This window comes from Pseudopodoces humilis, chromosome 6 (genome assembly GCF_049639895.1).
Source record: "Pseudopodoces humilis isolate 2021_Gansu_Grassland_sample_001 chromosome 6, ASM4963989v1, whole genome shotgun sequence".
Classification (NCBI taxonomy): domain Eukaryota; kingdom Metazoa; phylum Chordata; class Aves; order Passeriformes; family Paridae; genus Pseudopodoces; species Pseudopodoces humilis.
The window spans coordinates 29,323,094-29,547,452 of NC_142205.1; the positions used below are offsets into that span (position 1 = coordinate 29,323,094).

Here is a 224,359-nt window from a genome sequence, read left to right on the forward strand (position 1 = left end):
TGTCTTGCTGCCCACACAGGGCAGATCTCGTGTCTATGCTCACTAGCCACCTGCCTCGTGCACTTCATACATCACTGAGTTAGAATGCTCCTGACTCTTGTCCTTTCAAGTCCTACAGAAGAGCCTGAGCTTTGGTTGGAATCCCCCATGGTGTCCTCAGAGACAGAAAATATTTTGTCTCTGTAAAACCAGGATCTTCTGTGTCCCATAGGCATCTTCTTTCTTGCTGAGAATGAACAGTAAAGTAATGATTAGGGCCAAATCCTGAAGTGGCTGCTCTCTGGCATACAGAACTTAAGTTTTTTAGCACACTCTTTGGGCGTTCTCATAAGGATTGAGGGCATCTCAGGACATTCCTGAGAACACAGTGCTCTTGGAAAATTTTGGTATTGTTTCAGAGGGGGAGAGAGAATTGCACTTGGCAATTCATGTTTCTACACTGTCAAGGAGTGCTCAACTACAAAAATTTCCTTCCAGCAGTTCCAAGTAAGTCTGAGGTGGATTTAGTTTCACTGTCTCTGACTACATCTGGTGGGCAAAAGAAGAGAGAGGAAGAAAGAGAAAAAAAAAATGCCAGACTGACAAGGTAGAAGTACTTGTGGACTGGTGTTCAAGGAACAGATTCCCTGCCTTCTGTTTCACAGAAGTTGCACTTCAGAAGTGTCTGTAGTATTTATTACATATTGGTACATGGAAAATAAATTTCAGAGAACAATTTCTCTAAATTTCCAAATGTCTCAGCCTAGCTTCTGTACCTTTAACTCAATTATCTTGGAAATTTTTTATATTAATTGAATTATTTGAAGTCTTAATCTTACTGCTGTGTTTTGCAAGAGGAAAGTTCAGCATTTGTAGAATCATTCAAGAAAATACTGGGATTCAAGACAACTTTATTTCTTTTAGATGTTTTGGCTTTTGGTGTTATTTTTTCTTGTCAAGGTTTCTATTGTTTGTTGGACAAGCCGTTTATTGGAATATTTCCAAACTCAAAGGAGTCAATTAATTTGTTTCATATTCCAGTGAATTTTTAAATGTTTGTCTTTAAATCTGCAGTTGTTGAAAAATATAGTTGTTTTATTTGTTTGGCTTTTCTTTATCTTCTCATTATAATACAGAAATGGGAAAAAGAAATATGCCTGCATGAGAGAAACACAAAGACAGTAAGAAATATTTCTGGTACATGGAATTTATAAGAGACACAAACCTCAGAAAATTTACTTTTAAAAAAACCTCTCCAAATATCCTACAGTTAAACATTTATTTGAAGTGTATCTTTAAAAATATCAAAGGTCTGTATTCACAAGTTAACATTTTTAGCATGACTAAAAGATTTGTAAAGTTAAGAAAGATAAGGGGGTCCTCCACTCTCATTTGCCTGAGACTTGAATTGATTAAACTTTTCAAGCAGAAACACACTTTTGGAGGAAAGAGGTGATGTTTTCACTAGGCTGTACACCGAAATACATTTTTACCTTGAAGGACAATATGCTACTGTGATTTTTTTTGTTCAACATAATCATCAAAACATAATTTTTGGTAACTGACAGGGAAGATTAATGGAGGAGATGAAAACAGATGCCTAAATGAAACTACATAGTCTTAATTTTTATTGCCTTAATCTCTTTCCATATTTTATATTAGTAAATACATTACATTGGTATGTTTTGCACTTAAACAAACAACCAGTCAAACAAAGCCCTTGAGGGCTTATTTAAATAGAAATATGTGATGTGGATTTAGAAGTGCAGAAATCCAAGGTCTGTGTAATTTAGAACCTTGTGTAATTTTCCTGTTGGTAAATCACGTGTCTCCCTCATAGCAGTGACCTTAGTTAGATTTTGATATGGCAATAACTGTAGGCATAAATCATAATAACCTCCATGCTACACTATTTCTAGGAAATAAAATTTCACAGTCCACACTAACTCCATCATAAACTCATTTTTCTAGCATTCATTATATTAACAATTCATCAATTGATGATCAATTTGCCCTATGATTTAATACATTAGTATTTATATGAAAAAGTAAATTGCAATATGAATTACAGACTAGATGGCTGGGGTTTTTTCATACTTTTGAGAAATCCTTTTGTGGGTGCTTTTCTTTGTTATACTCTTTGTTGATACCTATTGAAGGGATTAGGAATTCTGGCTGTCCTCTAGACAGCTTAATGGGTACTCAGAAGTTCTGCAGTCAGATTCTTCATTTCCTAAATGGTTTTTGTATTATTAACTAGAAACAAATAGCAGGATTAACTGTTTTTTCAGCCAGTAACCCTCTGCACTTAAAAAGTATGACCGCTCCCTCTTCACCAGGTGAATAGAGGAGCCAAGCTGCAACAACTAACAGTCAGCAAAGGCACGAGCACTGGAAGCCTTCAGGAAAAGATATGCTGAAGTAGCATTGCATGCAATAAAATGTCCACATATGTACATGTAAATCATACTGCCCATGGCCAAGCCTTGCTTCAAAAATTACTGTATGAAAGTCAACCTACGTTCCACAACCTGCGTTGTTCCACAGGTAAAAGCAAAAAACTAAGCAAGGAGACAAACAGCTTTTCTACTCCAGGATGTGTCATAGCAGACAGTGCTTCTCATTATTTCATCCACAGGTCTCTTCTTAAAAGCACACTACGGCTTTGCATCAACTTGGTCACTGTAGATCTTGGAGCAGATATTTTAAATACCATAAAGACAATGGCAGTGTGCCCTCCTGCTGTGAAACTCCCATCAAGTTGACCTGGTCCAGGATTCCATTCCAGAAGATGATTTCACAACATTGAATTAAATCAAAATTTCTACTCACACGTTTTTCAACAGATTTCAATGGTAGGTATTTGTTGGAACTTGGTAGTTATTCTGATATTTTTCCTGAGAATTTAGAGTGCCGCATTACTCAAAGGATAGAAAAGGCACTAGTCAGACATAACCAGTTAGTATCAAAAGAAATACAAAACTGTATTTATTTCATCATTTTGTATATGAATACTCTGAGGTTTTCCTTTTGGTTTTCTTGTTTTTTTGTTGTTGTTGTTTTTGTTTTTAATTTCCATTTAACAAAGCTGTTTAAGTCAAAGGAATAGTCATGTGCTTGTTCTTACTGTCAGTAGAGTGAGTAGTGTATGATTTTTCTGATCTGTGTAAATCAAGACATTCCTAGTTTTTAAAATGAAAACTGGTACAAAAAAAGCTGTTTTTCTGTCACTGTCTTGTTTTTTGAATGTAACCTTTGACAGAAGTAAATAGTGGCAAGTTTGAGGCCACTTTTTAAAAGCATCTTGCTAAAATTAGCTTTATTTGGAGGGTGTGAATGAGAACAGCGTGAAAGTTCCTATTCAGAAGGCATCATAACAAATGTATCAGAGTATTGCTGGGAGGAAGTACACCAAAGTCTCTTTCAAGCTGAATTAAAAGAAAAAAAAACCACAAACAAACAAAAAAAAATCCAGCAAAAACCCAAAAAACCAAACACCAAAAAAACCTGGTGGATGACACATTGTCTAAGACAGCTGCAAGTCTTCACATCTCTGAACAATCCCCATCCTCCTTCACCCTGAACTACTCTTTCCCTTTTAATGGAGGATTTTGTTTCTTGATTAGGAATCTAACTCTGCAATACACTGAACTCACTCAAACTCAAGGAGCTTTAATTGAGAGGATTAAAGTCATTAGAGAATCACAGATTCATAGAATATGCTGAGTTGGAAGGGACCCAAGAGGATCATCAAATCAAATACCTGACCCTGTGCAGGACATCCCAAAAATCTTCTCAGGGGTTGTGCAATACCTTACAAAATTGAAACCTGAATAAAAGGCACTTCTTTTCTTTCAGAGGTTTCCAGTTAGTACATCTATTCAATGAATAGGATTTCTGGGTTGGCACCTTCAGTATTGCACCTTTTTACTATCAGGTTTAACACAAATACCTCTTACAGCAAGCGCCCAGTGTCTGAACCTCATTCTTTAGTCATTGCCTGACTTGAGTTGGAACAACAGTGAACTAACCTCTCATTGTATCCTTGTGATGTAGGGGGTGAAGGAATCAGCAAAACTCTTTTGCTTCTGTTGTCACACCAATGCTCTCTCATTTTTGAAAAGGAGGGGAAAAAAACAACTAACTTGCAGCAAATCCATCCATTACACAGTTCATGTGAACCCACTTTAGGCCCAGAAATTCTGGAGCTGATTTGGGAAACTCCACAGGTGCTCACTGATGGCTGGAGGGAACCATTCAGTGCATCTACACTACATTGCTGCTTTGATTGCTGCTCTGAAAGACGAGAGAGGACAACTAGTTAAGTTAGAAGCCTGTAGTTCTACAGCGTGAGTGTTACATGTAGCATAAAAGAGGAGTAACATCAATCCAACTCTCTGACACTGCTGAATCACAGTCCTGTCAAAGTATTCTGATAACAAGCTGGGCAAGGCTCAGCATCAAATTCAGTGGGAAGCTGCTCATGCAAGCTGAAGTGACAGTGATAGTGCTCAAACACTTGTGGATGACCTTCACCACTTTCTGATTTCTCTGAGAGGAGCTGGCTCCCAGATTGCACTGCCAGATCCACCCCCACTCCCATATGTGATCATCAGTCCCTGTGGACGAGAAGATTGACACAGCTTGTAGAGGCTAACTATTAATGTGCAGTAACACTTCTGGCTTCTATACTGGGCATGGGAAAGTCCGCACTGAGTAGACTGATGTGTTGGAAATGTGCCTAGCAATACAGAAAACCTGAATTTCTTGTTAGTTTTTTATTCTACTCCATTTTTCAGCATTCTTGATTTTCTGGCAAATTTCTATCTACTCCGATGGCTTATTTTTCCCATAAAACTGGGGAATTTATAAAAAGTGTAATAGTCAGGAACTATACCTTGTCTGATTTTCAAAGGCAGTCAATTTTCCTTACCAACATCTCAAGACAATGAATTTGGCAGTGGGATTAAGGGAAAGGGATGGAGTGAAGAGAGAGGGAAAGAGAGAGAGGGAGAGAGAGGGAGGGAGAGAGAGAGAGAGAGAGTGAGAGAGAGAGAGAGAGAGAGAGAGAGAGAGAGAGAGAGAAAGTTTCCAGAAGTTTTTGGCTGCTGCAAAGAGAAAGCGAGAGCCTCACCTAAACAACATACTGCAATGTCAGCACAACTTCTACTAGAGACCAGGGAATCTGGCACAAGATGGTGTGGGAGAAATCCAAGATCCTTCTTCTTGAACCCAGTTACTTTAGTAAACCAAGCAATATGCAATTTTTTCTTTCTAGTGCGGCTAGTTTCCCTTTCACTTGTGTGGTGCCAGAGTAAAAATGTAATGGTTTCACTAGGAAACTGTGTTCCTTTTTCGCTTTCCTCTAGTTGGCCTTTCTGTAATGTTTCATTACTAAATGCCTGAAGCTCTGTCATATGGAAGTTTCAGTATTAGCAGTTTGACTCTTCTTTGATTGTTTTAGTATGGACTCACAATTTCTCCTATTAAGCAATCTTGTCTGAATTATCCCCTTGTCGTAAGGTTCTCCTTCTTGAATAAAAGACTTAATCACCTTCCATTTTCATAATTCCATGAGCCAGCTGTTTAAAATACGTGAAATTTTTTCTGCAGATCTGAAATTGCATATAAAAAGATTAAATCAACTACCTGAAGCTGTAGTTCAGACACAAAAAAAGCCAGCACAACCCTGGTTTGAATGCCATATAGAAATACCAGAAGTATTAGTGTCCTGCAGCCAGTGTAGAAGACCTGGTAAGCTCCTATATGAAAGAGTCTACAATTTTTTACTTCCATATTCAAGAAATAGGAACTAACTTTGAATGGGTGTAAGAAAAGGCAACTAGCTTGATCAGGGATATGAAGAACCTACTACACAAGAGAAGACTGAAAACTTTTTGCTTATTGAGCCTGGCAAAATGAAATCAGCGAAAATACGGTAACTTCCTGAAAACATATTTGGGAAGGAGAGGGAAAGGGAAGGTTATTCCAACTAGAGGATAGTACTAAAACTCTGAAAAAGAATAAAAATATAAATTGTCTATGGATTCACCTGAGGATGAAACAGGAATATCTCCTAACATCAGAGCAGTGAGGCTCTGAAATTCCCTTCTAGAGAGATAACTCAGAACTTTTGTACTTCAGTGACCAAAAAACTGCTTATATGACTCTGGTTATGATGAGTCATTCTGTTTTAGCATGTAGCCTGAAGCACTTATCTTGAACACAGATTCTCAGTTGTGTGAAATTTGCTTAATTCAGAATTTCTTAGGAAAAGACTAAGTCATAAGTTGCAGGAAGAGAGCTGTACCTTTTCTGACCTTTACATTCACAGACATTTATTATGTGAACCATAATAACTACAAGACTACGAACTGCACCATAGCCATTGCCATTAGTTTTAGCTCTAGAAATCTGCTATTTCTAATCAAACTGGGTACCACAAAACTTGGGGCTGGAAGGTCTTCAATACCAGGTCATGTTCTATATTACTTCTGAGTAGTGATGAACAAATCACTACTCAGTGAGCAGTGATGAACAAATTACCCTGCAAAGAACTGCTTTTAGACCAGTACAGTCTGTGTCCAACAGGCACTTGCAGGGTGTTAATTTCTATGTCTTACCAAGCATTTAGAGCCAACCTGTCAAACCCCGTAGTTACAGTGTTGTTGTAATGAGTTGAGTTCAGCTCTGTGTCGGATATCTTGCTTCTTTGGGGCACACCAACACAACCTCTGTTTTCCTGCACTCTTTTTAATTGGGAAATAAATCAAACCCATGAGTGGTCATGCTTATAAAAGGCATACATAAAAAAACAAAACCAAAAATTGTCTCTAAATCACTGTGCTTAGGCCTAATGTTTCCTGGGCAATGTAACAAACATAGACAGTGCTCTCCAAAACTACTTTTGTAATTAAAATACATCCTCCCTTTCAGAAAGACAGAGGACTGAAGGGGATGTTCCGGATATCATGAAGATATTGTGAAATACTCCCTTATATGATCTTCTTCATAAATCAGCCAGCTCCATTTTGAGATCAGTTACTTTATTTCCCCTCATCACTGCTACAAAAATTTAGATACTGACTCATATATCTCAGCCAAATGTATTCATTGGCTTGTGCCAACATCTTTTGCCAACATCTTCTTTTGCCAACCTAAAAATTCCTCTCTCTTCCCAAAACTTAGCCTTTTAAATACATGCTGTAATCATATCTCCTACCAGTCTTATATTTACAGTGATAAAAACATTTTTGGAGGTTTGCACTGCAGATTTCAGTATTATATATATATAGAGAGAGAGAGAGAGAGAGATATAGCTATATAGCTATATAGCTATATAGCTATATAGATATATAGATATATAGATATATAGCTATATAGCTATATAGCTATATAGCTATATAGATATATAGATATATAGATATATAGATATATAGATATATAGATATATAGATATATATCCCAAAGAAGGATTTGACGAGGGCAATTGTCTTGTGACAGCTGGCAGTTTGTTGACAAGATTTTTCTTTGCAGTTTCCATGTATTTAGTAATCTTACTATATCTTGTACATCAACATTTTAACAAATTTAAAGGTCAGCCAAATAATAAGAAATTAAAATGCAAACTTAGAAACATAGAAATGTATGATGCAAATACTCCTTCATATTTAAAGTCATGATTCACTGCCTTCTGCACAGTAGATTGTTTACTGCTCCTGCATAAGTGGCTACAGGCAGGACTCAGGTGCATAAGTGGGTGGCTAGAGGGGATAAAATATAATTACTGATGTCATGAGAAAAACAGTCTTCTGTCACTTGTTGCTCAGTTAAGCTCAGCACATTTCAGGTATCAAAAGAAGAAAATAATAATACTGCTTGACTCATACTTTTTATTCAAGAAAATGAATAGCAGTGTACAAAAAAGGTGGTGGATACCAATCCATCATATGAATAATACTCTAGATTTAATACCCTAGAATCCTCTGGTGGGTTCAAAGAATTTTGCAGGATGCATTTTCAATGATCATATAATTTCTTACTGATGAACAGAAACTGCAGGAGTGGAACAATACAACCATTTTGTTGGTGCCTCCTATTGCATTGCTCAGAAGAAAAAGTGAACAAAAAGGTCAAATGCAAAATCCAGTGGCAGTTGTAGGAATTTATCTATTTTTCTTTGAAGAAAAAAACTGAAGAGAAATGTTCTAAATCATGGAGAAAAATTGTGTGTAATATCCAAAATTTTGCGTTCTTCCTTGTCACTTAAAAGTTTAGCTTCATCTCATCAAAAAGCTGGAAACGTGTCATTTCAATCAGCTTCAGAATACATATATGCATAACGTACACTTAGTTATAAAGTATATACATCAAAGCACAGATGAGTAAAGACTTATGCAATGTACCTAGTCATAGAATCTGTGGCATCTCTGTAGTCAATTGCAAGCCCCAGTTGTAAACCTTATTTTACTCAGGGAATATGCCAGTAATTAATGAATGCTGTTGTTATGAAGAGATGGAGCAGAGTGTGCTGACATTATGGTTTCCCCAGTGGTATAACTAGGACTGAATGATTCAGAGAACTTCCCACCATGCTAGGCAGAACTGAACAATGTGTCAGTATATATTTATATTCCTTCTTTTCCAAGGGCAGAAGGGCTGTTTAAATCTTTCACATCTGGCTGCTCTCTCCCACCCTTTTCCTGTGGGAAGTTCTTCTCTTACATCTTTGGCCACAGAGAAGGGGAAGAATAGCTGTTTGAGGGACTACACAGCAACCCAAAGGTCAGTGAAATTTTCCTGGGAAAGCTGGTTAAAAGTATTACTTTATTCTCAAAAGTGATTTTAAAAAAAATAGGTCGGTTTTCTGAGCAGTAGAGACACGCTGAACCACAGAAACTGATTTTGGAGAGCTGGAGGTCGGAGCTCAAGGATAGAGTGTGAAACTGCTGAACTGAAATAAAAACCTATGGTGAACATCAAAGTAATAGATTGTTAATTAATTAAAGACCAGTCACTGATATAGAAGTGCCTTTGGCATTAAAATTAACTATCTGACTGAAACGTGTAGAGCAGCTCATGTTTCTCATGATGTGTCTACAGTGTACAATTGGCATGGAGTGTTAAAGTGCCTCCAGACTTTTGGAGAACCAAGTTCACATGTCAGGAAAAATACAACAGCAGAGACAGAAAGCTCTATATAAATAGTTACCAGAATCCATAACAAAAACTTGTTAAAAGATAACCTTAGCATCCTTCACACAGAAACGTACAAACACAGATTTACACAGATGTTTGTTCTCAAGTGCAAACTTTTTTTTTTGGGAATCTCCGAAGCTCAGTGAAACAGCATTCATATCTGGTTATTCAAGCTTTCTTTATAAATCACAGGCAAGGTACTTTCTTCCCTCTAAACTGAAAGTTTGGACTCTTCAAGACAGCTGAGTGTCTGAGGACATTAAGTCATACAGTCTACGGGTTCTGTTGATGTTGGGAAAGAAAAGTTTATGGTTCAGAAGTTATTCTGAGCTTGCAGAACTGATGACAGTAACAGTGCCCAACAGCACCACTTTTACAGGACCATATTTAGTTCCAGTTTAAGCCTTAGCATTTCAATTCTGCTGCAACACATTGTAGTTCTCTTTCTGCTGCTCCCCATACCAGACAAACTTGCATCGGCAGATGCCAATTTTGTGCAGAACCCCACTGAGTAATGCATGTGATGCATAAATGCATAAGTAGTGCATTCAATTTCTGAATTTGACTAGCAGCTCTGCATAGATCAGATTGAAAAACTTGCAGCTATTTCATGTCTTAGAAAAAGTAAAAAACCAAAATCACTACCCCAACTTAATTTAAGAGATTACCTTCTTAACTTCTCTCAGACAAATTAAGGTGTCAATTCAATGCACAGGTCATGTGGAAAAGTAGAAGAGATGAAAAGAAGCCAACCTTCACAATCCCATAAGGCACATTTCTTTCCCTAAATGGGCCAAAACTCATGCTGCCGGTTCAGCTTCAGCAGGTCACCTAATACTACCTTACTGAGGCCACTCATGTGATTCATTATGGCTAATCAGACCCTAAGTACTTAATCAAATTCTGATCCCAGAAGAGACTATGTTGAGCCTGTGAACAGTCTGTCAAGCAGTGGTTAATACGTGAGCAACCTGCTGAAAACTGAAACAAAAAGTATGTTTTCTGATGAGGCTGGGCAAGTTCTTGGCATGCATTCCTTCTACTTTTGGATGTTTCATTGACATGGCCTCAGTTGCTCAATGCGCGAGACTTGCCATATATTGCTGGAGGTAGTTATTAGTTACCTCAGTGTTGTTCCCTGGAAAACAGGAGATGATTGCACCTCTCCTGCCACTCCCCCTTACACTCCCCTTGGTACACCCCCTTAGAGTCTCAAATGGCAAGCCTGCTTCGGGCAGCTGAGGATCAAGTCCCCCTAGAACTTTTTTCCTACCAGGCAAAAGCAATAATTCATTTTTGACTCTACACAGCCAAGTCCTCTAAAGAAAATAAATCCGCAACTGTTAAAAGTTGTCGTCCAGTGTTCATGTAAATATTCTTTAAAATCTTCATACTTTTTTTTTCCTCTGCAAATGGGCAATTAATTGCTTACAGAGATACACTGCTTTTCTATTATTTACTTAAATGCCCTTTTGTTGTTGTTCAGTCTAACAAAATACGGTGGTTTTTTACTAACGCAGATGAAAAGTACTTCTTGGCTTTTTCTTCCTTTGCAAATGTTTTTCCCTCTGTGTTTGTATTTAAAAGTTTAAAGGACAATCTATCCTGCCTAATAAAAGTCCTTAGTTATCTAATGGCTAAGTGGAGTCCAGGCAGCCAAAATATGACCCTTCTGCACTGCTACATAATTCTGTCATGACCACATCAACATTAACCTGTTTGCAAGGAAGAATGCCTTCATTTTTACAGCATTTACATTCCTCAAGGAACCACTGTCAATGAATAAATTTGCCATGGGCTATATGGTGAAGAGAGAGGAGGCTAGAGCTCAGCCTACTCCCCCAGGTCACCAGTCAGCACAATTCACAAGTACATTTAAACTTCAGGAGATTAAATTTGCTATATGTTCATTAAGTATATTAGCACAAACATTTCCTTCTGTCAATAGGACGCACAGTACAATAAATGCTCAGAACAGAAACAATTACATAGAAAAACAAAGTGAAAAACAGGAATGTGAAAGGAATATATTAGCAGAGGATAATAGAATTTTTAAAATGAGAACACAGTCTTAGGTTTCAACTGCTTCACTCAGGTAGAAGACTGAGGGAAGAAGAGTGAGGGACATAAAGAGAATGAGTAATTTTTTCATTTCATTTTGTACACATGATAAAAATATCCTTGTATTTATCAGCTAAAGAATGTGGTGGAGAACTGTCATTTCATATTCATGCAATAAAAGCACATGCAGTACAGCAGGAATATGTTGAGTAACTGGAAATTTCACAAAAATAATTTTGTATCACAGATTTGGTGAGGCTAATTTATTCTGTTGCGCTCTAATTATTTTTGCATCTGATTTCTCACATGTAATGTAATATATAGAGCATTCAGTGAAACATTTGTGCTTATCAATCCAGTTACTCAAAAATTACCCTTCAGTAGTATTCAGAAGATTTTATATATCCCATACATCATTTCCTGATATGCTTTGAAATATTTAGTCAGAACTGTTGTTCTGCACTCATGGCAAGGGCAAAGGCAAATAACTGATTGCTGACGTTTTGATTAAATAGGCTATCCCTTAGTCACACAATTTCCTTGGAAAACTGTTGTGTGTTCTGGAAAAAGTCTTCACTGTATTGCTTACCTTATTGATGTAGCTATTTCTTAGTAGACTGATGACACTTTACTTGAAATGTTCAGCAAATGAAAGATGGAAAATTCTAATGAGAATTTAAATGCAAAAAGAGTCCAACCACAAGGGAACACAACATGACTGTTTAACAGAACGGACCATTATTATGGTTCATTGGATTATATTATATTATTATGAATTATTTTTCTGCAAATGAACAGATAATAATATAATTTCTAGCCATAAATTCACTTTATGAAGTGTTAAGTCACTAAACGGTCAGCCCCCAAATATGTTTCTCCTCTTCTTGTCTTGTCAGATTGGCCTTCTATATGACCTTCTTCTGTAAGACAAAAGAGACTCAAGGAATGAGAACTCAATCAGAGTTACAGATGTCAGACTTCTTTCAGATTTACAGTTCTGAAAGGGTTTCCCGATCGATGGAGAAAGGCAAAACCTAGCCAGATTAAAGATGGAATTTAAGCTACTTTGAAGGGAAGTTCCTGAAAGAAGGAGTGCACATGTGTGGGTATATGCATATATCTATTTACATATATATATACACCATATATGGTGACAGAATTTCATAAAAAAGAGACAAGCAGATCCATAGTCAAAATTTTTAAAGATATGACCAGGGATTTTATGTATTCATAGAATCACACAGAGTATTCTGATTTGGAAGGGACCCACTAGGATCATCACAGTCAAATTCCTGGTTCTGCACAAGACAGCCCCGAGAGTCACACCCTGTGCCTGAGAAATTGTCCAAATGCATTTTCAGCTCACACAGCTTGGTGCTGTGACAACTTCCCTGGGGAGCCTGTTCCAGTGCCCAACCACGCCCTGGGTGAATTTTTTTTTTTCCATATATCTAACCTAAACCTCCCTTGACACAACTTCAGGTCCTGTTGGGTCACCAGAAAGAATAGGTCAGTATCTGCCCCTCCACTATCCCTCATAATGATGTTGTAGACTGCTATGACATCTCTCCTCAGTCTCCTCCAGGCTGAACAGACCAAGTGACCTCAGCCTCTCGTCATATGGCTTCCCCTCTTGACCCATCAGCATCTTTGTAGGCCTCCTTTGGAAACTCTCTAATAGCTTTATATTCTTCTTATATTCTGGTGCCCAAAACTGCACACAATATTCTTCTATGTAAGGCTGTAGCAGCACAGAGCAGTGTGGAATAATCACGTCCCTAAACCAGCTGGGTGATTCAGATTATAGTGTTAAAAAGAAAGGACCTATGTAAGTAGAATATATGCAGAGAGAAAAAGATGATGACTGTAAGATTTATTATGGCTATTCTCAATGTTAATCTTAGCAGTAGCTATTCTTAGCCTAAGGCTATTCTTAGCCTTAATATGAGTTTTTAAAGATATTTGGCTGAGAGAAATTATTTGGATTATTTAGGCTGAAGAAGAGGGAGGCACTAAAACTCTTTACTCTGTGGACAGATAGAGATGCCAAGTTCCAGGTAGAGATGCCAAGTTCCAGGTATCTTAAAGAAATACGACAAGGCTTGTAGGAAAAGGCAGTGCTTGACAACACCAGAATGAAAAGAAGCTGCACTGTACTTGTACCCATCCTGTGGCACTTTCTGCTGCTCTCGAACACATGCTGCCTATGATGTCTCCCAAAACAAAAATAGGAAGTGTTATCTGCTAGGACAGATGGCAGCTCTTCTACCTTCATTCAAACCACTGCCTGGAGCTTCCTCACAAAAATCCCACCACATACGAACGGTGCCTCGGCAAACAGATCCAGCAAGCGTCAAAGGGCTTTTGGGAGACGGCCGGCCACAGGGAGCAGCAGCTCCTCCCGCCTCCAGCGCAAAGCCAGGGCAGGCACCCACCGGCCCGCGGGCTCATCCGTGTGAAGTTGCGGGGAAAATTGCTTCTGAGGGCGGATCATTCACGAACCCCAGCCAGGGCTATTCGCGTGCTGAACATCAAAGCACTCGGGGCAAAGCAAGGTTAGAGGAGCTCGTGGTTGCTGGGAATGGGAAGTGGGAGAGCGTCGCGGGTGGGAATCCTGTGGTTGCTCCCGCGGAGGTGCAATGGGTCTGTGAGGGCGGGGGTAGCGGGGGTATCTGCACAGCCTCTGAGACCGCGGTGCCGGGGCTGGACGGCCTCCCTTTCCCGGGGTGCACGGCGGGGAACGCGGCCCGACCCTTTCGGGAAGACCCCATTCGCCGCTGCGGACTGCCCCGGCTCCTAAAGGGAGGAGAAGAAGGAAGGGTGGGCAGGGGGTCGGCAGGATGGGGTTGGCCCGCACGTGTGGGAAGGCCGGGCATCGGGGCTTTCTGAGGGGAGGAGCGCCTCGGCTTCGGCTGCCAGGAGAGCCCGGCCGCTGCCAGCGGAGCTCCGCGCAGCCCTCAGCCGCCTCAGGGAGCCGTGCCCCGACCGCGTAAGTGGCTCCCCTCTGCCGCCTTCCCTCCCTCGGGACCGGGTGGGCGAGGGGCTGGAGGAAGCGCCGCTGTCGGCTGGCTTGGACGTGGTGGGGAGGGATCCTAAGTCCCAGGTCCAGCGAGGCTTGTGCGGCCGGAGGGGCGCTGATGCCCGGCTCGCTCCGAGGAGCTATTCCTGGCGTCGGGCGGCTTGCGCGGGGAGTTCTCTGCTGCCTTTTGAAGTCCGCCGCCGGCAAAACGGCGCTGGCCTTCCCCTGGCGGCTGCAGCGCTGGGCTGCTGCCGCCGGCAGCGCGGAGGGCATGTGGCACGAGTGGGTGCCGGGCACAAGGGCTGGCACGTGTGGGACCTTGTTTGCTGGTCCTGGAGTAGCGTTTGCTGCTACTGCAAGGGTTTGGAGGCGTCAATGGCTGAAACGCCCCTCCTTGGGTTTCTGACAGGCTCTCTCAAGGTACTGACTCTACCTGGGAGTGTTGTCCGTGCAGGTGTTACCCGTGCAGGGCTTTACCGACCCAGAGCGCACAGTCGCAGTGCAGCCCTAGTTCTTAGCTGCTTTTTGGGAAGCTGGGGAAAACACACTTCAGTGGAGAGCCTAAAATAGGTGTAGGTCCTTAACTGTGGTAATACAAGTTTAGGAAATGTAAGATTGTTCCTTTCTGACAACTTCGCACGTTTAAATTTAGAAATGTGTTTGAAGTATATATGACCCTACATATAATGCTACTGACAGCTGGAGAAAACAAGTCCAGTAAAATAAGTTTTAAATTTAAGGTATCAGAGGAAGTAGAACATAATCCTTCAGTTTTAAAATATTTGGTATCAGTTGAGATTTGTGCTACTGATTGGATGGTAGAGCATTATCAATCTGATACAGGATATGGGTGAACTCCATTAATTTGGCTGAATTACATTAGTTTTGGGGAAGCAGGGGTATCACACCACTTCAGTTCTGACAGCACATGTAGTTTCTGCTGATTTTTATGCATCATTCCAGCAACTTACCTGTGAAATGAATAGAAGTTTCCTGAAGTTGGGCCTAAGGTATGAAAGGACGTTCTTGAAGCCTACCCTCTGCTTCAAGTGTATTAATGCCCAACATTATTTTAGAAGCTTTCAAACTTTTTTCTTTATATTCTTCCTATTAAAATCAAAACAAATCTATTGTGAGGCATTTGGATGTTCCAGAGATGTAGGAGGTAAGACAAGGAATCATGGCATATAGAGCTTGTATGCATTGAAACAAGTTGATGGTAGTTTGTTCATGCTAGAAAGACAAAACACGTTCTATAAAAGTTCCTGTAGACACTGTGCAGACTCAGTACACAGTGGGTCTTGGATTTGAATTTGGATTAGGCATTGTGGAAAATGTTTTGCGTTCTGTTTTGTGTTACATAATGGCATTAAAATGTCGACAGTAAAGATAGTCATGATGCTTATACAAAACTAAGTTTGTTTTCATTGACATCTATGATGTACTACATGCTCAGCAGAAAAAGACTTGGTGCCTGCCTGCCCCACTCCTGTACACAAATCTCCATGGCTGCAATTGATTTCATTTGGCTCTGTCCTGTCCACACAATTCTTCTAAACCCCAGTCAGTTCTGATACAAATTGGAACAGAAATAAAACCCCACAGAGACATAAGTAGCCATATCAGTTATGAAAAGTGCAGTGATGTTTCGTATGAACAGCATGCATCTTTACTCTTTTGCCACATGTTGTGATGAAGATTATTCATCTATGGAGTAATCTTCTGTCTAAACAATGTTACTAAAATCCAGCTTGGATTATTCAGATGTGGATGAAAACTGGCAATTTGTAAAGTTTTACTGCAATGAAGTTTTGATCCTGGAGCTCAGTATGTTGTCTACTGTGGGCGTGCATAAATGGTCTGACTAAGGTTCCTGACCTCAGTAAAAGTGTACTTGATAAGAGAAATTATAAGGTAGCTGTTTCTAGCTTTGCACACACAGATTAAATCAAAACGAGTTTCAATTTTCTTAATAATCATAGAATCACAGAATATCCTGAGTTGGGAGGAACCCACAAGGATCATCAAAGTCCAATACCTGGCCCTGCACAGGACAGCCCCAAAAATCACACCATGTGCCCGAGAGCATTGTATTAATAAATTAATGGACTTAGCATATTTTAGTTAGGGATCTATTAATGCCATATAGCCAAAGGTGTAGAAAGCTAGCAATGCCATTTCAGTGCATATTTGTGACTTCAAAGAAGAACTTCATGCATTCATATTAGCTTATTCCATACTAAGATACTAAAAATAATCTTATGTGTTGCTGAAATTATTAAAAAGTGTACAGTATAGTCAAAGGTATTTGGAGCCGTGTTTTTGTGTCTGTAAATTTTCATGTGTCTAAAAGTGTTCATCTTCATGATACCTCTGCCATTTAACACATTGCCCTTGATCCTTCAGTATCACGATACCATTCTGATCCTCAGGCTTCTCAGTTCTTCATCCTTTTGTTCATTCTCCAGCTGGGGAGAACTGCATCCTACTGATTTAGTAGCTGAGAAATTTAGTATTGGTAAGTCAACTGACAGGGCTCTTGGAAGGAAACAGTTGAGCTTTCAGAAAAAAGATTTTCCTTTCTGCTGGGAAAAGCATTTGTATAAGTGATCTGCCACTATAACTCCAGGGACAGTTATAAAGGTTACTAGGAAAAGTGGCTTCTGGGACTCCTAAGCTTAGTCATTCTTGAAAATCATCCAAGGTCACAGTATTATCTTGCCTGATCTCAAAATTGTTATTTATCCAAGTGGACATACTCCAAGGAAAAGATCATTCAGAAATGCACTGAATGTTGTCCTTGTCTTCATGAGTTCCTGCATTGGATTGCATATGTGTGGAATGAGAGATTTCTGAATGGATGTATGATACTGAGGGGAAATGTGACTGACCACAGGATGATTTCAGGACATTTTGTTCTACACACAACTGGAGAAGAAATTACCTCAAATAAAGCATTCTGTTTGCAAGATGATTGTTGCAGGTCTCTTAATGCCAATATATGATCTACAGCCGTTACATACATGAATAGCCCTCTTTCTCACTTTACCATGAACTGAACCCCTGCGGAAATGAGGGTAGGCAGGTTGTGACAGTCTAAAAAATTGAGTTTAATAGCTGGTGTTGAGCCTGTGTTTTTGAGTATGGAGAGGTGTTACTGGAATAGCATACATAGACAATTGTCGTATCTATCCTCTTTTACTGTGGCCGTAAAGATTCTTTCCTAGACTACATGGACTTTGAATTATTTGTGTGATGGCTGTGAATATATGTAAGCAGTCCCCCAACATCTGTTATGAAGAATTAAGTAACAAACTGGAGTAGAATATTTTATGGTTCAACTTAATAACAGAGGTCCTCACAAATAAAGTGTATCTCCATTCACATATTGTAACGTTAATAGAATCTCTAAGACAGACGGAGCCTCTCAAAGTTTTGCCCAGACAGCAATGAACTTTTGAATGGTATGGAATAGTAACACCAGAGCTCTGATGACAGCAATCTACTCTAGTTTGGGTTATAGCTTCTAGAAGCATCATCTAAAACTAATTTTCATAAAAATCCAGGCCATAGGATAACTTCTACAACACTTACTTTGGAAGAGTATAGTCTCTCATTAGTGTCTGAATGGCTGCATGTGTCTGACAAGTGGTAGTAAACCAACCACATAAGGAAAAAATGGAGGAAGCTATCTTATATAAACCATCATGTTATCATCATCCTTGTTCACTTGCTCTGGTTCTTCCCTTTAAATTTTGCAGTTACCTTTTCCTACCACCTATCTTTGGTTAGGTGACCCAAAAGACCTCCATGCAGTTATAGAGAAAGGTGGGTTTTGGTGCTCTCAGTTCCCTGTGACAACACATCACTGTTGATAATATTTTATATATTAGTAAAGGCCTGTCTGCACAAACCAGCCTTTGGAATAAGTCATGATATTAAAGTCTAAAGTCCTTGAAACCTTCCTGCAGAAGAGAGAGTAAAGCAAAACAACATCTTTGTGTGTAGGAGAAAGAATGTAAACCTGTGTGTATTAGCCAATAGTAACTTGCTTAGCCTGCGCGCCCTGTAGAACCCTATAAAAGGTGTGCTAAAGATAGAAATAAATGGCGTTCACGTTTACTTCTGTGAAGGGTTGTGAATAGCTGGTGGTCTCTCAACACATCACAAGTGCAGTGGAGTGCACACAACATCTGCTGTTTCTGATAAATAATCAAAATAGGCAGTCAGTGTTGGTGATTCAGTGTTACACTGTAGTTCCCTCTATTGCTAATAGCAGGGTAGTTTTGCCTCTTTGTGATGGTAACATCAGTTTTCAGAATTTTCTTGCATTGTTGTTCTCACTAATTGACCTCATTTCTGAAAATTACATTGTAGAAAGGGATGATTGCATTTATGCAATTAACTGGTTACTAGAATTTTTGTGAATTTATCTGTTGTAGCAAGGTGACAAAATGTAGAAAAGTGTCAACTGGCAAAACGCAAATATGTAAACTTTGGCAGGGAGCTTAACTAGGGAACATTTGTCAGCTGGGTTTGGACTAAAGGAAAAGACAAACTGTACCAAGTGAGTTCGCCAGATTTTTCTTCCATCATCTGTATTTAATATACAAATTTACTCCACCTGTGCTTTTTGCTTTTGAGAATATTTTTCTTTGAAAAACGTATGGAAAAATTTATTATTGCTTTAAAGAACATTATGCTTTAGGCGACTTTTTTACGGTGAGGGAGTTGGATTCAGTGCAATCAAATCTTCATTTCCTTTACTGTAGTAACAGTGAATGATGTGCATAAGTTGTTCTATAGCTCTGTGAATTCATGTACCTGAGCTCTTCTCCTTGCCCACTTTGTTTGAGGCTAGTTATTTTTTGCCTGGAGTTGTATTGCAAACTGCTTGACAGCATGGAAAAGCAATTCTGCTTATTTTATTTTGTTTGTGCAGTACCATGCACATTGTGGTTATAGAGTAAATAATAATCGAAACAGAATTTGTAAAGGATTATTATTGTCCTTTTTTCAGTTTCCTTAGACTGAGAAACATCTTATTACATAAGGAAATTGAAACATCAGATATTGTGGAGATATTTGATTACTCCTATGAAGGGCTTAAATTAATTCCTCTGAATACGCTGTTTATGAATGATTTGGTCTGATATTGATTTTAATTTTGCCCTCAAGTATTTTTGGACTATCATGCAGTTGAGAGAAAACAATGGGATGTGACTTGCCAGGAAATACATTCAGCACTGTGAATTAGATGAAAGTCTTGTGGATATATAGAATTAGCATGCATGTGTGATTCTTTTCAAAGGTACAGTGCTTCAGTGTGCTTTTTGGAGCCAGTAGTTTAGATGAGTAGGCAGTATTTTTGATCCTTGTAATGACAGTCTAACTTTGAAGTAGTGGTAAGTCTTCGAGTACAATCAGTTTTTTTTGCTCTGTTCTTGCTGCAAGGATTTGAAGGGAGGGAGAACTTTTTAGGGTAGTACTGAAGAAGTATCATGAAACATCAGGTTTGTTATGTGCAATAATACGTACATAGTAATTCACATGTTCTGTGTCTGTTGTTTTTCCTCAGCAATATGTTTTTAGAAAATCTTGATGTCTTATCTCTAGACACTGTTTACCAACCTGTGCCCACCCTCTCTCTTTACAAAGACTCAAGGAGGAGCCCTGAGCACTTTTTGATCAAGAGGAGATGTTCTACAGGCATAACAAGGTCTCATCCTGAGTGAAGAAGGAAGTTCTGAGGTAGAGGCTTCCTTTAGACCTGTTTGTAGAAGTGCCTTCTACATCTATGAATCTGGCTTTTTTTCAAAAAAATGTTTTTCATGAAGGCATGAGTATGCATTAGGTAAGTTGCTATGCTGGTAAACTAGTAAGAGAAAAATTGCACTTATATCAAACTAGATCAGTAAAAAGACTCAATATTAAAAATTCAAAAATATGATTTACCAAGAAGTACATGGTGCTTGGTTAGAAATACTATGAAATTTTCAATTATAGTATTCACTGTCAGAAGGAGAAGTCCAGAGAAATAGAAATCAGTGTTTCTTAAAACTGATTTAAAACACCATCTTTGGGAAGACTTCCTATTGTATATAATAGACCTGCTTTGAGGTTTTTATTGTTTGAAGGTAGCATGAGTACCTGTCCCTGCCATCCTTTGACAAGTATCTTATCATTTCTGTTAGTTTTATTCAGTGCCCCACACCCAAATTGGCCAGGATAGTTACTATTAAAAAGATTTAAAATATCTCCCAAGGAAGCCACAAAGGTGAGTCATTGTTCCTCATATTCTGAGTGCTGTTTTTGATGTTTCCCAGCTTCTTTTTTTCAGTGCAGTAAAGACTGCTATACTTCCTTGTACAGAATAATTTCATGGTTTCCTGCTCCGGGAAATATATGGTTGGTGCAACACAACATCTAGGAAAATAATGAGAGACACCATTGTGTTTGAAAGACCTCTTAGAGTGTGTGGAGGTGGAGCAGTGGCAAACTTGTATTATGCCAGTTACGTGAGAAAAAAGAGTAATACAGGTTTGCCAATATGATATTAATATATAACTTTCCTACCAGTCTTGCTTTTTATTTGTTTCTCCACATTTGCTTAGTTTTTCCTCCTCTCTTCTGAATGCCCAGCCTCTGAAAGTCTGTAATCTTTTTCTGGGAATTATGTCAACTAGATATTGCTGAGAGACCTTTAGATTTTTGAGGCAATAACTAAGTTTTCAGGAGTTAAAAAGTAGATGTTTGTGTATCACTTGGAAAATCCCTTTTGTCCCATGAAAATGCAACTTTCGTCATCATGGTAGAGCCTGATATTGAAAAATACCGTGCGGTAGCAATTTATCATTTGCTATGAGGTGTTCTGACTTAGAGCAATGAGGGATTCATTGTGTGGATTTTGCATGGTAGAGAGAGAAGAAACTGAGAGGGAAAAATCAGCCCTGTGATGTACTTTCTCTAAGTGAAAGAAATCTGTTCTAATTGTCTCATTTATTCATCCATGGAACGGTGCTTCTGAGTGTCCGGTCCAGAATGTTTTGCAGTCTCCCATGCAAAGTCCAGCTCTTAGAAATAATTTATTAGACTGTTTTAATTATTTTTTTTAATTTATGCATGTGTCTTATTCTGAAGCAATTTGTTTCAACATCAGACTTAATAACCCCATTTTGTATTTTTAATTGTCCCAATTACAAACATTTATAAACCTTCATTCGGTTTTCCAGTACTCTGAAAAATCTTCTATGGTGTTTAATTGCCTATATACTCCACTTCATCAGTTGTCTAAGCAAATATTTTTAGAGTTGTAATAAATAAGAGGGTTTTTTTTTCCCTATTTGGCAGCTTTTCTGTCCTATATGGTAACAGATGGGTTGCACTTAGTTCAATGAACCAGATGCAAAATGAGCAGAATTTGCAGTTAAATACTGTTTATGTTGCATTTTTATTCAAACACAATAAATTAAGTCAGCTTCATGATTATGTAAAGTGAATGTTTACACTCTTTCATTGAACTTAATTAAAATGTACCCACTATGCTCTGTGAAACAAGTAGTTTTCCGGGCCTGGATGGGCTCATAGGTACAATTTGTACATTTCTTAGTGAAGCTGTGTCAGCATAAGGAGCTCTTATGTTGTTTTCCAGGCTGCTGTCTCTTGTTCCTGCTCCTGTAACCATCCCTCTTTGCCTACACAGCTGCTTGTGGTTCTGTGAAATGAACTGCATTAGGAAACGTTAATCTTTTTTCTTGGGATACTTTTGATTGAGGATCATTTCCCTATTCCAGCTGGAATGGCCATGCACATGGCTGTGCAGACACAACTAAGGAAGGGACACAGAGGAGGGAGCAGACTGAGTAGTGTGATCTGCTTCAATTTTTATGCCATTGGAAGAAATTTAACATGCTCCACATAGCTGTAAAACATGCCGTAATTTCCCTTACGTCCTCTGATTTTTGTCTTCACTTCCTTTTAGACTATCTTTGGCACTGAAGAAAGCATTAGTTGAAAAACTTTGACCATGACTGTGGTATCCCTCAAACTTTTGAAGTTTTGGCATTTAGAATCATTCTTTTCCTGCAACAAAGAAGTTCTGTAGAGTTCAGTTCCATAGTTTTGTTCCTTTGGACTTGAACTAAAGAAACAAATAACTTTTCAAACAAGAAGATATCACTTACCAAGCGTATTTTTAGTTATACTCTGCTAGACTGGCTTGGTGACTGACTTGTATGTGAAGTGGTTCTGAATGAAGGATTTTGGATAGTTCCTACTTTTAATCTGTTACATCTTTACTATAACTTTAGCTCCTCTATTGCATATTTGATGTGATTCTGATCTCTATTTAGCATTATAAATATAGAATATTTTCATAGGAGCTAGTGAAATAACCTAAGTGGCAAATATCTTTCTTTTTCCCTCCTCATCCCAAACACTATCTCAACTCTCATTTGCATTAATTAGTAGACTATTATAAGCTATCAGAATTTATTTTTTAAATTGTTTTCTTCAAAATTATTTTCTTGCACTTTTTCATGAAAATAGGCGATATTACAGCATATTTGTCCAAACAGCTATGTGATGGCTGGTGCAAATTACTTCTGTATAGGATGGTGAGTGCAATAAGTATCTTCCTTTAATCTTCATAAAAGAACAGTGAAATACAGTATTTTAGCTTGGCTGAAACCTAGCTAATAGAAGTGTGGGTTTCAGTGTTCCATGTGCTTTCTAAAGATTTGATAACAGGCATTGCTGATAGCATACAGACACTGAGTTGGCTTCATTGCAGCTGTTTGTAAATGGCAGAAAGGCAGCAGAAAAACAGAATTATGTGAATGTTGCTCATAGTGTTCCCTGGAGGGGCAGCTTGGGATGGCTGGAAAGAAACCTGGAACTGTAAGAGAAGAAGCTCTCTTGGTACTTTGTTTCCTTCTATGTTCAGGGAAACAGGACTCTGGAAACACACAGCAGGGCATGTGATATATGTGACTTTGAATTTCATCACCTCGCTGGAGGAGACTACAAACTGGAAAACATCATCTGAGTTGAAAGGGAAAGTTGGAGCAGTTGGAGACACACTTCCAAGTGCTATATGTAGAATCTTCTTTGATAGTAAACACCCCTTTGAAAACACATCCAAAGGCTGAAGGAGGACCTGAAATGGTGGTATAAATCAACTTTATTCACAATGCTACTTCTGTCATGTTCTCCTGAACAGCTAGCATGACTGCTGGCTTGAGTGTGGATAACTTTTGCATTTCTCTTAGCAAACTTAGAAAGCAGCGTTTCAGGAGCCACAACAAGTAAGTTCCCCAAAACTAGCCTGGGAAATAAATTTGTGAATTGGATAGGCTGTAGAAGTTGTTTCCCTCGATATGAAACTGAGTCAGACAGGGAACTTGCATAAGGCTGAATATTTTACCATGGATTTCTATTCTGGAAGGCCAGGAAGGGAAAGTTTGGATTTCCCCATCAGAAATACTGCAGTTCTTGACATTAGTATTTTTCGTGACTGATACAATTCTCCTGAAATGTATTTGGTTTGGTTCAATATTGCTGATAAATTGGGTAAATTACTGGGCAGAAGAGAAAGATAATTTTCTGAGAACAGACTCTGAGATAGGAGCCATTACCAGAAATACGTCCTCTTGCCTGAAGAGGCAAAACTTTATACTGTAATAGTATATTCTCCTTCAAGAAATGGAGAAGTGGGATATGCTTCATAACAAGAAGAGAGAAATGATAGAGTTTAAATCCCACTCCCAAGGTTGCAAAATGTGAAACAGTATGTAGCATGTGTTCAAACTGATATTTCAGAATATGGTCCTTCACCAGGATGCACTGTGAGGAGTGGTTGGTTGTGTGTGTCTTCAGGCTTGTACAGTGTACCAACTTGCTTTTGGGTGGTGGGAAGAAGGTACTGCCTGTATGCCTGCCACAGCCCTTTTGTTATACTGAGGCATATACTGTGGGCTAAAATGGCATATACTAAGCCTTGTGAATGACGTGGACAGTACCAATAAGAAATTTATAACTGAAAGAATGGGGAAGAAGTCTGCTTTTTATGGATTTAGGTATATGAGCAGTACTTCCTACTTGAATTCCAACTTAATGTATTAAGACCATCTCACCATGTGGGGGGGATGAGCTTTCATAATGGTCTTCTCCAGAAACCATGGAAACAGAAGACTGAAATAAGAAAGTAAATAAACCCCTTCTGTACGAATGCAAACTCTGTAGGTTGCTGTCCTTGTCTTTCTTAGCCACTTTTCCCTACAGTTTGCACTGAAATAAGAGTACACACACTGAAAATAAGGCATGCTGAAATAGAACTGATAAATTTCTTATAAATAAAGCAGAGCTAGTAATGTCTGTATTATTTCTGTAATATCCTTTATATGCTTTTCATATTTCAGATCAAGTAACTTGTAGTCAGAGATTCATTTGGCTTTCCCATCAGGGTGCAGAGTGTGGTGTCAGTATTAAATTAATTTCACAGAAGTGAAATTGGAATGGAAGTAAGACTTAAAGTAACTTTTGTTACCTTACATTCTAAAAATCTCTAGTCCCTTAAGATGTACCAGTAATGCTGTGTACTGAAAAACTGAATTGTCCAAGTTTACTTAAAATGGATTTGTCTTTTGCATGTGTTCCTACCAGTGATGGGGTCAGATTTTTGTTATGAGTCATTCATCATCAACACTCCTGCAGTGTTACATTCTAGACTTTAATCTTGCCATTCAGACTGTTGTGGTCCTTCTTGAGAATAATCTTGTCCTTACTTAGAGTTATGGTTGCACCAAAAAAAGTTGAAATATTTTAGGTCTTGCCTGCAGTAGTTAATCCTTCTCCATATGTACCCTGCAGTAGTGCTGGTACATGAACTTGTGCAGCTCTGTAGTAAATTGTATCAGGAAACCAATCTGGTTCAAAATTCACTGTGTACCTACCCAGTGTTACTGTGTCTCCATTCCCCAGTTTTTTGCAGCCACAGAAATGTTTATGTTGTCCCAAGGGAAGAATGCAGGAGTGAACATCTGGTTAGGGTACACCACTAATTTTGGTGGAAATGCTGGCTTGAGGTTTTAGTTCTAGCTATGATATAGCTGCTGATGATGAAGCAATGGCATCACAGAGCTTAACTGTCTGATAAGTACCTTTGTATTCAGGTGGGTTGCAGACCAGCCTGTAACTTTAGCACCTGAGCTTTCAGTATTATCTGTGTGCAGTGGCAGTGTCTACTTCAGTAACTGGTGCAGCTCTGCAGGAATGAAGCTGTAGAGGAAAACTTCTGATGCTGTGGATTCACTGACCACACCAGTTACATTTTGCTATGTGTGGGACAGTTGGGAGGATTTCAGGTTAGTTTTTGTCTGGTTCCACAGGCTGAATTTCCATTACCTCTTGGAGTGTACTTGGTTGCTGTTCTGGAATACATATCCAAATTTCTTTTCATACAAAAGGATGTCTAAGGGTTGTTCCATGAAGTGAACCTAGACACAGTGAATTGTCTGGATAACAGGGAAAATATCTTTGAAAATATGCATCTGAGCATATTTTTATATATAAAAATGCCAGTGTAAACATACTAAGGGTAACTTGGCTCTGCCTGTAGATGGCTGCAGTCAGACAGTTGCTCTGTGATATCAGTGGGGTTTCTGTGGTTATACATGACTCTCCCATTCTTTCTGATTCCAATTCAAAACTTGTTTTGGTGACAGTTCAGCAGCTAGTCCTACTTTGATCTCCAAGTTCTGAGACTGATGCATTCATTCACTCTTTGTTGGTGGTAGTGGTCAGAAAAATATTCACTTTTTGTTGGTGGTAATGGTCAGAAAAATACATATTTTCCAGCACATTTTGTCTCATCTCATCTCTATCTACCTTTGCGGTATTCTATGCAAATTAAGCTAAGTATGACAACATGAAGTTTAAATCAAATGAAAGGATTTTGGCTGGACTTTTATTGGTGTGCATATGTGTTCTCATAAAATTTAGTACCCAAAGAAGGGAATTTCTTATTTCAAACTGACTGTGGATCTTCCACTGATGGAAACATAGAATCATAGAATACCAGTTTGGAAGGGACATCAAGCATCATCTGGTACAAACTTTCTCAGCAAAAGCACGGTCTAGACAAGATGGCCCAGCACCCCATCCAGCTAAATCTTAACCGTATCCAACACTGGGGAATCAACCACTTCCCTGAGGAAGTTATTCCAATGGCTGAATGTTCCTGTGAAAAACTTCTGTGTCTAACTGAAATCTCCCCAGGAACAAATTGTACCCCTTCCCCCTTGTCTTTGCAATGTGACTCCATGTAGAAAAGGGAGTATTCACTCCACGAAGCTTTGCCAAAAAGAGGGAAGTGTAAAGACAGTGCTTGAAAGTGTTGCATTTGCTGTGTAAAGGAAAATGTTGAATCTGAATAATCTAAAAAGCGCCAACAAAAGAAACCTTGCATGTGTGTTTGGCAGATGAACTGTACCAACTGTTTCCATTCTTATTCTTGTTTGGTCTTGTTTGACCAGCAGTAGCTATACTGGAGCTTCTTGGCATTTTGATAGTCAAGAGTATTCATTGTGCATCTGTAGGAAGACAGATGAACCCACCAACACATGCACGTTTCACTGATTAACTCTACTTTTCTTGTATTGATTTTTTTTAGATTAAGCCCTAAGGCCTTGATTCTGAGCTATTACTGCAGTATGATGCAGTAAAAAAATGCAGAGCTATTTTTTGTCTTAGCAGAGTTGAAAAGTTTTTTCTTTCACTAACTAGGGCTCAAAGTATATTTATAGAGAGAATTGTGCCATGTGGCAACAATCTGTAGTAAATTGAAGTGCTTTTATGACAAAGCCCAAATATTGAAGGGATTTCAATCTTTTTGGTATGCATATATTTGAATTTCTGGATCAAGCATAAAGAATTAAGTATTTTCTTCTACTTTTTAAAAGAAATAAATCCTGACTCTTCCTTTTCCTCCTGTTCTGGAGCTTACATATCTTGGCAGCAGTGTTTGAAAAAGTTCTAGTTAAACCAGTTTTGGAAAATGGTTTGGCAGGACACAGTGGAGTAAAGCCAAAGTATGTTAGAGGCAAGTTTTAAAACCTAATTGTAAGCTAAAGTTGTAGCTATAGTGGGAGATAGTGATGTGCAACTCAAAAAAAGTATTTGGCTCTTCCCTCACCTCCTTTTTTCTTCTTTCTCCAATTAGTCAAATTGTGCTAGACTACTAGAAATAGTACTCAAACTTCTCATGGATCCTACATTTCTTCTGCCTGAGCCTCAGTCAATGTAGACAGGAAATAACATGCTTAAGCAGTTCTTTGAAAAGTAGCTTACTTTTCATATCATCATATCATATCAATCATATCATCATTAGGTAAAATTTCACATGCCTTAAAAAATTAGTTGTGTGGAGTATGGAGCACTGCAGATACTGATTTTCCTTTGATACATAATTACTTGCATAATAGTTGAAGACTTCCATTTCCCTTTTTCCCCCATTTTTTCCATCAAGTTTCCATTTTCCTTGATACCTTCCAGTGTTGTACAAACACAGCTACTTTCAAATGCTTTAGTTTATCTGCTGTTGACTTTAGAAGTACAATTTGTAATATGACAGGATGACTGCAGGATATTACTTGTAAAGTTTGTATAAAATAGATTGTGCAATTTTTTTTTCCCACAGTGAAAATGTCTAGACTCTTCAGAACCTTTGTAAAGCTGTTATCCAGACAAATTAGTTCCATGAACTTGAGTCACATCAACCTCAAGAATTATCCAAATAAATGGGGTCACCGAGTCATTTTACTGTTAGCTCTAATACAAAACTCTGCTTAAAATCTGTAAAGCTGACAGAAAATTCCTTGTTAGATACAGCCCAACCTTTTTTCTTCTTCTTCCTCAGTCTTTCTATTTTTCTTATTTTTTTTCTCTTTTTAAGAAGATTTTCTGTTAATCTAAGTGTTAAAAATATTTCCCATCAGAGTGGGCAGTCTGTTGCATAATAATTTTGGCTGTCTGGACATTGCTAAATTGTATAAAGCATAGATGTAATAAGGAATAATTTGTGGCTGTGGCCAGCCGAAGAGTAGAAGTCCATGTAATACCCAGTTATATTCTTAGGGAGATGTTCAGTTCATTTTGGGGGAGTAGCAATGTCATAATCTTTATGGTCAGTATCTTCTTTTTGATCTTTTATAATGTTCCAAAATTCATTCCTCCTTATCCATGACTTCTCAACTGGTTTTGATCACACTTTTCAAATAGCCTTTGATCCAGCATGTGATTGTTACTTGTGCTTTCTTTGCGTGCCATATACTCAGTTTGATAAATTTTGAAGAAAGGAATCCTCTGAACACAACTTACATTCGCTTAGAGTCCATCTCCTCACTTTTACATAAGCTCTAACAAATGTGTTTTGTTTTACTTCCAAGCAGTTAAAACTGTGAACATGATATTGTTTGGTCTTTTTTATTTTGTGGAAGGAAGGGGAGAAGAAAAGAAGCGATGTGAATAAATTGAGTTAAGCTAAGTTTAGGAAGAGCCAGACTCATAGTTTTAACAATTTCCCCAGCTGAATGATATTTTCATACTCTGTTTATGTGTTGTCTTTGAAGAGACCTTGTTAGCAGAACAGAACTTCAATCATATGAAATAGCTTTCTGAGAGGTTTGTTTTTTTCAGAGTTTGCATTATAGAATTAGGAACAAATAGAATGAAAGGAAACATGAAATTGCTTTAATTCTTGACTAAGTTATGGCATGTCATCACGTCGTTTATTCCAGGGCATATTTTATGCTGATAGGCATGAAATAGTAAAGTATCTGCTTTCCCAGATGCATTTTCTGATCTTTTGGATGATTTATGTCTAGATCATGACAAAATTTCTAATGTCACACACTCATACAACTATCAGCAGAGAGCAAAGTTATAAATTAAAAAAAAACAACCTAGTATTTTTTTCTGAAGGAGTAGCTGTCTTTGATCTGTTTGAATTTGCTCAGTGGCTGTACTGCTTTTTTCTTGTTTTCTCTTGTTTTGGCCTAATAGCTGTCACCAATTTCATATAAATTATTGCAATCCAGTGCAAAGTCCACCAATGTCTTTCAAGAGTAAACCCATTTTTTCTGCTCTGGACAATTCATCCATTTGCTGTTGGCCTGCCCTGAACACCCTTTCAGAAGCATGTCTGGCCATCACACAGTAGTCTGCTGTTTGTGGTGGGTTTTGTAATTCCCAGCAGAAAAAACCCAGCATTTTAAGGCCTCTTTTGAAGATAATTGATCAGTTCTAATGATTTGGAGTTTGTTTTGGTTTTTTTTTTTCTCATTTCTCTTTGTAACTCTTGGGAATTGCAGAGTAAGTGAATGTGTCCATCTGTATCCTTGTGAAGTCTTAGCCTTCCTTCTCAGGACATTACCTAGCTAATAGTCAACATGTAGTATAAGCTGTCTTGAAAATTTTAGAAGAAATACCTGTCTATGATGCATGGCTAGAAGAGCAGCATTTTTATTTTTCAGATTTGTGCTCTCAATTTTCAGAAATTTCTCTCAACATTACATCAGCAAGAGACCATAGAGAGTCATCATCCAGTTAATCTTTAGGGATAATCAGGGTGAGGTTGGATGGCTGCTTGTGCTTCTGGAAAGTTACACACGAGGAGTCAAAACACCTACTGTCATTTAGAGGTAAAGTAATTGCAGGTGTTTTGTACACAACAGGCAGGCTGCTATGGCAGTTTCCATAAATATCTGCAGCGCTGAAGCAAAGCATCAGATTTCATTGATTTTTGTTTTATTTTTTTAAGTTTTGTGCCTGCAGAGTTTAGAAATAGAGAGGAAGTTAGACTTCAGGGAATAAATCCCTGCCTAAATCAGAAGAAAAGGACAATTAATTCCAGGTGAGTCACCTGGATTATCTTCAAGGTTGATTTTTATCATTTGTTCTAGACAGAAATTCTGCTGTGTATATAATAATAGATTTCTAAAACTAAATTAGGCTAGCAGCAAAAAGCATGTCCAATTTGCGCACCACTGAAAATTTGCAAGGAAATACATAGCTGCTATTAATCCAGAAAACTGCAAGGAGCTTTTTCTCCTTCATATCCTTTTATCTAGACACAGACTTCTTGTATTGGATTTCCAAACTTCCATCCTATTTTTTTACTTCAATTAGAGCATTTTATTGGTCTTGAAACTGTACCAGATTGATAGCATTTAGCAAGGACATTTTTTTCAAAATGATTTACTATCTCAGACCAAATAACCTGAAGGAGTTGTGTTGTTACTAATGGATCATCATTACTAGTCCATGGACTAATAATTGCTGAATTTTTTTTCTTTTTTCCCCCCTCTTTACCAAAAAATTGATAGATCATGTTTTAGGTAGTTCATTAACAGATGTTGAACTCTGGATGGTTTGTTTTAGAAGGCTACATAAAGTTTGGAAAACTGGAGATATTTTGGTCTTTTGACTTACTATTTTTAGATTTCTGTGGAGAAATGCTGAAGAACAGCAGTGATTTTCCTTCTGTTATCATCAAAGTATTTCTAAATTGTTTTTCTTCTGAAGATTAGAATTATGTTAGGGTTCTTTTTGAGCCAAAACAAACAATTCTTACTGTAGAATACTAGAAGCAATTTTAAATATTTTGAAGAATATTTTCATACCGGAGCAATTACTGTATCTTAGTATTTTCCTGTCTGATGAATCATGATTGAAGTAGGCAGAAAATAATGAAAAGTTGAACCTAGGATGTATGTGAAATGCAGAAAAAGGTCAAAATTAAAGAGAAATAAAAGAAAGTAGCTGGAAGTTATGGGAGTCTGTTCACAGGGAACATTTGGTTCTTCTTAAGCCTCTTCAGCTGCTGGAAATTGAGATGCATGAGATATGCATGTGCATTGCTGGCTAAGTTTCTAGGGACAGAAATAAAGAGCAATAGTTTGACAAATGCATGCCAAAGTGGCATCTCCTGAAGGCCAACAAAGCAATGCATAGGTGAGAAAGGATCTTAGCGAAGGTATTCTTGCTGACACGTTGATTACCATTTAAACTAGCTAATTTTTTTTTTTTTTAGATTAGGCCTGAAGGATTTGACATTGATTATAATAATTTTATGTGACAAAATGAATTTCTGAGTATCTGTTAGTGGTGTAGAACAATTGAAGCTTCATGTTTTTATAGTGTTTCCACGAGAAATGTGTACTTACTCTTCATGCCAAATTTTTTACACTATGAAAACATGTATCATTTACAGGTGGTACTAACCAATGATCAGGTTCAATAAAAATCAGCAGGTTGGTGAAAAATTCCATCTAGTACTAGTAAGGGAAGTGGTGGCATTTTGAAATTCAGAAGTAATTTCTGTGACATTTTCCATTCAATATTTTACCCCAAAGGAGTTCTGTGTGTTCTAGTTACTCTATGAAACAAGATACCTGATGTCAGAAGCTTTCTGCTAGTAGCTGCTAAAATGAGATGTCTCATCTTTCCTGCCTGTAATTTCCTAGACCATTGCATTTCAAACTAGGAGCTTGTTCTCTGGGTTTGACCCTATCCTGGCCTCCTTTTTCCCCTGGGGTGAAGTAATGGGTTGTGTCCAGACCCAGCCTCTGCTCACACAGGTAGCTGGAATTCAATTTGCTGTCGTTGCCTCCAGAGTCATGAGAAGAAAGTGAGCAGAACACTTTTAGTCCAAAATTGCAATCCAGCTATAATAACAGTATCTTTTTGCATAGTAGGAACTGAGAAATAATATAGTTTCCACTCATGAATACACACAGAGCCATGTACACATAACATATGTGGAAGAATACCTCCTTGGTGACAGCTACTCATTGTCTGGACTTTTGAGGGCCTGATTTGTGCATTTGGAGTGGTTTTCCTTAAGCAAATATATTTGTCTCTATTGCTTTTGTTCAGTACATCTTAGAAGTGGATGTTTTATGATCTGTGTGATATCCCCTGACCTTTTCAGTCAGAAGTTGGTCATGCCATTCAGAATCATTGGATGTGGCAAGGAAAGAAAGTTCCTGAGGTGAGGAGGTGGTACAGAATGTTTGTTGAGATGCTCTGTGTTTGCTGAAGATAGAATGTTATACATTTATGGGCCTTCTGCTGCTGCAACAAAATAAAATTGGAAAATTGTATTTCACTCGATCTTCAAGTAGCAGAAGTAATGCCTGTCCCACCAATTTCCTGTTTGCTATGTCACACAAATTAACCTGGAAACACATTTGCTAGTATTTAGCTGGTGCATCATCAGTTAGTACTGCAAGTACATTACTGCAGTCAGTATTCATACGGTTTGTTCCTCTGGGCTATTTGGTAGTCAATGAAGTAACTTCATAGGCACAGTAAATGCAATTTATGCTCAAATGACTTTTGATTTTTATAAGCAGAGCTGTGTCTTGGAAAAACTATGGAACTGCTAAACTGTTGGCTTTTTCAATACCTCCAGACAATTTGTATTGAAGATAAAGTTGCAAGGAAATAACTGTTGTGCTGGCTGGGAGTACAGAAACACACATGCACACCTGAGTTGGATTTTCTCTCAAATGTTTGTGTTATTCTGTATGTTACTTATTATTTACAGAATACTCATTGCTTTATGAAACAGCACATGTGCTTCTTCAATGCTCTGCTGAAATGATTCTCCTGTTATTGCTGAACTTGGACTTATTCCAAGAGAAGGTCTGGTTTCTTCAGGCAGACTTGCCAGTGTTTCAGTCCGACTTGCCAGTGTTTCAGTCCTTACACGTTACATGGATCTGAAAGCACGTCTTCATCACAGTTATGCAATTGATTACAACAATTGATTAAAATACAAAAAGAATGCTTCTTTCTTAAGGGAAGTTCACAGAGGGTTTTTGATGTATCCTCAGAAGATGTTGAACAGGGCTTTGCTGACTGCAGTGCTCTGTTACATCATGGAGCTCTGCAGCCTGTCTAGGCTCTCTGGAAAGTATAGTTAGGATCACTTGCTGTACCTATTGCTAACCCCACTGGAAATCTGTGAGCAGCGCCTCAGTGGGCAACTATCGAGGTCAGTACTGGTTTTTGCTGTGTTTTGAAGTCTTAGTCATTGTTCTACTTGTGAGCTGTTACATGCAGTCAAGCTGTTTATTGATTTGCTTAAAAATACTGACAAATTTGAAACTCTTTCCGAAAAATTACCCAGTTGAAGGTTGCAATGTCTTCAAACTCTGTTCCTGAAGCATTAAATGTAGTGGCGCTATTTAAAGCCAAGAATGAAAAGGGAATGCTCTGGCATTAGTTATCTCAGTTATAAATCATGTTAGATGTTTGGATTTATATGATCTTGATATGTACAATATATATTGAGAATGTCTGTCTAGAGCGTCCACATTTAATGTCAAAGGTTAGTGCTCTGTAACAGGATTGCTCTAGTGACTTTGCAGGGACTTATTTTTCTGGGGATTTCATATTTGAAAGAAGTGGTGTTTGATTTTGCAGGGTGCAGAAAGTACCTGCAAGGAATCTTAAAAGAGGTGGTCTTAACAGCAGTTACTTCAGACCACAGAATGCTGTTTAATGCTTCTGGGATTAAGCATTGCAGGTGCAGCTTATTTATATCATGTGAAATAGCCATTCCTGTTTATGTTGTTTTGTATTGTTCTGATGTATAAACCTAAGATAAATCACAGCACTGCACTTAGCAGACATGTTGTGTCTGGTGTGCGCTATGTGTGGCAATGGTGCTGGGCACATCACAGTTCCATTTGCACATTTGAATGGCACAAAAATGCTTCTCTGATTTAATATTTGAAGTCCAGTACAGATGTAGTGAAGAATCCTAATTTAAATACTTTGCCATTATTTCCTGGTAATATTTGGTTGCAAAGGAGATTTTTCAAAGCTTTTATGCAAGAATCTTTTAAATTAATTCTTAATGCCCTTAAGATAAAAGAAATATGGAATATAAATAATGTGCATCTAATTCTTGGATTTCTATAAGCAAGTGAAAGCAAACATAACTTTTTTAAACTCTTAAAATTGGCAGATAATTAAAACATGCTTCATTTTAGATGTTCCATTATGAGAAATATACACCTTGATTATACCTATTTTTTTGTTGGGTTTTTGTAATCTGTTTGAGATGACATATTTTCCATATGCCTTAAAAACTCCTACAGAAACAAGTAAGATGTGTAATAAGAATTCCATTCCTTCCCCTGCCTCATGATATTCTGGTTAGTGAGGCTGTTTCTGGGATCATCTGTGATTTCTTTTAGTCTTAAATTAGATACATTTGTCTTTCTTCTCCACTCACTCTTCTTCCTTTCCTGGCCCCCACAGAAAATAGGGGGAGATGCCACTTTTTTACATATTTAAACAGAGTTACTTTAAACAGTTTTCAGTGACTCAGTGCAGAATATTAATTGCATAGCTTTTTAAAACAAAAAGACCCACTGGAGCCCGTTAGTGTATGGTGCTCTGGTCAGATGGGTTGAGAGGGATGGGACTGGACAACCCCAGTGGAGTAGGAAACCCTGGAGCTGGTGCTGTCTGAGCCATCAAACCAGCCAGCTGAAGCTGGGAAGGGAGGAAAGAGAAATGAGGTGAATCATTAGTTCTTTGCTTAATTTCCACTCTTGCACCATGAAAACAGGCTACCTTTTGGGCCTTTCAGCTCCTCTGTGGAAGCATACAGGAGCACACAGGCAAAGCCATTTAAAAAAATACAGATTTTATAGGCATTTTAGAGGCCACCTCAGGAGTTTATGCAAGTGAAAGGATTCTCACTATTTCTGCTTTAAAATCAGTGTCTAAGTCCCTTTTAGAGAATCACCAGCTTTTGTGCAAATCAGTACAATTTTCAGCAGGGAAATGTTTGGGACTTAATTTTGATCTTCTAGTCATTGCATATCTTTCCTATTACCACCAAAAAAATATATCCTAGGACTGCATTTGTAAATACATCTCTACAAGTTTTTCAGGGGTTTGTTTTTTTTTTTTGTTTCTGTCAGGTTTTCAACACAACAGAATACATGGAATTGATCTGATGTTAATTTCTGAGAGGCTTTTGCTTGTGTCTTACACAAGAGGCTGAAAACGTGGGGTGAAAGGTAAAGCCTGTTACTGATTAAAAAGACTAAGTGAAAAAAGCAACCTTCATATCATTATCCAGAAAGGAAAATGATTGTTAAGTAGAAACAGAGTTAATATAAATTTTCTGGATGAAATTGTTTTTTATGGGAAAAAAAATGTTCATTATGAATAGTAATTGGAAAGATTTTCCTCTTTGATACAGGGAAAAGGATAATTTTTAGCCTTTCCAGCTGAAAAATTTAAAACAAACAAAAAAACCCAAGAAAAACCCAACCAAACAAAAAAACCCATCCTCCCAAAAAAACAACAAAAACAAACAAACAAACCCTCCCCAACCCCTCACAAATAATCCAGCAATAAAAAAATCCAAGTAAACTGAGGAAAGAGATTGATTGGCCGAGGTAAAAAACAGTGAGTCGAAGGAAGTCCTGTATTATAGAAGGACTGGGAAATAAACTTTCAGTAAATTCAGGTAGTGAAGAAAGTGATGGCCTTGAAAAGATGTAAATGAAGCACATTCAAAACAACTAAAAACCTTTAGATGTGAAATTGCACATTTGTTTCAAGCATGGACTGTTGTCAGAAATTGAATACTTTTTTTTTTTTTTTTAACATTTGCTTCAGTCCAATATGTTTTAAGTTCAAATAGGCTTATAAAAAAAGCAGAATAAGATGTTATGCAGTAGCTTTTGCCACAAAAAATCCACCTAATAATCCACTTAATAGTTTGTTATCTGGTAGATCTTTCTCCCCCTCTTATTGAAAGCCCATTTGTAACTTCCTGCTTCTGAGGGAGAAGTGTACTCACACTTCAGCTGGCTGGTGGTGCTTTCTCCTGCTCCTTCCCAAGCTGCAGTGTGGAGCTGCATCTGACACACCTTTTCCAGGTGTCCAGGGAGATGCAAAACAGAATCATTTCAGTTTTGGCAAGATATAGCATCATGGTTTATTTTGAATTAAAGATCAAGTCTTAGTTTTAACTTTGATTTTCTTGGTTCTTCTTTGTATATATTACAACATTTTAAAACTAAGTTTCCTGTCTATATTTATCCTGTATTCAAAGCCAAAAAAGTATGTGTGGATTTTTTTTTTTTTATAGATAGTATGTCTTTAAATAGTTACTTTTCTTCTTGAAAAATCTGATTTTAGACTTAGGGACAGCACTGTGAGTCAGCACTTCAAAAATTTCCTTTAGAGCCCTGGGAATATTAGGAATTCAGCAAATGGCAGCTAGTAGCTGTTTCAGACATGCTTAATATCAGGTTAATTTACTCATTCCTGGATCAAAATAACTAATTGGAATTTGTGCTAACATAGCCCTTCTTCTTGCTACATACAAAATGATACGTGATTTCAGGTTTATTCTTCCTGCCTGGATTAGTCTAGTAGTATGTGATTATTTTTTGTTGTTGTATTAAATTTCTTTTACAGAAGTTCAGGATTTGAGATATTTTCCTAAGTACAAACTGAAAAAAGAATTATTAAAGAAAAATAGAGGGACTTGGTAAGTGATAATTTTATTTTAATCTGTACAATATTTTGTAGGAACTAGTTTCAGTAATCTGTTAAACTGTGAGAAGCAATCTAAAATATTTTTATTTTAATACATAGGAAATCCTTTAAAAATATTGATTTGTAATTTCAATAATCAGAAATGATCCTATTATAACATTATAGAGACAGCCTACACTACTATTGAGCTTTATAAAGATTATTTCTCTCTCAAATGTTTATGATCATCTTGTGTAGATTAGCACACATATTGCACTGGATTTTTAATCTCAGAACCACAGGTCAGAACCACTAAAATGTAATTACTTTATCTGGAAAAGATTCTTGCTGGCTACTTGATGAATCCTCTTATGAGTACCAGTACATCTTCTCATAACCCATCAGAGCTGCACAAAGTGTACAAAACACGTGTTTCTTTTTCATTGTACATGACGAAAGTTGAGCTCATTACAGTTGGTTGCAAAGTGGTGGGATTGCTATGGTTCACTAAGGCCTAGGCCAGCAAACACTTCTGTTCATTTTTAACTTTGGTCAGTTATACGGGCAAGCACATGGATATGCATGTGCACAGTTAATACCTCCAGTTATGTAAAACTCCACAGATTTTTGGCCTGTAGCTGTGAGGCTGTGCCTGTGAGACAAGTCAGAGTCAATAACAGAGCAGCTTTTAATCACTTTGAAAGCATCTGTAGACCACTGTTTCACTTTGTGCAAGAGTTTCAAAATTATTGGCTTGCAGTTTTTTTTTTTTTGGTAAAATTAAAATCCCCTGAGCATGGATTTCTGTGTAATTGTATAAAAATAGGTTCATACTCTTGATACTCTAAGGGAAAGTCTTAAAAGGAGCCTTCCATAGGAAAATAAGATAAAATAATTTTGTCCTTCAGTTCATTCCCTCTAATGTGGCCAACTGCTTCCTGGCAAGAAGAGAATTCCTGATCAAATTTTTAATGGAAAGAATGTGCTACAAAAGTCCTTGGGGTTTGTAAATCAGAGAAGTCTTGGATGAGGCTCTTTATATTAATCCAAGTGATATAGTTCCTAAGGAGCAGAAAAGTTTCTAGCATCAGAACTTAATGTTGTTGGTCCAAGAACAGCTGGATTTGTAACGGGAAACAAACTGTGAGCTACAAAGTGGGTCTACCACAGCTCTTTCCTGGAGGGAAACAAGAATCTCCTCTGAGAGGGAAGCTGGGTATGCTATACAGATAGCTGCCACCAGACAGCTTTCTGTCTGCTCGGTCTTGTCCAAAGAGCACCACATCTGGCATCCCTCACTGATCCCCCACAAGATCCGGCCCTGTATGAACATCTTTGTCACACACCCTCAGCCACACAAATACACCTGTCAGCTGAATCTACAAAAATGGCCTTTGCTGGGTTACAGCGTGGTCTTCTTGAAGTTTCAAGCATGTGTCACTGAAAACACACCCAAAACTGTGTCTGAGTGTCTGTCCATATGAACTTTGATCCAAACACTGCTTGATGAGGGTATACTGATCTACCCCACAGTGCATTAGATTGAGGTGGGACAGATGAAAGCCATTTTATTTCACCAGGCAGCATGCTCCCTGCCTCTTGACTGGGAGCCAGGAGGGCTCTAGGTTTGAATGCCTTTAGCAGTGTAGCTTCTGTGTGCTACTGTTCTCAGGATTCAGTTTTAGAAAGTCAGACAAACCAAAGCAGCCCAGCCCTGTCATTGTAAGGATCTGTAAGTGTACCGGTGCTACCAGGGATGAATTGTTATCACAGACAGGAGATAAGCAACAAAACAAGAAGCAATGGGCAGAAAACAATGCACAGGAAGTTCTAGCTAAATATGAGGAAGAACTTCTTTACTGTGCAGGTGACCAGAGCACTGTCACAGGTTGCTCTTAGAGGTTTGGAGTCTTCTTCACTGGAGATATTCAAGAGCCATCTGAGTAATTCTTGAGTCATTCATGGACTATTTTAGAGAGGGCTAGTTTAGTAAAAAAATGCCTAGATATTGTCACAGGTCACAGTGATGTTCCTTAAAAGTGGTTGTCATGCATTTCTGCACAAGAAACCTAACCTGTAGCATAACTTCTTGTTTCTATCTTCTGACTGTGTATTAACTGCGAAAGAGATAAAGTTCATCTTTAACAAGGATGAGGTCAACATGAGGAGAAGCATTAGCATTGTCATCAGCAGACCTTCAGCAAAAAAGACCTTTTCTCTTAATATGTTTTTGCCTGTAAAAAGATGATTGCCTTGGGTAATGTAAGCTGGTCTTGAAACATAGCCCATCTTTGTGGAGCGCAGTTTCTTAGATGCATTTCTCCTTGGATCTGGGAAAGCTGAGAAAAGCTTGTATTCTTCCCTTACATGTGGCTGCAGAAAGTAGGGCTATTCATGAAGCTAAAAGGAGGAACCTTCTCTGCTTCTGGAGCACTGGCAGACTTTACACAACAGCAAAAGTAAAAGCTAAGAGAAAGTTGCAGCGGGCTGCCACACAATGTGTTTTTCTACCTATTTTGCTCAGAAAGACCTTTTAATGATGAGAAGCATAGCACTTCTCTCTGCAAGGTTTATCTTATGTTAGCTGAACAAAAATAAAGAGATTGAAACATGAGTGTTTAGAAGGAAACAATATCCTGTGAATAATACTGGCTGGGAATACTACTACATGTTTGGAGTGGTTGTCCACCATTGGAAGTAATAAAAATACAGCTGTAAATTATACATAGGGGTTTGGTTTATTCTGGAAGCTAATTTTTAAGAAACTGAGGTTTATTTATTCATTGTGTCACGGGAATGTTTGGCTTGTTCTAAGTCCAGTCTTCAGCATTTTTCATTTCAAGCCATATAAAGGAGAATATCGTCTATGGTACACCTACCCCAGTTCAACAGAATGGGCTTTAACCCATCTCTGTAAATATATTGCCTTCTGTGCTGCTTCTAGCCATAGCAATACTTTTAAAATTATATTCTTCTAAAATTTATTCCGGTCTCAAAACATTGCAAAGCATCCTTCAATATGCTTCAAAAACTGTTTTTCACAGGGGCAATGGAAGAACTTGGCTTGGTATCACAGTGGGATTTTCCCATACATTTCCTTCAGGATGTCTGAATAGTTTCCCTGACACAGGCGTGTTTAAATTCAGGAAATGGCATTTAAGTTGGGTTTTCTGTCATGAAGACAGTAGATATGGTTTACCTGAACACCAGCAAGACCTTCTCTCCCTGCCTGCCTGCTTGCTTGATTGCTCGGCTGGGCAAATAGTTGGCAGGCTCGCAGCCCTCCAATCACCTGGTCGTCCAAGCCTCCACCCCTCTCAGAACTGAGGGCCCCCACACCACCTGGAGCTGGCTTTTTAAAGCAAGTCTTTTAATAAAAACACTTTATGTCATTACTCTTCCATTTATGACAGCAGGAGTTCAGGACTGAGTAAGAGGAGAAGAAATTTACCTAGCAGAAGTTGCTCTGAATCAGGTTAGTAATGAAGTTTACTGCTGAAAGAAGTAACCTGAAAGCAACCTGGGTTATTTTAGGAAACTTTGCCTTTAAATTATGTGCTGTTGGAGTAGCAAGAGCTGTGGTGTGCAGTTTGTTTACATTTCTGTCTTTGGTGAAGTAAAAATTCAGTGTTGATATATAGAAGATGCAGTTATGTTTTCCTTCCCAGTTTGACTAGAAGGTGTTTCTGCTTTTGAACGATAAAACTTTCTTTGCTTTTCCCTTTTATGCATCTTATACTTCTTTTACAGGTTCTGCTTTCTAATTTTAAGGTTTATTATTGAAATATGCTACTTTAAATATTTCAAGCCGTTAGGAGTTTTGTGAAAGTCTCAGGCACTACAGGAACCTTTAGGGCACTTGTACTAAAATAATGCATTGTCTGTGCATGTGTATACACATATGCACATCATAGACTGTATCTAGTTTTGCTTCGTCTCTGAACTCTTTTAATTTTCTACCTATGTCTTATTTCACAAGATCTAATAAATGTAATACTGCTATTTTGAATAAGGTTACATGTACATAATAGGAAAAAAATTTCATAAACTTTTACAGGTTTTTCAGGAAAAATGAGGCTGAAAAAAAGATGCTAAATTAATCTGTATTAACCAGTATATATTCAATAGTATATATTCAATATGTTACAAACTGATTGGAGTATTTTATTCTTAATTGGTATGCAGTTTAAAATGTTTAACTACTGCGTCTAAAATTAACAGTATGTTGCATAATACTAGCTCAACAGAATAGTTTTGAATAAAATATCTTTATTTTATTTTGGTTTCAAAAATCATTAAACATAAATCTCAAAGCAGTATTAAAACTTTCAGAGGTTTCATATTGATTTATAACAATTGCTTTCCATGTGAGATTTTTATTAGAATTTTTAATGGAAAATTTTGTGGGAAAAGTTGAACAGCAGCTGGAGCAAAACTTTGGATTTTCCCCTATGTAGGTTGGGTTTAATGTGTACTAAATTAAAACATGTATGAGACAATTAAATTAAAATTTTATTTTATTGGAAATAAAATTATTGACACATTATGTAAGTTACCTTTTTTTTTTTCTCCAATATCCACATACATTTTGAGTTTTGTGTGGAATAGGAGGCTAGGTTAGATTATTATTACATGAAAAATAATTTGCAGAAATGGTAGATTTTATATGACTGTGAAGCAGTCAAAGCAGATTTAAATATTGATAAAATTTTTGCAGATAGAGACTTAGTCCCTACATTGTGTTTTTAGTTACAATTTTTTTGACACCAAGCATTTCCTGACAGAAGAGGGCTAGCACTAGATGATAATTAAATGTTCCTGATCATCCACCTGAACAAAGAGCTGGTACAAATTGTAAGGCTGAACTCATCTTCTTGGACTGGCATTCAGATGTGTAGTGGACAAGCAGTAAATTATCTGGTTTACAATTGGCCAGGAGAGGCTGAAATTAAGATAATTTTATCAGCAGATACTATAGAGAAAAAAATTAACAAAGATAATAAAGAACAGAAGGGATTGGAAGAATACCTGCTTATTCAGGCATTATTCTGACAAATACTGTGAAAGTCCATCAGACATAAGAAAGTTTTGTTTTGTTTTTTCCTCCCCTGTTAGATAAATTTGTCAAGTTTCTTTCCTGTCTAAATTGTGTCCTACTCTCCTGCCTGTATCTTTGTTGAAGGGGTAAAACTAAACTCTAGTGTGGACGGCTTAGCAGTTCTCTCTAGGAATTTGTTCAAGGAAGGAGGAGGTTTCTGTAAGGGCTGGTCATTGGTCCTCAAGTCTAAGGCAGTTGAACTGTGACCTGTCTTTTTTTGGAGGACTGTTGGAGGCGTATTCCATGTTTACAGCATAACCTGTAGCTAAATTAAAACTTGGTCAGAAGTGTGGTCCAGCATATGCAGAATGGAAGAGCTGCCACCCCTCAGCTGTATGCAGCAGAAGGAATGTGCCAACATTGGTAACAAATACACTTCACAGGTGTTTGCTTGTGACAAAATGAAGCTTGCCTTGCCTGTGACACAGCGCTCTCTGTGAAGAAGACTTCAAAGTGGAGCCTAGCACAGGTTGGAATACATGAGAGATTCATCAGGTTATGTCTGCTCCATGCCTTAATTAGAAATAACTGCATACTGTTGGTGAGTTCAAGGGCATTTTCCTTTGTGGTTTCTTATCACTCACTGACTATGTTTAAACTGTATAAGATCAGGATTCAATATTTTCTCTGTTTAAACTGCATGAACAATACAGTCCACTCTGGCAGGTGGTCCTTGCAGGCTACATGCCTAACACTTCTGTTCAAAGGCAGGCATGTGTCCACCTCTGCTCCAGGAAATGTAGGACTGCACCAGAGATGCCTCAAAAGCACTCATTTCCTTCTTGATTGATTACCCAGTGTAATTATCAAAAACCCCCTTTCCCAAGCTGTCAAGGGTGCCTTCCCAGGAAGGCTCAGTGTAGAGTCAGTGCTCTTCAGCTGTGCAGCACATTCAGCAGGGGACCAGGCCACCCCTGGCAGGGCTCATGGCAGTAGAGGCCAAGATGAAGCAGAGCCCACAGTCCTATGCTAGGATGAGGCAGGGTTAGGCTTCAGCAGCAAAAAGAGGAAGAAAAAAGGAGCAGTTAGGAAAATACTGAAACCTGCTAGTTAAAAAGTAGGAGAGATCATTTTTTAATGTGTTCACTTACCCTACTTCATATTCCACTCTGCATAAAGATCAGCAGAAAACTGATATTTGTCCAAAGTTGTCGCTGCTGAAGATGAATAGATCACATGGACACAGGTCGAAGTGTGGTGAAAAGAAGAGAAAGTTTATTTTTCCTCCCAGGATTTATAGGCTTCTGACCATGGCCAGGGATTGGATGGTCAGGATAACACTTTCTCACTGCACTGGCCATGAGAGATGCCCATCACAAGACGTGTAACAGAAAGAATGTACACATATCTATGTTTACAGTTACTGTCCTGGGAAAGTCCTTAGAAAACTATGTTAGCAAGCTCAAAAGCTGAGTTTTCAGGGCGACACAAACTCAGGAATAAGAGCTGTGAGTCTGCAGGAATGAGACCTTTTATAAGAGTGCTTGGTGGCAGTCAGTATAAACTTGTCTAGGACAATGCTGCCACCAAAAGGAAAACCCAGCTGTTACCTGCTTTGCTTCTGTAGGTTTGTATTTTAACATGAGATGTGCTCTGCCTCAGTGTTCTGATAAACTGCTTCTGAGTCAGCACACATCAGCAGCAAGCCGTTGCTCAGGATGGAGGGTAATGCATTACCCTCTCGCAGGAGTAATGCATGAAAGGATCTGCTTTAAGGGACGCCTCAGAAAAACATTACACTTGTCAGTTATTTCTGGAGACACTTGCCACCTCATAGCAATGTCATTTGGTCTTGTGTGAAGCCAAATAGCTTCGTAAGCTCATCAGTTCTTCCTGCTGCACTGTCTTGTCAAGTACGAAGTCTTGGAATATCTCCGCCAAATCTGAAAGGGGGCCATGCCTGAGGTACAGTGCTGCACTTTGCACGCAGCAACAGAAATTGTGAAGCAGGGTTTGGGCATTTTTTGCTATGAGTTTAGGCATACTAAGTATAGGAAACTGTAGAAGATGTGCTGGAGTCCAGTGGTTGTTGTAAAAGAATGTGTGTTTGCCAAGTCCATGTTAGGATGGATATACTTACAAAAAGAAGTTTGCTGTGCACATGAGGTGTTTTTTTTTACCCTCTACAGACACAAAGTTTGTATATTGAACTTTGTCTTTTGTTGTGCTCCAGTTTCTAAAGGCTAAAGAAGTAAGACTGAGTTTCTATCAGAACAAATGTCTTTTACTGGCTTGTGGCTAGCAAGAACTAGCCTTCCTCTCTCCAAGAAGCAGAAATCAGAAGCAGAAAAACTCCTCCTATTTTGCCATAAGGATTCCTTCTCAGCAAAGAAAAAACATAATATCACTTACTGGCCTCTGCAGTAAATGGCTGTACAATTTTCAGGACTTCGTGTCCCAGATGGCAGAAAAGCAAAACAATCTGAGATGCCATTTGAATAACAAGAGTCTTGGAAATTCCTTAGTGGTCTGAGAACAAGATCTGCCAGAGTATTTTTTCCTGTTAATGAATTGCCAAATGAAATATTATCTGGAGGGAGGGAGAAATAATTCCTTTAAAAATGCTATGTTTCTGCAACATTGAAATTGCTAAGGTGAAGGGCATGGAGTCACAAGAGCATTCATTGCTGCATGTCACATGGGCTGCAGACTAATGACCATATTAATATAACATCCTAAGTGGTTGCTACAGCTTCAGAACTGTCATTAGGGAAAAAAAAAGTGGCCTCAGAATATTTGTCTAAGTACAGCCCAGGAAAAATAAACCTGGCTATGTGGGAGTGGAATCCCTCAGCCTCAGGCCCAAAGAAAGGCTGCTGTTCCTGAAGATGGCATCTCAGGAGACACAGCAGGGGACTTTGCCTGAACAGTCCAGTGCTAATTCCCTTACAAGATATTGTGGATCTCCACTGACAGGAATATCATCACAGTAACTGGTGAATGTACCATGGGCAGGTTCTTGTCTCTGGGAGCCTAATGTGCTGAAAGGACTGCCTAATTGCAGCAGAGCTTTGGAAACTTGCAGGTCTGCTTTCTCCCACTGTCCTGGGCCACATACCACCTACCTAAGGGGACTAAGCATCACTATCCACAGCTGTTCAAGTCCATTCACTATCCTTTGTCAAATTCCCTCTACTTAAAAGGGAATGGAGACCTTTTTTCTTAAGGGTGCTCTTTGAAGGCGGAAGTGGCATGTTTGAGTGTACCTTGGGGAGTTATTACAGCAACAGGGTGAAAATGTTCTTTCTTGTCTCAGGTGACTTTTTTTTTCCCCAAGAAATCTTGTATAGGGATGGCAGAGTTCCTGATACTCTCTGCTTCTGACTCTCTGTTTTAGAATCGAACACTGTTAATTGAGCTATGCATCTTAATACGAAGTCATCACTTTTAATGGATTGAACTAGTGTGAGTAGAAATGTCCTTTACTGTTCTAGGAAACTGATACAGACCAGGAAGGAATGAACCAGCAGAATATCTTCCACTAAATGAAATGGATTTCAGTTCCCAGGAGGGTTTCACTTAAAAAATCATACAGTACAGATATTTGTGGTATGAGTTGCAAGGAAAAACACCAGTTTGGAAAGAAGACAGATGGTATTGCTTTATTCTTACCATACTCTTAGCCATCAACAATACAATTCAAACAAATACATAAAGACAGAACTTTTACATTAATGTTGCCTCTTTAAAATATTATTTTCTATGGGATGCCCATGTCCTCCCTCTGAAGAAGAAGCTTTGGACCCTCAGTGACCATTTATTTTAGTTGGGAAGCTGGATCCCTGCTGTTCCTAGCAGGCACCCATATCACAGGCCAGAGAAGTACCGCTCACCTCCAGAACCAGGTTGGTCACAGATTCTGAGCTTGTGTGCTAGAGCTGATCACATCCCACACTGAGATGGGCACTCAGAATGTTGAAGAACTGCAGCGGGCATGGGATGAGCAGTTAGCCTGTCAGGTTTTGTTAGATGATTGTTAGGCAGAGGTGTGCAAGATTTCTCGTAAGGATAATTAGATCTGGGAAATTTCAGTGCGTGAGAGAGTAGAAACACTATTTTAATCTGCTTTCAAGCAGTTCTTACTGAGGCAAATTCTAAGGGCAAAAGCTATGTATCTGAAGACAAAAGGATATTGAATAATGTATTTTAAACTCTTTCTGTTTATAGCCTTACTTTCAGATCCCCGAGCCCCTTATTTATGTTGGTGTTGATCCTTATCTTAAAAGGCTCTATAATATATGAGGTAATAGGCTGCTTCTGTTTTAGAAGTGGTTAAGAAGTGGCCATTATCAGATAATTAGAAACGTTTTTTCTTTTTTACGGCAATGTAATAAACCTAAAGATAATGGATCTCTTTCCCTGGGGACATAAGTGCTACATATAAAATTAGAAATAGTGTATCTCTAATTTGTTTCCTGGGGAAAAAGCACATGCCATCTTATTTACTGTCACAAAACAGTGTGAATATATTAGTGAGTAGATTAAAGTGTGATTTAAGTTCTTCACTCAAATACTTTTTCCCATTGTATTTTACCACAGTCTGCACTACCTTTTGCATACTACAAATATAATTTCCTTTATTTCAGAGCTCTACATCCGCCATGTTGCCCTGTGGACCAGCTCTGTCCTTTATTCGGTGTCTGGTGCGGAAGAAGAACATCGATGGCGAGAGTCTCGAGGACACCAAGTTGTGCCGATGCTTATCAACATTGGACCTTATAGCCCTGGGCGTAGGAAGTACCCTTGGTGCTGGTGTTTATGTCCTTGCTGGAGAAGTAGCCAAGTCTGATTCTGGACCTAGCATCGTTGTTTCTTTCCTCATTGCTGCCCTTGCATCTGTGATGGCAGGTCTCTGCTACGCCGAGTTTGGTGCTCGTGTTCCCAAGACTGGTTCTGCATATTTGTACACTTACGTTACAGTAGGTGAACTGTGGGCTTTTATCACTGGCTGGAATCTCATTTTATCCTATATTATAGGTAAGCTTAAGAGCAAACACTGGTCCCAGGGGTTTCTGAGACAGCAGATAGAAGATACAGACTTAAGGCTGTTTTTCTTTTCTGTCTCTATGCTTAACTCCTGTTTCTTTTTAGTCCTGCTGAGATGAAATAACCAAAATAATTTGATTAGGTTATTTCCTTCTGTGCATTCACCATTGCAAACAGGGATTTTACAAGGTATTTTTGTAACAGTTTAACAGGTATGAATCACATACCTTTTATGAAGATTGTGTCAGACAATTCAGTGATAATGCACAAGAATAAACAGGACTTACTTGCCATCCTTGTTGAGCAAAAATAATTTCAGTAAAATCGAAAATCTTTTTTTTTCTGAATATACACAGCAAAGACATTTACAAGGACTCCACAATAGTATCTTATAATAAGTCATGGTGTTTAAGTACTAACTTGCTATTGTATCCTTGTGCTAATTAACTGCTGTCCTATCAGGTTATCCTACAAAATACAAAGTTGACCAGATGGGAATAAAATCAATGCTTATGTGGCAGACAGTCAAATAGCTATTTCAGTGCTTCAGCAGAGATAACATTTTTGGATTTAAAAATTATTCCTCCCGGAGGAATGTGTTCCAAATTTCTATTATATTCTGTATGAGCATTCCTAGCTTTAGAGGTATGCCTACAGTATGGTTACTCAAGTCATTACAAAACTGATCTTCCCCAGTATTGTATTAAAATCTATTTAATGAGAGAAGTGTACATAAATAAATTGTATTTGGCCATGCACTCTTTACCACAAGAGAGTATTAATTTTAAATTCAGACTCTAGTAGTAAAGTGTTTTTTTTTGCTTTATTACAGGTAGGCAAACTTTCCTTCACGTTCTTTCTTAAAGTGCTTTCTTACGTTACTTTTTTATTGTTTAACATATGTCATATTGGAATTCTAGAAATAAGCTTCTTCCAGGATCAGGCATAAATGACACAGAAATAATTTCTGCACTATTTTAGGACTAAATGAGGGGAAAAAATGTATATTTTAGTTCTAGAAAAACTTGTTACCATTTAATAAGCAAAATTCTTAGACATGAAAATTCTTCAGCAAAACAAACATCACAGGCCCTGCTTTTTCAAATACAAGTAGCAACAGGCTAAGTTTTGTTTCTTTTTCAGTAGAAGCAGCTGTGTCCCACAGTAGGGATGTAAAACCCTAAACATGCATGTGTTTTATGAAGGTACATCAAGTGTAGCAAGAGCCTGGAGTGGCACCTTTGATGAACTTCTTGGAAAACGGATTGGTCATTTCTTCAGTGCCTACTTCAAAATTAATTACTCTGGACTAGCAGAGTATCCTGACTTCTTCGCTGTATTCCTTATATTACTTTTATCGGGTAAGAATGTACGGCTTAGTTTATGGTGGTTGTGATATTTTACAGATCAAAGTGCTAAATTTTAGGGTTTTCACCAGAAACACCTTAAGGAAGTTCAGAGGCACATTTGGTATTGGCAGAATGGCTCTGTGAATTAAATGTATATAATAAAATTTTCACATGCACCCTCTTCACTTGAAACTGAGACATGAACTAATCACTTGTCAGTATTTTTTTTATAAAACCCACGATAGAGATTGACGGTAACAGGAAAATTACACAAATCTCTGTGTTTTCATGGCTTTATTGCCAGTAAATGCTTTCAGAGTGGTCTGGAGGTTAAGCTCTGTAGTTTGGTGATGTGGTCTCCTTAAATTATATATTGTGCATGTAGTGGGCATTACCCATTTGTAATGGGGTTTTTCCATCTAAATTGTTCACTTATTTGGTATATAATAGCGTTCCCCTTTTTAAGTCTTCAATTGTTTATCCTAGAGTTTATTTGACCTAAAGGGCACCCCAAGGTACTTATATGGATCAAAAGCCCAGTTTGAAACCTGAGTAAACCTTTCCTGTCTATTCTTCCAAGTCCTGTTTTTGTCTTTACTCATGTATCGTGCTTTTAAATTGCAAACACTGACCCTAGCTACCTGCTATTTGAGGGATCAGAAAGCTCAAAAATACTGCAACTTATTTCCATGTTTGCATTTAACAATTATTTACCACATGGAAATGTTCCCCCTGCCTCTGGAAGTGAAGGAACCAGGAAGTGTATTCTAAAGTGTACAGCTTGTTTTCAGGCAATACTAGAAGCATTTCAATATTCAGTAGAAGTCTTAACCATATCTCATGTACTTGTCATGTTCAGTCTCTCTTTGGATTAAACCAAAGCAAGAGCTTTTCTTCTCTGGAAAGTAAAACTAAGTTATACGTTTATAACCTGTTTTCTGGTTCTCTTGTTCTGAGTGGGTTCTTTTTTTGTCACAGGAAAACATTTCTGCTCTACCTACTGCTAGGATGAGTGACCAGTGCATCTGAAGGCTTACTAGGTCTCTGTACAAAAAAGAATGGCTTCCTATGATTAGGAAGATCTGGGAGTGGACTAGGTTTAGTCCAGTATCCTGCCATGTTTGTGGCTCAGAGCTGCCTATAGGATCTATAGTTCAGACCCTTATGTCCTCAGGAGGGTTGGGAATGAATGTGGAATATAACTGGGGCAGACCTGTCAGTTTCCTCTTCCAAATAAAGGAGCAAAAAATAACACTCTTGAAAGCAGAGCACTGAAATTCCACAAACCAAACCATACATTCCTAGTTTAGATGCTGACATCTTTTATGTTTTCTCCACTCCCATTGCAGCTTCAGAACATAAGAATTAGAAGCTCTTGAAAAAAGAGGAAATGTTTCCCCTGTTGTTCATCACCAGTCCTGAGTTTTCATTTGTATCCTGTCTTTTCGTCCCTACCATAATTTCTTCCTCACTCCTTTCACATTTGTACTACAAATTGCCTCTCCAGGTGTCTGTGATAGGAAACCAAACCCCCAGTGAGTGAACTGGGTGGAATTCCCCACTGCTGAAAGAAGGGGCAGTGGGGATGGCTCAGGACTGTGTAGGCTGAGCATGATACAGTAATTGGATTGTGAGCTGTGTAAAGCTGAATCATAGGAGTAGCAGGTGATGTTTTACAGAACAAGGGAAGCACAAGGGAAAGTACACAGAAATCTGGGGTTTGGGCTTTGGTGTTTTTTTCTGTTTTTTTTTTGTTTTGTTTTTGTTGTTGTGGTTTTCTTGTTTGTTTTTTTAGGGTTTTGTTTGTTTGATTTGGGGGTTTTTTGTGTGGTGTTTTGTTTTTTTGGATAACAAAAGGGCTTTAAAAATGCACATACTATGATTCACACTGCATTAGGCTGATTGAGACACTGCCTTTTGGGCAAAAACTGAGCTGAAGAAAGCATACATCTATTTCAATAAAAATATCATTGGAGAAGAAAAATTTAGAAGCTCATAAGATAATTTCTGTGTTCTGATAAGATAGCAAATATCTCATTAGCAAAGTCAGAAACTTTTTAGACTTTATTTTGAGAGGCTTAAAATTTTCAGACTTAATCTCTAAATAATGAGGGAAAGTATGTATGTGATATTAATGGTAATGCTTTGAGTGCAAGAGACTTGTGAAAACTTTCCAATTGTATTTAATTTTTTCTGATCTGCTCACTGCCTATTTCATTAAATTGCTTTAATGCTTTAAACTTTAATACTTAAACCTATTAAAAATCTAATGATAAAATAGAATACCGATGGAATTACTTTCAGCTTGTTTAAATGCTCTACTCTGTAATATAAAGCCATGTGTATTTGGTGTCTGACTGTTTTCTAGAATCTCTATGCATCAGTGTTGCAAAGAGGAGGTGTGCATTTATTTTAAAGCTTTTATTAATGAGCTAGGACATAGGACTTTGATGGATGTGCCCTGAAAAATGTAGAGTCAATAATTTACATTGTTAATTTAATAATTGTGCTTGTTTTCTTAGTCTAACAGATAATTCTTCTGTAAGGTATATATTCTACCAATCTGTTTTTACAAAGCACAGAATTCTTGTAGCTACTTTTACTCCATAGCATAAAACAGAGATGGATCGGCATCTCAGAGAAGTATAATGTAGCCATTGCTAAAAATACTGTTAAATACTTAAAGAAGAAGCTTTCTCTTTTGTAGTTTCCAATATATTTTCCTGTTGTCATGCTATTGAAAAAGTCTAGCAAGTTTGTGATAATGCTTTTTTTTTTTAAATCTGGTGATGCTTTTGCAGTATTATTCACAGTACCTGCATATATATATATATATATATATATATGTACACACACCTTCTTTTACATGTATCCCTTCTTTGAAATGCCATTTTATTAGTATAATAGGCCATTCACATCTATAAAATATTTTTATTTTACAGGTCTTTTATCTTTTGGAGTAAAAGAGTCTGCATGGGTGAATAAAATATTCACTGCTATTAACATCTTGGTCCTATTCTTCGTTATGATTTCTGGTTTTGTGAAAGGTGAAATTGACAACTGGAAGATAAGTGAAGAATATCTCAGAAACCTTACTGCAGTAACAGAGTAATTTTTAAAAATCTATTTACTTGCTCATATTCTAAGCAGTTTTCTCTTACACATGCTTTATTATAATAAACACTGTTAGTGTTTTAATGTTTTCTCACAAACTTCAAAGCAAGTAAGATGATAGTTATTTGAGTCAGATATTCTTCCTTTTGCTGTTATTTTTCTTTCTTACAAGCTTGGACATAAAAATGTCATTGCGTTCAGTTTTGTAAAGCAGACCTCTGTCATGATGAGAACATTTAAACTTTTTTTTCAGAGTTCAAGGGTAGGAGGGTGCAGGTATTTATCCTACCAATAATGGGAAAAAAAGATTGTAATTCTGCTGTACTTTTGTTCTTTATAGGAACCGCTCATCCTATGAAAACGTGACGAGTATGTATGGGAGTGGTGGCTTTATGCCATACCATTTCACAGGAACATTGGCTGGTGCTGCAACCTGTTTTTATGCTTTTGTTGGATTTGACTGCATTGCAACAACTGGTATAGTATTTATAAGTATGGGTATATATGTTTAGCGTCGGAGATTTTTGCAAAAAAAACCCCAAAGAATCACAAACAATACAATCTGTCAACTCTTATTACTTTGTTTGCTTCCGAACCTCTTTCAATCGATGTAGAATGACTTTAAGTTCATTCCTGAACGTGGCTGTCTTTCTGGGAAGAAGGAGAAAATTCTGCTTGTTTTATTCCTCTTCTAAAGGAGTGATTGCTGCTTTCTAAGTCTGGAAAGTGCTTAGTATGCAATTTTTCTGCTTGAATAATGTTAATCACCTGCTCACTTTTACAGTTCTCTGGGATAAGGTTCTCTGTCTTCCCTAATGGCTGATAGGGAATGAGTACATTGAGAATGTAGCTAAATAACTAAAAATTATGGGCTTGGAGTACTCTGAATATACAATGTGTTTTATGACCTTTAATTTACCACTCTTTTAACACTATTTCTGACAACAAAATACTGAGTTCTGTGCGTCTCAGTTTCTTTTACTCAGGTTTTTAAAACTTCTATTATGGATACAATTCCCATGACTTAGATTAACAAGTCATTTGTCTTTGATGTTATCTCTTAAAGCTGAAGGGGCATTTTCTTTTCTTTTTTTTGGTGGGGCATTTTCTTTTCTTTTCAGGAGAAGAGGTCAAGAATCCTCAGAAAGCCATACCCATAGGAATTGTGGTGTCCCTACTTGTCTGCTTCATGGCCTATTTTGGGGTTTCAGCTGCACTGACACTTATGATGCCATACTATCTGCTAGATGAGAAAAGTCCTCTGCCAGTAGCATTTGAATATGTTGGATGGGGTCCTGCTAAATATCTTGTAGCAGTGGGATCCCTCTGTGCTTTGTCTACAAGGTAAAGACATTGAAATACTAATTCTATTTGGAAAAGCTGATGAATAATATATTACATTTATACGTATGTTCGTGTGTTCATTTTGAAGGCTCAGTCCATGCGAAGAATTAATAATAAGTATTATAAGCAAGTCTTAAACTTAAGCAGGTCTACATGACAGTAGCTGTATTAATTTAGGTTCCTTTTTTTAAACTGTACTGTTATTGAACTCTACCTCTTTGGCAGAAACTTACTACGCCAATTTTTTTTTTTAAATATAAGTCTTTTCAAACATATGACCTGCAAGTTATCTTTATTAACTGACAAAGTAAACCTCACCCATTTGTCCTTTTGCTCTGTCCATTCCCAGTGACTCAGCAGCTTTATGGGCACTGTGTATTTGCAGGCAAAATTGAAGACATGATTAAGTAGCTGCACTCCTCATCTTCATTGGCTGTCTCTGTTTTCCTCCAGTAGCCAGTCTGTCTTCTGACATCATCCCTTCCTGTGGTTTCTGTGTGGGTATTTGAGATGTAGATTATAGCTATGAAAACATTATAATTTATTACTCTTTGTGAAACTGTGAATGTAACCTTAACATATTATTTTGGTTAAAAAGATCAGAGAGGGCACAATATGTATTAGTATGTGTTCGAATATATTACACCCCATTGTAATATGATACAAACACTTTAATAAGATAGAAAATTGCTTGATACTTGAATTTAGGGATAGAAAAATGCTGATGCCAATCTTTTACCTGAGTTTATGTAGGTAAGGAGTCATTTTCATGAGCTTCTTTGAGAAAGATACACTCATAAATCAAAATCAGTTCATTTGCAATAAAATTTCTCTCCTCTCTACCCTTCATACCTGTGTCTCACAAGCATTACTGGATGTACCTAGCACCTGTAGTATGTAAGAGCTGTACCTTCTTTAAGTGATATAGTTGTTTCTCTAAAGCAGGAAAGGAAACCCTTCACCTGGTTAAAAACCCGTGTGCTTGCTGCAGAGGTTATACTGACTATGATTTCACATTTTGTTTTCTTAATTAAAAAGTATTTCTCTTTGAGGGAAAGAAACCACCTAATTTAAGAAGAATGTTTAAGAGCTTCAAGTTATCAATAGTTTAAAAGCTTTATGTGTTCTGCTAATAACAAATCTAAATAAAATTAGCTTTACTTCTTCCAAAGAAAAGTCTTAATGGAGCTTGCCTAGAGGTGCTTTAATCAAAATAATTAATTTGCCCAAGTACATTTGTATGGTGCTTACTTTGAATTACTGTTAATCAGCAGGCTTACATGGAAATATAGAGTGTAAGGGATACTGCTTACGCTTATTTATTTGTTGCTGGTGACTGACAGTCTTTCTCCAGGAATACTAAAGCTTAATTGCATAGTTAGTGTGATCTAGAACATATTCCTGGTCCATTAACAACCAAGAACTACGGTGATGGCAAGAATTGTCTTGTTAATCTGGATTCTGTCTGATGAAGAAATTTCATTACCTAAATTAATTTAATAATAATAAATCATCTTTGCAGTTAAAAAAAATCTATTTGTGTCTGATCGGTAGTACCTTGGGCTATGGGGCTTTCTGGTTTTGTCTTACAACCATACATTTTGTTTCTCTACATGCCATTAATTAACATTTTTTTATCTTGTCCATGAATACAATTCTGCATGAATTGTGTTTGCCATGTTGCATGTGTTTGCTTTTTACTCAGTCTTCTTGGATCCATTTTCCCAATACCACGTGTAATCTATGCTATGGCGAAGGATGGGTTGCTTTTCAAATGTCTAGCTCAAATCAATTCCAAAACGAAGACCCCACTAGTTGCTACTCTATCGTCTGGTGCAGTAGCAGGTGAGACTAAGAGTTGATCCTTGTGAAGAAAGGTGCACTGCTAAACATGTTGCATATATGGAAATAAACCACTGTTGTGCAGCTTTGATTTGCTTTGGACTGAAATGATCAAATTTGCTTGTTGCTAGGTAAAGTAGTATACCAGTAAAACTTTTCTCTACCTCTACCAAGATTTTTACTTGTTGGTTTTACTCAAGTGCTTTCAAAGCCTAGGGTCAAAATGAACAATAACCCAAAACCAAGAATATCAGTCGACCAAACAAAATCCCAAGAGCAGCAACACAGAGCCTAAGCAAAACTATACCTAAACCCATTAACTCCTCCAAGCTTGCTTTTTGTGTAGTTGGGTTTACCAGTAAAGCATTGTGCTTTTAATAACCTGTACTTGAACTATACATTTTTCTGTTCTAGTCTTCTCGGCTCTATGTTCCCTTTGCCCCGAATTCTGTTTGCCATGGCACGTGATGGTTTACTCTTTAGTTTTCTTGCCAAAGTGAATAAGAGGCAGGCACCAGTTCCTGCCACCTTGACAACAGGGGTCATCTCTGGTAAGCTCTCAAAGCCCGTGTTACTTAAAACTGAGATTTCAACACTCTATGCACGTGCATGGTATATTTTTGAAAAGGGCTGCTTGTTAACTTCCCTTGCATGTACAATGGGAATAAAATTACTGAGTAATCAACGGGTGTAAGAACTCCAGATCAAGCCAATCATGGTGGTGGTGATGGCCTTAATGTCACAGAATTCAATTTTTATTTTTTTTTGTTTTTTATATTAACCCCCTGTATGGTGAATAAGCTTGTTACTTAATCTGAGTCCCTTAGGCTAATGCTCTACTGAGAGGGCTTTCTTGTCTGATGTAGACCTAATATATTTATCCCATCTATAATGGGGGGAAAATAACTGTCACATTTTTTATTATGAGATATAAGGAAAAAAAATACATTTGCAGTAGGATCAACTTTTTTGTAAACTACGAAGATTTTTTTTAAATTCTCTTCCAAAGAAAATGGTTGTTGTTGTATAGGCTTACCAAGTTGTGGTTGAGGGGCATGTGTGTGTTGCGGTCTCATGTGCACATATATGTATACACATACATGCCTACATATATTTTGGGAACCATTGCCAACTCCTTATAAGTTCTTAACATACAACTCTCACTTTTCTTCATACTTCTCGCAGAGGTACGTATAGTTATGCCCAAATTTCATCGTCATTTTAGTGGGATGTCTAATTGCCCAGGAAAACTGGAAGCTTTAGAAGTATTTAGCTCAAAGGCAAATAAATAAGTTTTTTAAGTAATTCAAATATCAAATATATGCCTTAGAACTTTTATCAACCTTGCCTAAAAGTAATCTCGAATAAGAGGGTCAGGCATGAGACTATAATATTTTTATTTATAGTCAGGATCATCCTCAGATGCCAGGAGACTGGAACTGCTCACACTGCATAGTTGACAATAGATCAGAAAGACACAGTCATTGTCTAGATAGTTCCCACATGAAGCATTATTATCAGTTCCCTTTTCTTTGGCCAGAGTAAAAATAGATTGCATAGCATTACTTTTATTATTTCAACTTAATTTTATTTGAATTTATCTTATTGACATATTCTCCTATAAGAATTTGGAAGTGCAGTTTTGTGGGATGAAATCAAGATCTTTATGTGAAATCACAGTTATGATAAGAAGAAAGAATAGTGTATTACCAGCTGGGAAAATGATTGATACAGTTATACAGCCCTGTCTGTAGCTCTGCAGCAGCTGACATTGGACTGCTTTTAGACAAGCTGGGGAATTTGGTGCATCAACACTGGAAAACAGCTTTACCTACTGCTGGAGAAAGAGTAATTTCTTCTATTTTTTTTTTTTTTAATCCATATTTGATATTTTGTGGTCATAAACAGTTTTGACAGAATAGTTCTGGATGTATGTGACAGCTTATATTATCTGACTTTTCTATGCATTTGTAGCATGAATAGTTTTACAGCTGTAAGAAATGTTAAGGAGATAAGACATTTAATTAAGGTTATCAAGTCAAGACTACAGCTGAGGCAACCTTCACATGTTATGATGTGACTGACCTTTCCACCGATGGTAATCGCCATGGCACACCTTTGCACATGGCAGAATATTTTGGTGTCAGTCCAGTTTCACCATAAATGGACCTACTGTTGTCTCTTAGAGTAAAATTAAGAAAGGTGGAAAAGAAATATTCTGCCTTTTTTTTTTTTTTTTTTTTTTTTTTTTTTTTTTTTTTTAAGAAGAGAAGAACTACTAAGAAGAAACTTGCAGGCATTTTTCACTTTGTTTCTAAAGTTAAATAATGTCCAGGCTACAAAGTAGCCTTTCAAACCTGGGATTAAAAATTAAATATAGCTACTGTACATGAGGTTTTGGTAGGTTCTGTTCTTCCTCAGCTTTGTTCTTTAGAGCATAAAAAGCAGAGAGGTATTAAAAAAATCTACACTGCAAATTGCTTTTTGGATTTAGGAATGTCCACTCTCATTAAAGAAAACAGGATGGTCTTTCTTAATTGGAAAAAGAGACTCTCAGGTTATGTTACAGTTCTGTAATCCAGGAGTCCTGTTTTTAGAAAATCACATTTTGGATCAGATACCAGGGAAGCATGTGTTCATGTGTTTGTGCATGTAAGCAGCTGTCTACAAATACATTAATAAATGCATACCATAAATATAAAATATAAATATTTTAATATAGACTTATAAATGTTTTAAATATTTAAATTTTAAATTAAAATTCTATATTAAAATCATAATTAATTTTGAATATAGAATAATTTTTATATATACACACAGTGTATACAGTGTATAAACACTATATAGACATCTAAAAAGACATTTAATAGTTTCTTTTGATTTTGAGATTACTGATGATTCAAAAAATATGCTTCTCAAAAATATTAATAAAATACAAATATTTTAAGATGCTCTTTGAGCCCATGTCATCATTCAAATGTCATGTCATCATTCACGTGTCAACTTTTCAAATCAGTTGAAATTAGCTTTTCATTACTGATTAGCTTCTCCTAATTTCTTTATTAATAATGCTTCTGTGTGCAAACAGCATAGCCAAAAAAAGATATTCCAGAATTTCCAAATGAATGTGGCATTAACTTTTATAAACACAAGATTTCTATAGTTATTTCCACTGTCATGGAAGTTTCTGCTCTAAGTCCAGTGATATAAGAATATTAATTCTTGAGCAATGTTACTGCTCATTTCTGAGGGTGAATTGAAAACTATTTCTATTAAGATAACCATTAAAAAACTCCCACAAAACTATTTTGTTTGAGACAACTCCTGAAAGTCCTTTTCACGTAGAGCTCTTTCCCAGCTCAGCAGAAATTTTACATCACAATGGCTTTTTCTCAAATGTGCAGTGGGATCCATCCTTTCAGCTTTGATGAGATTCTGCTGCAGGATCTGAATGTCATTCTATAAAAATGTATTTTTAATATGGCCCAAATTCAACAATATGTGTGCAAATACTTATAGCTGAAAAAGTCCAATATGAGCATTTGATTGTGCAGCATGACTGTATGACTCATCAGTGCCTACCTATATGAATGAGATTACCAGCTGTAGGGAATTAGGTTTGCAATGGTACCAGTAGCTTCAAAAATGTGGTTTTAAGGATTATCGTGATTTTGCTCATATTGCTGTCAGAAAAACAGTAAGTTACACTGGACAGACTTTAAAATCTTAGCTTAATATATCTATAATATTAATCTTGGCACTTATGGTTAGGCTTGAAGATCTTAAACTTCTTTACCAGTGTGAATGATTCTACAATTCTATGTCAGTCTCCTGGAATTTTTCCCATTTCTTTTCTTTTTTTTAGCTATAATGGCATTTCTGTTTGACCTAAAGGCTTTAGTGGACATGATGTCGATTGGCACACTTCTTGCTTACTCACTTGTGGCAACCTGTGTCCTCATTCTTAGGTGAGCCAAAAACATCCTTTGTATTCTACTGTGGGGTTTTTTTTGGGTTGGTCAGTAAATAAAGAGAAGACATGTTTTCTGCTACATAGCCAGTAGCTGTAAGCATATAAATGGTTTCTAAGCAGTGACTCCTCAAAGAAAACAATGGTATATTGTTACACAAGTATGGCTGTGAGTTGGGTTAAGCTTCTGGTGAAATCTAGAAACCCTTTATTTTCCAGAAGAAGTATTGGTCCAAGCATTAGTCCCAAAGGTACTAAATATAAGTTTGAGTACAGAATTCAGTGAATGATACTTGTATATGGATAGCATCTGCGCTTTACATCAGGCATATTGCATTTTGGGGACTATATGTGAAAGGTGTGGGTGTTCTAGGTGGTTCACAGGATGAACAAGTTCAAATAGTTACTTTGTATTATCCTAGTCAGAAATACGGGACTGGAAAAGTGTTTTAAGATGTGGTAGCCCTAGAAGACAGTGCAAATATTATCTCTCAATATGTGAGATTATAAATACTTCTCAGTAAAGTAAATGAAAGTAATGACTTTGATTATTTACTTTTCAGTAAAACTCTGGTATCGGTCATTTTTGTGAGGCTATGGAATTAGGTATGACTAGCTACAGCTCACTTTATTATGTATTGCTCTTTTTATTTTAAGAAGTCGGCCTGTATTACTTAAGGCTAAGTAATTAACTTTGAAAAGTGTAACAGCTTAAATTCAGCTCAAATTCATTGTTGCAATATTTCACACTTTAAAAGAGAAGCCTGTTCTATTTTAAAAGGACCTTAATACCTTATGTATTTATAAAAATACACTTAAAAGCTAACCAAGTGGATGCCAATTTTTGGTTAATGCCAGTTAGAAGCCTCTTATAGTATGGGAAGCAAGTCAGAAACAAGATCCCTTACTCTTTCTTTGCTGTTGACTACCAGACCCTGTCCTGTCTTTCTGTACAGGACCAGTCATTTATCTGAGATATTGGTGCATTCAGGTAGCTTAAAAAACTGCCAAAAAATTAAAATGTCCAAACAAACCAATCCAAAAAGTGAGTTGGCCATAGTATTTTTATATATGATAGTGACTAATAATGCTGTTTCAATGCAGTTGTAACTTGGGAAGTTCTAATGCTCTACTGAAAAAAATTTAGTACTTCAGTACATTCCTAGAGTCATATTACTTCAAATCTGGAATTATGATCAATGTTTTTTTGTTCTTCTGTTTTATGTGTAGGTACCAACCCACCTATGAAGAACCAAAACACTCTCCAGAAAAAACAGCTTTGGCTGCAGCTGGAAGGGAACCTGCAGTAAGTGAGTCACAGATAAACATGATAGAAGAGAATCGCTTCCGTCTTCAGGCCTTGATTAATTCATCCAGTTTACCAACTGAGCAGACTGCAGCTATAGTTAACTTTTTGGTGGGCCTCTTAGGTAAGTATTGGGCTGTCCAAACTCATGTATGCATTCCATTTATAGTGGAATTATATCAAAGAAATAATTAAAAATCCACTGATAACATGCCTTCTTTCAGCCATACGTGTGTCTTTCTGTGCTTTTATCCTTCTTGATGAATTGACCTAATCTGCAGTCATTTTCATATAATTAAACATATTCATAACAACAGTACATGTTGAAGCTTGATATCACTCTTCTTAAAAGTCACTTTCTCTTCAACGCAGAGATTAAGTGACCTCTTTCTGTAATTTTGTTTTTCATACAGCTTGCTTGATTTGTGGCTTGAGTGTCCTCATTACATATGGGATTCATTTCATTGCTAACTTGGAGCCCTGGAGTATTGGCCTACTTGCTTTATTGGTGATATCCTTCATAGTTACCATTCTTCTCATCCAAAGGCAGCCTCAGAACCAGCAGAAAGTAGCCTTTATGGTGAATAACTTATTCTCTGTGTTATTCTCTGATGAGAGCTTTGGATGGATTCTAATGTGTGGGAGAGAGAACTTAAAGGCTGGAAAAGAAGTCAGAAACTGATGAGTGTGCAATCACTTGTCTGTGTAATCTGCAATCCTTTGGACCTAATACAGAGTATAAGTCCTTTCATTTTGCACTTTCACTTATGTTCTAAGATCAGATATTCTATGGAAATAATGTAATGATGAAGATCAAGGAATCTGGTGGAGCTGGGGGAGCATTTCAGAATAAGAGAGATAGATATATTATTTTTCAGCTGTAAAGACAGGAATTCATTAGTATATGTTCTGCACAAACTAGAAAGATGTCTGTAGCCTTAGAGAATGTATATTAAACATAATGTATTTTAAAAGTTTAAGATCTATAGAAAATGTTGGTTAAATCTAGTGAAAATTTCACTACATTATAACAGCAAAAAATTCAATTCTTTATTAGTGATTTTATGTTACCTCTAGTTTGTGTTACTTACCTGAAGTGTGATATGAAAAAAAAATATGTTTAACAGAAACATATTAAATATTTCTTTTTAGGTTCCACTACTGCCATTTTTGCCATCGTTCAGTATACTGGTAAATATTTACTTGATGGTACAATTAAGTGGGGAGACTTGGATGAGATTTAGCTTCTGGATGTTACTTGGTATGTATTGGTATTCTATTTATTTCAGTCACTTCATAGACTAGAGCTCTTGATTTCTATTTTAGAACATTATTTTCCTTCAAATATTTGAAAAAATCTCTGTGATTTAATAAAATTCGGCTAATATTTCTACTCAAAAGGAAGAGCGTGCTTCAGAAGAAGTATTTCTATGCAGTCAAAATTACAAATATAGTTTTTAGGTAATAGGAAGAATTCCAGTAAGTAATTCTTTCCTAGTAAGTATAGCCAAAATGATGTAGAAACTTGCTTGTAACAGGTTTTTTCCCTGTATAAAGAAAGTATATCAGTCTGTCTTCTTATAGATCTAGGAAATGGTATTAATTCCACCTAGACATAAATTAGAGATAATAGTTTCCATAACTTACTAGAACATTTAATTATGCAAAAACGATGTACTGGAATTTCCTGTAGACACAGGGAAGACCTGAAGCGTGAGCTCTGATTCAGATATTTGAAGAAGAAAATTTTTTTGCAGAAATCTGTTCAGCCAGAGAAAAATATTTACTTTTTAAAGCACTACTTGCCTGAAAACCCTATGAACTTTTTTATTTCCTTTTGGAAGGCTTCCTCATTTACTTTGCTTATGGCATCAGACACAGTGTTGAAGGTCATCGTGGCGATGGAGATGATGATTCTTTTTCAGAAAATAGTGGGATGCAAGAAAAGAACCCAGTGGATGACCCTGAAAATGCAAATGAAAGGGATCAATTTCTTCCACATGAAAGTACAAGTGAATGTTAAATTCTGCAAACACACCAATCTTTAAACCTTCAATTGGAATTTTACTTGCAGACTGAAATTTCAGAAGCTTTCTGCCAACATGTGCCTCTTGAAAGTGTTTACTACAAGACCTAACTGATATTTTGGACAAGCTGCTAATCCATCATTTCAGAACTGACATCATGAAGATTAATATTTAAATTTAAAAGAAAAAATGTACCCTTTGGTAAGCAAAAATTTGGAGACATTGTTTGAAGTGTCATCCAAAATCACTGGCAGTCATCAGTTATGAAGAATTTTAGAACTGTCTGCAAGAAGTTCTGAGTATTTGACAATGCACTGTGAACATACATGCCTTTCATACCTTCACCTTATCTTTGCTACATGTTTTGGCAACAATCTAAATTGTCTTTTTTCTATTGCAGTAACTCATCGGAGATAAATTACATTCATACAGCCCTGGAAAGTATTTGCAAAATGAATGGTAATTGTATGGATTAGATACTTTGTAAAAATTAGAGGAGCATTTATTTATGTAAAAAGAAGTAATTGCTTGTCTTTACTAATCATGACTATTCATCCATAGTCATGGAGAACTCAGTGAAGATACTTCAAAGGTTTTTAGTCCCTCTAAATAGCATTTAAGATTTCTACTTAAGTGCATGCCTTTTCTTTGAAGGACACTGTGTATAGAATAATACAAGAGAAGCTCTCTTGTTTTCTGCAAAGTCATCTGGGAAATAATCTGTTGGTTACAGTCTGGATAGTGGCAAACAAACATGATTTAGCAAATTTTGTGCTTTTGACTTCAGAAGGGCCAGAATTTCATCTGACTAAATAATTTGGTACTTACCTGAAGCAGTCATCCAGTTTTCCTCCTTACTACTCATTTTTCCTCCTATATATTCTCCTTTATACATGTTCCAGAACTGATATTGCTGAGATTAGCATTAGACATTGCTTCGCCTAAGAAAAATTAATGCACAAAATCCCAGGTTTCTTTTCAGATGGTAGTGGAGGTTAAAAAAACAGAGGTCTGGGCTTTGGGAAAAAAACTTATCAAAACAGTATTTCAGTGCTTCATTAAGCCTTAAAAGTATGTTAGCGTAGCACTTTTTTGTGAGCCAAGCCTACATCCACAAATCCATTCATGTGGGTATGATGTCTGAATGCTAATTTATGTAAAGAACCAAACTGGTGTGGCAGTGCTGGGTAAACAATTATTTTAATGCTGGTAAAACCAGAAAATGTTCTTCTTTCAACATAAGTCATGTTATCTGTCAAAGGCACACAGGTATTTTAACATTTTTTCTCAGCAAGGAGTAGGTTCAAGTCCCATGAAGGATTCCACATTATCAAGTCATTTTTCAAGAATATATTTATAAAAAATCCTTCCCTAGAGTAAGAACTGTCTTGGACTTTGTCATGGAGACTTGCAGTCTGTTGCTGGTACTAACCATTGGTATTAATCTCTACTGTTAGGTACAAGAACTTTAGATGCCATGAGAGCTATGTTGGTTTACAGTGAAGAGCACCTTACTTTTCATAACAGCTGGAAATTTATGAAAAAAAAAACGAAAAAACTGAACTAGTTAGGCTGCTTCTGTCTCTCTCCTTTTTCAGAGAGAAAATTTTTCAGAGCAATGAGTTGCTCTTTTTAATCTTAAAATTACTTCTTTCCCAGTAGTCTTAAATCCTCAGCTTCAAAAAAGCCACTGCTGTGGGACAAGTCAGCTGTGCCCATGTGAAGCTTTTGTGTGATGTCTTTACAAGCCTACAGTGAAATACAGCTCTTACAATTCCTTCCACATCTCAGCATGTGGGAAGCACAGACTTATGTTTTGCTATGATTGTTGATACCACAGAGCAGGCCAGTTAAGTTCCCAAGACACGAACTGCTGCTGTTCTGTGCAAGGAAGATCCCATTCCCTCCCAAGGCCGTCATAGAGAATGTATGTGTTCACACCTGTCACACATACGCATCTGTCTGAAATTAACCCACAGTGAATTTGATGTACTGGTTAAAATAATTTCTGTATTGCACTGGACTTTTCCTTTGAATGGATACTGCCACTATAATTAGCTTCTGACTAAAGCAAGTGCTAGCTAAGGCCTCTGGAGAGAATTAAAACAAGTATATTTTCTAGCTTATTTACCTGATGAATGTGTCAGCACTTTGTGTATTGACAGATTCCCCTTTCATTTGTATTTCTCCCCCCTTGTTAGGGAAATTAATTTTTTTTAAATAATAGGATGTGCCTGTCCAAGTGTTGCTAAGACAGATGGGAGGAGCTGCAGCACCAGAACTACCCACATAACTAATGAGATATAAAATTAAATTAAAGTCATTGTGTACTCTTAGTTGCTTCAAATGTGCAAAATTTATTTATATGTGTGTATAGTCATTATTAGTCAGTGTCTGAGTGAAAACAGGTAATTATGGTAATACAGGTAAATATAGTAAATTTGATGTGCATTTGTATATGCAGTCAAAATTCCAGATGCTTTAATGGGCCTCAGCAGAAGCAAAGGACGAGCCGTGCTAGTCCTTACACAGGAGCAATGGATGCAAGAAATTCTGATTTTGTTCTCACATTTGCTCTATCTCTGTACTTGCTGGAAGATCAGCTGAAAGCACAAGTCCATTGGAATTAAATCATTGTTATTTTTTAACAGTGTTGTTGATATTGTAAATTGTTCTGTGCAAATAATAATGGTACGTATTAATACAAAATACCTACTTCTGAAGGTAGCTTACTGGGTTTTCATTTCCCTTGTAGAAAAAAATTCTCATAAACTTAATTTTTGTTTCTAAATTATTCATGTTAACTAAAGTGATGTTCCTGTGGTATTATAGTCCTAATTCTGCAGTGGGAAGTTTTATGAAGTAACTTAGATTTCATTGTCTGTCACCATGGATAACATTTATCATGGTACATTTCTTTCTGACGGTACAAAAACTAATCTGTTAATAACAGTATGCTTTTTCCTGCACAAGAAATGCAGGTCAGATTCCTGAAATCTGTCATATTGTGCTTATGTTACCAAGTGTTAAAGCCATTTATATTACCTGCTGTTGGAGAACTATCAGCAATAAATGTCAATGGTAGTGATACAGAGTTACTTATGTACTTAAGTAGGAATTGATATGTGTCATCTAGAAACATCAAATGATACAATGAATTTAGAGGCAAAACTTGGTAAAGCTTAAATATATATTCTGTGTTTTATTACATGATAAATGTACGAGTCATGTCACCCTTCCCCTAAAATTTATGAAAAAAAAAAATCTATATTTAAGAAATATAAGGCATAGTGTTTTCACAGAATTTTTAATAAGTATCAATATCAATGTGCCTTAAACATTCTGAGGTGGTAACAGTGCAGGAAACCTGTGTGCGACTGTGTAATTGGGTATGAGGCCTTTGACACCGAGGCACATTTTTACAATAGGAATTTAATTCAAAAGAAGGCTGGCATGTCTTACTTGAGGGCATAAAAAAGAGAATGAAAGCACCTTTTTTAATGCTCTTGGGCCCTAATTCTTCCTAGACACGCTGGGAAGTCTGTACAAATTATAGTATGCTCACTGAAGGCACTGAGGTTACTCAGTGTTAAGCAAATATATATTTTACAGAAAGTGTGGATGGTATTTCATATAGCATAGGATCTTTGTGTTTGTTTTTAATTTCCTGTACCTTTAGTATTTCTTTCTGGTATGTGTTTTGAGGACCTCTGCATTTTTAATAGTTGGACCTTTTCAAAGCTAAATATAATGCATTTACCAGGTACTGATCTATTTTCCATTTGATCTTAGAAATCAAACTCCTTAACATGAGCTAAATTGAAGGATTTCTGTGCATAGACATGCAGACATGCATTATAAAGAGCTTTATGTGTATATATATATTTTTTATTGTCAGTTGGAAAAATTCTGTTGTTTTTGTATGTTTTCATGAGCCTTGTGCCAGGTCAACTCCAGCTTCACCAAGTTTACTTGGAGTCAGAATACAAGGAGTTGATTATTTAGGAGAGCTTTTTTCTTTTGTGGTACCAGAAAGTAAAGCATGAAATATGTTTTACATATCTTTAAAAACAATTATGTGTGCATCATTTTAAAAAACGTTAGCGTTCATATCCATCTTTTCTTTGTTTGTATGTACATTTTAATGATTATTTCTGTATTGTATGCTGCTGAGCATTTAAAGTGTAGATAGGACGATTTATGCAATTTAAACTACAAATCTGTATTTCTTTGAAGTGCTCTACCAAAATCAAGTCTTGAATTTTTATGAATGTAAAAATGCTTGTATTTAAGAATATGGTGCTTTTTTCCCCACTTTACAACAGAATTGTTATCAATGACATTTTTAGTTACCTTAGTTCCAAATTTTAATGGAAATTACATTGCTCCTCATTTACTGTAAAATGTGCTTTGTGGGATAACAATTGTGCATTTGTTCCATATTTTTAAATAAAGTTGAGTATCACTTGTATGTCCTTCATGCAGCAGACATAACTTTAATCACAACTAGTTAACATTAAAATAGAATAATGACTTGAAATTATGAGTATGCCAGATATCTAATGATATTATGCACATCATAGCACATTTAAAATAAATAACATGATAACACAGTATAGAGGGGAAAACACAACCATGTCTTATGTTTAAATGGGAAAATGATCTGGAGATGAGGATACATGCAGTGTTTGTTTTCGTCTTGCTTCCAAGCACTGAAGAAACACTGAAATAGAGAATAACAGTCTTTGATTTGGGCATTTTGCGTTACACTGCCAAACCAGAGATGATGTTAGGTTTGATTTCCAGAGGGGGTGCATAGCCCTCAGCATTCATGCTCAACTCCCTGGAGCACCAAGCCTTGTCCTGGTATTCACCCAACCTCAGACTTGGATGAATAAACTCATCGTCCCCTTGTTCCCTTTTTGTGAAAAAACCCCAAACCAAATCAACTAACCACAACATTAACAACACAATCAAATCCTACAAAAAAAGACCCCAAACAAACCAACCCCAAAACATTGAATAGTACTGTGAGTATAGCAAGAAAATAAAAGCATGTGTCTGGGCAATGGATAGCAATAGTCTGGACACAGAACCCTATTTCCAGGGCAAGATTATCATCTGGCACTGTTCTCAAAGACATTTGAGTGGTCATCTTTGTTCACAGAATATGACAGATTTTTTTCCAAGGTATATTATTTACAAGGAATTATAAAATAGTAATCAAATTATTAATAATCACCTTATTGTACATCCAGATGTACTAAGACTGGTCTTGAAAATCTTGGTCCCATGAAGCAGTGGAATAGGGCCACTATTTAAATAAGGATGAGTCATTCTGAAATATTTAAAATATTCCATGAAAAGATATATTTAATATGTCAGCTTACTCATGTGGAGGACTGGGATCATCACATGAAGGTTTACATTAGTTTTTCTGATGGCTGTAAATGAAAATGTTTTTCATGCATGCCTATTGTAAAGTAGGACACGAAAAATTCATAAAATAATTTTCTTTCTTCCTTGCATACATTAGCATAGGGAAAAGGAATATTTAAATATTTCTTAAAATTAATGCAGTCTGAGTGTTATGTCCATGTGCTATTTCCATATTTTCCATAATATGCTAATACTTGAAGCTCAGACACCATTAGATCATTGACCTACTCTGTGTGTGAAAGCAAAAGGGAAATTTTACCTAGGAAGGCACATAAGGATTGCAACCAGTAGTTTTGCAGATGACAGGGGGAAAAAAGCCCACTCTTCATCATAAGGAGGAGTTGTGAATATTTCCACTACAAATTTTCAGTGTATACTACACAACTTTTCTGAGTTCTTGCTGAGATTTATTTACCTTAAAGCAAAGACTGATAACCTTTTCATATACAATACCTAGTATTCTAATTATTTCAAGGGGAAAACACTTTTTAAATATCCTATAGCAACAAATACATTCTTTTTCTTAATTTGTTACAGGTAATGGATGACATGTTCATGATACACTGATAATAGAATGCAAAAGAGACCATGAAATTCCATCATCTTACTCTACTCCTGGGTCCTACTGGCTTCTTTCTGCGAACCAGGTGCCCCAGAGTGAAGTGTCAGAACAGGGTCAGGCAAGGAAGTCTCCAAACTCTGCATGTGTGTGTATTTATGAGGGTGGAGGAGCATTATGCATGGACCTTCTGTCTTTTTTTGTGTGGATGCAGATGAAGCCAAGGCTTCCTTTAAGTAAACTGTAAATACTCGGCTCTCACATCTGCTGTGGTCCTGGAGCTGTGGTAAGGGATACAATTTTTATTTATTTTTATTCACTCTGAGCTATGGTTGTGTCTACTACGGGGTCTGCCTGTGATCTCTAACAGCCATTATTTTTCCCGCTCAAGTCCAACCTCGCCTTGCATCTACATTTGTGGCCCCTCCAGTCACATTTTCCTCTCCCCTCTCCTCCAAGGAAACCATCAAGTTTCAAGGAATGGCTTTTTACAGCTCATTGTGGGCAGAAACATACATGCGGCAAACATCAAGTTTACCACCCTCGTCTCTTTGCTAGCAGCAGAGAGAGACGTGCGCCGTGTCAAAGCGCTTCTCATGGGCATCCGCGAAAACTGTGTCACGGCCTATGGAGTCCCAGGCTGGACCAGAGAGAGCCCTCCTCTGTTTTCCACAGTGAGGTAGCTTTTCCTGAGCTAATGGGAGTCTCTTGGGCGTGGCAGGCTGGTACGAGTGCAGCACTTTGAGGTAAAAATGTACTTTTGCTGTCTTGCTCAGCGCCCTATGCGCGGCGCTGGGGACACCTGTGATGCAGCCCGAGCGGCTCTCGCTGCTCCGCTCTGCCCGGCCGGCTGCGGGCCCCAGGGCAGCCAACAAACAGCCGGACCCATGCAGAGCCTCGTATGGCGAGGGGCAGCTGGCACGGACCAGCAGCTTCAACAAGAGCCCTCCCCGAGTGTCCCCGAACGCCCTGCGGCCGCAGCTCCGCTCCTCACACGGGGTCTCGGGCGAGTGAGGGCGGCTGGCGGCGGCAGCGGCCCAGCCCCGGCCCCTCCCCCCCGGGGCGCCCCCGGCCGCCCCCGCCCCCCCCGCCCCGCCGCCGCGCCCGGGCCGCTCCCGCCATGCGGCTCTGGGTGCTGCTCAGCCTGCTGCTGCTGCTGCTGCTGCTGCAGGAAGCGCTGCCACACGGTGAGCCGCCGCCCCGACGGGTGTCCCCGCTTTGCCAGGCGCCGCGGGCTTCCTTTTTCCCAGCCGTACCCGCCGGCCCGACCGTCCCCGGGACGGGAGCGGGAGCCATCACGGGAGGGGCCGGCGGCGGGGCTCCCGTCCCGCTAGGCAGAGGCGGAGGGAAGGCGGGTTGCTCGCATCGCAGGTCGCCGAAGCTTTCCGCCGAAAATGTGGGTTTGGGTTTTGGGGAGTTTAGGCGTTTAGGGCTTTTAGGCGTTCGCGGCGGCTGCTCCTGCCGCCCGCTCCCTCTGGGGTAAAACGTGCAAGTTCGCGTCCAGTCCCTTGTGGCGCCTGAGGAGGGACAGCGCTGGACGTGGTGCTCGGATTTAGCAAACAACCAAAAAAAGTTTTTGGCTTTGTGCATCATTGTTCGATTGAGAGCATCGAACTTCACTCATAATTCCTCTTGCTTCAGTCTGTGAGGAAGTCTTGGTGAGGAAATGCAAGTTTTTTGGAATGGACGTTCATAACTAATTCTTTACTTACATAGGCTTTAGCTAGAAAGAGAGGCTCTTTCACTCTTGCAAAACGTGAATGAACTTATTAATACTTATTCATAAGAAAAAAAAAAATAATTCCATTGTTTTTCACCGTGGAAGGGCTTGGGGATCTGCGTAGCCCATAGAAGGGTTTGTGGAGAAATGGCAGGCAGGCTCTTAGGTGAGTGGTGACAGACAGAAGCAGTTACCACAGGTAATTTGGGAGGTCATAAGGAAAACATTCTTGTAAGAGCATAAAAAGTCCTCCACCATGAGAGCTGTTAAGCATAGAAAGAATTTGTTCGAGGAGCCTGTACAGTCTCCAGCCTTTGGAAAAGTTAGAGCTCAACTGGACAAGGCTCATAACAGCAGAACAAATGGGAATGGACTTAAAGAAGCCTTTTCCAGCCTAGATTTTCTCATGACTACATGGAGAGGAATTGCACTGTGGATCAGAGTGGTGTGGGAGAGGATTTGTGCTGAAAGATCTGGTTTGTGGGTATACCACATCAAGAAGAGTGTTTTCTATTTGAGAGGTAGGCAATAAAAACTAGAATAAGATGTGAGTTGTAACTTGGGCTAATGATTTGCCAAGTCTATGTTTTTGTCAGTTTATCATGTTTACATTGAGGTGTATAAAGGTGCTTCCTGCTCTGCCATCCAGGAGCTTAGCAGATGGAGAGATGCAGAGAGAAAGTAATGGAGAGAATTGGGAGAAATGGGAAAAGTAACCAGGCATATTTAATAAGAATTTATTGTCTAAAGCTAAATGTAGAAGTCCTAATGGAGGAATTGTAATTTCAAAATTGTCTTCCTAATTTATATTAATTTATGAACTAATGAAATATGGCTCTCCAGATTGGCTCTGTTTGGATGATTAGCTTTTCATTTGAAGTATCACAAGTGATGAGATGCATCCAACTTGTTCTGTTACATTACTTGTAATTAAAAATACTCTTTCCTCATATGATAATCTTGGTGGTTAATTATACTTTATGGTAACCTCGCACTTAATTTATTTTCACCTCAAGGAAGAAGTGATCAGTGTAACTTTGGAGTGTTTTCGGTCTCTGATCGTGCCAAGATGTAGCATGGGTCCTGCCTTGTGGAATGGGTATGTCTGGTGGACAATGAACATGATTCCTTTGTGCTTGTTGGGGGACCATGCTCACACACTGTTTCTCAAGTTCTCTAGGGTGAACTTGAAGATCAGGGGCCTTCTTGAGTTATAACCTGTGCAGCTGTGGGACCAGTGGAATGTGCATGTGGATATAGGTGATGTCTCAAATAAAAAATGAAAGCTCTTCAGGATTATGTAATTAACACCCATTTTGAAATTGTTGTGTATGTGGTATTTGTGAGAGCAAGGGGAAGACAAACAAAGGATAGGTTGAGACAAATACTGTGAATCAGGAGCAAAAGTTCTGCATGATGTATTTCTGTGACATATGGATGCATAGTCTCCTGCTTTGGCATGATGAGTTAGTAGGGACCCTGAATGAACTGTTGCAGCTGAAATTAGTACAGTGCCTCTTAGAAGTGACATTAGGAGCTGATCAGAGGGAGAAATGAGGCATTTTCTCAATATTTTTCTAAGTCTCAATTTTATTATATTTTTATATATAATAAGAAGTGCTGTTGCACTAGAGCAGTGCAACATTAAGCAATGCAGTGTTACTAAAATGGTGAGGGGTCTGTGCATACCTCTGGTGAGACAGTAAAATATCCCAAATGTGGCATATTCATGTGCTTGCATAAATGGGCTAGTTGACTTCGTTCCCTTTCTTGGGAAAGTCTTGCAGATTGGGTAAGGAAATTGAGTATTCTTGGTGATGGTTTATGTTCCTGGAGGGATTTCATTGTGTGTCTTCTTTACCTTAGGCGATACTGTAGCAGTTAATTTAGTTACCTGGCACAGAAAAACTTCATTCAGCTATGACAAAAGACAGAATTGTGAGGTGCAGAAATGGTGGTGTCGGTAGGTACCTGGGCAGACTTACAAGGGAGTGTTGGGAAGGAGCATGGCCACAGCTTGCTTGGAAACTCACCTCTCCAGGAGGTGCAACAGAGGCAGAACTTTTCTGTGTAGGAAGACAAAGCTCATCTGATGTGTTTCCTGAAATGCCCCTGCTGTCACCTGCAGGGAAATACAAAGTCAGGCAGACAAGGCTCTCACTGAGCAGTTGGCAGTGCAGTGTAGGAGGAAAGTGTTCAGACTCGCTGAACTGCAGAAACATGGAACAGAGGGAGCTTGTGTGGAGAGAAAAAACTTCATCTTGAGAAAATCAAAACCAGGTTTCTGGCACTTAAAATTGAAAAGCTTTCATAGGGGAGTCCTTAACAGTTTCTTAAAGACAGAGGCTCAGGTGTGGCAGAGCACACAGTATGGGATGAAGCATTTCCTAGAAGTGAGATTGCAGCATCTGTGTGCCTTTGAAATAGTGTCAGGATCGAGGCTGGCAAAAAAGTCATGAAAATGTTTGAACAAATTTCAGTAGGGTTTGATGGGAAAAAAAAAAAAGAAAAAGGATGGCTGAACCAAAGCTTGTGTGCTGCTACAGAGTAATCTGGAAAGTTCAACACGGAACTGGAATGGCCAATTTGAAATGGGAATGCATATTCAAAAGGCTTATCAGGCCCATCAGTGGAACCTTTCAGTACTGGGGCATAGTAATGTGATGGAATTCTATTAAGATGTAATAGCATACCCAAGGGAGAAGTGGCAGTATGTGTAGAAGAAAACTTAAGTCTTGAATCTGTTTCCTGGTGTATTTTGATGGTAAAAGTCATCAAGACTCAAATACCAGCCCTGTGGAGAACCAACCTGGTAACTGACCACCCAGTGTGTAATGACTGCTCTGCTGAAGAAAATCAGAGGGGCAGCAAGGGCTGGATAGAAAAGCAAAAGGAGTAATAACTTCTCCTCACATGGGCTAGGTCACACATCTCGAGGTGTGGTGCAGAATGCAATTGTTTAGATGCCACAAATATTGACTTAGAGCTGCTATTCAGAGAGCCCTTCAGAAGAGCAGCAATTCTTGACTTGATCTCGAGTGCTACTCAAGTAATTGGATTCAGATGTTGCTGTGGAACAGCTAGACCGTAGTTCTAATATTCTTTCAGGAAGAATAAAAGACAAAGAAACCACTGATGTGTTTAATTTTGGAAGGGGGAATTACATAAGAGGAGGAGGCTTCTTAAATCACATGTGGATTAAATATAAAAAACATAATAAAGCAGACAAAAAGAGTTTGAGAAATAGCCTACAAAAGGATAAAACCAGTCATAAATCCTTCTTCTTTTGTACTGTGGTGGGGCAGAGAGACATGGCTGCAGAATTTTTATGGCTGGGAGGAATGAGGAATAAGAAAGAGCATCTGTAGAAAGTAAATTTAAAAAATTATCTTTGTGCACCCATGTTCATATGGAGGTGCTTAGGGAGTTTTTAATGATAAAATGACATGATAAGCATAGAAGGAACTTAGAGTGCAGTGTCCTATGAAACTCTGTAAGAGCAGACTCTGAAATGGAATTTTTCTCTATGGGGAGAATAATTAGAGGACATCTCATTAATATACCAAAAGAATCAGTAAGAAAATCAGCAGCAGAAACTGTTTAAGTGCCATGATTTTATGATATACACCTGAGGTGTAAAAGAAATTTGAATCTGAAATTGGTGAAGCCTTAATCCAGGTCCATAGCTTGTCATAATTTACCATCTTTTTCCAGAGAAGGGCAATGAAGCTGTTGAAGGGTCTAGAGGGTAAGTCCTATGAGGAGTGGCTGAGGGAGCTGGAGTTGCTTAGCCTGGAGAAAAGGAGGCTCAGTAGTGACTTTATCACTCTCTACAACTACCTGAAAGAAGGTGGTAGCAAGTGATATGACGAGAGGACAGAGTCTCAGGCGGGGCCAAGGGAGGTTCAGGTTGGACATCAGGAGGAATTTCTTCTCAGTAGGTGTGATTAGACATTTGAATGAACTGCCAGTGGAGGTGGTGGAATCACCATCCCTGAAGGTGTTTAAGGAAAGATTAGAAAGTGGCATGGCCTAATTGACATTGTGGGTTTTGGTCTAAGGTTGGACTCGATGATCTCAGAGGTCTTTTCCAACTGAATTGATTGCCATAGCACTACATATCACTATATCATATCATATAACTATACGTTTTCCAGGAAATGGAATATCCCAATATTTTACAATATCTGGGGGAGGTAGAGGCACAAAGCCAGATGTCTGTATTCTGTAAACTGAACTCATGAACTCTGAAAAGTCAGTATGGCTTTGGCATTACTTTCTTTTTTTTTCTTTTTTTTTTTCTTTTTTTTTTTCAGGTCTGTTGTGGTTCTTTGAGGACTTTTTGTAAGAGTGTGGCCATGTATGAATTGGTTGATATATTTGGATTCCCAAAGGCTTTCATTAAGCCTGTTGTAAAAGATTCCATGGGAACCAATGTGCTGTGAGACAAGGGAAGACCGCTCATGGAACAATAACTAATAGGAAATAATGAGTAGGAATTAGTCTTTTTGCAATATGGATGGAATTGCTTTTATCCAGTTGAATTTAACAAGGGTCTTGTAAGGAAAGTGCTTTTCAGCATTTTAAAATACCTGTTAAAAGAAAAGAAAACTGTCAGTAAAGAGTTGTAGAATGATCTCTCAATTTTGAAAGACAGGGCAGGGACAGGATAGAACTTCAGATTTCCTGTTGGTAGACATTAAATAACACAAATTGTTCTAACTTCATGGATGCCTCGATGGGTTTCTACTTACGACTTTTTAACAAAAAGTTCCTTCTTAGGATAAGTGTTCTTGGAATTACACTTGATTATTTTAATAAAAGTCAGCTCCTCATATTGTTATCTTGAAAAGTAATGAGCTGTTTAGACAGGAGAGAAGACACCATTAATATGTACAACTGGATCTGAGAGTACCTTGAATCTGGTGTACAGTCTGCTTTTGTGTTCTTGCCATCACCCAAATACGGTGTAGCAAATTGCTGTAAGATGCATATTCTTTACAGGAACAATTAGACAGAGTAGGACTTTTTATTCTGGAAAGAAAATGAGTCAAAAATGCTCAAGTTTTGTAAAAGTATATGTGTTGGAGAGAATGTTGTTGGAGAAACATGGATATTTATTTGTTTAATACAAAAACTAGAAGGCATCTAGTATTTATGTGTAATTTGTGTAATTTTCAAAACTGACCATCAAATCAATGAAGGAAAACATCCAAGGACAATGTAATAAATAACCCCCAAAAAACCCCAAAACCAAACAAAACCAAAAACAGCCAAGCACAATAAAATGATGACAACTGCATCACAAGGTTCAGAGACCCCTTGAGCTAAAGGTTCTTGGAAGCTTAGGAGACTAGTATCAAAGGAGCAGAGATGGTTGCCCCATTCCCTGACTGGCATCTGTCACTAGGTGGTGTCAGTGCAAATAATTTTGGCCTGACTCACTATAGCCTTTCTAATGTAATGCAAGGAAAAAACGCTAGAATTTCCTGGTTTTTGAATTCGTGCTCACAAGGCACTGAGCTGTTTAAAAGAAATGTGTTGTACATCAGCCTGGACTTGGAGAAGTCAAAGCTGATGCAGTGCAAGGTGTCCAGCTGGGGTTTGAGGAGTGTCACAGGAGCCATCAGTGGCAGGAATCTGGAAGTCCTGCTGTTCGTACTGGCAGTCGGTACCAGTTTTAATTGTGCTGTGTATATGAGTATGCTGAGTTTTTCATTCCAGAGGGAGCTTGTTGATTGATTTGTACAATGAAATACCTCAGCATTTCTATGGGGAAAGCAAGAATTAGCTGTCAGGCGCAGTTAGTGGCGTTTCTGGTGTCTGACAAAAGTAGTTTTAGGCTTGTCTCACAAAAGGACTGTGCTTCCTGATGTCAGTTAGAGTTTTTTGTTCGTTTTTATTTTTAAATGAAATTAAAATTAAAATTTTTCTTTTTGTTTCCTTTGTTAAGGCAACTGGGCATCCCTGTTCTCTCTAGGAGGTAATGAAACCTCTTACTGTTTGTCTCTAAATAAGATTCTGTCTTCATCTGGACGGTCAAAATAAATGGCTTTTATGGAGAAGTGACAACTTAAGTCACCTTCAAGTGACTGAAGTGCCACTTGCATTTCAGTAATTACTGTAAATGAAGAAAACTGCATCACTATCAGTATTTTATAAATCGTCGTGAAGTTCTACACTTGTGGGTTCTTCATGTGTCCCTTATGGAAGCGTGGTGTGTGAAGAGGTCATGCAGAGGTGATGGGCACGAGACATGAATGTGGAGAGCTTGTGTAGCATTGAGTACTGCATGGCAACACCAGGAGGTGGAAATGACAAAAGTGGCTGGAGATACAAGTGCTGTGTTTCTTTCCCTTACCATTTGTAAAGTTTTCATACCTTACATATTTCTCCGTTTATGTAAGTAAAGATTTTCCACATGTTCTTGAAAGCTCTCTTTTTTTTTTTTTCCTTTTTCCCCAGGAAAATGTGTCATGGCAGACTTCATAAACTTAAGGAAATTAACTGTTACTAAGTTTTATGCATCTTTTCTAGGAAGAGCAAAACTTCAGTTATTCTCTGGGATGATAAGGAAGCTTGTTTTTGATTTTTTTTTCAAAAGACTATATAAAATTTTTCTAATCAGTAACATTGCCTTCTTTACCAGTTATTGGACAACCTGCAAAGAGTAAGCGTCCCAAAGAACCTGGAGAAAACAAAATTAAGCCTGTTAGCAAGAAAGTAAAACCCAAGACTCCGAAAATGAAGGAGAGAGAATCCATGGACTCCTCTTTGAAGTCTCAGTCCATACTGACACAGATAATGGATAAAGGTCATTTCCAGAAACTAGCTGCCACCTTAAGCCTAGCTGCAGGAGAAACCATAGAACTGCGATGTAAGGGGAATAATGTTACTTGGAGCTATCCTCCTTATTTAGACACCTTTAAAGACTCCAGACTCAGGTAAGCCATTTTTCATTTTTTTGCAGGAAAAATACAGGACTTTTTTTCCCTTACTGAATTCAACAGCAAAAAGGATGAGCAATTTTTAATCATCACCAGCTACTGCCTTGTGATGTGCACTGTGGGATAGTCTTACAGCAAGTGAACTCTATTTCCTTCAGATGAATATAAAATGAAGATGATGTTCACCATTGTGCTTCAACCACAAACAGGGAGCCACGTTAGGGCTGGTCCAAAGTAAAACTCTCAAAATGTGTGAGTGGATGTCAGGTGCTCACTACCAACTCTGTTGCTGTGCAGAGACCTGCTCATGTTGGGCTGTACTGGTTGCTAATGTTGCTACCATGTGAGGTAGTAAGGTTAACTTCCTGAAGAGGCTCAAACTCGCATGTCTTACCGAGTGAAAAATTCACCAGCCTTCATGCTAAGGAGCAAGTGGAAGTAGTGGTTCAGTCAGAGTTGACTTGGCATGCAAAATGAAATTGCAGGGCTTGTGTTACATTGGAGTATAACACTGAGGATTGCCACTTTACATCGAGGAAAGCTTTTTCTTTTATCTTATGACATCTTAAGGAAAACCATATAAAGATTTGTTAGAGCAGGAAGAGGAACTAACTGCCCCACTATCTGAGTGTCCTGTTGCTCTGAACATCTTTTCTGGGACTCTCCATAGATTACCATCCTGGTTTTTGAGGATGGGACATGTAGATTAAATGTAGTAATTTAGTTCTGTATTAGAAAGAGAAGGGGCATATAAGGAGCTTAAGGATGTCCTCCACAGGCATTTTATTGCTCTGAGAAGTGTTTGTTTTCACCAGCTGTTTTATGGAGGCAGTGAAGCACTGTGAGTGATACCCAAAGCAAGAATTGTTAGGAGCTTTTCTTGAATTATTAGGTGAGAGGGGCACAGAGGTATGAGTCAAGATATCAGCTGCTCTTGTCCTGTTGTTCCTAAATTAAGTACAGGTGTGTATGGTCTCTCTAAGTAACTCAGGTTATCTGAATCTCAGTGATCTATTCACTATTTACAGGTGTGATGTTACCTTAAAATCACTCACAGTTAATTAGTTTTTCAGATACGTTCTTCTTCTTTCCACTTCTCTTTCCCAAGAGGAGTGTTGATGAATGGCAGTTACACATTGTGATCGCTAGCACATCCTCCTGTAATTCATGAGCCAGTTCTCTGTGCAATTATTTGCTTGTCCCTTGTTGGCTGAGGCGCTCAAGAGCTACCCTGGCTGAGTGCAAGGCTTCTGCCTCAGTAAATTACAGCAGCAAGCTGGTTCCTGCTGCTGGTTTATCACAGCAATATCTGTCAAAAGATCTTGTGGTTGCTTTGAACTGCTACTGCTTATTCTTTTGCAAGGAATACTGTTCTATCCAGGTTTCTTTCAGCAGGTGGCGTTTATTAGCTGCAGTACAGACCTAGCCTCCCAGCAAGCCAGAGCTGGATGTGCAAATAAACAGGGAGTGCATGTGTATGTGGTGGTGGTTGTCATTCTCAAGTCTGTCTTAATGTTTTGTGCATTTGCAAATAGATGGCTGGTGTGGTTTGGTCCTGTAGACCTCCAAGCCATGCTGAGTGTCAGAATCTGGCATTGAAGGTGGGGCAAGTATTTGGGGGTTTTTGGAGAGGAATCAGATTGCTTCTTGGTTGGTTATTTGACTGTCTATTCCTCTCATGCAAAATTAAGTTTCTCTGTTGATGCATGTGGGACAAAATGCAAGAAATTGAGATAGTTTGGGGAAACAGGAAAAATATATGTATGTCATTATTGTGTAATTTTCTGTTTTCCAGTTTGAAGTAGTTTGGGATCCTGCTGCCTCAGCAATTTACATTTCTGTACTCAGTCAAGTTAGCAGTAGTAATTTAACCATACAACAAAAGTTAGTTACGCCATGCAAAATAAGCGCTATAAAACATTTTAACTGGGTGGATGTTACTTGCCTAAGTATTTATTTTCTTTTAGAAGTGTGTTAGGCATATACTTAAGGATCTGTATTGAAATATAATGGTCATAGCTTTTGAAATAAGTTGTTAAAGCAGTAAGGCTGTGTTTGACTAAATCAGCAGCTTTGAATGAAAGCAGAAGATCCTAAAATTAACTAGAGAAATTGAAAACATAGATTAGAAGCAGATTTCAGAGTCACAGAAGAGTAATAATTTCCGGAGACATTGACCACAGAATCCCTGTGAAGTTACATTTTCTTCATGTTTTTAGCATGGCTTTGGTAATTATCTTAAGGTCTTTGCTGTAGTGCTGATAGGTGCCTATGAAATAAAGTGTGCTCTGTAGAATGTGAAATTTTGAATTTGTGTTCTGTGGTTTCAGAAAGGTTTGATGGAGTTTAACTGGAAGTATCATAAAGGTTACTTAGCTCAGTTAGCAGGGTTTGTAAGTGAGCTGCCATCAGAAAAAGTCAGCAAAGCTATTATCTTTCAAAAGGAGCTTAGATCTTCCTCATGGCATATGCAAGACCATGAACCAAGCATCAACTGTGATAGGCAATTTAAAAGTTTTATAAATACATTGCCTTCATTATTTTAAAACAAAATGATGAATATAGAACAGAGGGGGAGATTCAGAAAAATTATTAGCAAATAATAACCTACAGCAGAAATAGTTTAATCATCTGGGTAGGTATATATCCAGTATCTTCTAATATTTTTTTAAGTACTTAAAGACCAAGAATAAGACATTCCCTTCATTACCAGTTAGTGAGGTGTGGGGCAAAACCCCAGCTAATTAACTGAGCTGGGCCTTTTTTACCTTAGATTTCCATGAGCATCTTGTTGGTGTTGGGCTACTGGTGCAAACCAGAATTGATGGCAGCAGCAGGGGGACATAATGGGGCCAAGAGGAAGTAATGGAGAATGAAGAAGGAGTGTGTTGGTGTGCCAGAGGAAAGGTGAAAAGGAGGAGAGACACTGGCGATGAGATCCCTGCAGTTGCTGGGGTCTAATGATAGAATTCTTCTGTTCATTTTAATGTTCCTATAAGCAACAGATGCTCCGGCATCCAATTCTTACTTTTCCCTTAAATAATAGAAAGGATGTACAAGTTCAACTACTCTGGCATTTTGGCTTGCAACTAATTAAATTTAGCATCAATGTCATGTATTTTCTATGGGTGGTTACAAAAAGAAGTAGGGATAAAAAACAGATGTTTTGCCTCCATGCTGTGCTTACTGCATTTTTAACTCACCCATATGGTAAGGAGAATACAGCAACCTGGGGGACAATATGCCTTTTCCAAGGAGGATGATTTTAATTAGAAAAGCCATTTCTGTAGTATTACTGCCTGTGCTTTCATTGAATTTTTCTGTGTAGCCATTCTTTACAACCTGGTAAATAAAATATTTTGCTTGCTGTACTAGAAAGTCTCAGTTTTTAATAGGACTGGAGCTGTTACATGTGCTAAAATTATATCTGAGGGAGTGAGAGATGCTGAGTGAAAGGAGGAGGAGGACTCTGGCTGCTTCATGCTGAGATGGAGCAGAAATTTTGCTTTTCCTCTATTCTAACTGGAGTACACACTGAAACAATTTACTTAGCTTTAGAGATTGTAGCATGAAGTACAGCTCTGGGGAGAAAGCTCAAATCATGTAAACGTGGTTCGCAACTTAAGGACGCACACAAGCTGACTTCAGAACTTCTGAACTAGCCTATTATCTGTAATGTTCTCTTGCTTTGTGCAGCACATAAATACTTCTTGTCTGAAAATTTTGTGTGCTGGCACCAAAAACATTGGTGGTGTTAACAGTCAGAGGTTGCTCTTGCACCCCCAGTATGGAAGGACTGGAATGCTGTTTTGTAAGACTGTGAATAACAAATTAATTACTGGAGGCTCACCCAGAAACTGGATCTACAACACACGAGAGGGATGAAAATAAAAATAAGGGCAGGCACATTTTCCATGTACTAAAGCTTTATAGCAGAAAGCTGCTCTGACTTCACACAGTCTCTGTGCTGCCTGATTGGAGCATGGGTCTCTCCCCTGCCTAAAACCAGCTGCATTTAACTTCCTCTGATAAGTAAGCTCACATGAAATTGAGCTGCTCTAATGGAAGAAGCTGGGACAAACAGCTGGATATGCATCACATGTACATTCATGTGGGAGGAGGGTGGCTGGACAGGAGCACTCCCACAAATATTGAGGAAACTTGGTGTGGTAGGGGCCAAAATTAGACTGCTTTCACTGAAGGCAGACTTCTGCAGGCTTAATGGGATGTCAGTTGTGCTCATGTGTATAACTGAATTTGATTTTGCTGCTTGTGCTTTGAAGATTGAAAGCTAAGGATGTTTTCCTTCTGTAAAACAGCGAGATGTTACATTCCTGTTCTAGTGAGTGTGTTGATTTGGGATAAGCTCTCTTGTCAGTATGAAGGCGGCTGCTTGAGAGGAGTCTGGTAGATGCTCTTTGAGTGATGCTATTTACACCGTCTATATTTTCATATAAATATATATTTTAGTTTCTAAATGTGGTATAGTTTCTGGCAAAAATCTTCAGAACTTTAAATAAAGTTTAATAAGATGAATATATGGAATAAGATTTTGGGCTACTTTTCTAGTTTCTTTAAACAGTCTGGTATTCTGGTAAGCAATGTTCATATATACAACATTTTTACTTTGTGACATCTACAATACAGCAAACTTTTGGCTTCTGGGTCAGATTTCCCAGCATCTAAAATACTAATGAAATACTAATCAAATAATAAGTTACCCTGGAAATATTGGTCAGCTGCAGGATTTACCATTTATACTTTATTTTATATGGCCTGTTTTGTCTACTTAATATGGTCATGTCTCAAGTTTCAACGCTTTCAGATGCCAGGTTTTGTTATTGCATGTTTGTGGATGACTACCTTGCTAGGTTATTTCCATTGATTACTGGATAGCTTGTTCTCAGTTAAGAAGAACACACTGTACAATAATTAATTAACTCTGACCTTATTTTGCTATCTGTTGGGATTTAAAGCTATAGCTCAGTGTCTGCATTAATGATTGGGAGCAAAAGTGTTCTGGCATAATGGTTTCTCTGTATTGTTGACATTAAGTACTTGATCCTTGGAAAAAATTTTTTTCTGAGGTAGTCATATAGCTAATGAAATGTGAATATGAAACTAAATAGTAATAATACAGACTAGGACATGTTTTGGATTTATCTTTTCTTCCTGTTGGGTATGATACACAGCATGTTCTCTTGTACAGATAGGAATCTCTCAAATGTTATCCAAAAACTGAAGGTAGTTTATAATGTAAGGTAGTGTATATATTAAAAATGGAAAGGCTACTGCACCATAATTACATGACTCCAAAAAATGGCGTTAGACAAGGTTGTGTAGGACAAATGCATTTGTGGATAGGGAAAGTGATTTGCCTGTTTATTGAGGCAGGCCTCAAAGCTGCTCTGTGGTGGATCCATGTACTAATGGTGTCTGAGGGCTTACTGGAAAAGGGAATTCTCAGTTATCTCTGAAGTGTGTATTTGGTGTAGTTTCAGTCTCTAAGCTGCTGGCCTGACTAAAGGCTGAATGTTGGCTGAATACGTGTACTGTTGCTTGTGATTGCTGGTAGTTGTGCAAACAGCTACCGGAACACCTGAGGAATCAGAACTTCTGGGATGCACATGCAACTGAAGTGGTGGCCTCTGTTTAAACAGTTTTTCTGCCTGCAGTGGAGAATTAAGCAAAACAGAGCATTTAGATAACACAGTACACTCAGGCATGTTTGTAGTACTCCTGTTATTTAGTTGTGAGGTGTGTTAGAGGATAAAAATTTCTTCAAATATGCTAGTCCCAGAAAGAAATGATTCAGTTGGGTATCTGCCTTACAGAATAACTGCCACATTAGTAAGAATTAGGAGGGTAATAAATATTCAAAAAATCCACAATTGAATGAATATGAGATGTTAAGTCTTCATGCAAGCTGTGTATTTTTCCAAATACCTTTTAAAACAGTAAAAAGACTTCATTATCAAATACCTAAACTTGGAAAAAGCATTCCTGACTTGGTTAGAAAAGAAATTACCTTGTAACTCAATGTCTTGCAAAGGAAAGAGGAAACCCTTCATGACCTAGATCCACTACCATGAAAGGGAGCTGGTTGAGAAGAACATTTTTAAGGGTTAGAGCAGCAGCAGAGTGCATCAGTTTGCCACATGGCTGTGCTGACAGGGTTCCCTGAGAACTGGTACTCTTGGGCCATTGCTTTTGCAATCCGTCAAAAGTCAACTCAGCAGACTGCCAACCACACCACCATCTGTCTGACAGAAAGAACCAGGAAAGTAAACCTTAAAATATATTAAAAAAGACATATATAATATATCAATATATATTATATTAAAAAAAAGAAACAAGATGAGACTGTAACTGCTGTATTTCATAAGATAGCACCTTTACCCCTTAGAAAAATTATCCGTATCTATGCATATATCTACATATTTATAAGTATTTGCACATTTACAAATGTCAATCCACTTATTTTAGTGATTATTAGTGAAGTTGCCTGGGAAATTCAGGAGAAGGAAAAAAAATAAAGGCAAATCAAGTCTGAAATAATCACACAGGCTGAATTTTGTATGGTTAGTGATGGTGCTGCCAGTACACCTCCAGCAGTTTTCAGGGTCATGCTCTAAAATAGCCAAGAGATGTGGAGGAAACTCCAGTGAGGTGACAGACCACAGAAGTAGGTGATGCAAAGTGGCTTAACTAGCAGGACAAGTCCAAGCATGCAATCCAAATAGCAGCTCTTTGCAAGTGGAAACTTGGACCAGTATGTTAAAAATTGGTAAAGCATTCACACTGAAAGCCGGCAGAAATTAGAGTTTGCTACTGACTACTTGGGAATGATCTTTGTTAGGTACTATTGAAGCAGTGCTACAGTATTTAAAAAGTACTGAGATGCATATGGGTTGACTTGTAGAATGAAGGAAAGGGCTATACATGGACAAATTAGAATAAAACATAGATGAACATATGGCCTAGAATAGTCACAGCCCAATTTCAAAATTCCTTGAAGAGAGAGACTTGAAGGAATCCAGAAATGAACTGTACAAGACAAAAACTTTCAAGCTCTTAAATGTAGTTAAAATCAATAAGACTGCTCATGTAAAATACGTTTTGGGGTTAAATTGGACCATGAGACAGAAGTGCTTAGTGGTTTTAGGATACATTCCTTAGGCTGGAATAAAAAGCTTGCAAGCTCTTAAATGTAGTTAAAATCAATAAAACTACTCATGTAAACAGTCTCTGCTGGAGCAAAAGGGGAAGTTGCAACAGAGCTTTGAAAGTGAAAAGGGTCAGTTTAAGAGAAGGAATGAAAAAATCATAAGTGGGAATGAGCTGACAGAAATATACAAGGAAATACATCTGTGCTTGTCTTTGTCTTTTGTTTTTATTTTTCCACAGCATAAAGCAGCTCGACAGGTATAGTCAGCTGATCCTTGCAAACTCCACTGCAGCAGACACAGGTGAATACAGCTGCTGGCTTCAGCTGTGCAGTGGTAACAAATGCAGGAAGGATGACACTAAAACAGGGTCAACATACATCTTTTTCACAGGTAATTAATTCACTTGGGGATTATTAATGGATATATATTTGCTGGTTAGACAGGAATAGAACTTCATCAGTGATTTCACTGTCAAGATTTTACTGCCATAGTTTTCATCTATTTTCAGTGGATGTTAAGTGAGACTGTGCTGGTGGGCAGAAAATAACTTGCTTAGTTTGATTTTTTGGAGTCCATTTTCCCTACAGATTATGCAAAATATCCAAGGTAATGGAAAATGGAATGAAAAGCACATACCATAGAAAATAGTAACACACTTCCTGAGGATTTTCTACAAAACAAATAAAAAATATTTTCATTCTTGAAAGTGTGTCTTGATAAAGAAAATAATTCTGTGCAGAAGATTCTTTTCGTCGTGGCATTTAGATGACCCCATGGACTCTCCCCCACTGCCACTTCATTCTGGTTACTTGCACTGCCTTAAAAAACTTGACCTTGCTGACCTTGGTAAGGCCACAATTTCTCTGAGGAGTCATTATAGCATGTGGAGAGGCAAAACACTCTTCAAGTGCTTGTGATGTCCCCCAGAGCCTGTGCAAAGTTTACTGCTGCTTGGTACAACAGAGCTGAAATCAAATGGTTCAATTTTTCTTCTGGAAGCTGTTCTGAATAGTAAAACAACCTTTGATGCTTCATTAGAGCTAAAGTATTTGTGACTAGAAAATGTTTTAGTACAAAATGTTAAGAAAGGATTGTTTGCAATACATTTTGGAGTTAGATTGGACCGTGAGACAGAAGTGCTTAATGTTTTTAGGCTACATTCCTTAGAAAGACTGGAATAAACTTTTCAGTGAAATTATTATGTAAATGCTCATGCTAGAAAGAGGAATTTCAGATTTAGATTTCTAAGAAGCATGCCAATTATGGAAATATTCCTTAACTGTGATTCTGAGGGCACTAAATATTTCATCTACTTCAGACAGTAAATCAAACATTTTGTCTAAAAGCATAGGTATAAAAAGTCTGTAGCTTCAAAAAGTATCTTATTTCTAGTAGTCCTTATCTTACCATTGGTGATGGGATCCAGATAAGTATTTGGCAGCTTACTAAAAGACATTCCAAAGATTTTCTTAAGATCAAAAAAATACTTCATTTTTGTTTTCAATGTAATGTTTTTTAATGCAAGTAGTGTTCTTTTTTCTTTTGTGTGTGCATATTAAAATTAATCCAAAGCTTTTTGTTTTAAATGTTGCTCACAGCTATTTTCTCTCGTCAAATGTACTTTTCTTTCTGTTAAACCACAAGGTAAATATTTCTGTAATTATGTCAACTCTTCTGCACAGACAAAGAGGAACTTTTTGTACCTACTCCCAGTTATTTTGAGATTGTCTACCTGAACCCAGCTAAACCTGCAGTCATCCCATGCCGTGTTACTACTCCTTCAGCAAAAGTGACTCTTCACAGGGAATTTCCAGCAGGAGAAATTGAAACAGATGGAACTGATATTATTTATGATGCAAAGAAGGGTTTTGTATTCCAGCACCCTACTTCTGATCATAAAGGTATTGTCTACTGCAAAGCAGAGTCACAGGGAGCACCTCAGATTTCCATCAAATACCACCTACTGTATGTGGAAGGTAAAGAGCAGTTTTCTCTGTCCTTAAATTGACTCTCCTACTGACATTAAGAAAATAATTTTTAGAAAGTAAAATAAGTCATGTAATGAGAGTTTTAAAATCTTGATCAAAAGTATATGTGATAAAACATTTATCAGGTTTAAATTCCACAAGTTTCCCAGTTTAGAGGGGAAAGTTGCAGGTGTAAAGCACCTTTTGCAGTAAGCAAACTGAGTCAAAAATTGACTCTCAATTTTATCAGTGTATTTAATTTTTAGCAGCTGATTTTCTGTTTCTAAATACTGTCTTTGTCTCAGTTCCCAAGGGCCCACCCTCAACCACAATTGCAGTGTCATCCAGTAGAGCTGGACTCGGTGACAGAGTTCATGTGGTCTGCACAGTCCTCGGGGAGCCTGATGTGGATGTGAACTTCAAGTGGCAGTATCCAGGACAAGAGGTAAGAGGTGTATGCCCTGCCTGAAAGAGTTTGTCCTTCACAAAGACAGCGTTTTGAATGCTCTTGCCAGTTCAGGCATGTGGCAGGAGGAGGCAGCATATCCCCTTTCAACTTCAGCCTGTCTTTCCCTGAGACGTAGCACAGGGATGAAGTTGGAGAGGTCTGTTAGTAAAAATCCAATTCAGGGAAGCTCACTTCTGCCTCAGATTTTCATTCCAGAAATACTTGGCCTCTGGCAGCATTTCCAAAGAAAGCCTCAGACAGGGTCAAAGCCAACCAGCATCAGGAGTCTGTTCTAGGGCAAGCAACAAGGCTCACTGATGCTTCTGCATTCAATAACCCTTCTTTTTCCATAGCTTGGGTGCATGAATTATCCCAGCACAGAATTTTTAAGCTTGCCCATATCCAGAAGTGGAATCTGCTTCTGCCCAGCGTCGTCTGAAAGAACCCACAGGAACACATTGTGAATCTGTGGTCTCTTTTCTTCCACAAAATAAGATGTATCTGACTAGCATCACTGAAGGTTCCCTCTTATCCCTCTAACCACCCTCACCTGTTACAGCAGGAGCTCATTTATTAATCAGCCTCATTCTAGACCCAGCTCGCCCTCCTAAAACTCTGTATCTCATTAGTGTCCACCCTAGTTTTGCATCTTTGCCAGGCTGCCCCCAGCTGGGTTTGCTGGCTGTTACTGGTCCAGCTGCTCATGGTGGTTTTACAGCACCTGATGCGTGCATGCTTACACCTCTCTAGCACTGGCTGAATACAAACAGCTAAAGCAGGTTATCTCCCTTGTTTGCTATGGATACTAGAGCTGCAGTGCAGGGCACATGCACTATCATCAGTGCACTACACCCTCTCACTGCACCCACCTGTGGGGGCGAGAGAGGCTTTGGCCTGTGGCCTGCATCTGCCCTGGAAAGGGCTGATGTGCTTATCCACTAGGATAAATTATCTCAGCCCCAGCTGTGCCTGGGGATAAAGAGGGGAGAGTTGTGTTTGGGTTTCTGCCCCAACAAAAGGATAAAGTTGATGTCAGAGTAGAAGCACTGTAAGATTGTTGGAGACCTAACATTTATTGAGAGTGTTCACATACTGCAAAGAAAAAGGGTGGGGTGGAAGGAGAAGAGACAGGACCATCAGTGTTGCTGGTCATATAGACCTTTTATGCAAGAAAAAAGACTGATGTTGTTCTAAGATTCACTGGATGTGATTCATGCTGCTACTTCAGTTCTGCTCAGTGGTAGTTTTGCCCCACCCCACACCACCCAGCAGCTGGGCTCTCACCTACTGCCTGATTCCTGAGCAGAAGTAGCACTTTAATCCTTGCTTGTCCCTAGGTATGGTGCATTGTGGAGACCCTCATTTTATCTCTGTAGTCACTAACCTCCCCCTCTGCTTTTTTTTCACTCTGTTTTTTTTTTCTTGTTTCCCTTTGCCACTCCCTGACAATTGCATTTGTTCATCACCTGCTGCTAATGCATACAGATCCACCCTTAATGTGATTCTGTGCAATAGGCTTCAAAGCAGAAGGTAGTTAGTTTGAGGAAAAATGGACAAGAGCCCAACCAGGCAAACAGGGAACAGCCTATACCTTCACTTTCAGTGGGGTCAAGGAAGTTACAGTTGGTGTATTTAAGAAGTAACTTAGAATTGAATTAAGTGTGCACTATTCCTTGACTGTAGGCAGCACTCAATTTTCAGGTTTGGAATGAGAGGTAGTGCTTTGCTATGTGGCCTAATTAATTTTAAAGGTTTAAAGATTTCTATTACATTTACAACTGCCAAGAATTTATATCTTTTTTTTTCTAAAGCTGGTAATGCCTGCCACTTCCTAGGCATTCCCTGACTGCACTGTGACTCATCCCTAAGTTTCAGGAAGAAGGGGAGCTGCCTTTGTACTGGTCATTTTGCAAGTGTGAGATTGTAGCTTTGACTCTGCTTAAGTGTCTAACTTACTCTATTGCTACATTTAGCTTAAGCCTCATAGCATTCATACTGGTAAATGGTTAATCTAGCTCATGAACCAAGGGAAGATGGTTTCCACACAGAAACCTCTCTCTTGCATTTTTATCCCAGTTATTGGTATAGCAGAAGCCAGTGTGCTTAAAGCTGACTAGCAGCTGCTGGATTTTGGAAGAAAAGAGACTGCCTTAGTCTGTCATTGGGCCAATTTCTTTTATCCAGTATTTTGTGACTTTCTGAGGTGCTAGGCAATGAGGCAGTGTGTCCTTATAACCAGCCCATTAGAGAGCTCCCTTACAGAATTAAAAGAAAAAAAAAAAAAGCCTTTTAATTTAATAACAAAAAAACCCCAAACAAACCAACCACCCCCCTATCCCCCCCCAAAAAAAAAATTTATATTAACATAATTGTTTAACATTTTTTGCTTTGAAGTTACAGATACATTTTTGAAAGCAGAATGTGAGGATTGTTACTGTTTGTATGTTATCTAATGTAGTGTTTTCTAAAACTAGAGAAGGAATTAGTTTTCAACATGTGACTTACAGCTATTCACTGTGCTAAAAGAGAATGAAAGCTCAGTCAGCTAACTCATGCCACTGCTGCCTTCTTTTTGAGACACGCTTGAAGTCTGAAAATGAGCTCACACATCTCCTGACACCTTCCCCAGGATATCTCACCTATTTGATCAGGTACCCAAATGCAACCTTAGCAAGTGGCCTAAAACTGAGCTCACACACAGGCAGAGCTTTGGCAAGCCCAGAACCTGTGCTTGGAGTGAAGAGCCATTGTATTATCCTTATTTGGCATAGCTTATTGGTACATCAACATTTGATGCAGGAATGTTGCTGCCACTACCAGACACCTTCAGTTCCCTACTTAGGGCTGACTTTTGGATATAGGCTTCTACTCTCCAACCTCTTGCTTCAGGGTGATGGGGTGGTGTCACTAAATACACTTTGTGGAATCACCTATTTTATGTGGGTGGGTTGTTTTTGTTTTTTTAACAGTCCGGGAGGCCTGTGATTATTCAAAACTTCTGGAGATTGATAAACAGAGGAATTGGACATACTACAAGAATCTCAAAGAGTGTTCTTCTTGTGGAGGATTTTGAAGACATAGATGTGGGAAACTATGTTTGTATAGCTCAGAACCTACAAGGAGAAACAACAGTAGCTACCAAAGTTGAACTGAAGTGATAGGAAAGACTTCTGGATGTGGACTGGCCTCTGTTATTTGACATTACAGCAATTAATTTTCTTTATTAAGGTTTAAATATAGCTTCTCACTCACTGTTTCTTTTATATGTCAATGCATTGCATGTTGACTAGCCTGACAGGCCACAACAGAGTTTACTCTGTCCAGCAGTAGTCAGTTGTGAGTTAATGAAACTACTATGAAGCATGAAAGTTGAAGTCTGAACATGCATAGGGCGTGTGCATATTTAGAAACAGGTGCTCTTTCAGCTTTTCTTTGCATATAGTCTTTCCCTCAGACTCTTGCATGAGGTCAACCCGCTGTGTGGAACATGCAGTTTTAAGAGTGCTGTACATGTTTAAAACAACAAAAAAGCAAACTAAAAAAGCCTTGTAGCAAAGTTAACCAATAGCAGTTGTTTATTTTGCAAGAATAATTAAATTTCTGAACATTATGAAAACATAAATGTGTGTGTGCTCATTTTCATATATGTGTAAAAACAAACACAAATAAAATTTTCTCTCCTGGTTAAGATTAATACCCTCTAGCACCTTCATATATATTTAATATCTCCAGAGACTTGTAAGCAGTTGGGAATGGTGGATTTTCCCTACGTTGTTGCATTCTTACAACCTAACTTTAATATGTAGCTTACTTAGTAGTTCACTCCTCAGTAGATGTCTGGTGTTCCTCTTAGTAAATTATGTAGCACATTATGGTTGCTAAAGGTAAAACTTGCATTTATTTATATAATAATGTTTACAGAAAAAAAAAAGCAAAAAAGCAAACATTAGAATAATGTTCAGTTTTACAGCAGAATTTCTTCTTAGGTTAATAAATTCAACTTCATTGTATTAATTTACTTAGGAGAAAAGGAAAGATATTTTCATTTACACAGAAATATACCTGGTTAAATAAGCCACTGCTTTTCTCACCCTGGATTTAGTTACCAGTACAAGGAAAGAACTTGGTAACAACATTGTTGGACATTTTGGCAATGTTTTTCTTAGTCTCAAGCATCAACTTTATGCGGGCTAGAACTTTTGAGTACAAATCTACTCTTTAGTAGTGAAATGACAAAAACAAATTTAATGCAAGCCATTTTATTTACAAGGCAAGTGAAAACTCACTTATTCTGAACAGACAAGGAAGCAAAGCAGGAACTGGTCCCTTGGTCACACACTTCATTTGACTGGAATTTCTAAAGCTTTCTTCTTCTGAAGGCCTGAGGTAGCCCTGTGCTCCAGATAATTCAGACCTTTGAGCAGATGTGTACACAGCCCTGTTTGGAATAGTGATAACTCTTAAGTGCTAATGTAAAAATGGCAGCTTCCCAATAAAGTCAATGATCTGATTAGTAGTGTAGCTAATGAAAACATGAAACAAACTTACTGAATGCTTTTTCTTCAGCATGCAGGAACCTAAATCAATGTAACTGTTAAGAGAAATACCCGTGGTAAAGACTGAAATGGTTCCATGCATGTAATAGGCTACATCAAGAACAATCGCCAAGACCTTTATTTGTCTCTGGCCTCTGAAAATTAAGATATTTTAAAAAAAAATTAAAACAGCATGCAGCAGAACTAACTTTGAAGGTGTAAGAGGTAAGGTTCATCTGTTAAAATGTATCAAGAACATTACACTGTAATCCAAAGGATTAAATAGGTTTTACAATTTCATAGTAATACCTAAAAAAGCTCTTTGTGCCATTTTTTTAGAGAAAAAAGATGTTCTTGTACCATGTGTGTGTTCTTTTTTTATTCTGACCAAATTAACAATCCTAGAGCTTCCAGATAAAGCTGTGCAATGTGTTAATTCCTTTTTAACATTTTAGTTTCTCAGAACAATGCCTTCCCCTTTCAATTAAAGGAGTTGAGGCAGCTTTTTGCATTTCAAAGTGCATTTGAACTTGTACTTCAACAATTGATTTCCTTCAAAGTGACTGGGAAGTGGGAGATCATGTCATCTGCCCATACTTGTTCAACAGCACAGTTGATGCATCGCTTCCTTGATGATAGTTTGGCAGGAGGGGAAAAGATGGTGTAAATCCATTGCATGAGTATTCCCCTGAAGTGTAATGGTTATGCGTAACCATCACTTGCAGGTCTCAAAACTGATACAGAAGAGTCTTGGTGGGTGTCATGTCCTGTCCATCATTTCTGTCCTTGTCCTCCCACCAAGCATCAAAGTAATTCTTGTAATTGAAAACTATGAGAATTCTTTTAATATGTATTTTACATAGTTTTTATTTTACCAAAAGCCTCCTGGGCAGAGCTGATGTTACATTGATGTAGTTAATTGCACATTTCCACCTAAATGAACAGTGACAGGGTAAGAGAATGAAGCCCTGGAAATGAAATTTAAGTGACTTATCTAAGTTACATGCCTAAAGCTGCCAGTGCTGTTATTTCCATTTCAATACCTGTGTCACTGCTCTTCTAAGGCAAGGCAAGCAGTGATGGTCAGGTTTTTTGTCCTTAAGGGTTCAGTGGTTATCCCAACTTTATGATGACCTTTTTGGCTGCAGCTCAGCCCTAAATGATTTCCTGGCTGTCAGACAAGATCAGTGGTTGGTTATTGTCTAGAAGGAATTTCCTACATGAATTGCATGATACTAGTTTACATGGAAGTGTCTTTGGTGTTAGTAATGAAAAACATCAAGTCTCCAGTTAGCTCAAGGAAATGATTCACCTCAAATTTTATAGAAAATACAGTGCAACTCACAGAATGACCTTTAGAGAAAAGTATTGAAGGTGAACCATACTATGAATAGTTTGAATGGCAACAAACAATATGATACAGCTGTTAAATGTCACCATTAAATGTTCACTCTGAAACTTATCATTAGAGTTGGAACTGAGAGTAAAGTCGAATATCTGAAGAAAATCACTTGTTCAACTACTTGACCTTTGGCTTATGATGATGGTGAGCAGGTTTCTAGCTTCTCCTGAAGGAAACGTTATGCTAAAGAAAAAAACCCCAAAATATGTAACAGTTACTGGATTGAATAAAGCCTTTCCTAACACATGGTACTTAAGTTAAAGCTTGAAATACTAATACTCAACAGAGAAAAACATTGAAACAGTATTTACAGGTTAGCAGAATTATTTAATTTGTTGAGACCAACAGGACAAACACTAAACAGGTATTTCTGTAGTCTGATTTCTACATACAAGCAGTCTTCATTTCTTCATAAAAGCATTAAAGAGTCTACTTGCAAGCAGTTTAGACATGAAGAGTCTCCTGTATTGTGGAGGTAAATTATCAACAAATTAACAGTCTTTGTATTATTATCTACTCTACCATACTTACTTTTCTGTTTGGTAGCCTGGAAAAGCTTTCCCTGCTCTTGCTACACAGACTATGCCATATTTGACCTTCAAACATTTGTGTGCACTCTACTTAGTATGTTTTATTCAAGGAATTACACTGCAACTAAAGTAATGAAGTTCTTACTGGTGGCTAGGCAAGTGTCCTTGTGACAGACCTTTTATACTGCTAACCTCTAACTGTGGCTTTTCACACATGCAGAATGTTCTCAAGAGTCACAAGCAAGCTCCATTTATCTTTGTCTCCATATACCTTTATCTTCTACCTACAAGTGGAGTAACAAGGGAAAAATTTTCTAATACTCTAATAATTTATGCCATGAAGCTTCACCATTGCTGTTTTGCTGTGCTGAACAGATACTAAAAGTTTTTAGTAACTGGAAAAATGTTCCTCCTTAAATTAAAGATCCTTTGACTAAAACAAGCAGAAGAAAAATCCTTCAGTTGGTACAAAAAATTTATTGTAAAGCATTCAGCTCAAATACATGCCATCAAATCTTTTTGACCATAGAAAGTAAGAATGTTCCAAGACATATTTAAAGCTAAGTTGTAGCCTACATAGGATTTTCATAGTTAAATTGGAACCTCCTAGTAAACGTTTTAAGTACTGACACCACTAGTAAGTGGTATGTACAGTGCCCTAAAAAGGATTAAAAGAAAGCATTATGTTCCATAGAAATGGCACCCTTAACTTGTACATTATGAGAGGTTTAAGTAAATTTAATGATGAAACAGTCAATTGCAAGCTTAAATATATTACAAATTTACTTACTGTATGAGCACTGTTAACAGTCTTGTTTCTATGTGCTCCTCATTACTAGCCAAGAATTTGCAAGGTAGAATAGTTTGAAGTGGTTCTCCAGTTGTTTCCTAAATGCTTTCCCATGCCCTTGATTCCTGTCCTCGAGCTACTGAAAAAGGCAGGGAAACTCAGCCAGCTACCAGCATTAGCTAATCAGCAGTGTAACAATGTCCCGGCCCTGCTGTGAAACCCAAGCTACTGTAAGCAGCAGTAGTATTTTTTAAGACTAATCTGAAGCCAAACCTGGTTTAGTAGGTACAGAGCAGTCATCTTAAACAGGTGTGATCAAGGGTGGAGCAAGGCTGTCCAATTATCCTTTGAAGCTGAAACTCAGCATGTGATATTTTCAGAAATGCTGACACCCTCATCCTCCAGTTCCAGCAGCCAGGACAACTTTTTCACCTACTCTACAGAATCTCTTGTACAGGACTTCTCACCTGATGAACTGCCAAAACACCAATATCCTGCAGTCTAAGAGGGAAAATATGGCAGAATTAGCAAGATAAACACAGATACCACCTCATCCTCAGGTGAATTTAGCCAGCCCTGAGGAAAGTTAATACAAATGCTAATGCTTAAAAAAGCAGAGTGTGTTACCAGCTACATTGGAATTCACAAATTACTTAATCTTCTTGAGAAATGAATTAAGAATGCACCTAGTTACAATTATTGCATTTTTCTCTTTGGCTTTCAAATCCACATCTTGTTTATCCTCAGGAACAGACGTGCTATTTTCAGGAAATTAGTGCTTCCTTTTCAGTAGGTAAGATGCTAGGTCTAGGCTTCTAAATATGCAACTCGGCTAAGAACTTCTGACCTTGAGGGCTACTGTGGTTCTGCCTACAACCCTATTGACTTGAAATCCAAAATCCATTGCACCCTGCAAAAAAGTTCCCATAAATGGCAGGGTTGTGCACGGACATGAAACCAAGAACCCATCCAATATATGGCTCCAATTCATTTTGTTTTTAAAATTAAAGTTGCATACTCGGGTTGGCCAGGACACTAATGAGTCAGCTGAAAAAGGTCTTCATGCCATTTTTTTACCAGCCAGAATGATGAAGGGAACTAGCCTACAGTACCAGTGGCAGTTTCTCCTCATTCCCAGGCAAGGGTACTCTGTTAAGCATGCATACTGCGAGCAGTATCAAGGAAGTACATGTCAATGTTCTTCAGCTTTTATCCTTTATTATGTACACAGCAAAGAAGGCAGCATTAGACACACGCAGAGTGTGTTACACCCATTCCATCCACGGCACACGCACACACGCACACACACAGCCTTAAAAAAGTGTCGATGATAAGGAACATATTATAAAGGTTGTGATCTTTAAGCCCCTGAGCTTCTTATGGTTAGGTGAGAAGGCAACAAACAAGTCTTTTCTCGCTCTGTAAGTGCTTTGTGCAACGATGTCCATAGAGGTCATAAGTCTTTTTGGGAGGAGTGAATGTCTTACTCCCATATTCACAGTCTCCTATCGCTGTTTTTGCACCAAATAGTTTCCAGTTATGTTTAGTTGTCTTAGGTGGCTAATATAGCTCTTGCTCCTCTGATTAAAGTTAGGAAAGGTTCTGCAGATCAGAAATTAAATGCAGGCCCCTCTTTCTCTCAAGAGATGTCATCTTGGTGACACTGCAGGACTGGAGAAGTTACCAGAATTCCGTGGGGACTGAAGAGGCACAGATGAAGAACTGGGAGACAGTTTTCTTGGGCTGCATAGGTCACCATTGTGCAACTTCCACAAAAGTTCTTCATTTTCCATTGACAGGCGTTTGTTTACTTTTGATTCTTTCTCTAGTGACTCCTGTAAAACAGCTTGCTCTGTAGAAAGTTGCCTGCAAATAGGAGATTCACATCAGAACTCATAACCCAACTTGGAAGCCACAGTATTGAAATGTAAAGAAAGGTCTGAAAGTGCATAAACCTTTCCCTGGCTCACAACTGAATTCCAGCTTTAATAGAAGGACTGAGCATGTTTTCATCTTAGCTGTATTTAAAGTGATAGCTTGCAGAAAGCAGGAGAAAGTCCCAGTAAGAAACATCCCTAAGGGCCAGAAAAAGCATCTGAAAAGTGAGGCTTGTCCTGCTTAACACATGCTTTTAAACAGCTTTGCTGGAGCCTGTGGGTCTTTGTGCAGGCTCAGCTCAAGATGGAAGCTACAGATCCCTTCACACTGGAAGAGTCTGGCCATCCATTTAAGCAACTGTTAGGAGGACCTCAGACTTGTTTTATTGATGTTAAATATTACTGTTATTGCTAAAGAAACCACACTGATATTAACTGGGGACAAATCACACACTGAAGTGGTTCTAAGTATGACTCAGGTCTAGCTTACAAGCCAGTAGTACTTAAAAGGGACAATCATTGTATGATGGTATTTCTGAGTTGCTTTTTCTTACCTAAAATATTGGAGTACTGAAGAACATATTTTAACACCTTTCAAAATGGATTAACTGCTTGTTACTCTACAAAGGAACGCAGGGAATTTGTAGAGATATGTGGGGAAGAAATGTATGTGTTCTTTCACAGAGTACTACAAAACTGCATTCACCAATACTTCAGCAGAATTTTCTTTCTTGTTACAGGAACCCCTTCCCCCTGATTAAGGACATCTAAATGTCCACAGATTATTTTTCACCTTGAAAGCTCCATGTGTTTGTCCATCCGTGCTTTTAATTCTTCATTTTCTTGCTGAACCTTCTTTAATTTATCCATTAAGATTGTGTTGTTCTCCACCTTGGAAAGAAGGTCACAATTTGAAATAAAACCCACACGTGCACTCAAGATTCTGACTGAGCTATCATAGATGTTGGCAATCTGGAGTTTGCAGAGCTTGTTACATTACATACAAAAACATCCTACCTACCTTATCCTTGCATAACACTGGCACTTGGCCACTTGTGCTGATTAGATGCCAACAAGGAGGACTGGATAAGGGATATGCTGTTAACCAGCACATTCCAGTAACTTCTGCCAGTGATGGGCAGCAGTTTTAGACACTGTAGCACCTTTCTAGACAGAAGACTGGCTAGAAATAACAAGACAAATTCAAGAGTTTCCCTGAGTAAACGGCTTTCCCTATTGCTCTTCTGATTCCATGTCGTTGCTGGAGGTCATTATCAAAAATAAAAGGAAAAACTGATTAAGTGGTTAGATGGTCCAAGGCCTTCTATACTGTGGCCAGTGTCTTGGAAAAGATGAAGGTTTGCTAGTAATTTGCTAGTAATTTGCTAGTAATGTAACATACACTGTTGCACAATACTAAGCAACTGGCATAAATGCATTCCTTTGTATCCAGACCTCTTTCTATACTTCCTCATTAAAGCCTTGCTTAAGCAAATATTACAACAGTGTTCAAAGGCCCCACCCAGGAGAAGGACCCTGTCCTGTCACAAATAAGAGCCTGCTAAGTGATTACAAGTCCTGCCTCCAAAATTGACTTTCCATGTGGAATTACACACAGGTCAGGAAGACAGCCACACAGCTAAACAAGCAGCTTAACAGCTAAAATGATTGGCCTAGGCTAATCAAGACATACTCCATTTCATATTTGATCCCTTCTTGTTAAATTAGGATCATTTCCTTGTTAACGTTTTCCTGACACTGCAATCTGTCTTCCATACCACTTGAGCAATGTAGCAGGTAATGATTTTGTTCTTTGAGGGGAAAGGCTCCCGGATAATCTGTACTAACACAGCAATAGTTTATGCAAACAAGTAGTTGTCTTAAGATGTTAAAAGGTCATTTAGAGCATCGAGTCATTCTTTTCCCCTCTTGACATATAAGCTGAACCTGCAATGTGAGCATGTCCCATCATGAATTCCTGTTTCCTTTTAAACAAAAAAGATTAATTCTTGCATGTAAGTCTGTCTGGCCCAAGTTTGTTATAGGAACACAAGTCAGAGACACAGCCCCAGCCTGCCAGACCGCAAGGAACACTCACCAGCTTTTCCATCTTCATTAGCTTTATATCCTGCTGATGGAGTTTCTCATTCTTGATCTCCAGCACTGCTTTCAAACTTTCTAGCTCTTGTTCCAGGTACATAATCTGTGGGTTTTTCTGAAAGATGGCCAGAGAGTTTGCTTAGTAGCCTGAATTTCAGGGATAATTTAGATGTTTCTCTGCTATTTGGAAAAAAACAATAAAATAATTACAGTAAAAAGTTACTTGTTCTAAGTGAAATCAAGTCAAACACTAAAATAACCAGATCTGATATCACTTTCTCCTCAGTTTTTGTTTTTCCTTCAGGATAGGTGGACAGTTGCAGTTGCTTCATTAGAAGCTGTTCAGAAAACACTGCACAGACATGAAAAACCCTTGTGAATCAAAGGAAGGCATAAATGCTGTCACAGCAAAACTTGTTTCACAGGAGTGCCCAAAGGCCTTAAGGCTAGGAGTTCCAAAATTTATTTCATATTACTCATAACCCATCCCAAAAGATAATTAGAGTAAACATTTGAAGTGTTTGAGTTCAAAAAAGCACCAGAAGTTTAAGTTCTGAACTCAACTGTAGCTTATCTTCGCTGGTTTGAGTCTGAAGGTAGCTGGCTCATAAGCAGAAAGTTTTTGGGTTTACATTCTTCAAAGCCTGAAAATGCAATTATACATATAAATCTTGCACTGGTGCACATCCATGACTTCTCTACAATATGGCAAGTTAGGACTTTTTTATTTTTACTTATTCTGTTGTTTTCTGGAGCTGGAAGGGAGAGCAGGAGGAGGCCAGAGCAGGGAAAGATGTGGTTTCTTCAAGGACCTGTTTTCCAGAGTAAGAAACCATTCAAACACTGCAGAGTAAAACACATTCTCTGCATTTCAAGGTGGTCACAGCCAAAAAAAAGAATAAATAAAGCAAGTCTTAGTCCATTTCCAGGTAGTGAGAATGGAACATGAGCTGAAATCTATAAATGATTAAGCATGTTGTGTAATTACATTTATCTCCAAAATCAAACAAAACTTGTTTTAGTGCATTTGGGTAAGAAACACAGGTGCACTGCACTGAGTAACAGCTTCACTGCCACACCAGAAACCTCGGACAGGAGGGAAATGCCTGCAGTTTTGTGGGGTGTGGTCCCAGAAGGACAGGGCCAGGACATGTCACAGGTAATAGGGGCTCCATCCCCTACGCAGTTCATGCTCCTGCCAGTTTTTAAGGCCTGTTGCATTAGTGGTTCTTGTTTAACTTCTTTTGAGAAGTCTGTGTGAGGGCAAAGCATGCAGTGCTGCCTCAGTGAAGACAGCAGACAATGTGTTTCTGTTCTATGACTTAAACATGGAATGTATGAACTAACAAGAAAAGCAATCCTGAAAAGTTAAAATGTAGCTTACAGTATGTTCAATATTCAATTAATTTTGTTTCCCTCCTCAAGTCCAATGGCCTTAAAATGTGTTTTTAAAGTTCAGTCTGAGCCCCCCACATTAACTACTAAGAGGAGAACACAGTCAAATAAAAAGACGGCAAGTCCTACATAAGATTTTAGCAAAAAACCTGGGAATATCAAGTGACACTATCTATATGATACCAGAGAGGTGGAAATACATCTCTGTCTTCAAAGGGCTATTGGGAACTCCGATACTGCAGAATTTGTCTTTAGTACAGAAGAGTCTGAGTCAAACTGGTGCTTTTCCAAAGAGAAGTCTCAAGCTTATCATGCATCTTACAATGTCAGGAAAGCACAAAGCGTATTTGCAGCTATATGAAGGCACTTGGCTATTGCTCCTTTAATTTAAGCAACATCTGAGTGTGCCTGTGGAATTACAGTTCAAACTGCCACTGCCACAGCAACATATTGTGGCTGCAGATTCTTCTTGTGGGAACTCTGTCCTGCCACTAGAATAAGCAATAAGAGAAAACATAACAAAACAATCTCCACTGAAAACTGGACAACTTCCACTAGAGGCATCCTATGAGCATGAAATTTCTCTTTGTGGAATAAGTAATACTACTGGTATTCTGCTGACTTCTGGGTAACCAGAAAAATAATCATGTTTGTGTCTAACCCCCCCACCCAGTGCATAAAAAACCCTCTCTCAAAACAAATTTGTATCCCAGGAGCATCAGAAGCAACAGCAGCCTTGGGAAGAAAGGCAGGACAAAAGAAAAGTTTCTTTGAAGGATAAATCAGCAAAAAGTATGAATCAACATTTGAATAAATGCATTAGAAATGAGCTTTGCAGTAGTGATGGAAGCCCACACTGATCATAGCACTGGTACAACAGTTACTGACTGTCCAGAAAAATGCTGTGGTACAACTCCTGTACACACAAGGATCTTCAATTTGGCTTAGGCTATTATCTACACCCCAACTTAGATACTCAACAGCTTTGTAGAATTACAAAGGTAAAGTTAATACATAGCATCACAGTGCTTCCAAAAACTTCTGGCAGGTGAGCCATTTACAAAAAAATATTACTAAGTATGGGAGCCCTAACAGGCTTCACTGCAAATCTTTTGCATTATGCAGCAAGATAAACCTAGGCAAGATCTGTTCATCCACATTATTTTGGAAGATCAAGACTTACAAGATTGGCTTTTTCTTTGGCTATTTGTTTTTGTTCTTCTAATTTCAGCTTCTCACTCAGTGAGTTGTTTTCAATTTTTAGTTCATCGATTTTTTTCTGAAATGCAAATATATTGTATTGTTAGGTCAAAAATTCAGTGCACATCTCCAAACTTCTTTTCAGGTTTTAAACTGTTGGAACCCAGCCCTTAACAAACCTCCAGCAATTCCTGTTTCTCTTTAAAGGAATCTTCAAGTGACTTCCTTTCAGATTCATGGGTACTCTTGAGCTCTAAAAAAAAAATTATTTTTGCAGATTTTTAATACCACATAAGACATGAAAATTCTTTTTGAAAAATAACAGCCTGAAGAACCAGCCTACATATATATACATAGATACAGTAGATGGCAACACAGGAAGAACATTTATCATTAGCTGAATGCAAAGCATGTATGAAGTATCAGATTTATTCCCACTTCAGATTTGCTGATTCTCCCCTTGCATATCCATTTCATTGGCAGACTGCCTGTCAGTTTTGAGAGCATTCATCTGCATGCAACAAATGAACTTACTAAGCACAGGTCAATCTGACAAAAGTTGCGTTTATGGAAGGAAACACAGCAAAAATTGAAACTGTGTCTTCCACAAACTTCTAGACAAACATTTCCTTTTCATTTATCCTTTTCGGATACCATGCAGAGGAGTTTGCTCTTTGAAAGCAATAGAAGCATGACCAGTCTTCAAGACAAAAAATTATCGCTGGAAACTTGAGTGGAGTTGGAAGGAGGATAGAAATCATCATCACTTAAATCAATGAGATGCAACATAATTTAAACCTGAGCACATCACCATCCCCTCCCTGAAAAACACCATTGCCACAGTGTACTGTGCACAGTATGTAATATTTCTTAACATTTCCATGTCATTATGGAAAGCACACAGCCTTACTTATCCTCATTTTCAATTCTGAGGTGCTCCTTACAGAACTAGGGGTTGGAGAAATTCAGTCAGTTGGGGTTTTGAGGGCAATTCAGGTATCTTTTACTGCAAGAAAAAGTCACTTGCCCTCAAACTATTTATAAAGTTTCATTCAAATACGATGGGATCATGTTTTTTGTTGTATGTAAATTAAGACCTGTCAGTTCCAAAGGAAGGAATTCAGCCAATGTTTTTAAAGATAGCTGTCCACAAAGAACAGTGAAGGTGACATAATGATCAAAAAGCCTGAATATTTTTGTTTTTGACTAGCATACTATAGCATATGTAGCATATGTACTTAAATACAAAATACTTGCCTGAAAAAGAGGATTCATACTCCTTTTTCAGCTCCTCTACTTTTTCTGAGTGTCTGTTTTCGAGTTCCAGCTTAAAGCTTTCATGTGTGGTATTTAAATTGTCCACCTGCAATATGACAACATGATTTTTCTCCCCTTACCTGTATCAACTTAACCCTTGTTTAAAGCATTGCTTCAATGGCTTCATGCACTATGTCAAGTACATTTTAAATGGTCTAGCAGGATTCAAAAGTAGAAGCTAAGCCGTGTACAAGACTTAATAAATGAGACTGATGTCTTACAGTTTACCACTACCAACAGGATAACATGTAAATCTGTAACACACATGGAGTTGCAAAGCAAGGTCAGAGGGCAGGTGTGTTTCTGTAAATCTTAAAACTCAAGCTGACTCAATATCCCATGGCGCATGGAGCCCAAGAAATCACTTAAGCTGGCAGAACACAGCCAATCTCCACCACGTTTTAAGATCTGTACAGCTTAATGTGGTTATTATTTTTATTGCTGCAATGAAGTGGAATTTCACATTAAATAAAATAACTGTTATTAACAGAAATCAGTTTCTAGAGAACTTTTCTACTTTGAGTGTTACAAACCTGCTCCTGGAGTTGAGCTTTGTACTTTTCAGCTTCCTCAATGCAGATACTTTGGAGTTTCTCACATTCTGCAGTGTAAAACTGTTTAAGCCTCTCCTCCAGCTCAGCTAAATCATCATGATGTTGCTGGTTTAGCTTCTGCAAAAACCCTTCATAGGCAATTTGAAGTTCATTCCTGTCTCTTTCCAATTTCTCACAAGCTGCAGAAGTGGTTACTGAAGATGTCAAAAGAAAAAAAAAGGGGAAAAAAAAAATGGATCAAGTTCAGTACTAAAGTCACATCTTCATTTACATGTATTAAAAACAGTGAGCACACTGCAGAGCAACATGGTTATATACAAAGATAAATGTAATTTATCCATTAAATGTGTGCCTCCAAGGACACATTAAATGATCTTCACAAAAATATCAAATTCCATGTTTCTTAGGCTGAGAATTAATTGAAACCAGTTAAGCCAGGAGCCCACATAAAAAGCACAAGTGTGACAGATTGACATGACATGGAAGAAGGACTGTCTCATGAGAGACACTGAAGAGCTCCAATAAAAAAATTAATTGCATTTGCTACTTTACCTTATTTGATCCCATTTCAGTAGAGTATTTGTCGGAGTACTTCACTTTTTGACATATAAACCACTTAGCTAAATTTGAAAGTCTTATCCAGAAAACTATGTTTAATGACACCCGCACTCAGATATACAGCAAAGAAGCAATTCTAGCCTGATGTGGACAGCCTGATACAGATCTGCCAGTCTGAAAGGTACTGCTCATGTGTTTATGCCTGAGATATCTAAATATGCGAGACAGAGAACAGTTTTACGCAAAAAGTGCAGAATGTTAAGAAAAGAAAAAAGCTGTGCAGTTGTCTTTATATCTGCATTAACACAGGCCTGCTAAGAAGGCTACCTAAGTTTGTCTCCCCATATTTGCAGCTGGTTGAAAGGCAAAACAGAAGTTAGCAGCTTGCATTTTTGAGTTTGAAATTTAGCATTCCCAAGTCCAGCCAGCCAGGCCTGAATAGGAGGAGTCATCCTGCTACTGTTAATATGACTGCAGCAAACGCCTTACGTAGTTCCAGCTGCACCCAAAGCCTGGAACCAAGGTGAAACAGCATCTCTAACACAAGTGTGTGGTCACTGACCTTGAGCAAAACTGGTTCTATACAGACTCTAGTACTATGGTTTAAAATAAATTAGTCAGATGAGTGGCTGCTCAAGAGAAAAATCAACTAAAATGTTAACTTGATCTTCAAAGGCAGGAGAAATCATGCATGCATGCACTTCACAGCAGGCTGGCACACTGCCCATACAGTGTAAATATAAACTCTATGTAAAAGCATGGGAAGAGGCAAGGATTTTTGTACAGGCTGTACAGGAACTTCTCATCGCAGCTGTGTTTGAGCCTTAAGATAAATAAATTACAGAATCTTCAAGGACTCATTCCCAAAGAAGTAACGGGTCAGTTCAAGGGAAAGCAGCCTGCCCCAGCAGAGTGTCTCAAGTTACACGTGTCTTACTCTGCTATAGCTCATTAAAATCACGTGAGTAACTTGATGGATGATACTTCACTCTCTTTTAAGGGAACTGTAAAGAGTCTTGGCCCTGCTAATATCACTTTGAACCTGCAGTGGAACTAGAAAGTGTTAAGAGAGTGAGCTGTACTGCATGGAAATCAATCTGCATGTATGTCTACCTGAATTAGGTTTAACAGCAAGCTTAGCTGTGTGGGGTCTGTGCAAAAGATCTGCTGATCTGGACAGATTTAGGCCAAGCTCTTCATTCTCTGACTGGCAACGATGCAACAGAGGCATCTGAAACCTACCACAACATTCTCTGTAACTCAAACAAATTTCACAGTTTTTGCTACTTTCTGCACCAGCACCAAAAGAAGTTTTTAGTCCCCTATCTTTATTCCTTCCACAAACTTCTCTTAAAACTGCTCCCTTAGGGAAAGGGAGAAAAAAAATTACTTTCACACTTCTATCACATTGCAGTGGCATGAAGTTTCTGAATATATATACTCTACATTGCAACATTTTTTTAGAGAAGAAGTAACATCATTGTTCGGGGACATTATTTTACATTGCCAAGAGCCAGACAGCAAACCAAATGGAGATATGACACAGCCAACCACATGCAGATGGAGCTGACCTTCTATAGTAGAGTAAGGGCATAGCTGAGAGGCAGGCAACTTGCATGGCTCAGTTGAGGTAACTGCAGCAAAATGCTTCAAATGATCCACTTAATTTAAAAGTAACAGAGGAAGAAGCGTCAAATTCCTTATTTGCAAGTCCAGAGCTATTAATTTGCCTCCAGTTAGCCAGAAGAATGTGCTGCCTATCGTTACCTTATCTTTAAATGTCAGCACGCAGAACTTCAGATGATGCAAAGCACTTCAAAAAAAAGCAAATAGCAAACCACGCCTTTGTCAAAGAAAACAGACGCATCACTTCTCCTTCAGGCAGTTTGCAATTCAAATTTATGAGAAGACTAATGCTACAAAGGCAAACAAAAAACTCTTAAAACTTGCAGTGGCAATTTAAAGTTGTTACCGTAAAGGTAACTCTGGCCTCCACAAAGCTGGAGGCTGTAACTCTTCCTTGCAGATCACATGTCTGACTTCAATTCCTGTCATCCAAACAAGAAGCAGAACTACTGCACCACCAGTGAGCTCCCAGTATTGTGGTGGTGCAGGAAACTGACCATGTAAGGCTTCAGCAAAAACACCAACTAAAGAATTGTTAATTTGAAATTATGAGATGTCCCATAAACCAAAGCTCGTCTAAATACTTAAAATTGAAATGTCTGCAGCAAGTATTTTGCACAGCCCTATCCATCTGCAGACTGAATCATGTACTTTATCACTGCTCTGCTTTTTTCAAGAAAGTTGCATTTTTCATGATTTCTCCCAACTTTCTTAATTTGGTTGGTCATTTAGCCACTGATTAACCAAACATGATTGCTAGTCAGCTGAGGAGTATTCTCACTAAACTCATGCTAAACTTTGAAGAAAAATTTGTAACTGGAACATGTGCTCTTCCAGTAGCAAACACACAAATCTATTTCAACTTCTCATCCACTTCAGAGATACCTGAAGTGCATACTTCACAGTTTTTGTACACTACTACTGTGTTTCCTTTCCCTTCTTGAAGTGTTTTCCTCCACAATTCCACATCTTCTCTAGACCACAAACCTTGAGGGGGAAAAAAAAGAAAAATCCAACAAGAAACAAACGGTCCAACAGCATTTCAGGGAAAAATCAAGCCACAGAGATGAAAATACGCACTATTCATTTGTCTGTGAAGTTTGTTCTACTTTACCTGTAACAATGAACAGTTTTAAGGTTAGTGGATATGGAATGCTATACTTGGCAGCCAGAAGCAATTTTTACTTCTTTAAGTAAGGTTAATCTGTATCTTTAGCCTTCTTAACACCTTTAATTATAAATGAAGAGCCCAGTTCTTTTGGGCCCAACCATGACCTTTAGAAATAATGGAAAGTTTCTGATATTTGATAACAGTAAATCTTCAGAGCAGAAATTGTGGTTTTGACATGTAAAATTACACTTTATTTGTATTAGTTAACATCAGTCACTTGCATCTTGGGTATTTCACTACAAAGCTTTTTAAGTGCCAAAATCATAAAACAAATGCCTGTAAGAGCAGCATGGAGAACCAGGCACGTGGCAACTCCCTGCAACAGTGCAAACAGCAGCAGATCCAAACCACAGCAACAGTTGCTGCAGCTGAAGGAGGGGACTACAAAAGTTGCCTTTGTATCTCCAAGGAAGCTATTTTGTACTTTCACTAAAAGTAGCCAAGAGATAAGACCTTACCATTGTGCAGGATCTCCTTTCACTTTTTTTTTTTTGTTCTAATTCTAAAACCATCATCTAATTTAGCCTTTATGGCTAAACTGCTTAGATAAAATTTTTTTCAATTTAAACTCCCCTCAAAGCTACCGTAATCATAGCTCTAAGATAAAATACAATGGATTTTTTTGAACCCTGAATTAAAGGGTTTGCAAACAGTAGCTACCTTAATAAAATTGTCCTAGTCACTCACTGGCCTAGTTATGATTTATGAGAAGGCATTAGGCTGTCTGAAATTCTAAACCAGATTTCACTAGGACAGTAAACTGTCAGCACTTTTATAGATGTGGGGGATGTGAAAAGGGGATAATTACCACAAAAAAGTCCAAGTATTTAGTACTACGTGATATTACACTGCACTAACACTTAGTTGCTCAAACCTTGTAGTTCACACAGCAAGCTGTATGTTCACATGACCAGTAAGTCTACTACAGACTGCCCATTTCCTTCTCTATACAATATATATTTTTATATATATATAGTAATTCATGGTGTCGGCAGATTCTCAATATTGAAAATTCTTCTACTCAAACATGCTTTCAAGTTTATGACCAAGTTTCCCTTGGTGTTACTTCCATAATGAGACTAATTATACAGGACATTAAACCACATTGCATATTTTTGTTCTTGGGCAAGTTAGACAAGGCAGATAGCCAAAAAAGCCTGCTTTAAGCAACATTTAAGCAGGTATGACTGAATAAATAATGTGAAGCACTCACTTCTCTGCCAGGATGTAAATTCACATCCCCTATGCTGCAAACACTACAAGTGACAGAGTGTTCAAGCAGGCAAACAGGCAAGTGTATGAAGTGTGGCAAGTCAGGCCCTATCTCAAATAAGTGAAAGAACCACCTACCTATTATTAAGTATTTTTAAAGATCACCTTAACCTGAAAACCAAATCACATTCACTGTAAAACACAACCGTCTCTTCTATCTGAACTTCCAAAGCATCTTGAAGATAATTTAGTAACAAAAAAGAACGTGACATTATTCTGAAGAAAATGCAGTTTATCAATTGCCATGCAGCATCTGAAGGTGAGAGAAAGGGGTTTGGCATTTGGCTGCCTGTCTAGGATACACACAGGCCTCTCCAGGCCACAGAGAAAGGCTCAGGAATGGCAATGTTGAAAGGGCCAAGGTGGGTGCAGGCTGAGTCAGCTTTGCACCTGCTGCTTTGTAGCAGGACTGAGCTGGATCACATCCAGCACCGTTTCAAGGAGGCTCTGAAACAATATGGAATGCAATTAATTTAGAGGAATAGTTTCATACTTCTCAAGAAATATGCAGCCCTTGCAACTTCTGTTTACATAATTAAACAAGTAACTAGAAGTTTACGCAGTACCTTGCATCTTCAGAGAAACAGTTGACAATCAGGACATCCCTAGGTGCTCCAGGCTCCCAGAACTATGGTGCTTACATTCAAATCCCAAAGTTTAGTCTTTGTAGCTGGAGATTTTAAGGAAGCCCAAGTTCAGAACAGGACTGTTACTGAATTTGAACTCCCTTTGGAAAAGCCCATCTCCAAACCCCTATCACTGCTAATACCTGCACATGTTTCCAGCTACTGAGAGCAGAAAGCATTGTTTGGTAAGCTCAGCCCCATGGCTGGCACAGTCACACGGTGACTGCCAAAGACACATCCTGGGAAAGGAATGCATATTTAAGCCTTTAAACAAAAACGTATTTTGGTAGAAATGGTCATACGCAATAGCCCAGCAAAACAGACCATCTGACAGCAAGTCCATTTGGTCCTGCAAGGTAAGTGAAGGAGCTTGGGAATGTGCACAGTTAAATTTCAAAGTAAAAAACTGAGAAGTCTAAACTGTGCAAGCTGCAGGAGTCTCTCAAACTCAGCAGTGTGCAGGGAAACAGGCTACACTGGGCTGGGCACACCTGGTTCTTCTTCTCTTTGCCTGTCCCTGAACTGCAAACCAACAGTCATTAAAAACATGGCAGCTGGGACTCCACAAAACATGGTCTGCATGGCTAAAATAAGACTCAAACTGCACTTAACTTTTCCAGCAAACCTATGCTTAGATCATACTGTAAATGAAAATCCATAAAAACATTATTTACATTAAAATAGTCTATGGAAATCTTAAGTTCAGCTGTATCCATTTAACAGTATCAGTAGAAGGCTGATTAGCAGGTATGTATTTAAGCAGATTATTTTCAGCTAAAGCTACTGTTAGAAGAATGTCTTTTTTACACCCTGTCAACAAATTATTAATTTAACTTTAAAAACAAAACAAAACAGCTCTTTTAAAAGCTAGATAGAACTGAAAACCTTTTTTAATTTCTGTAATTAAATTCACTCCCTTTACATACTGAGGAGAGCCATAAAGACAGGCTAGATGTGTGACTGGTTAAGACAAAGGAACTGCACAAAGATAAATGCTTCATAAAACCATGGTCTGGAAACTTTACAAAGGGAAGTGAGCCTCAGGCTGCCATTCAGATGCTCCTGTAGAACTGACCCAGGAAGGTCAGCTCCATAAGGGGAACAGCTGCCAGCAGCACATCAGCCAGCATCCCTGTCTGAGAGCTCTGTGCACTTGGGTGTCACAGATCCATCAGGCACAGTTGCATTTAAAGTTTTTTCTAGTTATCAACCTACTGAATGGCATATGCTTGCAATGGGAGTCTCATTTATGAGCTCAGCAGGCTGGTAATCAAAGCAGGAAGATAGTAAGTTGGGAAAGCTCATTTTAGCATGAGGCATCCTTAAAAAGAACTAAGCTTTCAAAAAAGCCCCAACTCCACCAAAACCCTCAAATATGGTAATGGGCAAAAGCGTTGGCCAGCTTTTGGTCTATCCATCTAAGCAGAATTTTCCCTTTCTAGGTAAGTGATAAACAAGCATTGATAAAGGAAAAATAATATTGAAGATGCAAGCCTAGAGAAGGAAAGACTTTCTTGCTCTGATAGCAATCCTTCTGAAGTTGTTTTCTTGAGGTAAACAAATGGGGTTGCTCAGAGAATCACATTAAGTACATAAATAAAAAGAAATATGGTTAATAAAGTTTATAACACAACTTTTTAGTGATGCAAGAAAGCCATTTCCATGTTAAAAACAGTCCTATTGTCACTTGAGTGTAATAGAAACATCAGCTACAGCTGATGGGGGACACAACCCTGCACCCTGCTACTCTTTCCCCATTCTCTGCTCCAGTTTCAGTGCTCCTTCATTCACATAATGAAGTCAGGCCAGGCAGCTTTGGCAACACAGCACTACCAGTCAATAGTTTTGGCTGATTTAGGTGCCCAGGCAGCTCACTGCATCAGTGAGGGCATGGCTGCCCCAGTAGCAATGCTGGCACAAGGAGACGGAGGGATGCAAAGGCAGGGGAAGGCCAGGCTCTTTCAAAGCCAGTCCCTACTGAGACCTGCCTGAAACAACTGCTAAGTTCAAATACGTTACATGGAGTTACTACTAAATGTAATTAAATCAAGCTTCGAAGCTGGCAAAAACAGCCCCTGCACATTATAGCTCAATTTCATGTTACAGCTGTCCACTAGGATGAGTTCAAATCTCATCAGCATGAAAGCATTTCCTTCTGTTAATTTTACACTTTTTTACCTGGAGGTCACTGAGGCAAAAATGCAGATTTTGCACTGTATCTTTTACAGGTTTATGCAATTTTTTGCCCACAAATCTCTAGAAGACAGCATACAAATACATTTGGGATCAAACAAAAGAATATATGCTGTCAGCCATCCTCCCATTTTTTAGAAGTGAGTGCTTTGGTCATCAGATGCATGTTTTGTAAGGAGGCCCTGCAAGGCGCAGTCAGATCAGTGCCAGGAATTCGGTGAACCTGAGGTCACGCTGTCAGGGCTCCGCAGCACTTAAAGCATCTGAGCGGAATTCAGTCAGGGAATTAAATGACTGCCATTACAATACCAGGGCATCTGTCTTCTGCAGATCTGCTTTGCTGCGTTTCTGTTCTCATCAAGAATACAACAATAAATTCTTACCTAGTTCTCCTCGAAGGTTAACTAGTTCTTGAGATAACTCTTTCCGCTGCTTCAGTGCTTCCTCCCTCTGCAGAGAAAAGAACAAAAAACCCCAACCATTTGGTTACTAGTGGTCTGAGCACAGCACCTTCCAGTAATTAACTTACATGTTTCTGTAGGAAAAACAAGAGGCAGGAGCAAGGAGCCAGGATATGACTCATTTAGGATAACTGTTCAGCTGTTAAAATATACACAGATGTTCTGTTGTTAAGGAAGTTATACTTTAAAACAAAGAACAGCTTTTTCCAGGATAGCTCTGCGATTAAAATCCTAGTTTGTGGCAATTAATTATATATTTTATGGTGGGTGTAGCAACATAAGCCTCCAGAACAAATCAGGTGATAGCTGTCAAGGGCACAGAAGTATAGTGTATATGTGAAAGAGGCATGCATTAAATATTTATCTTAAGCTTACTCAAACACAAAACCAAGAACTTTGCTACATGCTCAGTGTTCCATGAAGAAAAGGGAAGCTTTTAACCCTGTTCGAAGTTGAATCCAACCCACCCTGCTGCTCGCAGTTCCTAACGTTAAGATAGACCGTGTTTCTTATATCAAGAGAACCATAAGGAAGGTGTGAACAGATCATAACAAAGCAGAAGCACCCATCTCCCTGCGTTTCCCAGGAGCTGTGCCCTGGCCAGGAGGAGGCCGGGCCGCTGTGCCCCAGACCCTCATCACGGCGGGGAGCGGCGCAGGCACAGCCGCGGCAGAGCCGCTCCGGCCCGGCGGTCACCGCCTCGCACCACGCGCGGAGGCGACAAGGTCCGGGCGCCCGGCGCTTCACCGTGCTCCCGGCCGGCTCCCTGCGAAACAAACATCATTACCCTTGCTGCAGCACACTGGGAATACAGGCACAGCTTGCTGCTAGAGCAGCCCATCTTCCAGCGCCGGCAGCCCCCCGCTCGGCCCCCCGGCCCTCATCGGCGACGCGCGGGTGGCGGCGGCACCACCGAGCCGGGCGGGTCTGGCCAGGGCCGAGCGACAAGGCTGGACCTTGCCTCCGCAGGTTACCCTGCTTCCGCGCCCGGCGCTCCCGACAGCGGCAGATACTGCAGCTTCTGCAATTGGCACAAGCAGCCAGCGATTACTTAAAGCCACAGCCCTTCTTTTATGAAAGGCGAGCCCAGACATTAGATCGATCCATCTCCACTTGCTCCGACGGCAGCCGAGATCACTGAGGGAACACTGCCCTTCTCTGCAGATAACCGAGCTTATTTTTAGCTGTTTCGAGGCTGATGTACACTGCTTTCATACTTAATTTGTTGATGCAAAAACAAGGCACAGGAGGCCTAAGCTGAATGGGAGAACCACAAATACAGCAGCTTTGCTGCTGTCAATGCCCAGGCTCACATTCAATAGCCCCGGTGCACACAAACAGCTTGAAACTCACTTTGCCTGCTTTTCCTTTAGCAAGGATACATGAAGGAAAAGAAAACAAAAAAAGCACTGGCCCCAAAATCACACAGACTTATCCACAGCTGAGCACAGTAGATGAATTTACAGACTGGTCGAGCCACACCTACAGCTGGTTCTCCCCAGGGAAAACCTCACCTTTACAGCAATCCCCCCTTTGCCCTTGGTCACTCTCACTGCAGCCTGACCACTGCACCCTGTCCTGGAGCCAGGGAATACTCACTGCATGCCTGCAGAACAAATAAAGCAGTAAATACACTATTCTTAAGAAGAACTAGAAACAATGAGCACCCAAAACCCAGTCATGTATTAAGGTCTGACACAAGACTAATCAAAATGAGTAATTTTTCTGCTACACACTCATTAGCAAGTTTTAGGAAATTATGCAGCTGTAAAGGCTGGTTAGAAGAAATTGCCAGCTCTTTACTAGAAATATTTATATTTTTGACCTTGTATGAGAAAGATACTCTTTTAATCACTCAATTTAAGCAGTCTTAACAATTCTTTGGATGCTTTACACTTTGGCAGGGCTATTAAGCAGCTGTGTTGCAGTTTTATATTAAGCACTTAGAGGCTTTTTACAGTGTCAGTGGGCTATGATTGAAAACCATGCCTCACCCTCCACAGTAAATTCTCAGGAGAGCAGAGAGTTCAGTTATTGAAAGGACTTGCCCTGCTCTTCCCTGCTTCTCTGCTCAGAAGGGAGAGATGAGTCATCTCACTCCGGTTCAACGCCAGTGTTCCCACTATGGACACAGCATCTGATGATGAAAATGGGAATGCTGCAGTGAGTTATTTAAGCTGCATCCTTGCACACTGGGACACAACCTGCTTTCTTCCAGCCCACTCTGTCAGTAAAACATCTCAAATTCTCCCTAGTGGCTGTACCATGCTGCAGACAGTTTGGACATGCTAACATTTTTGTTTAGTGTTTCCAAAGGGGCTTCCTCACAGTCTACATGTTTTGTATTTGCTTTCAGTTAAAGAAATTTGATGAGAAAATGGCATATGTGATCAGCATATACTAAGGACTAACAAGAGGCTAAGACTAAAAATCCAGAACAAAATCAAGTAACACTGCCTCAGTAATCTTTTTCATGTTTCTTGCTGCTTTTAAGCCCTGTTGCTTTTCCTGGTGGTGTTTAACCTGTTGCCTCAGTTCAGATTGCCCATTCATAGTTTAACAAATCCAAGAAATCCAGATGGATTTGTATCATAACCTCCTGCTCAGGAATACATTCAGAAAAAAACTGCCAGCCTAAAATAAGAAGACTAAGTTGCTCATATGGATAAGCAGCCCCCCAAAGTAGTCAGACTGACTAGCAGTTAACTTAGTACACTTTTACCTAAGTACTCAGAGAACTGAAGCTGCAGGTATGGGAATTTCCCCAAGAAAACGGAAGTTTCCAAAATCTGAAATGTAATTGCAGTAAAATACCAAAAGCACTTGAATAATCCAGTAAGAGCCTATCTTCAGTATTTAATTAAAAGACAGGTATGCATATGATTTGGGCTGGAATATCCAGACACCTTCTAGTTTATGCTTAACAAAATTCTAGTTGAAAAATCAATACCAGAAACTGGAAGAGCAGAACAAAGTTGGAGCATACAGGATTTAGAAATTTTGGCATTGCTATCCAGATAAATCCAGCAATAAGGATCATCGTCATTTAGTTGTCAAAGACTCATGAAGGAACTTCATACCCCTTTACAATTTCTTTTGGTACAATTTATGAACTTATATGAATCAGGTAGATTATTTGATACCTATTTTTTTCTTATTTACAAAGAACCTATTATAGGTTGTGTAGGTTGTGCTTTAACCAAAACATGCCCCCTGCCATAAACAAAGATGAACAGGAAAGAACAAGAACTGAATTTAGGGATAAAACGTTTGCCACAGGCAATATTAGAGCAGTGCACCTCTGCCATTGAATGCTACAAAAATGTTTTCAGCATAATGAGGGAGACGTGGACATTTCCTGTTCTGAGAAAGATAAGCCAGTTAAAAGATCCTTCATGTTTTGAAAATTTGACAAGTCCAGGTAGACATATGCCTCACAACAAAGACACTTGGGAAGGTGAGGCCCAAGGTAGAAGGTTAAAGAACACAACAGTTTCAAGATGACAAAAACTACCAAGTCAGGAATGGAATAAATTACGAAGTTTGTCAGTCATGTTTGTTTTGTTGGCAGTTATGCAGCCCAATTACAGGCTTAAGAGTATTTTTCCTGGCAACTAGCTGTTTTTGCTACAGCTTGAGATTCAAACAGACCAGCCTAGGGTCATCTTAGATACAAACAAGGGTGAGGACATATCACTGTCTGAACAGTTTCCACTGCTCTGCTTTGAAAGCAGGAAGCTCTACAAAAGCCCACATTCCAGAATGAGCAAGAGGGATATTTGTATCAAGCACACAAACAAACAGCCATCCTGGCTACATACCTATACCAAATCTTCACATAAGACAGACCCAAGTTACCTCCAAGACGTCAGGTTCAGAGCAGTTCTCAAGCTGGAAGAGGTGGGCATTCCTCAAGTATGCCACAGCAACTTTGCAGAACACAAATAAAAGAGCATGAGGTTTTACAGCAAACTGGCAACTTTGTATTTCCTGGAGAGGATGTGCAACTATCTAGACTAACCATTCCAGGTTTTCCAGCACACTCCTGCTCCTGGCCAGATGGGGTGATGTTGGTGTGGGAGCCCCATGCTCTGCCTGCAAATCAAGGCTTTGAGAGCCACAGATAGGCTGTGACTGGTCAAAATGTCCCAATCACCTTTTCTAAGTTCTTCCTCCATGTTAAGACCTGCAAATCCTTCAACAGTTACTCAATATAAAAAAGCAAATCACAGCAGAAAACGGGTTTTGAGTATGTAATCTAAAACTGCCCAATCTGGTAGTAAACTATCCAAACATCACAGTTTGCATTTTAAACAAGCACACTCCTTTAGGAAACAAAATATGCTCTTTGGAGCTGTACTAAAGAAAGAAAAATTCACAAGAACCGATAATTAAAGTTCACGTTTGCATACCAAAATACAGTAATGGTTTGCTTTTTTGATTTCAATGAGCTATATCACACTGGTATCTATGTGATAAGCCACCTGCCATAGTTGCCTAGTTTACCTCAGCAACAGATTTAAAAGCATTATAGATCACTGCAACCAAAAACTGCAAAGCACCAGTATGTTGTGAGGGAAGAGACACCACTCACTTTGGGGCCATGAAATACCCCAGGGAGTCAGGCCGTGTTATGGGAATTTTCCCACGACACAAATGGAGCAGCCATACTGGAATGTTCATCTCGTGCTGGGATGCAATAGGGTCCCTGCCCAGGGAAGGTGGAGAAGGGCTCTGACAATGCCAGCACTAAGCCCTCTGTGCTATGCAGATAGGACAGGCAGCTCCAAGTCTCAGGCAAAGCACAGCAACTGAACCTCTCACTGGCATAACTGGCAGGTGGGAACATTTCTGACTGGAAAGGCTGTAGTCAGCCTTCTAGTTTTCATCTGCAATGCACTTTGCAAACAAGTAATTTCAAGACTCAGAACTTAAAGGAGTACAGAATTAAGCGTTACATATAAAAGCATTGTGATGCTTTTTTCAAAAAGCATTTCATTACAACAGACTAAATAAAATTTGTTCAGAGTGCATAAAACACATTAATCTATGCAAAGAATGGAAGCACTTAAATGTGTTTTACTATCATACAGGAGGCCAAATTAGTTTTATTCTTGGAAAGAAGAGTCTGGTTTTTGTAAGCCATTTACTGTCAAACCAAACCATAAGCACTTATTCCTAAAATTAAACTTAGAAATGCTGAGCATTTTAAAAACATAATAAATTAGTCTTAATAAATTAGTAAATTTGCAAGCTCTTCTGTAACATGTATATTTACACCCTACTGGACATGTACTGAGGTTGTATAGAAAAAAAATCATAATTTCAGTATTTTGTTAAAGTTGGTACAGTCTCAGGTGTCAACAGGATGTCTTTCTCATCCAAGAAGATATCCTCCTGGGTACGAAGCATTAGAAATTTATGCCTACTCCATCCTTGTGCTGCTCCAGTCATAAAAATATGATCATCATCATTGGCTGTAGTGTAGAAACTGAGTCACATCTTTGCATAAACTTCAGTCACTCATGTGTCATCAGCTACAGCCCGGAGGTAATTATGAAGGGACAACAAAAGGACCATTCATATCCGCTTTGCAGTATGACATTTGACTTGATGATTTTGGTCCTTATACCACAGTATTTTTACCTGTTCCTGGTCCTTCTTTCCTAGCAAAATCCAATCCTCTGATTAAGTCTTCTCATTAGATATTAGCAATTTTAGAAATTGATTTCTTATAAACTCACCTGCTCTGTACCTCACTTAAAACCCCCTTGCAACGTCAGTTCCTCTGCATCACTTGATGCAAAATCAAGCTAAAGAAATAAGCCAAGGAAGCAGTACAACAAACAGGATTTACACTCTCTGCTCCATGCATATTTTTTAAAGGACCAGCAGATTATTACTGTGATAAAATAAAAATGTCATTAACCATCTCCAATATACAGTGAAATGAATACTTCCAATTTACTCTTGGCCTCATTTGTGTTATGCGCTGTGTTCTTGCCAAGTGAAATATGCCATCAGTTTTCACCTTGGCATACTTCAAGCATAAGGCTCAGAATACAGCATTTACATGGTTAGCTGATAGTTTCACTGTGATTCCTAATACTTTACTTCTTTTATCTACTAGGTACATCTATGAAGAATCCATGGAGAATCAGATATTTTTTCCCTCATGTTTAGTGTATGAAACACTAAAGCAGAAAACACTAAAGAACCAGCCAAACAGGATTCCTCTGAGTCACTATGCATTTAACACATTTACTTGCAGGCTCTTTATGCTTTTGCAAGCTTTACATAGGATCTTAGGCTCATAGGGATCTTTGTCTGCCCATTTAGAAATCATGTCCCCCTTCATGCAACAGCCTAGCAAAGATAGGTACAGATGTAATAATATGGGCTATTTAATTTTACTTCTCTGTAACAGCCTGTTTGCTACTTTACAGTGTTTCTGAATGATAATACTAGCTCTTCTCACACAATTACTCCTTCCTTCCTTCCCTGTAGAAACTCCAATCTCATAAAAACTAAGTTTACCTCATCTAAGCAATTAATTATTTCTCAGTATTTCCTAAAGCTTTCTGTCTCAGTCCAACTCATCTGAATATAACACAGTAGCTACCATGGCAACTCTGCCAAGTTACACCGTCACAATTTTTCTCACGTCTATAAAACTGTTATTACCATTTTAAAGTTATTCAGAGTGTTGTAATAAGAGCCTATGCTCTTATGAGCATATGCTATGAGCCTATGAGCATAATATTACGCTGTTAATTTCATTCTAAGACACTTTACAATTTCACCAGAAAAGGCAGTACAAATCAAGAAGCAAACAGGGTGGAAACATGTTTCTTTCTTCTACTAACTGCTCCCTTAAATTTTGCATTAGATACCTCTATTTTGCTCCTGTCATTAATTCTGCAGCTTCTTGAAAAAAATATTAATTACAAGAAATAACAAGGTAGTCATGAAAATCAGGTTCTTTGTGGAAATCAGCACTAGTTGCCTGAAACATCAAGTTTGTTTCAGTCAAAGGTGTCTTTTTCCAAGCTATAGGACAGGACTTCCAATTCTCTTTAGCAGTAACCCATTCTGAATACCAGGTGTTCCAAATAAATTGCTTAACTGACACATCTTCTAGAAAGTTATTTCCATCACAGCCTAGTTTCATAGTAATTAATGGATTAAAATGTTTTTTTCTGGATGTCAGAGCTCACAAATCTTCAATTTGTTGCCAAAAACATTCTTTTTCATTCAATACCACGTTTTATAGAGACCTTGAAAATCATCTGAAACTTCCCGGCTTTCCAACTACTACCTGTCAGACATGGGCTTCCACAGTCTAGGTTTTCTCTTTGGAGGAAGCTACTGTGGTTTTACTCAAATACTCTTTGTTACATAACAAAAAATACTTGCATTCCTCAAGATCAGGATATTACATTTTGACTTGTAAGTGATTTTTATTTTATTTTTTTTCAAGTACAGAAGCACAAAAATTATCTTAATTACATATCCTTATTCTCTCTTGTAAAAAGTTATGTCTGTATTTTGGGAAGCCAGATACACCTGGTATGACAATTCTAATGAAAACTGGCCAAGTTTGATTTTAAGTTCTAGAAAATCAAAACTAAATGTTTTACTCAAAGACAGCTTCTCTAAACAACAGGACTTAGAGGTCAAAAGATATGACTGTTCCAAAACTCTTGGGGTTTAGTGATGCAATGTGTACTTCTGCCCCTTAACCTAGATATGCATTTCTCATTTGATAAATAGAAACATTTTCTGCTGAACTTCCACAAAGGCCAGGACAAACATTTCTGATAGATGTGTTCATGTATTCCAAAATGGAAAAAAAAAAACCAAAAAAAGTTTTAAACTGCTAAGTTCCCAAGGAAGCTAGTATCTTGACTCTTACAGTCATGCAGAAGTCAGGAAATGCCAGTTGCAACAGCTCATATACTAATGGTCAATTCCTATTTCCACCTAGAAATGCTGAAGCCTGATCAGTCACACAATTTCTAGCACACTCCTCATGCTGTTTCCTGTGTCACATCCACAATTAGTGCTATCCACCTATTACTGTGAAGGCTCTATACCCTTCTCAAATGGCCTTTTCCTCTACTAAAGAAACTTCTTCCCATGACCATAGCAAGAAAAGCACAACAGTGAAATTGAGCTTCTTTTCATCTCTCTAGTACCCTGTTTCATAGATACAAATTTGGAAGCTCATTTCTATAGCAGAATAAATTTTTTTAAACAGCTTAGGTAGTAGTTCTGAACATAGCAGTTTATGCACTAAAATAAGAAGATGAAATATCTGTCAGTTCACACTTTGAACAGTTACAAAGCCATTCTAACTACACATTACCATTTCCTTTGACAACTAAATCTGCCTTAGACAGACAAATTTAAAACCAAGCTAGGACCACACTACTAAAACATCACCCTCCACTGCCAACGATGTAAGAGTTTATACACAGCAGTGAGTTGGAGGTTAGAACAGCCCAGCTGCAGGGCTCACACAGCCTTGGGGGACAGCCCTGAGGCAGGGGAAGGGGCTGAACACTTCTCAGGAGGCAAAAAGCAGAAGCTCATGCAGAAGCTGCCATAGCCTCAGCCTCATCAGCTGCTGATGTACTGGGGCTTTTTGCTTCCCAAGGGAGCATCTGGCTCCCAGCCACAGCTGCAGACCTCTCAGGCACACATTCCCATCCCACCCCTGGTGGTTCTTCACTTCCACTCCTTCCCACAGTGAACCACTACATGGGGACGTACCCAAAACACTTTTGACATGGACAGACCTGCAAAACTAGACTCATAATAACTTTTTTTACTGGCTTCCCAAAGAAGCCCAAGCATACACATGGGCTAGGGAAGAGAGGGGAGAGCTGCAAGAGTGGCATCCCCAACCTGACTAGCACAGACGTGCTAACCACATATTTAAACATGAACATATCTCTTACTGAAGACACAATAAATTCAGAATGAATACTAGTGGAAGCTAAAAGACCAACTCAAATGAAGCAGTGCAAATTTCAGAGCTCAATACAGCTGAAGGTTAATGGAAAACTGCTTTCCTTGGCACTTCATTCACTTATTGTAAATGGCAACTTTCACCATTTCCTCTATACTGCCACTCTTCGTTTCTTGTTTGAATTACAAAAACAGGAAAGTAGTCATGAAGTAACTGGAATTACCAAGGGATCAGGGGAAGCACAGTACTCTAGAAAGGCTCAACTTGCTTTTGTGATTAGTGCTCAGTTTATCACGTGTTCCTATCACTGCCAGCACACACACAGCTGTCCAACAATGGAAAAACTGTGTTCTCATCAGCCACACTGTTCATTGCCATCAAATGCTCTGGATGCCAAGAGGTTTTCCATCTAGCATTAACCCAGCTTTGTTGGGGTAAAACAATAGCCCCTGTGAGGTAGAAATCAGGCTTTTAGGATTTTTAAACTCAGATTCTGAGTCTTGGTAAAGGTAGCTAAGCATAAACACCCTCCTCACCCCCCTAAAGATACACTGACAGATCAGTGGGAAGGTTTTATCAGAAGCAGCTGTTAGTATTGACAGCTCCAAGGTAACTTGCAACAAACAGGTTTGAGCTCCGGTTTTTTTCAGAGATTACTGCTCAGCTAGAAACAGCAGAGCAGCATTGCTTAATTCCATTTAACCCTTTGACAGCAGCCTCTCAACCTCACTCCAGATGGGCTAGTTGCAGTTTTGACAGACATCTTTGCCAGCAAGCCCTGATTTTGTTCACAGCTATATTCCACTTCAAATGAGCTCATAAGAAACAACTTCAATCTTTTGTGAAGAAATGCATTGGGAACTCTTGGGGGGGAAAAATAAAAGCAACATGACAGTGAAACCAAACAAATCTAACAGCCAAATCATATCCCAGTCACTTCAGCTTTGGGGCAAAAGCAGGAGAGGCTGCAGCAGATATTGCCAAGAGGCTCAGGCTGGGCTGACCAGCCTTGAAGCAACCCAAGTGCTCACTCCAGTACTTTACTCTGTTTGGCCAGGCAGCCTGTCTTTCACCACATCTCACCCTCACACTGGCTCTGACAAAATGTTAGGACAATCCACATCATCACCTGGCAAAGAAATGCTCTTTGGCTGGTTTAGCTTTCTGGTAGTAGCAGGCTGAATTGGCTTTCTGTAGGGACAGAGCAGCACCAGAGGAGCTGTTTCTTAGGCTGCATCATGTCACTTCGCACTTGCTCTAGTGGGAAGAATGGAAGCACAGCTTGGTTCTTCATGTAATCAACTAAGCATGATTTTTAATTTTTATTTTTTTTTTAAAAAAAGGACAGAGAAGCTGGATTTACTTTCAGTTGGCTGTGCAGTAGTTAACCTATGAGACCCTACCTCATGAGTTAGAGCCTAACTTGAAGTTTGTCCCCGAGTTAATCCAGGGTTTGAAAACTACATCAAAGGGGTCCCCAAGGGATACTTCAGAAAAATAATTGTATGGGCAGCTAAGACTGTTAGCTATACCAGACTCCACCCCTCACCCGAAAAAAAAACCAAACAAATGAACAAAACTGAAACTACTCTTCATAGTGCTCCTTAGAACAGTGAAATCCTTCCCACAGCTAACAGATTTTAAATATTCCTTACAGCACCATGGCAGAAGAGTCCTTCCCATCCCCTATGGTACTTCCACAAGAGTAAGGAAATGAGTCTTCAGCAAGTATTGTCTTATCCCAGGAAAGGAGAGAGCAACCTCAAAATCAGTAACTGGTATGAAAATACATCTATGTGTCATATCTAGCTCAATTGCATGTGCTCAAACTTAACTGTCCAAGATTATTAATTTTACATAATTTGACAGAGATGTTTCTTTTCTTTCTATCTGCAAAAGACTAACAAAGAGGAATAAAGAGCAAAATCACTAATTTCTTCCATGTAGTTATCTCTTCCCTCCTTCGAAATATTTTTTTCTTAATTAAATCTCTGATTATTCTTTAAAAAACCCCACATTTAGGCTAGAGCAACCTGCAAAATAGTCTTGAAGAAATTAGTATGATGGGCTTCTTCTTACTAAAAATTACATTTATAAAGCATTTGTGAGTTTTAGAATGTTGCAATAAAATATATTTGAGAGAAGAAACTAGGCCAAGACATTTAATTGTAAGAGTTACCAAAAAAAAATCCGTGTGCTTATTCTAGAACAGAAAATTAGCAGTGAGAATTTCACTTAAAATTCCACAATATCATGTTAGATGACAGGCATCCAAAAATCCTGTACCACATTGCTTTGAAGATCTCAAACTAGTTCCTTAGGCAGAGAAAGGTGTTTCAACCAAGAGTTTAAAAAACCCAACCAAACCATCCCAGGAAACTGGCTAAGAGCCACTGTTCTTAGAGTTGAACCAGACTAGGAGATAAATGCAGTATTTTTAGATTAAACGAAAGCAAGCAGATATTATCCCATGAGAATGTGACATTTCTGCCAGAATACTAAGAAAATTTAGTGCTTTTTTTTGTATACCAGACCGTAAAATCACCATGTAGCAGAAGAGTTGAAATTAAATTCATGCCAATCTTGGAACACAAGTTATAAGTGCAAGAGAAATGGCTATTAAAGCCTGCATCAGCAGTGCAGTATAAACTCATAACTGTTATAATTTCCTTGACTTCACATTTTTCTTTTCTCAAAAGTTTTCAAAGCAGACCAACAGTTTCTAGTGTAGTATCAAATTGATTGTCACTACATATTTCAAACAGATTAGAAAAATCAAGATTAAGCCACATCAGATTTGTTCCACTCTATAATTCCAGATGCATTTCTGTATTTTCAATTTATAATTTTAAGAAACCATCAACAGTGCAGGATTCAATAAATAAAATTGTAACTATTTGGACTTTATTCTGAGTAGCTCAAAAACATATCCACCCCTTAAATACTCTTCCATCCAATGTCAGATAACAAAGTAAGGCCATGTAGATTATCTGTTGAAATTAGTCTTTCTTACAAGGGCAGAACTTGAAGTACATACTTGGAAAGCTACTCAGCCCTGAAGGACTCTCTGACTACAAACATTTAAAAACTCTTTTTAAGAGCATGTGAAGCATGCAGAGGCCACAAAGCCCAGTGTCATGGGTTTGATTTTTTTTCTAGCCAACTGATGCTAGAAGTATAACTTCCACAGGGTAAGAGAAACCACTAGAATGGAAATACAAAATTTAGTATCAGTATATTAGTATCTCCTGAAGCCCTTGCTGAGAAGAGTTCAAATAATTAAAGTCAAAATTGATGAGCGGTGTGTTTTTACCTCAGACTGCAGGTGCTGGATGACAACTGTTAATGCTTCAAACTTCTGGTTACTGGATGTCAGGAATTTTTTCAGCTGCACGATGATTCCACTTTGGGTCTCACATTTTGTTTTGTATTGTGTCAACTCGGCTGCTTTTGTGCCAGTTGAACGCGCATCTGCGGAGGCTTGAGTCCGTATGCATGAGCTCTTGGGACTCCGCTGCTTGACCTTGTCGACTAAGACAACAACAACAAATTAATATGCATTTCATGCTGAAATCTCACCAAAATGTAAAGGACAGGTACAAAAGGAAGTACTTATAAATTCCTACAAACACTTGCTGAATTACTAACTAGGAGAAAGGGTTATTTCAGTAGCACTGCAGACCAGGCACTACCAATCTGTTAATTCCTAACCCTATAACTTTGGATACAGTGTTTTGCACTTCATCCTCATCTCCATGTATTCTGTGACATACTTTTGAGCATACTCTTCACACTGGGCATTGAAAAAATACTTTTATAAAATGCAAGACCTCTATCATCCTACCTATTCGGTAACTTATTTCTAATGTAAGAGTTTTCCACTTTTGTGCGCAACACAGATTTCCTGTTTCCTGCACTCTAAAGTACTGCTGACTACAAAACCATTTTCTCTACATTTCCTTTGTTATTCTTCTTCCTTTTAAAATTTTAATTGGAAAATCTCCCCTCTCTGCAGCTGAGGCCTGAGCTTTATCAACTAGAAGTTTTGCATCATTTCATAGTGCTAGCAATTTTCAGTCACAAGGATAAGACTTTAAAAAAAAAGCTCTAAAATGTAATATATTTCAATATATATTCACAGTCCTGAAATTACATTATTGAGTTAATATTCTTAGTTTTATGGCAACCTCAATGCTTTCACAGTACACAATCATCTCATGCCAGAGGAAACCAGATTACATAAATCAGCACTTTTTTTGTAAACATTTTCATGTTTCTCTGCTGTCTTCAGACTGGAAAGGGTGTACAGTACAGCTGTGCAGATAGGGCCAGTCTTCCCCCCCTTGATCACAAAGGGAATGAGCAAACAATTTTGCAATAAAAGGCTGATGCAACAGATAAATATCCCTTGGCAATTTAATGAAGACATCTAAGCAGATTACTTTGTACAGTTTCAACTTAACAAGATTTCCTCACGATAGAGTGAAAAAACCTGAGAGGTGAGATCTGGAGAAAAGAAAGATAGGAACATACATGTGAAAGGTCTCTTCCAACCCAGTGATTCTGTGGAAACAGGGACAAACTAACCAACAAGATTCAATCCTTTCTGAATGCCAAGCACCTGGTTTGAAGGTTGTCAGATGACCCTAGAATCATCCCAGCAATGTAAGTTTCAATCTCACAACTGGAGACAGTATTAAGAACAAAAGCTTTGATTCTCAGTTAATGTTAGTCTGGCTGACATATCAGCTATTGCATTAATACATCAGTCTTCCACAGCCTGCATTTGATTTTAAAGTCTTTGAAAACAGTTTTCCTGTTCAAAACACTAGCAATCCTCTGTGTCTTCCTTACTGAGCCTGGTATAAAGTGCTTCCCGAGCCTATTATTTTGCAGATAAATCCTCTCTGGGAAAGATTTTCTGCCAGTTAGAGAACTGTCAGCATATTATGCTTTATAATGTTCAAATTCCCTTGTACTCTTGGAGATTTCCCTACACTTGTGCTCAGAGATGCAGACTGTTAAAGGGTGTATTTTCAAGTAGAAACATACCATCGTGCGGGTTAATATTAGAGCTATTAAAAGGTACATCAGCCCAAATCAAAATACAAATTTGTAGGACAAAAGGATCACACTTGGCTGCCAGTTCTAGTTATTTTTACCACCATTTAACTAACATGACCACTTCTTTTCTTGCTGTGAAGCTGTAACAATGTCTCTTGAGTAGACATTTTTACACAAATGCCAGTTCATATCTAAGAGCAACCTGGTCAAATTTCCAGCAATGTTATGGACAATCTGTGTGTAGGAAATTACTGGTTACCTTCTGAAGCTCATTCAAAAATCACAAGGGATAATAATCAAGAAGACAGTAAAAAAAAAAAGAGCAGGGACTAGAGAATAAACATGTAGAGTCAGCTCTTCCCTTCCCTACTGGCTTACATACTCCTACTCTCTCATATATTCCACCTCCCTTCCTGAATGCTCCACTTATGACAAGTAGAGAACTACAGCATTATTCTTGACATAAGAGTATGGGTAAATTCACTGATACAAATGCTAGTTAATTAATAATTTAATTAAGTATTTGAAATTAGTTTTACAATCATTACGAAGACCCTGACAGAGCTGTGTTAAACCTGAAAAATTGCAGACAATTTTTACTCTGGGAAAAAATTACATCACACAGTTAGTTACCTAATGAAGAAGTTTCATTTAAATGCAGTGATACAATAGCTAGCTACAAATTACAAAAGATTCCAAATAGCCATTGTTCCCAGAGTTCAGGCAGCCCTTATCACATTGTCAGTTTCATTCCACTACTTTTATCCTGCTGCCCAGATCACCAAGTATTTTCCAAGAAACTCATTCAAGCATCCAACCAAGCCAGCCCCTGATACTATACTAAAAAAAGCTGAACAAAAAACATGCATGAAGTGAGACTCAGTGACATTCCTGTTGGCAATTTTATCATAAACATGTGCTATACACAGCCACTTCAAATGCTGAAAAGCATGAACCCTCTGTAGCATGAACTGCCTCTACAGATTAACACCACTGACACTACGATGTTTATTTATGGCCTACGTACCTCTGGGCAATGACAGATCGTTTCCAGATTTGTATAGAACACATGCTGTGGTGTCAAAGCAAAAGCCATGCTTTCATTAAGACAAAAGCATCATGAGTCTGATTACTGATACCACCACATCAATGACAGAGTGTAATTTAAAGATGGTATTTTTTAACAGCCCAAGTCCTCCTCACTTGGGCCTGTTCATCTGCCACCTCTGTAGTGTCAGACTCATAATGCCGAACAATTTCTGTGTTTAAATCACTTTAAATCAGGTCCTGGACTCCTCTTCAACAGGCTCAAAACCACTTTACTCAATGTGGTTGAAAAGCTTGCTTTTGGAAGACTGAAACTCAGATTTTCAAGTACTGCATGTAGTACACCATCTAAAGTCCTATCCTTCTTCATATCAGTAAAGAAAAAAAAATAGTAGTGATTTTGCAGAAACTAAGACTTTTGATCATTGAATCATTCACAGAAGATCTGATCTGGATCTTGGAAAAGGTCCACAAATCCTCTCACTCCCTCTAAATCCATTGTACGGACGGCACAGAGCTGACTGACTCCAGTTCACTGGGGAGAGCATTAAACCCATTCCAAGCTTCTCCATGAAGCAAACTGTTTCTCATGCATAGCTTCTCTAGTTAATAGCTGTTCAGAGGCAAGAAATGCCCAACTGTCAGTACACAGGGTGTGTTTCATAAAGTTACATTTAGGTGCTGGGGTTTTGCCCAGTACTTGACATAGTATTTGTCTGGCTGGCTACCTCAGAACTCACATTGTGCTACTGGTTTCCTGAGCCTCCCTATCTTGTGCATTGTTGCTGGATTACCAGAAAAGTCTCTAACACACTTTTTCGGTTTGCAGAACCAAATCAAAGCCTTCCTTTGCATATCATGTACTAGGAAGGTATGTGTAGTAGTATCTACACTAACTAGAAATTATTTTAAGCAAGAGATTCAATTTATAAAAACAAATCACTTAAAAGCATTCAAAATAGATTAAACAAATTTCTTGACAAGCATAAACAGAAACAACCTCACTTCTCTCCCCACACTTACAATCACAATTGTCTTACCCCCAGACACTTTTTCACATTCCTCATCCAAATTGTTAGCTTCCACAGGTCTTTCAAAACCCATGTGCATCTGGTGTAAGCATTTTTCAAAGAAAAATCCTTGCTCAACATTTTCTCTTGTGGGAAGATGCAGGCTGGTAAAAACTTTCTGCCTCTCTTCCATTTTCTGGAAAGCCTTGTCTACACACGTTAAATTGGTGCTCACTTCTTTGATCAGTAAGACCAGATCAGCCTGAGTATTTAATCGAGCTTCCATTTCTTCTCTTACTCGTTGGATTTCCTCAAGCACAGTTCTTATATCCAAGTGACTGGACTTCACCTCTGCTTTGATATCTTCTTTCACCTGTTGCTGGCTCCTCTGCATTGCTAACACGGTTCTGATTTCCTTCTGAGATGTTTCCACATCATGCTTCAGTGCATTCTGCCCAGCCTGCATTGCCTCCTGGGTAGCTTTCACCTCTGCCAACAGAGCAGTGATGCACTCCATCCCGATCCCGATCCCACGGGAGTTGCAGGAACTCTTCCAGTGTCACAGCTTCCAAGCAGTCAGGGACATTTGTGAGCCAGTATCAGATTTCCCCTGGTGGCAAGTGAGCTAGCACACAGCCCTTGGTAGGGTATCCTACCACAATTTACTGCACCCTGCAGTGAAGGTACTCGGTAAAAGTACAAGGTGAGCCAAAGGCACTACATGAAAGACTTCAACAAGCAGGTCTGCAGTCAGAGCTCCTTCTCAGGACTCAGCCAGAGCGCTAATCAGTTTAATTGGCAGATTATGCCACACCTGAATTTTTTAAAATCTTTTGCTGACATCATTGTACGTGGGACGTCACCTCAAAAGCCACTCCCAGCAGTCATTTGATCTGTGCATCAATCAAAGTATGCCTGGGCATCAGTAACCAGGTTTGTTGCAATGCAGCCAAACACTCTGTGAGAACGCAATTGCCCTTCCTTTACAACACAAAGTTTTTTAAGCTTCACGCTTAAAAGCTCAAAGGAAGCCTGAATCACCTGCAGGAGCTGAAAGCCTAACAGTTCAACAGTGTGTAGTTGTTTCAATTGTATATTCAACAAGATGATTATGCACCTGTCCTTCTGCTAATGTGAGGTTCAGGTGTACATCTGTGGACACGTTTGATATTGCCCCACTCTCACTGAGTGCTCTCCTTATTCACACAGCGAGCAATTCCCTTCTGGCAGTCTCTAGAAGAACACAGTTCCTGAGGAAACCCTCTAATCCACAAACAATAAAGACTTATCACAGCAATATGGCAAAAATTACTAATGAGATATTTTTGCCAGATTAAGGAAGCCAAGCCTTTTAGCTACCAGATTTGAGTGTTAACTTTTTTCTGGAAAAGCTAAAGCTTCTTACTTTTAAGCACAAAACTCTTAAATGGTCTAGGCTCCATCTGAAAACAGGTAGATTAATGGCACCAGGCTGTTAGCTGTTGTGTTATACAGTAGTTTAATTACCCAGTCACTGGATTCAGTCGGGAAAAAATGACCAAAACTATGTAGATCTTGGTCTACAGAAGGTGTCAGTCTCTGCTCTCTGCTTTCAAATAGGTGAGCAAGTACTCAGCAGAACACCCAGCAGAACAGGACTCAGACTACGCAAACTGGAGCTCAGGAGAACTTACACACCACACCTTTGGCCTTGTCATGACTACAGGATGCTTTCAGAGGCACTGATGATCCCAGAGCAGAAACCCATGCTATCTATCTGTCAAAAACTGCAGTAACTCCCACAGCATTGTTTTGGGCTGGAAAGCATCACTAGCAATGCCAACAGCCCATGCATGTAGAGATACAGAATTTCCAAATCACCACAGTGCTGCTGGCCAAAAGGCCAGTCCAGGGACTCCTGCCTTCAGTGAAAGTTTACTGATGATTTGCCAGTTCTCCTCCTACACTAGTCCAGGCATACTAATGGGACCAGGAAGGTATCAGAGACACACACTCCACATAGAGCACCTCATGGCTTGCAGGTATTCCCTGAATATTCAGCTATTACAGCCCCTAGTGAAAACAAAGTTGATGCTGAAGTTTTTTCTAAGTCTCTGTATCACCTGCCAGAAGGGCAGACATGGACTTTCTGATGGGATTTCCCAGCACAGCTACAGGCCACAGGTAGAGTTTCTTCCCCTTTTGGCTCCTTGCCTCTAGCTGAATAGCTAATAGCTAATTAGCTGAATAGCTATCTCAAGAGCTCCTAAGCATTATTATTCACACAGTCACCACTAGAGACTAGTACACAGGTTGCAGGAGCTCAATCTGAAATCTGATTCTAGATAACATCTTTGACAAAAGATTCAGGTAGATGAAGAGAGACAGGTACGAGCAGTAACAGTACTTCTAAATCTCTTGACCATCAGCTGCAGTGATTCAGCCGAGCAGTGAAAGTTTTCGTTCCACTCTTCACCATATCTTAGCAGTTCCTAAAAATCTCACTTGGTGAACCATTTGCAAAGACCTTGTCAGACAGCAAAATCCATCTGAAATTACTTCCACAGTTTCTGCTGTGATACAGCTGGAAACAGGTGAAAGGAAGGGTATTCCCAGACTCATGGATGTAACCTCCAAGATCTAAATCTTCCTAGAAACTTCAGGCAGCTAAAATGAATCTTTGTTTTTATTGAGATAAATAGCTCAAGTGCCATCCTGCATAAGTTTCACTTTCTGATGATTTTAAAGGTATAGTTCCACAAAGAGTGATTCCATGAAGCAGTCATTTCAGCAAAGTTTACAAAAAACAAAACCGAAAAACCAAAACCACACCAAAACACCCCCACCAAGAAAAAAACGTTTGGGGCTAAAAAAAAATCTACAGTTGATACCCCTTGGTCCCTCTGTAGTGGAACAGGTTCCTGCAGACACTGACTCAGAGCAGACTCCTAACTACAACATCAATGAGTGCTTGAGGGAAGCCTTTCTGTATAAGCTACATTGAAAGCCTGGCTGACAAAGCTCAGGTGACTAAAATAGGTGCTGCAATTGTCATTCCTGTCCAACATCACCAAACCCAAAAACTGCAGCCTCCTTTCTACAAGCACGCTCACCCATCCTAATTGACAGCGTTCTCTGCTACAATGTAATACACTGAAGAAAAGAAAACCTGTCCTTGGAAGGTGGTCTCTTGCTCTAAAACAATACATTAATTTTATCCAGAAGGCAGTCAATATGTTTGGCATCTTCCTCCCTTAAACTAAGACGGGCTGATTGATCATAAGGCATCTTTGCCAATTTGTAAAGATGACCCTCTTTATATAGATTTTAGGCAGATTTCCTTTACTTTTCTCCACTCTGGAGGACACTCTTACCTGAAGTTAAATTTATAGGTTAATAATACAAAGCAAATTTTAAGTCCACAGATGTTGCTGCTACTATGAATTTTATAACCTGTCTCTCAACAGGAATACTTGATAGCTAATGACAGATGGAGAACATTTTATCAATGCACAAGCTTCCGAATCTAGAATTCGTTGTCTCAGAATTACCCATTTTACCTGCTGTACAACAGCTTCTGCTCCAGCTAAGATTCTCTATCCTTGATGCATTGCAAGTGTCTTAACATTTTTTCCTGTTTAGGAAAAAACTCCTGATTTCATAGACTAACATGGATCAACCACTGTTGAGGATTTCCTCTCAAAAGTACATTAAGGATTAGGGCAGAATGAAAAAGGATTTCTATTACTTAGATAAAATCTAGTCTATTTTGTGTTTGAGATATGTTTGAGGTTTTTTGGGGGGTGTCTTTTGTTGTTTTTTTTAAGGCATTTCTTTCGCATTACAGAAACACAATTAGACAATTTTAGACAATTACCAACCAGCAAACACAAAAACAACCCTCTTTCTACAACTCTAATTATGCCTTCCCCCCATCACAATGTGTCAAAGTTATTCGAGCAATGCAACAGGAGGACCAGTTCAGCCATTTAATTTCATGGCTGTAATTTTAATGCTTGTCTTGTGACAAGCTATGGCCATTAGGAGAGGACAACTTAAGAACATCCATGCAAATAAGGAAGCTTCTGGGTTTAATCTGCAGCAGTACATACATTACATTTGAGAGGACCTGGAAATTCAGCTAGCTGTAAATCACCACTTTAAATTCTTCCAAAACTCCTGCTCTGGGCTATAATATAGCCCAGGTCAGACAAATACACAGGGAAAGCAGTCACAACACTAAATTAACGGTGTCTGCAAAGGGCCTGGCAAGGCTGGACTTGGATGAAAGTCTTCAAACCCCCCCCAGGCCCTCCACAGCTTGGTCAACCTGCATCCATCTTGGCAAGTGGTGAATACACACCTTCCTCCTGTGCCTCTCACAGTCCAGGCTGGTGATTGTACAAACACAGACTCCTGAAGAAGTGATGTTTTGTTTCTAAGCTCTGCCTCAGGCCTGTCTGTATAACCTGGTGCAGACAGTCCCAACTTGCTCTGTTCACACTTCAAGCATGCCAGTCAGGAGCCAGTTCTAGTTCACAGCTAAGAGACTTCATTTTTCAGAGCTGTACCCGGATAATCTGCTCAGCTGAAATACTTAAGATGCTGTACTTCAGAAGTTTCTTTGTCTGTGGTCTTATCTCAACGCAAACAGGTAAAGAGAAACAGCACTTCTTGTCTTGCATCTCCCCCTGCATCAAAATGATCTGAAGCTCAAGATGACAACTAAATGTTTCCTAAAGCAGTGCAGCAGCTCTCCCTTTCCTCTACTCTTACTTTAGCCTCTTGAGTTTCCCTTCTTTCATGTCTAGTACTAGCCCATGTCCAGGAACACCCGCTTATTTCAGCTGTCATCAAATCTTTTTCAAGTTGTTCTAAAGAAACCAATCAACCACCACAGAGGCTTTTAAGAAAGATGCAAGAACTGAACAAAATTTATCTGCAGGCAGGTGAAACCTGACCTAGATGCTTAAACTGACTCAGCAGGAGTAAAACACACAGCAGAAATCTCTCTGCCTTTTTTTTCAGGGGTATAAAGGTTCTTCAGCCTGTATTTTTTAAATGCTGTACAGCCTGGAGGGGGAAAGCAGAGTCATCACATATTATTCCAGGCATTCAGTTTAAAGTACTGTTCCTGAAGTTTCTGTCTATCCTCATCCACTGACTTTATTACAAAACTGACTAGTGACTCAGTGGAACATTTTAAATCCAACCCTTTTCATCCCGCATTTCCAGCCAGAACTGTGTATTATCTTTATACATACAATAATGAAAAGGAAAGGGAAATCTCAGAAGTATTTATGTTCTTCTAAAATCTCACCATGGTTCCCATAACATTTTTTACTTTATGCACCACAGATGTGTTTTACAGAAACACTAGTTGGGCTTTGAACACTAACTATACAGTGATTTTACCTCTGCATTCACAATGTATTTTGCCAAGTTTACAGGAACTTTAATATGTATAACTGAGCTAAGTTTTCATAGCTCAGTTGGTTAGAGTATAGTTCTAATGATGCCAAGGTTGGGGTTCAATCCCTCTGTGGCCATTCACTTGGGAGCTGCACTCAATGACCCTTGTGGGTCCTTTCCACCTCAGAATATTCTGCATGATTCTGTGGGATCTAGCTAGTAAATATCAAGCATGAATATGAGTCACATGTCTACTACAAAGATAAAAATATTAGTAAGTCTACCATACTTTCAGAGATGACCACAAACAAAACAAATTTGGAATGCAATGCAATTCAGAGAAAACAATCTAACATCCACCAGATAGACTAGACTACCAGTGCATCAGGGTTGTCCTGGTTATTTTCCAAATAATCAAGGGTGATATTGATTCTTGATTATTTTTTTTTAGCTTGTTCTGAACTAGGACAAAGCCTAACACATGCTAGTTACCCATACAGTGCTACAGAACACAGTCTGGGGGAAAGGGAAGATGGCAGAACTAGTTTATTGTACTAGAAAGCCTAGAGCATCGGTGTTTTGATATAAGAGGGATTGACCATACCTACATTAATGAAACTACTTCATCCACCTTAAAAAAAATCCCACTGTCATTCGTTTTTAATGACAAAGGTGACAATAAGATGGAAAGTAATTGCATGAGGATATTACAGTGCACTGATGCAGTGGCCAGTGAGGACTGAATTAAAGACTGAACGTCTCAGTGTATTATTCTCAGTCTAGATATCTGAATTCTGCTACATCAGTTTATCATGTACATTACAGACAACCTTAAATCTTTGAATTCCCTAACTTTAAAATATACAATATACTGGAAGCTATACTTACTTTACATAAGGGGTTTATGTTTCAGTAAGTTTCTGGTTCAGGTATTTCTCTGATTAGGCAAACAAACATGTGAAGCAGTCCTTTTTCTTATAGTTGAAGCTGTGCCCTGTCATCCATGAAGTACACAACTTCCCAAAAAAAACAAATCATGGAGTGATGCTGAAGACTGATGTCTCTCCCTTTTGCTCTTCTTTCCTCCAAGTCTTTTCTTTCCCTAACTCCTGTACAAAAAGTTGCTCCTTACTGTCTGGTGCCCTCTACTGCTTAATCTCAAGTATAGGATATACCACACTTTTGCCCTTTGTTCTGCAGCCTCTGTCCACAAAATCAGGATCCAGAGTCATCTGGGACAGGGGTCTCACCATGATTAGTTCATACTATTGGCAAACCCTTCCCAGATCCAATGAATTGCCTCCCCAATACAAATCCTGGCTCCTTTGTTTCTCCATATCCTCCTTGGATACACCAAGAGAGTGTGTGTGTAATGTTACAGGAAGAAGATCAGTACCAGACACGTGTAGAAAACCCTCACACGAGACCCTAGAGCAGAATGATGCCAATACAGGCCTCTTCCTGTTCGAGCCTTTGCGAAGATCCCAGCCCTCACAGGTTACCTGGTGAAATGGCTGAAACACAGCCAGAAAGGAGGAAGCCATTTAAGCTGCAATGCTTGAATGCATTCCTTCTTTAATACTGCCTACCTTGTCCATCCTACCTTGCTCAACATCAAGAATACAGGGCTGGAAAAAGCCTCCTGGAATCATTTACAGCACTCTTTGTTGAAGCAAGGTGACTGCTCAACTGTTTTAAGTCTTACCACAAAACACCTTGCTGCATTTTTTCATTGTATGTTTTCTTCCACATGAAACCCAACCTGATTTCACCTGAAATCACTGACTTTAGTTTCTCTTCATGTCACTTTTCACACAGATACTAGAAGGCTAGCTGAGTTTTCTCTTCTGCTCTCATGCACACAGAGCAATCTCCTATGTTCTGGAAAGTCAGATGTGAGAACAGCTTAACTTTTTTTCAACTACTTTTTAACAGGCTTCCTTCCAAAAGAGCTGGCAAGCATTTTAAGTTATGCTAGGGATAAACATAAAGCAACTGGGAGAGACACTGTTACTTACAAATTTAAGTAAAAGAAGTTCACAGACTTAATTTTTTTCATCATAAATTAAATCTATATCTACATACAAAACTTGGCTTCAACAACCCAAGAAAGGACTAGGAAGAACTCCAAACAGGACTCTTAGAGCATATACAATTAAGATTTAAGTTTACAAACTACTTTCTGCTGATGTACTGTACAGGTCTACTTTGTTGCAGTAAAGGCAAAGAAAACCACCAACCCTATCAACCCAGAACGAATGTGGAATTTTCGCTGAATCACCAAACTTCATTTTGTCAATTTTGCCCATTTCTTATTCAACATGGTAATTCTTTCTTCACAACCAACATATTACTTATTGGTCAGAACACCTATTAGCTCAGATTAATGTTAGATTCAAGAACTTAATTTCTTTTTTCTCAGCTACTTAAAGTCCTTCAGAGAAGAATATATTTAAGGCTTAGTAATCTGCAAAGAACCATAATATTCCTTTGAAAACAACTGTACAAAGAAGAGACTTGAAAATACATTTGGAGCACAAGAGTAGCACATTAATATACAATTTTTTTTGTGCAATATCTGCAGCTATCTTGGATAGAGAGGACAGAATAGCTTTTATTTTGAACTCAGAAGCTGTTTATCTAATCACACTGGTGTGAGCTGATGTTATATGACTCTAACAAATGTCACTGACTTAACTATGGCACTGAAATCCTGCCTAAAGGATATTATGGAAGAAAAAGTAGGGCAGACAGTGGGAATTTAAAGAGCCTCCAGAGCCTTGCCTGCATTATTGTCTTCGTGCCAAAAGTGTTCCTGAAGCTGAAACACATCTTCATGTGTTTATGAAACTCTACAGCCACTTAAAAGTAAATTCAGATTATGATCAAATTCACTGATAATGTTCTTTAAAAAGCAAGGTGACAGCACTTCTAAGCACGTAGGAAGCACTATAATCAGTGCTGAGTTATCTAATACAATCATACTTTATCTACCAGAAGATCATAAGAAGTTCAATTCTAACATTTTCCTCAAATGCAAACTGATGGCCACAGTTTGAAATATCAAGTTACAAAACTAATAGTTAGCATCCAAATTCTCTTTTTTGGTACATACAGATTCACTCTGTAAGAGAAGTCACAAATTTCTGAGTATAAACCAATTCAGAGACAAAGCTAGTACATTATTTTTTCCATGGATTTAAAAATAAAATAAAAAACAGTGATAATATAGGCATGATTAAGCTTATAGGCTGGAAATTAACAAAGAAAAGTAAAGTTTACAGTGACTGATCAACTTCCCAAATCCCCTCAAGAATCCATCCTAGCACTCTTAGGCGCTATGCAGAAAACACTGATGTGGTGGTTCCAACATTGTTGACTATGGTATCACTTGATGACTTTGCTCTAGTCATTACCTTGATTGGTTTTAATCACAGCCCAAAATGGCAACCCAGCAGGCTGCTCCTCCCCAGCTGCCTGACTTCATCTGATGAGTTCAGGATCAGTCCCAGATCTGGTGTTCTCCCATGACTAAAAAATAACCAAGCAATTACTTTACAAAAAGTGTTAATCCGTACTGTCATTTCCAAGCAACAGGGCAGAGACGTACCATTACCCTCTTGGCAGAGGACTACTTTGGCATGACAAGATCACATGAGGGAAGTTGCAATAAACTTTTCTCTAAGTAAAGGATTATCTATTTCTACATTGCTTCACAGCTCAGTTAAGACTCTGAGTTACTCTAGATCAGTATTGGTTTTCTAAAGCACTAAGAATGTTTTTTTGCACATAATCACCCCCACTGAGCTGGTTCACACAAATGCAAGTCATTTTTCTAACTTAAAGTTTAAGCACTTGTGCTTTTCATCCTTTTGATTACACATATCAGCTCAATTAACATTAAGTCCCTGAAGAATGAAAGAAAATTTAAGCTATCAAAATTAAACTCACAACTTTAGGAAAATGTATTTAAGAAGACAGCAGCATAGCATGTATTAAGGAATACCAGCATAGATGAACATGAACATGTGTCTAAAACTGAACTTGAAATGGTACTTTAAAGCTACCCTAGCAGTGAAAACTCATTTGCTGGTCAACAGAATAGAACACCATCTTAATAGAAGCGCTTCAGTTGCTGCTGGTTAAAATCATCCATGTGAACTCAATCTTCTATGCTCCAGTGCAAGCTCAAGACAGAAAATATCACATCTCAAGTGCCTCATACCAGCTCTAAGTGCTGCTGGAACTCCACATTTTCAAACGACACACAAAATGCACTTATATGGGTCTTGGCAATCACCACATCAAGGACCTATTTGTGTCTTTCCTGTCATGTTAAGTAGTTTTCCTGCTATTAAACTGCAGAAATATCTCCCCAGGGACATGCCTAGGACATTGCATACCATTGTTTCAGAACAGCTTTAGTGCAACATATCGGAACCTATCTGAAAACATCTTGCCAAGCTGAAAACAAAACAGAGAACACGGCAGGATCCAGAACTTTCATTAGCTAAAAATATCTCCACCCTTTGAGAGAGACAAAGTCCTGCGGCTTGCTGAGCAGTTAAGGGACTTCTCTTTCCAGCCACTCCTAACCAAGTTGCACAACTGAAGACCATTTTGGCAAATGCTGCCCAACAGCTACCAGTGCTCCACTAGAGGAGGAAGCTTGTTAAGCCTGCTGTGGAGACCAAGCATTCCCTGTGGAGAACGTTTAAAACATTCAGCATATCACTCCTTGCACTTCATGTTCCCCTGAGTCTCTTCTGTTCAAGCTAGCGAACTACAAAGATGGCAGACAGATTTTTTTGCTTTCACTGGGTGGTGGGCTGGGAGGAAGGGAGGGAAAGAAGACAACAGAAATCTTCAGGAGCTGATACCTCAGGTAAGTGTGGTGTTCACTGGGGTATACCCATAACTTACCACAAGGACCAAAACCCATATGTGAGGTTAATCCTCAAGAAAAACCTCCAAATATGAGCACCTTTACTTGTGCCACTAACAAAGGCAGCAAGAAAAATATTCACTGCACATTACACACACATCTTGCTTTCTTTGACCTTAAATCCTAACTGAGATCCCTCCTGAAATAAAGAAATACAGGTTTAATAGGGTTATGCTACTCATTTCATAGCAGGACCTTTTATATTTTTAATTAGCAAAATGTCTTAACTTGCTAAGTGAGTTAAGCAGGTGGCAGATTGTGCAGTAATATTTGTGGAAATAAGCAAGCCATGTTATATTGCTTACACAGCATAGCCATTTTTATGGCTAGGAAAAGCAAATTTTTTCTAGTCTTCTGTTTTATTTGGAGTAGAATAAATTGCAACTGGCTATATAAGAAAGTTCACTTATCCTTTTGCAGAAAACATTTCCAATTATCCTGTTTTACAACTTAAAATATCTGAAAAGGTTTAGCACAATGTCTATTCTTGTAATAAATATAAACATAACATTTTTAATAATTTAGATGCTTCTGATATAAACAGTATCCGAGTCTAAAATTATTATTATTATGGAAGTCAAGCAGTTAATGAGTACTATTTGTAATACTGTGACTTTTCTACAGAAGGACTGCTAGTTCTCTTCGAGAAAAGGATAAGTTTTCATTAGAAGAATTTCACCACAGATGTTCCCAGCCGTTCTATTTCCTGCCTAACTAGAAGTATTTCCATAATGTCACATACAAACTGTTTACACAAGGATCCTGAGGAATATCTTTTAGTTGCTATAAGTGTACAAGCAGCACACTATCATGACAAGAAGTAGCAAATATAAATTTAACGAGGAGTTGAACACAGGACCCCAGGTTATTTAATGCCCTTGCTACGATTACTATACATCAGTAAAGATGATACCAATGAAAGGTTTGTAAACAGAATTTGTAAAGCAACGTCATGTCCAGATACAACTCAGGTTATTTAAGGTGAGTTATTTCCACATTTGACTATCTGGACAGCTCTTTGGGGTTTTTTACACTATTTTAAGATGTAAGCTACACTGCCAATACATTCAGTTTTCAGCAGATGAAATAATATTTTGTTGTCCCAGTAGGAAACAGAAATAATACTCCATGACCTGTTGGTGGACATGATTAGAAAGGTGTTGGTGATAGTGCTAACTTTTTTAGTTGTGAACAGGACTAACTTTTAACTTGTTACTCTTTAACTGTAACAACACTATTCCAGCTAGACAGCTTGACCACTGCAGTCTTCACAGAATTTTCTTCTAGAAGACAAGCCAGGAGAGAGAGGGTCTGCTTGCAAATAGTTTTCCAAATAGGTTAGGTTTTGGCATGATATTGGGTGAAACGGTCAAGAGCTGTTTGGAACACCACAACTTCCCTAAAGACATCAAATCCATCACCTTTGGACCCCAGTTATTCCTATGCATTGCAATACTGAAAGATTACAATTTTTTAAAATAATAAAAACAATAGAAATGCTGCTTCACTACATGACACTAAATTAATAGAGAATCTCTATAAACAGAAATCACAACTTCTTACCATTCATGGTGGTGAGAGTGGTAACTGTGGTCCCAATCTACACATTATTTTAAAAATTAAATTAACTAGAAATGGAAGAAACTCTATTCTCCTTCATACATCAGAGTTTCCTGTGCCAGCAAAGAAAGAAAGGTAATACAGGACAGCGAAACAATTGGCTGAAAATACTCAAAATGTTGCATTCTACCACTGAAATTTCATGGTATGTTCCTCAAAAAAAAAAAAAAAAGCTATTGCTCTATGTTTTAGAAAGTTCAGATTAGAAGGGCTTAATAAGTAGTAATACTTAATTTGTCTGAATGCTGCAAGCCATTTCTTCTATGGTAACAGATTCATTTGCACAAACTGCAAAACTGGAAGAGGCAGATTTTAGAAGTATAAGCCTCATTTTACCACACTGGAAATCCCCTGAAGTGATTTAAAAGCTATTCAAGTTTTTAAGTGTAGCTGACTATCGTTTTCAAATCCTAACCTACTTCACAGCAATAGAACTTGCAGCCAGACCTTTTTCACCTATTAGATATGTCAAGTGGGAAAAAATGCACACTTAGAATATGCAGTGGAACTAGTAAAGATTACATGTTATGTCTTTTATATTTACTCTCCAATTAACTTTTCTTCTATGAGGTTGAGCTTGAAACAACAAATTATTCATTTCATATTGACAAGTACTTGGGGCATCCTTCACATATAATTAATCCCTTTAAGTGAAGAAATAACAAAATCCAACATCACTTGCCACTATGGAGTAGAATCTAAGTTGCTACGCATCTGCTTTTCAGCAGCATGCCATCTGTTCTTCAGATTTTTTGGGGCAAAGCTCCCCATTTAAATTCATTTTCATACTTTATTAAATATATGCACAGGTTAAGTGTTAACATCACATATAAGCTACTCTGTTTTGAGTTTGGCATGTTTTTTGTTGGGTTGGGGGATTTCTTTTGTTATTTGGGGTTTTTTTTTGGGTGGGTTTGGCAGATCACGTCTGATCCAAGCCTTCTACCAAGGCTTCCTTTGAAATTACTAGTGCTATCTTCATTTTATAGCTACTGCAAACACATCCATTGGATGAGACTTTGTATAGAGTACAAACTGTACTTACAAACCCCAAAACATGGAGCTGTGACACCTGAAAATAGGAATCTCCCTTTACTTGCCTACATGCTTACTGAAGCTATGACCTATTAAGACTGAAATCAGGCACATCAGGCAGGTCATTTAGTACCCAATCTTGAACAGATTAAGTCAAGAGCAGAATCCCACTGACTTAAACAGGAACATGATTAAATTCAAAATCCCCCATGACGAATGGTTTCCAGCTATTCAACTTCTTTTGCTCAGAAGAGATAAGCTGGCTTTACTTCTGAACTATTTTTCCCTTGGAGGGTGACACAAATATTTAACATACTTGTCCTGTATAATATTCCTCCAGCAGACTTCTAGATTTAGAATACTTAACAGGATTCAGTGTGTTGGGTATCTTTCTAGGGTGCTGTATTAAACTGTAGTGTCAGAAATTTAACCAGTACTTCATTTATTCTTCAGGGGGGTGGAAAAAAAGTGATATGAACAGTTAAGCAACTCATGACATCCCAGGGTTTCAAAACCATTTTTTAAGAACCCTGCTTTGCAACACACAGAAGTAATTTTATAGTTCCCAATGTGACCCAGGAGTAACTTTGGGAAGAAGTCACTGAAAAAGGATGTCAGCTGCTCAAATAAACACATCTATGATGTTTGCTTGTTATTAGCAAGGAAGTTTTTAAAACTGGTATTGCTGAAAAGCCATGTTTAGTAAGCAATGGAAGTCACCAGCAAGACAAGAGCACCAAGTACAGTTTGCTTAAGGGAAGGAAAGAAAGAGGAAAAGCAGCGAAAAGGGCTGGATGAAAACATTTTGAGACAAAATAGTATACAAACCTTGACAAATTCTCAACAAAAAGCACAAGAGCTTTGACCTCCACTTGCAAAGCTAGTTTATGGTCTGGACTTTAATCTTTATATACAAGAGAAAGCATATGCAACTCAAAACTATTATTTTGAATCATTCATAAAAGAATGTCTTTCTCTCACAGTTTACAGAATGTATTTTCTCTCACAGAACTGATGATCTACAAAGAGACGATGATTTACTCTGTCATACCACTGAAGCATGAAGAATGTAAGAGCACTTTAGTCACTCTGGTAAAAATCCTAAATGGTTCAATAAAGGAAGCAAATATAATATTTATCACTGAAAGACAGTGGTTCCCACTACCCTCTGCGATGTTTATATAATTCTGAAGTGTTTAGATTTTTGCAGTTACTTGCTACAAGTAAGTTTTATAAGTCACAGGATGGGAAAATGAATTATTTCCTGAAGGTTTCAGGATTTTGTTTTGCAGAAGAGGGCATTCATTATATACAGCTAACAATGCAGGTGTAGTAGACTTCCAGCTGCTGAGAAAAACGATACTTTGATGTCTGCCTGCATTCAAGGAGAGAGAAGAAACTTCTGGATATCTTGACCTTGAAGCAGTGTAGAGCACAGTTATGGAAGTTAGACACAAGGCAACAAGCTGAAAGACCTTAAAAAAACACTTTAAATATTACAGTAAATTTCACCTGGATTTACTCCCTTCCTAGGGGAAAAACATCTGATTTTATTTGGCTTCCCCTGAACAGACTGCATGATTATGCTGTAACCTATCTGCATTACCCTAGGTACTTTGACACCTCCATATGGATGGCAATGCAGGTAGTGCAAAGACACCCAGCCCAAGGATCAATTTAACCTTAAGTGCAATGACTAACCTAGAATTACTTAACACCTGTGTGTCCCCCCATGCTCCATGTGAAGAAACGGCGTCACGCTGCTGTGAACTACCCTCGAGTCAGAATGAAAAACCAAGAACAAGTTCCATCCTCTTCCTCCCAACACTGCTTACATTCTAACTTCACCAAATTACTGCACTGCAATTGTCAGGCACGATAGGACTAGAGAAGAATCTAACCTGTACTCTAGATTACTTCAAAATTCTACATTTCAACAATTGCTGTAAGCGTGTCAAGGACAGTCTACAGTCATAAAGACAGTTGATCTATGCTACGATCAATGGGAGCAAAGAATGAAATCCATGATAATGCTTATTAGAAGCGCAATCTACCTCAGAACTGGAACTCAGTGTTGTTTATGTAATACTCATACATATTCGTGTTCCTAGATGGACTCTGAAATTCCTTCTGGCAGTTACCCTTCCCTTATTTATTGACACACACTCTCTATAGCTTATTGTGCCTATTGCTCACAAGACCTTGGAAAGAAGCCATGTCATTTTAATCAAATTAAACCACTACAAGAAAAGACAGTAATATTGGTGCTGCAAGACTAAATATGGCTCCTCCTGGCATTTAACAACAACAGAAAATAACCTTTTATGCTTTTGACGAACACAGTTATTGCCTCATGTACTGTTGCTGAGTTTTATGAACCTGAAATAATCACTAACAAGCTTCGATGCATTCTGCTGTTTCAAAAACCGCAGTATTATCTATACATACTTGCATTCTCCACTACAGACTGACCTGGTTTTCATACGCCCTACTTTTTTGGTATACTCAGCTCTAGTTAACCACTGGTCAGCTTTCTGCTAACATACTGACTTACTACAAGACTCAAGGACAGCACAGAAGAATGGGGAGAGCAGGCAAAAATCTCTCTAAGCTTCAGTGCCATCCTATTAGTCTGTACACTGTACATAGAGAAAACGCACAGAAGGTCTATTCAGCGCTTCTTATTTAATGAAGTGCTGCTTAGCTAGAACACAGGGCTTGCAACCTATTTTACATGTTGTATTTCATAGAGACCTTCAGGCAGGCTTTGCTTTCACATCCACTCAAATTAAATGAAACCAAAAACGGATTCTTATAATTGTAATATTCTCGATATATACACTGACATTTATTTTTCAAAATCACATGAATTTCAGTAGCACTGAATGAACATTTGGAAGACTGAACATTTTCTCCCCTCACCTTTAGGATTTTTGGTCCTGGAGTATGTGTTATGTAGAAATTTCACATTATTCATATAATTACATGCACAAAGACACCCTTTACATAAGATTTTTGGGCATCAAGGTATTTAAATCCTACTTTAAAGCCAACGCAAGAACCTGCAAACAGAAGCCTATATTGTACAGTTCGCCTGTATTATGTTCATAAATACATTTATCGCCCCAGAAGAATTTTGAAGCTGGATTTACTTTGGCAAGGATAAGAAATGACAAGGCAAATGGTTTAAGCTGCCATGCGAAAAGACAGGACAGTAAGGAAAGCTGACTGGTAGCACTCAACTCCGAAAAAATAAAAGCAGAAAGGGTGGTATTCAAGTGAGAGAGGAAATTCTTGAGTGAATACTTCTGCAAAACTAGCTTATGCAGCTGCTCGCTCCCCTCTAAGTAAAATGCAACAAAACTGTAAATAGTGCAGTGGAGAAAAATACTTATGCAAGATGCTCTCAGTATCTCTAGATGTCACACAGCTCAGCTCAAACAAAAAACCAACTTCCACTCCTCACCCCTGAAATGACACATATATGTCCTGGAATAAAGCTCACCTTCCATAAACTTGCTTTATTTACTTTGCCTGATGCTGAAGATAAAAATCAGGTCAGATGCATCTGAGAATTTTGTGATTTTTTTTGTTTGTTTGTTTGTTGCATTCTGTGTGTATGTTTGTGAATTAAACACACACACACACACACTTATCCTCAGTGTCTCAAAACATTGTACCTTTTAGGTTACAAGACAAGAGGCGGAAAAGTTTGCTTATTCCACTTGCAAAGAAGATGTTTAGCACAGTATCTGTGATAAAAGATATCTACAGGTAAGTATTCAAATATTTCCCACAGACAGAAAGCCACACCATGACAGCCTGTATTCATTCTACTTCCCTCCGTGCTTCCCTCCTTGCACCCAATCAAGATACAGAAAAGACAGTGTTCCCAGCAGGTAACCATTAAAATGATTAGATAAATATTTAATAGCACAGACTTCCTGATACTATTTTTGGATTTGTGCAAGGAAAGAGCAAATCCCAATTTGCATTTCATAAACAGAATAACTATCTTCCAAACAAGCAGCTCAACATACATGCAGAGACTTAGAATATGAAACTACTTTGCTTAAAAGTCAGACTTCTGTCTGAAATTCAAAAAATTTCATGCCCAGTACAGTTCCTATTTGCTAAAAATAAGATGCTGTTGAAGTAAACAAGAGATTCACTCAATGCATGCTCTAATCATCATATCAAAAATACACAAACCTGTATGAAATATAACAGTGCTTTTCTTGTAGCCAGAAGGTAGACGAATGTTTCGAAGCAATCCCTTTGCTGTCAGCCTTATGTGCATGTTGGATAAGGAAAATTTCGGGGACCATAACATGTCTTCAGTGCAATTGGAAGACAAACAAGCAAGAAATAGCCTCCATGTACTGTCACATACTATGTTTTTAAATCACTACTGGCAGAAGTGAACAATTCTTGCTAGAGAAAACAGGCTTGAAGAAATAATCAGGTCTCCATTCCTTTGCTGTTACTTCTTATGCACAGAGAAGCAAAAAATCAGTAAAAGCAGATATCCACAACGTAAATGCTGCTGGCAGCTTCTCCTCACCAGATGTTCTGAAAACAAAGCTTGTCCTCAGAATAAAACCGACTTAGTGATTTCGAAAACCAGCAGCCTCTGAACTGCATCACAGTACCGATGCTCAATCTGCTATGGGACTCCGTGGGCTGGGAACTGGAAAAGGAGAAATGGGAGGAGGAGGATGAGGAGGGAGGAGGAGGAAGTGGGTGGTCTCACCAGCTGAATATATCATCCGGCAATGTCACAGGCCATGTAAGTTCTCTTTGGAGACTGTAAGGAACATTATTTGAATATTCCTGGAGGCATATTTCAGTTTTGCTTTCCAAAAATCTTTTCAGGGTGCACTTTTTAAAACTTTCTTTCAATCAAGTATTATGTCAACATTTAGAGTGTTAACAAATCCAAAGACACATCTATTCCCTAAGAACAATTTAGTATTTGAGAGCTGCTTAAGGGAAATTCTGCTTAGCTTGGCAGCTCAACGCTCCAGATGCTTCCATTTATCATCCAAGAAGAAGGACTCAGGCATTAATTCATATTAAAACAGCTCTCTGCCAGCTGGGTTTTGAAGGCACCCAAACACTGAGGCAAATAAGCAGTGTTAGAGGAATTCCTACAAAATAGATGTTCTTCCCATATTTGATTATCCCTCATATAAAAACTTTCCTCTTACTATTTATTGAGCTGAAAAGTTTTGCATATACTTTGTTGAAGTCCACCGCCATTAGCAAAAATTAAATTAAAAGTCAATTTAGAAAATAAAGGAGTAAATGTTTTACAGATTAGAAAATGTCACATTTTTTACCTGCAACCATGACTAGACATATATGCACTGGCCAACTTCCTGTGCAAAAAGAAACATTTCACTACTTTTCCTGAGGTCAGCAGCTGCTTTAGCAGGCAGCCAATGCAGCAGGGACCACCCAAGTGGTCCAGCCAATTCAGGAGACAAGACAGTGGCAGCTCATACTTCTTTGGGGTTGTTTGAAGAGCTGGCCTCCGCAGATTTTGTCACTTTTTAGAGACAACAGAATTAGGTACTCTTCCATTGATTCTGCACTTCTACCATTTCAGCAAACCCCAGCCAATGTTCTCGAGTATCTATACCTTTGAACAGTTTTTCCACTTCCAAAAACAACTAACCCAATTTAGTCTGAAGCAGGTAAAAGCCAAATCAAGTATCACAGTGACAAGTCTCTTTTCAGCAGTGCCTTACCAGTCCTCTCTTTACATCCACAAATATAACTTTTATATTTTAATAGCATGTCTTACTTGCTCAAGAAGCATAACACTTTAAATTCACAGAGCTTATTTTCCACATCAGCTAGAAGTAAAAATAGCGTGTTGTTTCTGTATCCGGGTATCTCTAACATCACGCAGAGCCTGGTGCAGTGACAGTGAAGCAGATGCTCACTGTATGTAGAGCAGAAGAGCTGCGGTGCAGCACTGAGACAGACCCATCAAGGCAACCTCCACAGCAGACTGCGTGAGAATACCCTGGCATGTTTTCAAAGCAGGGACCAAAATATTTATTTCCCAGCACACTGATGAAACACCAACTCTGAAGTACTATAATACATCTTCAGTCCACACAAAACCATTCAAAATAAGTACAAAGACAGTAAATTAGGTTTTTTTGTTTGGTTCCCAGGGCAGCCTCTGCACACAGCAGGGCATGCATGTCATTACTGCTATAAAACCTCATCTATTCCTTCTAGTCTGAAGAGTTTTGGCACAAGTAATGTGTGTTCATCTATCTACCCAACAGCCTGCAGTTCCAGACCCTTTCATAATCAAATAACTGTTATCAAAGACATTGCCCCTTTCTGGGCTGCATTATTATGGTGCTTGAAAACCACACTGAGCAGTAAACCAGAAGGCTTGTTACAGCACAGTACAGTAGACCTGTGTATTCACACATGCACAGGTCATTAGCACATCTCATCAAATATTAGATCATTATTGTCAAATCCTTTCTTAATTAAGGCATTTTGAGATTTTTACTAGGCTTACAGCCAGTCTTCAAACATCATTTAGCACCCAGCTACCACACCAGGTTTTACCCTTTTGCCAGGGTACCCTCAAGAACTCCCTTTTATTTTCCCTCCTGTTCCCACATTCCTCCAAGGGAGAAGTTGCCCTGCGTAGTAAATATTCTCTCACCTTCCTAATCTGATGCTCTCAAAAATGTGGAAATAGTCCAGTCAGGCTAAAAGAAACCCCAAACCACTACAAACCAACAAAACACATCCAAAACACAACCCACTACTTCTCCCCATCCTTGCAGTAGTGCTTAGAAGAGAGGTAAAGAACTCCTTGTTAGCTATAAAACCAGAGAAGATGGAACACCCTGCTGAAACATCCTAGGAACAGGAGCTAAAACAAAGAATCTCTTTGCAAACATGATGTAATGAACCAGTTTAGAAACTGGAAGGAATGAATCACCATACAAGATATGGGCAGACAAAAGCTCTGTATGGATGTGAAAAGTCCTTGTAGGAAAGACCAAAACTCCTCTTACAAAGATACACAAATAATACTTTTACTGCCTCTGCTTTCCTGCTGTTTGGGTGAAAATAGGCCATGAAGAAACAGATACATCATATTATTTGTAAAAAAACTTTCTAGGCTGACAAAAATGCCTTCCTAGCCTCTAGAGCTTTAATTCTATTAAACCCCATAATGCTGAAACAAGTCTGCATTATTCAGAAGCGGACCTGACAAGCACTAATAAAAAGCAATGGATGCATGTCTCATCTAGTGTCATCCAGTACCCAATGCTCAGAGAGCTCAGACAGCAGCCAGCAAGAGAACTGCCCATGCCAGTCTGAACAGCTCCCAGGCGAGACTTAACTTGCAGAGAGATTCCTCCAGTATAATCTTTCCAGAGCTCAGTGTCACACCACAGTGGTGGCCATGCATGTGCTAGCATGGTTTCCCTGGCTCAGGAAAACAGCATCTTCCACTCTTGTCTGTACTCCCACGATAGTCATCTAGGGCCTCGCGCTGGCAGACTACAAAGCCAGGGCGTGATCCATGGGATCTTAAAGAGCATGCCAGGAGCATGCACTGTCTACATTTCATGCATAACATGAAGATCACAGACAGGTCTTTTTCCTCCTTGACATTAGAGAAGGGTGACAGAAAACAGCACCAGAAAAGAGCAGAATAAAATAGGAAGCAATATACAAAGGACAAGACAGATTTTATTTACTAGCATCTTACTGCTAGCTTCCCTATGACTCCAAGGGCAGAACTTGTGAATAAGATGGACAAAGGGGCTCTATCCTGTTATGACCACATAATTCAGTCTGGGTTGCTAAATGCATCAGTACCTGATGACACCATTGGACTGATGGAGGGGCCAGACCTGTTTTAACCCCAGCAGATTTAGTGTATCTGCCACTCCCTGGGAACATTGCTCCTCTTTTGTCATGTTGCTGAAGTGCACTGGCATCTGTAGGCTCTCAATTCAACCTCACAAGGCCAAATCCACAGTGTCTGTGTTTTTGCTGTCCCCTTCCCTCTCTCCTCATCCAGCAATGACTAAGAATGCCATCGGAACACAGTTAAGTGTCTCACTGTATCAAAGCCTAAATCAGGAGCTAGATATTTAGATCCAAGAAGCCCATGTAAAGGACACTTGGCTCCATGTCACAAGACAGCAAGAGCAGTGCAGAACAGATGGATTTTACTGGCATACTTTACTTCAGGAAGAACTGAAGGGTGATTGCGTATGCAAACAGAGATGCAAGAAGCAGGAACCTACTAAGAGCCAAAGGGTCATCTGTGTCCTCATTTTTATTTCTGGAAAATGACTGCTCCAACTCCACTTTCCTGTGATCACCTTGCTCTAGCCAGCGTTCCAGTTTGAAAAGCTAATCATCCTGTAGTATCTGCTGCCACAATGAATGCAAGCTGCAGCTTCAAGACTAATTTTAAGCTCAAATCCTCTCCTGAAGAAGAAAGAAAACATCTTCCTTCCTCAAAGCAGGAACTAAAATCCTAAATTATTTATACTTCTTCTTTCTGTACACAGAAGCTTTTAATCATTATAAATTCAGCAGCCTGTCAAAGCAGGCACTGGAGGTGATGCTGCAGTGGATTCCCAGGCAAACTGATTCAGGAATCAGGCTGATCTGTGTTTCCCTCATGCAACAGTAATATTTACATTATCTGCACTCTTTTAGAATTGAGAACAGCCACAAAACACTGCAAGAATTGTTCCATTTTTAACTTCTGATTTAAGGGAAGTGCATTTGCAAGATGTCTGTTTCAAAATAGCATTTTGCTTAGACGTCCTCAGTCAAAATCCTATAGAGCTACTACTCCACAACACTGTACAATATCACCAACATTAGGGTAACATGCCCTAAAGTTCGAAGCTTCAATGATCTGGGCCAGATGTGAAAAAAACTTGCAACTACCTCTGCTGTGTTTCAGAAACAGGGTAGGTATATATGCTTCAGTTCTTGTGAGCTCAAACCTCAAGCAACAAAAGAAAAATAAATGCTTAAACTAGATCCGTAGCCTACAGATCTATTATTTATTTACACAATGTGATACTGATTTATATTCACTGTGCACATGCATTTCATCCATGGCTCCCAACAATTCCCAGAGTGCCTCTAATAAAGAGCAATATTGCAAATAAGGTTAGTTAAGGCAAGTGTATGCCCTAAGAAATGCTAGTGTGGTTTATCTGGAGAGCCCAAAGCACTTTCAGGATAACTCAGTGTGTTCTGCCTACCTGTGTGGGCTTTGTACGCTCTCCATTACCCCACACATGCAAAAAAAAGGCAGATGCACAAGTTGTTTAACCATCTTTGACACAAGACCATGAGTTTCCCAACTCCCAATATGGGAACTTTCTCTATAACTTGGATTGAGCTGATGCAATCTATAGATATTCCTTTCAGCTGTCCTCTCTACTCACACAGTTGCTGGCTTATCCAATAGTTAGAAAAGTGTGAGAAAACCGAAGCTCTGTGCTCTCCTCCTGTGTGGCTTGTTATTGTGAAACATCAAAATAAATACCAGGGAAGAGAACCACACACATTCCTCCCCACAACAGAATAAATACCACATAAATAAACTACAAACATTCCTGCTGTAGACAGCCCATGTACTTCTGCATCACCACTTGTTCGGAGTATGGATGTGTGGAGCTGGAAAGCAAGGTGCTCATAGAAATTTGTGACTAAATAACAACAAAGAACTCTGAAATATCTAACTTGTAATCCAGAAATCAGATCCTTAGTAAAAAGCATTACCAGAAAAATCAGACCTTGTAGTGTGAAAATGACTTTGGTTAGGCTACAAAAGGCCTTAACGAATGATCGTCTGTCACGACAGCAAAACTGATAAAACCCTTACCAAGTCCTCATTGCTGGCATTTTAAATATAATCCCAACATTTTCAGTCCATCAATTGGAGAAATTGCCCACAGAATACCACTACCACTTGAATTAGATGGTTCACATGTTACTCCAAGGCAAGCCTTCAGGTTTTGGAATTCCTTGGTTTTCTGTAAAAATATCTGTTGAAGGCACAGGAAACAGTGCTGATTGCTAGCACAAAACAACAGACAACCTTCCCAAATTGTTAACTTTCAGAAGATCAAGTTTGAGAAGAACACAAGGAACATGAATGCAAATACACTGGTACACTTAGCCGACAGGACCAAATCTGAAAAACATTAAGACTGTGTTGCCATGTACCTCTGTTTTTCTGCATCCTACTGCCTATTTTAATAAACATACTACATCAGGAAAACACCATTTGTTTAAATAAAAACAATCAAACCGAAAAAAAGACCCACTCAAAACAGATGACTTCAGAGTTTAGAGTATTCTCTGAATATCAGCACCAGCCATTTCACTTTGAAGACTTCTGGAGCATTCTAGTTCTCACCCAAGAAATTAAATCCTTAGATCCAGTTGTTGTCCTATACTTTATTTAGTAACAGTGGAAAAATCTGGCCAAGAAGGCAACAGCCATTGTATTTCAAAGATTATTTCAGGTTTATAGATATTCCCTTAACTCTTCAAAATAAATATCATTATGTGTCCCAAATGAATACATTTATTAAGAAACTCCAATTCATACATTTATATTATATGCATTTATTTATACAGAAATGGCAAAACAAGTGCCAGCTTTCACAGCTAGTTCACATGCAGCAGCTACTCCACTTAGTAGCTTTGCTGTCTGTTTATAAGAGCATTAGGCTGAAGGTATTCTAAGGTTACATCATGAGACAATTGAGTCATAGTTCACATGAATGAAAAAACATCTAAAAAAAGACTATAGCCAGCTTTTTATTGCTGCTAGAAGGGCAACAAAATAGTCCAGCTACAGTAAAATATCTGCAAAAAGAGGTTTGAGCCTGATGTCCGTTGCTTTTCAAGGGATAAAGGCAAAATATGAATTTACATTGTTCAATGCCCAGAATTTCCAAATGTGTAAAACAGTATTTACATTAAATGAGTACAGAATCTAATGTTGTACTAATCTGTGTCACCCCAGAGCATGTAACACTGTTCCAAGTTCTTCTCCAGGATTTCCTGGCTTTTCTGCGAAACCAGCACACTTGCAGAAATAGGGACAGAAACAGAAAAACTGATGAACCCAACTTATTTACAAATGCTCAAGCTCATAACACCAGAAACTGAGAATCCAGTCTATCCAACACATCTGTATTGAAATTCCCAATGTATTTATTATAAATATAGTGTATATAATAGTATATATATAATATATATAATAGTGTGTATCCTTTTCAAGTCTCCAAGCAACACCACTGCCTGCACAGTTTCTTCTACACTTGCAAAAACTCTTAAAAGTAAACAAATCCCAAAAGATCCTCTAATCAGATGCAAAAGGAGAAACAGAACCCTAATGAGTTACTTGAGCAGATATCCCTCATCAGTTGGGGTAGTTTGCATACATTGCTGAATACCAAAGACAGTCAACTGATGCCCTAAGTATTTGGCATTAATAACAATGTGTGTCACATCTCAGAATAGTCTTCCCAATTTTTAAATAAAATACAGATTTTGACACAGTATAGCATCTAATTTTAAAACATTAAGTCTATTTTGCTGTTGTCAAAGCACACTCAGAATGTGACAAACATTAATCCTTTTTTTTCAGACATGGAAAGTGCATGTATTTCAAGAGTAACCTATTCTATCAACGAATCTACAACATAAGAACTGTTTCCTCTCAAGTTTCAACAGGGATGACTAAGAGCATGAAAGGAAGGGATGTAAACTGATCCTTAAAGTATGCCTCCAACTTCTTTTGTCTGAACCACAGTATTTCGTTAGCAGAAGCATCTTACCCCAGTATAAGGGCTTGAGCGAAGAGCCAGACCCTATCTTTAACAACTTGTTCCAAGGAACAACTACATGGACTGTTATATTTATACCCTATTTTTCCATTTGAACTTGATCAGCACTATTACTCACTTTTGCAATAAGCCCCCTAACCGAATTTCTTTCCTCTTCCAGTGTTGTATTTTCCCGTAAATGGTTGAACTAAAACAAACATCCTTTCTTTATGAGAGTAAGAAAAAAGAATACTGTAATGGAACCTGTACTATTTTTTGATAAAGCTTCTTTGGTTTTCATAACTTCTACAGCCTTTAGTAATCTATTCTATGCTGCCTCCTCCATCACAGTGCTTAAAGATACAACATAAATAACACTGTATCATATTTAATAACGCTTCACAGGTGTATCCATCAGTTGTCCTTTCTGTTGTCCTGACAATAGTCCCATGATGCACATGTAAGTGTAGCTTGTTATCCATAATACACCACAGATCCTTTTCAGGGTCATGGAAAAACAGGATAAGCCAAATATTCACATGCTTTATTCCCAAAATGATTGCTTTACCTCTGGAACTGCCAAACAGGATATTTGCTTTTGCTTAGCTTACGTAGGTTCAGAGATTACTGTGTTGTAACTTAATGTTTGGTCAGTAACAGAGACCTGAGATGTGAATACACACTGCACTGTAATATACTACAGCGGGATTAGACACAGTCTTTTCTACAGGGAGGGCTGAAGAAAAAGGAAACAGCACTAACTTAATGCATTTTTAGAGGCAGTTTTGCATCTAGTTCAAAATTCCATCTCATAAGAGGCAACATTTTTATTCATAATTACATTAAGACATTACATTAAGTGCACATGAACATCCTTGCTTGATGCTAGCAAGTTAAGAAGTATAATAAAACATAGTATTCCCAAGAAGTTAATTCTGCTTTAGCTTTAAAGTCAGTGCTGAAGAAATATACCAAAGAACTTGTAGAATTTATTTGATGCACTGAACCCATGAAAAATACAGAATTCAGAAAAAGAAGCCTCGTGAATGTTTTAACACAAACAAGAAATAAAAAGCTTCAAACAGGCAAGCCTGTCCAGTTTTACAGGCACTCTAACAGTATGTTGTGGCTTGCTTTGTCAAGCAGATTCTGGCTGTGCATCATTTCTGTAAATGAATGGAAAATGGAGAAACAGCACCAACATTAAGGGAACAGACAGCATATCTAAAAAAGTCTGCTATTTTTTCATCCTTGAAGAAATGTGAAAGGCAGCATGAACAACTGAGCTAGACACTAAGTAAATACCTTAATATGGTAATCAATTATCAGGGTCCTGCTGTAGCGAATTAGTACTGGGCATGGGAAATAGAAGTGAGGTTGGAACTTCTGACTGGGTAAGGCTAAAAACTGTAGACTTAACTATGGCACTGAAATAAAAGAACAAAAGCTTTATACTGGCTACAGTCATTAGAACAAAGCTTCACTATAATATCAAAGCCAAAAGAAAAAAAAAGAAGATAGTGGGCCTCATTCTACATGGTACTGGCTGGCATTATTTCAGTTCATTTCAAAAAAGATTATTTGTCTTTTCTTAAAATGTGTGACATTGTACTGCAGAATATCCAAGCAGTCACACAGTATTTTTACTCTGTAAGAACTATTTGCAACTGTAAGAATGGAAAAAAAACTTCTTAAAAATGCAAAATATTCCACCAGAGAGCTCTGCATTCATAAATGGGAAATTATACTAATTCTCTGTACAAATTAGAAATGTATTAAGTTGAATGTCTAACAACTCCAGTTTTGGAAACTGAGTCAGTACAGTAAGCAGTTCAGATTTGTTAAGATAAACACTGAAATACAGCCATTTTACTGGTAAAAGTATGAGTAAAGAGCATTTACTAAAATACTGCTAGATATTACAGCCAATTTGGAGTTTATGGCAATGTTTTTAAGGCATCAAATCCAACACTTCAAAGTTATGCAGCTAAATGCTTTATTAGGTCAGAAAAGATGAGCAAAATTCTACTAAACCAGTAAAAAGAGGAGGGAACACTACTTTTCTGTAAAGTAGAGAGAATGTGCACACTAAATTTAGGGAGAAATAAAGTTGTATTTTGAGACTACTGTAAGCAAGCCTTAGAGAAATTTACTTTTCTAGCTTCTAGTCCAGAAATGGATTTTATTGCTTATTAGGAGTTTCCTCAGTTGAGCTGATCAAGACATTATGTTGCTAGCTGAATCATCCCCTACATGCTTGTGCAATAGCCTAGGTTTGAGCTCTTGAAACTCAGTGTCAGGCTTTACCTAAATTAACACTAGTCCAGCCAAGTATCAATAAAAACAACCAACAGAACACTCACTTTGGGAAAAGTCTGACAGAAGCCCTGACTCTAAACAGAAGATATGGAAGTACTCTGCCACAATTAAATTAATATGTAGACATTTGACACCCAACAGAGCAAAAGACAAAAGCATTAAATGTATGTTAGGACTACAGGAAATTTTAAAAAATACTGCCACAGTACCAGAGTTACAGGTCAGAACTGATTTGCCCAGTAGTTTCAGACTCAAATTAAGAACATCTGCTTGGCTACAGCACCTCTTTCAGAAAGACATCTGCTATTCACTCAGGGGACACAGGGCCTTCCAGTGATCTTCAGTATCTTTCAAAAAGTGCTTTTCAATGAGTAATTAATTGCAAGTAGCTTTTAATTCAACAAAAACACGCTGATTCTCGGGAAACTAATTTAGACTGCCAACTCTCTTGAAAAGACCAGGAAACTGCTGCAAGTACAAGCATCATCTGAAGACTTCTCAGTCTCTTGGCAGATAGAAATTAGCACCAGGTGTCCTGACTGGCACAAGCACCAAAAACAAACCCAATATGAAGTCCTTAAAACTCCGCCAGATTTTGAAACACCATCTGCCACTTAATCAGCTGTGATTTCCTCCTCTGCCATACGAGCAGACACATACATCAACATGCTCCGATAATTTCAACTTCTTATACAAATGTAGTCTACAATGGTACACAAAGACAGCTCACACCAACAGGTTATCTACAATGACTGTTCCAGGAAAGGAAGGCAATGTGGGATTCTTCTGTTTGGTTGGTTTTTTGGTTTTTTTTAAAGCTGCAACACATTATTTTATTCATTACTTACTTTGGCTAAAAAGTAAAAATTACACCCAAGTTTCATTTCCATACTTTTTTTTTTTTTTGTGTGTGTGTATAGTTTGAGCACCTCTTAGGTTTCACTGGAAACAGAGGAATAGAACAGCCTTCATAGCCTAACATTTGGGTAGCCAGAAGACACGAAGTAGACAGAACCCAGGAAAATAGGCTTTTTTCCATATTCCTTGAAACTTGAGTCAGTGATAGTCTACAGAATTATCCATTGTGCATCTGTTCTTCCCAGGAAAGGACCAATATACTAATATAACGTATAAACTTAATGACAGTTGCTCCACAGAAAATATAAAGAAAACTCACCAGGACCCAAACAAGATAAGCTTTGGTGTACATTTCTTCCAGGAGTACCTTCAGAAGGGAAACAAACAAACAAAAATTATACTTCAAGTCAGTAAGGGGCACTAGTGCTGTCTTTTTTTAAGATTCAAGATTCTTTCCACATAAACTCCTCAATTTTGCAATTTCTGTTTCTTTCTTGTGATGGCTGATGACGTGATCTACAGCAGGATTTAGCATCATAAGAATCTGTTTGGAAAATGCAAGATGCATTCCCAATCACGATTATCCCATTAAAATTATTATATTTCATTTAAGTCAGGTGACACTGCTTCACTTTAGTCATTCGAAAAGGACCATAGACAAAGAAAATCTATCATCTATACCAGCATTATAGCAATTTTTTTCCTTCCATATGCTACAGTTATTTTATTTGCATAGAGGAGCAATAAATTAACAACATTCTCAAATGTGCTAACAATCAAGTTAGATACAAATGAAAGCACTGAGAAGGTTAACCCACCCTTACTGTATTACTTAAAAGTTATGTGAAAATTGACCTAAAAACTTCATTATTTTGAAGGATATTGAATGAAAGCAATCTGTCAGACTGCTGAGTGTAAGCGCAAAAGTCATGTGAAGAAGTTCTTAAAAGCTCTTCTGACAACACCTTTCTGCAGGCTTTAGGAATAGTGCAGATCCTATGGCACAGGTTTCATTAGGAAACAAGCTGCTTTGTATCACCACTGTACTTGTTTTGCCCTGCCTCAGCCTTGCAAATACAGCTTTGCTCCCAAAGTGAGAACTGGGTCTTACAAAGCTCATCCAAAAGTTTGTATCTGTCCTTTTGAGTCACTCTGGCAGAAAGGCCTAATTTTAATTTAAAGATAAAACAAACATCTGATACAGAAACATAAAGTAAATATCCTCAACAGCCAGAACTGATCAGCATGCTCTTAGAAGAACCTTGCTCAAATTAAACACAAACTTGGCAAAATCTAGTCTACAATGTGTTTTGCAAGCATACAACCTAAGCATCATAAGCAGGCGACAAAAAATAATTTAACAGACATATTAATTATTCTGTATTTTTAGTCCTTATGCCATGCAAGTTTCAAGCAGATAGTAGATAATGAATGTTCCTAAAGCAAATAGGTAAGGAACAGAACTCTGCAGAGCCAGTGTCCAATATGGTGAACTGCAAAGAAAATGAGCCAAGTATCTCAATTATTCTGAAATCATAAAGCATAGCTGCTCCTTCTCAAGACAGAGGGATCCAAGAAAAAGTGAAAAATTGACTACCCAACAGCTGATTACCTCTAGTCTCACTGACTTTCCTTGCCAAGTGCAGAGGCCCAGATGATTTTGGTGTGCACTGGGTCAGTGAAGCAGACCTGGTCTTGGCTCCTAAAAGTAAAAGCTTAGATTAACTTCAAAGTAGAACTATGTCAGCAATTAAAGACATATCTTACATTTTTACATGTAAAATTTTTACAGTTAAGTACAAGATCCACAGATCTATTCAAACACAAAAAGAGAAACCTAGAACATTTAAGCCGTATTTAAACTTGGCTCTACTTTGCCAGAACTCACCTTGGAAGAAATAAAAAGATAGTTTTAAAAGCCTTCTAAGCAGAAGAAAACATTAGTAAAGATTTCATTTTAGCACTAAGATCAAGTTACTTAAGTCTCAAAACAGCAGCAAATACAATGGAGCTAAGGAAACACTGGTTGAAAGAGACCTCCAAACACCAGATATCCACACTCCCACTCAGAGCAGGGTCACCATCAAGATGAGATCAGCTGACCATGCTTTTGTCTAGATGAGCCTTGCAAACCTCCAGGAATGGCAGTTCTGTGGCACCAGGATGCACCTCCCACTCTACATTTTGCAAGCATCTCTAATTGCTACAAGACCTGGTGCTACTGAGAAGAGTTTGGCACCACAACCTTTGTAGCTGTCCTTTTCAAGTTATTGACTGCACAGGCTGAACTCCCTCAACCTCTTCTCACTAGACACAGACCCCAACCATCTTCCTAAGTCTCCACAGGATCTTTCCAGTTTCAAAACAACCCTGTTGGTCTAGGAAGGACCCAAAACATAACACCATAGTCCAGGTTAACACTGATCTGAAGGGGAATACCAGCTTCCTTTGGCCACACTGCTCCTGCAGATGCTGAAGGCCCACTGCAGGGTCACTGAAGATGACGAGCTATGCACAGCTGTGCTGCATGTGCTAGACCCCACCAGCTTGTCAGAAAGCCATATAACTCATGTTTGTTTCAAAGTGACTTATAATTTGTGGCAAATTCTGTTTCTTTTCACTGTTTACTTCTTTAAAGTGTGTCATTACAGCAAGACATTTGCCAGGCATCTTTTATTCTCAATTATGTCAGATACCAGCTTCAAATTTAAGTCTAATGCAGGAGTACAGCATTTAATTAGGTTTATCCAATTACAATGACCAGTTCACCACAAAGATGTTCAGAAGCAAGCTGATTACAGCTAGGACTTAGGAAAGAGACACAGCAAGCTTATTTATCTGCTTCCATTATGTCATTAATTTTGGTCAGAGAATGACTTGTCAACTGCTGTTTGTGGCTTGAGTGAAAGACATACTGTTGGCCAATAAAGAGCTCCTAGCTCAAACTGAAATAGGAACCTGACCAATGTTTAATATGAAGTCAGGAAGTACATTTAGCATTTCTTCTAGAACAACATGAAAAAACACAATTAATTGTCTTGTCTCCATTAAAGCTTCTAATTCAGCCTGTAAGAAGAATATCAAGAAAAAGCAACGTGAAAAGCTAAGTTTCTGTGACTCTTCCTTTCAAAAGATAGGACAATGTCATTGATCTACAGAAGAAGATACATTCTAACTATATCTTATTCAAAAATATATCCCCATCCACCAAGGCCCTTTCGGTCCTGAATGGGGTGAAGATAACACGAAGTCGGCATAAAGACAAGAACAACCGTACACTCAGGATAAATTCAGAGTATGCCTAGTCTCCAGATTACTAGAAGTTAATCTGGGCCCTGAACGTTCTGAAAGAAAAGAACTCTTTTTAAAACAACACAAGCCCCATGTGATGACACCTGTCAGTTGTAAGGTGCATTTAGTCCCTGTACCATGTAAACCTGAGCTGAACCACAGTTCAGATCTCTTAATTTCCCTGAAGTACCTTTATCAATTACAGCAATACAAAGAATATTTTAGCCTTCCTATGAAGTCCTACAACACTTGAAGCACCACTGATGTGATTGTACCTCTGTCTAAAAACAAACTCATGTACCTTTGGGAGTTGACCTCAATGAGTGCAATCTAGGTCTTGGTAATGCTTTCAAAGGGACAGACCCCGAAGTGCCATTCTGGCAGGCTGGTTTTGAAGGCCATTCTCCATTCCTGATGAATGTGGCACTTGCAGCTGCAAAACAGAATCACAAAGAATTTGCTCTAGGCATATATAGTTTAGAGAAAATTAAATCATAAGACAAGTCAGTTTTACCAGAGATTAAAGGACCTTGAAAGAGGTTTGAGTTTATGACCACAATGGAAGTTTTTCCTTGAAAAACAGAAAACTGAAATTTTGGGAAATTATTGTTTCAATTATCCAGAAAATATATGAATATATTTCTAAAGCAAGTACAGATGGAGTAGACTTTAGTTTGGGCACTAAAAAATGATGTATACTAACGCATTAAAGAGTAAGAATTCACATGGCATTTACTAGAGACAAGAAAAAATTATGTCGCTGTGGAATTGTTTGTCACAGTGCTGCTTTTCTCTCCAGTCATTTGGAAAAAAAAAAAAAAAGGAGGGGGTGAGGCTTTTGTCATATATTACCAGGTTTGCCTCAGATTAGTGTTTTAATAGGACTAGGTTTTTTTAAAGGCAATGTGAATTATATGTCTAATATTGCTCATCAAAAGATGGAACCTACAGTCTTGAGATTATTTTATTGTCTTTAAATAGACTAGCATAAACCATGTAAGTTAACTACTTCAAAAAGCTGCTTTTTGGCCACTAAATATTTTCTACCACAGAAAGAGGATTTCCCTTTAAGAAACACATGCAACTGAAGCCATCATCTTTTTTTAAAAAAAGGAAGTTGGAGCCTTTCTAAATAAACAAAAGCTAAATATTTCCAAAAAAAAATCTATACACAAGAAGCAATTTGCATAACACATCAGTAACACCGTTATTCTGTGGGAATCTGACCCTGATCAACATTAGATTAGATAATTAAAACAAATTTTTTTTAGTAAAGCACAAGGTGTGAAGCAGTCCTTTTTTTGTAAATCACTAAATCAAGGATGTTTGCTCTGAGTTCACTGCAAGCAGTTAACAATTGCCTGCAAACTAGTATGCTACTTCCTCTTCTAAATAAGCAGCACACCATGGAAGTAACACTTTGGGTGTGCAAGCAGTCTTCTGGTGCACGACTAGTTAGGGCACTGCTCTGTCCTATTAGAAACTCTGGAGTCAGCTAACCAGGCTGTGTGCAGGAAGAAAAACAAAACAAAACAACCCCACCAAAACCTCACAGGTTTACAGAGTTTGATCACTTTCAGATTCAAAGCTGTTTATTCATTGAATTCAGAGCAGCTACTGCAATCCTAAATAAAGATGGATAGGAATGAAGTGATCTCAGCCCAGTAAAGATCTGAAAACTCAACTCACTAGAAGAATTTCAATGAAGGATTGACTGTACAAAAATGCAGATGCAGGTCAACTACTAGGATCAGCTTTTTAACTTGTGAAAAGCCACTATTTACTATATATGTAATTATTCTAATGCAATTAAAATCTGGATTCTTTTTCTTAACCTCAGAGTCAAATATTTTGGTATGTTCAAAAGAATATTTTCAGCTCAGCACTAAAACTGAGATTACTGTTAGAAATATCTGGTTTTCAATGCTCAAACTGACTGCATACAAAATATGCTTTTAGTAACAACAGCAATTTAAACCTCATGATTTCTGAACTTCTCATATAAGAAGTCATTTTAGAGAAAAGAATCATGAAGTTCAAGTGCTTATTAGGAAAAAAAAACAAAAACAAACCCCAATGTTTCCACATGGAATTACCAATCCAAGGACATCCCATAACAAAGGGCTGAGCTGACAAAGCAGGAAAAATGCTTTCTTGTCATTTTTTTTCTCTGCTAACAGAAGACAAACTCCAAACAAGCCAAGAGCCTTTTTGATTTAGTATTCTTTACAGGATCAGAGTAGTTTGTCATACATTTCATGGCACACACAGTACATGCCTCCCATTCTGATCTGTGTATTCCACAACCTAATAAAAACACTTCAACTTTGCAATTTTTTTTTCTGACATTATTACAGAGTAGACTAAATGAAAGAATAAAAAACAGGAACAGCACTGTACTTAGCATTAGAACACAAAATAAATTCCTTAGTTCTTTACAATTTGATTCAAAGTAATAAAAACTTCACTAACATATTAATTACATGTAATCTTAAATCATTATTCTCACAAAACCTTACTATTATACATAAATAATTCTCATCAAGTGTAAAAATTCTCTAAAGAAAAATAATTTCACAGAAAATCAGCAGATCAAAACATTGCATATATTTACCAACCTCCACAAAACAAAATATATGCTTTAGAATAGAAATAAAAGGAATACAACCTACTTCTCTTCCCAGTAAACGTGGCTAACAAAGGAACAATACAAAAGCTGTAAGACCCCACTACCAGCAATGTAAGTAAGGTAATATCATAGTGGCTTCCTGAATCGGTCGGTGGTGTTAGTGTAGAATTGAAGAAAATAATAGGAGAAAAATTAGTTTCTGTGCAACTGCGGAGTCCTCCTGGTATAGTCATTTAAAAAAGATCTAAGCAAGCTTAAAGTCTACGAGACTGCAGCCATGTTCAACCTCTCATATTGCTCTTGCTTGGTCTTCGTGAATCAGAGTGGAAAAAATTGTAAGCTTGAAGGCAGTGGACAAAACAGATTACAGCAGCTAGCAAATCAGGCTAAATAAGGAGTCATCTGTTTGGATACTTAATCTGAATACACTCCTTTGTCATGAAGCGATGACCCCTTCCTTTGTTACATGAGGGAGCAAAACGAAGAGAGGACAAAGCTGCTTAGCAATTTCAGATACAGTCTGAAACCGGAACAGCAAAAGTCAACATGGCTGTCACAGTATCAGAACCGATCTCATTACAGAGCAAAAGGCACATGCATATTTTATCACACATACTCTTATTCATTTGAGGAATATGTTAGGTTTCAGTTTAATAAAGGCAGTACAGGGTGGGGGGAGAAGAATACGAGAAAATGTAGTTATGTGTGTTTGCATATGCGCATATATAACACAGACATATGTTAAATCACAGTTCTCTTTTTCAGCCCACTGAAGACAGATTTAAGTGACATCTGGCACAAATAAAAGGCCTTTGCCCAGACTTCAAGATATAACAGGTGATATGATAGTGGCAGAATATTTGAACGTACTTATTTGAATATACATAGCTGGGAATACTATGTCTGAGAGTCAGCTGTATGTTATCTCCCTTCATATTTTTTCCTCTCAGAACTCCTAAGAACTGCTGAATTTGCTCATTAATTTAAATCAAGATTGATTTGGTTAGGTCATACACCAATGTTTACAGCTACCTCAGAAATTACAGAAATCTACCCGTGCAAAGATATATCTTCTAAAGCAAATTTCATTTACATGCCTGTAATTTCATCTACATATTTTGTCCTAGAACTCTGAAAGCAGATATAAACCTGTTCAAGAAAACATATAGCATCAAAAAATCCTGTTACATACTGTTCCAAATATTATGACAAGTAAACCATTCTGTTCAGACAAATTACACTACATGTAAACACTAGGAAACTTTTGCTTAAGAAGACATGCTGTTTATGTAATGTTTCAGGATGGAAGAGATGTTGTACCAAAATCTCCAGTCATCAACCCAAAATCCAGGGCTCAAAGCTCCTTCAGGCAGTACATCACAAAAAGGTAAGTTCTAAGTAAAGAGGCAAAAAGAGCAAGATCTAGAACTAACAAGTAGTACAATCAGAATTAACAGAGGTACCTGTAAGACAGGACTCACTTCCAAGAGGATTTTTACGCACAAGCAAATGATGTTTGCTATCAATCAGTCAAAACCCATAACCCTCACATATACTTACAATTAGTGCTGAAAAGACTTTGCTCACTCTGAGCACTGCTGACTGATGAGAGGCTAGGTGTTCTTTCAAGCACTGATCTTTTGACAGGCACTTTGGATTTGGCAAGGGATTTACCAAAACTAGTCCACGAGGCTGGAGAATTTTTCACTGATGCATGCTTCTCTCCTGGCAAAGATCCTACACCTGTCAATTAGGGGGGAAAGAGGAGGGAGAAATAAGAACAGAAGTAGGAAAGAAACTTAAATGATTGATTCTTTTACAGGTATGCCTACAAATAAAAATATTTACATAGTAAAAATCCATACAAAATGGCTAAATCTACTTCCTATTGACATGCTAAAAAGTGCTGCAAATGCAGAAAAACAGTTCCAAGGACTTAAAGCCCTAGAAACAAGTCAAGAGCTTAATAGATTTAACTTCAGTGCAGACAGCTGCACACATAAAAAAAGCCTTTTTTTACATTTTTCTACATCACATTATAGTTCACTGTACTGGCAATCCCACAAAAATCTAACCTCCATTTCAAAGACAATCTAAAAAAGGACTCTTCTGTTTATTCCTCCCCAAAACAGATCCACAGCTCCACTCCCTTTTGACAGAGCACTCTATAAGATAATATCCTTTCAAGGAATAAGACAGCATTAGAGTATCAAATGGCTTACTACACATATAATATCCTGAAAACTGAGTAGTTCTACAGAACTAGTTTAACACTAGCACTTCCAAAGCCAAGTTCTTACTGGTCAGCTGGTGCAGAAACATTTTTGTATTACATCCAGTTTTCATTTGAGCTTGTTGAATACAAACACCGAACAGCTAAGTTGTACAAATAGGAAAAGCCCCTATACAGGAGGTAGGCGTAGGAGGAGGTCAATCTTGGACTACTAAAAAAGTAAATACACTTTCCATAAAATCTGAGTTTAGACAAATGAAGCTTTCAGTTTATTTCCTGAAAAGCTTTAAGTTTATTTCCTGCACCCAGATTAAAATTTCAATGACCCAGAGAAGTTATATACACACAGACTTCTCTTGCCAGCTCTGATCTGACTACTGTCAGCCCTAGTACCAAGATCCTAATAGAGCCTTCTGAATATGGATAAGAGGTTTTCATTTTTGTACAAAACAGATGTGGAAGACAGACTTACATTGTTTTAGAAAATATTTTTTTATTTATTATAAGAAAATCTAAAATATGTTAATTTCGTATGTCACTACCATTTTCAAGGCTGACAGTTTATCTTAACAGAAAAGAAGCAACTACAGTGTCTCAGTTTTGACTTAGAATAACCAAATTTCTATTTAAAGGGAATACCCTTCCCTTTATTCTTGCTACCCTAAAGAACATTTCAACTTCACTTAAGCTAAAAAACTGCTGAAGTATGACAAAAATTAGCTAGTAATTTCACCTTAAGCAACACTAGTTTTACTACAGGATTTCTACTCTTAAATGCTAATGACCAAGAAATATTCAATTTGCACCAAACCCAGGAAATCATGACATTAAGGATATTGCATTAAATTTTAGACACGAAAAGCACACCCAGTGTCTGTCTTTCAACAGTAGGTGGTGTGACAGGATTAGATAACTTGTCTCAAAACATCCTGCATCTAGTATGCAAAACCAGGAACAGGACTGGTAAAGGAAGGTCTGTCCAAGCTACTTCCCTCGGTTCAGATCAATTCAGAAACAAAGAGAAACCTCACTTACAATATATAGTAAACCTGCATTAGCATATTACATACTACTGGTCCAAGCTTTGCATCAGATCTCTCTTCACAGGTGTGCTTTTACTACCTGTCATTAGTATACAGAACTGTGATTCTGTATATAGCTTTACTGTAGAGCCTGGTATTAAACCTCTGAGACAAAATCATCAGCCATACTGCAAAATTTTTGAAAGTTACTGAAAGGGACAATTGAATGTACGGAACATGCTAAAGAGCACACAAGCTTTGTTTTGCTATGAGAATACCACAAAGCTCAAATTCACACTTTTTAAAAACACCTCTGAAACAGCATTCCAGACAACGTAACAGAAATAATTTTATGGGTTTGACCAAAAAACGTTTCTATCACATTTGCATGTCATAGAACAAACCTGACAGCTTTAGAAAACTTTCTACAATGTTTTCTAAAATCTGGTTTCATTAATGGGTCAACATACCAGAAAAATAACTAATCCAAACCAGTCAGGAATTCCTTTTGTAAATAGTCTCCCAGCTAAACAAGGTACAAACCCAAACAACTGCCCCAAAAACAAACAGAAAAGAGTGTCACTGTACAAACACTGTGTGTTGGATTTGTATGACTTAGTGAGTTAAAGTTCTACACTACAAAAGGGAGCCAGAGGAACAAATGCATTTTATCAGCTGTATTTGGTTACTTAAAGATGAAGGTAGCATGTTTGATTGCTATCATGCTGGACTCATTCATCCAGTCCAAAACATACAGGAACAAAATCCTGTTTTCTTTACTGTGATTTTTCACCCAAGAGGAGTCAAAGTAAGCATGTGAGAATCGCAGTCTCGTCTAGTACAGCATGTTCCCTATATGTGACCTGCAGCAAGCCCAACTTCTCTGCAGAGTCTGGAGTGTGGTGGTGCTCTGAACTCAAACCCATCCAGTGAGCACAGAAATCTCTAGGATGTCCAGTTTCAAAAGCAGGTCAAACAGATGACCTTTTCTCTTAGTTTTTCTGCTGCTTGGTACTTTCCTCTAATGCTTCTATTAAAGAAATTACTCAAGCACTTAAATACATTTTTCAAAAGCCCAGCTTGAGAGATAATTTAAGTCATGACACAAGATCATTAAGCAACCATTCTAGGTATTAATTCAACTAATGATTTTAAAGATTTTTTTGTAAGTACTATTACCTATGAAAGGAGTTACCCCGAATTAAATTTAAGGGTTTTGAAGACAGAAGCAGGAAGATATGGAATACAAACAAAAGTATTGGAAATTAACATAAAAGCAGGATATTTACTCAACCATTATTATAAAGACAACAAGCAGTAGCATCAAAGTAACAGGCTTTCATCAGTTATTTAATCTAGTTCCACTGAAGTGGGATACCAGAAATACCACATTCCTCTACAGTGAACTAATGAGTTGGCAATTCTTTAGGAAAAAAGTCTCCATGCAACAACCATGAACTATGTTAAAATCTCTCTTGTATTGGAATGGAAATAAGCAAAGAACAAAGCTCATTCTTCAAGAAGCTCTGAAGTCAGCTTTCATATCCTTACTCAAATAATCATCCTTTCATATCAATCCATCATAGGTGGTTATTGTCAAGAAAAAGTTAAGGCTTCATTTAAACAGCACTGGAGCCTAAAAAACCACACATTGACAGAATGTTGACATGAGGCAGACTGTAAAGCCAAATACGTATTCACAAATTCTGAAATTTCATGTCCACCACTTCAAAACACATCAACACATTTTATATCTAGAGCTGAACACCGAGCAACTGGCATTCACAGAGTTACACGACACCTGGAAATGAGTGGTTGAAAGCCTTTTCCAAACAAAAACTTTTGAGTACACTAAGAACAAAAGGAGTCTTTTGAAGGATACTATTTGCTGTTGCTGCTTTTGTTTAAACCTAAAGCTAACACTAATAGTTGGTTTGGCCCTTCAATGCCTAACCTCTTGAAAATGTGGAATTTTGGATTTTTGCCTTATACATTTCTGATTTTCCTGTGAGTTTAAAAGTCCAAAGGGCTCTGTTTTAAAAATGCTAAACTTAGCTGGTGAAAAAGCCCTGTGTAAGCCAACAGCACAAGGTCTTGATAAAGCACAGGGAGTAAACCTTCAAGAAAACATGCTATTTTTTGGCATCTATTGAAAAGTGCAAGTAAATAATGGAACAACAAACTGGACTTTGGTATTGTTTCCAGCAGACCAATCTTAACCTACACGTAAGAGTAGGTAACAGTGAAAAGCAGTAGCAATACTAACAGTTTTCTGATGGCTGCAAGCTCCCCAGTTTGCCTGATAGCCATTCATCATTATTAACTATATTATCTTTTATGCTATACATGTATCAGTGTTCCTTCAAGGAAGGAAGGCTGGTTACAATATGTTTCATAATTCTAAGGTAATATCTTTCTAATTATCTTCCCCTTTTAAAGTTTCTAATTACAACCAAAATTACCAAAAAGGCGGGGGACAGTTACATAATGTTGCTATGAATGCTCAAATGTTTATGTTAAACATGGACAAAAACAGGGAATGTCAAGTTATTTCTGTGTCTTGAAATATTTATAGGAGAGAAATTTACTCATTTAGCAGATAACAGCTGATCAGAGAACAGTTTATATACTAAGGCAAGATTCTATTCTCCATTGATACAGACTTCCACAACATTCTTCCCATTCCCCTACAACCCTTAGACAGGTAGTAAGGAACCAGCAGTAAGCTAGTGCCAAAAACAAACTAGGGTGTCAGTAGCCATGCAGGTAGGTGTTTACATGCTCTTCCCCTTGCAGTTAAACAGACTAAAACTGGAGAATGGATGATCACTACTACAGAGCATTTTAAGCAGTGATCCACAGCCAAAACAACCCTTTTTTTCCCCTCAAATGGTCCTACCGTCAGAAAAGTGATTGGGGTGTTTTCAATTAGAGGAAAAGAGAGGAATAGTGTCTCATGTATGTCTAATGTTAAATTTCTCTTTTGTCCCTCCCTATCTTGTCCAATTTTGAAATGTGACAGATTTCCTCCCAGTTAAACCCTTCCACAATCAGAGACTTCTCCCTTCCTCATCTTCCTTTCAACCCCTTGCACGATGACCTCTCCAGCACACCTAGAAACACCCCTTTTCCCTGGCCTCAAGTTTGAGCTCACACCCATTCTCTCACCTCCTGTCTGCCCATAATGATGCCTGCTGGATTTAGTCTATTTTTCCTTTTGTAGACTGAATTAGAGCAGGCCCATGAGAGACCATGTCTGCACAGTCATGCTGCCATCTCCTGTGACTACAGGGAAAGCATGTCTTGGGACAGCAGATAGTTTTACACCAGCTTCCCAGGCACAGTGGCAAAACTTGCCCACTCTGGTTTTGCCAGGGGACTCTCATAGGCTGCATGCTGACTTAAACAACACAATCCCAACCACTAGCTATGGTAAAGCTCTGTCTGTTCAGGAGTACTGGGCACAAGAAATCTAATCGATGTACTGCATGGTAAGCTGAGGCAAAAGACAATCACCAGCCCCATCTGATCATGCTTTTCATTATTGTCCATCTCTCCATACCACACACACCCTTCATGTTAGGCACTGGATTTTATTTGGCTTAGATTGCAGCTTTAAAACTCATGTTATCGTTATCTACAAACCTTTTGAATTAAATCCTTGAATGAAAGAGGAAGTTTGCTGCAGCAAAACAAATACAAATGTCTTGTTACAATTATGCGTTGACAATTATGCGTATTTCCCTCCTCTCTTACCCCTACCCTGAGAGAATTCAGAACTAAGCTGTACAGATAAAGAGTCATTTGAAGGCACACCAGCATGTCCTTGCAAGTAAATGACTAGGCACCAAGAAATTCCCCTGCAGGGAAGTAGCGCACACCTCTCTCCTGAAGGAGAATATTCTTACAGGCACATCCACATTTCTGACAGAGTCAATATGCTGACTGTTAGAATCAGACTCTGCAAGTATGATCACGCTTCTTGGTACAGGTACAACACACTGAAATTTCAATGGGGCTAGTCACAAAATTGCCTGTAAAAAGTCTGGGAACATACGTGAAAAATTTATTTCCCTAACTGTGGTAACTGATGGTACCTTAAACAAAGCTGACAGGATGAAATGCCCCCTTTTGAAAACCAGTAGATTATCTGAATTATCCATAAACTCAAATATTTCCAACTCCCTCTGCCTCTTCTCTGCCATCTGCTCAAAACTTCAAGAATCACATCCAGATTATTCAGAGATAACTAAACCAGCTTGCTTTGAAACCATTCATAGCAACAGATACCATACTACCTCACAAACAAAAACCCTTTCACTTCTACTTGTTTCTCATGGCCAACTTGACTTCCAAAGGTAATTAGGAAGTATTTTATTCCAAAATACTTTTTTATGATGAAACTTATAAAAAGCTTGCAAAATCACAAGTGGAACCTATACCACAGGAAGAGTTCCTTGTTAATGAAAACAAAAGAAAAAAAGTGTCAAAGTATGGCAAGTTTTTCTCATAGTGTATGTAGTCAAGGCTAAAAGCAAATTGACAAAGCTACATTCATATTACATAATTTTATGTCTCCTTTCTTCAAATTGTGAATTGACCATTTTGTAGCTGAATGATCAACACCTGGGTCAGGAGTTAAATGGTCAGTAGTCAGCACAAGTAAATATATTGCTCCAGGCAGCTGCCAGCAAACCATTCCTGTTGAGGATGTCCAGGAAGTGAGGGCAAGGTAGACTGGAAACATTACCAGGCAAGTCCAACTCAGGTGACTGGAGAAACAATAAACAGCAAGGCTCACAGGCCCTCACAATTAACACTGTTTTCTGAACGCTCACAAACTCATCTACCAGACAAAAGTCCTTCTGGATACACTGAGTAAGTCCAGTTTAGAGAACTGGTTATGAGATACAGAGTCACTATGCAGTGGAAATGTCTGGATTAAGATGACCGTAGAAGGATCAAGGACAAGCTTTGTGTCATATTATGGGCTATAGACCTTATGTTCTGTGGAGACCCACTTATTAGTTTCCTCCTTCCTATACCTCTGAAGGGGAACATGCATGTTTTAAGTTCACTTTTAACACAAGCTTTTATTATATATATATTAAAGAAATACATATATATTAAAGAATATATAAAGAAATACATATATATTAAAAAATATAAAGAATATATAAAGAAATACATATATATTATATATTATATATATATTAAAATATATATTACATATATATATATATATTAAAGAAACAGAGACTGAAAAGGAGACTGAAACCCAGTAATCTGGACTAAGAAGGGCAAAGAATCATCTTGGGTAAATGAGGACCCTGCTTTTAGAATCCATAAAGGAAGATGGCTGCTCTGTAAAAGAAAAGCATAAAAAGACTGGCTGAAACTAAATTTTATGCCTTATTTGTAGACCCTGGTGAATTCCAGACTTGTTTATGAGAAAATACATGAACACCTTTACAAGTGACTGTCTATTCTAGGATTTTGAGTGAAGTCACAACTGTTTCAATGCAGAGAACCTGGAAGTTATGTTTGTCTTTTTAAATATTTTGTTTCCTCCTGGCAGTATGTCAATCCAGTTTTAGAGTCACATGGTAGAGAACAGGAATGATACAAGCTGAAAAATTATTTTCAGTAACTATATTTGGGTTGGCTCCTAGTTCAGTGTCAGAACAAAGACTCAAGGACTGTGGGAATACTTAGTAAACTTAAATTGTTTTGGTACTGCTTCACTAGTATTGTAAAAGGCTATACCAAGGAGTCCTGAATTACCAAGTTTATATGTCTCCAGCTTTATGAAAACTGACTGAAACCATTTGGTTTGAATTTTCCATCTGAGAAGCCTTTCTTTGTGCAATAAACAGCAATAACACTCAATAACAAACTGAGTCTTAATCTGTCACTGCCTGTTCTGGTTTTAACTATGGAAGCTTCTCTCAATCACACATTTAATGCATGATCAAGCCAAAATTCAACTGAAGGAATTTAGCAATTATGAACTAAAAAGAAAATCAGTATTTCAAAGTATCACTAAACCTACATACATGCATTTTCTATAGCATTTGAGGAATTATTTTTCCCATGCCTCTGGTAGTTGCAGAACACAGGCAAAGTCCTTCAGTATGATCAATTTGTCATAAGGCAAAAGTCTCACTGGCTCAAAAACATCTTTAAGGAAACACAGAATTCATACTTTAATGCTTCTCTGTACCCAAGTTTTTACTGGTCTTGTTAAATGCTATGAAAATACCCTCAAGAGAAAAAGGGAGTGACCACTGGATCAAATCCATGGAAATGATAAGTAAAGCACAGAGCCGCTACACTGCTGAAGGGATATCGGTGACTTAAATCAGAGACAAAAGGGTACCCGAAATGTTAAAAAAAAACCCCACCAGACAGCAAGAGACATTTTTGTTACCCAGATGATTTACATGGTTTCCATTGATTTCTGCAAATCTTTAACAGTAAGCAGAGGAATAGTGTTACTGATACCTTCAGATTCCCAAACAGTTCCAATTACATACAAGGCTGGACAGAGCTATCATCTTGACAGAGCTAAAACATCAAGAACAACGCGAAGTTTCTTACAGTTATTATACATTATATACATTATATATATTTGTTATATACATTAAAGCAATGCTGTAATTTTAAGGCAGAAGTGGAAATGAAGTTATAGCATATCAGAAGTCTTACTTGCAGGTAAAGCTCCTCTTCTTTACATAATTTCAGATAGGTTGTAGTCAGTAAAAGAAGGTAAAAAAAGGCATCAGTGGGCATATACATTTTTAGATTTACTGTAAATCATTTAGTTTCCTATTTGATCCTGTTCACACAATTTCCCATGGCTCAAACTGTCACAGCGCTTTTGTTCAACTGCACAGGGGGTAATACACAGTTGCTGGAGGAGGTGTGACAGCAGAATATCTTGGAGTGATGTTCCATGGGAACACCAAAGCTCCTTGGCTTCTCCAATCCCCTTCAACTCCTCCCTTCAAGTGACACAAAGACATGACTCTTCACAAACCGTAACACCTCAACTGTTATCAGGCTATTACTCCTCCACACTGGCTATGGTACATCCAAATTAGAAGGCTCTGTGTGTATCATGGGAACAAAAACAACAGTTGCTTTGATTCTGAAACTAGTTCAAAGTCTCTACTAGGGCTCTGAAATTAAATATCCCTTCCAGTAAAAATGGTTAAGTCATATATGTTATTCTGTGTCTTGAATTCTAATAAATGTTTTCATTAACAGAAAACAAACATAGCAAAAGACATACTGCCTGCCATCCAATACTACAGAAAACTACACACTGCCATGGAAAAGCTGCCCATAGAGAAGTATGTCATCCCCTCTTATGAAGAAAGAGATAAATAGTTACAGAAATAATTTTGAGGCATCTAGCTTGCAGCAAATCTGGTTACAGTTTCAGAAATGGGGCTTCACCATTTCCCAAGTCACTTTGGTGCAATTGATCAAGGTAGGCTCATCTTTTAGAGAACCTATTTCTAATTCAGCAAAAATTTCAAGTTCCAGCTAAGATACACCACTACTGGTGAACAATGCTCAGCAACCATTTTGAAATAAAAAAACCCAGTTATTTCTAACCTAATATACTCTGCAAATAACCTCACAAAATTACAGTGTTTGGATATGTGTTCTGCTGTCTTCTGTTCAAGTGAGAATCAGGAAATTTCTTGAGAAGAAATCCTTTCTACTGCGTTAGTATGTTACCAGTGAGTACTTAAGTTTTACAAGTGGAAAAAAAATTACCAAAATCTCAACTCCTGACAAGTTGCAAGGATCTTATAACTGGTGTTTTATATATGGCATTTTTATTTTCATTTCTTGAACAACCATTGTGTGAACACAATCCTCACAAACTCTTGATTATTCTAGGAATAATACACATACTAGTACACTTTGGACAGAGGCATCACTTCTGTGCTTCACCATACACATATGAGAGTTGACATAGAGCTATACTGTCACTTCTCTTGTTCCAAGTATTTAATGGATTCTACTACACAAACTTCTCTTGTCGCCCAGTGATCCAAATACCATGAGTAACTAGCTAAGAAATAGCTGCATACATGTTACTACCTCAGAAAGAAGCAAGTTATTAGGATTTGTGTATTTTTAAAACTCAACTTGACAAGTGACTGAACAACATAGTCTGAATTCAGTACTGACCCAGTTACAGGCAGCAGGGGCTGGACTAGGTGACCTTCAGAAGTCCTTTCCTTTCTGGATTTAGCTTGTCTGTCTATAGTCTGACAAAATCCTGACAGCAAACAACTGTACAGCTACTGAGTGATTTATCTGGGGGCTGAAGTTTAATACCAACGTGTTCAAATGACTCCACTGGAAAAAATAGTTATTCCCTTCAGGAATGCTTTAGCCTAAACAGGTAACTGGGTTTGGTTTACAAACTGCCACTTCGTCACAAAAAGTGTATGTACAGTTTTACTTCAAAAATGTTAAAAACAGACAGGGTAAGCAGCAGTACATCTGGTTTTACCTGAAAGGTATGAATGCATAATACTTTGGGGGTTTATCAGCAATCCCAAATAACTCAATACTTTGCCCCATATTCCACCCCATAATCCCATCCTCTGATTTCCATCAGTACAAGGTTTGCCAGGGAGCAAGCATACATGTTTGAAAACTCCTTTTGTAAGGGATGGGGAAGTTAACCTGATACAGTCGAATGCATCAAATCCTACTTTATAGCACCAAAACACTGCATAAGCAATATGAAGGGCTGCATGTGCTACGAACAGTGAGCTAGGAACAGGGGGCTGGGGAAAGGGCATGGAGAAAACAAATGTTTTCTCATGTGCAGTATTAAAGTTCCAGTCTTACCAGATCACACATCAAGTCTGAAATTAAAGTGGTGCTTCATGCCTTTAGTTTAAGCAGCCTTTTTTCAGTAGGAAAAATCTGGAAACTTTTCCACTGACTACTGTGATTTCAATATACATTGATTAGTTAAGGAGTGACAGGTTTATCTTCAAAAAAAAATCTGGTCAGTAAATATTTATTAACAAAAAGAAATTACTTCTGTTTCTTCTCAAAGTAAATATAATTTTTCTTTTTTTCTGGAGGGAAGAAGTTAGTCCTATAACTCACCTATGCTTACATTTATTTCTAGTGACAGTATCATAACTCTTATCTGGATTAACAACCTAAAGGAAAACTCTATATCTATATCCATCTCTTTTCTTCTAAGGCCATAATTACAGACAGGGAAGCTCTAGGCTGGTATTTAGAGGGGTGATGAGTTCTCCAAGAAACTGGCAGCCTACAGGTTGGTGCCTGGTTCACTGTGCAAGTGCCTCACATGAGCAACCCTCAAGTGAAAGAATAGCTTATACCCACTTTCTTTGAGGGACTCATCCCATAAAGGAATACATACACAGATTTTATCACACTTCACCACCTGTATATAATTAAGAAACTATTTTTTACTGTTTTATAATCTTCGATTGAGTGGGTTAAAAAAAAAAAAAGGAACAGGTTTTACTGGGTATAGCTGGGTGTGTACTTTCCAAATTACAGTGCATTCTAGTGTAGTCATTTATAGACAGGCTACCTTTGCAACTAGTTACATTGCCACACTTCATTAAAAAAACCCAGCACATAACCTACCAGAGCACTTCTGAATCCCTATAATACAGGTACAGAATGTAGTTTCTAGTCATGAGATCTGAACAGCAGCCTACAGACTAGATGAGAGATTCATCCTGGCCCTTGCTATTAATCAGTCTCAGTTTAATTAGCAGCTCAAGCAGTAGTCTCACCTTCAATTATGTTCTCTCCTTTCTAGAAACTACAGAGCTGTACTAAAATTAGGTTGAACAAAGTATGTTATGTTCTGAAATAACAACTCATTCCCATTGGGATAGCATGCAGTTGCTTGTCACAAGAGCACTGTACCTGAGCACTCTATTTTCTCTTTCTTCAAGTAATTTTAGTTGTAATTTCACAAAATACTGTAATATAACCAAATATAAATAATATTTAACATTGTGTCCTACACACACTCTATACAAGATGTGATTTTACAACTGTAACCTGCCTTTTCTTTTTGCCCCTGTATTAGCAATTTACAATTTTGACAGTATTGTATTTAACACTGACATACAGCTCTGTATCACCCTAAAAGTTGTGTCAGAAAGTACATTAAGTATGATACCTTAATTTTAAGGAACAGGTTAAGTGTTAATATTCCAGTGAAAAATTCTCTTACCAGAGCTTGATGACAGAAGAGCTTCTTTGTGAGAAGGTGTTTTAATAGTGCTGGTAGTTTTATTTTCACATCCTCTCTTCACGGTTGACCCAGATGGCACCATTTTAACCTTGGGAGTTAATACACTTCGTAGTGTGATTTGGTCTTTCTTTGGTATTTTTTTCCCTTGTGTTGTCCCATCTTTCACAGAAGGTGTCTGTTTTAAGAAAAAAACCAGAAACCTAAAAGCCAACAACCCACACACCACCACTGTGAGAAACTGAAGATCTCCCTCTGCAGCATCTGTAGTGAAATACTGGCCACCCAAGTAGGAAACATGCTTAGTCTTTATCCCATTGTCCACATTCACAGTTCAGAACCTCAAGAACCATCCTGAGTGGCCTTCAGCAACGCAAACCTACTAGTTTGAAGCTAACCACTAGTAATGACCAACACGCTAAAAAGAAGTTACAGAGGTCATTTTGTATCAGAATTTCTTCTTCTTCCTCCCCAAACTCTAATTAAGCCTCTCAATTACATGACTACACCTAATCTCAAGATCTTAACCAACAAACTACACACGTTAATGCCCTGAGAAGTTGTCCTGTACTACCTGAAATGTCACAGCCCTTGTAACAGTTTCCTGGTCTAAATCTTATGTCACAACAGCTTAAAATCCTTCACATTGAGGTGAAACATCTATGTTTCACACAGAATTTTTGCTCCAGTTTATATAGCCTTTAGTTCATGGCCACTCCTGTCAAGCCTATAAAAATACACTTTACAATTCAGCTCTTCATGTGCTTTTCTGTGACGCAAGCTGATTGCAGCAATTCGGTTGGAGTACCAAACTCCATTTTTGACTACAATCCTAATTTTCCTTTTCAGATGTTAATCTTTTCCACTTAAGAAGACCACTTCTTAAATTTAACCCAGCTGATTTGTCTACTGCACATTTTTATAGAAATTTCTATATTGCTTCTCCAGTTACAAGCAGAACAATTAAAATCACAAAGTTTTCCTTTTTGGCAATGGAATCAATTAAAAGCATTCTCTCCAACTCTTCATACCAAAAGCAAGGACTGATAAAGAATGCAAACTCTTAAAGACTATAGAATTAAAACAGAGCATCCTTGCTTTCATGTTTACTTAGGTTTTCAAGTTAAATTATTACTCTAAAAAATAATAGTACTTTTTAATTTCTTGTACAAAGTTTCAAAAATGTTCCAAGTAGCTGCCCCATATACTGAGCTTCACTGGGATTTTCCTGGCAAACTAGTAAAGCCTGCCAAAAATTCAGACAATGACAATTTTACAGTAACAGCTGCTGCCTCCATTTCACCAATATAATGTAAGCTGTTGAACCCACAAGCCAGCAACAGAAGAGACTCCAAAAAGCACTGAGACTTCAATTCTGTGTCCCTACCACACCCCCTGAAACCCTGCTCTACCCAACCCTGACGTTCGTCCCTCCTTTCCCTCCATTCCTTTTCTTTTAACCTTCCAACAGTGCATTTGAAAGCAGCACATTTCTCGTGACAGGCAGCTGACTCATCCCAAAACATTTCCCAACCAACCAGTGCATGCATACCTCCCGGCCAGGAAGTTTGCACCTTCCAGCTGGCTGACTGCCTAAAACCAGGTATATGCCCTCTGCATGAGAAATATTTCCTGACTACTCCCAACTATTCTAATGAGTCCCAGCTCTACTTCAAACAAATAAACTTCCAAATTATACAAAGGAAACAGTGAAATTAAGATGTTAAAAATAAAATGTTTGAGCAACTTATTGGTCTCTGGGTTTTGTTACTGCTTATATATGCACAACATTTACATAATTGATTTTAAAAAGTGTACTTTAGTTCTAAAGCACATTTTGAAAGAAAAGAAAATATCGAAACCAGCAATTTATCTCTAATGTCTATTTGATGTTATAGCACCACTAGAATAATCTTGAAGCAAATGTACATTAAAAGCTGTATTTAGAAAACCTCACTAAGTTACACTAGGCAATTTTACAGGGTTGACTAAATCTTACAAACTGTATTGTCTTAAAAGGATTTTACTAAAAAAATTGTGTTATGAAATAAGATGAAGGTGGAGACACTAAATTGCAGTTGAGGCCAACTGCACCCAATCTGTAAAGCAATATTTCTTCACCGTCCTTACTAGGGAGAAACTCCACATCGAAATCAACGCTACAGTTACACTTGTAGACACCAAACCCATTTCATAATTTCCACACTGTGCAATACTGAATTTCATTTTGCAAGTGTACAAAACATACAAGTAAATATAAAAGCAAAAAAACTTACCAAAGGAACAGAGTGCACCTCAAATGTTTCATTTGCCATATCATTTACCAATGTTGTTCCCACGAGCACTCCCACATTGCCGCTTTGCTCTTTTCCACCTTTGGTCAGGTCGATGTTTTGAGTACAAGGCATCATTAAGGAGTTTGAACTTTCCATTTTATCATTTAACATCTCTTTTGAGTTCTCTCCAGATGCTGGAAGCACAGCAGAAGCCAAGGAGCACACTGGATGGGAAGTACTTGCTTTGTCAATGTCTTGCAAACTTTGCTTTAACACAGGTGCTTTTGAAACCTTGTGGGAAGCATTTCTGGGATGTGTTGTGGCATGTCCGACTTGGCTAGTGAAGAGGTGTTTGTTAACATGTAGCTTATGGGGCTTATTTACAGGCATTTCCACCTTAGAATCTTTAGCCAGGTCTACTGTTTTTTTCAGCACTTTTATAGAGGACGACTGCCTTGGAGAACCAACCCTTGAAGGTGAGGAGACAGATGATAGTTGAGGGGACTGGGGAGACTCTTTTAATGCTGCACTGTCTCTAGGCTGTAGCACAGGTCTAGACACAACCTTTGGTTTAACATTTTTAAAATTAGGTTTGGGAAAACTAACTATCTCTGATTTCTTTGCTTTGGTTATTGTTGATGCAGTAGGAGACCTGCCCACTGGTTTTCTTGCATTTTGATCTGAACTAGCTTTAAGCCCAGACCTTCTGTTATGCCCTCCAACAAACGTTTCACTTGGTCTTAGTCTAGAAGACTTGCCTCCAAGTTCTTCCAAAGCTGAAAGAGAAAAAGTCCTATTTTTTGATTGTTCTTTGGGAGTTGAAGTACATAGAGATGAATTGCTTTCATCAGCTGCTGGACTGAAGACCACAAAAGTTGCTTCGCATTTCAGCTCAGGCATAACTGTCTTCTTTAATTTTGGAACACTGCAAGATATAGAAGGAATGTTGCGCATATTCTGAAGAGCAGCATTTCCAGAGATACTTTTTTCTTTGGTTAATGGTTCATTCGTTTTGTTTGATACTTGTTCTCCATCCATTTGATCTACTGGGAGAAGGTGCACACTATTTACAAGACTACTCATGCATGTTTCAGCATTGGAACTCCCAGCTTCACCATGGTAAGGAGTAATCTGCAAGGATTTCACTTGGTCATCCTCATTAATATTAATGCATGGCAATAATGCATCTTGCTTATAAGGATCTACACATCCAGCAGGTAGTTCTACAGCCTGTGTTTCTGTTTCCTGTGATTCTTTATCAGTCTTGTTAGGGTTTTTTTGATAGTGTTCAATACCTGCACAGGTGAAATTAGGTGTTCTTTCTGAGCTGGTTCTATCAAATTTCTCACTGATACATACTTCAGAAGAGATCAATGTTTCTCCCAGATGCATGTCATCATTTTGATCAGTTCTCAGATTTTCACCTGTAACATTAGCAACATCCAATATGCTCAGCTGGCAGCATACCCTGTCATTTTTCAGGGACTGTTTGTTCTGCTCTGGAGCAGGAAGAGTTAGTACAGACTTAAATTCAGTCTGATTGTAAGGCACTGAGTGTTTGATACTCTCATTTTGCATCGTTTCCATAGCAAAATCGCTTTTCACTAAGCTTGTCGCTGCTTCCAAGCCACAGTTCAAAGGACACACACAAGTCTGTTCAGCCACAGAAGACTTGTGTGCAGCATCTGTATCTCCCAATAGAGGTCCTGTGCAGCTGTATTTACCAGGTGTCTTCTGCAGATCAAGTACTTGAATACACTGTTGTTTTAAAAGACTTCTGAAGTCACCCTTATTTTCAAGAATGGTATCACCCTCATGCTCATCCACTATATTTTGGTCAGTTGAATTACCATGTAGCTTGGTGGCACAATTCTCTGAGGAAGGTGTACCTCTGTCACATGCATAACTATTTCCATTTTCATCCCTTATAAGTAAGGAAGACTTCAAGCCATTCCTTGCTTTGTCATCAGACTTCCCAACATTCATTTTGAAGGCTAAATTTTAAACCGTTTTCATTTTATAATTCTTTACAATCCCAGAGAATGCAGATTCTTCTAAACTTTGCAGAAAAAAATCCCAACTGCTTTTTCCTGGAATGTGTCAATTGTCCTGAAAGATATTTAAAAAGCAGTTCCTTGTTTCCATGTTTCCCAAGAAGTTTCAAATGTTCTGGAATTAAAAAGAAATTTTAAAAAGTTAGCCAAACCAGGATTTTAAGACAGTAATCATTCCTAAGTTTCTGGTCTTCAGACATCAGAGCAGCAACACAGAAGCAACACTCAGAATCCCAGTGAAGAAAAACTTCAGTCCTCATCCCTTGATGAAGAGCAATAACAACCCCAGAGACTGGGGTTTTTTTTCTGCATTGAAGGCTTTTTTCCTGCCCTTCAAGGCAGCAATGCATAGCAGAGGCAGCTGAAGATTTTCAAAGGGCAATTTAAGACACCTGAGATGAAATAAAGAAAGGAGAGGAAGGTTGGTGATCAGCTCTGGGGCCACAGCAGTACACTGCCCCCATGCTGGTGGGGCAACTATAGATGCATGTGGGACCCCTTCAGAGTCACTCACTGGAAAACAATTCCATACCAGTTAACTGCCTCCATCTTCTATAAAGAAGACATGAGATTAGCCAAATGATGAAACAATTCCAGTGTCCTCTCCAGCAGAGCAGAGCCATATATCCTCACCCAAAACCCTATGGAAAGGTGAAGGGGCAGGATTGACATGGACAGACAATGGAGGACAACTGATCACACATGGGGTGGAGATTCACAAAGAACAGCACAGAGCCCTTGCAACATATAGTGACAACTTCCTAAGAAGCACTAAGACTGCACCCAACTACCAAAACCACAAGGCTGTGAATGTGAGAGAAGATCAAACTGTCCAAAGCAGCTGGATAACCTCTGTAGCACTCCATATAAAAGGCTCCTCCTACCAGAAATGCAATCAGAGGTAGGAAGAACTTCAGATTTATAACAAATGGTTGCAGTGGGTGGGGAATCTGTCAGAAGCACATTCACTTTCAGAGCAATAAAACCTGAATAGGAGGGAAGAAGTTCACTGGATCGGACAAGGCCACCTGGCTGAAGATGCATTCATGGACAAGATCAGCTTCCCAACTGAAGAAAATGAGCATCTGTTGAACCCCTTCACCTGTCTGGAATGACAAGATAATACTCTCCAATCAAAGAGCAAGAAGGAGGATACTTGTCATCAAAAATAATGAGCAAACAGGTCTGTAGTGTTTAAACAAAAATGCAGACATCAGAGTGTGGTGTCCTCAAACAAGGATACTGATGTAATGACATATTTGAAATCTGATGCAGCAGAACATGTCCATCAGGATTAAGAATGGATGGTGGGCAGAATAACTCATAATTCACATGAAAATTATATTAAAGTCTGAAATTATTTCACTGTTTCAACCACGGTGGCAATACTGGATGCAATACAAAACAGTTGTAACAAGATCAGAAAAGACTATAATAATAATAATACTAATAATAGATTTCTCATATAGCAATGTTGATTAGGCACATTAAAGAGTAATTCTGTAATCATATTTTTGTAGAAGAATCAAAGACTGCTTTGGGAAACAAGTTTGTTCTGAGAAGAGATGCAACTTTTGATTAATTCTTTAACAAATAAGTTTAAATCCTCACAGAAATCATACAAGCCATTCTGGAAACCACAGCAGGGGAAAGAAAACACTCTTATGCACAAATACTTTGGAAAGCATAAAATGAATCCAGCACACTAAGTAGTGAAAGGCAAGTTACCTATTGCATTATTCAAAAATCACTTTTTTCCTTAAATCTTACTTTCTTCAGCTGGAAACACAGCCTGAGTAACTACATTCAAAATAAAGCATTTATCATACTAATGAGAAGTATAAAGCTGCAGGGCCTATAAACAATTTTGAGTACAAAAAAACAGCACCCAAAGTAAGACTATTGTAGAACTGCAAGAATTTGTCTGCCTACTATGAACCAAACACAGAGTGGCTTTTGGCCCACAACCTTGTCTTTACATGATACTTTGAACACCTGACTCTGAAAGGAAAAAGACCATGAAAAAAGGAAATAAAAGCTACCAAGATCAGACAGCACACCTTCCTCTGCCCCCCTCCCACCCCCAAGATGAAATGGCTTGTGTAGCTAAAACAACTCCTGGTTCCTCAAGGATGATGTAGATCTTTTGCTTACCCACTATTATTTAATCCCTAAAGAAGCATAAACAACTGTAGTACTCTCACTTTCACCTTCAATTAGGAAACTTAAGGCAGATTGAGGAGTTATTAAAAAAAGTCTTCCCTGAAGGCAGGGCAAGAATCTGTTCTGAATAATTTTCCATTCGTTTAAGTCAATCACAGAATCAACTGCTGAGAAATATTTGCAAACTTTGCTTTCACTGTTGTTTTGACACATTAAAACTTGTTTCTACTTGTCTGGATACTAGCCCTTAACACAGCTTGCTCACCTAGTCATGCAACAGAAGTTGAGATTCCATTTTGATTCAGCAGTAGCTCAGATCAAACCAGAAATCCTACCTCTTTCAAGAGCTTTTTTTTTTCTGCAGAAAAGAGGAAACTTCAATATATCAAGACTTAGCAAGAATAAAATCCCAAGAATTTAAAGAATGGTGCATTATCTTACAGTATATGAAGCTAACAATGCCAAAATTTGAAACAACACAGGTAGCTAAGTCAAGTTTGATTTAACTGATGCTGAAGAAGTTCAAACAAAAAAATAGTTTTGATGGTGAGTGGAGAAATGTAGCACATTAAAGTTGCATATACCAAGGTGTATATATATATATATACACATAGGTCTGTTTACTCAGTGCTCTGGACTTTCCCACAGCCAGAGAACGTGTAGAAATAAATTACTAATTCAACTATTTTTAAAGCAAATCTTCACTATAGTAATCAAAACTTTCATGAACAAGTAGACCAGCTTCAAATACAGCTCCACATCTACACAGAGGGTCCTGAAATCATCCTGCATAAAAAAAAGAGGTATTCCTAAGGATGAGGTATGGTATTTAAAAATCTTTAACCTAGATGAACATTATTCCTTAAAGAACTGACATTCTGTAACTCTCCATGTAACAATATGTTCATTAAGCTTATGGAAACACTTCCTGGAGACGAGATATTCATTAGTTTTAGATTTGCCATAGAAGGCTGAATGAAAAATTAACTTCAACCCAACATCTCCTCCATGGGGGAGGTCAGTAGCAAACACACAGACACAACAGTTGCCCTCACCGAGAACACACTGTTCCTGGCAACTAGTGACTTGAGGAATTCTCTAAACTAAATACTAATAAATTTGCTTTGACTTGGTCTTACATCAAGCATTATGAATGCCTGGCCTCCACAACACACTACAGTGCAGTGCAAAACAGTTCAGCTGTTTTTGCCTTTAGTAAAGTTCAGCTTCCCAAATTTCAGTTGCGTACTTCAAGTGCTTACGCAGAGCAGAAAAAGTCTTTCACTACCCAAGCTCTAAGTTTTCGCCTTCCTCAACTGAAATAAGAGCTTGGGTTAACAGTAGTACCACTTGGGAGAAAAAAAACCAAAACCACAAAACAACAACAACAAAAACCCAAAAAGAACAAACAAACAAAAAACCAAACCAAAACAAAAAACCCAACAACCCACAAGAAGCTTGGCAAGTAGATTATCCTAAAAAGAGGAGGGATTGGCTGCCAACAGCCCCAGATCCAGGAGAAATACACTGCAACATAGAGAACTGGGCTCAGAGCAACATCTTGTTACTTCTGCTAACCAACAAGAGGTGTCCAGGGGTGTGCTATTGAAGGGCAGGACAGTCACTCATTCAGTGTGAGGTAAACAGGAATCAAAACAGATAATTACAAAACATAATTCAACTCACAGGCTGACCAATTACTACAAGAATTCAAGTCAGCTTGTGTTAGTGTCACAATGCAGACAAGAGTAATTTTCACTTTTCCTCAAACTCCATCTGGAACTTAATTCTTTCAAGCAAATCACCATAGAGCATTTATTCAAACCCATCAGTCATATGTTTGCGAAGCCTGTATGAAGGGGGACATGGGGTGGGGAATAAACCTTAAAGGAGAGGGTGTGCCCAGACATGCAGGGAGGCAGTCTAGAAGTGCTTTAATTAACTGAACATGTTTTGATACCAGACAAAATGCATCATCAGCATTCCCACAGGAAACCATATTACCTGGTCATGATTACCACAATCCCTGGAATTAAAAACCCTACAAAGCATTTCATATGTTAATGCATTACACTACAACCAGTTTACTTGATCATGTCCTGGAACACAACACCATCACAGAAGCATGACTTTTCAGCATATACACCTGAAGGTAGGGATGGCATCATCTACAACAACCAGGCATCCCTCCCAACATGCTGTTCAGTGTTGTTTGAATATGTCCCACAAGAAAGCACTAGGAAAACACAAAATGTTTTAGATAATGCTGTATTTACACAGAATTGGAAGTAACAGCACTCTCTATGCTGCCTCAGTAATGTCACATTCTAAACTATTGCCAAGCTAACTCAAACTATTCTAGAGAGAATAAGTTAAGCTCCTATAACAACTTCATACATACATCTATATATACATACATCTATAACATTTACAAGCACAATCATTCTACTCCTGAAAGTGCATTACATTAAGTTCTCATATGCTCAAGGCATTGCTTGCTTCAGAATACACAGTGTCACCAGTGAGGGTACTGTGAAGGTGTTTATAAAATAATATATATTAAAAAAATATAAATATAAATTATATATATGTAATATAATGTAATATATATAATGTATATTTTATATTAAATATATATTAACATAATGAAAATATCTTCTATATATAAATATAAAATATAAAATCATTTATAAAATAACTAAAAACCCCAACAAACTACCAAACCAAAACCAAACCCACCCCACAGGGTAGCTAAGCCATATCGGTATACTTCAGAGACATTTCAGAAGTCAGGAATCATGTTAGACACTTGATGCAGTAAGCAGAAATAATGTGCAGGTTATGTTTGCAAGCAATTGTGCAGGCATTTTTGACTGAAGGAGTACTATGACTTCCAAAGACATAAACCATCAGGTTTTGCCTTCTACTGGGCTATTTGCTAGCCTGTTTCAAGACTAGAGCAGCAGCATAACATAAAAGTTACAGTAATCAAGGAGCATTAATTTTAATCAGTTACATCTTGGCTCTAAGATATGGAAGAAGTAAAGTACAACAGCAGCTCCACTGTGGAAATCAGACATCCTGAAGTTGTGCAAGAGGTTTTGACTTCCCATAAGATGTTCAAACCATGACACTACCATCAGACTACCCCAAAACTTGACAGCTGATCCTAAAAAGTACATTGACCCTTGTAGTTTCTCCTAGTAGTGAGTACATGGTTGTTTGAGATGCCAATGCTACTAGCACTTTCCCCAAACTCTCAGTCTCCAGAGATTCATTCCTCAGAGTGTTGGTTCAATGGAAAGTTTCAAAGGCTTTCAAACCCTTATTTTCCTTGGCCATAGTCATTGCTTTGCTAAGATGGAAAGTCCTTATCTAATTAATTATAATTAATTAATTAATTATAAACCCTGGCCATCCTTGTTGTCCTGTCTTTCTCTCCATCTTCAACTTCAGACTATTTGAAAGCTCATAACAAACAGAGATACTCCAACAGATTTATACACTGTCTTGATAACACAGTTCTTCCTTTAACAATTGAATTTAACTTCTGAATTTTATTGTTAGGTAAGTTTTAGAACTCTGTAATCAGTAGTGGGACACTGGTCCAGTAATTTTTTTAAAATAAGTAAATAAAGCCCATCTTTTACTTAGATAACCAAGATACTTAATAACATGGCCTAGAAATGTCATCCAGTATTCTAAGGATTTGGAGGTACATGCAACCTCCTAGACCACAGTGTTCTGCAAATGCATATCTTTTCCCCCCCCACTCTGTTTTACAGCAACTGCCAGGATGAAACTCACATAAATAAGAGCTAAGCAAACACCAGCCAGCGACAAACGCCAGCTATTAACACACTGCAAGTAAGGAAGTGTACTTTATTGTGAGATTAGATGCATGAGCAAACAAAACCAAAGCTACCTATTTGAAGGTGTAGATGAGAATAGCAATAAGCCCCTTGCTTGAATAGACCAGCAAACTCTCATAACTTAATCCAACTCTCATTTGTAGCTTCACTAAGACAGCATTCATTGCTAAAAGTGTCAGACTACTCAAATGATTTTCCAAGTTTTCAACTGCACACATAGTCATATACATAGTTATAAACTATCCACTGCCACCGTGAACAAAGCTTGTGCATCGTTTTCCATGAGATCAATAGTCAGTCTGTTCCTCTTTAGGAACTTGCAAGAATGCCAAGTTCTTTCTTAATAGTAAATTAGATATTAGCTTTACAGAAAGAGACTTTGGGGTTTTTTTTTGTTTGTTTGCTTTTTTTTTTGCTATTTTATCACAACTAACTTATTTAGCAAAAGCATATGTTATTGCACAAGGAAGGATAAGCTTTCAGGTCTAAATGAAAGTAAGAAGCTGGAACTTGAAAAAACAAACAGTACATTTATTATGGCACTTCCTTGCAAGGTCAAGGTTCAGGTACCTCTTTTTGAAAGACTTGATTGAATAGGTAAGCACAAACAAGCCTGAGACTGTCAGAGCTCAGTGTTCAACACCCCTCATCAGTGTTCAAGTTATTTGACTAGATAGGGATTACAAATCAGGTCACCCTCTCTGTTTCCTGGAATTCTGCTAAACTGGTTTTGTCCACTGCTACCATTTAAAGGGTACATTCATACATTTTGGTATCTTGAAGCTATGAAACAGTGGGCCAGGATTATTCACAGAAATTTTCCCTCTGATCGAAATATGATCAGTAAAGGAAGAAAAGCAGTAATGCATTATGAAGAACAAAAATACTTTGTGAGCTCCTGCTAGGTCTATCCATCTGCTCACATAGACCAAATAAGGGTTTTGCTCTTCAAGAGTGTCCTCAAGTTCCAAGCTAGTCTTCAGATATCCAGCAATTTTCCTACGTTTCATAGGTTCTTGATCATAATTTCTCATTCTCTGACAAAATTCCACCTGTCAGCACCCCTGCTGCCCATTTTCCTTTAAATCAACTTCAAATAGTCAGAATAGAAGCTGTTTCAAACTAACAGATCATTCCTCCCACCAACTTTTCTATTCTGCATTTTATGTTTCTCTTCTTTACAGACCTGTTGATGCTATTAACTTGCCCCATGTTTTTCTCTTCTCATCCTAGCTAAGTCAAATCTAGTAGAGAAGCAGGTACACAGAGAAGCAGTGCAGAACAGTAATTATGCCTTGGATTTTCAAGCCAAATGGCTAAGTGTTTTTGCTGGTGGCTCTATGGTGATGACTTTTTTGTGTGTGATTTTTAAAATTTGGGTTTCAAATATCCTGTTTATTTAATAAATAATACTTGAAGTGAAGACTGTCTGCTGATAATCTCCGCTTCTCTGACAAGTACAAAGCTTTAACAAAACAGCAAGTACAACAGGTAGAAATACTCTGCAGGAACAGTACAACATTGCAAGAGTGGTGGCTAAAATGCCAATTGTAACCTTGGGGGTAGGGCAAAAAAAGTTTGTTGGTTCCTAAGAATGAGCCACAACTTGGCAGGTCAGAGTACAAACAGCTTTAACACAATTACCACAATGTGCCAGGCAGCATACACTGAGAGTTCTTAAGGTTATGTGCTAACTTGAAACTTCTTCATGTTCCTGAACTTTTTATGAAGCATATGTGCCCACAGCTCTAGTGTGAGTATGATACAACTTGGAGCTGAATTTAACAGTACTCTTTGTATGGGCTGCATCAATGGAATCAAACAGTTAAAGACACAGAAAAACTCATCTGCACTGCGTGTCCTTCAGATCTTCACCTACAGCTGAGAAGCCTTTCAGCATTTGGCTATATTTAACACAGACATATGATATGAACTAGTTTACAGAGCATTTGGAGTACTCTCAACCTGTAGTGAAGTAAGATACTGTAAGTACAGCAGTATTATTTAGTTCTAGTGGAATATTCTGTGCAATGCATTTGTAATTTGATTAATTTCTATGAAAAAAGCAGACCAAAATGGTAACTAAAGACTGAAAGAGCAGCATCTTTGCCATGATATTGCTTTGCAGTAGAAATTCAAGAAATAATCAATATGCTTAGGATTTCTCACATTAACCAAGTTAGAAATTTAACCAGCTTGCAGTTTTTGCAGACTCAAAAGTTGTTTGCTGTGCAGAAGTGGTCATTTACTCCATAAAGACTACAGCCAGCTAAGAAGAGTTTCCACTGATGCATCAAGTTCAGCCACTGAGTTAGGACTGCACCTTTGCCCAACAACATCATCACAGCAGAATTTAATTCTGAAGATGCTGCATTTGCCAATTAAAAAACAGTGCTTTTAGATTTAAAAATTACTTAGGCTATTGATTCTATATAGTGAAAAAAAAATAAATCTAACAAAACTGCAATAAACTGGTTAAAGGAAATAACATCTTGGTAGCCAAATAGGAAGAAGCACCAACCCAATGATTGGAAGTCCTAAATGCATAATGGCTGTTGAGTATTTTCAGCAAGTATTGCTGGATAGTAATTTAAATCCCAACAGTTTTGTCCGACTTTCACCTGCAGTATTGCACAACTGGGATCTGGAGCAAGGGGGCAATTCACAACCATTGTTTTAAATGCTGTAGTCTCAGGCAAAAATAACCCAAATAAAACACGCTTGGTTTAAATTCAAAAGAAAATCTTGTTATTTTTCCTACAAAGGAAACTGTTTCTCAAATGAGATCAGTACTGATACAAGAGTTGTATGCATTCTACATTTTTTGGTTGTTTCCCTTTGGACCCAGGAAACAAAAGTCCCCAAATTCAAGAGGGAGGGACCAGCTCTGCAAAACACAGCACTGCACCTCTGCAACAGATAAATAGCAAGAAATATGCTGTGGCAGTTTTGCAGAGGTGGTTAAAAAATAAATAAATAAATAAATAAAAGAGCAACAGCTTGATTTATGCAGTGCTATTGGGTAGCAGGCTGCAGTCGTGCTCTCTGGAAAGCACGAGCTCACCGTGCCGCTTGACACAGCTGACAACAGGCTGCTTCCAGCTCCACAAGGGCCGAAATTCCACCAGAACCCTGAAGGTGAAGGACAGGAGAGAAAAGAAAGTTGGGCACATGTTGCTTCAAAGGCTGCCAGGGCAAGGTTGCCCAAGGGACCTCCTGAGAGGGATCCAGACATGCAGGCTTGCTGGTTGTGCCCTGCAGTTTCTCCCTGGCTCTTGGGATGGGGCTCCATTTGAGCCCTAAGCATCAGCCCTCCCAGAAAGGGAGGTTCTGCATTTGCAGGGCAACAGCAGGACTCAGAGCTCCTGAACAGAAATCATCCTGTTAGTCCATCTGAGATCCCACAAGAATGCTATAGTCTAGCAAAAATTAATAAATTCCTTCCTTAAAACTCAAGTAGTACAAATTCATTTTTTAATATTTTTCCTTTAATCGATTTGCTTAAAGTCTAACATAAAATCCAAATGGTGCTTGTTATAAGACTACATGTTATTTTACAGTACAACCAAGCCTCTTCCAGAACTTCATTCAGAGAGCTGAAGGATAACTTCAAATGCAAATTCAAAAGTTCTTCCCTTTCAACTAAAAGCTGACTTGACAACTTCCCACAAGGGTAAAGTGTATATACATCATCACATCATTGCAGACACCCTGGAACTACAGTTATATATTATATGGGAACATTAGCTTTGATTTCAACTCGAGACTGACTAAAATAAATACCACAGAAATGTTACACGCCTAATGGCACATAGAGCATGGACTTGATGTTCCCCAGTCAGTTTCAGCTTCTGTACAGACTTCCATTAGATGAGATACGCACAGCTACAGGACACTGCACACTGGCACTGTCTCTGTGCTACCAAGTGAAAAAGGAACCCTCTGATTTTGTAATAAATTAGATCATAACCCTTGAATGACTGACAACCTAACAGGGTCTCATGATTAACAGACAAAAACTGCCTCTCTCTTCCTCTGGCTGTTTTTTCAGAGTCAGCTTTGTCTTTTTTGCAAGAACTGATCACACATTAACTTATGCCATACAGCACCCTCAGTTAGGCAATTCACTCATATACAAAGATTGGTCCTCTGCAGTCTTTAGGACTTGCTGCCATGTATAAACTACCCAGTCTACAATACAGCTCACCTCACATTTAACCCTTTTGGTTTTGCTTCACTGGCTTTATAAGCCTGATGGAGTGAAATTGCATACAGGCAATGATGATTTAGAGGTCATCACTCTGATCTCGTACACTCTTAAGCAGTCATTCTACAACCAAACGTCTAGTCTTCTTAGCAGCAACTTATACAATACCATTTATTGGGCTAAAGCACATTTAAAACATGCAAATCTGCAGCAGTAAATAACTGTGAGAACAAAGGAGCTTCTCATTAATACTACCTAAAAAAAGTCTGGAGAGGAAAAACATTACTGCAACTGCTGTAGATTCTGCAGAGACAGGAAAAGATTCTATTTAAATGATCCTTCATATTCTTACAGTCAAAATTCAAAAGGTTCCTTGGTTCAAAACTATAGAGAGCACCATGGTCTAAAGCATCACTGTGCACAAGTTCCTCCAAAGCTGTGCTTTCCAGACTGTTCATCCAAGGACATAATACATATCTATCATGAACTGAGAAAGAATATTACTTCTTGGATTAACAGTGGTCACAGACCTTCACTATTTAGTTCTGCTATGTACCAGATGGCACCAAATGGCAGCTTCTGGGTCAGTCACTTCACGGTACAGAAATCTATGGAACTATCATCCATATCAAAGGCAAGTCAGAAACACTTCGATAAGGCAAATATTTTACCACTCTGCAGTGCAGGTGGAAAGCTCCTACACAGGGCTAACACAAGGAAGCATACTTGAGTAACTTCATACGGCTGACATTAGTTTGGAACACAGATAAGAAACTCACGCATTTCAGCTTAAAGACGAAAAACAATTCTCATACATGGCCATGTACTTGGTCTGCACATTGCATAGGTGGAGGGGTGCTAGGGAATGAGGAAGAAATACTATTGGAAAGAAATACACAAAAAACTTATGCTCAGGTACCTAGTAAAACTTAATTAAACTTGCACAACCAACTACTGTCCTGTGAAGGGTAACCAACTTCCTTTTGAAAGCAATCTCAGTTCATTTAACTGTGAATTACAGAATTACTTCCCCTACCAGCAACAAAGCTTGTCAACAATGTTGCAGATTCTAAATTTCCCTGTAGAAATTCACCAATTCACAGTGCAAAAACAAGGATCCTCATGACCTGCTCAATCAGGACTCTGAATGCACAGCTTGTTGATACAACTCTGGCAGATGAAACACCAGAATGCTGGAGCAAGCTGAATACAGAATGGTTGCCTAGGTTGGCATAGCAGGGGGAAAAAATCCCAACAAAATAAAAACCCCCAAACTATAACACACACCCAGTGCTGAGTAATCTTAGAAAACAAACAGGGGGAAAAAAATCATTAAGCTTCTCCTGCTAGGAAGATACATAGCCCTAACTGCCAAAAGCTGAGGAAATAAAAAAAAGTAGATATGAGCTGAACAGAACATTCAGGAGAATCTACAAGATCCACTGGATCTCTCATTTCTCTAATTTTAGAGACTATTTAAGAGCTCTTTCTCCCTCCCTCATCAGGTATTGCAGGATCTTCCTGGAAGAGAAGGCTGTTTCTACCTTGATTTTCCTTCAAATCCACCACTGGGGTTCTGCTCTCTCTAAGCCAAATTAAACATACCAGAGGTGTTTTCACAAGCCATCTGGGTAGTATACTGCTCACAAATGTCAACTACAGGCCATTAATACTGCATTAGGAACTTTCTCCAGAGGAAATTGCCTCACAAGAACCAGGGGTGGAAAGGATTGGCACCTGGAAACCACTTGCTTCCATCCCCTGAAAAGTCCAGCTACAGCAAAGCCTTCATGATTGCAAAGGAATATTTGGTGGTTAGACTTAAAACTGTTCAAAATTTGCTGAAAGAAGTAACAAAGAACAGTAGTCTGCCAAATAATGCTAGGAATAGGGTGGTGACAATAACGTTCCTTGGGCTGAATTTCTTCCATCTACAAGGAAGTTCCTAGTCAAAGCAAGGTATTCCAGAAGTCAGAAGGAAGAACAGCACCCAGGAACTGGATTACCATGCAGGAGGCCAAGGTTCAACCTGTGGCAAGTACTAAGTGTTCAAGTTAGTCCTGCTCTTCTGATCTTGCACATGACAAACTGACTGGTGCCCTGAGCATTTCTGATCACTGATTAAGGTTTTCAAGAAAAATAAGGGTTGCTTTTTTTAATTCAAAAGGAGAAAAATGTATATTCTTAAATGATCCCATGACAGGTAAATAACCTCCACTGAGGCATACATATTGGTCTCAAAATCAAGTGTGTCAGACAATCAAGCCTTCCACAGCAAAAGTTTTCAGACTGAGTCCTTAGACTGTTTTCTTCACAAACCACTGCAATACAGAGAATGGCAGGTGTGAAAGGTAGAAAAAGCAACTGTTTTCATAATAGAAAACTGTACTAAAGTCTCCTGAACTGTTTCACAAAATCTTCCTCTCCCCACCCAAGGCAGAAGCAAGAGCAACTGACTGCTTAAACTTCCAGTTTCTAAAAGTTTTAAGTCCTACCAGTTTACCACCTGCCTCTGTGTTAGCAGTCACACCAAAACTGTTCCGTTTCTCCCTATCATGTTCTTTGAATTCCAAGTGTGCATAACAAGATTGAGAAACTGGGGCTTTCAAATTAAAAGTTGGCTACTAATGAATTTCAAGCTATATTCATTCCTAAAAATTATTTAGGTAAACAAATCTGCAATTCCATGCACTATAAAGAAACTGCAATTTCACATAGCAGGTGGTAACACAAACCAAATCCAAGCCAATCACATGGTATAGCAGAAAGGCTGGAAACTTTATGAGAATACTTTCTCTACCCAATATACCTGAGAGATTCCCACAGACTTCGCTGAAAGAACAAAGAGCCTTACACATAGAGAATAAACTGGCACTCACATACCAACAAGCTAGAGAGCATGTTTTGGTTTAAGCAGAGTCACCTTTATAAACACAAGGACACTGCTGCCATCAGTGCCTTCTCCTGTTAAGTTCTGTGCTCCTAGCAGCCAATTTTTACATCTTTATCCTATGACTCAGTTCAGTTATTTTTCACAGAATGGACTGAATACAAGAAACACCATTTACACTGTGCTTACTTCAACAAGCCTGCTCAGCATTAGATTCCACATGCAGAAATAAAATAAAATAAACCTCAGTATTCAGGCTTATTTGTACGTCAGTACCTGTTTGTTTGCTTATATGAACACACAATGGAAAAATACATTTTAAAAACTATTTAACAAATCAGTCACAAGTCTTATCACAATCACTGATTCAGTGCAATAATACATTGGAGCTTGCAGTTAGGTTAACTTGAATCAGATGCCTATCTCTACCTTACTCTTTGACATGAAGAGTAACTAATTTAAAGCGTACAAGGACAAAATACAATTCTAAGACTTAACTATTAAATGCTCACCGTTTAAATAACACAAAATATATTTACTAAGATTCCTGTTAAGTTTTCAACATCAAATATATATGTAAATCAACAGTTAGATCAGCAAATAATTTGGATTCCAGACCAACCACAGCTGAAGTGATTTTATTCTGAACCAAACTATGTAATAACAAAGCCAAAGTCGGGCTCTGCTAACTGAAATTACAGCAGCAGAACCATGAGCAGAAGTCAGCATTTGTACAGACTCACCCCATGACCTGGGCAGAACCATCTTGCATATACCTAGAAGGTCACTAAATTTAAAACATTAACTATGGAAGGAGAAACCAAATATCAGCTTAGAGAACATTCCTGTGGTCTCACCACCAGACTTCTTTCAAATTGAGGATGCCAAGTTTCATGTCTCTCATATTTCATGAATGACACGAGTTTGACAGCCCAGGCATGACGTCCCACCTCTTTGCCAAGATGCACAGAGCCAGCTGAGGTCCAGAAAAGCTGACAGCTTCTCCAACACAAGGGGAACCACCTAAGCAGATTTAACAACCAAGCAGATGGAGCTGCAGCAACCAACTGCACTCTAACTTGAACAGTAACAACTACAAAGAGTATCATCAGGACCATGAGACACCCCAATACCAGACTCTCCTGACTGCAGGCTGCCACATCTTCCCCACAATTAGAATAAACTCCAAGTTCACACATTCTAGATGCTTGGGAAAAAACCAAAAGTTCTAGTCAAAGTAGGAAGAAAAGTAAAGGCCCCTTTGGAAAAGGGTATCTGAATAAAAGTCCCCACTCTAAGCAGAATGGCAAAGCTGGCTTTTAGTCTACTTAAGGGGTGGGGAGGAGGGAGGGGAAGAGTTAGAGGTGAGTGAGAGTCGTAAGAACACATTTTGTTTAATAACCTACCATATTTAGAAAGAAACAAGATGCCAGTACTGTCATGCTTACCTAGAATATATACAGAGAAATACCAGCCACTAGCTGCTTCCGACAGAAAGTACTTGCAGACTTTCAGGTATTGGTTAACTGCTTTAGTGGCAACAGTGTATTTATTGCACAGAACAAATTCAGCCACTACACTGATGCAAACACAGATCCCCTGCTTTCTCTAACTATAGCCTCACGGGTAAATCAGAGTCAAGTTGAAAGCTTGAAGTCAGGAGGCCTCACTTCCAAGACAGATGGGCACACCTGCTTTACAAGCACATGAATGAGTTGTGCTGTACAGCAGAGTGACCAGGAACGGTACAAGATATGCAAGAATCATACAATTCTGGCCAACAATTGGTACTAAAAAAATCACCTCAGATCCCACACTCCCTCAGATCATAGTAAGGGAAACAAAGTTTGTGGACCTGTCTCCACAGGTCCACACTGCCTCCACAGCCTGCACTCCACTCCATCTGTTGAGGAAACAATCAGTTCTGGAGAGAAATGAAAAGCAGCTTGTTAGTGAACTGTGACAATGGCTACCCAGGGTTAGAATGGGAGAATGCTGAAAATGGATACTATTCTTAAAAAGTTGTTAAATAACCTAAAAAAGAGAATCATAAATGTAAGATATTGTCACTGCACTACAATCCTTTGTAGGATTTCTTTAGAAATTCCAGGATTCTTCAGAAATAATTACTGCATCCAGTATTTCCTCCTGCAGAATTTGGGGTATTTTACCTTTCTTCCTAAAACAATCACAGTGGAGCTAAAGTTAAGGTGAAGCTGTGGCTACTTGCTTGGTGGAAAAAATCCTGAATCACCAAAGATTGAAGCAGCAAGAGGGAGCCAGCCCACTACTACCCAAACTACGAATTTTTACACAGTCACTGATTTGCTTGCCTCTGACATTGAACTCTGTGCTTGAGCACAAGATTGTGCTTTTTTGTAGGTCCTACAAAAAGAGTATTTATTACAATTCAATAATACTTTCAAGTCAGTAACTGTTGGCTTGAATACATTTTGCAATAGTAATTTCCTCTCTTTTTTTCCCATTCTAGTTTTAGGTCTTCCCCCCTTTCATAAAGGGAAAGAAATTACATTTCCTTTATCACCTTTAAAGGTTTGACTGATATTTCCTTTTAATTTAGAAATCAAATACTGGCAGATACTGTTTCAGTATTTTAGCTTGGCTAAAGATAGCAGGATCAGAAAAGATCAGACACAGAAAACCAAAACCTCAGCATGCAAAGATCAATGATCAAAGATCACTTCAAATACTGAGAACGGCAAAAAACCCACTAGTTAGAGGCCCTTTATCATCCCCAACTCGCCATTTTAAGAACTGGAACTTAACAGTTCTTTCTAAACTTCTAAGAGAAAATGGCATATTATACTAGTATTGCCAAAACATCAACCAGCCTTCCAGGAAATAGTGTGTCAGCAACATATGGAAACTACTTGAAGGGCTTTTTTCTGCATTTTTCTCTCAGCCTGGCATGCTTTTAGCTTTAATTGTGCAAACCACTAACACTTCTGTTAGTGTTAGGCTGTTTTAGTTGTAGAATTTAAAACACCAGGAAACACGACATCAAGGACAATACATGCTCATCATTCAGTAGAAGCCGCCATACCTCACTCACAAGTACTACCACCTTTCTATGTAATTGTAAAAATTAAAATATTAGTTTGAATCACTTTTAAGCAAACCACTTCAGACAACGTTAATAATCTTTTCAACCTCTAAGCAGTAAAGAATAAGCTGTAAGCACCACATATAAAAGCATGCTTCTATGTTTCTGGAACAGACAACTTCAAGTAATAAATCTGAGAAGTTATTTGTTGTATAACAGCAATTTACACCAGGGCACAACAGAAAGAAACACACCCCACAAACTACTTACAATAGTTGAAAGCACAAGCCTTTCAAAAGAGACAAGACGAGGCTGAGTTAGATTAATCATCAAAAGCTCTCCTCAGTGGCATACAGCAAAGTACAACTGATCAGTAAGAGAAGAAGAAAAAACAAAACAAAACCGCAGAAGACAGATTACAGAGAGTACTCTCATGAGATTTCAACTTTCAAAGATTAGTTTAGCCACGCAGCAATAAAAGACTCAGGCTGAGGAATTTTCCTTAGACGCTCTGCCAGCACTGCATCAAAAACTCCCTGCATGCTACCAACACATCCAGAGAGCAGGTTTGACAAGGACTTCACAAATTTGACAAACGCCATTTGCAGAGAGGCGTTTTCTGTAACACTTTGGATCATGTTCACATTGAGGGACAAAACCTCTAGTTAACAAAATAAGTGCACCTTTTCCTGGCCGGGTCTGAAGTAAGAGGAGGATGGATTTATTCAACTCAATTTTTTGCAGCTGAGGAACTCAGAAGACTTAAACCACAAACTACTGTTTTCATAAAGCTGTGGGCTACCACAACTCAAATACAGTCAGGCTACAAAGTTACTTCAGAGCAGTTGATGTGCCCAGGAATTCCTGCAGCCCAGGGCCATCAGTGCTGTCTGCACTGTGTCTGTGGGCACAAGGCTCCACCAGGCGCTGGGTGCTGAGAGCATACAGGTGCTGCCATGGCAAAACACCGACCCTGTGCTACAGATCACAGAGAAACACACACACACACACAAGCAGGTGTTTCTCCCACTGTCACTGTCCTTTCTCCATGCATCACAAATTACAACATATAGTTCCCTGGAAGAGAATTTTCTACTGAGAAGTCTGCAGAGCAGCTTGGATAATTGTAATCTTAGTCTACCTTCAGAGAGCCTGAGAAAAGAGCAGTTGTTTGGGAAAGTCATATTGCAACAGGTCAAACAATTATTCACTTTTGCCTTACGGAACTAACAGTTCTCCCTCACCTTTTTTAAGTGACATAAACTGCAATCTCTTAAGCCCTGTCTGCTACAGGCAAGTAAAGGTGAAAATGGCGCCTCCAAAAAACTGAAGACTTTCCTTAACTAAATTAATTTAACCACATCATAGAACTAACCTGGAAGTGTGTAACTTACTGCTAAACCTATTTACTCTAGGCTTCTAGATCAATTCTGCATTGCAGGAAAAGTGGGAAGAGAAAAAAAAAATGGAAAACTAGAATACATTAGTTATGTGAAACAGTGTTAAAGTTACTTTCACCCTCTGAAACAAGTACACTTCAACAAAGTCAATTTAAATGTGAAATTATCATAGATATATTAAACTTCACTGTAATATAGTCATAATTTAAATTAAGCTATTGGAGTGCCATGTGCTCACTGACACTGTTTTAAACACAGACAAACCACTACCTTTGGGTACATAAATTTAGAGCTGAACATTTCAGAATAATTTCTCTTTTTGAGAAAGAACTTTCTCTACATTCATTTAATTTATTCAGTTCAAGGTGTGGGTTTTCAAACTATAAGGAATGAAGCCAATTGAAATCTCTTAAAAGATCACAAAATTAAACACCTTTAAAAAAAAAACCTCCGATAGTTCAGAAAAAATGTTATGAATCTAAGGTATCTAGTGGATAATGTGCATTCAGTAGGTGATACAGAAGTATTACAAGAAATGATGCAGTTATCTTTAATTAAAGTGAGAATTGATAATGCATCATTATGGAAGAAGGCATAGAGCATCAACTCCTTTTGCCTACAGAGAATTAGGTGACAACTGTTACACTACTAAAATATCCTTTTAGCAATAGAGGCTAAATTAATAAAATAATTGCTCTCTGAAGAAGAAACAACCCTTTCAGCTATCCCATGTTCTTGGATGACAACCTAAAACAATGAGCTTTGTAGCACTTAAGTTCTTCAAGGTGTCAAACTAATTTGGCAAACCCAAGTTTCTTTCTGCCTTGCAAAACTTAAATGGATGGCAATAGACTTCAAACTCCATCTAACACACAGCACACTACAACTCCATAGAGTTACCAGTGGAAGAATAAGATACTGGAAGAGCCAAGACTTTGGCACTACAGTTTGTCATTGAGATCCCATCCCACAGCCTCAAATACTGACTACCAGTTCACTGCACTTACCATCAGAAAAACACTACATCAGAAATTTAACAGAAGAGAGCTTACCATCTGTAGAATAGGAATAGCTATCTGCAGACTGTAATCATCAAGGCTAAGAGAATTTGGATTATTCAGCCTAGAAAAGAGAAGGCTTCAGGGCGACCTAATTGCAGCCTTCCATTACCCAAAGGGAGCCTACCAGAAATATGGAAACTATTTACAAGACCATGTAGTGACAGGACACTGGGAATGGTTACAAACAAAAAGACAGTAGGTTTAGACTAGATACTAGAAAGAAATTATTTACTCTGGGGGTGGTGATGCACTGGAACAAGTTGAACATAGATGTTGTGGACACTCCATCCCTGGAAGTGTTTAAGGCCAGGTTGAGGTGAGGCTTTGAGCAACCTGGTCCAATGGAACATATTGGCTCATGCCAGGGGGGTTGGAACTGGATGACCTTTAAGGTCTCTTCCAACCCAGGCTATTCCATGATTCTCTGATCTCTCAGAGAAAAATAAAAATAACATGCAAACACATAAATCAGAAGTAACTAAAGCAATAAATGTATCTATTGACTGGGAGGGTACTGAAGAACCTCATTCTCAGCACCACAAGCATTCTGCATTCAGAATCACTGGGTGGTGAATCCTGCCGCTGCTCAGCTGGCACATAGGACAAGGCAGGGTATGTTAACCCATCTAACAGCCATGTGCTAACACCACCCCCAAAATAAAAGCAGCAACAACTGAAGCTTGCACACACAGGCCCTTCCTCCCCTGCTGAGCCAAGCTTGCCATCACCTCATTGTTACCTGACATTCCTTGGTCCCTAGTTGAACCTCTTACAGCTTGATTATGACTTTAAGGATTTCTTAAAAGCTGCTCTTTATGGTTAGTCAATACTGAGCTCTAGACTGATGTTTCTACTTCATTGCTCCCCATTTTGCCCGTAACAGTTGCTCTCATGGAGATTAACATACTTTCACTCTATTTAAATACAACACAAATATCTCCCTGTAAAAAAAAAGTGATCACCAACCACCTGCCCTCCTTCTCCTTTCCCCTTCAGAACAGATCCAAATTTATCTTCCGTTGGACCCATCCGTTAATATTTTACTAACTGATTAAATCTGCAATCTCATGCTTTCCTGAACAGGTTTTTCTAATTTCTTTCCTATCACTTTTGACTGCAAGAGTCTTTTCCCTAAGGAAAAGTTTTCCTAGACTAAGGATGCTAAAGAGTGCTGCAGGAGCAAGCTGACTACACATGGCAGCACCAGGCACAGATCACTGTAATCTTCTGAGAATTAAGCTGACAGTTTGAGCACATTGTTCTTCTTCATCTAATTTAACACACAAGAGGTAGAAAAAAGCCTTTTCCTTCAGAAGTAAGATCGAAAAATTTCATCTTAAAATCTCCTACTGGAAGTTTTCTAGCTGAGGTATTTCATGTATTATTTCTTGAATGAAACACAGATTGTCCTTTTATTACCCATCTATAAAGCACTCAAAAGAAAACTTTTATTTGTCTTGATCTTCCCTTTACCTCTGAACCACCAGCAGGAAGAGGCTGGTCTATGAAAAACAGTCTATCCTCCATTCCTGAACGTGAAACAGTAATTTAAGTGGATTTTTTTTTCATTTACAAGGAAATCACCAAATAAAATTGTGATAAAATTGTCTCCAACTACTGACACAGATGATGTAGAAGAGTAAGCAGTTCATACCAGTTTTAGAGTTGTAGTACTCATGTGGAGGATGCTTTTTGGTGCTGTGCAGATTTCCTAAACATTTATGAGAGAACCCCTCTCTCTGGTTCACATAAATCACATCATAGTATGTGATGTATGAATTCTGTGCTGGACATTGCAGGAATGCAGTATCATTCCTTTCTTCAGGATGCAAACATAAGCTCAAGCAAATACCTAACACTGGCCGAGACAATGTCACTTCTGTGCTGTAGTACAAATACCACGCAATCAGAGTTAAGCAAAATACTAGTTTGCCTGGGAAATTGTTGCAACCTCAAATACTTCTTTCATAGTCTTGGAATTATGTGATTTATAATTCTTTTCAGTAAGAGTTCTAAAGCGTGAAGTTTCACATCTATACATGTTGAAAAATTCACATACTTGTTTAACTTGAACATGAGATTTGAATAAGAAAGCATGATGAGTAAAGGAAATTGTCTCCCCTGTCTACCTCAGCTTACTTTAGCATGCCTTGAACACTGCTTCATTCTCTCAGCTACAGAGAGCATGCAGTCACAAGTGTCGATTTTGAAGAAAATGAGAAAATCCTTGGGATCCTTGGCAGAAAACCTGGGTTTGCATCATTTGGCATGAGAGACAGGAAACACTCCCCTGAGTGGGATGCTTTTAGCAAAGTTCTTGGTAAATTTAAGGTCAGAATCTGACTGGATTAGAGATGTAGTCTCAAGGTCAAAGCTTCCACCTCTCTTCCAGGCACTGGTAACCCAGTCCTCTTTATTAAGGTAGAGAGCCCTAGAGAAGTGAAGAATGCCAGGTGCACTTGCCTTTCCTCCTTAACTTCTTCCATTTCAAGTCATAAGTATCAAGACCCCCAAACTAAGCTTGAGCTTTACATGCATCAAACCTTTGATTAACCCATACAATCCAACCCGAAGAAAGATAATTAAAAATCACCCGAATTTAGCAAGTTACTCAGTTTTCAACAAGTTTAAAATTCCTTCATGGAGATCAGTGTCCTTTAAGATTATTTTTACTACCCTGCACTAGAACCTGTTTATACTTGACTTTGACCCACAGATGAGTGCTCCCATTTAGCCTAAGAACTTCTGTGAAAAGTTCCAGTAACATCCGTAAAAATTCCCCTCAACTAAATAGAAAAAAATCAGATATTCCTCCTTTGGAAGGAAGAATAACCCTGTTCAAGATTAGCATTAAACTATAATCTTTCAATTTACCAGATCACTGCACTATTGAGTAATTCATTTATTTTTTTGGCCACCCAGGGAACTGTTTGAGTTTCAGGTTAAGCACATGCTGTTCCACTTAAATGGCAACATGCCAAATCCATTTAAATATTTAAACATTAACCTCAAAGTCACTGGTTAGTAGAAAGGCAGCCGTTAGTCCAGAGAGATTGAATTTTTCTCTAGGCGGTACCATTGAGTACAACGGACATTCTGCCTCTTTCTGAAAACAATTTCTGGAAGAGCTGAAGAGCATAGAGAAGACACTACAGCACTCATAATCACTTGAACGACAGACTTCCTCACAAGAGTGGACAGACACACGTTACTCTACATTTTCCCTTCTCTACACAACAGATTCACCTTCTGTGTTTAAAAATGCTACTCTTTTGCTGAATGAAAAAATACAGGGTTGCTACAGTTACTCTTAATAGTTTTAGACTGTATGATTATCCAGTTATTCAATGTTACTTTGAGGCACAAAGATGAATTTGCCATTTAAGACTCCTCTACAACAAAACCAGAAAACAAAACTTATACACTGACAGACTATTAACAGTTAAGAGAATCAAGGGCCTGCTTGTTTGTACACTGTTGCAAGTGTTCACTCATAAGTAAATACAAATGGGATGGACATGAACACTGTGTTTTTAAATTACTGGGGGGGAGCGGGGGGGGGAGCAGAAAATCATCCTAGGAAGTTAAGGGAAGGAGCCAGCCCACCACTTTGCAACTGTGTTGTAAGCCACCTTCTGTTGCCTGCAGACCATGATTAGTCCTGGAGATTGAGAAACTTAATGCTCTATAGCATCTAACCGTATTTAAAATTGACAACCACAAACATACTTTTATATGAAGCCATTGGTTGGCATAACAAAATCACCATCAACCAGCCATCAAGAACACAGTGCAACTGACTTTTTCCTTGAAACCTCTTCCCCCCCAGTTTTTTTAAGAACAAAATTCTAGGCTGCCCCTCTACAGGAAGCTTGCATTCTCAGTATTTATAAATAAGTAAGCAGTTTGTAACAGCGGCTTTATTCTTACACCTATCAGATAAAAACGTGCACTAAATATAACTTACACAGATAGTATGGAATGACCTCTACAGAACCAGACATCTTTTATCAATGATACACACCCCATTACAGATTAGAGAACTGAAATATTGAAATCAAGGTTTAGTACTGAGTTTCTACATGGCCTTCAATAAGAAAGCTAAACAACTGTAAATATCTGAAAGTCTGTGATGGAGTGACCTTGTAGAAGACAAAGCTTTCTTGCTTATTTTACACTGAAAATAGCCCACTGCAGGGGAAAAAAACACCCCCCACACAAAGACTTACTATATTTAGGTTACACTTTACCAACAGGGTAACCCCTGGGAGAGTAAAGGCTGGAGGCATGCCCACATGCCAAGCTACACCACTGAAGTGTCAAATATGATGCTGGGAGGACTGCTCTAATCACTGCGGTTTCTTACTTTCACTCTTCTCAGTTTTGAGTACGTTACAGTTATTCCTTTCAAGGCTCCACAGTGCTTATTTCATCTAAAAAGTGCATTTTGTACAAACGTGTTTGTGACTACACATTGTTGTAGAGTAAGGCTTACACACCAGCACAACAGTGCTGTGACCTGTGTGAGGCCAGCAGTTCAGCTTTACAGGAGACATTGCAATAAAGATAGCTGGGCACCAAGGAAAAGAATTACAGTCCTGATCACCACTAGGCTGGGACAGGTGGGAAAAGTCTAGTGCTGAAAAACATTCAACTCACATAGCATGCACCACCACCTTGTGCTTGAAGCACTTGGCCAACAGTCATCTGGGCAAGCAAGGAAGCTACTAGTCCAATACAACAACAAAAAACATGCTCAATCCTTTTCTTGTTAAAGTAATAGCTAAAGTTGCAATACATCTTTCAGTAGAAGCAGCTTTTAGCAAGACTATAGAAGGTCTAATGATACAACCTCTGCATGTAGGAAACTGAAGACAACTCCTATTCAATTATCACCTTGCAATTAAGGTATTAAATGAACTACTAGCTCAAGCTGGCTGAAATTTGGAACCAGACTTACTAACTTCTTAAGTGTTGAGATGCAGCTTGATTAAAGCAGAGAAGCACAAATAAATATTAGTTATGCCCAGTACAACTATTATGAAAGCTATGAGAAATCTATAATACAGAAGACTGGCTCTATAGTATTTGACGTTGGAGCCCACTTGCTGAGCAGTAGGGCATTTTATTACACAAAATCTATGGCACACAAACCCAAACAAGTTCGGGGAAGGAAAGAAAGGTAAAGATGCGTCCTAACCACATACAGAAACTGCCCAGATATCTTGACCTGTGTGCTTGTGCAATAAGGTAGAAGCAAGCTTTTACCACAAGCAGTATACACAATGAAGAGGATGTCCAAAAGGATGTCCAATCTCCTGAGAAAACTGCTCACAAGGTTTATATTATCTGCTACTAGAATATCAAGGATCTACAAAGCACAAAGAATACTTAGGTGAAGCAGTGGTCTGCACAACTCCAAATCAGAAGCTATTCATTACATGAGAGCAGAGCAAGAACATTCATTCTGTTACTACAGATTCAAGCACACTAAAGTAGGTGACCTTCCCAGCTGCTTGGCACGCCTCTGCTGTCCTTCCAGGCAGATACTGAGAGTGCAAACGCCTAAAGGCATCCAACTGCCCAAGGCCACCAACCTATGCTGATTGCAGAACCAGCCATTATTATCTCCTGGCATCAAGGCTCTGGCTGATTATAATAATGTGTCAGGAGACAACACCCACACAGTTCAGTTTCATAATACTCAACTATAACAATACCCCAACAGGTCCTATGAATTTTTTATGATAATGAAACGAAGAGGAAACACAAATGCACTACAGGGAACATCCGTAGTTCTGAGATGCTTCTATACTGAGACACAATTAAGGATGCAAACAGAGCAAAATATATGAGGAATTATTTTTATTTAGGGAAAGCTTGCAAAGGAACAACTCCAGCAATCCACCTGTAGATACAAAAATTTCATTACTCAGCAACAAATAAAATTACTCTTACAGCATCAAAAAAAGTACACAGTAAGTAAGTCATTTACTATGTGAAATAAAAATAATTCTCAGACAATTCTGGCAACAAATTCATTAAACTGAGTCACATGTTATAACACATATGAACTATGAATCATACCAACAGATTTTATTTCAGCACTGCTGATGGCAGCTGCTGCTAACAGGGACCTGAAAAGGATCTCTCAGATTTCCCAGAGAATAAAAACAGTTCATATTCCTTCCACACTTCTTGAAAGATAACGGAGTAAGAATAAAATTCTGTAAATTTGGCTTGTAAAACTAATTGAGGAGCAAATAAAGCATACAAAAGAACATTCTCTTTGGTGGACATGTGCAGTAGAGTTCAGCTCCTGCAAACTTACATCTGAAATATTACTGAGATGATACAGCACCATATAGGCTGCCCACTTAAAAGTATCTGGTAGAGAGCACACCTGAAACAGGGATTTGTTCAGACAGTACTAAAACAAAGAAACACCAAACTTCTACAAATCTTTATAGATCCCTTCTAGATATCTACAATGAAATAAAATGGTCAAGTCAGCACTGAGGGTGTCTTGCAGAGGTGAAACTGGCAGACAAGCCACGCAATTAGGTAAGATTGCAACAGTGGAACAGCAATCAATAGGCTTCCCAAGATTAGATAACAGTGAGCCACAGAGTAATGGTTTTAAGATCCTTGACGACTGATGGGAGAAAAGCAATAACCAGTGCACACATCAGATGGGAGCGCCCTGCAACAGACGGAGCCTGCTTACACTGCCAAGAACTGCTAGGCCAGTACATCCAGAAATGGTCTGCATCAACCAGCAGCATCAAAGAAAAGCTGTCCTGAAACTCAACACGGACACAGTGGAGGCAGCATCAGTGCTTCACATGCTTAGACAGCATCAACAAAGAAGCCACAGCACCATTAAGAGCTTCAGCCAGGAGTCAGAAATAATCACGTACACGTAGAACTTTCAGTGAAAGACTAATGTCCAAAAGGTGGAAAGGAGCAGTTCAGTACAACCATCCTTTTCTTCTTTTTTCTTCTCAAATGGATAACCAGAAAGAAGGGGGAAGTCAAAAAGAGCCATACAATAATTCAGTAATGATTTGAACACCAGCACATTTGCAAAACTAAAAGCTGTCAATCCTCTTAGAGGAAATCACAAAATCCACAAGTAATGATGCACAAAGCACCATCTAGTTTCAACCAATGCTTTTACAGAAAAAAAAACACAAACCAAAACAACAAAAAAGCAGGATAAAATCACCTATAGCAAACTGTACTGAGCCTTACATGGAGAACCTGTACCTGGATGGCATCAAAGACAACAGGAGGATGCTTTCTCAAGCACACTAAGTACAGCTGTCCAATCTCCACAGAAAATTTTCTAAGGAGCTAGATTAGATGTCTGTGCTGAAAAACAGTGTAAGACAGTTTCAGTGCTAATTTCACAGATGAGATAAACAAGCTCACTCTTTCAGTCCAAAATGCTGGGCATCATGTATACTCCCAGGAATTAAGATACATGATCATTAATAGAAGTTAGTTTTTACATTCCACAAAGTGACAATACTAATATTGCATACACCTTGCTGCAAGAATTAGTTCTTAAAACAATCCGTCCTTTCACTCTAGTGGGTTTTGGGTTTATTTGAGCTTTAATGTGTTTAGTTGTCAGCTCCTTCACAAACAAATGTCAGCTTTCAGACAAATGTGAGCAGCAAATCAAGATGAAACAGTTCACTTTTTATTACATTTAGTTCTCCCGTTTCTGGGGAAGTTATACACTGATTTAATGATGGGACTCATTAGAACTTGCATTTTCTGAAAACTGTGACATTTGGGTTTGCTAACCCCAAAGAAGAACACAATTTAAGTATGAACAAAACCAATGCAAATCAACAGAAGGTTAAACAAATGTTTAAATAGTAGTTTACTATTTACTAGTTCACTAGTAATGAAGATGTCAAGGAAGTTCATGCTTTGCAAAAGGTAAAACTCCATCAATAGAATACCAGAAGAGTTTAATCTACAAGTGACATCATTGCAGATGACATGACAGCGCAAAAAGCACTGCCTGTAGCAGAGGAGTGTTAAAAGCCTTTCAAACCAAATTTCAAGTTATTCTTCAGTTTTTCCCAAAAGAACATCACCAAGATTCAATAGGACAGCATCCTGATACTATTAAAGTTTTATGTTGCTTCCTAACTTAAATGGTGAATTAATATTGATATAAATAATCCTAATATTGGGATGTATGCTTCCTATTTGTTTTATGTATCAACCAGCATCTCCCAAAATGAACAGCTAGCCTAGTTATTTCCAAATGTTCATGATGAACTAGTTTGCCATAAACTGTCTTTTTAACTGAGGAACTTAAAGGCCAAGATAGATACACAAAAACTATGTATGCTGAATATGAAATACTGCCACTACAGAGAAGTGACATTAAATAACACAGAATTCAAGACATCAAAAGTAATAAGTAGAAGAAAAATAACCAAAGCAACTCAAAGTGAAAAATATATAAAATTTTGACAGTTTCCAATCAAACAATCCTTTATACATCTCTAAAACTGGACACCCAGTTTAAAAGTAACAACAGCTGTGTATTGTTGCTTTTGCTCCACAGAGCAGTTGTACTGACCAATGCATAGCACAGGTTACTATAACTCCAAACATTTTAAATAAAGCTTACAAAGGCAAATTTCCAGTTTTGCACACTATATATAAGCCACTTTTTTACGGAATCATTTTTATCATGCTATTACTTAAATCCACTAAGCAGTCTTCCAATTATTCACCATTTACCAATATACCACTAAAAATAGTCAAGTTTATGTTAATTTCACTCAGAAAACTTGGAGATTTTTTCCCCCCTTAAACTAAAAGCAATGCTAAGGACATCTGACACATCAAAACTTCATTCAACTGGATAAAAGGACAGGCTAACAGGGAAGCATATGAGAATTTCTTATAACAGGAGACAGCATTCAGAAAACTGAAGAACTGCAATCTTCTTGCAACTCAGAGCTGCAATAAAGAGCTATGGTCCTGCTCAGGGACACAATGAATCACCTGAACAGCGCCATTTCAGAGGCAAGGGCCACCAACAGTTTACTTTAGATCAATTTCCTTGAAGGTCTCCGTGTTTCATCTGAAAGAGTTCAGTACCATATCCGGCTACAATTGCCAACTAACTTCTAGAACAACATTTGCCTCTAATCCCCTAAATGGTTCATCAATCATCCTAGCTCAAGTTATTTCTCTTCTCAAATGAAGTTATTTGCTAGATTACCCAAAAGAGGTTACAGAACCTCCAACTACAGATTTGCAAGACTCAGCTGCACCCTGCCATGTCTGACCTGATCTAGCACAGGCTGTAGCCCTACTTCATTTTGGAGGTTGGAAAAAGGTACTTTCCAGGAAAATTTGAATTCTGTAAATTAAAACACTTTTAGAAGAAAAATACAAATCTGAGGAAAATATTATGAAATAATTTCCTGGCTTCCCTTTCAAAGTCACATCACTAGTATTTCAAATACTTCCAATGATCACAGTAAAAAAAATATTTCACTGCCACTAAAACATTTGAATCAGCTATTAACTCAGACTCTCTCCAAGAACTGACAATTCTTGTAGACTATGCATTAACAGGATGTGTGCTGTGCATAAGACAGCATAGCAGCTTCTTCCATTTTTATCTCCAATTTAAAAATGGTCTCACATCATGGTCTTGAAATATCGTCAGGTAAGAGTAATCACATTTGACTTACTAGAAGCATACAGTACAGTAAAGTAAAAGCACCAAGTAAAATAAGAAAGGTGTATCATGTTAATTGTGAGAATGGGCACACAAACCATAGCTAATGGACAAGTCATAGTCTTTCTTGTGTAACAGCAGTTTATTCAGCAGCCCATAGCTTTTAGCACAATGCTCTCAGACTGCCCAATGGCACACAGATCCTTAGTTCCAAAACCCTCCTGAAATGATGGTGCAGAAAAATCCTTTTATTTTTTTAAATTTTTCAGTCAAGATTATTCAATCTGCTGCAATTAAACACTAGAGACATGACAAGGCAGCAGCTTCAACTACAACAGGGGATGCAAACTTACAGCACCAACTACTCACACTCATCCAAGAGTACAATCACACTTTTTTAGGAGCCCAGTGATGTAAATAATTTATTTTTTTGCCAGTCACATAACTTTACAGCTGATCTCAGAAAGAAAAAAGGAGTACCATTTCACAGATCACTTCATCCAGGCCTCACTGGTGTCAGCTACTGCCATCAAACTAAACAAGTCCAAAACACACTATATGGACCTCATACATTGACAGGAGACCAGGGGAAAAAAACATAGAATGTATCTACAACCATATTTTTCATAGCAATGACAATTCCTCCTTCAGTATTCTGGTTTTGCTCGAAGAAGGCTTGTCCATTTCTTTGCTGACATGAACAGAGCAAACACAGCAGGGAAACTGACTCAGAAGAAAGCTTGTCCTATTTCTTCCTGTTAGACACAGTACAGAGAGTACAGAGCAAAAGATATTAGAGATACTAGGAATACTAGGCACTAGAATAAAGTGCTACACCACATACTTTCCAAGTGTTTTAGTCCACCTCAGGGATTCTGCTGTATGACCACTATCACTGAGCACACAGACAACCTCTGTATGCATATTCACGGGAGTCTGCACTAGAGCTAGCTCATCAAAACCAAATGTGGGTTACAATATCTCAACTCCCAGTGCCTTGAGTGCGCTAGTTTCATTTCCCTGCACAATTACCATATTGCAATCCTTAAATCCACATTTATATTAAATGCAAAAATGAGCTAGTTTGCATTTTTTAAAATAATTCTCTAAGATTGCAAGAGAAAAATAACTGCGAAATGTTTAAGTATTTGAACATTGCTGCGAGCACACTGGCAACTTAGCCAAGTTGGAAGGGCTCAAATAAATTCTATCACAAAGCCAAACAAAATGACAGACATAAGGGAACCATCTAAAGAAGAATGACAACAGAGACTCAGGGAGTCGATACAAGTGGGCAATTCACCGATCATATCAAAGTCATCCACTAAGAGCAACTTCACTTTTTCCTGATGCAAAAACTAAACAGAGCAGTTTAAGTTACCTTAAAAGCAGTTTGAGTTACCTTAGTGTAAAAGGATAATGCAATTCATTCAAGCAAAGGAGAAGTCCATGAAATAGAACTGAAGTTAATACAGGTGCTAGGGATGGGGAAAAGGAAATTTCCCACTGAACACCGTGATTTAAATCCTCACATAACTTTTTGGTACTGAAAAAGCCCACTCATGTAGAAAAGTAAGATTCACAATTAACATAATTTTTTACTCACAGGACACAAAATTATCAACGAGCACTGACTTTTTTGTCAGATAATAAAGCATACCTATGCACAGCATACTCTGTGGAATCATCTCCACAAGAAGAAAATAGAAAAGCAGAAAGTAATTCTTTCCATGCCACCATCAGAGCAACTACCTAGTCAAAAAAACATCTTTGTACATAAATCAGGAAAAGCAAAAAACTCCACAGTGCAAGAACTCCCTTAAAAAGAAGTAGGCTGCTATCATTCTCACTTTAATGTTTGCATAGGGCAAACTGTACAACAGATAGTTCCACAGCAAAAACACTGAAGAAGCACTAATTCTTGTAATCAGGTAAAGCAGAATGAAGAACATTAACTTTTCCAGCTTTAACTCCAAACTACTCCATAGAGTGAGCATTTCACAAACTTGCCAGGTAATCCTCTAAATTAATAGGATAAAGGCAACTAAAAATGCTTGCTTTTTCCAATTAAACAGTAAATCAGGATACATCATAAAACAAAATGAACAAAATGACTTGAACAGAATAGGGACGTGGCTCAGGCAATCACTTCAGCAGCTTCTGTTACATCATACATACCACACGTGGCACTTCTGATCACATAATTATCTCTCATAATCAAACAATCAAAACACAGCAGTGGTACATTTTAGCACCTTATATGAATATGCAATACACCGCATTTCTACACAAAACATATACATTTATACATATACATGGCACATACATATGTATTAAAACATAAATGTGTTTTTGATCCTGTAGATAAAAAAAAAAAATCAGTCCCACACTATCAGCTGGCTAATCTGCATTCCACAGTTCCTATTACAAATCTTAGCAATTATTTTGCTCAATTGTTGAGACCATTAGCTACCTGACATGTTAAATCTTAGCTCAATAGTAAATCCTACAAGATTTTTGTTTTTTTAAAAAAGCCACCTTAGAGTTGACATTATTGTACAAGAATCTTGGCTCTGCCTAAAAAAGAAACCCACTTCTTACATACGTGGCTGCACATAAAAAAGTTTGAAACCACAAAATGCAAGAGTTAGAAACAGAGGCTCCAAATGCATTTAGAGTGTCACCACTCTATCAGATCTTGACTTTTTCAAGGCCTTGACATTGCACTTCTGCAGTTAGTCAATTCTCAGGTATTGATTTCAGCTGTAAGTAAAACATGTGAGTATAAGGAGCAATTATGCATTCAGCAGTAAGGCTTCCTATTTACTGAATCACAATTGCTCAAAAACATCATGAAACCCATTTAAGGGGCTAGCTACTAAAAATCTAACATTTGTTCAATTATTTTCAACTTATGCAATCTTTACCTACAGAATCATGCTTACTCTGAATGGAAAAATCCTATTAGATAAAGTTTTAGCATCAGATTTACGAGATTATGATCACTGTTTCAGCCACAGTTCTGAAGCAGACTTATCTCAGCCAGAAGTCAAAGCTCATATTTTAGAAGTGACTATATGAATTTTTAGCAGAGCTTTGTTACCACACATACAATTACTCCATAAAAACTAAGCTCAAATGCAATCTATTGCTCACCCATGATAATTAGCATTAAGAGAACTAAGTTAACCCCAGCAGTTGGTTCTGCAGTCACGCGAGCCAGCCGCTACAATGCTGCTCTGCCATTCCACCAGAGCACCGTGCATGTCACGAGGAATAAACAATTTTTAATAGCAATCCTATTTATCAATACAGAGAGGGAAATCCATCATATTAGTTACCACCATCCACTCTGAAAATCTTACTGATGGTAAGAGATGAAGGTTAAAGCTTTTCTATTCCCAAAATTTAAGTTTCACTATGGGAAATGGCAATCTCTCCTCACTTTAGAGAGAGTTGTTACTATGTAACAAATTAATTCAGAAAAAGAAGAAAGAAATTGATTATCCATGAATATATATTCAACAGTAAAGGTATCATCCAATTTGTTAGACTCAGTGTAAACAATAGTTTACATTATAACTACTCTAAGACATTACAATGCATAGGCAGTGACCAGTAATGGTTCATTTTACCTAAGTGAAAGTCATGCATCTGCCACAGTGTGAGACTTCATTTTTTATATAATCCCCCTGCGTAGCGTTTAACCAGCTGTACTGTCCATCACATCACAAGCTTAAAGCAAACAAATAATAAAACTAAAGCACAGGCTTAGACCCCATGGCAGAACATCACCTACACACTCTAAACAGAAGGGACGCTCAGTTCTCTGCTTTGATCATGCAGCAGAAAAACAGAGAGGTATGGTGTTTTCACGGGGTTGTTTTCTGGGCATTTCTTTGCTTTGTTTTATTTTAAATAACTGCACTCTCTCACCTTGGCCTTGGAACAACGGTATCAAGTTAAAGCTCAATATCCTTTCCAAACTCTGGCTCTCCTCTCCTTGCCAGCCTTGCATGGTATAAATAGCAGCAAGCAGAGGAGCGGGCATTAAAAATAATACTTTAAAAATCTCAGGAGCGTTCGTGCTTGTAGTGCAGGACCAAAGCACTCCGGGCGCACGAGAGCAAGCTGCAGCACATTTTACACATATCAAACACGGTGTCAGCGCTCATCCAGATTAAAAAAAAAAAAAAAAGCTGCGACAGCAACACACAATTTCCGTATCCCTCAATATGGACAACTCCAAACACACAACTTGTGCCCGCCGAAGCTGTGCCCCCTCAGTCCAGGGGAAAGGCCCCTCGGGGCGGGCCCCGCTGCAGCCGCACCTGCGCTGCGCCCCGAGGCCGCGGCTCAGCCTCACCTCGCCGGGGCCGCGGGAGCTCGGCGGGCGTCAATCGCCAAAGAGAAAAGAGCTGGAGTAAGCTGGAGCAGGACGGAGCGGCAGCGACCCGCTTTCCCCGCCGGCACCTCGGCGAGCCCCAGCCGCGCTCCGCTCCCGTGCCCCGTTATCCGGCCACCCCGGGAAAACCTCGCTAAGAGAGCGAGGAGAGAAGGAAAAGGAAGGGGAGAAAGGGGAGCACTCACACTTCTGTAAAGGACAGTAAATCAGCACTTACGGCGGCACGCACACTCTACCCTTCACTTGTAGATCGGCGCCGCTGCAGAAAACTGCGCCGCGGCCGCTCTCGCCGCCGGCACCGCCCCCCCCTCCGCCCCCGCGGAGGCCCCGGCAGCGCCGCGCCCGCACCAGCCCGCCGCTCCTCGCCAGCGCCGCCGGCTTGGCGTGCGCGGCTCTCCCGGCCCGGGCTGCGCTCCTCCTGCAGCCCCGCGCCCTCTCCGGCCGTCTTGTGCGAGGCCCCGCCGCCGTGTTCCGGCCGCCCCTGCCCCGCAGCAGCCCCCCTCACCTGGCGCTGGCCGGGCCGCCGGGCCGGGCCGGCCCTGGGCGGTGCGTTTGTCGGCGGGGCGGCCGGCCGGGCGGTGAGAGAGGCGCAGGTAGCCGAGCGGGGGAACTGGGTCAGCGGCTAAAAATACCGCACGGGATGGAGGAGGATCCGGCCGCGGCAACCGGGGAGGTCGGCCGCTCCTCCTGAGGGTTGTCGGCGGGACAGGGGGGGCGCGGGGCTCGGCGGACGGTGGGTCCCGGCCGAGCCGGGGCAGGCAGTGACCTTGCTGCAGCCGGGCAAGTGCGCTGGTTCGAACTCACAACCGACGGCGACAAAACCCTCCTGGTCTCCTTTCGGTTCCTAAACCGCGTGTGGCTTCACAGCCGGCGCGCGGGGTGAGAAGCCGTGGGATGCCCCGGTGCCGGAGAGCCGGGCTAAATCACCCGCCCGGGGCAGCGCCGGGGCCGGCCGGGCCGCATTCCCCCGGCAGGGCCCTGCCCCCGCCGTGCCGGGCTGCCATCCCTCCCGCCCCGGGCTGCTGCGGCAGGAGGCTGGCTCGCTCGCGTGCCCACTGCTGCCGTCCCGAATGAGGGAGAGTGGAAAAGAAGTTTGTTCCTGCCACGTTCCTGCAACCTATTGCGATACCCAGGGAGGTGATGGAGTCGTCGGTCCTGGGGATGCTTAAGAGGCGCCTGGATCTGGTGCCTGGTGATAGGTTTTAGTGTTTAGTTAGGTGATAGGTTACAGTGGCAGTGCTGGGTTGACAGCTGATGATCTTAAAGGTCTCTGCCAACCTCGAGGATTCTGTCAAGTCACCTGAGAGCTGCCGTGGGTATGAGGTTAGCGAAACCGTGTGTAGCAACGCTAAGGCAGTGTCCACGTTACAACAAAAAGTCTCAGAAGGTTCAGGCAAAATTTTCTTGATGGCCTCAGCTGTGCAATGACAATCTTGGGCTAAGTTTATGTTGCAGAGTGGTTTATAAATGCAAACCAGATAGAAAGTGTAAGAGTTTAGTGACTGGCCACAACTTTTAACTGTGCCATAACTCTTTTTAGCACTCTTCTTTGGGCTTGACATACCATTTCAGTGGTAGCAGAGCCAGCACTTCCCTCTAGGATCTGTCCACTTGGATTTCAGTGGAGAAGGTTCATATTGTGGTATTCTCCCTGACCCAGTGGAGTAGCTGCCAGGGATTTGGCGCTGAAGTTGTGTCTTCACAGTGGTGGCACTGCCCATAACATGAGGCAGAGAGGAAAAATCTTTTACTCATCATTACAAAGCCCCAAGAAGTAAACCATGCCTGTTTGATTTCTGGAGAGGAGAAGCTTCCAAATGCCAGCAAGGTTGGAGACACCTGGCATGTCTGGTGCATGAGGGCACAGCAGCCTTCAGGCTCTCTGTGTGCCAACGTAGGAGTCTGTATCCTGGAGAGATTTAGTCACTCCACAGGAAATGCTTTCTTGACATCAGGCTAATTCCCTGACCTTCCTCTCTGCCCTCCTCTACTATATACAGTTGCTGGCTATTTATATATGTGATGAATATGATTCAGAATTAAACATGCCAGGAAGACACTGCTTCTTTCAACCTAATAATTAAAAAAAGAATACAACATGATAGCTTTGTTTCATCACCACATGAAAGAGAACTATTTATTGTGGTTGGCTTAGTAATAGCAAACAAAATATTTTATTCCCATCCATGAAAAGCAATCCTGTGTGTGTTTATGGGCTTCATCCAAAGCGTGCTGGAGTCAGTCCTATTATGTATGGGTTTTCAATTAACACGTGACTGCAAATCTAGTAAGCTGGATCAGAACAAGAGTGCTTTTGGGATACAATGCTGAGCATTGTACAAAACTTGGGCACTCCAGGAGAGCCTATATGGTGCTCCAGAACTTGGGAGGCAAACACTTCAGTCACACAGCTGAAGCACCCTGGCATGAGTCCGCTGCTGTGGCTTGAACGTGTGGAGCAAGGGACATAGTGAGATTTTTGTGGTGTCATTAGATTACTGCTCATGTGAAACTGAGTGATAGATCATTTACGAAGCCAGCCTTTTAGCAAAGTTCACAGGCATGGCTCCAACTGTATGTATCAAGGCTAATCTCAATTACAACTTAAAAATGCCTCTGTCTTTGTCACCGTGGGGATGGTCTGGAAAGTATCGACTGATCGCTACAGCTGAAAGCTTGTGGTGTTGATCTTTATCCTGCCAAAGATCACAGTTCATTCAGCGTTTGCTGCAACCATTCCACTCTGATGGCTCTTTAATTTTTCCCTGTTTTGTTGTTTGTCTAAGCCTTTCATACAGCAGTAATCAAGGGAAAAAAAATCAAATTAAAAACCAGACACTTAGATTTATTTTTTTAAAAAGAGATAATAATGAGATAATAACTTTTGCTTCTCTGCTTTTTTTTCTTTCCTTACCTCTTCTGGTCCATGTATTTTTGAGTTTTATAAATGTAGGAGGAATACTACTGGATCATGTCACTGAATGTTGAAATTGAAGGGAAGGAAATGAGGGAAAAAAGAGGGAAAAAAGACAAAATCACTTGAAGAGAAATGAAAGACAAAGGATGATGGAGGGGAAAGTAGCCTGGAGCCCAAAGTAGAATAGAGCAAGGGAAAGAAGACACCAAAGCAAGAGATTAATATCAGAATAGATGGGAAAGGGAATAAATGGACTAACAGCTTCTTTATATTCTTTTCCTTTTTCTTGTCAGTAGGAATAGTTGGGAGCAGGCTCCACAAATGGCTCTGATAGATACTTTCAGATGCATTCATACTCCAAGATGAATATATGCCTGTCTTTAATAATAGATATGATTGCAGCACATATAAATAATTTGAAATAGTACCGGGTAACCTGAGTATCAGTAACAGTAAAAATGCAGCAGCACAGGATGGCCAAGTCTATGTCCTGCTGGTATCCAGGGTAATGGATGGTTCTGAATAGGTTATTAGGGAACTCAGTTTCTGTTCCTGACTCTTAAAGGTTGCTTGTGTACTTTAATATTATATGGTAATTGCCAAGAAAAGCAGTGTTGTAATAGGGATTGAAATTTAAATTTCCCTACTCCCAGCTAGGGACCTTAATTGTTGCATTGCAGAGTGATGCCTTGCTTCCCTGATCCAATGAATGTGGATTAGTTTGTTCAGAATAACAGGCTTTCAGCAGGCACAATGAAAGACATTCCTCCCAGCTAGCCTCTGGCCTGGTGATGAAGGGAATTTCCTGGGAATTGTCACATAGGACTTCACTGTTGTCCTCATGACCTTCCAGGTCTTACATCTGCCTGTTTAATTGCTGAGAGAACCTCTCCTTCCTCCTGTCATGTTTTTGAAAAATGCCAAAATCTAAGTGCAGACCCCAGTGAAGCCTAACTCAAGAATTAAATGCTTTAGATGCCAAGAAGGCTATAGTTTGAATGTCAGTAATTGACAACTCAAGTGCTTCTCACACTGCTTATTGGTGATTCTGGTCCGAGGTACTGCTGCTTTACTGGTGTAAAGGGGTGAGGGGGCACATGGCCCAGAGCTGTGGGCTCCTGGATAGCAAACTGGTGTCAGAACTTGGAGAGTGCAGCTCTCAACACTCAAAACAGCTTGGCTGTGGTGGATTTATAGTCTGTGATAAGTCTTATCCTGGCTGTGTTTGGGAAAACACCACGTTGTGGATTTGTTTATATTACACAGCAGTTTGTTCATGGGTGATTCTCTGGCATCAGGAGGCTGACTTCTGTTAGATAAAATTCCTGCAGGCTGGAGGTTAAAGCACTTTTTTGGTTTGTTTTGGTTTTTTTGTTGGATTTTTTTTTTTTTTTGCAAGGGGGGTGTTGGTGGGGTTTTTTTTGTTGTTTGGTTGGTTTTTTGGGGTTTTTTTCTTAGGTGGAGAGAGGGCCAGTAATGACTGCAGATTACTGCATTCAAATTCTTTGGCAAGTGATGAGTACCGTTCCCCTTTGCTTATGCAGACTACATTTAACCACACTAATACAAAAAAAACCTTTCTGCTGGCCAGTGCCAATTTTGGTTTAAGAAAAATATAGCAACACAGTTGAAAGTGCTCATTATCTTCTGAGGCCCAGTTACTAATGCATATTCTTTAATTTTTTTTACCACAAACTTCACATTCATATGACTTACTTGAATTAAACTGTGTACTTACTGCCTTGACAACATGTTGGTGAGGTGTGCCAGAGAAAATAATTGAGTGGTGCTGCTGAAAATGTTGAAAATGTCTTTGGATAGTAATTTGGGTTTGGTCTTATAATTTTTGCTGATGATTTTCCCTGTAATATCATTCTAATAAGTAACATCATTCTAAGAATCCTTGGTATTTTTCCTCCACAATTTAGAAAATAATCAGACAGACTGTGTATATCCTCACAAGAAGTACTGGTGAACAGATCATTGATCTCTCAGCTAAATTATTTACATGTGTAATTTTTCTTCCATATGCTTTCCAGTAAAGCAAGGTTTAGACCTACTTACAGGCATCTCTGGTGAAGAACTAGAAAATACTCTGAATGCTTTAACAGTTAGACTAATTGTAGCTTACTTGATTCCCTAATGTAATAAACTCTTTCCTTCACAGGCCATTATTTGTGGGATAAACCTCTACATTGTATGTGTTATTAATTATTTATTCCTTCCATTATTCTTAAATGGACATTTAAGAATTGGCTCTTGGTTTCTAGCACAATTCATAAGAACAAATCAATGCAATAATTTTAGGAAGCATTTTCTTAAGGCAAATAACATAAGTTTCATCTGCGGAGTTTAAATAGTCCTTTAACTGCTTTATTCCTATTAATATGTCAATAAATCAATATAGGGTTTTTTCTTTTTGATATTAGTGATTAAAAAATACGTTTGATATTCTTCTATAGAATTTTAATTACTTTTTTTGTAATTAGATAAAGGACTAATTTTCCCCCCTTCTTTAGTGTCATTTCAACAAGTGTACATAGCCATATGCAGAAAGACAATTGTACTGTTCTGTACCAACCATTACACCTTGGCATTTTCCATATACACTGTTTCCTAAGCAAACACAGAAGCAGATTTATGCAAAAAACAAAACAAATGTGTGTGTATATATACACACATATGTGTATATATATGGCTATATATATATATATATATGGCTATTTGTTATTCCGAAAGTGGCAGGGGAAAGGTTGTATAGTGAACATGATGAACCAGCAGAGTTATCCTTAACACAATAGCTTCAGTTCATGTGAGAATTTGAGAATTGCTTTTGTCAAATCCACGGGGAAGGAATATTACAGCAAGGAAGATGGGTAGGCCTTGCAGAAGGCTGGGAGGATGCCTGCTAGGAAAGGTTAAATCACAGATCATGGGAAGATATTTAAGAGAGTCATATATTGCCACAATCTCAGTATTTCCACTCAAACCTGACTACTTCCTAAGAGACTAGTGTTCCTTGTTGATGTCAAGAAATGACTGAACAGAAAGAACATTTAGAATCCTGGTTTTTGTTCATGCTGAACTGGAGCTGATAAATAACTTAAATAACCAAAAGAACACTAACGTGATGAGTGATTTGGTCAAAGGAGAGAGAGAGGAAGAGATGTGTAAAAAAAGTGCCAAGAGATGCTAGCTGACAGGGTTATTTGATGTGATAAAGAGATGATGGTTGACAATAAATTTCTGTGGCACCTGATAACAAATAAGAGGAGACAGTGAGGGGTTCTCCAAGCAAGATGCTGGCAGATGAGTCAGAAAGCTGGAGAAGTGGGAGATAATCTAGCTATTAGAGACAGCACAACACATTCTTACCTTTTTTTTTTCAGGGTTGGGTGGATTTTTTTTTGTTTTGTTTTGTTTTATTTTGTTTATTTAAAGGAAAACTTTTTTTTTTTATTTTTCTAAAAGTCCTCTGTAAGATCTTTCTGCTAAAGGAACCATCTGTGGCAGAGAAATGAAGGTGAAAATATAACTCCAAGTGACTATTTGCACAGACCCATCTGAAGGTGTGTCTTGCCAGAAAATAAGTAGTTCTTTAAAGGAGCCTTTAGGAGCTGTGTCTGTGCAACAGCTCCAAGCCTTCAGCTGTATAAGAGTGGTTAATGGGGGGCTGCAGAAGAATGATTAGCACTAAGATTTATTTAAGGGAAATTAATAGAAGGAAAAATCATACAGGCAATTCCTTTTTCTATTTTTCAGTGGTTTCATCACTAGCTCACTATTGATCTAATGTCTTAAAAAATAAAATTTTGCTGAAGTCAAAGCAATTTCATTCATATCTGTAGCAGGTCAGCTGCTTAAATGGTGCTGAATATTGCTTACTTCTGTCACTTTTCTATGATTACAGAACAAATAAATAATATCATTATTGCAGCATCTCCCCAGTGTGAAGCTTGGATGTGACATTAAGTTAGCAGGGTTTAGCAAGTATCATTTGCACTGTGGTAAATGTGGACATGGGGATGAATAGGCTCTTAGCCAGCAGCAAATACGTGGTGATGTGACTTGTTCTGACAGGAGAGGAGGCTGAGCAATCTTGCACAGGGTTTTCCAACAGCAAATGGATAATAATACATGCTGACAATTTCTGCAGACCAGCTGATGCACAGTAAGTTGTTAATAGCTGCTAACTTGATGGTGCTCCTGAGCTCACAAGACGATGTAATATTGTGTACCACACTACTTTTGCTTAGATCCTGTTCTATCAGTAATGGCTTCTATGGATTTCAGTTCTCTATGTATGTGAATGTGTATTTAATTAGACACACAGTACCTTAATATTGCAAGTTATGCCATTGTTCACACTGGCTGGAGTAGTCCTAATTAGAAGTATGGTAGATGTAACAGAATAGAAGCAACAGATAAATAGGAGAAATTGTTATAAAGATAGCGTGTACTAAACAGAAGCTTGCACTGACAAAATAGAGAGGAAAAGCTTGAAACCAGTTCTGTATGGTAACAAGATGTCCCCTCCTGAGCCTTACTGAGATAGAACAAAATGCTGTGGGAAAGCTATGCTGCAGCAGCCTATGACAGGATTTAGCACTGATTGCTCCAAGTCAGATAACTAGGGAATTAAACCTTTTCCTCTTTCCCATCTCCTCTAACATAGAAAGAGTAATTCAAACATTAATGCAAAGATAGCATGTGCTTTTGATATGGTGATTGAAATTGAATTATGTTCTCTATGCATGAAAGGTTACTGAATGGACAGTAGGAGGTCAGGGAAAAACAAGAAAATGCTAGTCTTTTCTGCCTGTCATTTTAAAGAAATGTTATTAATCTACTGTGAGCAAGAAAATGAAAATGAATGTCATATTTTTTTTCCCTTCTGGGTGGTAAACCAAGCCACAAGGAAGAAGGTAAGGAAATACAGATGGAATTTAGAGTCAAAATAATCCCATGGGAGGGGAAAAAAGTTTCTTATTTGCACTTGATGTATTTTGGCCCATGTTTTCTATAGCAGCCTAGATCACTTAGAGATCTTAACATGGACTCATTTCTGAGCCAATCCTTATTTTCCTTAGAACAGACCTGATGTACTAATTTTCTTTCCTCCAATACTTGTTTTAGCTGATCAAGGAAGCTTTGCTAAGGAAAAATCCCTAAGTCTGTTTTTCTTGGCATAGTATTAATGGTTGGACTGATCTTATATAGGAAAATTTATCCCTGTCTAGGGTTCAAGCCACTCACCTTTACAAAGTGGACAAGATTTCTATTGAATCAAGTGTATCTGGAATAAGAACAGCATTATTTTATTGGAAAATTGCAGGTGAATGAGACAGATCAGGCATCAGCACTCTTCACATGGGATTCAGTATGATGTATTTGTGAAATTATATATTGCTGGTATTTCACACTGTAATGACAATGTTAATACAGCATATAATTAATAAAATAGATAAATGTTGAATTAATATTTTAGATGTGTTATTTTGGCTATTGTACAGTGTTAAATATTAATTGGAAGTATAATGAATTGTAAGAAAAAAGGAAAAGCCAAGCATACAAAGTTACAAAATTATTAGCATTAGCAGTGTCTGGACAATCTATTTCTTTTGTTGATTTAACTTCTGTTCCTTTTTCTGATAGGTCAGTGGTCCTGGACAGTAGGAAGGAAAGTTAAATTGGTATAGGAACAAACATTTCCATTTCTTTCTCACTAGCTACTTGCTTTGTTATAGCTGAACTTAAGGCTAGCACCCAGATAAGTCAGCAAGCTGCAATGCTGGAGTGTTTTGAAGGCAGATGTCAGTTAATTTGCACAAGGAATCATAAAAAACATGTTTTCTGTTGTGATGAGCTTGTGAGTCAGAGCTGGAATGTGCAATGGAAGAATACTCATCTGTGTTGTCCCACATGGCACCCTCCTTAACCACAATTTCTTGCTGAACCTCCTATTCATAGGCATTTGTCAGTTTTTATAATTTTCCACGATCTGAAATGGAATCTGTTGTAACAGATAGAATTTTCTAAGCCTCAAATGGCTAGAATTCCCCAAGGAATCCCTGTATGCTTGGGGTTTTTTTCCTACTTTGTATGTATCATAGAAAATTGACTGAAATTTCATACTGTGCACACTAGCTTGTTCTTCGGGATTTCATTTCCCATTTACAATGAGCAGCTTGCAGTGTTTAAAATGGGTATGGCAAGCAGTGCTCTTATTAAAAGTTACTGATCCTGCCTCTGTGAATATTGGTGTAATGGATGGTGGTGGCAACTAGAGCTGATTACTTCTTTCTCTTCAGTGCTGCTGTCTCCATGGAAGTCAAAACTTCAGAATTCCTTAATTAATCCTGCCAGTCCAGAAACTGAAGACAATAAAGGATAGTGGAGCTTTTTGGTATAGTCAGCACTTCTTTCTTTTACATACACAGCTTGGATGCAAGCTAGCAAAGATAATCTTTCAGGGAGAATGGTGGGCATTTTAAATGTACCCTGGAACACTTTTGCAGTACATCTCTCTCGAGGACTGAATTAATTATTGTGTAAAATGTTTCTGAAAAGGAACCTTTCTCCTACCACAAACATGTATGCCAAGAGTACACAAAAGCCTTAACCTCTCTTCTTATCTTGGGTATAGTTTAGGAACTGCTGTTAATAATGTTTTGTTCTAGTGCAAAACCTGAAGATTTTTGCTTATAGATGAGGATCAGACAGTACTATCAGCCTAGGCTAGTAATAGAATAATTCTTGAGTTGCATGTTTCCTTAAGAGGTTTCAGTGTGCTCTGTAAAATGTTTGTAACATATTTCCCATACATGAGGATAGTATTAAAAAATTCAATGACTTGCTACATGATTCAGAGAATATAAGTAGTCATGGGGAAGAATGTTAATGTTCACTTTTCCGTCTTCAAATTTTAGGTTTTGCTTCTTAATCTGAAAAAAATATATATTTGGGGCTTATTCTTCATATTTTAAAAATGAGATCCATGACTCAGAAGGTTCCAGATTTTCCTTGCTTTCAAAATCTCTGTGTCTCAAAGAATGGATTTTCATTTTGGTTTTACCATGATGATTGGATGGTAAAATAGGCAGTGAAATAAACACTACTGCAGTACTTTTTTTCTTTCAGGGAATAATATAGGCTTTACTTAAAAGAGTATAAGAAACACATTTGTATCTGAGGATGTATATCACAGCATGTCCAAGAAGCAGTCTGCTGAAACTTACTTGTTTTTAATGAGTAAGCATAAGTACACTTCAATTAAGGCTTTCTCTGATATCACATCAGACTTGCTTGCATTTAAATTAGTGGATCAGCAAGAAAGGACAGTGGAACCTTTTATTAGCAACTGACTTCTCCCAGGTGTCATTTTACGTTTTTGGTTCCAACACTGTTCAACTGAAAGGAGATCCTGTTAAAAAAAATGGAGGTGAGTAACAGAGACAACGGAGACAAGGCAGCTGCCAGACATCAGCTTCCACTGTGTACTTCAAAAATATCAGTATCCTCTGATATTATACAGAACCATAACATGGCATCTGTCCTTGTGAAACAGGCAGTCTTTTATATTGTCTGATAAGAGCTTTTCATGAGACAAGTCTAGGATACAGAGTTGAGAATTTTCTTTAAAGCTGTCTTAAATGAAGAGGCTGCCCGTCTAGTAAGAACCAAAAGTAAATATTCATTTAAATTCTATTTCACCTGTTGAAATCATTATGGTGGCACTGTTCTCTAAGGAAGTCTGTACTATTTCCCTACAGTCACTGTTTGATGTATCTGAATATCTCAACAGTGAATTTCATAACACTCTTACTTCTGTATGGAATTCTTCCTGTGTTGGATAGCCAGTTGATCATTCCTCATCTTTACTCATGGCGTTTGAAAAGCTGCAGGATGTCTTAATTTCACTTGAATTTTGGGGTTAAGGGTTAATTAGTGTACACATGACAGAGACAGCATGTGACTTGTGTAGAGAATATATAGTCTCTTATCACATGCATCAGCAAGTACATCTGAGATGTTTTGGGCCATTTCTCCCATGCCTTCTTGGCTGTAGCTCTTCCCAACTTTTGCTGGACATACATAGATATTTTTGTTGTTCCAGTAACATGAGAGAATGTGGTTGATCATTAGTATATGATAAATTACAGAGAACATATACGCTCACTATAGAATAATAAATAATGAATGTGGTTGATATCTTTTTAATGAGAAAATAGAATAACAGAAAAGGTCTGTTGTAAAAGCTGTGTTTTCTTTGAGATACAATATAAATGAGCTGCCTGAGAAGCAGATGTCATACCTAATTAATCCCCAGTGTAACTTTACTGGACTCTGTTGATTTGCATGAGATTAATTTTTTTAATTCTTTTGGGGAGAGAAAAAAAAAAAGCAGGAAAGGAGTCCAGTTATTTTCTTATGTATTAAACTTGTAGCTCAAGTGCTTTAATTTAATGTTGGGAAGTTAAAGGGAAATACTAAGTAGAATTTAAAGTTATTATAATGGATTGCAAATATTTAATGACTATTTTTTCCAAGTTGTATTATTAATGACTTGTTTTATTCAGACTGTGTAAACATAAGAAGGAAGCCCTTCCCTTCCTTCATTATCCTAGGGCTTTTTGCTTTGAAATTTTAGCTTGAGAGGCTTGTGTTCTTCCAGATAGGTTTTTTCTATTTTCTTTTCCTCCTATATTCAGTCAGAGGGTTAGTGAAACCAATTCTTAGGGTGTTTAACCTCTTGTTAGGAAAAGTCACTCAGAGAAACAGGAAGTTTCTCTGTGAAACTTCACAGAGAACTGTGCTGAGATCTTTCATTTAGCATGCTGTGTAACAGAGGTAGGATTCAGTGACAGAGGCCTGGAACAATTTGAAATAGCCTTATTTCAAAAACTACAATGTGATATTTAAAACTACTCAGAGCTATTAGAAGTTTTTTAAAAAAATACATTGCAATCATTGCAAACCCTTTTATCACAAGGCAAAGTGACTGCACATCTTGCAAGCATTAACAATTCAAACTTAGATACTACCCTACAGAGTAAGACTTGCAAGACATTTAGCAGTGACATGCAGCATTAATTTTATATTTGCTGAGTACCACATGAATAACCCACTTACTTCTGTAAGGAAGTTTTTCCCAGATGGATATATGGCATTTTGGCACGAGATGGATTTCCTGTTCTCCCTGCAGTGAATTCAGTATAGCCCAAGTACTTACTTCATCCTGCTTGTGCCACAGTATTCACATAATCTCAGTTTCTTCATCACAAGAAGCATTCAAATGCTGTATTATTTCTGTTATGATATAAAGATGACCCTCACTACAGTGAAGTTCCCTTGAATTTCTGGGTACTTGAGATGTGAAAAATAGACGATATCCCAGCAGGGAAGAGCAGTAGAGGAATCACAGCAGGAATGCAGTAGTTTGCACATAAGTTAGTTCGAACTAAGTAGCGTTTGGATCTTGCACAGTTTTGCTTCTGCTTCCTAATCATCAGAAGACACAAACTACTGTTGTAATGCAAGACTTTAAAAACAAAAGAAAACACAATTTAACTACCTAAATGAGCTGTACCTCAAGTGAATTAGATGCTGTGAATTTCTACTGTTAAGGTAACCTTAGGAACTCACAAATTATTTCAAAAATTAGTTAAGGATGAAGCTCACCTAAATATTTTTCACTTATTTTCTGACATTTAATAATTAACTTAATCAGGAGAAATGTTGTACTGGTTTACAAATGTAGTATGCCTAAGAGAACCCACTTTCAGAGCACCACCTAGCGCAGGATATCACTAACATAAAAGCATTCTGGGTCATATGCCACTTGCCTGGGTTCAACTAATTTAATATGAACTATCATATTGCATAAAGTGCCAGACCAGGGGCTCCCATGGCAATATAATTTTGCAATTACATGACAGAACATGGATTGAAAATTGTAACCCTTTGCAAGGACAACAAAACTGGATGCTCTGAAATTCAGGTAATCATTTGTGAGAACCATTTACCTGTAAGAGGAATCTGTTTATCTTCCTGCCCATATTGTTGGGTGACATATTCATTTAATAATTCAATCCAGTCTGTTCTTACAACTGCCATTTTAGGTGCCTTAAGAATATCTTTTAGCTGCTCAGAGCCTTTGCTCAGGTTCTGCAGAACCCCAGAGCTACCCAGGTTCCTTAAGACAGACAGTCAAAGGTATGCAAAGCACAACTAACAGGTCTTTAATCTGACTGTCATTAAGACAGGAAAAAAAAAAAAAGCAGCTTAATCTGTACGAGAGGTAAAAGTAACTTAAATGCAGGTATTTATGGCTTGCCGAGGAAGGACAGAAAAGTGAGCTACAAGATGGTTTGCTTGCAGTTTTTATGTAAAGGCTATATTTTGCTTCTTCTGCAAGCAAACATGAATTTGGCCTCAAGGTTGTTTATTCAGTGTTCGTGTATCAGCATTATGTTTCTGATGCAATCTATCTAGCATTAGGGTAGGATTAAGAGGGACTATCTTAGTTAGCTGAAGATGTAGCAATGATAAACTGGATTTCATCCTGCACTAAACAAAGATGAAGATGGCTCTCAGGTACTTGGAAAAGAAGAATTTTTGATCAACACTTGTATTAAAAAAAAAGCTTAATTAGCCATCAAAAAAGCCACTATCACTGTAAAGTTTTATAACCTCTTTGAAGAAGCACTTTAACAAAAATTTGAACCTCCTTCTGAGCATATGGATTTTAGCTGAATGTTTGAAGCCTTACCAAATTCCCAGTTCTCAGACCTGCTCTGAGGAAACAGCAAGCATACTTGTACTCATTTCAAAGTCCTTCCTGATTTTGAAGGCTCTATTTTTGCTTTCCAAGTTGACCACTTAATAAACAATTTTTTTTAAAAAAACAAAACAGAAATAAGTGCACATTTGTCAAAATTTAGATACAGAATACTTCCCTGGATACTTCTGCTCTTTCTACCTCTGTTACAATTGCCAAAGAGAAGCTA

At 38.5% G+C, this 224,359-nt stretch overlaps 3 protein-coding genes across 21 annotated transcripts; 2 read left to right on the forward strand and 1 right to left on the reverse strand.

The window, feature by feature from the left end:
* The first annotated feature begins 13,509 nt into the window (after nucleotides 1-13,509).
* SLC7A2 (solute carrier family 7 member 2) lies at nucleotides 13,510-66,339 on the forward strand. Of its 10 annotated transcripts, none has more exons than XM_088056217.1 (15): nucleotides 40,164-40,307; nucleotides 42,314-42,471; nucleotides 45,365-45,524; nucleotides 45,661-45,775; nucleotides 46,517-46,907; nucleotides 48,122-48,277; nucleotides 51,208-51,373; nucleotides 51,720-51,856; nucleotides 52,501-52,723; nucleotides 54,429-54,568; nucleotides 58,431-58,533; nucleotides 59,766-59,965; nucleotides 60,255-60,421; nucleotides 60,994-61,102; nucleotides 61,686-66,339. In XM_088056217.1, the coding sequence occupies exons 5-15, from the start codon at nucleotides 46,532-46,534 to the stop codon at nucleotides 61,862-61,864; spliced, it is 1,956 nt and encodes a 651-aa protein (XP_087912343.1). In that variant the 5' UTR covers nucleotides 40,164-40,307; nucleotides 42,314-42,471; nucleotides 45,365-45,524; nucleotides 45,661-45,775; nucleotides 46,517-46,531; the 3' UTR covers nucleotides 61,865-66,339. The 10 variants fall into 10 exon arrangements, with proteins under 10 accessions (XP_014117158.2, XP_014117146.2, XP_087912345.1 ...); XM_088056222.1 differs by lacking the exon at nucleotides 54,429-54,568 and adding an exon at nucleotides 54,980-55,116 and having other exon boundaries at nucleotides 40,166-40,307; XM_088056219.1 differs by lacking the exons at nucleotides 40,164-40,307; nucleotides 42,314-42,471; nucleotides 45,365-45,524; nucleotides 45,661-45,775 and adding exons at nucleotides 33,028-33,314; nucleotides 35,260-35,358; nucleotides 36,773-36,845.
* A 1,671-nt stretch (nucleotides 66,340-68,010) lies between these two features.
* Nucleotides 68,011-89,739, forward strand: PDGFRL (platelet derived growth factor receptor like). 5 transcript variants are annotated; one of them, XM_014261177.2, is made up of 7 exons: nucleotides 70,604-70,685; nucleotides 75,540-75,569; nucleotides 76,236-76,530; nucleotides 83,941-84,092; nucleotides 85,385-85,678; nucleotides 85,975-86,114; nucleotides 89,087-89,739. In XM_014261177.2, the coding sequence occupies exons 1-7, from the start codon at nucleotides 70,682-70,684 to the stop codon at nucleotides 89,273-89,275; spliced, it is 1,104 nt and encodes a 367-aa protein (XP_014116652.2). In that variant the 5' UTR covers nucleotides 70,604-70,681; the 3' UTR covers nucleotides 89,276-89,739. The 5 variants fall into 5 exon arrangements, with proteins under 5 accessions (XP_087912959.1, XP_005518063.2, XP_087912957.1 ...); XM_088056833.1 differs by lacking the exons at nucleotides 70,604-70,685; nucleotides 75,540-75,569 and adding an exon at nucleotides 68,011-68,152; XM_005518006.3 differs by lacking the exons at nucleotides 70,604-70,685; nucleotides 75,540-75,569 and adding an exon at nucleotides 68,938-69,053.
* Nucleotides 89,740-93,041: 3,302 nt separating this feature from the next.
* MTUS1 (microtubule associated scaffold protein 1) lies at nucleotides 93,042-211,000 on the reverse strand. Of its 6 annotated transcripts, none has more exons than XM_088056829.1 (16): nucleotides 210,939-211,000; nucleotides 175,594-177,762; nucleotides 173,300-173,495; nucleotides 161,338-161,520; nucleotides 157,450-157,581; nucleotides 155,470-155,559; nucleotides 154,177-154,224; nucleotides 122,012-122,229; nucleotides 109,647-109,713; nucleotides 101,797-102,011; nucleotides 101,204-101,309; nucleotides 100,126-100,199; nucleotides 99,930-100,025; nucleotides 97,350-97,466; nucleotides 96,045-96,142; nucleotides 93,042-95,240 (listed from the first exon to the last, which is right to left on the reverse strand). In XM_088056829.1, exons 2-16 carry the CDS (start codon nucleotides 177,577-177,579, stop codon nucleotides 95,024-95,026), a joined length of 3,843 nt encoding a protein of 1,280 aa, XP_087912955.1. In that variant the 5' UTR covers nucleotides 177,580-177,762; nucleotides 210,939-211,000; the 3' UTR covers nucleotides 93,042-95,023. The 6 variants fall into 6 exon arrangements, with proteins under 6 accessions (XP_087912955.1, XP_014116622.2, XP_014116624.2 ...); XM_014261147.2 differs by lacking the exon at nucleotides 210,939-211,000 and adding an exon at nucleotides 210,651-210,742; XM_014261149.2 differs by lacking the exon at nucleotides 210,939-211,000 and adding an exon at nucleotides 210,619-210,657.
* Between the last annotated feature and the right edge of the window lie 13,359 nt (nucleotides 211,001-224,359).

Bases quoted from the DNA above. Each gene is read 5' to 3' on its own strand.
- SLC7A2 (XM_014261683.2), top strand. From the start codon at position 46,532: ATGTTGCCCTGTGGACCAGCTCTGTCCTTTATTCGGTGTCTGGTGCGG. The intron at 46,908-48,121 runs GTAAGCTTAAGA...TGTTTTATGAAG, and splicing joins CATTTTATCCTATATTATAG to GTACATCAAGTGTAGCAAGA. The intron at 51,857-52,500 runs GTATAGTATTTA...TTTTCTTTTCAG, and splicing joins TGACTGCATTGCAACAACTG to GAGAAGAGGTCAAGAATCCT.
- PDGFRL (XM_014261169.2), top strand. From the start codon at position 75,847: ATGTGGAGAGCTTGTGTAGCATTGAGTACTGCATGGCAACACCAGGAG. The intron at 84,093-85,384 runs GTAATTAATTCA...TCTTCTGCACAG, and splicing joins AACATACATCTTTTTCACAG to ACAAAGAGGAACTTTTTGTA. The intron at 86,115-89,086 runs GTAAGAGGTGTA...TTTTTTTAACAG, and splicing joins GGCAGTATCCAGGACAAGAG to TCCGGGAGGCCTGTGATTAT.
- MTUS1 (XM_088056829.1), bottom strand. From the start codon at position 177,579: ATGAATGTTGGGAAGTCTGATGACAAAGCAAGGAATGGCTTGAAGTCT. The intron at 154,225-155,469 runs GTAATCAGCTGT...TCCCTTCTGAAG, and splicing joins GAAAGTCAGTGAGACTAGAG to GTACTCCTGGAAGAAATGTA. The intron at 109,714-122,011 runs GTAAAAACACAC...TTTTCTCTGCAG, and splicing joins TCCAGCACCTGCAGTCTGAG to AGGGAGGAAGCACTGAAGCA.